General features: G+C 37.8%; 5 protein-coding genes across 11 annotated transcripts; 4 read left to right on the top strand and 1 right to left on the bottom strand.

The window, feature by feature from the left end:
* The first annotated feature begins 54,508 nt into the window (after positions 1 to 54,508).
* On the top strand, positions 54,509 to 168,018 carry LOC144361661 (uncharacterized). Of its 2 annotated transcripts, XM_085493675.1 has the most exons (9): positions 54,509 to 54,622; positions 56,302 to 56,489; positions 155,988 to 156,142; positions 162,721 to 162,882; positions 163,601 to 163,874; positions 164,169 to 164,280; positions 165,495 to 165,566; positions 166,936 to 167,039; positions 167,859 to 168,018. In XM_085493675.1, the coding sequence occupies exons 3-9, from the start codon at positions 156,034 to 156,036 to the stop codon at positions 167,980 to 167,982; spliced, it is 957 nt and encodes a 318-aa protein (XP_085349801.1). In that variant the 5' UTR covers positions 54,509 to 54,622; positions 56,302 to 56,489; positions 155,988 to 156,033; the 3' UTR covers positions 167,983 to 168,018. The 2 variants fall into 2 exon arrangements, with proteins under 2 accessions (XP_085349801.1, XP_085349802.1); XM_085493676.1 differs by lacking the exons at positions 56,302 to 56,489; positions 155,988 to 156,142 and having other exon boundaries at positions 54,559 to 54,622.
* An 11,302-nt stretch (positions 168,019 to 179,320) lies between these two features.
* On the top strand, positions 179,321 to 201,234 carry LOC100377991 (cytochrome P450 1A1-like). The gene is made up of 7 exons (XM_085493879.1): positions 179,321 to 179,421; positions 188,988 to 189,165; positions 191,421 to 191,594; positions 191,881 to 191,974; positions 192,693 to 192,854; positions 199,588 to 199,796; positions 201,055 to 201,234. Exons 1-7 carry the CDS (start codon positions 179,368 to 179,370, stop codon positions 201,186 to 201,188), a joined length of 1,005 nt encoding a protein of 334 aa, XP_085350005.1. The 5' UTR covers positions 179,321 to 179,367; the 3' UTR covers positions 201,189 to 201,234.
* A 315-nt stretch (positions 201,235 to 201,549) lies between these two features.
* On the top strand, positions 201,550 to 207,788 carry LOC144361660 (cytochrome P450 2U1-like). Its single transcript, XM_078013522.2, has 3 exons — positions 201,550 to 201,892; positions 202,287 to 202,385; positions 207,395 to 207,788. Exons 1-3 carry the CDS (start codon positions 201,550 to 201,552, stop codon positions 207,646 to 207,648), a joined length of 696 nt encoding a protein of 231 aa, XP_077869648.2. The 3' UTR covers positions 207,649 to 207,788.
* A 2,632-nt stretch (positions 207,789 to 210,420) lies between these two features.
* LOC146730253 (cytochrome P450 2U1-like) lies at positions 210,421 to 221,775 on the top strand. Of its 4 annotated transcripts, none has more exons than XM_085493801.1 (8): positions 210,421 to 210,609; positions 212,873 to 212,966; positions 213,627 to 213,947; positions 216,063 to 216,220; positions 219,016 to 219,119; positions 219,797 to 220,036; positions 220,490 to 220,585; positions 220,866 to 221,775. In XM_085493801.1, exons 6-8 carry the CDS (start codon positions 219,964 to 219,966, stop codon positions 221,117 to 221,119), a joined length of 423 nt encoding a protein of 140 aa, XP_085349927.1. In that variant the 5' UTR covers positions 210,421 to 210,609; positions 212,873 to 212,966; positions 213,627 to 213,947; positions 216,063 to 216,220; positions 219,016 to 219,119; positions 219,797 to 219,963; the 3' UTR covers positions 221,120 to 221,775. The 4 variants fall into 4 exon arrangements, with proteins under 4 accessions (XP_085349927.1, XP_085349925.1, XP_085349928.1 ...); XM_085493799.1 differs by having other exon boundaries at positions 210,421 to 211,213; XM_085493802.1 differs by lacking the exon at positions 216,063 to 216,220 and having other exon boundaries at positions 210,421 to 211,213.
* Positions 221,776 to 222,595: 820 nt separating this feature from the next.
* Positions 222,596 to 288,056, bottom strand: LOC100378139 (uncharacterized). 3 transcript variants are annotated; one of them, XM_085493877.1, is made up of 11 exons: positions 287,505 to 288,056; positions 252,124 to 252,277; positions 251,136 to 251,248; positions 244,062 to 244,212; positions 243,165 to 243,355; positions 242,646 to 242,742; positions 240,150 to 240,293; positions 234,377 to 234,447; positions 233,810 to 233,912; positions 227,783 to 227,933; positions 222,596 to 227,384 (listed from the first exon to the last, which is right to left on the bottom strand). In XM_085493877.1, exons 1-11 carry the CDS (start codon positions 288,001 to 288,003, stop codon positions 226,302 to 226,304), a joined length of 2,757 nt encoding a protein of 918 aa, XP_085350003.1. In that variant the 5' UTR covers positions 288,004 to 288,056; the 3' UTR covers positions 222,596 to 226,301. The 3 variants fall into 3 exon arrangements, with proteins under 3 accessions (XP_085350003.1, XP_002739836.2, XP_085350004.1); XM_002739790.4 differs by lacking the exon at positions 240,150 to 240,293 and having other exon boundaries at positions 287,505 to 288,055; XM_085493878.1 differs by lacking the exons at positions 251,136 to 251,248; positions 252,124 to 252,277; positions 287,505 to 288,056 and adding an exon at positions 247,627 to 247,832.
* Positions 288,057 to 288,358: the final 302 nt, after the last annotated feature.

The following is a 288,358-nucleotide window of genomic DNA, read 5'->3' as shown; positions in this document are numbered from 1 at the left end:
AAATCTACAAACTTTGCAATCGCTTTGAACAACTTTGCACGCTGTTTTATCAGCTTTAGATCAAATAGGTGCAGACGGCAAAAACTGTTTTTTCATTAAAAATACAAGCATTTTTTAAAATTCTCTATGAACTGGAAATTTTATAATAATTTCCACAAATTCTGTTATTAAATGTTTGACATTAGAGTATGAAATAATGCACTAAAATTGCGTAAGTGTAATTTTAATGTGTAAGGCAAAACCAAAAAAATATTCTCCGACTTTTGTCTCAGTTGGTCTCCCATGCAGGTACTAACCACGACCGATTGATCTTTACTTTTATTATTGGTCAATCACCTGACCACTTACCTATTAGAATCATTTGAAATTTACTGAAATTGGAGACCATTAAATGTTTGCCAATGTTTCAAAATTCCATGTGTTTCGGGAGCAACTACGATATTCAAACGGCATTTTACGAAATATTTATTTACTTTTCCGAACATTTATCTCCAGGTCTCGGTAATTTAACACCATAGGTAACATTTCCGTGTAAATCTGAGAACTTTGCACTAGCTTTTCACAACTTTGTAAGCACTTTGTTTATCCTCTTACACTTGGACAGTGGTACAATCTGTGAACATAAATTATATTTTTAGACTTTTACATATTTTAAAAAATTTTACTGCGGGGTTCTATATGAAATTACTTAGGGGAAATATACACGCATATCTAACAACTTTTCAATCGCTTTTCAAGTTTTAAGCTGTTTGTTTGTACCTTTTACGGCTGGCTCATATGACAGGTTGCTAACATCGAAGGCTTTACATGGTTTTTATTTGTGTTTCATACTTTATAACGCCAGGGTTCGATATAGCAACAATTTAGGTAAAATAAACACGCAAATCTACAAACTTTGCAATCGCTTTGTACAACTTTGCACGCTGTTTTATCAGCTTTAGAACAAATAGGTGCAGACTGCAAACACTGTTTTTTCATTAAAAATACAAGCATTTTTAAAAATTCTCTATGAACTGGAAATTTTATAATAATTTCCACAAATTCTGTTATTAAATGTTTAACATTAGAGTATGAAATAATGCACTAAAATTGCGTAAGTGTAATTTCAATGTGTAAGGCAAAACCAAAAACGTATTTTCCGACTGTTGTCTCAGTTGGTCTCCCATGCAGGTACTAACCGCGACCGATTGATCTTTACTTTTATTATCGGTTGATCACCTGACCACTCACCTATGAGAATCATTTGAATTTTTTTGAAATTGGAGACCATTAAATGTTTGCCAATGTTTCAAAATTCCACTTGCTTCGGGAGCAACTACGATATTCAAACGGCATTTTACGAACTATTTATTTACTTTTCTGAACATTTAACTCCAGGTTTCGGTAATTTAACACCATAAGTAACATTTCCATGTAAATCTGAGAACTTTGCACTAGCTTTTCACAACTTTGTAAGCACTTTGTTTATCCTCTTACACTTGGACAGTGGTACAATCTGCGAACATAAATGATATTTTTAGACGTTTACAAATTTAAAAAAAATTTACTGCGGGGTTCTATATGAAATTACTTAGGGGAAATATACACGCATATCTAACAACTTTTCAATCGCTTTTCAAGTTTTAAGCTGTTTGTTTGTACCTTTTACGGCTGGCTCATATGACAGATTGCTAACATCGAAGGCTTTACATTGTTTTTATACGTTTTTCATACTTTATAACGGCAGGGTTCGATATAGCAACAATTTAGGTCAAATAAACACGCAAATCTAAAAACTATGCAATCTCTTTGAACAACTTTGCACGCTGTTTTTTTCAGCTTTAGATCAAACAGAGCAGACTACAAAAACTGTTTTTCCATTAAAAATACAAGCATTTTTTAAAATTCTCCGTAAACTGGAACTTTTAAAAAAAATTCCACAAATTCTGTTATTAAATGATTGACATTAGAGTATGAAATAATGCACTAAAATTGCGTAAGTGTAATTTCAATGTGTAAGGCAAAGCCAAAACATATTATCCGACTGTTGTCTCAGTTGGTCTCCCATGCAGGTACTAACCGCGACTGATTGATCTTTACTTTTATTATCGGTTGATCACCTGACTATGAGAATCATTTGAATTTTTTGAAATTGGAGACCATTAAATGTTTGCGAATGTTTCAAAATTCCACTTGCTTCGGGAGCAACTACGATATTCAAACGGCATTTTACGAAATATTTATTTACTTTTCCGAACATTTAACTCCAGGTTTCGGTAATTTAACACCATAAGTAACATTTCCATGTAAATCTGACAACTTTGCACTAGCTTTTCACAACTTTGTAAGCACTTTGTTTATCCTCTTACACTTGGACAGTGGTACAATCTGCGAACATAAATGATATTTTTAGACGTTGACATATTTTAAAAAAATTTACTGCGGGGTTCTATATGAAATTACTTAGGGGAAATATACACGCATATCTAACAACTTTTCAATCGCTTTTCAAGTTTTAAGCTGTTTGTTTGTACCTTTTACGGCTGGCTCATATGACAGATTGCTAACATCGAAGGCTTTACATTGTTTTTATACGTTTTTCATACTTTATAACGGCAGGGTTCGATATAGCAACAATTTAGGTCAAATAAACACGCAAATCTAAAAACTATGCAATCTCTTTGAACAACTTTGCACGCTGTATTTTTCAGCTTTAGATCAAACAGAGCAGACTACAAAAACTGTTTTTCCATTAAAAATACAAGCATTTTTTAAAATTCTCCGTGAACTGGAACTTTTAAAAAAAATTCCACAAATTCTGTTATTAAATGATTGACATTAGAGTATGAAATAATGCACTAAAATTGCGTAAGTGTAATTTCAATGTGTAAGGCAAAGCCAAAACATATTATCCGACTGTTGTCTCAGTTGGTCTCCCATGCAGGTACTAACCGCGACTGATTGATCTTTACTTTTATTATCGGTTGATCACCTGACTATGAGAATCATTTGAATTTTTTTGAAATTGGAGACCATTAAATCTTTGCGAATGTTTCAAAATTCCACTTGCTTCGGGAGCAACTACGATATTCAAACGGCATTTTACGAAATATTTATTTACTTTTCCGAACATTTAACTCCAGGTTTCGGTAATTTAACACCATAAGTAACATTTCCATGTAAATCTGACAACTTTGCACTAGCTTTTCACAACTTTGTAAGCACTTTGTTTATCCTCTTACACTTGGACAGTGGTACAATCTGCGAACATAAATGATATTTTTAGACGTTTACATATTTTAAAAAAATTTACTGCGGGGTTCTATATGAAATTACTTAGGGGAAATATACACGCATATCTAACAACTTTTCAATCGCTTTTCAAGTTTTAAGCTGTTTGTTTGTACCTTTTACGGCTGGCTCATATGACAGATTGCTAACATCGAAGGCTTTACATTGTTTTTATACGTTTTTCATACTTTATAACGGCAGGGTTCGATATAGCAACAATTTAGGTCAAATAAACACGCAAATCTAAAAACTATGCAATCTCTTTGAACAACTTTGCACGCTGTTTTTTTCAGCTTTAGATCAAACAGAGCAGACTACAAAAACTGTTTTTCCATTAAAAATACAAGCATTTTTTAAAATTCTCCGTGAACTGGAACTTTTAAAAAAAATTCCACAAATTCTGTTATTAAATGATTGACATTAGAGTATGAAATAATGCACTAAAATTGCGTAAGTGTAATTTCAATGTGTAAGGCAAAGCCAAAACATATTATCCGACTGTTGTCTCAGTTGGTCTCCCATGCAGGTACTAACCGCGACTGATTGATCTTTACTTTTATTATCGGTTGATCACCTGACTATGAGAATCATTTGAATTTTTTTGAAATTGGAGACCATTAAATCTTTGCGAATGTTTCAAAATTCCACTTGCTTCGGGAGCAACTACGATATTCAAACGGCATTTTACGAAATATTTATTTACTTTTCCGAACATTTAACTCCAGGTTTCGGTAATTTAACACCATAAGTAACATTTCCATGTAAATCTGACAACTTTGCACTAGCTTTTCACAACTTTGTAAGCACTTTGTTTATCCTCTTACACTTGGACAGTGGTACAATCTGCGAACATAAATGATATTTTTAGACATTTACATATTTTAAAAAAATTTACTGCGGGGTTCTATATGAAATTACTTAGGGGAAATATACACGCATATCTAACAACTTTTCAATCGCTTTTCAAGTTTTAAGCTGTTTGTTTGTACCTTTTACGGCTGGCTCATATGACAGGTTGCTAACATCGAAGGCTTTACATGGTTTTTATTTGTGTTTCATACTTTATAACGCCAGGGTTCGATATAGCAACAATTTAGGTAAAATAAACACGCAAATCTACAAACTTTGCAATCGCTTTGAACAACTTTGCACGCTGTTTTATCAGCTTTAGATCAAATAGGTGCAGACGGCAAAAACTGTTTTTTCATTAAAAATACAAGCATTTTTTAAAATTCTCTATGAACTGGAAATTTTATAATAATTTCCACAAATTCTGTTATTAAATGTTTGACATTAGAGTATGAAATAATGCACTAAAATTGCGTAAGTGTAATTTTAATGTGTAAGGCAAAACCAAAAAAATATTCTCCAACTTTTGTCTCAGTTGGTCTCCCATGCAGATACTAACCACGACCGATTGATCTTTACTTTTATTATTGGTCAATCACCTGACCACTTACCTATTAGAATCATTTAAAATTTACTGAAATTGGAGACCATTAAATGTTTGCCAATGTTTCAAAATTCCATGTGTTTCGGGAGCAACTACGATATTCAAACGGCATTTTACGAAATATTTATTTACTTTTCCGAACATTTATCTCCAGGTCTCGGTAATTTAACACCATAGGTAACATTTCCGTGTAAATCTGAGAACTTTGCACTAGCTTTTCACAACTTTGTAAGCACTTTGTTTATCCTCTTACACATGGACAGTGGTACAATCTGTGAACATAAATTATATTTTTAGACTTTTACATATTTTAAAAAATTTTACTGCGGGGTTCTATATGAAATTACTTAGGGGAATTATACACGCATATCTAACAACTTTTCAATCGCTTTTCAAGTTTTAAGCTGTTTGTTTGTACCTTTTACGGCTGGCTCATATGACAGGTTGCTAACATCGAAGGCTTTACATGGTTTTTATTTGTGTTTCATACTTTATAACGCCAGGGTTCGATATAGCAACAATTTAGGTAAAATAAACACGCAAATCTACAAACTTTGCAATCGCTTTGAACAACTTTGCACGCTGTTTTATCAGCTTTAGATCAAATAGGTGCAGACGGCAAAAACTGTTTTTTCATTAAAAATACAAGCATTTTTTAAAATTCTCTATGAACTGGAAATTTTATAATAATTTCCACAAATTCTGTTATTAAATGTTTGACATTAGAGTATGAAATAATGCACTAAAATTGCGTAAGTGTAATTTTAATGTGTAAGGCAAAACCAAAAAAATATTCTCCGACTTTTGTCTCAGTTGGTCTCCCATGCAGGTACTAACCACGACCGATTGATCTTTACTTTTATTATTGGTCAATCACCTGACCACTTACCTATTAGAATCATTTGAAATTTACTGAAATTGGAGACCATTAAATGTTTGCCAATGTTTCAAAATTCCATGTGTTTCGGGAGCAACTACGATATTCAAACGGCATTTTACGAAATATTTATTTACTTTTCCGAACATTTATCTCCAGGTCTCGGTAATTTAACACCATAGGTAACATTTCCGTGTAAATCTGAGAACTTTGCACTAGCTTTTCACAACTTTGTAAGCACTTTGTTTATCCTCTTACACTTGGACAGTGGTACAATCTGTGAACATAAATTATATTTTTAGACTTTTACATATTTTAAAAAATTTTACTGCGGGGTTCTATATGAAATTACTTAGGGGAAATATACACGCATATCTAACAACTTTTCAATCGCTTTTCAAGTTTTAAGCTGTTTGTTTGTACCTTTTACGGCTGGCTCATATGACAGGTTGCTAACATCGAAGGCTTTACATGGTTTTTATTTGTGTTTCATACTTTATAACGCCAGGGTTCGATATAGCAACAATTTAGGTAAAATAAACACGCAAATCTACAAACTTTGCAATCGCTTTGTACAACTTTGCACGCTGTTTTATCAGCTTTAGAACAAATAGGTGCAGACTGCAAACACTGTTTTTTCATTAAAAATACAAGCATTTTTAAAAATTCTCTATGAACTGGAAATTTTATAATAATTTCCACAAATTCTGTTATTAAATGTTTAACATTAGAGTATGAAATAATGCACTAAAATTGCATAAGTGTAATTTCAATGTGTAAGGCAAAACCAAAGACATATTTTCCGACTGTTGTCTCAGTTGGTCTCCCATGCAGGTACTAACCGCGACCGATTGATCTTTACTTTTATTATCGGTTGATCACCTGACCACTCACCTATGAGAATCATTTGAATTTTTTTGAAATTTGAGACCATTAAATGTTTGCCAATGTTTCAAAATTCCACGTGTTTCGGGAGCAACTACGATATTCAAACGGCATTTTACGAAATATTTATTTACTTTTCCGAACATTTATCTCCAGGTCTCGGTAATTTAACACCATAGGTAACATTTCCGTGTAAATCTGAGAACTTTGCACTAGCTTTTCACAACTTTGTAAGCACTTTGTTTATCCTCTTACACTTGGACAGTGGTACAATCTGTGAACATAAATTATATTTTTAGACTTTTACATATTTTAAAAAATTTTACTGCGGGGTTCTATATGAAATTACTTAGGGGAAATATACACGCATATCTAACAACTTTTCAATCGCTTTTCAAGTTTTAAGCTGTTTGTTTGTACCTTTTACGGCTGGCTCATATGACAGGTTGCTAACATCGAAGGCTTTACATGGTTTTTATTTGTGTTTCATACTTTATAACGCCAGGGTTCGATATAGCAACAATTTAGGTAAAATAAACACGCAAATCTACAAACTTTGCAATCGCTTTGTACAACTTTGCACGCTGTTTTATCAGCTTTAGAACAAATAGGTGCAGACTGCAAACACTGTTTTTTCATTAAAAATACAAGCATTTTTAAAAATTCTCTATGAACTGGAAATTTTATAATAATTTCCACAAATTCTGTTATTAAATGTTTAACATTAGAGTATGAAATAATGCACTAAAATTGCATAAGTGTAATTTCAATGTGTAAGGCAAAACCAAAGACATATTTTCCGACTGTTGTCTCAGTTGGTCTCCCATGCAGGTACTAACCGCGACCGATTGATCTTTACTTTTATTATCGGTTGATCACCTGACCACTCACCTATGAGAATCATTTGAATTTTTTTGAAATTTGAGACCATTAAATGTTTGCCAATGTTTCAAAATTCCACGTGTTTCGGGAGCAACTACGATATTCTCACGGCATTTTACGAAATATTTATTTACTTTCCCGAACATTTAACTCCAGGTCTCGGTAATGTATCACCATAGGTAACATTTCCATGTAAATCTGAGAACTTTGCACTAGCTTTTCACAACTTTGTAAGCACTTTGTTTATCCTCTTACACTTGGACAGTGGTACAATCTGCGAACATAAATGATAATTTTAGACTTTTACATATTTTAAAAAATTTTACTGCGGGGTTCTATATGAAATTACTTAGGGGAAATATACACGCATATCTAACAACTTTTCAATCGCTTTTCAAGTTTTAAGTTGTTTGTTTGTACCTTTTACGGTTGGCTCATATGACAGATTGCTAACATCGAAGGCTTTACATTGTTTTTATACGTTTTTCATACTTTATAACGGCAGGGTTCGATATAGCAACAATTTAGGTCAAATAAACACGCAAATCTAAAAACTATGCAATCTCTTTGAACAACTTTGCACGCTGTTTTTTCAGCTTTAGATCAAACAGAGCAGACTACAAAAACTGTTTTTCCATTAAAAATACAAGCATTTTTTAAAATTCTCCGTGAACTGGAACTTTTAAAAAAATTTCCACAAATTCTGTTATTAAATGATTGACATTAGAGTATGAAATAATGCACTAAAATTGCGTAAGTGTAATTTCAATGTGTAAGGCAAAGCCAAAACATATTATCCGACTGTTGTCTCAGTTGGTCTCCCATGCAGGTACTAACCGCGACTGATTGATCTTTAATTTTATTATCGGTTGATCACCTGACTATGAGAATCATTTGAATTTTTTTGAAATAGGAGACCATTAAATGTTTGCGAATGTTTCAAAATTCCACTTGCTTCGGGAGCAACTACGATATTCAAACGGCATTTTACGAAATATTTATTTACTTTTCCGAACATTTAACTCCAGGTTTCGGTAATTTAACACCATAAGTAACATTTCCATGTAAATCTGACAACTTTGCACTAGCTTTTCACAACTTTGTAAGCACTTTGTTTATCCTCTTACACTTGGACAGTGGTACAATCTGCGAACATAAATGATATTTTTAGACGTTGACATATTTTTAAAAAATTTACTGCGGGGTTCTATATGAAATTACTTAGGGGAAATATACACGCATATCTAACAACTTTTCAATCGCTTTTCAAGTTTTAAGCTGTTTGTTTGTACCTTTTACGGCTGGCTCATATGACAGGTTGCTAACATCGAAGGCTTTACATGGTTTTTATTTGTGTTTCATACTTTATAACGCCAGGGTTCGATATAGCAACAATTTAGGTAAAATAAACACGCAAATCTACAAACTTTGCAATCGCTTTGTACAACTTTGCACGCTGTTTTATCAGCTTTAGAACAAATAGGTGCAGACTGCAAACACTGTTTTTTCATTAAAAATACAAGCATTTTTAAAAATTCTCTATGAACTGGAAATTTTATAATAATTTCCACAAATTCTGTTATTAAATGTTTAACATTAGAGTATGAAATAATGCACTAAAATTGCGTAAGTGTAATTTCAATGTGTAAGGCAAAACCAAAAACGTATTTTCCGACTGTTGTCTCAGTTGGTCTCCCATGCAGGTACTAACCGCGACCGATTGATCTTTACTTTTATTATCGGTTGATCACCTGACCACTCACCTATGAGAATCATTTGAATTTTTTTGAAATTGGAGACCATTAAATGTTTGCCAATGTTTCAAAATTCCACTTGCTTCGGGAGCAACTACGATATTCAAACGGCATTTTACGAACTATTTATTTACTTTTCTGAACATTTAACTCCAGGTTTCGGTAATTTAACACCATAAGTAACATTTCCATGTAAATCTGAGAACTTTGCACTAGCTTTTCACAACTTTGTAAGCACTTTGTTTATCCTCTTACACTTGGACAGTGGTACAATCTGCGAACATAAATGATATTTTTAGACGTTTACATATTTAAAAAAAATTTACTGCGGGGTTCTATATGAAATTACTTAGGGGAAATATACACGCATATCTAACAACTTTTCAATCGCTTTTCAAGTTTTAAGCTGTTTGTTTGTACCTTTTACGGCTGGCTCATATGACAGGTTGCTAACATCGAAGGCTTTACATGGTTTTTATTTGTGTTTCATACTTTATAACGCCAGGGTTCGATATAGCAACAATTTAGGTAAAATAAACACGCAAATCTACAAACTTTGCAATCGCTTTGTACAACTTTGCACGCTGTTTTATCAGCTTTAGAACAAATAGGTGCAGACTGCAAACACTGTTTTTTCATTAAAAATACAAGCATTTTTAAAAATTCTCTATGAACTGGAAATTTTATAATAATTTCCACAAATTCTGTTATTAAATGTTTAACATTAGAGTATGAAATAATGCACTAAAATTGCGTAAGTGTAATTTCAATGTGTAAGGCAAAACCAAAAACGTATTTTCCGACTGTTGTCTCAGTTGGTCTCCCATGCAGGTACTAACCGCGACCGATTGATCTTTACTTTTATTATCGGTTGATCACCTGACTATGAGAATCATTTGAATTTTTTGAAATTGGAGACCATTAAATGTTTGCGAATGTTTCAAAATTCCACTTGCTTCGGGAGCAACTACGATATTCAAACGGCATTTTACGAAATATTTATTTACTTTTCCGAACATTTAACTCCAGGTTTCGGTAATTTAACACCATAAGTAACATTTCCATGTAAATCTGACAACTTTGCACTAGCTTTTCACAACTTTGTAAGCACTTTGTTTATCCTCTTACACTTGGACAGTGGTACAATCTGCGAACATAAATGATATTTTTAGACGTTGACATATTTTAAAAAAATTTACTGCGGGGTTCTATATGAAATTACTTAGGGGAAATATACACGCATATCTAACAACTTTTCAATCGCTTTTCAAGTTTTAAGCTGTTTGTTTGTACCTTTTACGGCTGGCTCATATGACAGATTGCTAACATCGAAGGCTTTACATTGTTTTTATACGTTTTTCATACTTTATAACGGCAGGGTTCGATATAGCAACAATTTAGGTCAAATAAACACGCAAATCTAAAAACTATGCAATCTCTTTGAACAACTTTGCACGCTGTTTTTTTCAGCTTTAGATCAAACAGAGCAGACTACAAAAACTGTTTTTCCATTAAAAATACAAGCATTTTTTAAAATTCTCCGTGAACTGGAACTTTTAAAAAAAATTCCACAAATTCTGTTATTAAATGATTGACATTAGAGTATGAAATAATGCACTAAAATTGCGTAAGTGTAATTTCAATGTGTAAGGCAAAGCCAAAACATATTATCCGACTGTTGTCTCAGTTGGTCTCCCATGCAGGTACTAACCGCGACTGATTGATCTTTACTTTTATTATCGGTTGATCACCTGACTATGAGAATCATTTGAATTTTTTGAAATTGGAGACCATTAAATGTTTGCGAATGTTTCAAAATTCCACTTGCTTCGGGAGCAACTACGATATTCAAACGGCATTTTACGAAATATTTATTTACTTTTCCGAACATTTAACTCCAGGTTTCGGTAATTTAACACCATAAGTAACATTTCCATGTAAATCTGACAACTTTGCACTAGCTTTTCACAACTTTGTAAGCACTTTGTTTATCCTCTTACACTTGGACAGTGGTACAATCTGCGAACATAAATGATATTTTTAGACGTTGACATATTTTAAAAAAATTTACTGCGGGGTTCTATATGAAATTACTTAGGGGAAATATACACGCATATCTAACAACTTTTCAATCGCTTTTCAAGTTTTAAGCTGTTTGTTTGTACCTTTTACGGCTGGCTCATATGACAGGTTGCTAACATCGAAGGCTTTACATGGTTTTTATTTGTGTTTCATACTTTATAACGCCAGGGTTCGATATAGCAACAATTTAGGTAAAATAAACACGCAAATCTACAAACTTTGCAATCGCTTTGTACAACTTTGCACGCTGTTTTATCAGCTTTAGAACAAATAGGTGCAGACTGCAAACACTGTTTTTTCATTAAAAATACAAGCATTTTTAAAAATTCTCTATGAACTGGAAATTTTATAATAATTTCCACAAATTCTGTTATTAAATGTTTAACATTAGAGTATGAAATAATGCACTAAAATTGCGTAAGTGTAATTTCAATGTGTAAGGCAAAACCAAAAACGTATTTTCCGACTGTTGTCTCAGTTGGTCTCCCATGCAGGTACTAACCGCGACCGATTGATCTTTACTTTTATTATCGGTTGATCACCTGACCACTCACCTATGAGAATCATTTGAATTTTTTTGAAATTGGAGACCATTAAATGTTTGCCAATGTTTCAAAATTCCACTTGCTTCGGGAGCAACTACGATATTCAAACGGCATTTTACGAAATATTTATTTACTTTTCTGAACATTTAACTCCAGGTTTCGGTAATTTAACACCATAAGTAACATTTCCATGTAAATCTGAGAACTTTGCACTAGCTTTTCACAACTTTGTAAGCACTTTGTTTATCCTCTTACACTTGGACAGTGGTACAATCTGCGAACATAAATGATATTTTTAGACGTTTACATATTTTAAAAAAATTTACTGCGGGGTTCTATATGAAATTACTTAGGGGAAATATACACGCATATCTAACAACTTTTCAATCGCTTTTCAAGTTTTAAGCTGTTTGTTTGTACCTTTTACGGCTGGCTCATATGACAGATTGCTAACATCGAAGGCTTTACATTGTTTTTATACGTTTTTCATACTTTATAACGGCAGGGTTCGATATAGCAACAATTTAGGTCAAATAAACACGCAAATCTAAAAACTATGCAATCTCTTTGAACAACTTTGCACGCTGTTTTTTTCAGCTTTAGATCAAACAGAGCAGACTACAAAAACTGTTTTTCCATTAAAAATACAAGCATTTTTTAAAATTCTCCGTAAACTGGAACTTTTAAAAAAAATTCCACAAATTCTGTTATTAAATGATTGACATTAGAGTATGAAATAATGCACTAAAATTGCGTAAGTGTAATTTCAATGTGTAAGGCAAAGCCAAAACATATTATCCGACTGTTGTCTCAGTTGGTCTCCCATGCAGGTACTAACCGCGACTGATTGATCTTTACTTTTATTATCGGTTGATCACCTGACTATGAGAATCATTTGAATTTTTTGAAATTGGAGACCATTAAATGTTTGCGAATGTTTCAAAATTCCACTTGCTTCGGGAGCAACTACGATATTCAAACGGCATTTTACGAAATATTTATTTACTTTTCCGAACATTTAACTCCAGGTTTCGGTAATTTAACACCATAAGTAACATTTCCATGTAAATCTGACAACTTTGCACTAGCTTTTCACAACTTTGTAAGCACTTTGTTTATCCTCTTACACTTGGACAGTGGTACAATCTGCGAACATAAATGATATTTTTAGACGTTGACATATTTTAAAAAAATTTACTGCGGGGTTCTATATGAAATTACTTAGGGGAAATATACACGCATATCTAACAACTTTTCAATCGCTTTTCAAGTTTTAAGCTGTTTGTTTGTACCTTTTACGGCTGGCTCATATGACAGATTGCTAACATCGAAGGCTTTACATTGTTTTTATACGTTTTTCATACTTTATAACGGCAGGGTTCGATATAGCAACAATTTAGGTCAAATAAACACGCAAATCTAAAAACTATGCAATCTCTTTGAACAACTTTGCACGCTGTTTTTTTCAGCTTTAGATCAAACAGAGCAGACTACAAAAACTGTTTTTCCATTAAAAATACAAGCATTTTTTAAAATTCTCCGTGAACTGGAACTTTTAAAAAAAATTCCACAAATTCTGTTATTAAATGATTGACATTAGAGTATGAAATAATGCACTAAAATTGCGTAAGTGTAATTTCAATGTGTAAGGCAAAGCCAAAACATATTATCCGACTGTTGTCTCAGTTGGTCTCCCATGCAGGTACTAACCGCGACTGATTGATCTTTACTTTTATTATCGGTTGATCACCTGACTATGAGAATCATTTGAATTTTTTGAAATTGGAGACCATTAAATGTTTGCGAATGTTTCAAAATTCCACTTGCTTCGGGAGCAACTACGATATTCAAACGGCATTTTACGAAATATTTATTTACTTTTCCGAACATTTAACTCCAGGTTTCGGTAATTTAACACCATAAGTAACATTTCCATGTAAATCTGACAACTTTGCACTAGCTTTTCACAACTTTGTAAGCACTTTGTTTATCCTCTTACACTTGGACTGTGGTACAATCTGCGAACATAAATGATATTTTTAGACGTTGACATATTTTAAAAAAATTTACTGCGGGGTTCTATATGAAATTACTTAGGGGAAATATACACGCATATCTAACAACTTTTCAATCGCTTTTCAAGTTTTAAGCTGTTTGTTTGTACCTTTTAAGGCTGGCTCATATGACAGGTTGCTAACATCGAAGGCTTTACATGGTTTTTATTTGTGTTTCATACTTTATAACGCCAGGGTTCGATATAGCAACAATTTAGGTAAAATAAACACGCAAATCTACAAACTTTGCAATCGCTTTGTACAACTTTGCACGCTGTTTTATCAGCTTTAGAACAAATAGGTGCAGACTGCAAACACTGTTTTTTCATTAAAAATACAAGCATTTTTAAAAATTCTCTATGAACTGGAAATTTTATAATAATTTCCACAAATTCTGTTATTAAATGTTTAACATTAGAGTATGAAATAATGCACTAAAATTGCGTAAGTGTAATTTCAATGTGTAAGGCAAAACCAAAAACGTATTTTCCGACTGTTGTCTCAGTTGGTCTCCCATGCAGGTACTAACCGCGACCGATTGATCTTTACTTTTATTATCGGTTGATCACCTGACCACTCACCTATGAGAATCATTTGAATTTTTTTGAAATTGGAGACCATTAAATGTTTGCCAATGTTTCAAAATTCCACTTGCTTCGGGAGCAACTACGATATTCAAACGGCATTTTACGAAATATTTATTTACTTTTCTGAACATTTAACTCCAGGTTTCGGTAATTTAACACCATAAGTAACATTTCCATGTAAATCTGAGAACTTTGCACTAGCTTTTCACAACTTTGTAAGCACTTTGTTTATCCTCTTACACTTGGACAGTGGTACAATCTGCGAACATAAATGATATTTTTAGACGTTTACATATTTTAAAAAAATTTACTGCGGGGTTCTATATGAAATTACTTAGGGGAAATATACACGCATATCTAACAACTTTTCAATCGCTTTTCAAGTTTTAAGCTGTTTGTTTGTACCTTTTACGGCTGGCTCATATGACAGATTGCTAACATCGAAGGCTTTACATTGTTTTTATACGTTTTTCATACTTTATAACGGCAGGGTTCGATATAGCAACAATTTAGGTCAAATAAACACGCAAATCTAAAAACTATGCAATCTCTTTGAACAACTTTGCACGCTGTTTTTTTCAGCTTTAGATCAAACAGAGCAGACTACAAAAACTGTTTTTCCATTAAAAATACAAGCATTTTTTAAAATTCTCCGTGAACTGGAACTTTTAAAAAAAATTCCACAAATTCTGTTATTAAATGATTGACATTAGAGTATGAAATAATGCACTAAAATTGCGTAAGTGTAATTTCAATGTGTAAGGCAAAGCCAAAACATATTATCCGACTGTTGTCTCAGTTGGTCTGCCATGCAGGTACTAACCGCGACTGATTGATCTTTACTTTTATTATCGGTTGATCACCTGACTATGAGAATCATTTGAATTTGTTGAAATTAGAGACCATTAAATGTTTGCGAATGTTTCAAAATTCCACTTGCTTCGGGAGCAACTACGATATTCAAACGGCATTTTACGAAATATTTATTTACTTTTCCGAACATTTAACTCCAGGTTTCGGTAATTTAACACCATAAGTAACATTTCCATGTAAATCTGACAACTTTGCACTAGCTTTTCACAACTTTGTAAGCACTTTGTTTATCCTCTTACACTTGGACAGTGGTACAATCTGCGAACATAAATGATATTTTTAGACGTTGACATATTTTAAAAAAATTTACTGCGGGGTTCTATATGAAATTACTTAGGGGAAATATACACGCATATCTAACAACTTTTCAATCGCTTTTCAAGTTTTAAGCTGTTTGTTTGTACCTTTTACGGCTGGCTCATATGACAGGTTGCTAACATCGAAGGCTTTACATGGTTTTTATTTGTGTTTCATACTTTATAACGCCAGGGTTCGATATAGCAACAATTTAGGTAAAATAAACACGCAAATCTACAAACTTTGCAATCGCTTTGTACAACTTTGCACGCTGTTTTATCAGCTTTAGAACAAATAGGTGCAGACTGCAAACACTGTTTTTTCATTAAAAATACAAGCATTTTTAAAAATTCTCTATGAACTGGAAATTTTATAATAATTTCCACAAATTCTGTTATTAAATGTTTAACATTAGAGTATGAAATAATGCACTAAAATTGCGTAAGTGTAATTTCAATGTGTAAGGCAAAACCAAAAACATATTTTCCGACTGTTGTCTCAGTTGGTCTCCCATGCAGGTACTAACCGCGACCGATTGATCTTTACTTTTATTATCGGTTGATCACCTGACCACTCACCTATGAGAATCATTTGAATTTTTTTGAAATTGGAGACCATTAAATGTTTGCCAATGTTTCAAAATTCCACGTGTTTCGGGAGCAACTACGATATTCAAACGGCATTTTACGAAATATTTATTTACTTTTCTGAACATTTAACTCCAGGTTTCGGTAATTTAACACCATAAGTAACATTTCCATGTAAATCTGAGAACTTTGCACTAGCTTTTCACAACTTTGTAAGCACTTTGTTTATCCTCTTACACTTGGACAGTGGTACAATCTGCGAACATAAATGATATTTTTAGACGTTTACATATTTTAAAAAAATTTACTGCGGGGTTCTATATGAAATTACTTAGGGGAAATATACACGCATATCTAACAACTTTTCAATCGCTTTTCAAGTTTTAAGCTGTTTGTTTGTACCTTTTACGGCTGGCTCATATGACAGATTGCTAACATCGAAGGCTTTACATTGTTTTTATACGTTTTTCATACTTTATAACGGCAGGGTTCGATATAGCAACAATTTAGGTCAAATAAACACGCAAATCTAAAAACTATGCAATCTCTTTGAACAACTTTGCACGCTGTTTTTTTCAGCTTTAGATCAAACAGAGCAGACTACAAAAACTGTTTTTCCATTAAAAATACAAGCATTTTTTAAAATTCTCCGTAAACTGGAACTTTTAAAAAAAATTCCACAAATTCTGTTATTAAATGATTGACATTAGAGTATGAAATAATGCACTAAAATTGCGTAAGTGTAATTTCAATGTGTAAGGCAAAGCCAAAACATATTATCCGACTGTTGTCTCAGTTGGTCTCCCATGCAGGTACTAACCGCGACTGATTGATCTTTACTTTTATTATCGGTTGATCACCTGACTATGAGAATCATTTGAATTTTTTGAAATTGGAGACCATTAAATGTTTGCGAATGTTTCAAAATTCCACTTGCTTCGGGAGCAACTACGATATTCAAACGGCATTTTACGAAATATTTATTTACTTTTCCGAACATTTAACTCCAGGTTTCGGTAATTTAACACCATAAGTAACATTTCCATGTAAATCTGACAACTTTGCACTAGCTTTTCACAACTTTGTAAGCACTTTGTTTATCCTCTTACACTTGGACAGTGGTACAATCTGCGAACATAAATGATATTTTTAGACGTTGACATATTTTAAAAAAATTTACTGCGGGGTTCTATATGAAATTACTTAGGGGAAATATACACGCATATCTAACAACTTTTCAATCGCTTTTCAAGTTTTAAGCTGTTTGTTTGTACCTTTTACGGCTGGCTCATATGACAGATTGCTAACATCGAAGGCTTTACATTGTTTTTATACGTTTTTCATACTTTATAACGGCAGGGTTCGATATAGCAACAATTTAGGTCAAATAAACACGCAAATCTAAAAACTATGCAATCTCTTTGAACAACTTTGCACGCTGTTTTTTTCAGCTTTAGATCAAACAGAGCAGACTACAAAAACTGTTTTTCCATTAAAAATACAAGCATTTTTTAAAATTCTCCGTGAACTGGAACTTTTAAAAAAAATTCCACAAATTCTGTTATTAAATGATTGACATTAGAGTATGAAATAATGCACTAAAATTGCGTAAGTGTAATTTCAATGTGTAAGGCAAAGCCAAAACATATTATCCGACTGTTGTCTCAGTTGGTCTCCCATGCAGGTACTAACCGCGACTGATTGATCTTTACTTTTATTATCGGTTGATCACCTGACTATGAGAATCATTTGAATTTTTTGAAATTGGAGACCATTAAATGTTTGCGAATGTTTCAAAATTCCACTTGCTTCGGGAGCAACTACGATATTCAAACGGCATTTTACGAAATATTTATTTACTTTTCCGAACATTTAACTCCAGGTTTCGGTAATTTAACACCATAAGTAACATTTCCATGTAAATCTGACAACTTTGCACTAGCTTTTCACAACTTTGTAAGCACTTTGTTTATCCTCTTACACTTGGACTGTGGTACAATCTGCGAACATAAATGATATTTTTAGACGTTGACATATTTTAAAAAAATTTACTGCGGGGTTCTATATGAAATTACTTAGGGGAAATATACACGCATATCTAACAACTTTTCAATCGCTTTTCAAGTTTTAAGCTGTTTGTTTGTTCCTTTTACGGCTGGCTCATATGACAGGTTGCTAACATCGAAGGCTTTACATGGTTTTTATTTGTGTTTCATACTTTATAACGCCAGGGTTCGATATAGCAACAATTTAGGTAAAATAAACACGCAAATCTACAAACTTTGCAATCGCTTTGTACAACTTTGCACGCTGTTTTATCAGCTTTAGAACAAATAGGTGCAGACTGCAAACACTGTTTTTTCATTAAAAATACAAGCATTTTTAAAAATTCTCTATGAACTGAAAATTTTATAATAATTTCCACAAATTCTGTTATTAAATGTTTAACATTAGAGTATGAAATAATGCACTAAAATTGCGTAAGTGTAATTTCAATGTGTAAGGCAAAACCAAAAACGTATTTTCCGACTGTTGTCTCAGTTGGTCTCCCATGCAGGTACTAACCGCGACCGATTGATCTTTACTTTTATTATCGGTTGATCACCTGACCACTCACCTATGAGAATCATTTGAATTTTTTTGAAATTGGAGACCATTAAATGTTTGCCAATGTTTCAAAATTCCACTTGCTTCGGGAGCAACTACGATATTCAAACGGCATTTTACGAAATATTTATTTACTTTTCTGAACATTTAACTCCAGGTTTCGGTAATTTAACACCATAAGTAACATTTCCATGTAAATCTGAGAACTTTGCACTAGCTTTTCACAACTTTGTAAGCACTTTGTTTATCCTCTTACACTTGGACAGTGGTACAATCTGCGAACATAAATGATATTTTTAGACGTTTACATATTTTAAAAAAATTTACTGCGGGGTTCTATATGAAATTACTTAGGGGAAATATACACGCATATCTAACAACTTTTCAATCGCTTTTCAAGTTTTAAGCTGTTTGTTTGTACCTTTTACGGCTGGCTCATATGACAGATTGCTAACATCGAAGGCTTTACATTGTTTTTATACGTTTTTCATACTTTATAACGGCAGGGTTCGATATAGCAACAATTTAGGTCAAATAAACACGCAAATCTAAAAACTATGCAATCTCTTTGAACAACTTTGCACGCTGTTTTTTTCAGCTTTAGATCAAACAGAGCAGACTACAAAAACTGTTTTTCCATTAAAAATACAAGCATTTTTTAAAATTCTCCGTGAACTGGAACTTTTAAAAAAAATTCCACAAATTCTGTTATTAAATGATTGACATTAGAGTATGAAATAATGCACTAAAATTGCGTAAGTGTAATTTCAATGTGTAAGGCAAAGCCAAAACATATTATCCGACTGTTGTCTCAGTTGGTCTGCCATGCAGGTACTAACCGCGACTGATTGATCTTTACTTTTATTATCGGTTGATCACCTGACTATGAGAATCATTTGAATTTTTTGAAATTAGAGACCATTAAATGTTTGCGAATGTTTCAAAATTCCACTTGCTTCGGGAGCAACTACGATATTCAAACGGCATTTTACGAAATATTTATTTACTTTTCCGAACATTTAACTCCAGGTTTCGGTAATTTAACACCATAAGTAACATTTCCATGTAAATCTGACAACTTTGCACTAGCTTTTCACAACTTTGTAAGCACTTTGTTTATCCTCTTACACTTGGACAGTGGTACAATCTGCGAACATAAATGATATTTTTAGACGTTGACATATTTTAAAAAAATTTACTGCGGGGTTCTATATGAAATTACTTAGGGGAAATATACACGCATATCTAACAACTTTTCAATCGCTTTTCAAGTTTTAAGCTGTTTGTTTGTACCTTTTACGGCTGGCTCATATGACAGGTTGCTAACATCGAAGGCTTTACATGGTTTTTATTTGTGTTTCATACTTTATAACGCCAGGGTTCGATATAGCAACAATTTAGGTAAAATAAACACGCAAATCTACAAACTTTGCAATCGCTTTGTACAACTTTGCACGCTGTTTTATCAGCTTTAGAACAAATAGGTGCAGACTGCAAACACTGTTTTTTCATTAAAAATACAAGCATTTTTAAAAATTCTCTATGAACTGGAAATTTTATAATAATTTCCACAAATTCTGTTATTAAATGTTTAACATTAGAGTATGAAATAATGCACTAAAATTGCGTAAGTGTAATTTCAATGTGTAAGGCAAAACCAAAAACATATTTTCCGACTGTTGTCTCAGTTGGTCTCCCATGCAGGTACTAACCGCGACCGATTGATCTTTACTTTTATTATCGGTTGATCACCTGACCACTCACCTATGAGAATCATTTGAATTTTTTTGAAATTGGAGACCATTAAATGTTTGCCAATGTTTCAAAATTCCACGTGTTTCGGGAGCAACTACGATATTCTCACGGCATTTTACGAAATATTTATTTACTTTCCCGAACATTTAACTCCAGGTCTCGGTAATGTATCACCATAGGTAACATTTCCATGTAAATCTGAGAACTTTGCACTAGCTTTTCACAACTTTGTAAGCACTTTGTTTATCCTCTTACACTTGGACAGTGGTACAATCTGCGAACATAAATGATATTTTTAGACTTTTACATATTTTAAAAAAATTTACTGCGGGGTTCTATATGAAATTACTTAGGGGAAATATACACGCATATCTAACAACTTTTCAATCGCTTTTCAAGTTTTAAGCTGTTTGTTTGTACCTTTTACTGTTGGCTCATATGACAGATTGCTAACATCGAAGGCTTTACATTGTTTTTATACGTTTTTCATACTTTATAACGGCAGGGTTCGATATAGCAACAATTTAGGTCAAATAAACACGCAAATCTAAAAACTATGCAATCTCTTTGAACAACTTTGCACGCTGTTTTTTTCAGCTTTAGATCAAACAGAGCAGACTACAAAAACTGTTTTTCCATTAAAAATACAAGCATTTTTTAAAATTCTCCGTGAACTGGAACTTTTAAAAAAAAATTCCACAAATTCTGTTATTAAATGATTGACATTAGAGTATGAAATAATGCACTAAAATTGCGTAAGTGTAATTTCAATGTGTAAGGCAAAGCCAAAACATATTATCCGACTGTTGTCTCAGTTGGTCTCTCATGCAGGTACTAACCGCGACTGATTGATCTTTACTTTTATTATCGGTTGATCACCTGACCACTCACCTATGAGAATCATTTGAATTTTTTTGAAATTGGAGACCATTAAATGTTTGCCAATGTTTCAAAATTCCACGTGTTTCGGGAGCAACTACGATATTCTCACGGCATTTTACGAAATATTTATTTACTTTTCCGAACATTTAACTCCAGGTTTCGGTAATTTAACACCATAAGTAACATTTCCATGTAAATCTGACAACTTTGCACTAGCTTTTCACAACTTTGTAAGCACTTTGTTTATCCTCTTACACTTGGACAGTGGTACAATCTGCGAACATAAATGATATTTTTAGACGTTTACATATTTTAAAAAAAATTACTGCGGGGTTCTATATGAAATTACTTAGGGGAAATATACACGCATATCTAACAACTTTTCAATCGCTTTTCAAGTTTTAAGCTGTTTGTTTGTACCTTTTACGGCTGGCTCATATGACAGATTGCTAACATCGAAGGCTTTACATTGTTTTTATACGTTTTTCATACTTTATAACGGCAGGGTTCTATATAGCAACAATTTAGGTCAAATAAACACGCAAATCTAAAAACTATGCAATCTCTTTGAACAACTTTGCACGCTGTTTTTTTCAGCTTTAGATCAAACAGAGCAGACTACAAAAACTGTTTTTCCATTAAAAATACAAGCATTTTTTAAAATTCTCCGTGAACTGGAACTTTTAAAAAAAATTCCACAAATTCTGTTATTAAATGATTGACATTAGAGTATGAAATAATGCACTAAAATTGCGTAAGTGTAATTTCAATGTGTAAGGCAAAGCCAAAACATATTATCCGACTGTTGTCTCAGTTGGTCTCCCATGCAGGTACTAACCGCGACTGATTGATCTTTACTTTTATTATCGGTTGATCACCTGACTATGAGAATCATTTGAATTTTTTGAAATTGGAGACCATTAAATGTTTGCGAATGTTTCAAAATTCCACTTGCTTCGGGAGCAACTACGATATTCAAACGGCATTTTACGAAATATTTATTTACTTTTCCGAACATTTAACTCCAGGTTTCGGTAATTTAACACCATAAGTAACATTTCCATGTAAATCTGACAACTTTGCACTAGCTTTTCACAACTTTGTAAGCACTTTGTTTATCCTCTTACACTTGGACAGTGGTACAATCTGCGAACATAAATGATATTTTTAGACGTTGACATATTTTAAAAAAATTTACTGCGGGGTTCTATATGAAATTACTTAGGGGAAATATACACGCATATCTAACAACTTTTCAATCGCTTTTCAAGTTTTAAGCTGTTTGTTTGTACCTTTTACGGCTGGCTCATATGACAGGTTGCTAACATCGAAGGCTTTACATGGTTTTTATTTGTGTTTCATACTTTATAACGCCAGGGTTCGATATAGCAACAATTTAGGTAAAATAAACACGCAAATCTACAAACTTTGCAATCGCTTTGTACAACTTTGCACGCTGTTTTATCAGCTTTAGAACAAATAGGTGCAGACTGCAAACACTGTTTTTTCATTAAAAATACAAGCATTTTTAAAAATTCTCTATGAACTGGAAATTTTATAATAATTTCCACAAATTCTGTTATTAAATGTTTAACATTAGAGTATGAAATAATGCACTAAAATTGCGTAAGTGTAATTTCAATGTGTAAGGCAAAACCAAAAACGTATTTTCCGACTGTTGTCTCAGTTGGTCTCCCATGCAGGTACTAACCGCGACCGATTGATCTTTACTTTTATTATCGGTTGATCACCTGACCACTCACCTATGAGAATCATTTGAATTTTTTTGAAATTGGAGACCATTAAATGTTTGCCAATGTTTCAAAATTCCACTTGCTTCGGGAGCAACTACGATATTCAAACGGCATTTTACGAAATATTTATTTACTTTTCTGAACATTTAACTCCAGGTTTCGGTAATTTAACACCATAAGTAACATTTCCATGTAAATCTGAGAACTTTGCACTAGCTTTTCACAACTTTGTAAGCACTTTGTTTATCCTCTTACACTTGGACAGTGGTACAATCTGCGAACATAAATGATATTTTTAGACGTTTACATATTTTAAAAAAATTTACTGCGGGGTTCTATATGAAATTACTTAGGGGAAATATACACGCATATCTAACAACTTTTCAATCGCTTTTCAAGTTTTAAGCTGTTTGTTTGTACCTTTTACGGCTGGCTCATATGACAGATTGCTAACATCGAAGGCTTTACATTGTTTTTATACGTTTTTCATACTTTATAACGGCAGGGTTCGATATAGCAACAATTTAGGTCAAATAAACACGCAAATCTAAAAACTATGCAATCTCTTTGAACAACTTTGCACGCTGTTTTTTTCAGCTTTAGATCAAACAGAGCAGACTACAAAAACTGTTTTTCCATTAAAAATACAAGCATTTTTTAAAATTCTCCGTGAACTGGAACTTTTAAAAAAAATTCCACAAATTCTGTTATTAAATGATTGACATTAGAGTATGAAATAATGCACTAAAATTGCGTAAGTGTAATTTCAATGTGTAAGGCAAAGCCAAAACATATTATCCGACTGTTGTCTCAGTTGGTCTGCCATGCAGGTACTAACCGCGACTGATTGATCTTTACTTTTATTATCGGTTGATCACCTGACTATGAGAATCATTTGAATTTTTTGAAATTAGAGACCATTAAATGTTTGCGAATGTTTCAAAATTCCACTTGCTTCGGGAGCAACTACGATATTCAAACGGCATTTTACGAAATATTTATTTACTTTTCCGAACATTTAACTCCAGGTTTCGGTAATTTAACACCATAAGTAACATTTCCATGTAAATCTGACAACTTTGCACTAGCTTTTCACAACTTTGTAAGCACTTTGTTTATCCTCTTACACTTGGACAGTGGTACAATCTGCGAACATAAATGATATTTTTAGACATTTATATATTTTAAAAAAATTTACTGCGGGGTTCTATATGAAATTACTTAGGGGAAATATACACGCATATCTAACAACTTTTCAATCGCTTTTCAAGTTTTAAGCTGTTTGTTTGTACCTTTTACGGCTGGCTCATATGACAGGTTGCTAACATCGAAGGCTTTACATGGTTTTTATTTGTGTTTCATACTTTATAACGCCAGGGTTCGATATAGCAACAATTTAGGTAAAATAAACACGCAAATCTACAAACTTTGCAATCGCTTTGAACAACTTTGCACGCTGTTTTATCAGCTTTAGATCAAATAGGTGCAAACGGCAAAAACTGTTTTTTCATTAAAAATACAAGCATTTTTTAAAATTCTCTATGAACTGGAAATTTTATAATAATTTCCACAAATTCTGTTATTAAATGTTTGACATTAGAGTATGAAATAATGCACTAAAATTGCGTAAGTGTAATTTTAATGTGTAAGGCAAAACCAAAAAAATATTCTCCAACTTTTGTCTCAGTTGGTCTCCCATGCAGGTACTAACCACGACCGATTGATCTTTACTTTTATTATTGGTCAATCACCTGACCACTTACCTATTAGAATCATTTAAAATTTACTGAAATTGGAGACCATTAAATGTTTGCCAATGTTTCAAAATTCCATGTGTTTCGGGAGCAACTACGATATTCAAACGGCATTTTACGAAATATTTATTTACTTTTCCGAACATTTATCTCCAGGTCTCGGTAATTTAACACCATAGGTAACATTTCCGTGTAAATCTGAGAACTTTGCACTAGCTATTCACAACTTTGTAAGCACTTTGTTTATCCTCTTACACTTGGACAGTGGTACAATCTGTGAACATAAATTATATTTTTAGACTTTTACATATTTTAAAAAATTTTACTGCGGGGTTCTATATGAAATTACTTAGGGGAATTATACACGCATATCTAACAACTTTTCAATCGCTTTTCAAGTTTTAAGCTGTTTGTTTGTACCTTTTACGGCTGGCTCATATGACAGGTTGCTAACATCGAAGGCTTTACATGGTTTTTATTTGTGTTTCATACTTTATAACGCCAGGGTTCGATATAGCAACAATTTAGGTAAAATAAACACGCAAATCTACAAACTTTGCAATCGCTTTGAACAACTTTGCACGCTGTTTTATCAGCTTTAGATCAAATAGGTGCAGACGGCAAAAACTGTTTTTTCATTAAAAATACAAGCATTTTTTAAAATTCTCTATGAACTGGAAATTTTATAATAATTTCCACAAATTCTGTTATTAAATGTTTGACATTAGAGTATGAAATAATGCACTAAAATTGCGTAAGTGTAATTTTAATGTGTAAGGCAAAACCAAAAAAATATTCTCCGACTTTTGTCTCAGTTGGTCTCCCATGCAGGTACTAACCACGACCGATTGATCTTTACTTTTATTATTGGTCAATCACCTGACCACTTACCTATTAGAATCATTTGAAATTTACTGAAATTGGAGACCATTAAATGTTTGCCAATGTTTCAAAATTCCATGTGTTTCGGGAGCAACTACGATATTCAAACGGCATTTTACGAAATATTTATTTACTTTTCCGAACATTTATCTCCAGGTCTCGGTAATTTAACACCATAGGTAACATTTCCGTGTAAATCTGAGAACTTTGCACTAGCTTTTCACAACTTTGTAAGCACTTTGTTTATCCTCTTACACTTGGACAGTGGTACAATCTGTGAACATAAATTATATTTTTAGACTTTTACATATTTAAAAAAAATTTACTGCGGGGTTCTATATGAAATTACTTAGGGGAAATATACACGCATATCTAACAACTTTTCAATCGCTTTTCAAGTTTTAAGCTGTTTGTTTGTACCTTTTACGGCTGGCTCATATGACAGGTTGCTAACATCGAAGGCTTTACATGGTTTTTATTTGTGTTTCATACTTTATAACGCCAGGGTTCGATATAGCAACAATTTAGGTAAAATAAACACGCAAATCTACAAACTTTGCAATCGCTTTGAACAACTTTGCACGCTGTTTTATCAGCTTTAGATCAAATAGGTGCAGACGGCAAAAACTGTTTTTTCATTAAAAATACAAGCATTTTTTAAAATTCTCTATGAACTGGAAATTTTATAATAATTTCCACAAATTCTGTTATTAAATGTTTGACATTAGAGTATGAAATAATGCACTAAAATTGCGTAAGTGTAATTTTAATGTGTAAGGCAAAACCAAAAAAATATTCTCCGACTTTTGTCTCAGTTGGTCTCCCATGCAGGTACTAACCACGACCGATTGATCTTTACTTTTATTATTGGTCAATCACCTGACCACTTACCTATTAGAATCATTTGAAATTTACTGAAATTGGAGACCATTAAATGTTTGCCAATGTTTCAAAATTCCATGTGTTTCGGGAGCAACTACGATATTCAAACGGCATTTTACGAAATATTTATTTACTTTTCCGAACATTTATCTCCAGGTCTCGGTAATTTAACACCATAGGTAACATTTCCGTGTAAATCTGAGAACTTTGCACTAGCTTTTCACAACTTTGTAAGCACTTTGTTTATCCTCTTACACTTGGACAGTGGTACAATCTGTGAACATAAATTATATTTTTAGACTTTTACATATTTAAAAAAAATTTACTGCGGGGTTCTATATGAAATTACTTAGGGGAAATATACACGCATATCTAACAACTTTTCAATCGCTTTTCAAGTTTTAAGCTGTTTGTTTGTACCTTTTACGGCTGGCTCATATGACAGGTTGCTAACATCGAAGGCTTTACATGGTTTTTATTTGTGTTTCATACTTTATAACGCCAGGGTTCGATATAGCAACAATTTAGGTAAAATAAACACGCAAATCTACAAACTTTGCAATCGCTTTGAACAACTTTGCACGCTGTTTTATCAGCTTTAGATCAAATAGGTGCAGACGGCAAAAACTGTTTTTTCATTAAAAATACAAGCATTTTTTAAAATTCTCTATGAACTGGAAATTTTATAATAATTTCCACAAATTCTGTTATTAAATGTTTGACATTAGAGTATGAAATAATGCACTAAAATTGCGTAAGTGTAATTTTAATGTGTAAGGCAAAACCAAAAAAATATTCTCCGACTTTTGTCTCAGTTGGTCTCCCATGCAGGTACTAACCACGACCGATTGATCTTTACTTTTATTATTGGTCAATCACCTGACCACTTACCTATTAGAATCATTTGAAATTTACTGAAATTGGAGACCATTAAATGTTTGCCAATGTTTCAAAATTCCATGTGTTTCGGGAGCAACTACGATATTCAAACGGCATTTTACGAAATATTTATTTACTTTTCCGAACATTTATCTCCAGGTCTCGGTAATTTAACACCATAGGTAACATTTCCGTGTAAATCTGAGAACTTTGCACTAGCTTTTCACAACTTTGTAAGCACTTTGTTTATCCTCTTACACTTGGACAGTGGTACAATCTGCGAACATAAATGATATTTTTAGACATTTATATATTTTAAAAAAATTTACTGCGGGGTTCTATATGAAATTACTTAGGGGAAATATACACGCATATCTAACAACTTTTCAATCGCTTTTCAAGTTTTAAGCTGTTTGTTTGTACCTTTTACGGCTGGCTCATATGACAGGTTGCTAACATCGAAGGCTTTACATGGTTTTTATTTGTGTTTCATACTTTATAACGCCAGGGTTCGATATAGCAACAATTTAGGTAAAATAAACACGCAAATCTACAAACTTTGCAATCGCTTTGTACAACTTTGCACGCTGTTTTATCAGCTTTAGAACAAATAGGTGCAGACTGCAAACACTGATTTTTCATTAAAAATACAAGCATTTTTAAAAATTCTCTATGAACTGGAAATTTTATAATAATTTCCACAAATTCTGTTATTAAATGTTTAACATTAGAGTATGAAATAATGCACTAAAATTGCGTAAGTGTAATTTCAATGTGTAAGGCAAAACCAAAAACATATTTTCCGACTGTTGTCTCAGTTGGTCTCCCATGCAGGTACTAACCGCGACCGATTGATCTTTACTTTTATTATCGGTTGATCACCTGACCACTCACCTATGAGAATCATTTGAATTTTTTTGAAATTGGAGACCATTAAATGTTTGCCAATGTTTCAAAATTCCACGTGTTTCGGGAGCAACTACGATATTCTCACGGCATTTTACGAAATATTTATTTACTTTCCCGAACATTTAACTCCAGGTCTCGGTAATGTATCACCACAGGTAACATTTCCATGTAAATCTGAGAACTTTGCACTAGCTTTTCACAACTTTGTAAGCACTTTGTTTATCCTCTTACACTTGGACAGTGGTACAATCTGCGAACATAAATGATATTTTTAGACTTTTACATATTTTAAAAAATTTTACTGCGGGGTTCTATATGAAATGACTTAGGGGAAATATACACGCATATCTAACAACTTTTCAATCGCTTTTCAAGTTTTAAGCTGTTTGTTTGTACCTTTTACTGTTGGCTCATATGACAGATTGCTAACATCGAAGGCTTTACATTGTTTTTATACGTTTTTCATACTTTATAACGGCAGGGTTCGATATAGCAACAATTTAGGTCAAATAAACACGCAAATCTAAAAACTATGCAATCTCTTTGAACAACTTTGCACGCTGTTTTTTTCAGCTTTAGATCAAACAGAGCAGACTACAAAAACTGTTTTTCCATTAAAAATACAAGCATTTTTTAAAATTCTCCGTGAACTGGAACTTTTAAAAAAAAATTCCACAAATTCTGTTATTAAATGATTGACATTAGAGTATGAAATAATGCACTAAAATTGCGTAAGTGTAATTTCAATGTGTAAGGCAAAGCCAAAACATATTATCCGACTGTTGTCTCAGTTGGTCTCCCATGCAGGTACTAACCGCGACTGATTGATCTTTACTTTTATTATCGGTTGATCACCTGACTATGAGAATCATTTGAATTTTTTTGAAATTGGAGACCATTAAATCTTTGCGAATGTTTCAAAATTCCACTTGCTTCGGGAGCAACTACGATATTCAAACGGCATTTTACGAAATATTTATTTACTTTTCCGAACATTTAACTCCAGGTTTCGGTAATTTAACACCATAAGTAACATTTCCATGTAAATCTGACAACTTTGCACTAGCTTTTCACAACTTTGTAAGCACTTTGTTTATCCTCTTACACTTGGACAGTGGTACAATCTGCGAACATAAATGATATTTTTAGACGTTTACATATTTTAAAAAAATTTACTGCGGGGTTCTATATGAAATTACTTAGGGGAAATATACACGCATATCTAACAACTTTTCAATCGCTTTTCAAGTTTTAAGCTGTTTGTTTGTACCTTTTACGGCTGGCTCATATGACAGATTGCTAACATCGAAGGCTTTACATTGTTTTTATACGTTTTTCATACTTTATAACGGCAGGGTTCGATATAGCAACAATTTAGGTCAAATAAACACGCAAATCTAAAAACTATGCAATCTCTTTGAACAACTTTGCACGCTGTTTTTTTCAGCTTTAGATCAAACAGAGCAGACTACAAAAACTGTTTTTCCATTAAAAATACAAGCATTTTTTAAAATTCTCCGTGAACTGGAACTTTTAAAAAAAATTCCACAAATTCTGTTATTAAATGATTGACATTAGAGTATGAAATAATGCACTAAAATTGCGTAAGTGTAATTTCAATGTGTAAGGCAAAGCCAAAACATATTATCCGACTGTTGTCTCAGTTGGTCTCCCATGCAGGTACTAACCGCGACTGATTGATCTTTACTTTTATTATCGGTTGATCACCTGACTATGAGAATCATTTGAATTTTTTTGAAATTGGAGACCATTAAATCTTTGCGAATGTTTCAAAATTCCACTTGCTTCGGGAGCAACTACGATATTCAAACGGCATTTTACGAAATATTTATTTACTTTTCCGAACATTTAACTCCAGGTTTCGGTAATTTAACACCATAAGTAACATTTCCATGTAAATCTGACAACTTTGCACTAGCTTTTCACAACTTTGTAAGCACTTTGTTTATCCTCTTACACTTGGACAGTGGTACAATCTGCGAACATAAAAGATATTTTTAGACATTTACATATTTTAAAAAAATTTACTGCGGGGTTCTATATGAAATTACTTAGGGGAAATATACACGCATATCTAACAACTTTTCAATCGCTTTTCAAGTTTTAAGCTGTTTGTTTGTACCTTTTACGGCTGGCTCATATGACAGGTTGCTAACATCGAAGGCTTTACATGGTTTTTATTTGTGTTTCATACTTTATAACGCCAGGGTTCGATATAGCAACAATTTAGGTAAAATAAACACGCAAATCTACAAACTTTGCAATCGCTTTGAACAACTTTGCACGCTGTTTTATCAGCTTTAGATCAAATAGGTGCAGACGGCAAAAACTGTTTTTTCATTAAAAATACAAGCATTTTTTAAAATTCTCTATGAACTGGAAATTTTATAATAATTTCCACAAATTCTGTTATTAAATGTTTGACATTAGAGTATGAAATAATGCACTAAAATTGCGTAAGTGTAATTTTAATGCGTAAGGCAAAACCAAAAAAATATTCTCCAACTTTTGTCTCAGTTGGTCTCCCATGCAGGTACTAACCACGACCGATTGATCTTTACTTTTATTATTGGTCAATCACCTGACCACTTACCTATTAGAATCATTTAAAATTTACTGAAATTGGAGACCATTAAATGTTTGCCAATGTTTCAAAATTCCATGTGTTTCGGGAGCAACTACGATATTCAAACGGCATTTTACGAAATATTTATTTACTTTTCCGAACATTTATCTCCAGGTCTCGGTAATTTAACACCATAGGTAACATTTCCGTGTAAATCTGAGAACTTTGCACTAGCTTTTCACAACTTTGTAAGCACTTTGTTTATCCTCTTACACTTGGACAGTGGTACAATCTGTGAACATAAATTATATTTTTAGACTTTTACATATTTTAAAAATTTTTACTGCGGGGTTCTATATGAAATTACTTAGGGGAATTATACACGCATATCTAACAACTTTTCAATCGCTTTTCAAGTTTTAAGCTGTTTGTTTGTACCTTTTACAGCTGGCTCATATGACAGGTTGCTAACATCGAAGGCTTTACATGGTTTTTATTTGTGTTTCATACTTTATAACGCCAGGGTTCGATATAGCAACAATTTAGGTAAAATAAACACGCAAATCTACAAACTTTGCAATCGCTTTGAACATCTTTGCACGCTGTTTTATAAGCTTTAGATCAAATAGGTGCAGACGGCAAAAACTGTTTTTTCATTAAAAATACAAGCATTTTTTAAAATTCTCTATGAACTGGAAATTTTATAATAATTTCCACAAATTCTGTTATTAAATGTTTGACATTAGAGTATGAAATAATGCACTAAAATTGCGTAAGTGTAATTTTAATGTGTAAGGCAAAACCAAAAAAATATTCTCCGACTTTTGTCTCAGTTGGTCTCCCATGCAGGTACTAACCACGACCGATTGATCTTTACTTTTATTATTGGTCAATCACCTGACCACTTACCTATTAGAATCATTTGAAATTTACTGAAATTGGAGACCATTAAATGTTTGCCAATGTTTCAAAATTCCATGTGTTTCGGGAGCAACTACGATATTCAAACGGCATTTTACGAAATATTTATTTACTTTTCCGAACATTTATCTCCAGGTCTCGGTAATTTAACACCATAGGTAACATTTCCGTGTAAATCTGAGAACTTTGCACTAGCTTTTCACAACTTTGTAAGCACTTTGTTTATCCTCTTACACTTGGACAGTGGTACAATCTGTGAACATAAATTATATTTTTAGACTTTTACATATTTTAAAAAAATTTACTGCGGGGTTCTATATGAAATTACTTAGGGGAAATATACACGCATATCTAACAACTTTTCAATCGCTTTTCAAGTTTTAAGCTGTTTGTTTGTACCTTTTACGGCTGGCTCATATGACAGGTTGCTAACATCGAAGGCTTTACATGGTTTTTATTTGTGTTTCATACTTTATAACGCCAGGGTTCGATATAGCAACAATTTAGGTAAAATAAACACGCAAATCTACAAACTTTGCAATCGCTTTGTACAACTTTGCACGCTGTTTTATCAGCTTTAGAACAAATAGGTGCAGACTGCAAACACTGTTTTTTCATTAAAAATACAAGCATTTTTAAAAATTCTCTATGAACTGGAAATTTTATAATAATTTCCACAAATTCTGTTATTAAATGTTTAACATTAGAGTATGAAATAATGCACTAAAATTGCGTAAGTGTAATTTCAATGTGTAAGGCAAAGCCAAAACATATTATCCGACTGTTGTCTCAGTTGGTCTCCCATGCAGGTACTAACCGCGACTGATTGATCTTTACTTTTATTATCGGTTGATCACCTGACTATGAGAATCATTTGAATTTTTTTGAAATTGGAGACCATTAAATGTTTGCGAATGTTTCAAAATTCCACTTGCTTCGGGAGCAACTACGATATTCAAACGGCATTTTACGAAATATTTATTTACTTTTCTGAACATTTAACTCCAGGTTTCGGTAATTTAACACCATAAGTAACATTTCCATGTAAATCTGAGAACTTTGCACTAGCTTTTCACAACTTTGTAAGCACTTTGTTTATCCTCTTACACTTGGACAGTGGTACAATCTGCGAACATAAATGATATTTTTAGACGTTTACATATTTTAAAAAAATTTACTGCGGGGTTCTATATGAAATTACTTAGGGGAAATATACACGCATATCTAACAACTTTTCAATCGCTTTTCAAGTTTTAAGCTGTTTGTTTGTACCTTTTACGGCTGGCTCATATGACAGATTGCTAACATCGAAGGCTTTACATTGTTTTTATACGTTTTTCATACTTTATAACGGCAGGGTTCGATATAGCAACAATTTAGGTCAAATAAACACGCAAATCTAAAAACTATGCAATCTCTTTGAACAACTTTGCACGCTGTTTTTTTCAGCTTTAGATCAAACAGAGCAGACTACAAAAACTGTTTTTCCATTAAAAATACAAGCATTTTTTAAAATTCTCCGTGAACTGGAACTTTTAAAAAAAATTCCACAAATTCTGTTATTAAATGATTGACATTAGAGTATGAAATAATGCACTAAAATTGCGTAAGTGTAATTTCAATGTGTAAGGCAAAGCCAAAACATATTATCCGACTGTTGTCTCAGTTGGTCTCCCATGCAGGTACTAACCGCGACTGATTGATCTTTACTTTTATTATCGGTTGATCACCTGACTATGAGAATCATTTGAATTTTTTGAAATTGGAGACCATTAAATGTTTGCGAATGTTTCAAAATTCCACTTGCTTCGGGAGCAACTACGATATTCAAACGGCATTTTACGAAATATTTATTTACTTTTCCGAACATTTAACTCCAGGTTTCGGTAATTTAACACCATAAGTAACATTTCCATGTAAATCTGACAACTTTGCACTAGCTTTTCACAACTTTGTAAGCACTTTGTTTATCCTCTTACACTTGGACAGTGGTACAATCTGCGAACATAAATGATATTTTTAGACGTTGACATATTTTAAAAAAATTTACTGCGGGGTTCTATATGAAATTACTTAGGGGAAATATACACGCATATCTAACAACTTTTCAATCGCTTTTCAAGTTTTAAGCTGTTTGTTTGTACCTTTTACGGCTGGCTCATATGACAGGTTGCTAACATCGAAGGCTTTACATGGTTTTTATTTGTGTTTCATACTTTATAACGCCAGGGTTCGATATAGCAACAATTTAGGTAAAATAAACACGCAAATCTACAAACTTTGCAATCGCTTTGTACAACTTTGCACGCTGTTTTATCAGCTTTAGAACAAATAGGTGCAGACTGCAAACACTGTTTTTTCATTAAAAATACAAGCATTTTTAAAAATTCTCTATGAACTGGAAATTTTATAATAATTTCCACAAATTCTGTTATTAAATGTTTAACATTAGAGTATGAAATAATGCACTAAAATTGCGTAAGTGTAATTTCAATGTGTAAGGCAAAACCAAAAACGTATTTTCCGACTGTTGTCTCAGTTGGTCTCCCATGCAGGTACTAACCGCGACCGATTGATCTTTACTTTTATTATCGGTTGATCACCTGACCACTCACCTATGAGAATCATTTGAACTTTTTTGAAATTGGAGACCATTAAATGTTTGCCAATGTTTCAAAATTCCACTTGCTTCGGGAGCAACTACGATATTCAAACGGCATTTTACGAAATATTTATTTACTTTTCTGAACATTTAACTCCAGGTTTCGGTAATTTAACACCATAAGTAACATTTCCATGTAAATCTGAGAACTTTGCACTAGCTTTTCACAACTTTGTAAGCACTTTGTTTATCCTCTTACACTTGGACAGTGGTACAATCTGCGAACATAAATGATATTTTTAGACGTTTACATATTTTAAAAAAATTTACTGCGGGGTTCTATATGAAATTACTTAGGGGAAATATACACGCATATCTAACAACTTTTCAATCGCTTTTCAAGTTTTAAGCTGTTTGTTTGTACCTTTTACGGCTGGCTCATATGACAGATTGCTAACATCGAAGGCTTTACATTGTTTTTATACGTTTTTCATACTTTATAACGGCAGGGTTCGATATAGCAACAATTTAGGTCAAATAAACACGCAAATCTAAAAACTATGCAATCTCTTTGAACAACTTTGCACGCTGTTTTTTTCAGCTTTAGATCAAACAGAGCAGACTACAAAAACTGTTTTTCCATTAAAAATACAAGCATTTTTTAAAATTCTCCGTGAACTGGAACTTTTAAAAAAAATTCCACAAATTCTGTTATTAAATGATTGACATTAGAGTATGAAATAATGCACTAAAATTGCGTAAGTGTAATTTCAATGTGTAAGGCAAAGCCAAAACATATTATCCGACTGTTGTCTCAGTTGGTCTCCCATGCAGGTACTAACCGCGACTGATTGATCTTTACTTTTATTATCGGTTGATCACCTGACTATGAGAATCATTTGAATTTTTTGAAATTGGAGACCATTAAATGTTTGCGAATGTTTCAAAATTCCACTTGCTTCGGGAGCAACTACGATATTCAAACGGCATTTTACGAAATATTTATTTACTTTTCCGAACATTTAACTCCAGGTTTCGGTAATTTAACACCATAAGTAACATTTCCATGTAAATCTGACAACTTTGCACTAGCTTTTCACAACTTTGTAAGCACTTTGTTTATCCTCTTACACTTGGACAGTGGTACAATCTGCGAACATAAATGATATTTTTAGACGTTGACATATTTTAAAAAAATTTACTGCGGGGTTCTATATGAAATTACTTAGGGGAAATATACACGCATATCTAACAACTTTTCAATCGCTTTTCAAGTTTTAAGCTGTTTGTTTGTACCTTTTACGGCTGGCTCATATGACAGGTTGCTAACATCGAAGGCTTTACATGGTTTTTATTTGTATTTTATACTTTATAACGCCAGGGTTCGATATAGCAACAATTTAGGTAAAATAAACACGCAAATCTACAAACTTTGCAATCGCTTTGTACAACTTTGCACGCTGTTTTATCAGCTTTAGAACAAATAGGTGCAGACTGCAAACACTGTTTTTTCATTAAAAATACAAGCATTTTTAAAAATTCTCTATGAACTGGAAATTTTATAATAATTTCCACAAATTCTGTTATTAAATGTTTAACATTAGAGTATGAAATAATGCACTAAAATTGCGTAAGTGTAATTTCAATGTGTAAGGCAAAACCAAAAACATATTTTCCGACTGTTGTCTCAGTTGGTCTCCCATGCAGGTACTAACCGCGACCGATTGATCTTTACTTTTATTATCGGTTGATCACCTGACCACTCACCTATGAGAATCATTTGAATTTTTTTGAAATTGGAGACCATTAAATGTTTGCCAATGTTTCAAAATTCCACGTGTTTCGGGAGCAACTACGATATTCTCACGGCATTTTACGAAATATTTATTTACTTTCCCGAACATTTAACTCCAGGACTCGGTAATGTATCACCATAGGTAACATTTCCATGTAAATCTGAGAACTTTGCACTAGCTTTTCACAACTTTGTAAGCACTTTGTTTATCCTCTTACACTTGGACAGTGGTACAATCTGCGAACATAAATGATATTTTTAGACTTTTACATATTTTAAAAAATTATACTGCGGGGTTCTATATGAAATTACTTAGGGGAAATATACACGCATATCTAACAACTTTTCAATCGCTTTTCAAGTTTTAAGCTGTTTGTTTGCACCTTTTACGGCTGGCTCATATGACAGGTTGCTAACATCGAAGGCTTTACATGGTTTTTATACGTTTTTCATACTTTATAACGGCAGGGTTCGATATAGAAACAATTTAGGTCAAATAAACACGCAAATCTACAAACTTTGCAATCGCTTTGAACAACTTTGCACGCTGTTTTTTCAGCTTTAGATCAAACAGGGCAGACTACACAAACTGTTTTTCCATTAAAAGTACAAGCATTTTTTAAAATTCTCCATGAACTGGAACTTTTATAAAAATTTCCACAAATTCTGTTATTAAATGTTTGACATTAGAGTATGAAATAATGCACTAAAATTGCGTAAGTGTTATTTCAATGTGTAAGGCAAAGCCAAAAACATATTCTCCAACTGTTGTCTCAGTTGGTCTACCATGCAGGTACTAACCGCGACTGATTGATCTTTACTTTTATTATCGGTTAATCACCTGACCACTCACCTATGAGAATCATTTGAAATTTTTTGAAATTGGAGACCATTAAATGTTTGCGAATGTTTCAAAATTCCACGTGCTTCGGGAGCAACTACGATATTCAAACGGCATTTTACGAAATATTTATTTACTTTTCCGAACATTTAACTCCAGGTCTCGGTAATTTAACACCATAAGTAACATTTCCATGTAAATCTGACAACTTTGCACTAGCTATTCACAACTTTGTAAGCACTTTGTTTATCCTCTTACACTTGGACAGTGGTACAATCTGCGAACATAAATGATATTTTTAGACTTTTACATATTTTAAAAAATTATACTGCGGGGTTCTATATGAAATTACTTAGGGGAAATATACACGCATATCTAACAACTTTTCAATCGCTTTTCAAGTTTTAAGCTGTTTGTTTGCACCTTTTACGGCTGGCTCATATGACAGGTTGCTAACATCGAAGGCTTTACATGGTTTTTATACGTTTTTCATACTTTATAACGGCAGGGTTCGATATAGAAACAATTTAGGCCAAATAAACACGCAAATCTAAAAACTATGCAATCTCTTTGAACAACTTTGCACGCTGTTTTTTTCAGCTTTAGATCAAACAGAGCAGACTACAAAAACTGTTTTTCCATTAAAAATACAAGCATTTTTTAAAATTCTCCGTGAACTGGAACTTTTAAAAAAAAATTCCACAAATTCTGTTATTAAATGTTTGACATTAGAGTATGAAATAATGCACTAAAATTGCGTAAGTGTTATTTCAATGTGTAAGGCAAAGCCAAAAACATATTCTCCAACTGTTGTCTCAGTTGGTCTACCATGCAGGTACTAACCGCGACTGATTGATCTTTACTTTTATTATCGGTTGATCACCTGACCACTCACCTATGAGAATCATTTGAAATTTTTTGAAATTGGAGACCATTAAATGTTTGCGAATGTTTCAAAATTCCACGTGCTTCGGGAGCAACTACGATATTCAAACGGCAATTTACGAAATATTTATTTACTTTTCCGAACATTTAACTCCAGGTCTCGGTAATTTAACACCATAAGTAACATTTCCATGTAAATCTGACAACTTTGCACTAGCTATTCACAACTTTGTAAGCACTTTGTTTATCCTCTTACACTTGGACAGTGGTACAATCTGCGAACATAAATGATATTTTTAGACTTTTACATATTTTAAAAAATTATACTGCGGGGTTCTATATGAAATTACTTAGGGGAAATATACACGCATATCTAACAACTTTTCAATCGCTTTTCAAGTTTTAAGCTGTTTGTTTGCACCTTTTACGGCTGGCTCATATGACAGGTTGCTAACATCGAAGGCTTTACATGGTTTTTATACGTTTTTCATACTTTATAACGGCAGGGTTCGATATAGAAACAATTTAGGTCAAATAAACACGCAAATCTACAAACTTTGCAATCGCTTTGAACAACTTTGCACGCTGTTTTTTCAGCTTTAGATCAAACAGGGCAGACTACACAAACTGTTTTTCCATTAAAAGTACAAGCATTTTTTAAAATTCTCCATGAACTGGAACTTTTATAAAAATTTCCACAAATTCTGTTATTAAATGTTTGACATTAGAGTATGAAATAATGCACTAAAATTGCGTAAGTGTTATTTCAATGTGTAAGGCAAAGCCAAAAACATATTCTCCAACTGTTGTCTCAGTTGGTCTACCATGCAGGTACTAACCGCGACTGATTGATCTTTACTTTTATTATCGGTTAATCACCTGACCACTCACCTATGAGAATCATTTGAAATTTTTTGAAATTGGAGACCATTAAATGTTTGCGAATGTTTCAAAATTCCACGTGCTTCGGGAGCAACTACGTTATTCAAACGGCATTTTACGAAATATTTATTTACTTTCCGAACATTTAACTCCAGGTCTCGGTAATGTAACATCATAGGTAACATTTCCATGTAAATCTGACAACTTTGCACTAGCTTTTCACAACTTTGTAAGCACTTTGTTTATCCTCTTACACTTGGACAGTGGTACAATCTGTGAACATAAATTATATTTTTAGACTTTTACATATTTTAAAAAATTTTACTGCGGGGTTTTATATGAAATTACTTAGGGGAAATTTACACGCATATCTAACAACTTTTCAATCGCTTTTCAAGTTTTAAGTTGTTTGTTTGTACCTTTTACGGCTGGCTCATATGACAAGTTGCTAACATCGAAGGCTTTACATGGTTTTTATACGTTTTTCATACTTTATAACAGCAGGGTTCGATATAGCAACAATTTAGGTCAAATAAACACGCAAATCTACAAACTTTGCAATCGCTTTGTACAACTTTGCACGCTGTTTTATCAGCTTTAGAACAAATAGGTGCAGACTGCAAACACTGTTTTTTTATTAAAAATACAAGCATTTTTTAAAATTCTCTATGTACTGGAAATTTTATAATAATTTCCACAAATTCTGTTATTAAATGTTTAACATTAGAGTATGAAATAATGCACTAAAATTGCGTAAGTGTAATTTCAATGTGTAAGGCAAAGCCAAAAAATATTCTCCGACTGCTATCTCAGTTGTCTCCCATGCAGGTACTAACCACGACCGTTTGATCTTTACTTTTATTATCGGTCAATCATCTGACCACTTACCTATTAGAATCATTTGAAATTTATTGAAATTGGAGACCATTAAATGTTTGCCAACGTTTCAAAATTCCATGTGTTTCGGGAGCAACTACGATATTCAAACGGCATTTTACGAAATATTTATTTACTTTTCCGAACATTTAACTCCAGGTCTCGGTAAGGTAACACCATAGGTAACATTTCCATGTAAATCTGACAACTTTGCACTAGCTTTTCACAACTTTGTAAGCACTTTGTTTATCCTTTTACACTTGGACAGTGGTACAATCTGTGAACATAAATTATATTTTTAGACTTTTACATATTTTAAAAAATTTTACTGCGGGGTTCTATATGAAATTACTTAGGGGAAATATACACGCATATCTAACAACTTTTCAATCGCTTTTCAAGTTTTAAGCTGTTTGTTTGTACCTTTTACGGCTGGCTCATATGACAGGTTGCTAACATCGAAAGCTTTACATGGTTTTTATTTGTGTTTCATACTTTATAACGGCAGGGTTCGATATAGTAACAATTTAGGTCAAATAAACACGCAAATCTAAAAACTATGCAATCTCTTTGAACAACTTTGCACGCTGTTTTTTCAGCTTTAGATCAAATAGGGCAGACTACAAAAACTGTTTTTCCATTAAAAATACAAGCATTTTTTAAAATTCTCCGTGAACTGGAACTTTTATAAAAATTTCCACAAATTCTGTTATTAAATCTTTGACATTAGAGTATGAAATAATGCACTAAAATTGCGTAAGTGTAATTTCAATGTGTAAGGCAAAGCCAAAAACATATTCTCCGACTTTTGTCTCAGTTGGTCTCCCATGAAGGTACTAACCGCGACCGATTCATCTTTACTTTTATTATCGGTTAATCACCTGACCACTCACCTATGAGAATCATTTGAAATTTTTTGAAATTGGAGACCATTAAATGTTTGCGAATGTTTCAAAATTCCACGTGCTTCGGGAGCAACTACGTTATTCAAACGGCATTTTACGAAATATTTATTTACTTTCCGAACATTTAACTCCAGGTCTCGGTAATGTAACATCATAGGTAACATTTCCATGTAAATCTGACAACTTTGCACTAGCTTTTCACAACTTTGTAAGCACTTTGTTTATCCTCTTACACTTGGACAGTGGTACAATCTGCGAACATAAATGATATTTTTAGACTTTTACATATTTTAAAAAATTTTACTGCGGGGTTTTATATGAAATTACTTAGGGGAAATTTACACGCATATCTAACAACTTTTCAATCGCTTTTCAAGTTTTAAGTTGTTTGTTTGTACCTTTTACGGCTGGCTCATATGACAAGTTGCTAACATCGAAGGCTTTACATGGTTTTTATACGTTTTTCATACTTTATAACAGCAGGGTTCGATATAGCAACAATTTAGGTCAAATAAACACGCAAATCTACAAACTTTGCAATCGCTTTGTACAACTTTGCACGCTGTTTTATCAGCTTTAGAACAAATAGGTGCAGACTGCAAACACTGTTTTTTTATTAAAAATACAAGCATTTTTTAAAATTCTCTATGTACTGGAAATTTTATAATAATTTCCACAAATTCTGTTATTAAATGTTTAACATTAGAGTATGAAATAATGCACTAAAATTGCGTAAGTGTAATTTCAATGTGTAAGGCAAAGCCAAAAAAATATTCTCCGACTGCTATCTCAGTTGTCTCCCATGCAGGTACTAACCACGACCGTTTGATCTTTACTTTTATTATCGGTCAATCATCTGACCACTTACCTATTAGAATCATTTGAAATTTATTGAAATTGGAGACCATTAAATGTTTGCCAACGTTTCAAAATTCCATGTGTTTCGGGAGCAACTACGATATTCAAACGGCATTTTACGAAATATTTATTTACTTTTCCGAACATTTAACTCCAGGTCTCGGTAAGGTAACACCATAGGTAACATTTCCATGTAAATCTGACAACTTTGCACTAGCTTTTCACAACTTTGTAAGCACTTTGTTTATTCTCTTACACTTGGACAGTGGTACAATCTGTGAACATAAATTATATTTTTAGACTTTTACATATTTTAAAAAATTTTACTGCGGGGTTCTATATGAAATTACTTAGGGGAAATATACACGCATATCTAACAACTTTTCAATCGCTTTTCAAGTTTTAAGCTGTTTGTTTGTACCTTTTACGGCTGGCTCATATGACAGGTTGCTAACATCGAAAGCTTTACATGGTTTTTATTTGTGTTTCATACTTTATAACGGCAGGGTTCGATATAGTAACAATTTAGGTCAAATAAACACGCAAATCTAAAAACTATGCAATCTCTTTGAACAACTTTGCACGCTGTTTTTTCAGCTTTAGATCAAATAGGGCAGACTACAAAAACTGTTTTTCCATTAAAAATACAAGCATTTTTTAAAATTCTCCGTGAACTGGAACTTTTATAAAAATTTCCACAAATTCTGTTATTAAATCTTTGACATTAGAGTATGAAATAATGCACTAAAATTGCGTAAGTGTAATTTCAATGTGTAAGGCAAAGCCAAAAACATATTCTCCGACTTTTGTCTCAGTTGGTCTCCCATGAAGGTACTAACCGCGACCGATTCATCTTTACTTTTATTATCAGTTGATCAGCTGACCACTCACCTATGAGAATCATTTTGAATTTTTTGAAATTGGAGACCATTAAATGCTTGCGAATGTTTCAAAATTCAACGTGTTTCGGGAGCAACTACGATATTCAAACGGCATTTTACGAAATATTTATTTACTTTCCGAACATTTAACTCCAGCTCTCGGTAATGTAACACCATAGGTAACATTTCCATGTAAATCTGAGAACTTTACACTAGCTTTTCACAACATTGTAAGCACTTTGTTTATTCTCTTACACTTGGACAGTGGTACAATCTGTGAACATAAATTATATTTTTAGACTTTTACATATTTTAAAAAAATTTACTGCGGGGTTCTATATGAAATTACTTAGGGGAAATATACACGCATATCTAACAACTTTTCAATCGCTTTTCAAGTTTTAAGCTGTTTGTTTGTACCTTTTACGGCTGGCTCATATGACAGGTTGCTAACATCGAAAGCTTTACATGGTTTTTATTTGTGTTTCATACTTTATAACACCAGGGTTCGATATAGCAACAATTTAGGTAAAATAAACTCGCAAATCTACAAACTTTGCAATCGCTTTGTACAACTTTGCACGCTGTTTTATCAGCTTTAGAACAAATAGGTGCAGACTGCAAACACTGTTTTTCATTAAAAATACAAGCATTTTTTAAAATTCTCTATGAACTGGAAATTTTATAATAATTTCCACAAATTCTATTATTAAATGTTTAACATTAGAGTATGAAATAATGCACTAAAATTGCGTAAGTGTAATTTCAATGTGTAAGGCAAAGCCAAAAAAATATTCTCCGACTGTTGTCTCAGTTGGTCTCCCTTGCAGGTACTAACCGCGACCGATTGATCTTTACTTTTATTATCGGTTGATCACCTGACCACTCACCTATGAGAATCATTTTGAATTTTTTGAAATTGGAGACCATTAAATGTTTGCGAATGTTTCAAAATTCCACGTGTTTGGGGAGCAACTACGATATTCTCACGGCATTTTACGAAATATTTATTTACTTTTCCGAACATTTAACTCCAGGTCTCGGTAATGTAACATCATAGGTAACATTTCCATGTAAATCTGACAACTTTGCACTAGATTTTCACAACTTTGTAAGCACTTTGTTTATCCTCTTACACTTGGAAAGTGGTACAATATGCGAACATAAATGATATTTTTAGACTTTTACATATTTTAAAAATTTTTACTGCGGGGTTCTATATGAAATTACTTAGGGGAAATTTACACGCATATCTAACAACTTTTCAATCGCTTTTCAAGTTTTAAGTTGTTTGTTTGTACCTTTTACGGCTGGCTCATATGACAAGTTGCTAACATCGAAGGCTTTACATGGTTTTTATTTGTGTTTCATACTTTATAACGCCAGGGTTCGATATAGCAACAATTTAGGTCAAATAAACACGCAAATCTAAAAATTATGCAATCTCATTGAACAACTTTGCACGCTGTTTTTTCAGCTTTAGATCAAATAGGGCAGACTACAAAAACTGTTTTTCCATTCAAAATACAAGCATTTTTTTAAAATTCTCCATGAACTGGAACTTTTATAAAAATTTCCACAAATTCTGTTATTAAATGTTTGACATTAGAGTATGAAATGATGCACTAAAATTGCGTAAGTGTAATTTCAATGTGTAAGGCAAAGCCAAAAACATATTCTCGGACTGTTGTCTCAGTTGGTCTGCCATGCAGGTACTAAGCGCGACCGATTGATCTTTACTTTTATTATCGGTTGATCACCTGACCACTCACCTATGAGAATCATTTTAAAAAATTTGAAATTGGAGACCATTAAATGTTTGCCAATGTTTCAAAATTCCACGTGTTTCGGGAGCAACTACGATATTCTCACGGCATTTTACGAAATATTTATTTACTTTTCCGAACATTTAACTCCAGGTCTCGGTAATGTAACATCATAGGTAACATTTCCATGTAAATCTGACAACTTTGCACTAGCTTTTCACAACTTTGTAAGCACTTTGTTTATCATCTTACACTTGGACTGTGGTACAATCTGCGAACATAAATTATATTTTTAGACTTTTACATATTTTAAAAAAAATTACTGCGGGGTTCTATATGAAATTACTTAGATGAAATATACACGCATATCTAACAACTTTTCAATCGCTTTTCAAGTTTTAAGCTGTTTGTTTGTACCTTTTACGGCTGGCTCATATGACAGGTTGCTAACATCGAAGGCTTTACATGGTTGTTATTTGTGTTTCATACTTTATAACGCCAGGGTTCGACATAGCAATAATTTAGGTAAAATAAACACGCAAATCTACAAACTTTGCAATCGCTTTGAACAACTTTGCACGCTGTTTTATCAGCTTTAGAACAAATAGGTGCAGACTGCAAAAACTGTTTTTTCATTAAAAATACAAGCATTTTTTAAAATTCTCTATGCACTGGAAATTATATAATAATTTCCACAAATTCTGTTATTAAATGTTTGACATAAGAGTATGAAATAATGCACTAAAATTGCGTAAGTGTATTTTCAATATGTAAGGCAAAGCCAAAAAAATATTCTCCAACTTTTGTCTCAGTTGGTCTCCCATGCAGATACTAACCACGACCGATTGATCTTTACTTTTATTATCGGTCAATCACCTGACCACTTATCTATTTGAATCATTTGAAATTTATTGAAATTGGAGACCATTAAATGTTTGCCAATGTTTCAAAATTCCACGTGTTTCCGGAGCAACTACGATATTCAAACGGCATTTTACGAAATATTTATTTACTTTTCCGAACATTTAACTCCAGGTCTCGGTAATGTAACATCATCGGTAACATTTCCATGTAAATCTGACAACTTTACACTAGCTTTTCACAACTTTGTAAGCACTTTGTTTATCCTCTTCCACTTGGACAGTGGTACAATCTGCGAACATAAATGATATTTTTAGACTTTTACATAATTTAAAAAAAATTACTGCGGGGTTCTATATGAAATTACTTAGGGGAAATATACACGCATATCTAAAAACTTTTCAATCGCTTTTCTAGTTTTAAGCTGTTTGTTTGTACCTTTTACGGCTGGCTCATATGAGAGGTTGCTAACATCGAAGGCTTTACATGGTTTTTATTTGTGTTTCATACTTTATAACGCCAGGGTTCGATATAGCATTAATTTAGGTAAAAGAAACACGCAAATCTACAAACTTTGCAATCGCTTTGAACAACTTTGCACGCTGTTTTATCAGCTTTAGATCAAATAGGTGCAGACTGCAAACACTGTTTTTTCATTAAAAATACAAGCATTTTTTTAAATTCTCTATGAACTGGAAATTTTATAATAATTTCCACAAATTCTGTTATTAAATGTTTGACATTAGAGTATGAAATAATGCACTAAAATTGCGTAAGTGTAATTTCAATGTGTAAGGCAAAGCCAAAAACATATTCTCCGACTGTTGTCTCAGTTGGTCTCCCATGCAGATACTAACCACGACCGATTGATCTTTACTTTTATTATCGGTCAATCACCTGACCACTTATCTATTAGAATCATTTGAAATTTATTGAAATTGGAGACCATTAAATGTTTGCCAATGTTTCAAAATTCCACGTGTTTCGGGAGGAACTACGATATTCAAACGGCATTTTACGAAATATTTATTTACTTTTCCGAACATTTAACTCCAGGTCTTGATAATGTAACACCATAGGTAACATTTCCATGTAAATCTGACAACTTTGCACTAGTTTTTCACAACTTTGTGAGCACTTTGTTTATCCTCTTACAATTAGACAGTGGTTCAATCTGCGAACATAAATGATATTTTTAGACTTTTACATATTTAAAAAAAAATTACTGCGGGGTTCTATATGAAATTACTTAAGGGAAATATACACGCATATCTAACAACTTTCCAATCGCTTTTCAAGTTTTAAGCTGTTTGTTTGTACCTTTTACGGATGGCTCATATGACAGGTTGCTAACATCGAAGGCTTTACATGGTTTTTATTCGTTTTTAATACTTTATAACGGTAGGATTCGATATAGCAACAATTTAGGTCAAATAAACACGCAAATCTACAAACTATGCAATCGCTTTGATTAAATTTGCATGCTTTTTTTTCTGCTTTAGAACAAATAGGGCAGACTGCAAAAACTGTGTTTTCATTAAAAATACAAGCATTTTTTTAAATTTTCTATGAACTGGAAATTTTATAAAAATTTCCACAAATTCTGTTATTAAATGTTTGACATTAGAGTATGAAATAATGCTCTAAAATTGCGTAAGTGTAATTTCAATGTGTAAGGCAAAGCCAAAAAAATATTCCCCGACTGTTGTCTCAGTTGGTCTCCCATGCATGTACTAACCGCGCCCGTTTGATCTTTACCTTTATTATCGGTTGATCACCTGACCACTCACCTATGAGAATCATTTGAAATTTATTGAAATTGGAGACCATTAAATGTTTGCCAATGTTTCAAAATTCCACGTGTTTCGGGAGCAACTACGATATTCAAACGGCATTTTACAAAATATTTATTTACTTTTACGAACATTTAACTCCAGGTCTCGGTAATGTAACACCATAGGTAACATTTCTATGTAAATCTGACAACTTTGCACTAGCTTTTCACAACTTTGTAAGCACTTTGTTTATCCTCTTACACTTGGACAGTGGTACAATCTGCGAACATAAATGATATTTTTAGACTTTTACATATTTTAAAAAAATTTACTGCGGGGTTCTATATGAAATTACTTCGGGGAAATATACACGCATATCTAACAACTTTTCAATCGCTTTTCAAGTTTTAAGCTGTTTGTTTGTACCTTTTACGGCTGGCTCATATTACAGGTTGCTAACATCGAAGGCTTTGCATGGTTTTTATTTGTTTTTCATACTTTATAACGGCAGGGTTCGATATAGCAACAATTTAATATGAAAACCACTCGGGCATATCACGGACTACATAAAATTACACTTTGGGAGTCCTACACAGATACCCCTTGGGAGAAAGAGGATTAATCATTGGTAACGACTTCGGTAATATACCGATGAACAATATGGAATCGTTTTTGTCGCAAGTAAATGACGCAATGGGTAAGACGTACACTATTATTGTTCGAAATAGTATGAGGTTATTCAGAAAAAAACAAGGGAATTTGAGTCTGTGCGCATCTACAGCGAAGGTATCACTTACAGCGCCCGGCGGTAAACTACTATTTTAGCCGACCCTTTTTTTACCAGCGTCTTAAAAATAGTGTAAATTACTGATATTTATGTTTTCCTACCTTCGGCCACCGTCCCTCAACAGGTGTTGAGGGACGGTGCTTCGGCACATATTCTCCGTAAAAACCTTAGTTTCCATTGATCGACCGTACATAAACAAAAAAATGTAGCGCTCACTGCCATAGGTTACAGAGCTAGGCGTATAATAAATCATTAGGTTATGTTAGTACAGTTATTATAATTTATTTGTTTTTGTTAATTTTCGTCGCCATTACACGTCATGGTTGAACTCATCGAAAATGTCAAAATACTGTGGGACATCATATTGTCATGTGTATGCAAATAACTATGCAAATCATATAAAATGCATAACTAAATTTTAATCTCGCCGCCTAATAAAATCTAATACAATCTACACGTTTCCTATTTACAGCAATAATATATTACCTTGTAATTCAATTTCTCAGGGAGCAATGATTGGCATTGATATTAAACAAAATGAAGACGAGCAAGTTATAACTTACTCACATGCTACTTTTGGTAACTTTTTTTCGAATTTGCTGACTCGATTAAACTGAGAATATGGAGCAGATTTCAATATGGAAAAAATTCGTATATACACAAAGTATGTCATAAAAAGACCACAGTATATCAAGATTGGATTTCAGAGAACATGTGAACAAGTCGTATACCTGAGTATACGTGAGTATCCATTATATATTTGATAATTTGGTGAAAACAAATCTTATGCGGTATAAAGTAATAAGTGTGTGTACGTATTAAGTAAGAACTACTTCTCCGTCGGTTCCGTATATATGATTCATGTTTTCAAATAGCATGTTTCTCAATTAAATCAGCACGAAAAATAAATACCAATCTCTAATCAAGTATTATTTTATGCTTGCGCTGTTAAAGTATGAGCATTTTTGAACCAGGATTCAATGAATTCGATGTTGTCATGTACTTGATCTGTTAAAAAGACTACATATATTGATTATGGAAATGTTAACCGATGCTCAAAAAAAATATTCTTGGAAATAATGTTTCGTGGTAGTAAAATAACAATGGACATTTTAACTCATGTGAATAACAACATTGTACCGCTTAAATACTGTGTGTTTAGATTTCTCTGTGGGGCATTACGTCTGTAGCACATCAAACCTGCTATGAATGTATGTATATACAATATTTTGGATCTACTAACTTATTTTTTCGTGTACAGATTGTTTGGATTTGAAGATACATTTAAATAAATTGGAGGTGTTTTGATGTCACGAACCAGAACATCTAAGCATAAAATGGAACTGAGAACAATTTAAAGATGTTATGAACAAATCTGGATTTGCTGTGGAAAAGAGAAGTGGAGTGACGATCAACAGAGTTTTGGTGTAGCTTTGATGAAAAAATTGTAAACATAAATTATTGCATTTATCTATCTTCATCATTACACACTATACCAATACCAATACACATACGAATTTCGAAGGGTGGGTTTGTAATTTCATATCCCTCTGTACCATAAACGTTCATTCTTTGCTTCATATTTCATGAATGCAATGGTTTATCGAATAGATGTAAAATGACCCACTGCTAGCGATCTTTTTTTTTTGTTCCTATTCGTACTTTTGGCTTTGTCAGTTTTCATTCAAATTTGGTGCATATATTTTACATGAAAACCAACGAGTATGGTATTCCTGTCAACATGGCTTTTGTATATTACGAGAAAGCATTGGACTCCATACAACACAAGGTTGTGTTTGATGCCTTAAAACGACATTGCTTATCCTCTACCCCTGAGTTTTGACAGTGACAATGATAGTGACAGTTTGGGTCTATTCGTGCTAGTTCTCTTTCAACCAGTATAAATTAATGAATACCTCACAATCGTTATCTTCGCCACTATTTAAACCTTTGGAAATTATACTAAAAATAGCAGTTCTCATTGCATGCTCATACTAGCAATTTTTTTGTATTTTCTCCCTCAGTAAATGCATATTAATCGGATATTCACCCACCGGTTTACATAAACTAGATGAGATGTATCTATCCAAATCTAGCATTGGTTTATTCAATAACATTTGTTGGTTAAAATAAACGTATACAGATGTTAATAACCTTTTATTTTACGAAATAATTTGATAAACTTTTCAAAAAAAATAAACTTAGTGATCATTAATTCAAACTGTAAACTAATTGGGCCGGCAATCATAATGTTCCAGCTTTGCTATCAATATACCCAATACTAGTCACTTGGTACATTGGTATTATTAGTCAGAGTTATTAATTACCTGGTTTGCATAATAATCATTTTTCAGCTTTACCATTCATATCTAAAGTACTTCTCATCACATTTTAATGAATCGTGATACTTAAATACTCAATGCAAAAACAATGCATCGCTGTTTTTAGTTTTGGGTTTATATTTAAATAATAAATAATGTGAGAGTAGTATCACGATGTGTTTTCATGAACAACAGACCGATAGCCTGATGACCATGGGTTATTTATTTTATCACAACAAACAGACATCCACATGCACAATTACATCTACTCTCACACCCGCTCTTCCACATAATAACAACACCTATATTTGAAGTATACATTATCTTATTTTATGTATTATAACACATTACTCACTAGCATACAAACAGTGTTAGCTTAAAACCCAGGGAAATACACACAGTAGATGTTACTTTCAGCCACGGATATACTTTTTAGTAACCGTGTTCTAGCGTGAATCACTAAATTTATCGAGTATACTTATTTTTGAAAAGAATTAAGAAATTCTCAAACGCAAGTTATTTTACTACTCACCAGATAAAAATTTTAGAGTGCCGTGGATGTGACTGAAATTATTACAAACATTCTATTCATTAGTCACTCAGCTTAGAGCATTTTTGGTGAGTATCGGCGTGACATGCTTGGAAATGCTCACCGCGTAGAACGTGCGCATATTCTTTATTTATTTCGGTTGACTGGAGTTCCCTCAACCACAAAGGCAAGAACGGGCGGGACCGAATCACTGAAGCGAGCGCCAATGTGTTATGCGAAGTATCGTTGCACAGTAGTTTCATTGATGTCATCCATTTTGTTTGTATACCATCACTATCCACTTGGCGAGCAATTTACCATGTATTGACCATTTTTATTCAATGTCGCGTGACCAAGTCCCAACCAATCATGGCATGCGTAACAACAGTCTTAATTTGCATAATAATTCACTTTTCCTCACAACATCTTTTTTAATAATTAATTATCATATTATAATAAAACTTGATACATAGGTGTCCTGGAACAATACAAAAATTTATTTAGTTTGGAGTTGAAATCTATGCACAATATTTTCCCATTTTATAAAAATCCATTATAACATTTCAATAAGATTTGGTAAATAAGAGCCTGGGAACAATGCATTAGTTTTAAATTGAAATTTGGGCAAGGTAATTGCCGAATTTGCAAAATGACCACTACGCTTCATTGAAATTTGGTACATAGATACTTACGTCCATAGACGTGATTAGTTTAATAAAAAAAAACAAGCATATTGATTATCTAATTATTATTAGCCAATTTACGTTATCCTGAATCTGTGTTAGAGGAGATCTGGAATAAATTAGACTGGAAACCACGGATCAAATTATTTTAAGTGTTATAAACTTCAATAATGTGGATCATATTGTATTCACGTTGTCTCAAATAGCAGATAATTAGTAGTTACCATGATTCATTTGTAGTGTTTACAAAGTGCAGAAAGAAATTCTTTCATAGCTTTATTTGATTGTTCTAATCTTTCAAGTGACTGACACAATCCTTGACATTAGTAATGATCATCTACCAAGTTCAGTTGAAATGACATGTATAACTGGTCAAATTGGTATAGAGGTGATACGACAGTCTATGTTGTTCCTTATTCCTACGACGTTAGAAAGCATGCAAGAGTAGCTATGGTGAAGACCACATTTTAACATTTTCATAGGAGATGTTTGACTTCTGATCGAATCACACATGTACCCACTATCTAAATATAAATTAAACCAAGCTAAAACCCTCCCTGATAAAAATCTAGTAGTACTAAAACACAAAAATTTTAGTTGTCCATAGTCATTAATATATCACTTTGAATTGGGCATTCTCTGTACTGTGAAAGATTGTATATGCTAACTGGATTTTTTCTATTCAATATGAGACAGTACTTGAATAGAAACTGCCTTTTCAATAAAATAATAGAATATAGAATTGTGAGATATGATTGACATTTTCTGCCATATGAACCACGTGTAAACCAAAAACCACAAATTTTTTGATACTTTCTAAGAACGTTCTGTGAAAACAATTTCTTCAGTGACAATATTTTATAATTTTCTTATGAGTTTTTTTTATTGGCAGCGAACTACCTGAAAAAGCAAATATATTGCCATTTCGTCCGTCCAACGAAACCTTCTCCCATTAAAATTTATTTTCCAACGTATGGCTAATATACATTTGTACATGCAAATATCTGATTATTATGCAAATATCTGATGATCAATATACATGATATCCTGTGTATGGTTATTATATAATATCTGGATTTACAACAAGCAAGATTGAAATAGTTGCACTATGTTATGTATACCAGTATAATATCCCGACAGTGTCTACATTGGTATATGTATTATATTGTATATATATATATATACAATTTGAGGGCAGTTTTGCTAATGTTGCTAATGTATAACAAAATTTGTTTTCAACTGTAATTTCTCACATTCTCTTTTACAAATACGTATTTTAATATAAATATTGATAATAGTATGTGCCAACAAATAATATCATGACTAATAATAAAACTAATAAATGATTGATCGTCAATGCTTGATTTGAGTCCATGGATGTTCCGAGAGGCTACCTTGAGCTGCTCTTTGCATTTTTTCGTTTACGAACTAAACGGGAATCCCCATGGTGGATAGAAGAATGGTATCGAAGGAAGATATCGGTTGTACATTTGAGGCAAAGACATTGGTCGATCTATGGCTGGTGGTGGTGGTTGCTGTATGCTATGATGACACCAGTTTGGCATTGCCATGTTATTTAGCCTTTGTGGATTTTGAAAAGTTTGTGAATGGTTTTGAGAATTGCTGTCATCGGCAATATTGCTTTGCAGGTTTTCACATGTTCAATTATTGGTGTTTGGCTTCTGTTGTTGTAGTACTTGTAGTACGATGCTTCACTGTTTCTTTGATGAACACTGTTGTTGTCACTAGTCAACAAAATCTGATGTTTGGCTCACTGTTATTTCTGTTGTATCTATCATCTGTCTCTTGACGTTTTGGTCTTCCTCAATTTCTTGATGAGAGCTGTGATTTTCTTGACTGATGATTGGCTTTGCTATTTCGGGAATTAGTTTATCTAGTACGACTACTATAGTTTTTTCCTGTAATTGCATTAATAAGATTAGATGCAAGGACTTTAGTTCCAATGTCATTAAGGTGAATACAATCCTGAGTATAGAATTGCCTTGATCAGTACAGTTTTCTGTGGTGTACAAAAACAATGTTCTCTTTATTTTCTATCCTGGACGGAATACTTATCTCAACATTCTTAATGACTTCACTTAGTTCTGGATTACCTCTAGGAAGGAAGCCAGAAATGATAATGATAATGTGAGCCTCAGTATAGTTTATTAGTTGAGTAATATCTTCAGCTAGAAATGTCATAACTTCCAACATGATATATAGAAGATAATATTTGTTAATCATAGTTCTAAATAACTATTAAAAATAACTAGATGTTTCGAGCAATGGCTCTTTATATTTTATATATCAAATTTATCAGTCCGAGCAGCGAGTATTAATTTATATAAACTAATATTACTCCCAACATGGTAGATAATCTACTTGTATTTCTGGTGATGAGATGGGATGAGATGGGATCCGAATCGGGTATATGCACAGTTTCTTTTAGAGTGACGCAGTCCATGCTGCAATGTTCAATAAATATATTCACAAACATAAACCATGTTGCGTAGAGTAAATATTTTTTGCTGCATATTGTTCTACTGTAATTCTAAGTCCCTGAACGATCGGTTGTTTTCCTTTCTGTCTTGCAATGTTATTTAAGAGTACTGTATTTGTCTGAGATCACACGTATATTTAAAAAGCGGTCGTTGTCGCGCCGCGCATTCGCGACATTTGTGTTGATAAACATTGATTTTCCCACAATTCAACGCGCTTTTCTAATAGAAATCACGAGTATGTGTTTTGACCAAGGCGCAACGTACACTAATTACCGCCAGTGACTCCTTTGATACCTTCCAATCACCAAGGAAAATGCATAGTTTAAGCTTAGTAACGTCTCTGGTTGAACTCGTTGAGCTGCATCAAAGTCGCCGTCTTTTGTTCATATGAGTCCCATATCTAGCGCTTACGTGGCGCGACGATCATCGCTCTTTAAATAATATTTATGTTGATCGCCATTGCATCATCGAATGAGCTTTAAAAATTCCGGGTCGACGAAACATGAATCGTCAGACCGACGTGAACAAAACACATCCGTTCACGGATTTGATCTGCTAAGTGTTATTACTTCACAGGCAACAGTGGCTTGGATCAACCACGGTTACTTTTTAGTAACCGTGGATCAATCAAGTAATATTTTTTATCGTACGGAAATTGTTAGTTTCGCGTCACATATTTACGTGTTGCTACCATTGCCAGTTGTTGTTCCTTTTTTGGCTAAGCTGCGACTTCATTTGAATAATTGACTCCGCCCACGTCTGATTATATATATACCATGTATGTCACTATTTTCCGGGGCGTATAAATCCAACATGCGCAGCCTACAGTACTGTTTTTAATCCGCCATGAGAGACTGACTGTATGTATGGATGTCGTTGAGTGTATATGTGGTTTGATCTCGTCGAAATCAATAAGGTATTTTTCACGATCATTGTATGTAGTACGACAATTGGTTTGGTGGAATCTATACAGTGATATAATGAATGCATTGAAATATAACCCTTTTTAGCTCCCATGAACAGAGCTTATTTTAGGAATCATTCTGGACGGTAATTCTCTACATTTAGCATACCATCATATTCAAGTATTCAAATTTTGACAATTTATGAAATGCTAAATACCCATATTACGATGTATTTGTTTGACAGCTAGCGATGTTTATTTATCGATAAAAACATTTATTTTAGTTCACATTTCGACATGTTTTGTTATTTTATTACAAAATGAAAACTAGACACTTCCTTAGAATTCCTGCAAGGTATTGCAGGGAAAGCATGTTGAATATTTATCGACATACACGTGTGTGTTTGTGCATAATGATGGTATATCATGTACTCAATTTCGCATTGCATAAAAAACATACTCTCATCCAACCAGCACCACGTATTCAGGCAAAGTGGTTTAATAAAAATACGAATCATATTTTTGTCAATATTTTTTTTTTATTCTAAGTCATGCTGAAACTGTTAAATAAATAAAATTTTAATTCTTATGAAAAATTACAAAAATATGCATTTGTGGCATCAATCAAACTAAAGCATAATTTTATTTTTAAAAAATATGATGAAAATATAAGTTCTAATATATACTGGTATAGACAACATGTATATACAACATGAGTGGAGTGGAGGATTATTCACTAGCTCACAAATCCATACAAAATATAGTGATCATGAATAATATAGGAAATAGTTTCCTACAGTTTAATAATAAATGCACTAAAACTCACAAATCACTGTTAGTTTCCATATGACATCGTTATTTTTCAGAAAGACATGTTTTTTCTCACGAAAAACTATCTTGAAGTGTTTTCACTTCAGTAACAATATATGGAAATTAGTTTTTACATGAGGTTCCAAGCTAGACATGGGTAACCGTGGAGAAACAGATAACTTTCAATTCCTGAGAGACGGGGACTTTGTGCCCCTTTACAGTTGATTTGTCTGTCCGAAGGGTTAGAGTCCCAGGGCCGCTGCACCTGCTGTTCCATTATGTAAGCTCTCACTGTAGGTCTAGTGCAACCAATATTATCTGGACTGTTGGCAGAAGTTAGATCTAGGTTACTTCAACCAACAATTGGTTGGTGATGATTCACCAAACAAGGTTTATTTGCACCTTGGTGGAAGGTGTACAGTTATAGTGTAGTCAAACCAAGCATAAACCAAAAGAAAGTGCTTCAAATCACTACGCCATAGTGATTTGCTCTGTGGGTGAATCAGTATGTGTAGGTAAACCTTCAGATTCATTGCTGCCATTTTGTCTGGCCATCTCAGTGATTAACTGTTTTGAAATGACACATGGATTGGGAAACATAGGAGGATAACGTTTGTCTAAACATCTACATGCCTTTGCCCAACAATCTATAACCCACAAACGTTTTCTGATATCATTTATTTACTTGATGGATATCCATTCATTCATCTATGATTTACAATTTATTATAATTAGTGATTAGATAAAAGACAACAAACTTGCAGCCATCTTTTTTTGGCCATATTACTAAACTCCAGGACTTTGACTGCATAGTAGAAAACTAGTAAATAAAATACATATTTACCTATGCTGATTAGTTTTTGTAATGCTCTTTCATATAGAAAACATAGAAGTAAATGTGACAATGGCTCAGAAAGAGAAACAATATTTTAGAACATATTGTGAAGAAATAAATACCACACTCGATGATGTAAAGGATGATTCTGTTCACTTGGAAAATGCTGAGCCATCATTGACTGATTTGAAAATGTGCTCTGATCTGATGAGTAAAGCGACCCAACACAGACTGGTGAGTCACACTGTAACACCAGAGTAAGAACCCAAAACAGATTGTAAAGTAACATGTGGTAGACTTGGTTTGGTGGCTAGGATTTCAAAAATGATCACTGAAGGAGTCGGGAAGGCAAGATGGAACATTTATAGGGGCAGACTGACATAACTGGATTAAATACTAAATATCCCGATCACAGTTAATATGCTAGCATATAAAGAGAAAGACTTGTCTGATCAGCTGAGCGTAAATTGTAATAAAGAGTCAGTGTCAGACTTCAGTGATGACCATGTGATGCAAGTCATGCCCACGGTGTATACATTGTAGTTTTCCCTCACAATGGAGATGGGGAGAGTCGCTGTGCACTGTTGAGTAAAGTTATTGTAGCAAGATCAGATCGGGAGCTCAATGCAGTAGCAGACAACAAGTAGTCAAGCAGTGACACAAAAGTCCTGGCAAAGATCAGGAATAGGTAGCCTCCATAGAGTTGGTTCCATCATAATTTACACTAAAACAGTGTCTAATATTAAGTTTACTAGGTACATAAAAGGCCTGCTTTACACATGTAACACTTGGGTATAAACCCAACACCGACAGATAAGTATACTGTAGTGGAGTAGATTAGCAACGCAACACATAAACCGGTGACAACACTGTAAACCTGGAGTAACAACCGATCACAGATTGGTGCATGCCCTAGCCCTAAAGTTTTAACCCAACACTTGTGAGTTTCCCGTAACCCGAGTACAGACTGGCATGTACACTGTAACTTGAGGGTATTAACCCAACACAGGCTGGTGAGTATAACTACAAGCCTAAAGTAGACCCCAACACTGAATGATGCATACTCTATAACGATAGAGTAGGAAGCCAGCACTAACTGGTGCATAGTCTGTAACACTGGGCTAGGAACCCAACACTGACTGGTGGGTACCCTGTAACACTAGGCTAGGAACCAAACACTTACTGGTGGGTGGGTCCCCTGTAATCCTAGAGTAGGAACCCAACACAGACTGGTGCATACTCTGTAACACTAGGCTGGAACCCAACACTGACTGATGGGTACCCTGTAACACTAGGCTAGGAACCCAAAACTGACTGATGGGTACCCTGTAACCCTAGAGTAGGAACCAAACACAGACTGGTGCATACTTTATAACGCAAGAGTAGGTACCCAGCATTGACTGGTACATAGTCTGCAACGCAAGAGTAAAAACCCAACATTGACAGGTGCATACTCTGTAACACTAGGTTAGAAACCAAACACTGACTGGTGGGTACCCTGTAATCCTAGAGCAGGAACCAAACAGAGACTGGTGCATACTCTGTAACGCTAGAGTAGGAACCCAGCATTGACTGGTACATACTATGTAATGCTAGAGTAGGAACCCATGACTGACTGGTGCATACTCTGTAATGCTTGAGTAGAAACCCAGCACTAACTGGTGCATGCTTTGTAATGCTAGACTAGGAACGCGGCACTGACTGGTGCATGCTTTGTAAGGCTAGACGATGGACCCAGCACTGACTGGAGCATACTCTGTAACGCTAGTGTGGGAACTCAACACTGACTGTAATGTACTCTGTAATGCTGGAGTAGGTACCCAGCACTAACTGGTGCACACACTGTAACGCTAGATTAGGAACCCTGCACTGACTGGTGCGCCCTCTGTAACGCTAGGGTAGGAACCCAGCACTGACTGGTGCATTCTATGTAACGCTAGGGTAGAAAACCAACACTAACTGTTGCATACGCTGTAACTCTAGGATAAGAACCCAACACTGACTAGTGCATACTCTGTAACTCTAGAGTAGGAACCCAGCACTGACTGATGTGCACCCTGTAACACTAGGTTAGGAACCAAACACTCTCTGGTGCATACTCTGTAACGGTAGTGTAGAAACCAAACACTGTCTGTTGCATACTCTGTAACGCCAGGGTAGGAACCCAACACCGACTGCTGCATACTCTGTAACTGTAGTGTAGAAATCCAGTGCTGTCTTGTGCATACTCTATAACGCTAGGATAGGTACGTAACCCAACACTGACTTGTGCATAGTCAGTAACGCTAGAGTAGAAACCTAGCACTGACTGGTGCATATTCTGTCGCGCTATACGAGGGACCCAGCACTCACTGGTGCATAATCTGTAACACTAGGCTAGGAACCCATGACTGACTGGTGCATACTCTGTAATGCTTGAGTAGAAACCCAGCACTAACTGGTGCATGCTTTGTAACGCTAGACTGGGAACCCGGCACTGACTGGTGCATACTCTGTAAGGCTAGGGTAGGAACACAGCACTCACTTGTGCATACTCTGTAACGCTAGACGATGGACCCAGCACTGACTGGAGCATACTCTGTAACGCTAGTGTAGGAACTCAACACTGACTGGTGCATACTCTGTAATGCTGGAGTAGGTACCCAGCACTAACTGGTGCACACACTGTAACGCTAAATTAGGAACCCTGCACTGACTGGTGCGCCCTCTGTAACGCTAGGGTAGGAACCCAGCACTGACTGGTGCATTCTATGTAACGCTAGGGTAGAAAACCAACACTAACTGTTGCATACTCTGTAACTCTAGGATAAGAACCCAACACTGACTAGTGCATACTCTGTAACTCTAGAGTAGGTACCCAGCACTGACTGATGTGCACCCTGTAACACTAGGTTAGGAACCAAACACTCTCTGGTGCATACTCTGTAACGCTATGGTAGGAACCCAACACTGACTGCTCCATACTCTGTAACGGTAGTGTAGAAACCCAGCACTGCCTTGTGCATATTCTGTAACGCTAGGGTAGGATACCAATACTGACTTGTGCATACTATGTAATGCTAGAGTAGGAACCCAGCACTGACTGGTGCATACTTTGTCGCACTAGACGAGAGACCCAGCACTCACTGGTGCATACTCTCTAACACTAGGCTAGGAACCAAACACTGTCTGGTGCATACTCTATAACGCTAGGATAGGAACGTAACCCAACACTGACTTGTGCATAGTCTGTAACGCTAGAGTAGAAACCTAGCACTGACTGGTGCATAGTCTGTCGCGCTAGACGAGGGACCCAGCACTCACTGGTGCATAATCTGTAACGCTAAGGTAGGAACCCTACACTGACTGGTGGATAACCTGTATCCCTAGAGTAGGAACCAAACACAGACTGGTGTATGCTCTGTAACGCTAGATTTGGAACCCAGCACTGAATGGTGCAAACTCTGTAAGGCTAGGGTAGAAACCCAGCACTGACTGGTGCATACTCTGTAACGCTAGAGTAGGAACCCTGCACTGACTGGTGTGTAATCTGTAATGCTACAGTAGGAACCCAGCACTGAGTGGTGGACACTCTGTAACGCTATAGTAGGAACCCAACACTGGCTGGTACATTCTCTGTAACGCTAGGTTAGGAACCCAGCACTGACTGGTGCATACTCTGTAACGCTAGACTAGGAACCCAGCACTGACTGGTGCACACTTTGTAACGTAAGAATAGGAACCCAACACTGGCTGGTACATACTCTCTAACGCTAGGGTAGGAACCCTGCACTGACTGGTGCGTAATCTGTAACGCTATAGTAGCAACCCAGCACTGACTGGTGCACACTCTGTAATGTTAGAATAGGAACCCAATGCTGGCTGGTACATACTCTCTAATGCTAGGGTAGGAACCCAACACTGACTGGTGCCTATTCTGTAAGGATAGGATAGGAACCCTGCACTGACTGGTGCCTACTCTGTAATGCTAGGGTACGAACCCAGCACTGAATGGTGCAAACTCTGTAAGGCTAGGATAGACACCCAGCACTGAATGGTGCATACCCTGTAATGCTAGAGTAGGAACCCAGCACTGACTGGTGCACGCTCTGTAACGCTAGGGTAGGAACCCAACACTGACTGATGCATACTCTGTAATGCTAGTGTAGGAACCCTGCACTGACTGGCGCATACTCTGTAACGCTAGGGTAGGAACTCCACACTGACTAGTGCATACTCTGTAACGTTAGAGTAGGAGCCCAACCCTAACTGCTGCATACTCTGTAACTCTAGAGTAGGAACCCTGCACTGACTGGTGCACACTCTGTAACGCTACAGTAGCAACCAAGCACTGACTGGTGCATAATCTGTAATGCTAGACGATGGACCCAGCACTGACTGGTGCGTACTCTGTAATGCTAGACGATGGACCCAGCACTGACTGGTGCATACTCTGTAACGCTAGGGTAGGAACCCAACACTGACTGGTGCATGCTCTGTAATGCTAGAGTAGGAACCCAGCACTAAATGGTGCAAACTCTGTAACGCTAGGGTAGGAACCCAACACTGACTGGTGCATGCTCTGTAATGCTAGAGTAGGAACCCAGCACTAAATGGTGCAAACTCTGTAAGGCTAGGGTAGGAACCCAGCACTGACTTGTGCATACTCTGTAACGCTAGAGTAGGAACCCAACACTGAATAGTGCAAACTCTGTTAGGCTAGGGTAGGAACACAGCACTGTGTGGCACATACTTTGTAACGTTAGGGTAGGAACCCAGCACTGACTGGTGCATACTCTGTAACGCTAGGGTAGGAACCCAACACTGACTGGTGCATGCTCTGTAATGCTAGAGTAGGAACCCAGCACTAAATGGTGCAAACTCTGTAAGGCTAGGGTAGGAACCCAACACTGACTTGTGCATACTCTGTAATGCTAGAGTAGGAACCCAACACTGAATGGTGCAAACTCTGTTAGGCTAGGGTAGGAACACAGCACTGTGTGGCACATACTTTGTAACGTTAGGGTAGGAACCCAACACTGGCTGGTGCATACTCTGTAATGCTAGGGTAGGAACCCAACACAGACTGATGCATACTCTGTAACGCTAGTGTAGGAACCCTGCACTGACTGGTGTGTAATCTGTAATGCGACAGTAGGAACCTAGCACTGAGTGGTGGACACTCTGTAACGCTATAGTAGGAACCCAACTCTGGCTGGTACATTCACTGTAATGCTAGGATAGGAACCCAGCACTGACTGGTGCATACTCTGTAACGCTAGACTAGGAACCCAGCACTGACTGGTGCACACTCTGTAACGTAAGAATAGGTACCCAAAACTGGCTGGTACATGCTCTGTAACGCTAGGGTAGGAACCCTGCATTGACTGGTGCGTAATCTGTAACGCTACAGTAGGAACCCAGCACTGACTGGTGCATACTCTGTAACGCTAGGGTAGGAACCCAACACTGACTGGTGCATTCTATGTAATGCTAGGGTAGAAAACCAACACTAACTGTTGCATACTCTGTAACTCTAGGATAAGAACCCAACACTGAGTAGTGCATACTCTGTAACTCTAGAGTAGGTACCCAGCACTGACTGATGTGCACCCTGTAACACTAGGTTAGGAACCAAACACTCTCTGGTGCATACTTTGTAACACTGTGGTTGGAACCCAACACTGACTTGTGCATACTATGTAATGCTAGAGTAGGAACACAGCACTGACTGGTGCATACTTTGTCGCACTAGACGAGGGACCCAGCACTCACTGGTGCATACTCTGTAACTCTAGGCTAGGAACCAAACACTCTCTGGTGCATACTCTGTAGCGCAATGGTAGGAACCCAACACTGACTGCTCCATACTCTGTAATGGTAGTGCAGAAACCCAGCACTGCCTTGTGCATACTCTGTAACGTTAGGGTAGGAACCCAATACTGACTTGTGCATACTATGTAACGTTAGGGTAGGAACCCAATACTGACTTGTGCATACTATGTAATGCTAGAGTATGAACCCAGCACTGACTGGTGCGTAATCTGTAACGCTACAGTAGGAACCCAGCACTGACTGGTGCATACTCTGTAACGCTAGGGTAGGAACCCAACACTGACTGGTGCATTCTATGTAACGCTAGGGTAGAAAACCAACACTCTCTGGTGCATACTCTGTAACACTATGGTAGGAACCCAACACTGACTGCTCCATACTCTGTAACGGTAATGTAGAAACCCAGCACTGACTGGTGCATACTTTGTCGCACTAGACGAGGGACCCAGCACTCACTGGTGCATACTCTGTAACTCTAGGCTAGGAACCAAACACTGTCTGGTGCATACTCTATAACGCTAGGACAGGAACGTAACCCAACACTGACTTGTGCATAGTCTGTAACACTAGAGTAGAAACCTAGCACTGACTGGTGCATACTCTGTCGCGCTAGACGAGGGACCCAGCACTCACTGGTGCATAATCTGTAACGCTAGAGTAGAAACCCAGCACCGAATGGTGCATACCCTGTAATGCTCGACGATGGACCCAGCACTGACGTTGCATACTCGGTAAAAATAGGCTAGGAACCCAGCACCGACTGGTGCATACTCTGTAATGCTAGACGATGGACCCAGCACTGACTGGTGCATACTCTGTAACGCTAGTGTAGGAACTCAACACTAACTGGTGCACACACTGTAACGCTAGATTAGGAACCCTGCACTGACTGGTGCGCACTCTGTAACGCTAGGGGAGGAACCCAGCACTGACTGGTGCATTCTATGTAATGCTAGGGTAGATAACCAAAACTAACTGTTGCATACTCTGTAACTCTAGGATAAGAACCCAACACTAACTGTTGCATACTCTGTAACTCTAGGATAAGAACCCAACACTGACTAGTGCATACTCTGTAACTCTAGAGTAGGTACCCAGCACTGACTGATGGCACCCTGTAACACGAGGTTAGGAACCAAACATTGTCTGGTGCATATTCTCTAACGCTATGGTAGGAACCCAACACTGACTGCTGCATACTCTGTAACGGTAGTGTAGAAACCCAGCACTGCCTTGTGCATACTCTGTAACGCTAGGGGAGGAACACAACACTGACTTGTGCATACTATGTAATGCTAGAGTAGGAACCCAGCACTGACTGGTGCATACTCTGACACTAGACGAGGGACCCAGCACTCACTGGTGCATACTCTGTAACACTAGGCTAGGAACCAAACACTGTCTGGTGCATACTCTGTAACGCCAGGGTAGGAACCCAACACCGACTGCTGCATACTCTGTAACTGTAGTGCAGAAATCCAGTGCTGCCTTGTGCATACTCTATAACGCTAGGATAGGTACGTAACCCAACACTCACTGGTGCATAATCTGTAATGCTAGAGTAGAAACCTAGCACTGACTGGTGCATACTCTGTCGCGCTATAAGAGGGACCCAGCACTCACTGGTGCATAATCTTTAACACTAGGCTAGGAACCCATGACTGACTGGTGCATACTCTGTAATGCTTGAGTAGAAACCCAGCACTAACTGGTGCATGCTTTGTAATGCTAGACTAGGAACCCGGCACTGACTGGTGCATACTCTGTAAGGCTAGGGTAGGAACTCAGCACTGACTTGTGCATACTCTGTAACGCTAGACGATGGACCGAGCACTGACTGGAGCATACTCTGTAACGCTAGTGTAGGAACTCAACACTGACTGGTGCATACTCTGTAATGCTGGAGTAGGTACCCAGCACTAACTGGTGCACACACTGTAACGCTAGATCAGGAAACCTGCACTGACTGGTGCGTCCTCTGTAACGCTAGGGTAGGAACCCAGCACTGACTGGTGCATTCTATGTAATGCTAGGGTAGAAAACCAACACTAACTGTTGCATACTCTGTAACTCTAGGATAAGAACCCAACACTGACTAGTGCATACTCTGTAACTCTAGAGTAGGTACCCAGCACTGACTGATGTGCACCCTGTAATACTAGGTTAGGAACCAAACACTCTCTGGTGCATTCTCTGTAACGCTATGGTAGGAACCCAACACTGACTGCTCCATACTCAGTAACGGTAGTGCAGAAACCCAGCACTGTCTGGTGCACACTCTGTAACGCTAGGGTAGGAACCCAACACCGACTGCGCATACTCTGTAACTGTAATGTAGAAATTCAGTGCTGCCTTGTGCATACTCTATAACGCTAGGATAGGAACGTAACCCAACACTGACTTGTGCATAGTCTGTAGCACTAGAGTAGAAACGTAGCACTGACTGGTGCATACTCTGTCGCGCTAGACGAGGGACCCAGCACTCACTGGTGCATAATCTGTAACGCTAGAGTAGAAACTCAGCACCGAATGGTGCATACTCTGTAACGCTCGACGATGGACCCAGCACTGACTGGTGCTTACTCAGTAAAAATAGGCTAGGAACCCATGACTGACTGGTGCATACTCTGTAATTCTTGAGAAGGAACCCAGCACTCACTGGTGCATATTCCGTAACGCTCGGGTAGGAACCCAGCACTGACTGGTGCGTACTCTGTAACACTAGGCTAGGAACCCAAACCTGATTGGTACATATTCCGTAACGCTAGGGTAGGAACCCAACAGTGACTGGCACATACTTTGTAACGCAAGGGTAGGAACCCAACACTGGCTGGTGCATACTCTGTAACGCTAGGGTAGGAACCCTGCACTGACTGGTGCATACTGTGTAACGCTAGGGTAGGAACTCAACACTGACTGGTGCATACTCTGTAACATTAGAGTGGGACCCCAACCCTGACTGGTGCTTACTCAGTAAAAATAGGCTAGGAACCCATGACTGACTGGTGCATACTCTGTAATGCTTGAGAAGGAACCCAGCACTCACGGTGCATATTCCGTAACGCTCGGGTAGGAACCCAGCACTGACTGGTGCGTACTCTGTAACACTAGGCTAGGAACCCAAACCTGATTGGTACATATTCCGTAACGCTAGGGTAGGAACCCAACAGTGACAGGTACATACTCTGTAATGCTAGGTTAGGAAACCAACACCGACTGGCACATACTTTGTAACGCAAGGGTAGGAACCCAACACTGGCTGGTGCATACTCTGTAATGCTAGTGTAGGAACCCTGCACTGACTGCTGTGTAATCTGTAACGCTATAGTTGGAATCCAGCACTATGACTGGTGCACACACTGTAACGTTAGAATAGGAACCCATCACTGGCTGTTACATACTCTGTAACGCTAGAGTAGGAACCCAATACTGGCTGGTGCACACTCTGTAACGCTAGAGTAGGAACCCAATACTGGCTGGTACATACTCTGTAACGCTAGCGTAAGAACCAAGCAATGACTGATGCATACTCTGTAACGCTAGGGTAGGAACCCAGCACTGACTGGTGCGTACTCTGTAACACTAGGCTAGGAACCCAACCCTGACTGGTACATATTCCGTAACGCTAGGGTATGAACCCAACACTGACTAGTACATACTCTGTAACGCTATGGTAGGAACCCTGCTCTGACTGGTAGGTACCCTGTAACCCTAGAGTTGAAACCAAACACAGACTGGTGTATACTCTGTAATGCTAGATTAGGAACCCAGCACTGACTGGTGCATATTCTGTAACGCAAGAGTAAAAACCTGCACTGAATGGCGCAAACTCTGTAAGGCTAGGGTAGGAATCCAGCATTGACTGATGTATACCCTGTAACGCTAGAGTAGAAACCCATCACTGACTGGTACATACTCTGTAATGCTAGAGTAGGAATCCGACACTGACTTGTACATATTCCGTAACGCTAGGGTAGGAATCCAAAAGTGACTGGTACATACTCTGTAACACTAGACTAGGAATCCAACACTGACTGCTACATATTCCGTAACGCTAGGGTGGGAACCCAACAGTGACTGGTACATACTCTGTAATGCTAGAGTAGGAACCCAACACTGACTAGTACATATTCCGCAACGCTAGTGTAGGAACCAAACAGTGACAGGTACATACTCTGTAACGCAAAGGTAGGAACCCAACACTGACTGGCACATACTTTGTAACGCTAGGGTAGGAACCCAACACTGACTGGTGCATACTCTGTAACGCTAGGCTAGAAACCCAACACTGACTGATGCATACTGTGTAACGCTAGTGTAGGAACCCTGCACTGACTGTTGTGTAATCTGTAACGCAATAGTAGGAACACAGCACTGACTGGTGCACACTCTGTAACGTTAGAATAGGAACCCAACACTGGCTGGTACATACTCTCTAACGCTAGGGTAGGAACCCAGCACTGACTGGTGCATACTGTGTAACGCTAGGGTAGGAACTCAACACTGACTGGTGCATACTCTGTAACGTTAGAGTAGGAGCCCAACCCTGACTGGTGCATACTCTGTAAGGATAGGTTAGGAACCCTGCACTGACTGGTGCATACTCTGTAATGCTAGTGTAGAAACCCTGCACTGACTGCTGTGTAATCTGTAACGCTATAGTTGGAATCCAGCACTATGACTGGTGCACACACTGTAACGTTAGAATAGGAACCCATCACTGGCTGGTACATACTCTGTAACGCTAGGCTAGGAACCCTGCACTGACTGGTGCCTAATCTGTAACGCTACAGTAGGAACCCAGCACTGACTGGTGCACACTCTGTAACGCTAGAGTAGGAACCCAATACTGGCCGGTACATACTCTGTAACGCTAGCGTAGGAACCCAGCAATGACTGATGCATACTCTGTAATGCTAGGCTAGGAACCCAGCACTGACTGGTGCGTACTCTGTAACACTAGGCTAGGAACCCAACCCTGACTGGTACATATTCCGTAACGCTAGGGTATGAACCCAACACTGACTAGTACATACTCTGTAACGCTATGGTAGGAACCCTGCACTGACTGGTGGGTACCCTGTAACCCTAGAGTAGAAACCAAACACAGACTGGTGTATACTCTGTAACGCTAGATTAGGAACCCAGCACTGACTGGTGCATATTCTATAACGCAAGAGTAAAAACCCTGCACTGAATGGTGCAAACTCTGTAACGCTCGACGATGGACCCAGCACTGACTGGTGCTTACTCAGTAAAAATAGGCAAGGAACCCATGACTGACTGGTGCATACTCTATAATGCTAGGGTAGGAACTCAGCACTGACTTGTGCATACTCTGTAACGCTAGATGATGGTCCCAGCACTGACTGGAGCATACTCTGTAACGCTAGTGAAGGAACTCAACACTGACTGGTGCATACTCTGTAATGCTGGAGTAGGTACCCAGCACTAACTGGTGCACACACTGTAACGCTAGATTAGGAAACCTGCACTGACTGGTGCGCCCTCTGTAATGCTAGGGTAGGAACCCAGCACTAACTGGTGCATTCTATGTAATGCTAGGGTAGAAAACCAACACTAACTGTTGCATACTCTGTAACTCTAGGATAAGAACCCAACACTGACTAGTGCATACTCTGTAACTCTAGAGTAGGTACCCAGCACTGACTGATGTGCACCCTGTAATACTAGGTTAGGAACCAAACACTCTCTGGTGCATACTCTGTAACGCTATGATAGGAACCCAACACTGACTGCTCCATACTCTGTAACGGTAGTGCAGAAACCCAGCACTGTCTGGTGCACACTCTGTAACGCTAGGGTAGGAACCCAACACCGACTGCGCATACTCTGTAACTGTAGTGTAGAAATCCAGTGCTGCCTTGTGCATACTCTATAACGCTAGGATATGAACGTAACCCAACACTGACTTGTGCATAGTCTGTAACACTAGAGTAGAAACCTAGCACTGACTGGTGCATACTCTGTCGGCTAGACGAGGGACCCAGCACTGACTGGTGCTTACTCAGTAAAATAGGCTAGGAACCCATGACTGACTGGTGCATACTCTGTAATGCTTGAGAAGGAACCCAGCACTCACTGGTGCATATTCCATAACGCTCGGGTAGGAACCCAGCACTGACTGGTGCGTACTCTGTAACACTAGGCTAGGAACCCAAACCTGATTGGTACATATTCCGTAACGCTAGGGTAGGAACCCAACAGTGACAGGTACATACTCTGTAATGCTAGGTTAGGAAACCAACACTGACTGGCACATACTTTGTATCGCAAGGGTAGGAACCCAACACTGGCTGGTGCATACTCTGTAACGCTAGGGTAGGAACCCAGCACTGACTGGTGCATACTGTGTAACGCTAGGGTAGGAACTCAACACTGACTGGTGCATACTCTGTAACATTAGAGTGGGACCCCAACCCTGACTGGTGCATACTCTGTAAGGATAGGGTAGGAACCCTGCACTGACTGGTGCATACTCTGTAATGCTAGAGTAGGAACCCAGCATAGAATGGTGCAAACTCTGTAAGGATAGGGCAGGAACCCAACACTGACTGGTAAATATTTCGTAACGCTAGGGTAGGAACCCAACAGTGACAGGTACATACTCTGTAACGCTAGGGTAGGACCCCAACAGTGATTGGCACATACTTTGTAATGCTAGTGTAGGAACCCTGCACTGACTGCTGTGTAATCTGTAACGCTATAGTTGGAATCCAGCACTATGACTGGTGCACACACTGTAACGTTAGAATAGGAACCCATCACTGGCTAGTACATACTCTGTAACGCTAGGCTAGGAACCCTGCACTGACTGGTGCCTAATCTGTAATGCTACAGTAGGAACCCAGCACTGACTGGTGCACACTCTGTAACGCTAGAGTAGGAACCCAATACTGGCTGGTACATACTCTGTAACGCTGGCGTTGGAACCAAGCAATGACTGATGCATACTCTGTAATGCTAGGCTAGGAACCCAGCACTGACTGGTGCGTACTCTGTAACACTAGGCTAGGAACCCAACCCTGACTGGTACATATTCCGTAACGCTAGGGTATGAACCCAACACTGACTAGTACATACTCTCTAACGCTATGGTAGGAACCCTGCACTGACTGGTAGGTACCCTGTAACCCTAGAGTTGAAACCAAACACAGACTGGTGTATACTCTGTAATGCTAGATTAGGAACCCAGCACTGACTGGTGCATATTCTGTAACGCAAGAGTAAAAACCTGCACTGAATGGTGCAAACTCTGTAAGGCTAGGGTAGGAATCCAGCATTGACTGGTGTATACCCTGTAACGCTAGAGTAGAAACCCATCACTGACTGGTACATACTCTGTAATGCTAGAGTAGGAATCCGACACTGACTTGTACATATTCCGTAACGCTAGGGTAGGAATCCAAAAGTGACTGGTACATACTCTGTAACACTAGACTAGGAATCCAACACTGACTGCTACATATTCCGTAACGCTAGGGTGGGAACCCAACAGTGACTGGTACATACTCTGTAATGCTAGAGTAGGAACCCAACACTGACTAGTACATATTCCGCAACGCTAGTGTAGGAACCAAACAGTGACAGGTACATACTCTGTAACGCAAAGGTAGGAACCCAACACTGACTGGCACATACTTTGTAACGCTAGGGTAGGAACCCAACACTGACTGGTGCATACTCTGTAACGCTAGGCTAGAAACCCAACACTGACTGATGCATACTGTGTAACGCTAGTGTAGGAACCCTGCACTGACTGTTGTGTAATCTGTAACGCAATAGTAGGAACACAGCACTGACTGGTGCACACTCTGTAACGTTAGAATAGGAACCCAACACTGGCTGGTACATACTCTCTAACGCTAGGGTAGGAACCCAGCACTGACTGGTGCATACTGTGTAACGCTAGGGTAGGAACTCAACACTGACTGGTGCATACTCTGTAACGTTAGAGTAGGAGCCCAACCCTGACTGGTGCATACTCTGTAAGGATAGGTTAGGAACCCTGCACTGACTGGTGCATACTCTGTAATGCTAGTGTAGAAACCCTGCACTGACTGCTGTGTAATCTGTAACGCTATAGTTGGAATCCAGCACTATGACTGGTGCACACACTGTAACGTTAGAATAGGAACCCATCACTGGCTGGTACATACTCTGTAACGCTAGGCTAGGAACCCTGCACTGACTGGTGCCTAATCTGTAACGCTACAGTAGGAACCCAGCACTGACTGGTGCACACTCTGTAACGCTAGAGTAGGAACCCAATACTGGCCGGTACATACTCTGTAACGCTAGCGTAGGAACCCAGCAATGACTGATGCATACTCTGTAATGCTAGGCTAGGAACCCAGCACTGACTGGTGCGTACTCTGTAACACTAGGCTAGGAACCCAACCCTGACTGGTACATATTCCGTAACGCTAGGGTATGAACCCAACACTGACTAGTACATACTCTGTAACGCTATGGTAGGAACCCTGCACTGACTGGTGGGTACCCTGTAACCCTAGAGTAGAAACCAAACACAGACTGGTGTATACTCTGTAACGCTAGATTAGGAACCCAGCACTGACTGGTGCATATTCTATAACGCAAGAGTAAAAACCCTGCACTGAATGGTGCAAACTCTGTAACGCTCGACGATGGACCCAGCACTGACTGGTGCTTACTCAGTAAAAATAGGCAAGGAACCCATGACTGACTGGTGCATACTCTATAATGCTAGGGTAGGAACTCAGCACTGACTTGTGCATACTCTGTAACGCTAGATGATGGTCCCAGCACTGACTGGAGCATACTCTGTAACGCTAGTGAAGGAACTCAACACTGACTGGTGCATACTCTGTAATGCTGGAGTAGGTACCCAGCACTAACTGGTGCACACACTGTAACGCTAGATTAGGAAACCTGCACTGACTGGTGCGCCCTCTGTAATGCTAGGGTAGGAACCCAGCACTAACTGGTGCATTCTATGTAATGCTAGGGTAGAAAACCAACACTAACTGTTGCATACTCTGTAACTCTAGGATAAGAACCCAACACTGACTAGTGCATACTCTGTAACTCTAGAGTAGGTACCCAGCACTGACTGATGTGCACCCTGTAATACTAGGTTAGGAACCAAACACTCTCTGGTGCATACTCTGTAACGCTATGATAGGAACCCAACACTGACTGCTCCATACTCTGTAACGGTAGTGCAGAAACCCAGCACTGTCTGGTGCACACTCTGTAACGCTAGGGTAGGAACCCAACACCGACTGCGCATACTCTGTAACTGTAGTGTAGAAATCCAGTGCTGCCTTGTGCATACTCTATAACGCTAGGATATGAACGTAACCCAACACTGACTTGTGCATAGTCTGTAACACTAGAGTAGAAACCTAGCACTGACTGGTGCATACTCTGTCGGCTAGACGAGGGACCCAGCACTGACTGGTGCTTACTCAGTAAAATAGGCTAGGAACCCATGACTGACTGGTGCATACTCTGTAATGCTTGAGAAGGAACCCAGCACTCACTGGTGCATATTCCATAACGCTCGGGTAGGAACCCAGCACTGACTGGTGCGTACTCTGTAACACTAGGCTAGGAACCCAAACCTGATTGGTACATATTCCGTAACGCTAGGGTAGGAACCCAACAGTGACAGGTACATACTCTGTAATGCTAGGTTAGGAAACCAACACTGACTGGCACATACTTTGTATCGCAAGGGTAGGAACCCAACACTGGCTGGTGCATACTCTGTAACGCTAGGGTAGGAACCCAGCACTGACTGGTGCATACTGTGTAACGCTAGGGTAGGAACTCAACACTGACTGGTGCATACTCTGTAACATTAGAGTGGGACCCCAACCCTGACTGGTGCATACTCTGTAAGGATAGGGTAGGAACCCTGCACTGACTGGTGCATACTCTGTAATGCTAGAGTAGGAACCCAGCATAGAATGGTGCAAACTCTGTAAGGATAGGGCAGGAACCCAACACTGACTGGTAAATATTTCGTAACGCTAGGGTAGGAACCCAACAGTGACAGGTACATACTCTGTAACGCTAGGGTAGGACCCCAACAGTGATTGGCACATACTTTGTAATGCTAGTGTAGGAACCCTGCACTGACTGCTGTGTAATCTGTAACGCTATAGTTGGAATCCAGCACTATGACTGGTGCACACACTGTAACGTTAGAATAGGAACCCATCACTGGCTAGTACATACTCTGTAACGCTAGGCTAGGAACCCTGCACTGACTGGTGCCTAATCTGTAATGCTACAGTAGGAACCCAGCACTGACTGGTGCACACTCTGTAACGCTAGAGTAGGAACCCAATACTGGCTGGTACATACTCTGTAACGCTGGCGTTGGAACCAAGCAATGACTGATGCATACTCTGTAATGCTAGGCTAGGAACCCAGCACTGACTGGTGCGTACTCTGTAACACTAGGCTAGGAACCCAACCCTGACTGGTACATATTCCGTAACGCTAGGGTATGAACCCAACACTGACTAGTACATACTCTCTAACGCTATGGTAGGAACCCTGCACTGACTGGTAGGTACCCTGTAACCCTAGAGTTGAAACCAAACACAGACTGGTGTATACTCTGTAATGCTAGATTAGGAACCCAGCACTGACTGGTGCATATTCTGTAACGCAAGAGTAAAAACCTGCACTGAATGGTGCAAACTCTGTAAGGCTAGGGTAGGAATCCAGCATTGACTGGTGTATACCCTGTAACGCTAGAGTAGAAACCCATCACTGACTGGTACATACTCTGTAATGCTAGAGTAGGAATCCGACACTGACTTGTACATATTCCGTAACGCTAGGGTAGGAATCCAAAAGTGACTGGTACATACTCTGTAACACTAGACTAGGAATCCAACACTGACTGCTACATATTCCGTAACACTAGGGTGGGAACCCAACAGTGACTGGTACATACTCTGTAATGCTAGAGTAGGAACCCAACACTGACTAGTACATATTCCGCAACGCTAGTGTAGGAACCCAACAGTGACAGGTACATACTCTGTAACGCAAAGGTAGGAACCCAACACTGACTGGCACATACTTTGTAACGCTAGGGTAGGAACCCAACACTGGCTGGTGCATACTCTGTAACGCTAGGCTAGAAACCCAACACTGACTGATGCATACTGTGTAACTCTAGTGTAGGAACACTGCACTGACTGTTGTGTAATCTGTAACGCTATAGTAGGAACACAGCACTGACTGGTGCACACTCTGTAACGTTAGAATAGGAACCCAACACTGGCTGGTACATACTCTCTAACGCTAGGGTAGGAACCCAGCACTGACTGGTGCATACTGTGTAACGCTAGGGTAGGAACTCAACACTGACTGGTGCATAATCTCTAACGTTAGAGTAGGAGCCCAACCCTGACTGGTGCATACTCTGTAAGGATAGGTTAGGAACCCTGCACTGACTGGTGCATACTCTGTAATGCTAGTGTAGGAACCCTGCACTGACTGCTGTGTAATCTGTAACGCTATAGTTGGAATCCAGCACTATGACTGGTGCACACACTGTAACGTTAGAATAGGAACCCATCACTGGCTGGTACATACTCTGTAACGCTAGGCTAGGAACCCTGCACTGACTGGTGCCTAATCTGTAACGCTACAGTAGGAACATAGCACTGACTGGTGCACACTCTGTAACGCTAGAGTAGGAACCCAATACTGGCTGGTACATACTCTGTAACGCTAGCGTAGGAACCCAGCAATGACTGATGCATACTCTGTAATGCTAGGCTAGGAACCCAGCACTGACTGGTGCGTACTCTGTAACACTAGGCTAGGAACCCAACCCTGACTGGTACATATTCCGTAACGCTAGGGTATGAACCCAACACTGACTAGTACATACTCTGTAACGCTATGGTAGGAACCCTGCACTGACTGGTGGGTACCCTGTAACCCTAGAGTAGAAACCAAACACAGACTGGTGTATACTCTGTAACGCTAGATTGGGAACCCAGCACTGACTGGTGCATATTCTGTAACGCAAGAGTAAAAACCCTGCACTGAATGGTGCAAACTCTGTAACGCTCGACGATGGACCCAGCACTGACTGGTGCTTACTCAGTAATAATAGGCAAGGAACACATGACTGACTGGTGCATACTCTATAATGCTAGGGTAGGAACTCAGCACTGACTTGTGCATACTCTGTAACGCTAGATGATGGACCCAGCACTGACTGGAGCATACTCTGTAACGCTAGTGTAGGAACTCAACACTGACTGGTGCATACTCTGTAATGCTGGAGTAGGTACCCAGCACTAACTGGTGCACACACTGTAACGCTAGATTAGGAAACCTGCACTGACTGGTGCGCCCTCTGTAACGCTAGGGTAGGAACCCAGCACTAACTGGTGCATTCTATGTAATGCTAGGGTAGAAAACCAACACTAACTGTTGCATTCTCTGTAACTCTAGGATAAGAACCCAACACTGACTAGTGCATACTCTGTAACTCTAGAGTAGGTACCCAGCACTGACTGATGTGCACCCTGTAATACTAGGTTAGGAACCAAACACTCTCTGGTGCATACTCTGTAACGCTATGGTAGGAACCCAACACTGACTGCTCCATACTCTGTAACGGTAGTGCAGAAACCCAGCACTGTCTGGTGCACACTCTGTAACGCTAGGGTAGGAACCCAACACCGACTGCGCATACTCTGTAACTGTAGTGTAGAAATCCAGTGCTGCCTTGTGCATACTCTATAACGCTAGGATATGAACGTAACCCAACACTGACTTGTGCATAGTCTGTAACACTAGAGTAGAAACCTAGCACTGACTGGTGCATACTCTGTCGCGCTAGACGAGGGACCCAGCACTCACTGGTGCATAATCTGTAACGCTAGAGTAGAAACCCAGCACCGAATGGTGCATACTCTGTAACGCTCGACGATGGACCCAGCACTGACTGGTGCTTACTCAGTAAAAATAGGCTAGGAACCCATGACTGACTGGTGCATACTCTGTAATGCTTGAGAAGGAACCCAGCACTCACTGGTGCATATTCCGTAACGCTCGGGTAGGAACCCAGCACTGACTGGTGCGTACTCTGTAACACTAGGCTAGGAACCCAAACCTGATTGGTACATATTCCGTAACGCTAGGGTAGGAACCCAACAGTGACAGGTACATACTCTGTAATGCTAGGTTAGGAAACCAACACTGACTGGCACATACTTTGTAACGCAAGGGTAGGAACCCAACACTGACTGGTGCATACTGTGTAGCGCTAGGGTAGGAACTCAACACTGACTGGTGCAAACTCTGTAACATTAGAGTGGGACCCCAACCCTGACTGGTGCATACTCTGTAAGGATAGGGTAGGAACCCTGCACTGACTGGTGCATACTCTGTAATGCTAGTGTTGGAACCCAGCATGGAATGGTGCAAACTCTGTAAGGATAGGGCAGGAACCCAACACTGACTGGTAAATATTTCGTAACGCTAGGGTAGGAACCCAACAGTGACAGGTTCATACTCTGTAACGCTAGGGTAGGACCCCAACAGTGATTGGCACATACTTTGTAATGCTAGTGTAGGAACCCTGCACTGACTGCTGTGTAATCTGTAACGCTATAGTTGGAATCCAGCACTATGACTGGTGCACACACTGTAACGTTAGAATAGGAACCCATCACTGGCTAGTACATACTCTGTAACGCTAGGCTAGGAACCCTGCACTGACTGGTGCCTAATCTGTAATGCTACAGTAGGAACCCAGCACTGACTGGTGCACACTCTGTAACGCTAGAGTAGGAACCCAATACTGGCTGGTACATACTCTGTAACGCTAGCGTAGGAACCAAGCAATGACTGATGCATACTCTGTAATGCTAGGCTAGGAACCCAGCACTGACTGGTGCGTACTCTGTAACACTAGGCTAGGAACCCAACCCTGACTGGTACATATTCCGTAACGCTAGGGTATGAACCCAACACTGACTAGTACATACTCTGTAACGCTATGGTAGGAACCCTGCACTGACTGGTAGGTACCCTGTAACCCTAGAGTTGAAACCAAACACAGACTGGTGTATAGTCTGTAATGCTAGATTAGGAACCCAGCACTGACTGGTGCATATTCTGTAACGCAAGAGTAAAAACCTGCACTGAATGGTGCAAACTCTGTAAGGCTAGGGTAGGAATCCAGCATTGACTGGTGTATACCCTGTAACGCTAGAGTAGAAACCCATCACTGACTGGTACATACTCTGTAATGCTAGAGTAGGAATCCGAAACTGACTTGTACATATTCCGTAACGCTAGGGTAGGAATCCAAAAGTGACTGGTACATACTCTGTAACACTAGACTAGGAATCCAACACTGACTGCTACATATTCCGTAACGCTAGGGTGGGAACCCAACAGTGACTGGTACATACTCTGTAATGCTAGAGTAGGAACCCAACACTGACTAGTACATATTCCGCAACGCTAGTGTAGGAACCCAACAGTGACAGGTACATACTCTGTAACGCAAAGGTAGGATCCCAACACTGACTGGCACATACTTTGTAACGCTAGGGTAGGAACCCAACACTGGCTGGTGCATACTCTGTTACGCTAGGCTAGAAACCCAACACTGACTGATGCATACTGTGTAACTCTAGTGTAGGAACCCTGCACTGAATGTTGTGTAATCTGTAACGCTATAGTAGGAACACAGCACTGACTGGTGCACACTCTGTAACGTTAGAATAGGAACCCAACACTGGCTGGTACATACTCTCTAACGCTAGGGTAGGAACCCAGCACTGACTGGTGCATACTTTGTAACGTTAGAGTAGGAGCCCAACCCTGACTGGTGCATACTCTGTAAGGATAGGTTAGGAACCCTGCACTGACTGGTGCATACTCTGTAATGCTAGTGTAGGAACCCTGCACTGACTGCTGTGTAATCTGTAACGCTATAGTTGGAATCCAGCACTATGACTGGTGCACACACTGTAACGTTAGAATAGGAACCCAACAGTGACTGGTACATACTCTGTAATGCTAGAGTAGGAACCCAACACTGACTAGTACATATTCCGCAACGCTAGTGTAGGAACCCAACAGTGACAGGTACATACTCTGTAACGCAAAGGTAGGAACCCAACACTGACTGGCACATACTTTGTAACGCTAGGGTAGGAACCCAACACTGGCTGGTGCATACTCTGTAACGCTAGGCTAGAAACCCAACACTGACTGATGCATACTGTGTAACTCTAGTGTAGGAACCCTGCACTGAATGTTGTGTAATCTGTAACGCTATAGTAGGAACACAGCACTGACTGGTGCACACTCTGTAACGTTAGAATAGGAACCCAACACTGGCTGGTACATACTCTCTAACGCTAGGGTAGGAACCCAGCACTGACTGGTGCATACTCTGTAACGTTAGAGTAGGAGCCCAACCCTGACTGGTGCATACTCTGTAAGGATAGGTTAGGAACCCTGCACTGACTGGTGCATACTCTGTAATGCTAGTGTAGGAACCCTGCACTGACTGCTGTGTAATCTGTAACGCTATAGTTGGAATCCAGCACTATGACTGGTGCACACACTGTAACGTTAGAATAGGAACCCATCACTGGCTGGTACATACTCTGTAACGCTAGGCTAGGAACCCTGCACTGACTGGTGCCTAATCTGTAACGCTACAGTAGGAACCCAGCACTGACTGGTGCACACTCTGTAACGCTAGAGTAGGAACCCAATACTGGCTGGTACATACTCTGTAACGCTAGCGTAGGAACCCAGCAATGACTGATGCATACTCTGTAATGCTAGGCTAGGAACCCAGCACTGACTGGTGCGTACTCTGTAACACTAGGCTAGGAACCCAACCCTGACTGGTACATATTCCGTAACGCTAGGGTATGAACCCAACACTGACTAGTACATACTCTGTAACGCTATGGTAGGAACTCTGCACTGACTGGTGGGTACCCTGTAACCCTAGAGTAGAAACCAAACACAGACTGGTGTATACTCTGTAACGCTAGATTAGGAACCCAGCACTGACTGGTGCATATTCTGTAACGCAAGAGTAAAAACCCTGCACTGAATGGTGCAAACTCTGTAAGGCTAGGGTAGGATCCCAGCACTGACTTGTGCATACTCTGTAAGTCAAGGGTAGGAAACCAACACTGGCTGGTGCATACTCTGTAACGCTATGGTAGAAACCCAACACTGACTGATGCATACTCTGTAACGTTAAAATAGGAACCCAACACTGGCTGGTACATACTCTATAACGATAGGGTAGGAACCCTGCACTGACTGGTGCGTAATCTGTAACGCTACAGTAGGAACCCAGCACTGAATGGTGTACACTCTGTAACGCTATAGTAGGAACCCAACACTGGCTGGTACATTCTCTGTAACGCTATAATAGGAACCCAACAGTGGCTGGTACATACTTTGTAACGCTAGGGGAGGAACCCAGCACTGACTGGTGCACACTCTGTAACGTTAAAATAGGAACCCAACGCTGGCTGGTACATACTCTGTAACGCTAGTGTAGGAATCCGACACTGACTTGTGCATATTCAGTAACGCTAGGGTAGGAACCCAACAGTGACTGGTACATACTCTGTAACACTAGAGTAGGAATCCAACACTGACTGCTACATATTTCGTAACGCTAGGGTGGGAACCCAACACTGACTGGTACATACTCTGTAACGCTAGGGGAGGAACTCAGCACTGACTGGTGCACACTCTGTTACGTTAAAATAGGAACCAAACACTTGCTGGTACATACTCTGTAACGCCAGGGTAGGAACCCTGCACTGACTGGTGCATACTCTGTAACGCTAGACAAGGATCCCAGGACTGACTGGTGCCTATTCTGTAACACCAGGCGAGGAACCCAACAATGACTGGTACATATTCCGTAACGCTAGTGTAGGAACCTAGCACTGATTGGTGCAGACTCAGTTGCACTAGACGAGGGACCCAGCACTCACTGGTGCATACTGTGTAACACGAGGGTAGGAACCCAACACTGACTAGTACATACTCTGTAACGCTAGGGTAGGAACCCTGCACTGACTGGTGGGTAACCTGTAACGCTAGAGTAGGAACCAAACACAGACTGGTGTATACTCAGTAACGCTAGAGTAGACACCCATCACTGACTGGTGCATATTCTGTAACGCAGGAGTAAAAACCCAGCACTGACTGGTGCATACTCTATAACACTAGAGTAGGAACCCATCACTGACTGGTAGATACTCTGTAACGCTAGTGTAGAAATCCGACACTGACTTGTGCATATTCCGTAAAGCTAGGGTAGCAACCCAACAGTGACTGGTACATACTCTGTAACACTAGAGTAGGAATCCAACACTGACTGCTACATATTTCGTAACGCTAGGGTGGGAACCCAACACTGACTGGTACATACTCTGTAACGCTAGGGGAGGAACCCAGCATTGACTGGTGCACACTCTGTAACGTTAAAATAGGAACCCAACACTGGCTGGTACAAACTCTGTAACGCTAGGGTAGGAACCCTGCACTGACTGGTGCGTAATCTGTAACGCTACAGCAGGAACACAGCACTGAATCTTGCACACTCTGTAACGCTATAGTAGGAACCCAACACTGGCTGGTACATACTCTGTAACGCTAGGGTAGGAACTCAGCATTGACTGGTGCGTATTCTGTAACACTAGGCGAAGAACCCAACACTGACCGGTACATATTCCGTAACGCTCGGGTAAGAACCCAACACTGATTGGTGCATACTCAGTTGCACTAGACGAGGGACCCAGCACTCACTGGTGCATACTGTGTAACACGAGGGTAGGAACCCAACACTGACTAGTACATACTCTGTAACGCTAGGGTAGGAATCCTGCACTGACTGGTGGGTAACCTGTAACCCTAGAGTAGGAACCAAACACAGACTGGTGTATATTCAGTAACGCTAGAGTAGACACCCAGCACTGACTGATGCATATTCTGTAACGCTATGGTAGGAACTCTGCACTGACTGGTGGGTACCCTGTAACCCTAGAGTAGAAACCAAACACAGACTGGTGTATACTCTGTAACGCTAGATTAGGAACCCAGCACTGACTGGTGCATATTCTGTAACGCAAGAGTAAAAACCCTGCACTGAATGGTGCAAACTCTGTAAGGCTAGGGTAGGATCCCAGCACTGACTTGTGCATACTCTGTAAGTCAAGGGTAGGAAACCAACACTGGCTGGTGCATACTCTGTAACGCTATGGTAGAAACCCAACACTGACTGATGCATACTCTGTAACGTTAAAATAGGAACCCAACACTGGCTGGTACATACTCTATAATGATAGGGTAGGAACCCTGCACTGACTGGTGCGTAATCTGTAACGCTACAGTAGGAACCCAGCACTGAATGGTGTACACTCTGTAACGCTATAGTAGGAACCCAACACTGGCTGGTACATTCTCTGTAACGCTATAATAGGAACCCAACAGTGGCTGGTACATACTTTGTAACGCTAGGGGAGGAACCCAGCACTGACTGGTGCACACTCTGTAACGTTAAAATAGGAACCCAACGCTGGCTGGTACATACTCTGTAACGCTAGTGTAGGAATCCGACACTGACTTGTGCATATTCAGTAACGCTAGGGTAGGAACCCAACAGTGACTGGTACATACTCTGTAACACTAGAGTAGGAATCCAACACTGACTGCTACATATTTCGTAACGCTAGGGTGGGAACCCAACACTGACTGGTACATACTCTGTAACGCTAGGGGAGGAACTCAGCACTGACTGGTGCACACTCTGTTACGTTAAAATAGGAACCAAACACTTGCTGGTACATACTCTGTAACGCCAGGGTAGGAACCCTGCACTGACTGGTGCATACTCTGTAACGCTAGACAAGGATCCCAGGACTGACTGGTGCCTATTCTGTAACACCAGGCGAGGAACCCAACAATGACTGGTACATATTCCGTAACGCTAGTGTAGGAAGCTAGCACTGATTGGTGCAGACTCAGTTGCACTAGACGAGGGACCCAGCACTCACTGGTGCATACTGTGTAACACGAGGGTAGGAACCCAACACTGACTAGTACATACTCTGTAACGCTAGGGTAGGAACCCTGCACTGACTGGTGGGTAACCTGTAACGCTAGAGTAGGAACCAAACACAGACTGGTGTATACTCAGTAACGCTAGAGTAGACACCCATCACTGACTGGTGCATATTCTGTAACGCAGGAGTAAAAACCCAGCACTGACTGGTGCATACTCTGTAACACTAGAGTAGGAACCCATCACTGACTGGTAGATACTCTGTAACGCTAGTGTAGAAATCCGACACTGACTTGTGCATATTCCGTAAAGCTAGGGTAGGAAACCAACAGTGACTGGTACATACTCTGTAACACTAGAGTAGGAATCCAACACTGACTGCTACATATTTCGTAACGCTAGGGTGGGAACCCAACACTGACTGGTACATACTCTGTAACGCTAGGGGAGGAACCCAGCATTGACTGGTGCACACTCTGTAACGTTAAAATAGGAACCCAACACTGGCTGGTACAAACTCTGTAACGCTAGGGTAGGAACCCTGCACTGACTGGTGCGTAATCTGTAACGCTACAGCAGGAACACAGCACTGAATCTTGCACACTCTGTAACGCTATAGTAGGAACACAACACTGGCTGGTACATACTCTGTAACGCTAGGGTAGGAACTCAGCATTGACTGGTGCGTATTCTGTAACACTAGGCGAGGAACCCAACACTGACCGGTACATATTCCGTAACGCTCGGGTAGGAACCCAACACTGATTGGTGCATACTCAGTTGCACTAGACGAGGGACCCAGCACTCACTGGTGCATACTGTGTAACACGAGGGTAGGAACCCAACACTGACTAGTACATACTCTGTAACGCTAGGGTAGGAATCCTGCACTGACTGGTGGGTAACCTGTAACCCTAGAGTAGGAACCAAACACAGACTGGTGTATATTCAGTAACGCTAGAGTAGACACCCAGCACTGACTGATGCATATTCTGTAAAGCTAGGGTAGGAATCCAACACTGGCTGGTACATACCCTGTAACGCTAGATTAGGAAACCAACACTGACTGGTACATACTCTGTAACGCTAGTGTAGGAATCCGACACTGACTTGTGCATATTCCGTAACGCTAGGGTAGGAACCCAACAGTGACTGGTACATACTCTGTAACACTAGAGAAGGAATCCAACACTGACTGCTACATATTTCGTAATGCTAGGGTGGGAACCCAACGCTGACTGGTACATACTCTGTAATGCTAGAGTAGGAACCCAACGCTGACTGGGACATACTTTGTAACGCTAGGGTAGGAACCCAACACTGGCTGGTGCATACTCTGTAGCACTAGGCTAGGGACCAAACACTGACAGGTGCGTACCCTGTAACCCTAGAGTAGGAACCAAACACAGACTGGTGTATACTCTGTAAGACTAGGGTAGGAACCCAGCACTGACTGGTGCATACTCTGTAACGCTAAGGTAGTAACCCAACACTGACTGGTGCATACTTTGTAATGCTAGAGTAGGAACCCAGCACTGACTGGTGCATACTCTGTAACGCTAGGGTAGGAACCCAGCACTGACTTGTGAATACTCTGTAACGCTAGGGTAGGAACCAACTCTAACTGGTGCATACTCTGTAACGCTAGAGTAAAAACCCAGCACTGACTGGTGCATACTCTGTAACACTAGAGTAGGAACCCATCACTGACTGGTAGATACTCTGTAACGCTAGTGTAGAAATCCGACACTGACTTGTGCATATTCCGTAAAGCTAGGGTAGGAACCCAACAGTGACTGGTACATACTCTGTAACACTAGAGTAGGAATCCAACACTGACTGCTACATATTTCGTAACGCTAGGGTGGGAACCCAACACTGACTGGTACATACTCTGTAACGCTAGGGGAGGAACCCAGCATTGACTGGTGCACACTCTGTAACGTTAAAATAGGAACCCAACACTGGCTGGTACAAACTCTGTAACGCTAGGGTAGGAACCCTGCACTGACTGGTGCGTAATCTGTAACGCTACAGCAGGAACACAGCACTGAATCTTGCACACTCTGTAACGCTATAGTAGGAACCCAACACTGGCTGGTACATACTCTGTAACGCTAGGGTAGGAACTCAGCATTGACTGGTGCGTATTCTGTAACACTAGGCGAGGAACCCAACACTGACCGGTACATATTCCGTAACGCTCGGGTAGGAACCCAACACTGATTGGTGCATACTCAGTTGCACTAGACGAGGGACCCAGCACTCACTGGTGCATACTGTGTAACACGAGGGTAGGAACCCAACACTGACTAGTACATACTCTGTAATGCTAGGGTAGGAATCCTGCACTGACTGGTGGGTAACCTGTAACCCTAGAGTAGGAACCAAACACAGACTGGTGTATATTCAGTAACGCTAGAGTAGACACCCAGCACTGACTGATGCATATTCTGTAAAGCTAGGGTAGGAATCCAACACTGGCTGGTACATACCCTGTAACGCTGGATTAGGAAACCAACACTGACTGGTACATACTCTGTAACGCTAGTGTAGGAATCCGACACTGACTTGTGCATATTCCGTAACGCTAGGGTAGGAACCCAACAGTGACTGGTACATACTCTGTAACACTAGAGAAGGAATCCAACACTGACTGCTACATATTTCGTAATGCTAGGGTGGGAACCCAACGCTGACTGGTACATACTCTGTAATGCTAGAGTAGGAACCCAACGCTGACTGGGACATACTTTGTAACGCTAGGGTAGGAACCCAACACTGGCTGGTGCATACTCTGTAGCACTAGGCTAGGGACCAAACACTGACAGGTGCGTACCCTGTAACCCTAGAGTAGGAACCAAACACAGACTGGTGTATACTCTGTAAGACTAGGGTAGGAACCCAGCACTGACTGGTGCATACTCTGTAACGCTAAGGTAGTAACCCAACACTGACTGGTGCATACTTTGTAATACTAGAGTAGGAACCCAGCACTGACTGGTGCATACTCTGCAACGCTAGGGTAGGAACCCTGCAATGACTGGTGCACACTCTGTAAGGCTCGGGTAGGAACCCAGCACTGACTTGTGAATACTCTGTAACGCTAGGGTAGGAACCAACTCTAACTGGTGCATACTCTGTAACGCTAGAGTAGGAAACCTTCACTGACTGTTGCATACCCTGTAACGCTAGGGCAGGAACCCATCACTGACTGGTACATACTCTGTAACGCGAGTGTAGGAATCCGACACTGACTTGTGCATATTCCGTAACGCTAGGGTAGGAACCCAACAGTGACTGGTACATACTCTGTAACACTAGAGTAGGAATCCAACACTGACTGTTACATATTTCGTAACGCTAGGGTGGGAACCCAACACTGACTGGTACATACTCTGTAACGCTAGGGTAGGAACCCAACACTGATTGGTGCATACTCAGTTGCACTAGACGAGGGACCTGACTGCTGCATACTCTGTAACGCTAGAGTAGGAACCCTGCAATGACTGGTGCATACTCTGTAACGCTAGGGTAGGAACCAACTCTAAGTGGTGCATACTCTGTAATGCTAGAGTAGGAAACCTTCACTGACTGGTGCATACCCTGTAACGCTAAGGTAGGAACCCATCACTGACTGGTACATACTCTGTAACGCTAGTGAAGGAATCCGACACTGACTTGTGCATATTCCGTAACGCTAGGGTAGGAACCCAACAGTGACTGGTACATACTCTGTAACACTAGAGTAGGAATCCAACACTGACTGCTACATATTTCGTAACGCTAGGGTGGGAACCCATCACTGACTGGTACATACTCTGTAACGCTAGTGTAGGAATCCGACACTGACTTGTGCATATTCCGTAACGCTAGGGTAGGAACCCAACAGTGACTGGTACATACTCTGTAACACTAGAGAAGGAATCTAACACTGACTGCTACAAATTTCGTAACGCTAGGGTGGGAACTCAACACTGACTGGTACATACTCTGTAATGCTAGAGTAAGAACCCAACGCTGACTGGGACATACTCTGTAACGCTAGGGTAGAAACACAACACTGGCTGGTACATACTCTGTAAGACTAGGGTAGGAACCCAGCACTGACTGGTGCATACTCTGTAACGCTAAGGTAGTGACCCAACACTGACTGGTGCATACTCTGTAGCACTAGGCTAGGGACCAAACACTGACAGGTGCGTACCCTGTAACCCTAGAGTAGGAACCAAACACAGACTGGTGTATACTCTGTAAGACTAGGGTAGGAACCCAGCACTGACTGGTGCATACTCTGTAACGCTAAGGTAGTAACCCAACACTGACTGGTGCATACTTTGTAATACTAGAGTAGGAACCCAGCACTGACTGGTGCATACTCTGTAACGCTAGGGTAGGAACCCTGCAATGACTGGTGCACACTCTGTAAGGCTCGGGTAGGAACCCAGCACTGACTTGTGAATACTCTGTAACGCTAGGGTAGGAACCAACTCTAACTGGTGCATACTCTGTAACGCTAGAGTAGGAAACCTTCACTGACTGTTGCATACCCTGTAACGCTAGGGCAGGAACCCATCACTGACTGGTACATACTCTGTAACGCGAGTGTAGGAATCCGACACTGACTTGTGCATATTCCGTAACGCTAGGGTAGGAACCCAACAGTGACTGGTACATACTCTGTAACACTAGAGTAGGAATCCAACACTGACTGTTACATATTTCGTAACGCTAGGGTGGGAACCCAACACTGACTGGTACATACTCTGTAACGCTAGGGTAGGAACCCAACACTGATTGGTGCATACTCAGTTGCACTAGACGAGGGACCTGACTGCTGCATACTCTGTAACGCTAGAGTAGGAACCCTGCAATGACTGGTGCATACTCTGTAACGCTAGGGTAGGAACCAACTCTAAGTGGTGCATACTCTGTAATGCTAGAGTAGGAAACCTTCACTGACTGGTGCATACCCTGTAACGCTAAGGTAGGAACCCATCACTGACTGGTACATACTCTGTAACGCTAGTGAAGGAATCCGACACTGACTTGTGCATATTCCGTAACGCTAGGGTAGGAACCCAACAGTGACTGGTACATACTCTGTAACACTAGAGTAGGAATCCAACACTGACTGCTACATATTTCGTAACGCTAGGGTGGGAACCCATCACTGACTGGTACATACTCTGTAACGCTAGTGTAGGAATCCGACACTGACTTGTGCATATTCCGTAACGCTAGGGTAGGAACCCAACAGTGACTGGTACATACTCTGTAACACTAGAGAAGGAATCTAACACTGACTGCTACAAATTTCGTAACGCTAGGGTGGGAACTCAACACTGACTGGTACATACTCTGTAATGCTAGAGTAAGAACCCAACGCTGACTGGGACATACTCTGTAACGCTAGGGTAGAAACACAACACTGGCTGGTACATACTCTGTAAGACTAGGGTAGGAACCCAGCACTGACTGGTGCATACTCTGTAACGCTAAGGTAGTGACCCAACACTGACTGGTGCATACTCTGTAACGCTAGAGTAGGAAACCTTCACTGACTGGTGAATACCCTGTAACACTAGGGTAGGAACCCATCACTGACTGGTACATACTCTGTAACGCTAGTGTAGGAATCCGACACTGACTTGTGCATATTCCGTAACGCTAGGGTAGGAACCCAACAGTGACTGGTACATACTCTGTAACACTAGAGTAGGAATCCAACACTGACTGCTACATATTTCGTAACGCTAGGGTGGGAACCCAACACAGACTGGTACATACTCTGTAACGCTAGGGTAGGAACCCAACACTGATTGGTGCATACTCAGTTGCACTAGACGAGGGACCCAGCACTCACTGGTGCATACTGTGTAACACGAGGGTAGGAACCCAACACTGACTAGTACATACTCTGTAACGCTAGGGTAGGAACCCTGCACTGACTGGTAGGTAACCTGTAACCCTAGAGTAGGAACCAAACACAGACTGGTGTATACTCAGTAACGCTAGAGTAGACACCCAGCACTGACTGATGCGTATTCTGTAAAGCTAGGGTAGGAATCCAACACTGGCTGGTACATACCCTGTATCGCTAGATTAGGAAACCAACACTGACTGGTACATACTCTGTAACGCTAGTGCAGGAATCCGACACTGACTTGTGCATATTCCGTAACGCTAGGGTAGGAACCCAACAGTGACTGGTACATACTCTGTAACACTAGAGAAGGAATCCAACACTGACTGCTACATATTTCGTAATGCTAGGGTGGGAACCCAACGCTGACTGGTACATACTCTGTAATGCTAGAGTAGGAACCCAACGCTGACTGGGACATACTTTGTAACGCTAGGGTAGGAACCCAACACTGGCTGGTGCATACTCTGTAACACTAGGCTAGGGACCAAACACTGACAGGTGCGTACCCTGTAACCCTAGAGTAGGAACCAAACACAGACTGGTGTATACTCTGTAAGACTAGGGTAGGAACCCAGCACTGACTGGTGCATACTCTGTAACGCTAAGGTAGTAACCCAACACTGACTGGTGCATACTTTGTAATGCTAGAGTAGGAACCCAGCACTGACTGGTGCATACTCTGTAACGCTAGGGTAGGAACTCAACACTGACTGGTGTATACTCTGTAACGTTACAGTAGGAGTCCAACCCTGACTGCTGCATACTCTGTAACGCTAGAGTAGGAACCCTGCAATGACTGGTGCACACTCTGTAAGGCTCGGGTAGGAACCCAACGCTGACTGGGACATACTTTGTAACGCTAGGGTAGGAACCCAACACTGGCTGGTGCATACTCTGTAACACTAGGCTAGGGACCAAACACTGACAGGTGCGTACCCTGTAACCCTAGAGTAGGAACCAAACACAGACTGGTGTATACTCTGTAAGACTAGGGTAGGAACCCAACCCTGACTGCTGCATACTCTGTAACGCTAGAGTAGGAACCCTGCAATGACTGGTGCACACTCTGTAAGGCTCGGGTAGGAACCCAGCACTGACTTGTGCATACTCTGTAACGCTAGGGTAGGAACCAACTCTAAGTGGTGCATACTCTGTAACGCTAGAGTAGGAAACCTTCACTGACTGGTGCATACCCTGTAACGCTAGGGTAGGAACCCATCACTGACTGGTACATACTCTGTAACGCTAGTGTAGGAATCCGACACTGACTTGTGCATATTCCGTAACGCTAGTGTAGGAACCCAACAGTGACTGGTACATACTCTGTAACACTGGAGTAGGAATCCAACACTGACTGCTACATATTTCGTAACGCTAGGGTGGGAACCCATCACTGACTGGTACATACTCTGTAACGCTAGTGTAGGCATCCGACACTGACTTGTGCATATTCCGTAACGCTAGGGTAGGAACCCAACAGTGACTGGTACATACTCTGTAACACTAGAGAAGGAATCCAACACTGACTGCTACAAATTTCGTAACGCTAGGGTGGGAACTCAACACTAACTGGTACATACTCTGTAATGCTAGAGTAGGAACCCAACGCTGACTGGGACATACTTTGTAACGCTAGGGTAGAAAAACATCACTGGCTGGTACATACTCTGTAAAACTAGGGTAGGAACCCGGCACTGACTGGTGCATACTCTGTAACGCTAAGGTAGTAACCCAACACTGACTGGTGCATACTTTGTAATGCTAGAGTAGGAACCCAGCACTGACTGGTACATACTCTGTAACGCTAGGGTAGGAACTCAACACTGACTGGTGTATACTCTGTAACGTTACAGTAGGAGCCCAACCCTGACTGCTGCATACTCTGTAACGCTAGAGTAGGAACCCTGCAACGACTGGTGCACACTCTGTAAGGCTCGGGTAGGAACCCAGCACTGACTTGTGCATACTCTGTAACGCAACAGTAGGAACCAAGCACTGACTGGTGTATACTCTGTAATTCTAGACGATGGACTCAGCACTGACTGGTGCATAATCTGTAATGCTAGACGATGGACCCAGCACTGACTGGTGCATACTCTGTCATGCTAGGGTAGGAACCCAACACTGACTGGTGCATGCTCTGTAATGCAAGAGTTGGAACCCAGCACTGAATGGTGCAAACTCTGTAAGGCTAGGGTAGGAACCCAGCACTGATTGGTGCCTACTCTGTTGCACTAGACGAATGACCCAGCACTCACTGGTGCATACTCTGTAACACTAGGAAAGGAACCCAACACTGACTAGTGCATACTCTGTAACGCTTGAGTAGGTACCCGGCACTAACTGGTGCATACTCTGTAACGCTAGAGTAGGAACCAAACACAGACCGGTGCACACTCTAGAGTAAAAACCCAGCACTGAATGGTGCATACTCTGTAATGCTAGGGTAGGAACCCAGTACTGAATGGTGCAAACTCTGTAAGGCACTGGTAGGAACCCAGCACTGACTGGTGCATACTTTGTAACGCTAGGGTAGGACTCCTGCACTGACTTGTGCACACTCTGTAAGGCTAGGGTAGGAACCCAGCAATGACTGGTGCATACTCTGTAACGCTAGGGTTGGAAACCAACACTGACTGGTGTATACTCTGTAACGTTAGAGTAGGAACCAACACTAACTGGTGCATACTCTGTAACGCTAGATTAGGACCCCTGCACTGACTTGTGCACACTCTGTAAGGCTAGGGTAGGAACCCAGCAATGACTGGTGCATACTCTGTAACGCTAGGGTCACAATGTCTGTATTAAAATACATTCACTGTGGTCAGTTAAGGATAAGATATATGACAGCGAGGTAGGATATGACAGCTGAGATAGATTATTATTATTTACATACGGCACATTTATGTCGCGATTATTTCAACTTCCCCGGTTCAGAAAGATCGTTAACTTTACGTACAGTCAAGACTCGTGACCTGCACGTGATGGAAATCACGTCACAGTGACGTTGGACCTCTGTTTCAGGAATCGTCGGAAATAACTGTAAAGCTACTGAGGTGGCAGTCTGAACCAGAGAAATGCTAAATGCATTCTATTATACACATCAATCGTTTTGAATTGACTTCCAGTAGTTTACTGCGAATGTGTGGAACGTGACACTACATTGTGTAATTGAGTGGTGTCAATTATCCTTATGCATCGAATGGCTCCGCCGTTAAGTTCCAGCGTATTGTGATGTTAATCCCAGGTGTACGACTATATAATGCGTGAATGCCACGTCATTGGGGTTGCTTCTTCAGACATCACGGTGGAGGAAGACCCTTGACAAAGTTGGTCCCGATTCTTGAAGTTGTGGTGACGCACATGGCTGTTCGAATATTCCCTGAAGACTCACCAGCGCTGGGTTTCTGCGAGCAAATGGTCTCGACGCGTAACATCGTTTCTTCGTCAGTTCCGCTATCCTGGTGGTGACTACACTCAGTTTTCCGTACAACGAGCGCCGACTTCCATCACGGACATAACCACAAGTCGTACGGACATAACTATGAGTCGCATGCACCCCACACCCACACTTTCCATTAATCTAGGGCACTAGCTGTCAAGTGTTTAATTATTGCATTTTTGTGAAATGCATTCTGTATCTTTTATGACTATTCTATTTTACGTGCACAAACCGGTTAATTAAGACAACAATTGAAACGGGAAATGCCGTATTTCGTTTGAAAGTTGTGTAGCTATGTGTATGTTCGTATTCCCAAACATATTGCTGAACAGGTCACAACTACTCATTTAGAGGTATAAACCGATTGATATTTGGAACCCGAAATTTAGACATTCGTGTAATTTATCCAAATATTTAAATCAACCTCGTGACAGAACCCAACTCTGTAAGGCTAGGGTAGGAACCCAGCACTGACTGGTGCATACTCTGTAATGCTAGAGTAGGAACCCAACACTGATTGGTGCATACTCAGTTGCACTAGACGAGGGACCCAGCACTCACTGGTGCATACTGTGTAACACGAGGGTAGGAACCCAACACTGACTAGTACATACTCTGTAACGCTAGGGTAGGAACCCTGCACTGACTGGTGGGTAACCTGTAACCCTAGAGTAGGAACCAAACACAGACTGGTGTATACTCAGTAACGCTAGAGTAGACACCCAGCACTGACTGATGCATATTCTGTAAAGCTAGGGTAGGAATCCAACACTGGCTGGTACATACCCTGTATCGCTAGATTAGGAAACCAACACTGACTGGTACATACTCTGTTACGCTAGTGCAGGAATCCGACACTGACTTGTGCATATTCCGTAACGCTAGGGTAGGAACCCAACAGTGACTGGTACATACTCTGTAACACTAGAGAAGGAATCCAACACTGACTGCTACATATTTCGTAATGCTAGGGTGGGAACCCAACGCTGACTGGTACATACTCTGTAATGCTAGAGTAGGAACCCAACGCTGACTGGGACATACTTTGTAACGCTAGGGTAGGAACCCAACACTGGCTGGTGCATACTCTGTAACACTAGGCTAGGGACCAAACATTGACAGGTGCGTACCCTGTAACCCTAGAGTAGGAACCAAACACAGACTGTTGTATACTCTGTAAGACTAGGGTAGGAACCCAGCACTGACTGGTGCATACTCTGTAACGCTAAGGTAGTAACCCAACACTGACTGGTGCATACTTTGTAATGCTAGAGTAGGAACCCAGCACTGACTGGTGCATACTCTGTAACGCTAGGGTAGGAACTCAACACTGACTGGTGTATACTCTGTAACGTTACAGTAGGAGTCCAACCCTGACTGCTGCATACTCTGTAACGCTAGAGTAGGAACCCTGCAATGACTGGTGCACACTCTGTAAGGCTCGGGTAGGAACCCAGCACTGACTTGTGCATACTCTGTAACGCTAGGGTAGGAACCAACTCTAAGTGGTGCATACTCTGTAACGCTAGAGTAGGAAACCTTCACTGACTGGTGCATACCCTGTAACGCTAGGGTAGGAACCCATCACTGACTGGTACATACTCTGTAACGCTAGTGTAGGAATCCGACACTGACTTGTGCATATTCCGTAACGCTAGTGTAGGAACCCAACAGTGACTGGTACATACTCTGTAACACTAGAGTAGGAATCCAACACTGACTGCTACATATTTCGTAATGCTAGGGTGGGAACCCATCACTGACTGGTACATACTCTGTAACGCTAGTGTAGGCATCCGACACTGACTTGTGCATATTCCGTAACGCTAGGGTAGGAACCCAACAGTGACTGGTACATACTCTGTAACACTAGAGAAGGAATCCAACACTGACTGCTACAAATTTCGTAACGCTAGGGTGGGAGCTCAACACTGACTGGTACATACTCTGTAATGCTAGAGTAGGAACTCAACACTGGCTGGTGCATACTCTGTAACGTTAGAGTAGGAACCCAACACTGACTGGTACATACTCTGTAATACTAGAGTAGGAACCCAGCACTGAATGGTGCAAACTCTGTAAGGCTAGGGTAGGAACCCAGCACTGACTGGTGCATACTCTGTAATGCTAGAGTAAGAACCCAGCACTGACTGGTACATACTCTGTAATGCTAGGGTAGGAACTCAACACTGACTGGTGTATACTCTGTAACGTTACAGTAGGAGCCCAACCCTGACTGCTGCATACTCTGTAACGCTAGAGTAGGAACCCTGCAACGACTGGTGCACACTCTGTAAGGCTCGGGTAGGAACCCAGCACTGACTTGTGCATACTCTGTAACGCAACAGTAGGAACCAAGCACTGACTGGTGCATACTCTGTAATTCTAGACGATGGACTCAGCACTGACTGGTGCATAATCTGTAATGCTAGACGATGGACCCAGCACTGACTGGTGCATACTCTGTCATGCTAGGGTAGGAACCCAACACTGACTGGTGCATGCTCTGTAATGCAAGAGTTGGAACCCAGCACTGAATGGTGCAAACTCTGTAAGGCTAGGGTAGGAACCCAGCACTGATTGGTGCCTACTCTGTTGCACTAGACGAATGACCCAGCACTCACTGGTGCATACTCTGTAACACTAGGAAAGGAACCCAACACTGACTAGTGCATACTCTGTAACGCTTGAGTAGGTACCCGGCACTAACTGGTGCATACTCTGTAACGCTAGAGTAGGAACCAAACACAGACCGGTGCACACTCTAGAGTAAAAACCCAGCACTGAATGGTGCATACTCTGTAATGCTAGGGTAGGAACCCAGTACTGAATGGTGCAAACTCTGTAAGGCTCGGGTAGGAACCCAGCACTGACTGGTGCATACTCTGTAACGCTAGTGTAGGAACTCAACACTGACTGGTGCATACTTTGTAACGCTAGGGTAGGACTCCTGCACTGACTTGTGCACACTCTATAAGGCTAGGGTAGGAACCCAGCAATGACTGGTGCATACTCTGTAACGCTAGGGTTGGAAACCAACACTGACTGGTGTATACTCTGTAACGTTAGAGTAGGAACCAACACTAACTGGTGCATACTCTGTAACGCTAGATTAGGACCCCTGCACTGACTTGTGTACACTCTGTAAGGCTAGGGTAGGAACCCAGCAATGACTGGTGCATACTCTGTAACGCTAGGGTCACAATGTCTGTATTAAAATATATTCACTGTGGTCAGTTAAGGATAAGATATATGACAGCGAGGTAGGATATGACAGCTGAGATAGATTATTATTATTTACATACGGCACATTTATGTCGCGATTATTTCAACTTCCCCGGTTCAGAAAGATCGTTAACTTTACGTACAGTCAAGACTCGTGACCTGCACGTGATGGAAATCACGTCACAGTGACTTTGGAACTCTGTTTCAGGAATCGTCAGAAATAACTGTAAAGCTACTGAGGTGGCAGTCTGAACCAGAGAAATGCTAAATGCATTCTATTATACACATCAATCGTTTTGAATTGACTTCCAGTAGTTTACTGCGAATGTGTGGAACGTGACACTACATTGTGTAATTGAGTGGTGTCAATTATCCTTATGCATCGAATGGCTCCGCCGTTAAGTTCCAGCGTATTGTGATGTTAATCCCAGGTGTACGACTATATAATGCGTGAATGCCACGTCATTGGGGTTGCTTTTTCAGACATCACGGTGGAGGAAGACCCTTGACAAAGTTGGTCCCGATTCTTGAAGTTGTGGTGACGCACATGGCTGTTCGAATATTCCCTGAAGACTCACCAGCGCTGGGTTTCTGCGAGCAAATGGTCTCGACGCGTAACATCGTTTCTTCGTAAGTTCCGCTATCCTGGTGGTGACTACACTCAGTTTTCCGTACAACGAGCGCCGACTTCCATCACGGACATAACCACAAGTCGTACGGACATAACTATGAGTCGCATGCACCCCACACCCACACTTTCCATTAATCTAGGGCACTAGCTGTCAAGTGTTTAATTATTGCATTTTTGTGAAATGCATTCTGTATCTTTTATGACTATTCTATTTTACGTGCACAAACCGGTTAATTAAGACAACAATTGAAACGGGAAATGCCGTATTTCGTTTGAAAGTTGTGTAGCTATGTGTATGTTCGTATTCCCAAACATATTGCTGAACAGGTCACAACTACTCATTTAGAGGTATAAACCGATTGATATTTGGAACCCGAAATTTAGACATTCGTGTAATTTATCCAAATATTTAAATCAACCTCGTGACAGAACCCAACTCTGTAAGGCTAGGGTAGGAACCCAGCACTGACTGGTGCATACTCTGTAATGCTAGAGTAGGAACCCAGCACTGAATGGTGCAAACTCTGTAAGGCTAGGGTAGGAACCCAGCACTGACTGGAGCATACTCTGTAACGCTAGGGTAGGAACTCAACACTGGCTGGTGCATACTCTGTAACGTTAGAGTAGGAACCCAACACTGACTGGTGCATACTCTGTAACACCAGAGTAGGAACCCTGCACTGACTGGTGCACACTCTGTAACGCTAGGGTAGGAACCCAGCACTAACTGGAGCATTCCCCGTAACGCTAGGGTAGGAAACCAAAACTGACTGGTACATACTCTGTAACGCTAGAGTAGGAATTCAACACTGACTGATACATATTCCGTGACGCTAGGGTAGGAAACCAACACTGACTGGTACTTACTCTGTAACGCTAGAGTAGGAATCCAACACTGACTGATACATATACCGTAACGCTAGGGTGGGAACCCTACAGTGACTGGTACATACTCTGTAACGCTAGAGTAGGAATCCAACACTGACTGATACATATTCCATAACGCTAGGTTGGGAACCCAACAGTGACTGGTAAATACTCTGTAATGCTAGAGTAGGAACCCAACACTGATTGGTACATACTCTGTAACGCTAATGTAGGAATCCAGCACTGACTGGTGCATACTCTAAAAAGCTAGAGTAGGAACCCAACACTGACTGGTGCATACTCTGTAACGCTAGAGTAGGAAACCAACACTGACTTGTGCATATTCCGTAACGCTAGGGTAGGAACCCAAAAGTGACTTGTACATACTCTGTAACACTAGAGTAGGAATCCAACACTGACTGATACATATTCCGTAACGCTAGGGTGGGAACCCAACAGTGACTGGTAGATACTCTGTAATGCTAGAGTAGGAACCCAACACTGATTGGTACATACTCTGTAACGCTAATGTAGGAACCCAACACTGACTGGTGCATACTCTGTAACGCTAGAGTAGGAATTCAACACTGACTTGTGCATATTCCGTAACGCTAGGGTAGGAACCCAAAAGTGACTTGTACATACTCTGTAACACTAGAGTAGGAATCCAACACTGACTGATACATATTCCGTAACGCTAGGGTGGGAACCCAACAGTGACTGGTACATACTCTGTAATGCTAGAGTAGGAACCCAACACTGATTGGTACATACTCTGTAACGCTAATGTAGGAACCCAGCACTGACTGGTGCATACTCTAAAATGCTAGAGTAGGAACCCAGCACTGAATGGAGCAAACTCTGTAAGGCTAGGGTAGGAACCCAGCACTGACTGGTGCATACTCTGTAACGCTAGGGTAGGAACTCAACACTGGCTGGTGCATACTCTGTAACGTTAGAGTAGGAACCCAACACTGACTGGTGCATACTCTGTAATACTAGAGTAGGAACCCAGCACTGAATGGTGCAAACTCTGTAAGGCTAGGGTAGGAACCCAGCACTGACTGGTGCATACTCTGTAACGCTAGGGTAGGAACTCAACACTGGCTGGTGCATACTCTGTAATGCTAGAGTAGGAATCCAACACTGACTGATACATATTCCGTAACGCTAGAGTAGGAATCCAACAATGACTGGTACATACTATGTAACGCAAGGGTAGAAACCCAACACTGATTGGTACATACTCTGTAACGCTAATGTAGGAATCCAGCACTGACTGGTGCATACCCTGTAATGCTAGACGATGGACACAGCACTGACTGGTGCATACTCTGTAACGCTAGACTAGGATCCCAGCACTGACTGATGCATACTCTGTAACACTAGGCTGGGAACCCAACACTGACTGGTACATATTCCATAACGCTAGGGTAGGAACACAACACTGATTGGTACATACTCTGTAATGCTAGAGTAGGAACCCAACACTGACTGGTACATATTCTGTAACGCTAGGGTAGGAATCCAACAATGACTGGTACATACTATGTAACGCTAGGGTAGAAACCCAACACTGACTGGCACATATTTTGTAACGCTAGGGTAGGAACCCAACACTGGGTGGTGCATACTCTGTAATGCAAGGGTAGGTACCCAACACTGACTGATGCATACTCTGTAACGCTAGTGTAGGAACCCTGCACTAACTGGTGCACACTCTGTAAGGCTAGGGTAGTAACCCAGCACTGACTTGTGCATACTCTGTTACGCTACAGGAGGAACCAAGCACTGATTGGTGCACACCCTGTAATGCTAGAGTAGAAACCCAACACTGATTGGTACATACTCTGTAACGCTAATGTAGGAACCCAGCACTGACTGATGCACACTCTGTACCGCTAGGGTAGGAACCCAGCACTAACTGGTGCATTCCCCGTAACGCTAGGGTAGGAAACCAACACTGACTGGTGCATACTCTGTAACGCTAGAGTAGGAATCCAACACTGACTGGTGCATATTTCGTAATGTTAGGGTAGGAACCCAACAGTGACTGGTACATACTCTGTAACGCTAGAGTAGGAATCCAACACTGACTTGTGCATATTCCGTAATGCTAGGGTAGGAACCCAACAGTGACTGGTACATACTCTGTAACGCTAGAGTAGGAATCCAACACTGACTGATACATATTTCGTAACGCTAGGGTGGGAACCCAACAGTGACTGGTACATACTCTGTAATGCTAGAGTAGGAACCCAACACTGATTGGTACATACTCTGTAACGCTAATGTAGGAAGCCAGCACTGACTGGTGCATACTCTGTAACACTGGGCTAGGAACCCAACACTGACTGGTACATACTCTAAAAAGCTAGAGTAGGAACCCAGCACTGAATGGAGCAAACTCTGTAACGCTAGGGTAGGAACTCAACACTGGCTGGTGCATACTCTGTAACGTTAGAGTAGGAACCCAACACTGACTGGTGCATACTCTGTAACACCAGAGTAGGAACCCTGCACTGACTGGTGCACACTCTGTAACGCTAGGGTAGGAACCCAGCACTAACTGGAGCATTCCCCGTAACGCTAGGGTAGGAAACCAAAACTGACTGGTACATACTCTGTAACGCTAGAGTAGGAATTCAACACTGACTGATACATATTCCGTGACGCTAGGGTAGGAAACCAACACTGACTGGTACTTACTCTGTAACGCTAGAGTAGGAATCCAACACTGACTGATACATATACCGTAACGCTAGGGTGGGAACCCTACAGTGACTGGTACATACTCTGTAACGCTAGAGTAGGAATCCAACACTGACTGATACATATTCCATAACGCTAGGTTGGGAACCCAACAGTGACTGGTAAATACTCTGTAATGCTAGAGTAGGAACCCAACACTGATTGGTACATACTCTGTAACGCTAATGTAGGAATCCAGCACTGACTGGTGCATACTCTAAAAAGCTAGAGTAGGAACCCAACACTGACTGGTGCATACTCTGTAACGCTAGAGTAGGAAACCAACGCTGACTTGTGCATATTCCGTAACGCTAGGGTAGGAACCCAAAAGTGACTTGTACATACTCTGTAACACTAGAGTAGGAATCCAACACTGACTGATACATATTCCGTAACGCTAGGGTGGGAACCCAACAGTGACTGGTACATACTCTGTAATGCTAGAGTAGGAACCCAACACTGATTGGTACATACTCTGTAACGCTAATGTAGGAACCCAACACTGACTGGTGCATACTCTGTAACGCTAGAGTAGGAATTCAACACTGACTTGTGCATATTCCGTAACGCTAGGGTAGGAACCCAAAAGTGACTTGTACATACTCTGTAACACTAGAGTAGGAATCCAACAATGACTGATACATATTCCGTAACGCTAGGGTGGGAACCCAACAGTGACTGGTACATACTCTGTAATGCTAGAGTAGGAACCCAACACTGATTGGTACATACTCTGTAACGCTAATGTAGGAACCCAGCACTGACTGGTGCATACTCTAAAATGCTAGAGTAGGAACCCAGCACTGAATGGAGCAAACTCTGTAAGGCTAGGGTAGGAACCCAGCACTGACTGGTGCATACTCTGTAACGCTAGGGTAGGAACTCAACACTGGCTGGTGCATACTCTGTAACGTTAGAGTAGGAACCCAACACTGACTTGTGCATATTCCGTAACGCTAGGGTAGGAACCCAAAAGTGACTTGTACATACTCTGTAACACTAGAGTAGGAATCCAACACTGACTGATACATATTCCGTAACGCTAGGGTGGGAACCCAACAGTGACTGGTACATACTCTGTAATGCTAGAGTAGGAACCCAACACTGATTGGTACATACTCTGTAACGCTAATGTAGGAACCCAACACTGACTGGTGCATACTCTGTAACGCTAGAGTAGGAATTCAACACTGACTTGTGCATATTCCGTAACGCTAGGGTAGGAACCCAAAAGTGACTTGTACATACTCTGTAACACTAGAGTAGGAATCCAACACTGACTGATACATATTCCGTAACGCTAGGGTGGGAACCCAACAGTGACTGGTACATACTCTGTAATGCTAGAGTAGGAACCCAACACTGATTGGTACATACTCTGTAACGCTAATGTAGGAACCCAGCACTGACTGGTGCATACTCTAAAATGCTAGAGTAGGAACCCAGCACTGAATGGAGCAAACTCTGTAAGGCTAGGGTAGGAACCCAGCACTGACTGGTGCATACTCTGTAACGCTAGGGTAGGAACTCAACACTGGCTGGTGCATACTCTGTAACGTTAGAGTAGGAACCCAACACTGACTGGTGCATACTCTGTAATACTAGAGTAGGAACCCAGCACTGAATGGTGCAAACTCTGTAAGGCTAGGGTAGGAACCCAGCACTGACTGGTGCATACTCTGTAACGCTAGGGTAGGAACTCAACACTGGCTGGTGCATACTCTGTAATGCTAGAGTAGGAATCCAACACTGACTGATACATATTCCGTAACGCTAGAGTAGGAATCCAACAATGACTGGTACATACTATGTAACGCAAGGGTAGAAACCCAACACTGATTGGTACATACTCTGTAACGCTAATGTAGGAATCCAGCACTGACTGGTGCATACCCTGTAATGCTAGACGATGGACACAGCACTGACTGGTGCATACTCTGTAACGCTAGACTAGGATCCCAGCACTGACTGATGCATACTCTGTAACACTAGGCTGGGAACCCAACACTGACTGGTACATATTCCATAACGCTAGGGTAGGAACACAACACTGATTGGTACATACTCTGTAATGCTAGAGTAGGAACCCAACACTGACTGGTACATATTCTGTAACGCTAGGGTAGGAATCCAACAATGACTGGTACATACTATGTAACGCTAGGGTAGAAACCCAACACTGACTGGCACATATTTTGTAACGCTAGGGTAGGAACCCAACACTGGGTGGTGCATACTCTGTAATGCAAGGGTAGATACCCAACACTGACTGATGCATACTCTGTAACGCTAGTGTAGGAACCCTGCACTAACTGGTGCACACTCTGTAAGGCTAGGGTAGTAACCCAGCACTGACTTGTGCATACTCTGTTACGCTACAGGAGGAACCAAGCACTGATTGGTGCACACCCTGTAATGCTAGAGTAGAAACCCAACACTGATTGGTACATACTCTGTAACGCTAATGTAGGAACCCAGCACTGACTGATGCACACTCTGTACCGCTAGGGTAGGAACCCAGCACTAACTGGTGCATTCCCCGTAACGCTAGGGTAGGAAACCAACACTGACTGGTGCATACTCTGTAACGCTGGAGTAGGAATCCAACACTGACTTGTGCATATTCCGTAATGTTAGGGTAGGAACCCAACAGTGACTGGTACATACTCTGTAACGCTAGAGTAGGAATCCAACACTGACTTGTGCATATTCCGTAATGCTAGGGTAGGAACCCAACAGTGACTGGTACATACTCTGTAACGCTAGAGTAGGAATCCAACACTGACTGATACATATTTCGTAACGCTAGGGTGGGAACCCAACAGTGACTGGTACATACTCTGTAATGCTAGAGTAGGAAGCCAGCATTGACTGGTGCATACTCTGTAACACTGGGCTAGGAACCCAACACTGACTGGTACATACTCTAAAAAGCTAGAGTAGGAACCCAGCACTGAATGGAGCAAACTCTGTAAGGCTAGGGTAGGAACCCAGTACTGACTGGTGCATACTCTGTAACGCTAGGGTAGGAACTCAACACTGGCTGGTGCATACTCTGTAACGTTAGAGTAGGAACCCAACACTGACTGGTGCATACTCTGTAATGCTAGAGTAGGAACCCAGCACTGAATGGTGCAAACTCTGTAAGGCTAGAGTAGGAACCCAGCACTGAATGGTGCAAACTCTGTAAGGCTATGGTAGGAACCCAGCACTGACTGGTGAATACTCTGTAACGCTAGGGTAGGAACACAACACTGGCTCGTGCATACTCTGTTACGTTATAGTAGGAACCCAACACTGACTGGTGCATACTCTGTAACGCTAGGGTAGGAATCCAACACTGACTTGTGCATATTCCGTAACGCTAGGGTAGGAACCCAAAAGTGACTTGTACATACTCTGTAACACTAGAGTAGGAATCCAACACTGACTGATACATATTCCGTAACGCTAGGGTGGGAACCCAACATTGACTGGTACATACTCTGTAATGCTAGAGTAGGAACCCAACACTGATTGGTACATACTCTGTAACGCTAATGTAGGAACCCAACACTGACTGGTGCATACTCTGTAACGCTAGAGTAGGAATCCAACACTGACTTGTGCATATTCCGTAACGCTAGGGTGGGAACTCAAAAGTGACTTGTACATACTCTGTAACACTAGAGTAGGAATCCAACACTGACTGATACATATTCCGTAACGCTAGGGTGGGAACCCAACAGTGACTGGTACATACTCTGTAATGCTAGAGTAGGAACCCAACACTGATTGGTACATACTCTGTAACGCTAATGTAGGAACCCAGTACTGACTGGTGCATACTCTAAAAAGCTAGAGTAGGAACCCAGCACTGAATGGAGCAAACTCTGTAAGGCTAGGGTAGGAACCCAGCACTGACTGGTGCATACTCTGTAACGCTAGGGTAGGAACTCAACACTGGCTGGTGCATACTCTGTAACGTTAGAGTAGGAACCCAACACTGACTGGTGCATACTCTGTAATGCTAGAGTAGGAACCCAGCACTGAATGGTGCAAACTCTGTAAGGCTAGGGTACGAACAAAGCACTGACTGGTACATACTCTGTAACGCTAGGGTAGGAACTCAACACTGGCTGGTGCATACTCTGTAATGCTAGAGTAGGAATCCAACACTGACTGATACATATTCCGTAACGCTAGAGTAGGAATCCAACAATGACTGGTACATACTATGTAACGCAAGGGTAGAAACCCAACACTGACTGGCACATACTTTGTAATGCTAGGGTAGGTACACAACACTGACTGATGCATACTCTGTAACGTTAGTGTAGGAACCCTGCACTAACTGGTGCACACTCTGTAAGGCTAGGGTAGTAACCCAGCACTGACTTGTGCATACTCTGTTACGCTACAGGAGGAACCAAGCACTGACTGGTGCATACCCTGTAATGCTAGACGATGGACACAGCACTGACTGGTGCATACTCTGAACGCTAGACTAGGAACCCAGCACTGACTGATGCATACTCTTTAACACTAGGCTGGGAACCCAACACTGACTGGTACATATTCCATAACGCTAGGGTAGGAACACAACACTGATTGGTACATACTCTGTAATGCTAGAGTAGGAACCCAACACTGACTGGTACATATTCTGTAACGCTAGGGTAGGAATCCAACAATGACTGGTACATACTATGTAACGCTAGGGTAGAAACCCAACACTGACTGGCACATACTTTGTAACGCTAGGGTAGGAACCCAACACTGGGTGGTGCATACTCTGTAATGCTAGGGTAGGTACCCAACACTGACTGATGCATACTCTGTAACGCTAGTGTAGGAACCCTGCACTAACTGGTGCACACTCTGGAAGGCTAGGGTAGTTACCCAGCACTGACTTGTGCATACTCTGTTACGCTACAGGAGGAACCAAGCACTGATTGGTGCATACCCTGTAATGCTAGAGTAGGAACCCAACACTGATTGGTACATACTCTGTAACGCTAATGTAGGAACCCAGCACGGACTGATGCACACTCTGTACCGCTAGGGTAGGAACCCAGCACTAACTGGTGCATTCCCCGTAACGCTAGGGTAGGAAACCAACACTGACTGGTGCATACTCTGTAACGCTAGAGTAGGAATCCAACACTGACTGGTGCATATTTCGTAATGTTAGGGTAGGAACCCAACAGTGACTGGTACATACTCTGTAACGCTAGAGTAGGAATCCAACACTGACTTGTGCATATTCCGTAATGCTAGGGTAGGAACCCAACAGTGACTGGTACATACTCTGTAATGCTAGAGTAGGAACCCAACACTGATTGGTACATACTCTGTAACGCTAATGTAGGAAGCCAGCACTGACTGGTGCATACTCTGTAACACTGGGCTAGGAACCCAACACTGACTGGTACATACTCTAAAAAGCTAGAGTAGGAACCCAGCACTGAATGGAGCAAACTCTGTAACGCTAGGGTAGGAACTCAACACTGGCTGGTGCATACTCTGTAACGTTAGAGTAGGAACCCAACACTGACTGGTGCATACTCTGTAATGCTAGAGTAGGAACCCAGCACTGAATGGTGCAAACTCTGTAAGGCTAGAGTAGGAACCCAGCACTGAATGGTGCAAACTCTGTAAGGCTATGGTAGGAACCCAGCACTGACTGGTGAATACTCTGTAACGCTAGGGTAGGAACACAACACTGGCTGGTGCATACTCTGTTACGTTAGAGTAGGAACCCAACACTGACTGGTGCATACTCTGTAACGCTAGGGTAGGAACACAACACTGGCTGGTGCATACTCTGTTACGTTAGAGTAGGAACCCAGCACTAACTGGTGTATTCCCCGTAATGCTAGGGTAGGAAACCAACACTGACTGGTGCATTCCCCGTAAGGCTAGGGTAGGAAACCAACACTGACTGGTGCATACTCTGTAACGCTAGAGTAGGAATCCAACACTGACTTGTGCATATTCCATAACGCTAGGGTAGGAACCCAACAGTGACTGGTACATACTCTATAACGCTAGAGTAGGAATCCAACACTGACTGATACATACTCTGTAATGCTAGAGTAGGAACCCAACACTGATTGGTACATACTCTGTAACGCTAATGTCGGAACCCAGCACTGACTGGTGCATACTCTGTAACACTGGGCTAGGAACCCAACACTGACTGGTACATACTCTAAAAAGCTAGAGTAGGAACCCAGCACTGAATGGTGCAAACTCTGTAAGGCTAGGGTAGGAACCCAGCACTGACTGGTGCATCCTCTGTAATGCTAGGGTAGGAACTCAACACTGGCTGGTGCATACTCTGTAACTTTACAGCAGGAACCAGAGTGGAAACCAAACACAGACTACCATGTATACTGTAACCCTACACTGGAAACCCAATACAGACTGTTGAGTGGCCTGCAACCATAAAGTAGGAACCCAACACTGACTAATAAGTACCTTGAAACCATAGAGTAGGAACCCAACTCTGGTGAGTACCCTATAATACCAGAGTAGGTACCCAACGCTAACTGGTGAGCACCCCATAACCCCAGAGTAGGACACCAACATAGACCGGTGAATAATATGCAACCCTAGAGTAGAAATTCAACACTGAATGGTAAGTGTACAGAAAACCCAGAGTTGGAATCAAACACAGACAGGTAAGAACCCCATAACTCTGGGGTAGGCACCTAACATAGACCGGTGATTACCTTGTAACACATTATGTGTAATGCATTGGCTCTTGATTTGTATAACACCTATGGCCAGTAAAATGTCTAACTTATGTTATTCTGATGACAGGTGGCACCAGATGGGTAATTTCAGATCTTTCTAATTACAGTCCTGTGAAACTGGACATTTATTCAAATATGGCTGTACAAGAGGCGACAGTAAATTCATCAGGGCAATAACTAAGTTTTTAACAGAAAAGTATGGTGATGAAGTGGACAGGTAAATAATCAGTAACACCACAACCATGCAGTGTAGGGGACACAAAGCAACCATGCAGTATAGGGCCCACAACCCAACCATACAGTGTAGGAGATATAACCCAACCATACAGCGTGGAGACACAACCCAGCCATACAGTGTAGGAGACACAAGCCAAACATACAGTGTAGGAGATAGACCCAAACATCCAGTGTAGGAGATATAACCTAACCATACAGTGTAGGAGATACAACCCAACTATACAGTGTAGGAGATATAACCTAACCATACAGTGTAGGAGATACAACCCAACTATACAGTGTAGGAGATACAACCTAACCATACAGTGTAGGAGATACAACCAAACCATAGAGTGTAGGGGATATAACCCAACCATACAGTGTAGACACAACACAACCATGTAGTGTAGGAGATACAAAGCAATCATACAGTGTAGGAGATACAACCCAACCATACAGTGTGGGAGATACAACGCAACCATACAGTGTAGGAAATACAACCCAACCATACAGTGTATGAAATACAACCCATCCATACAGTGTAGAGACACAAGCCAACCATACAGTGTAGAAGATACAAACCAAACATACAGTGTAGGAGATACAACCCAACCATACAGTGTACAGACACAACCCAACCATACAATGTAGAGACACAACACAACCATGTAGTGTAGGAGATACAAAGCAACCATACAGTGTAGGAGATACAACCCAATCATACAGTGTAGGGACACAAGCCAATCATACAGTGTACTGTAGAAGATACAACGCAACCATACAGTGTAGGAGATACAACGCAACCATACAGTTTAGAGACACAGGCCAACCATACAGTGTAGGAGATACAACCAAACCATACAGTGTAGGAGATACAACCCAACCATACAGTGTTGAGACACAATCCAACCATACAATATAGAGATACAACACAACCATACAGTGCAGGAAATGAAACCCAACCATACAGTGTAGAGACACAACACAACCATACAGTGTAGAGACACAAGCCAAACTTACAGTGTAGGAGATACAACCAAACCATACAGTGTAGAGACACAACCCAACCATACAATGTAGAGACACAACATAACCATACAGTGTAGAGACACAACACAACCATACAGTGTAGAGACACAAGCCAACCTTACAGTGTAGGAGATACAACCAAACCATACAGTGTAGGAGATACAACACAACCATACAGTGTAAGAGTTACAACCCCACTATATAGTGTAGGAGATACAACGCAACCATACAGTGCAGGAAATACAACCCAAACATACAGTGTAGAGACACAAGCCAACCATACAGTGTAGGAGATACAAACCAACCACACTGTGTCGGAGACACAACCCAACCATAGAGTGAAGAGACATAATCCAACCATAGGGTGAGACACAAGCCAACCACACAGTTAGGAAATACAATCCAAAATTACAGTGTAGCGACACAAGCCATTCATACAGTGTAGGAGATACATCCCAGCCATACAAAGTAGGAGATACAACACAACCATGCAGTGTAGGAAATGAAACCAAACCATACAGTGTAGAGACACAAGTCAATCATACAGTGGAGGAGACACTACCAAACCATACAGTTGAGGAGACACGATCCAACCATACAGTGTAGAGGCACAACCCAACCATAGAGCGTGGAGACACAAGCCAACCATACAGAGTAGGAGATACAACCAAACCAGACAGTGTAGGACATACAACCTAACCATACAGTGTAGAGACACACCCCAACCATGCAGTGTAGGAGATACAACCCAACCATGCAGTGTAGAAGATACAACCCAAATATACAGTATAGACACAAGCCAACCATGTAGTGTAGGAAATACAACGCAAACATACAGTGTAGGAGATACAAAACAACCATACAGTGTAGCAGACAAGACGTAACCATACAGTGTAAGAAATACAACGCAAGCATACAGTGTAAGAGATACAACCCAACCATACTGTGTAGGAGATATAACCCAACCATACAGTGTAGAGATACAACCCAACCATACAGTGTAGGAAATAAATTTAACAAAAACATATTTAATCATTCAAAGCAGTCAATCGATACAGCGGGTTCTAGGTTGACAAATATATATTTAGAGGAAGCTGGTAAAAGTTTAAAGAAAAAATGAAAAAGTAAAACTAATACAAAAAAGAAACAAAAAAATAAAAATTCTAAATGGTACACAAAGGATATTTTTCACCATGAAAAATAATGTATACAAACTGTCAAACAAGCTAAGTAAGGAGCCATACAATAAACAACTGAGATTCGAATGCTATAGCCTGAAAAAAAAGTATAAAAACTTGGTAAGAAAGAATTTAAAAGTAATATATTAAGTAAACTTGAGAATCTGAGTAATTTGAAGCCAAATGAATAATGGCGTCTCATGAAAGAACTAAAAAAGTGTAGGAGGCACAACCCAACTATACAGTGTAGGAGATACAGCCAAACCATACAGTGTAGGAGACATAACCCAACCATACAGTGTAGACACAACCCAACCATGTAGTGTTGGAGATACAAACAAACCATACAGTGTAGAGACACAATCCAACCATACAGTGTAGGAGATACAACCCAACCATATAATGTAGAGACACGATCCAACCATAAAGTGTAGGTGATACAATGAAACCATACAGTGTAGAGACACAATCCAACCATACAGTGTAGGAGATAAAACCCAACCATACAGTGTAGAGACACAATCCAACCATACAGTGTAGGAGATACAACCCAACCATATAATGTAGAGACACGATCCAACCATACAGTGTAGAGGCACAACCCAACCATACAGTGTAGAAGATTCAAACCAACCATACAGTGTAGGAGATACAATACAACCATACAGTGTAGAAACACAAGCCAACCTAACAGTGTAGGAGATACAAGCCACCCATACAGTGTAGGAGATACAAGCCACCCATACAGTGTACGAGATACAATCCAACCATACAGTGTAGGAGATACAATCCAACCAAACAGTGTAGGAGATACAACCCAACCATACAGTTTAGGAGATACAACCCAACCATGCAGTGAAGGAGATACAACCCAACCATACAGTGCAGAGACACAAGCCAACCATACAGTGTATGAGAGCCACAAGCCAACCATACAGTGTAGAGACATAAGCCAGCCATACAGTGTAGGAGATACAAAACAACCATACAGTGTAGGAGATACTACCCAAGCATACAGTGTAGGAGATACAACCCAACCATACAGTGTAGGTGATACAACCCAACCATACAGTGTAGGAAATAAAACCCAACCATACAGTGTAGAGCCACAAGCCAACTATACAGTGTAGGAGATACAAACCAACCATACAGTGTAGGAGATACAACCCAACCATACAGTGTAGGAGATACAACCCAGCCATACAAAGTAGGATATACAAAACAACCATACAGTGTATGAAATGAATCCCAACCATACAATGAAGAGACACAAGGCAACATTACAGTGTAGCAGATACAACCAAACCATACATTGCAAAGGTACAAGCTAACCATACTGTAGAGGAGATACAACCCAACCATACAGTGTAGGTGATACAACCCAACCATACAGTGTAGGAGAGATAACCCAACCATACAGTGTAGGAGATACAACCCAACCATACAGTGTAGAAACACAAGCCAACAATACAGTGTAGGAGACATAACCCCACCATACAGTGTAGAGACACAACCCAACCATACAGGGTAGGAGAGATAACCCAACCATACAGTGTAGATGCACAACCCAACAATAAAGTGTAGGAGATATAACCCAACCATACAGTGTAGAGACACAACCCAACCATACAGTGTAAAAGATACAAACCAACCATACAGTGTAGGAGATACAACGCAACCATACAGTGTAGAAACACAAGCCAACAATACAGTGTAGGAGACATAACCCCACCATACAGTGTAGAGACACAACCCAACCATACAGGGTAGGAGAGATAACCCAACCATACAGTGTAGATGCACAACCCAACAATAAAGTGTAGGAGATATAACCCAACCATACAGTGTAGAGACACAACCCAACCATACAGTGTAAAAGATACAAACCAACCATACAGTGTAGGAGATACAACGCAACCATACAGTGTAGAAACACAAGCCAACCATACAGTGTAGGAGACATAACCCAACCATATAGTGTAGAGACACAACCCAACAATACAGTGTAGAGACACAACCCAACAATACAGTGTAGGAGATACAACCCAACCATACAGTGTAGGACACATAACCCAACCATACAATGTAGAGACACAACCCAACCATACAGTGCAGAAGATACAATCCAGCCATACAGTGTAGGAGATACAACGCAACCATACAGTGTAGAAACACAATCAACCATATAGTGTATGAGATACAAACCAACCATACAGTGTTGGAGATACAACCCAACCATACAGTGTTGGTGATACAATGAAATCATACAGTGTAGAGACACAAGCCAACCATACTGTGTAGGAGAAGCAAACCAACCATACAGTTTAGGAGATACAACCCAACCATAGAGTGTAGGAGATACAACCCAACCATACAGTGTAGGTGATACAATCGAACCATACAGTGTAGGAGACACAACCCAACTATACAGTGTAGGAGATACAACCCAACTATACAGTGTAGGAGATAAAACCCAACCATACAGTTTAGGTGATACAATGAAACCATACAGTGTTGAGACACAAGCCTACCATACAGTGTAGGAGATACAAATCAACCATACAGTGTAGGAGATACAACCCAACCATACAGTGCAGGTGATATAACCCAACCATACAGTGTAGGAGACACAACCCAACCATACAGTGTAGAAAATGAAACCCAACCATACAATGAAGTGACACAAGGCAACATTACAGTGTAGGAGATACAACCAAACCATACATTGCAAAGACACAAGCTAACCATACAGTGGAGGAGACACTACCCAACCATACAGTTTAGGAGACACAATCCAATCATACAGTGTAGAGAAACAACCCAACCATACGGTGTAGAGACACAACCCAACTATAGTGTTGGGACACTACCCAGCCATATGGTTTAGGAGACACGATGCAACCATACAGTGTAGAAACACATCCCAACCATAGAGTGTTGAGACATAACCCAACCATAGTGTTGAGACACATGCTAACCATGCAGTGTAGGATATACAAACCAACCCTGCAGTGTAGGAGATACAACCCAGCCATACAGTGTAGAGACACAAGCCAACCATACAGTGTATCAGATACAACCCAACTATACAGTGTAGAGACACTAGCCAACCATACATTGTAGGAGATACAAACGAACCATACTGTGTAGGTGATGCAATGAAATCATACAGTGTAGAGACACAAGCCAACCATACTGTGTAGGAGAAACAAACCAACCATACAGTTTAGGAGATACAACCCAACCATACAGTGTAGGAGATACAACCCAACCATACAGTGTTGGTGATACAATGAAACCATGCAGTGTGGAGACACAAGCCAACCATACAGTGTAGGAGATACAAACTAACCATAAATTGCAGGAGATTCAACACAACCATACAGTGTAGGAGATAAAACCCAACCATACAATGTAGGTGATACACTGAAACCATACAGTGTTGAGACACAAGCCAACCATACAGTGTAGAGATACAAATCAACCATACAGTGCAGGAGATACAACCCAACCATACAGTGTAGGAGATACAACCCAACCATACAGTGCAGGTGATACAACCCAACCATACAGTGTAGGAGACACAACCCAAACATACAGTGTAGAGACACACACAGCAACCATACACTGTAGAGACACAAGCCAGCAATACAGTGTAGGTGATACAACCCAGCCAAACAAAGTGGGAGATACAACACAACCATACAGTGTAGGAGATACAACCCAACCATACAGTGTAGGAGATACAAACCAACCATACAGTGTAGGAAATACGACCCAAACATACAGTGTAGACACAACCCAACCATGTAGTGTAGGAGATACACCGCAACCATACAATGTTGGAGACACAAACAAACCATATAGTGTAGGAGATACAACGCAACCATACACTGCAGGAAATACAACCCATCCATACAGTGTAGAGATACAAGCAAACCATACAATGTAGGAGATACAAACCAACCATACAGTGTTGGAGATACAAACCAACCATACAGTGTAGGAGATACAACCCAACCATACAGAGTGGGAGATACAACCCAACCATACAGAGTAGAGACACACCCAAACCATGCAGTGTAGAGACACAAGCCAGACATACAGTCTAGGAGATACAAACCAACCATACAGTGTAGGAGATACAATACAACCATACAGTGTAGGAGATAAAACCCAACCATACGGTGTAGGAGATACAACCAAACCATACATTGCAAAGACACAAGATAACCACACAGTGGAGGAGACACTACCCAACCATACAGTGTAGAGAAACAACCCAAACATAGAGTGTAGAGAAACAACCCAACCATACAGTGTAGAGACATAACCCAACTATAGTGTTAGGACACGACCCAGCCATATAATTTAGGAGACACGATCCAACCATACAGTGTAGAAACACATCCCAACCATAGAGTGTTGAGACATAACCCAACCATAGTGTTGAGACACAAGCCAACCATACAGTGTAGGATATACAAAACAACCCTGCAGTGTAGGAGATACAACCCAGCCATACAGTGTAGAGACACTAGCCAACCATACATTGTAGGAGATACAAACGAACCATACAGTGTAGGTGATACAATGAAACCATACAGTGTAGAGACACAAGCCAGCGATACAGTGTAGGAGATACAACCCAGCCATACAAAGTAGGAGATACAACACAACCATACAGTGTAGAAAATGAAACCCAATCATACAATGAAGAGACACAAGGCAACATTACAGTGTAGGAGATACAACCAAACCATACATTGTAAAGACACAAGCTAACCATACAGTGGAGGAGACACTACCCAACCATACAGTTTAGGAGACACAATCCAACCATACAGTGTAGAGAAACAACCCAACCATACAGTGTAGAGACATAACCCAACTATAGTGTTGGGACACTACCCAGCCATATAGTTTAGGAGACATGATGCAACCATACAGTGTAGAAACACATCCCAACCATAGTGTTGAGACACAAGCCAACAATACAGTGTAGGATATACAAACCAACCCTGCAGTGTAGGAGATACAACCCAACCATACAGTGTAGAGACACAAGCCAACCATACAGTGTATCAGATACAACCCAACTATACAGTGTAGAGACACTAGCCAACCATACATTGTAGGAGATACAAACCAACCATACAGTGTAGGTGATACAATGAAACCATACAGTGTAGGGACACAAGCCAACCATACAGTGTAGGAGAAACAAACCAACCATACAGTGTAGGAGATACAACCCAACCATACAGTGTAGGACATACAAACCAACCATACAGTGTAGGTGATACAATGAAACCATACAGTGTGGAGACACAAGCCAACCATACAGTGTAGGAGATACAAACCAACCATGTAGTGTAGGAGATACAACGCAACCATACAATGTTGGAGACACAAACAAACCATATAGTGTAGGAGATATAACGCAACCATACACTGCAGGAAATACAACCCAACCATACAGTGTAGAGATACAAGCAAACCATACAATGTAGGAGATACAAACCAACCATACAGTGTTGGAGATACAAACCAACCATACAGTGTAGGAGATACAACCCAACCATACAGAGTGGGAGATACAACCCAACCATACAGTGTAGAGACACACCCAAACCATACAGTGTAGAGACCCAAGCCAGACATACAGTGTAGGAGATACAATACAACCATACAGTGTAGGAGATAAAACCCAACCATACAGTGTAAGAGATACAAACCAACCATACAGTGTAGTAGATACAACCCAACCATACAGAGTGGGAGATACAACCCAATCATACAGTGTAGAGACACATCCAAACCATACAGTGTAGAGACACAAGCCAGACATACAGTGTAGGAGATACAAACCAACCATACAGTGTAGGAGATACAATACAACCATACAGTGTAGGAGATACAACCAAACCATACATTACAAAGACATAAGATAACCACACAGTGGAGGAGACACTACCCAACCATACAGTGTAGAGAAACAACCCAACCATACAGTGTAGAGAAACAGCCCAACCATGCAGTGTAGAGACATAATCCAACTATAGTGTTGGGACACGACCCAGCCATATAGTTTAGGAGACACGATCCAAGTATACAGTGTAGAAACACATCCCAACCAAACAGTGTAGGTGATACAATGAAACCATACAGTGTAGAGACACAAGCCAACCATACAGTGTAGGAGATACAAACAAACCATACAGTGAAGGAGATACAACCCAACCATGCAGTGTAGGAGATACAACCCAACCATATAGTGTAGGAGATACAACCCAACCATACAGTGTAGACACACAAACCAACCATACAGTGTAGGAGATACAACCAAACCATACAGTGAAGGAGATACAACCCAACCAAATAGTGAAATAAATACGACCCAAACATACAGTGTAGACACAACCCAGCCTTGTAGTGTAGGAGATACAACGCAACCATACAGTGTTGGAGACACAAACAAACCATACATACAGTGTACGAGATACAACGCAAACATACACTGCAGGAAATACAACCCAACCATACAGTGTAGAGACACAAGCCAACCATACAGTGTAGGAGATACAAACCAACCATACAGTGTAGGAGATACAACCCAACCATACAGTGTAGAAGATACAACCCAACAATACAGTGTTGGTGATACAATGGAAACATACAGTGTGGAGACACAAGCCAACCATACAGTGTAGGAGATGCATCCCAACCATACAGTGTAGGAGATACATCCCAACCATACAGTGTAGGAGATACAACCCAACCATATAGTGTAGGAGACAGAACCCAACCATACAGTGTAGGTGATACGATGAAACCATACAGTGTAGGTGATACAGTGAAACCATACAGTGTTGAGACACAAGCCAATCATACAGTGTAGGCGATACAAATCAACAATACAGTGTAGGAGATACAACCCAATCATACAGTGTAGGAGATACAACCCAACCATACAGTGTAGGTGATACAATGAAACCATACAGTGTAGAGACACAAGCCAACCATACAGTGTAGGAGATACAAACCAACCATACAGTGTAGGACATACAAACCAACCATACAGTGTAGGTGATACAATGAAACCATACAGTGTGGAGACACAAGCCAACCATACAGTGTAGGAGATACAAACCAACCATGTAGTGTAGGAGATACAACGCAACCATACAATGTTGCAGACACAAACAAACCATATAGTGTAGGAGATACAACGCAACCATACACTGCAGGAAATACAACCCAACCATACAGTGTAGAGATACAAGCAAACCATACAATGTAGGAGATACAAACCAACCATACAGTGTAGGAGATACAAACCAACCATACAGTGTAGGAGATACAACCCAACCATACAGAGTGGGAGATACAACCCAACCATACAGTGTGGAGACACACCCAAACCATACAGTGTAGAGACCCAAGCCAGACATACAGTGTAGGAGATACAATACAACCATACAGTGTAGGAGATAAAACCCAACCATACAGTGTAGGATATACAACCCAACCATACAGTGTAGGAGATAAAACCCAACCATACAGTGTAGGTGATAAAATGAAACCATACAGTGTAGGAAATACGACCCAAACATACAGTGTAGACACAACCCAACCATGTAGTGTAGGAGATACACCGAAACCATACAATGTTGGAGACACAAACAAACCATATAGTGTAGGAGATACAACGCAACCATACACTGCAGGAAATACAACCCAACCATACAGTGTAGAGATACAAGCAAACCATACAATGTAGGAGATACAACCCAACCATAATGTGTAGGAAATACGACCCAAACATACAGTGTAGTCACAACCCAGCCTTGTAGTGTAGGAGATACAACGCAACCATACAGTGTTGGAGACACAAACAAACCATACATACAGTGTAGGAGATACAACGCAACCATACACTGCAGGAAATACAACCCACCCATACAGTGTAGAGACACAAGCCAACCATACAGTGTAGGAGATACAAACCAACCATACAGTGTAGGAGATACAACACAACCATACAGTGTAGAAGATACAACCCAACCATACAGTGTTGGTGGTACAATGAAAACATACAGTGTGGAGACACAAGCCAACCATACGGTGTAGGAGATACATCCCAACCATACAGTGTAGGAGATACATCCCAACCATACAGTGTAGGAGATACAACTCAACCATATAGTGTAGGAGATACAACCCAACCATACAGTGTAGGTGATACGATGAAACCATACAGTGTAGGTGATACAATGAAACCATACAGTGTTGAGACACAAGCCAACCATACAGTGTAGGAGATACAAATCAACAATACAGTGTAGGAGATACAACCCAACCATACAGTGTAGGAGATACAACCCAACCATACAGTGTAGGTGATACAATGAAACCATACAGTGTAGAGACACAAGCCAACCATACAGTGTAGGAGATACAAACCAACCATACAGTGTAGGAGATACAACCCAACCATGCAGTGTAGGAGATACAACCCAACAATACAGTGTAGGAGATACAACCCAAATATACAGTGTAGAGACACAAACCAACCATGCAGTGTAAGAGATACAATCAAACCATACAGTGTAGGAGATACAACCCAACCATAATGTGTAGGAAATACGACCCAAACATACAGTGTAGACACAACCCAACCATGTAGTGCAGGAGATACAACACAACCATACAGTGTTGGAGACACAAACAAACCATATAGTTTAGGAGATACAACACAACCATACACTGCAGGAAATACAACCCAACCATACAGTGTTGAGACACAAGCCAAACATACAGTGTAGAGACACAACCCAACCATGCAGTGTAGGAGATACAAGCCAACCATGCAGTGTAGGAGATACAACCCAACAATACAGTGTAAAGACACAAGCCAACCATACAGTGTGTGAGATACAACCCAACCATACAGGGTAGAGACACAAGCCAACCATACAGTGTAGGAGATACAAACCAACCATACAGTGTAGGAGATACAACCCAACCATACAGTGTAGTAGATACAACCCAACCATACAGTGTAGGTGATACAACCCAACCATACAGTGTAGGAGATACAACCCAACCATATAGTGTAGAGACACACACAGCAACCATACAGTGTAGAGACACAAGCCAGCGATACAGTGTAGGAGATACAACCCAACCATACAGTGTAGGTGATACAATGAAACCATACAGTGTAGAGACACAAGCCAACCATACAGTGTAGGAGATACAAACCAACCATACAGTGTACGAGATACAACCCAACCATGCAGTGTAGGAGATACAACCCAACAATACAGTGTAGGAGATACAACCCAAACATACAGTGTAGAGACACAAACCAACCATGCAGTGTAAGAGATACAATCAAACCATACAGTGTAGGAGATACAACCCAACCATAATGTGTAGGAAATACGACCCAAATATACAGTGTAGACACAACCCAACCATGTAGTGCAGGAGATACAACGCAACCATACAGTGTTGGAGACACAAACAAACCATATAGTTTAGGAGATACAACACAACCATACACTGCAGGAAATACAACCCAACCATACAGTGTAGAGACACAAGCCAAACATAAAGTGTAGCAGATACAAACCAACCATAAAGTGTAGGAGATACAACCCAACTATACAGAGTGGGAGATACAACCCAACCATACAGTGTAGAGACACACCCAAACCATACAGTGTAGAGACACAAGCCAGACATACAGTGTAGGAGATACAAACCAACCATACAGTGTAGGAGATACAACCCAACCATACAGTGTAGGTGATACAATGATACCATACAGTGTAGAGACACAAACCAACCATGCAGTGTAAGAGATACAATCAAACCATACAGTGTAGGAGATACAACCCAACCATAATGTGTAGGAAATACGACCCAAACATACAGTGTAGACACAACCCAACCATGTAGTGCAGGAGATACAACACAACCATACAGTGTTGGAGACACAAACAAACCATATAGTTTAGGAGATACAACACAACCATACACTGCAGGAAATACAACCCAACCATACAGTGTTGAGACACAAGCCAAACATACAGTGTAGAGACACAACCCAACCATGCAGTGTAGGAGATACAACCCAACCATGCAGTGTAGGAGATACAACCCAACAATACAGTGTAAAGACACAAGCCAACCATACAGTGTGTGAGATACAACCCAACCATACAGGGTAGAGACACAAGCCAACCATACAGTGTAATAGATACAAACCAACCATACAGTGTAGGAGATACAACCCAACCATACAGTGTAGTAGATACAACCCAACCATACAGTGTAGGTGATACAACCCAACCATACACTGTAGGAGATACAACCCAACCATATAGTGTAGAGACACACACAGCAACCATACAGTGTAGAGACACAAGCCAGCGATACAGTGTAGGAGATACAACCCAACCATACAGTGTAGGTGATACAATGAAACCATACAGTGTAGAGACACAAGCCAACCATACAGTGTAGGAGATACAAACCAACCATACAGTGTACGAGATACAACCCAACCATGCAGTGTAGGAGATACAACCCAACAATACAGTGTAGGAGATACAACCCAAACATACAGTGTAGAGACACAAACCAACCATGCAGTGTAAGAGATACAATCAAACCATACAGTGTAGGAGATACAACCCAACCATAATGTGTAGGAAATACGACCCAAATATACAGTGTAGACACAACCCAACCATGTAGTGCAGGAGATACAACGCAACCATACAGTGTTGGAGACACAAACAAACCATATAGTTTAGGAGATACAACACAACCATACACTGCAGGAAATACAACCCAACCATACAGTGTAGAGACACAAGCCAAACATAAAGTGTAGGAGATACAAACCAACCATAAAGTGTAGGAGATACAACCCAACTATACAGAGTGGGAGATACAACCCAACCATACAGTGTAGAGACACACCCAAACCATACAGTGTAGAGACACAAGCCAGACATACAGTGTAGGAGATACAAATCAACAATACAGTGTAGGAGATACAACCCAACCATACAGTGTAGGAGATACAACCCAACCATACAGTGTAGGTGATACAATGAAACCATACAGTGTAGAGACACAAGCCAACCATACAGTGTAGGAGATACAAACCAACCATACAGTGTAGGAGATACAACCCAACCATGCAGTGTAGGAGATACAACCCAACAATACAGTGTAGGAGATACAACCCAAATATACAGTGTAGAGACACAAACCAACCATGCAGTGTAAGAGATACAATCAAACCATACAGTGTAGGAGATACAACCCAACCATAATGTGTAGGAAATACGACCCAAACATACAGTGTAGACACAACCCAACCATGTAGTGCAGGAGATACAACACAACCATACAGTGTTGGAGACACAAACAAACCATATAGTTTAGGAGATACAACACAACCATACACTGCAGGAAATACAACCCAACCATACAGTGTTGAGACACAAGCCAAACATACAGTGTAGAGACACAACCCAACCATGCAGTGTAGGAGATACAAGCCAACCATGCAGTGTAGGAGATACAACCCAACAATACAGTGTAAAGACACAAGCCAACCATACAGTGTGTGAGATACAACCCAACCATACAGGGTAGAGACACAAGCCAACCATACAGTGTAGGAGATACAAACCAACCATACAGTGTAGGAGATACAACCCAACCATACAGTGTAGTAGATACAACCCAACCATACAGTGTAGGTGATACAACCCAACCATACAGTGTAGGAGATACAACCCAACCATATAGTGTAGAGACACACACAGCAACCATACAGTGTAGAGACACAAGCCAGCGATACAGTGTAGGAGATACAACCCAACCATACAGTGTAGGTGATACAATGAAACCATACAGTGTAGAGACACAAGCCAACCATACAGTGTAGGAGATACAAACCAACCATACAGTGTACGAGATACAACCCAACCATGCAGTGTAGGAGATACAACCCAACAATACAGTGTAGGAGATACAACCCAAACATACAGTGTAGAGACACAAACCAACCATGCAGTGTAAGAGATACAATCAAACCATACAGTGTAGGAGATACAACCCAACCATAATGTGTAGGAAATACGACCCAAATATACAGTGTAGACACAACCCAACCATGTAGTGCAGGAGATACAACGCAACCATACAGTGTTGGAGACACAAACAAACCATATAGTTTAGGAGATACAACACAACCATACACTGCAGGAAATACAACCCAACCATACAGTGTAGAGACACAAGCCAAACATAAAGTGTAGCAGATACAAACCAACCATAAAGTGTAGGAGATACAACCCAACTATACAGAGTGGGAGATACAACCCAACCATACAGTGTAGAGACACACCCAAACCATACAGTGTAGAGACACAAGCCAGACATACAGTGTAGGAGATACAAACCAACCATACAGTGTAGGAGATACAACCCAACCATACAGTGTAGGTGATACAATGATACCATACAGTGTAGAGACACAAACCAACCATGCAGTGTAAGAGATACAATCAAACCATACAGTGTAGGAGATACAACCCAACCATAATGTGTAGGAAATACGACCCAAACATACAGTGTAGACACAACCCAACCATGTAGTGCAGGAGATACAACACAACCATACAGTGTTGGAGACACAAACAAACCATATAGTTTAGGAGATACAACACAACCATACACTGCAGGAAATACAACCCAACCATACAGTGTTGAGACACAAGCCAAACATACAGTGTAGAGACACAACCCAACCATGCAGTGTAGGAGATACAACCCAACCATGCAGTGTAGGAGATACAACCCAACAATACAGTGTAAAGACACAAGCCAACCATACAGTGTGTGAGATACAACCCAACCATACAGGGTAGAGACACAAGCCAACCATACAGTGTAGGAGATACAAACCAACCATACAGTGTAGGAGATACAACCCAACCATACAGTGTAGTAGATACAACCCAACCATACAGTGTAGGTGATACAACCCAACCATACACTGTAGGAGATACAACCCAACCATATAGTGTAGAGACACACACAGCAACCATACAGTGTAGAGACACAAGCCAGCGATACAGTGTAGGAGATACAACCCAACCATACAGTGTAGGTGATACAATGAAACCATACAGTGTAGAGACACAAGCCAACCATACAGTGTAGGAGATACAAACCAACCATACAGTGTACGAGATACAACCCAACCATGCAGTGTAGGAGATACAACCCAACAATACAGTGTAGGAGATACAACCCAAACATACAGTGTAGAGACACAAACCAACCATGCAGTGTAAGAGATACAATCAAACCATACAGTGTAGGAGATACAACCCAACCATAATGTGTAGGAAATACGACCCAAATATACAGTGTAGACACAACCCAACCATGTAGTGCAGGAGATACAACGCAACCATACAGTGTTGGAGACACAAACAAACCATATAGTTTAGGAGATACAACACAACCATACACTGCAGGAAATACAACCCAACCATACAGTGTAGAGACACAAGCCAAACATAAAGTGTAGGAGATACAAACCAACCATAAAGTGTAGGAGATACAACCCAACTATACAGAGTGGGAGATACAACCCAACCATACAGTGTAGAGACACACCCAAACCATACAGTGTAGAGACACAAGCCAGACATACAGTGTAGGAGATACAAACCAACCATACAGTGTAGGAGATACAACCCAACCATACAGTGTAGGTGATACAATGATACCATACAGTGTTGAGACACAAGCCTACCATACAGTGTAGGAGATACAAATCAACCATACAGTGTAGGAGATACAACCCAACCATACAGTGTAGGAGATAAAACCCAACCATACAGTGTAGGTGATACAATGAAACCATACAGTGTAAGAAATACGACCCAAACATACAGTGTAGACACAACCCAACCATGTAGTGTAGGAGATACACCGCAACCTTACAATGTTGGAGACACAAACAAACCATATAGTTTAGGAGATACAACACAACCATACACTGTAGGAAATACAACCCAACCATACAGTGTAGAGACACAAGCCAAACAAACAGTGTAGGAGATACAAACCAACCATAAAGTGTAGGAGATACAACCCAACTATACAGAGTGGGAGATACAACCCAACCATACAGTGTAGAGACACACCCAAACCATACAGTGTAGAGACACAAGCCAGACATACAGTGTAGGAGATACAAATCAACCATACAGTGTAGGAGATACAACCCAACCATACAGTGTAGGTGATACAATGAAACCGTACATTGTAGAGACTCAAGCCAACCATACAATGTAGGAGATACAAACCAACCATACAGTGTAGGAGATACAACCCAAACATGCAGTGTAGGAGATACAACCCAACCATGCAGTGTAGGAGATACAACACAACCATACAGTTTTGGGGACACAAACAAACCATATAGTCTAGGAGATACAACGCAACCATACAGTGTAGGAAATTAAACACAACCTTCAGTGTAGGAGATACAACCCAAACATGCAGTGTAGGAGATACAACGCAACCATACAGTGTTGGGAACACAAACAAACCATATAGTGTAGGAGATACAACGCAACCATACAATGCAGGAAATACAACCCAACCATACAGTGTAGGAGATACAAACAAACCATACAGTGTAGAGACACAAGCCAACCATACAGTAGAGGAGACACTACCCAGCCATACTGATTAGGAGACACGATCCAACCATACAGAGTAGAAACACAACCCAACCATAGAATGTCGAGACATAACCCAACCATAGTGTTGAAACACAAGCCAACCATACAGTGTATCAGATACAACCCAACCATACAGTGTAGGATATACAAACCCAACTTGCAGTGTAGGAGATATAAGCCAACCATACAGTGTAGAGACACAACCCAACCATGCAGTGTAGGAGATACAACCCAACCATGCAGTGTAGGAGATACAACCCAACAATACAGTGTAAAGACACAAGCCAACCATACAGTGTGTGAGATACAACCCAACCATACATGGTAGAGACACAAGCCAACCATACAGTGTAGCAGATACAAACCAACCATACAGTGTAGGAGATACAACCCAACTATACAGTGTAGGAGATACAACCCAACCATACAGTGTAGGTGATACAACCCAACCATACAGTGTAGGAGACACAACCCAACCATACAGTGTAGAGACACACACAGCAACCATACAGTGTAGAGACACAAGCCAGCGATACAGTGTAGGAGATACAACCCAACCATACAGTGTAGGTGATACAATGAAACCATACAGTGTAGAGACACAAGCCAACCATACAGTGTAGGAGATACAAACCAACCATACAGTGTAGGAGATACAACCCAACCATGCAGTGTAGGAGATACAACCCAACAATACAGTGTAGGAGATACAACCCAAACATACAGTGTAGAGACACAAACCAACCATGCAGTGTAAGAGATGCAATCAAACCATACAGTGTAGGAGATACAACCCAACCATAATGTGTAGGAAATACGACCCAAACATACAGTGTAGACACAACCCAACCATGTAGTGCAGGAGATACAACGCAACCATACAGTGTTGGAGACACAAACAAACCATATAGTTTAGGAGATACAACACAACCATACACTGCAGGAAATACAACCCAACCATACAGTGTAGAGACACAAGCCAAACATACAGTATAGGAGATACAAACCAACCATAAAGTGTAGGAGATACAACCCAACTATACAGAGTGGGAGTTACAACCCAACCATACAGTGTAGAGACACACCCAAACCATACAGTGTAGGAGATACAAACCAACCATACAGGTAGGAGATACAACCCAACCATACAGTGTAGGTGATACAATGAAACCATACAGTGTAGAGACACAAGCCAACCATACAGTGTAGGAGATACAACACAACCATACACTGCAGGAAATACAACCCAACCATACAGTGTAGAGACACAAGCCAAACATACAGTGTAGGAAATACAAACCAACCATAAAGTGTAGGAGATACAACCCAACTATACAGAGTGGGAGATACAACCCAACCATACAGTGTAGAGACACACCCAAACCATACAGTGTAGGAGATACAAACCAACCATACCGTGTAGGAGATACAACCCAACCATACAGTGTAGGTGATACAATGATACCATACAGTGTTGAGACACAAGCCAACCATACAGTGTAGGAGATACAAATCAACCATACAGTGTAGGAGATACAACGCAGCCATACACTGCTGGAAATACAACCCAACCATACAGTGTAGAGACACTAGCAAACCATAGAGTGTAGGAGATACAAACCAACCATACAGAGTGGGAGATACAACCCAACCATACAGTGTAGAGACACACCCAAACCATAGTGTAGAGACACAAGCCAGACATAAAGTGTAGGAGATACAAACCAACCATACAGTGTAGGAGATACAATACAACCATACAGTGTAGGAGATACAACCAAACCACACATTGCAAAGACATAAGATAACCACACAGTGGAGGAGACACTACCCAACCATACAGTGTAGAGAAACAACCCAACCATACAGTGTAGAGAAACAACCCAACCATGCAGTGTAGAGACATAACCCAACTATAGTGTTGGGACACGACCCAGCCATATAGTTTAGGAGACACGATCCAAGCATACAGTGTAGAAACACATCCCAACCAAACAGTGTAGGTGATACAATGAAACCATACAGTGTAGAGACACAAGCCAACCATACAGTGTAGGAGATACAAACCAACCATACAGTGTAGGAGATACAACCCAACCATGCAGTGTAGGAGATACAACCCAACCATATAGTGTAGGAGATACAACCCAACCATACAGTGTAGACACACAAACCAACCATACAGTGTAGGAGATACAACCAAACCATACAGTGTAGGAGATACAACCCAACCAAATAGTGAAATAAATACGACCCAACCATACAGTGTAGACACAATCCAGCCTTGTAGTGTAGGAGATACAACGCAACCATACAGTGTTGGAGACACAAACAAACCATACATACAGTGTAGGAGATACAACGCAACCATACACTGCAGGAAATACAACCCAACCATACAGTATAGAGACACAAGCCAACCATACAGTGTAGGAGATACAAACCAACCATACAGTGTAGGAGATACAACCCAACCATACAGTGTAGGAGATAAAACCCAACCATACAGTGTAAGTGATACAATGAAACCATACAGTGTAGGAAATACGACCCAAACATACAGTGTAGACACAACCCAACCATGTAGTGTAGGAGATACACCGCAACCATACAATGTTGGAGAGAAAACAAACCATATAGTGTAGAAGATACAACGCAGCCATACACTGCTGGAAATACAACCCAACCATACAGTGTAGAGACACTAGCAAACCATAGAGTGTAGGAGATACAAACTAACCATACAGTGTAGGAGATACAACCCAACCATACAGTGTGGAAGATACAACCCAAACATACAGTGTTGGTGATACAATGAAAACATACAGTGTGGAGACACAAGCCAAATATACAGTGTAGGAGATACATCCCAACCATACAGAGTAGGAGATACATTCCAACCATACAGTGTAGGAGATACAACCCAACCATATAGTGTAGGAGATACAACCCAACCATCCAGTGTAGGTGATACGATGAAACCACACAGTGTAGGTGATACAATGAAACCATACAGTGTTGAGACACAAGCCAACCATACAGTGTAGGAGATACAAATCAACAATACAGTGTAGGAGATACAACCCAACCATACAGTGAAGGAGATACAACCCAACCATACATTGTAGGTGATACAATGAAACCATACAGTGTAGAGACACAAGCCAACCATACAGTGTAGGAGATACAAACCAACCATACAGTGTAGAAGATACAACCCAACCATGCAGTGTAGGAGATACAACCCAACAATACAGTGTAGGAGATACAACCCAAACATACAGTGTAGAGACACAAACCAACCATGCAGTGTAAGAGATACAATCAAACCATACAGTGTAGGAGATACAACCCAACCATAATGTGTAGGAAATACGACCCAAACATACAGTGTAGACACAACCCAACCATGTAGTGCAGGAGATACAACGAAACCATACAGTGTTGGAGACACAAACAAACCATATAGTTTAGGAGATACAACACAACCATACAGTGCAGGAAATACAACCCAACCATTCAGTGTAGAGACACAAGCCAAGCATACAGTGTAGCATATACAAACCAACCATAAAGTGTAGGAGATACAACCCAACTATACAGTGTAGGAGATACAACCCAACCATACAGTGTAGGTGATACAATGATACCATACAGTGTTGAGACACAAGCCTACCATACAGTGTAGGAGATACAAATCAACCATACAGTGTAGGAGATACAACCCAACCATACAGTGTAGGTGATACAATGAAACCATACATTGTAGAGACTCAAGCCAACCATAGAGTGTAGGAGATACAAACCAACCATACAGTGTAGGAGATACAACCCAACCATACAGTGTTGGGGACACAAACAAACCATATAGTGTAGGAGATACAACGCAACCATACAGTGTAGGAAATTAAACACAACCTTCAGTGTAGGAGATACAACCCAACCATGCAGTGTAGGAGATACTACGCAACCATACAGTGTTGGGGACACAAACAAACCATATAGTGTAGGAGATACAACGCAACCATACAATGCAGGAAATACAACCCAACCACACAGTGTAGGAGATACAAACAAACCATCCAGTTTAGAGACACAAGCCAACCATACAGTAGAGGAGACACTACCCATCCATACAGTTTAGGAGACACGATCCAACCATACAGTGTAGAAACACAACCCAACCATAGAATGTCGAGACATAACCCAACCATAGTGTTGAAACACAAGCCAACCATACAGTGTATCAGATACAAACCAACCATACAGTGTAGGATATACAAACCCAACTTGCAGTGTAGGAGATATAAGCCAACCATACAGTGTAGAGACACAACCCAAACATGCAGTGTAGGAGATACAACCCAACCATGCAGTGTAGGAGATACAACCCAACAATACAGCGTAAAGACACAAGCCAACCATACAGTGTGTGAGATACAACCCAACCATACAGGGTAGAGACACAAGCCAACCATGCAGTGTAGGAGATACAACCCAACAATACAGTGTAAAGACACAAGCCAACCATACAGTGTGTGAGATACAACCCAACCATACATGGTAGAGACACAAGCCAACCATACAGTGTAGCAGATACAAACCAACCATACAGTGTAGGAGATACAACCCAACTATACAGTGTAGGAGATACAACCCAACCATACAGTGTAGGTGATACAACCCAACCATACAGTGTAGGAGACACAACCCAACCATACAGTGTAGAGACACACACAGCAACCATACAGTGTAGAGACACAAGCCAGCGATACAGTGTAGGAGATACAACCCAACCATACAGTGTAGGTGATACAATGAAACCATACAGTGTAGAGACACAAGCCAACCATACAGTGTAGGAGATACAAACCAACCATACAGTGTAGGAGATACAACCCAACCATGCAGTGTAGGAGATACAACCCAACAATACAGTGTAGGAGATACAACCCAAACATACAGTGTAGAGACACAAACCAACCATGCAGTGTAAGAGATGCAATCAAACCATACAGTGTAGGAGATACAACCCAACCATAATGTGTAGGAAATACGACCCAAACATACAGTGTAGACACAACCCAACCATGTAGTGCAGGAGATACAACGCAACCATACAGTGTTGGAGACACAAACAAACCATATAGTTTAGGAGATACAACACAACCATACACTGCAGGAAATACAACCCAACCATACAGTGTAGAGACACAAGCCAAACATACAGTATAGGAGATACAAACCAACCATAAAGTGTAGGAGATACAACCCAACTATACAGAGTGGGAGTTACAACCCAACCATACAGTGTAGAGACACACCCAAACCATACAGTGTAGGAGATACAAACCAACCATACAGGTAGGAGATACAACCCAACCATACAGTGTAGGTGATACAATGAAACCATACAGTGTAGAGACACAAGCCAACCATACAGTGTAGGAGATACAACACAACCATACACTGCAGGAAATACAACCCAACCATACAGTGTAGAGACACAAGCCAAACATACAGTGTAGGAAATACAAACCAACCATAAAGTGTAGGAGATACAACCCAACTATACAGAGTGGGAGATACAACCCAACCATACAGTGTAGAGACACACCCAAACCATACAGTGTAGGAGATACAAACCAACCATACCGTGTAGGAGATACAACCCAACCATACAGTGTAGGTGATACAATGATACCATACAGTGTTGAGACACAAGCCAACCATACAGTGTAGGAGATACAAATCAACCATACAGTGTAGGAGATACAACGCAGCCATACACTGCTGGAAATACAACCCAACCATACAGTGTAGAGACACTAGCAAACCATAGAGTGTAGGAGATACAAACCAACCATACAGAGTGGGAGATACAACCCAACCATACAGTGTAGAGACACACCCAAACCATAGTGTAGAGACACAAGCCAGACATAAAGTGTAGGAGATACAAACCAACCATACAGTGTAGGAGATACAATACAACCATACAGTGTAGGAGATACAACCAAACCACACATTGCAAAGACATAAGATAACCACACAGTGGAGGAGACACTACCCAACCATACAGTGTAGAGAAACAACCCAACCATACAGTGTAGAGAAACAACCCAACCATGCAGTGTAGAGACATAACCCAACTATAGTGTTGGGACACGACCCAGCCATATAGTTTAGGAGACACGATCCAAGCATACAGTGTAGAAACACATCCCAACCAAACAGTGTAGGTGATACAATGAAACCATACAGTGTAGAGACACAAGCCAACCATACAGTGTAGGAGATACAAACCAACCATACAGTGTAGGAGATACAACCCAACCATGCAGTGTAGGAGATACAACCCAACCATATAGTGTAGGAGATACAACCCAACCATACAGTGTAGACACACAAACCAACCATACAGTGTAGGAGATACAACCAAACCATACAGTGTAGGAGATACAACCCAACCAAATAGTGAAATAAATACGACCCAACCATACAGTGTAGACACAATCCAGCCTTGTAGTGTAGGAGATACAACGCAACCATACAGTGTTGGAGACACAAACAAACCATACATACAGTGTAGGAGATACAACGCAACCATACACTGCAGGAAATACAACCCAACCATACAGTGTAGAGACACAAGCCAACCATACAGTGTAGGAGATACAAACCAACCATACAGTGTAGGAGATACAACCCAACCATACAGTGTAGGAGATAAAACCCAACCATACAGTGTAAGTGATACAATGAAACCATACAGTGTAGGAAATACGACCCAAACATACAGTGTAGACACAACCCAACCATGTAGTGTAGGAGATACACCGCAACCATACAATGTTGGAGAGAAAACAAACCATATAGTGTAGAAGATACAACGCAGCCATACACTGCTGGAAATACAACCCAACCATACAGTGTAGAGACACTAGCAAACCATAGAGTGTAGGAGATACAAACTAACCATACAGTGTAGGAGATACAACCCAACCATACAGTGTGGAAGATACAACCCAAACATACAGTGTTGGTGATACAATGAAAACATACAGTGTGGAGACACAAGCCAAATATACAGTGTAGGAGATACATCCCAACCATACAGAGTAGGAGATACATTCCAACCATACAGTGTAGGAGATACAACCCAACCATATAGTGTAGGAGATACAACCCAACCATCCAGTGTAGGTGATACGATGAAACCACACAGTGTAGGTGATACAATGAAACCATACAGTGTTGAGACACAAGCCAACCATACAGTGTAGGAGATACAAATCAACAATACAGTGTAGGAGATACAACCCAACCATACAGTGAAGGAGATACAACCCAACCATACATTGTAGGTGATACAATGAAACCATACAGTGTAGAGACACACCCAAACCATACAGTGTAGGAGATACAAACCAACCATACAGGTAGGAGATACAACCCAACCATACAGTGTAGGTGATACAATGAAACCATACAGTGTAGAGACACAAGCCAACCATACAGTGTAGGAGATACAACACAACCATACACTGCAGGAAATACAACCCAACCATACAGTGTAGAGACACAAGCCAAACATACAGTGTAGGAAATACAAACCAACCATAAAGTGTAGGAGATACAACCCAACTATACAGAGTGGGAGATACAACCCAACCATACAGTGTAGAGACACACCCAAACCATACAGTGTAGGAGATACAAACCAACCATACCGTGTAGGAGATACAACCCAACCATACAGTGTAGGTGATACAATGATACCATACAGTGTTGAGACACAAGCCAACCATACAGTGTAGGAGATACAAATCAACCATACAGTGTAGGAGATACAACGCAGCCATACACTGCTGGAAATACAACCCAACCATACAGTGTAGAGACACTAGCAAACCATAGAGTGTAGGAGATACAAACCAACCATACAGAGTGGGAGATACAACCCAACCATACAGTGTAGAGACACACCCAAACCATAGTGTAGAGACACAAGCCAGACATAAAGTGTAGGAGATACAAACCAACCATACAGTGTAGGAGATACAATACAACCATACAGTGTAGGAGATACAACCAAACCACACATTGCAAAGACATAAGATAACCACACAGTGGAGGAGACACTACCCAACCATACAGTGTAGAGAAACAACCCAACCATACAGTGTAGAGAAACAACCCAACCATGCAGTGTAGAGACATAACCCAACTATAGTGTTGGGACACGACCCAGCCATATAGTTTAGGAGACACGATCCAAGCATACAGTGTAGAAACACATCCCAACCAAACAGTGTAGGTGATACAATGAAACCATACAGTGTAGAGACACAAGCCAACCATACAGTGTAGGAGATACAAACCAACCATACAGTGTAGGAGATACAACCCAACCATGCAGTGTAGGAGATACAACCCAACCATATAGTGTAGGAGATACAACCCAACCATACAGTGTAGACACACAAACCAACCATACAGTGTAGGAGATACAACCAAACCATACAGTGTAGGAGATACAACCCAACCAAATAGTGAAATAAATACGACCCAACCATACAGTGTAGACACAATCCAGCCTTGTAGTGTAGGAGATACAACGCAACCATACAGTGTTGGAGACACAAACAAACCATACATACAGTGTAGGAGATACAACGCAACCATACACTGCAGGAAATACAACCCAACCATACAGTGTAGAGACACAAGCCAACCATACAGTGTAGGAGATACAAACCAACCATACAGTGTAGGAGATACAACCCAACCATACAGTGTAGGAGATAAAACCCAACCATACAGTGTAAGTGATACAATGAAACCATACAGTGTAGGAAATACGACCCAAACATACAGTGTAGACACAACCCAACCATGTAGTGTAGGAGATACACCGCAACCATACAATGTTGGAGAGAAAACAAACCATATAGTGTAGAAGATACAACGCAGCCATACACTGCTGGAAATACAACCCAACCATACAGTGTAGAGACACTAGCAAACCATAGAGTGTAGGAGATACAAACTAACCATACAGTGTAGGAGATACAACCCAACCATACAGTGTGGAAGATACAACCCAAACATACAGTGTTGGTGATACAATGAAAACATACAGTGTGGAGACACAAGCCAAATATACAGTGTAGGAGATACATCCCAACCATACAGAGTAGGAGATACATTCCAACCATACAGTGTAGGAGATACAACCCAACCATATAGTGTAGGAGATACAACCCAACCATCCAGTGTAGGTGATACGATGAAACCACACAGTGTAGGTGATACAATGAAACCATACAGTGTTGAGACACAAGCCAACCATACAGTGTAGGAGATACAAATCAACAATACAGTGTAGGAGATACAACCCAACCATACAGTGAAGGAGATACAACCCAACCATACATTGTAGGTGATACAATGAAACCATACAGTGTAGAGACACAAGCCAACCATACAGTGTAGGAGATACAAACCAACCATACAGTGTAGAAGATACAACCCAACCATGCAGTGTAGGAGATACAACCCAACAATACAGTGTAGGAGATACAACCCAAACATACAGTGTAGAGACACAAACCAACCATGCAGTGTAAGAGATACAATCAAACCATACAGTGTAGGAGATACAACCCAACCATAATGTGTAGGAAATACGACCCAAACATACAGTGTAGACACAACCCAACCATGTAGTGCAGGAGATACAACGAAACCATACAGTGTTGGAGACACAAACAAACCATATAGTTTAGGAGATACAACACAACCATACAGTGCAGGAAATACAACCCAACCATTCAGTGTAGAGACACAAGCCAAGCATACAGTGTAGCATATACAAACCAACCATAAAGTGTAGGAGATACAACCCAACTATACAGTGTAGGAGATACAACCCAACCATACAGTGTAGGTGATACAATGATACCATACAGTGTTGAGACACAAGCCTACCATACAGTGTAGGAGATACAAATCAACCATACAGTGTAGGAGATACAACCCAACCATACAGTGTAGGTGATACAATGAAACCATACATTGTAGAGACTCAAGCCAACCATAGAGTGTAGGAGATACAAACCAACCATACAGTGTAGGAGATACAACCCAACCATACAGTGTTGGGGACACAAACAAACCATATAGTGTAGGAGATACAACGCAACCATACAGTGTAGGAAATTAAACACAACCTTCAGTGTAGGAGATACAACCCAACCATGCAGTGTAGGAGATACTACGCAACCATACAGTGTTGGGGACACAAACAAACCATATAGTGTAGGAGATACAACGCAACCATACAATGCAGGAAATACAACCCAACCACACAGTGTAGGAGATACAAACAAACCATCCAGTTTAGAGACACAAGCCAACCATACAGTAGAGGAGACACTACCCATCCATACAGTTTAGGAGACACGATCCAACCATACAGTGTAGAAACACAACCCAACCATAGAATGTCGAGACATAACCCAACCATAGTGTTGAAACACAAGCCAACCATACAGTGTATCAGATACAAACCAACCATACAGTGTAGGATATACAAACCCAACTTGCAGTGTAGGAGATATAAGCCAACCATACAGTGTAGAGACACAACCCAAACATGCAGTGTAGGAGATACAACCCAACCATGCAGTGTAGGAGATACAACCCAACAATACAGCGTAAAGACACAAGCCAACCATACAGTGTGTGAGATACAACCCAACCATACAGGGTAGAGACACAAGCCAACCATACAGTGTAGGAGATACAAACCAACCATACAGTGTAGGAGATACAACCCAACCATACAGTGTAGGAGATAAAACCCAACCATACAGTGTAAGTGATACAATGAAACCATACAGTGTAGGAAATACGACCCAAACATACAGTGTAGACACAACCCAACCATGTAGTGTAGGAGATACACCACAACCATACAATGTTGGAGAGAAAACAAACCATATAGTGTAGAAGATACAACGCAGCCATACACTGCTGGAAATACAACCCAACCATACAGTGTAGAGACACTAGCAAACCATAGAGTGTAGGAGATACAAACTAACCATACAGTGTAGGAGATACAACCCAACCATACAGTGTGGAAGATACAACCCAAACATACAGTGTTGGTGATACAATGAAAACATACAGTGTGGAGACACAAGCCAAATATACAGTGTAGGAGATACATCCCAACCATACAGAGTAGGAGATACATTGCAACCATACAGTGTAGGAGATACAACCCAACCATATAGTGTAGGAGATACAACCCAACCATCCAGTGTAGGTGATACGATGAAACCATACAGTGTAGGTGATACAATGAAACCATACAGTGTTGAGACACAAGCCAACCATACAGTGTAGGAGATACAAATCAACAATACAGTGTAGGAGATACAACCCAATCATACAGTGAAGGAGATACAACCCAACCATACATTGTAGGTGATACAATGAAACCATACAGTGTAGAGACACAAGCCAACCATACAGTGTAGGAGATACAAACCAACCATACAGTGTAGAAGATACAACCCAACCATGCAGTGTAGGAGATACAACCCAACAATACAGTGTGGGAGATACAACCCAAACATACAGTGTAGAGGCACAAACCAACCATGCAGTGTAAGAGATACAATCAAACCATACAGTGTAGGAGATACAACCCAACCATAATGTGTAGGAAATACGACCCAAACATACAGTGTAGACACAACCCAACCATGTAGTGCAGGAGATACAACGAAACCATACAGTGTTGGAGACACAAACAAACCATATAGTTTAGGAGATACAACACAACCATACAGTGCAGGAAATACAACCCAACCATTCAGTGTAGAGACACAAGCCAAGCATACAGTGTAGCATATACAAACCAACCATAAAGTGTAGGAGATACAACCCAACTATACAGTGTAGGAGATACAACCCAACCATACAGTGTAGGTGATACAATGATACCATACAGTGTTGAGACACAAGCCTACCATACAGTGTAGGAGATACAAATCAACCATACAGTGTAGGAGATACAACCCAACCATACAGTGTAGGTGATACAATGAAACCATACATTGTAGAGACTCAAGCCAACCATAGAGTGTAGGAGATACAAACCAACCATACAGTGTAGGAGATACAACCCAAACATGCAGTGTAGGAGATACAACCCAACCATACAGTGTTGGGGACACAAACAAACCATATAGTGTAGGAGATACACCGCAACCATACAGTGTAGGAAATTAAACACAACCTTCAGTGTAGGAGATACAACCCAACCATGCAGTGTAGGAGATACTACGCAACCATACAGTGTTGGGGACACAAACAAACCATATAGTGTAGGAGATACAACGCAACCATACAATGCAGGAAATACAACCCAACCATACAGTGTAGGAGATACAAACAAACCATCCAGTTTAGAGACACAAGCCAACCATACAGTAGAGGAGACACTACCCATCCATACAGTTTAGGAGACACGATCCAACCATACAGTGTAGAAACACAACCCAACCATAGAATGTCGAGACATAACCCAACCATAGTGTTGAAACACAAGCCAACCATACAGTGTATCAGATACAAACCAACCATACAGTGTAGGATATACAAACCCAACTTGCAGTGTAGGAGATATAAGCCAACCATACAGTGTAGAGACACAACCCAAACATGCAGTGTAGGAGATACAACCCAACCATGCAGTGTAGGAGATACAACCCAACAATACAGCGTAAAGACACAAGCCAACCATACAGTGTGTGAGATACAACCCAACCATACAGGGTAGAGACACAAGCCAACCATACAGTGTAGGAGATACATCCCAAACATACAGTGTAGGAGATACATTCCAACCATACAGTGTAGGAGATACAACCCAACCATATAGTGTAGGAGATACAACCCAACCATGCAGTGTAGGTGATACGATGAAACCATACAGTGTATGTGATACAATGAAACCATACAGTGTTGAGACACAAGCCAACCATACAGTGTAGGAGATACAAATCAACAATACAGTGTAGGAGATACAACCCAACCATACAGTGAAGGAGATACAACCCAACCATACATTGTAGGTGATACAATGAAACCATACAGTGTAGAGACACATGCCAACCATACAGTGTAGGAGATACAAACCAACCATACAGTGTAGGAGATACAACCCAACCATGCAGTGTAGGAGATACAACCCAACAATACAGTGTAGGAGATACAACCCAAACATACAGTGTAGAGACACAAACCAACCATGCAGTGTAAGAGATACAATCAAACCATACAGTGCAGGAGATACAACCCAACCATAAAGTGTAGGAAATACGACCCAAACATACAGTGTAGACACAACCCAACCATGTAGTGCAGGAGATACAACGCAACCATACAGTGTTGGAGACACAAACAAACCATATAGTTTAGGAGATACAACACAACCATACAGTGCAGGAAATACAACCCAACCATTCAGTGTAGAGACACAAGCCAAGCATACAGTGTAGCATATACAAACCAACCATAAAGTGTAGGAGATACAACCCAACTATACAGTGTAGGAGATACAACCCAACCATACAGTGTAGGTGATACAATGATACCATACAGTGTTGAGACACAAGCCTACCATACAGTGTAGGAGATACAAATCAACCATACAGTGTAGGAGATACAACCCAACCATACAGTGTAGGTGATACAATGAAACCATACATTGTAGAGACTCAAGCCAACCATAGAGTGTAGGAGATACAAACCAACCATACAGTGTAGGAGATACAACCCAAACATGCAGTGTAGGAGATACAACCCAACCATACAGTGTTGGGGACACAAACAAACCATATAGTGTAGGAGATACAACGCAACCATACAGTGTAGGAAATTAAACACAACCTTCAGTGTAGGAGATACAACCCAACCATGCAGTGTAGGAGATACTACGCAACCATACAGTGTTGGGGACACAAACAAACCATATAGTGTAGGAGATACAACGCAACCATACAATGCAGGAAATACAACCCAACCATACAGTGTATGAGATACAAACAAACCATCCAGTTTAGAGACACAAGCCAACCATACAGTAGAGGAGACACTACCCATCCATACAGTTTAGGAGACACGATCCAACCATACAGTGTAGAAACACAACCCAACCATAGAATGTCGAGACATAACCCAACCATAGTGTTGAAACACAAGCCAACCATACAGTGTATCAGATACAAACCAACCATACAGTGTGGGATATACAAACCCAACTTGCAGTGTAGGAGATATAAGCCAACCATACAGTGTAGAGACACAACCCAAACATGCAGTGTAGGAGATACAACCCAACCATGCAGTGTAGGAGATACAACCCAACAATACAGCGTAAAGACACAAGCCAACCATACAGTGTGTGAGATACAACCCAACCATACAGGGTAGAGACACAAGCCAACCATACAGTGTAGGAGATACATCCCAAACATACAGTGTAGGAGATACATTCCAACCATACAGTGTAGGAGATACAACCCAACCATATAGTGTAGGAGATACAACCCAACCATGCAGTGTAGGTGATACGATGAAACCATACAGTGTATGTGATACAATGAAACCATACAGTGTTGAGACACAAGCCAACCATACAGTGTAGGAGATACAAATCAACAATACAGTGTAGGAGATACAACCCAACCATACAGTGAAGGAGATACAACCCAACCATACATTGTAGGTGATACAATGAAACCATACAGTGTAGAGACACATGCCAACCATACAGTGTAGGAGATACAAACCAACCATACAGTGTAGGAGATACAACCCAACCATGCAGTGTAGGAGATACAACCCAACAATACAGTGTAGGAGATACAACCCAAACATACAGTGTAGAGACACAAACCAACCATGCAGTGTAAGAGATACAATCAAACCATACAGTGCAGGAGATACAACCCAACCATAAAGTGTAGGAAATACGACCCAAACATACAGTGTAGACACAACCCAACCATGTAGTGCAGGAGATACAACGCAACCATACAGTGTTGGAGACACAAACAAACCATATAGTTTAGGAGATACAACACAACCATACAGTGCAGGAAATACAACCCAACCATACAGTGTAGAGACACAAGCCAAACATACAGTGTAGGAGATACAAACCAACCATAAAGTGTAGGAGATACAACCCAACTATACAGTGTAGGAGATACAACCCAACCATACAGTGTAGGTGATACAATGATACCATACTGTGTTGAGACACAAGCCTACCATACAGTGTAGGAGATACAAATCAACCATACAGTGTAGGAGATACAACCCAACCATACAGTGTAGGTGATACAATGAAACCATACATTGTAGAGACTCAAGCCAACCACAGAGTGTAGGAGATACAAACCAACCATACAGTGTAGGAGATACAACCCAAACATGCAGTGTAGGAGATACAACCCAACCATACAGTGTTGGGGACACAAACAAACCATATAGTGTAGGGGATACAACGCAACCATACAGTGTAGGAAATTAAACACAACCTTCAGTGTAGGAGATACAACCCAACCATGCAGTGTAGGAGATACAACGCAACCATACAGTGTTGGGGACACAAACAAACCATACAGTGTAGGAGATACAAACAAACCATACAGTGTGGAGACACTACCCAGCCATACAGTTTAGGAGACACGATCCAACCATACAGTGTAGAAACACAACCCAACCATAGAATGTCGAGACATTACCCAACCATAGTGTTGAAACACAAGCCAACCATACAGTGTATCAGATACAACCCAACCATACAGTGTAGGAGATACAACCCAACTTGCAGTGTAGGAGATATAAGCCAACCATACAGTGTAGAGACACAACCCAAACATGCAGTGTAGGAGATACAACCCAACCATGCAGTGTAGGAGATACAACCCAACAATACAGTGTAAAGACACAAGCCAACCATACAGTGTGTGAGATACAACCCAACCATACAGGGTAGAGACACAAGCCAACCATACAGTGTAGGAGATACAAACCAACCATACAGTGTAGGAGATACAACCCAACCATACAATGTAGGAGATACAACCCAACCATACAGTGTAGAGACACACACAGCAACCATACAGTGTAGAGACACAAGCCAGCGATACAGTGTAGGAGATACAACCCAGTCATACAAAGTAGGAGATACAACACAACCATACATTGTAGGAAATGAAACCCAACAATACAATGAAGAGACACAGGGCAACATTACAGTGTAGGAGATACAACCAAACCATACATTGCAAAGAGTCAAGCTAACCATACAGTGGAGGAGACACTACCCAACCATACAGTTCAGGAGACACAATCCAACCATACAGTGTAGAGAAACAACCCAACCATACAGCTTAGAGACACAAGCCAGACATACAGTGCAGGAGATACAATCCAGCCATACAAAGTAGGAGATACAACACAACCATACAGTGTAGAAAATGAAACACAACCATTCAGTGTAGAGATATATGCCAACCTTACAGAGTAGGAGATACAACCAAACCATACAGTGTAGAGACACAAGCCAACCATACAGTGGAAGAGACATTACCCAGCCATACAGTTTAGGAGACACGATCCAACCATACAGTGTAGAAACACAACCCAACCATAGATTGTCGAGACATAACCCAACCATAGTGTTGAGACACAAGCCAACCATACAGTGTAGGATATACAAACCAAACTTGCAGTGTAGGAGATACAACCCAACCATACAGTGTAGAGACACAAGCCAACCATACAGTGTATCAGATACAACCCATCCATACAGTGTAGAGACACAAGCCAACCATAGAGTGTAGGAGATACAAACCAGCCACACAGTGTAGGATATACAACCCAACCATACAGTGTAGGAGATACAATCGAACCATACAGTGTAGGAGATACAACCCAACCATACAGTGTAGGAGATATAACCCAACCATACAGTGTAGAGTCACAAACCAACCATACAGTGTAGGAGATACAACCAAACCATACAGTGCAGGAGATACAACCCAACCATATAGTGTAGGGAATACGACCCAAACATACAGTGTAGACACAAGCCAACCATACAGTAGAGGAGACACAAATAAACCATATAGTGTAGGAGATACAACGCAACCATACACTGCAGGAAATACAACCCAACCATACTGTGTAGAGACACAAGCCAACCATACAGTAGAGGAGACACTACCCAGCCATACAGTGTAGGAGATACAATCCAGCCATACAAAGTAGGAGATACAACACAACCATACAGTGTAGGAAATGAAACACAACCATTCAGTGTAGAGATATATGTCAACCTTACAAAGTAGGAGATACAACCAAACCATACAGTGTAGGAGATACAACCCAACCATACAGTGTAGGAGATACAAACCAACCATACAGTGTAGAGACACAAACCAACCATACAGTGTAGGAGATACAACCAAACCATACAGTGAAGGAGATACAACCCAACCATACAGTGTAGGAGATACAACCCAACCATACAGTGTAGGAGATACAAACCAACCATTCAGTGTTGGAGATACAACCCAACCATACAGTGTAGAGACACAAACCAACCATACAGTGGAGGAGACACTACCCAGCCATACAGTTTAGGAGACACGATCCAACCATACAGTGTAGAAACACAACCCAACCATTTTGTCGAAACATAACCCAATCATAGTGTTGAGACACAAGCCAACCATACACTGTAGGATATACAATCCCAACTTGCAGTGTAGGAGATATAACCCAACCATACAGTGTAGAGACACAAGCCAACCATACAGTGTATCAGATACAACCCAACCATACAGTGTAGGAGATACAACCCAACCATACAGTGTAGGAGATACAACCCAACCATACAGTGAAGGAGATACAACCCAACCATACATTGTAGGTGATACAATGAAACCATACAGTGTAGAGACACATGCCAACCATACAGTGTAGGAGATACAAACCAACCATACAGTGTAGGAGATACAACCCAACCATGCAGTGTAGGAGATACAACCCAACAATACAGTGTAGGAGATACAACACAAACATACAGTGTAGAGACACAAACCAACCATGCAGTGTAAGAGATACAATCAAACCATACAGTGCAGGAGATACAACCCAACCATAAAGTGTAGGAAATACGACCCAAACATACAGTGTAGACACAACCCAACCATGTAGTGCAGGAGATACAACGCAACCATACAGTGTTGGAGACACAAACAAACCATATAGTTTAGGAGATACAACACAACCATACAGTGCAGGAAATACAACCCAACCATACAGTGTAGAGACACAAGCCAAACATACAGTGTAGGAGATACAAACCAACCATAAAGTGTAGGAGATACAACCCAACTATACAGTGTAGGAGATACAACCCAACCATACAGTGTAGGTGATACAATGATACCATACTGTGTTGAGACACAAGCCTACCATACAGTGTAGGAGATACAAATCAACCATACAGTGTAGGAGATACAACCCAACCATACAGTGTAGGTGATACAATGAAACCATACATTGTAGAGACTCAAGCCAACCACAGAGTGTAGGAGATACAAACCAACCATACAGTGTAGGAGATACAACCCAAACATGCAGTGTAGGAGATACAACCCAACCATACAGTGTTGGGGACACAAACAAACCATATAGTGTAGGGGATACAACGCAACCATACAGTGTAGGAAATTAAACACAACCTTCAGTGTAGGAGATACAACCCAACCATGCAGTGTAGGAGATACAACGCAACCATACAGTGTTGGGGACACAAACAAACCATACAGTGTAGGAGATACAAACAAACCATACAGTGTGGAGACACAAGCCAACCATACAGTAGAGGAGACACTACCCAGCCATACAGTTTAGGAGACACGATCCAACCATACAGTGTAGAAACACAACCCAACCATAGAATGTCGAGACATTACCCAACCATAGTGTTGAAACACAAGCCAACCATACAGTGTATCAGATACAACCCAACCATACAGTGTAGGAGATACAACCCAACTTGCAGTGTAGGAGATATAAGCCAACCATACAGTGTAGAGACACAACCCAAACATGCAGTGTAGGAGATACAACCCAACCATGCAGTGTAGGAGATACAACCCAACAATACAGTGTAAAGACACAAGCCAACCATACAGTGTGTGAGATACAACCCAACCATACAGGGTAGAGACACAAGCCAACCATACAGTGTAGGAGATACAAACCAACCATACAGTGTAGGAGATACAACCCAACCATACAATGTAGGAGATACAACCCAACCATACAGTGTAGAGACACACACAGCAACCATACAGTGTAGAGACACAAGCCAGCGATACAGTGTAGGAGATACAACCCAGTCATACAAAGTAGGAGATACAACACAACCATACATTGTAGGAAATGAAACCCAACAATACAATGAAGAGACACAGGGCAACATTACAGTGTAGGAGATACAACCAAACCATACATTGCAAAGAGTCAAGCTAACCATACAGTGGAGGAGACACTACCCAACCATACAGTTCAGGAGACACAATCCAACCATACAGTGTAGAGAAACAACCCAACCATACAGCTTAGAGACACAAGCCAGACATACAGTGCAGGAGATACAATCCAGCCATACAAAGTAGGAGATACAACACAACCATACAGTGTAGAGATATATGCCAACCTTACAGAGTAGGAGATACAACCAAACCATACAGTGTAGAGACACAAGCCAACCATACAGTGGAAGAGACATTACCCAGCCATACAGTTTAGGAGACACGATCCAACCATACAGTGTAGAAACACAACCCAACCATAGTGTTGAGACACAAGCCAACCATACAGTGTAGGATATACAAACCAAACTTGCAGTGTAGGAGATACAACCCAACCATACAGTGTAGAGACACAAGCCAACCATACAGTGTATCAGATACAACCCATCCATACAGTGTAGATACACAAGCCAACCATAGAGTGTAGGAGATACAAACCAGCCACACAGTGTAGGAGATACAACCCAACCATACAGTGTAGGAGATACAATCGAACCATACAGTGTAGGAGATACAACCCAACCATACAGTGTAGGAGATATAACCCAACCATACAGTGTAGAGTCACAAACCAACCATACAGTGTAGGAGATACAACCAAACCATACAGTGCAGGAGATACAACCCAACCATATAGTGTAGGGAATACGACCCAAACATACAGTGTAGACACAAGCCAACCATACAGTAGAGGAGACACAAATAAACCATATAGTGTAGGAGATACAACGCAACCATACACTGCAGGAAATACAACCCAACCATACTGTGTAGAGACACAAGCCAACCATACAGTAGAGGAGACACTACCCAGCCATACAGTGTAGGAGATACAATCCAGCCATACAAAGTAGGAGATACAACACAACCATACAGTGTAGGAAATGAAACACAACCATTCAGTGTAGAGATATATGTCAACCTTACAAAGTAGGAGATACAACCAAACCATACAGTGTAGGAGATACAACCCAACCATACAGTGTAGGAGATACAAACCAACCATACAGTGTAGAGACACAAACCAACCATACAGTGTAGGAGATACAACCAAACCATACAGTGAAGGAGATACAACCCAACCATACAGTGTAGGAGATACAACCCAACCATACAGTGTAGGAGATACAAACCAACCATTCAGTGTTGGAGATACAACCCAACCATACAGTGTAGAGACACAAACCAACCATACAGTGGAGGAGACACTACCCAGCCATACAGTTTAGGAGACACGATCCAACCATACAGTGTAGAAACACAACCCAACCATTTTGTCGAAACATAACCCAATCATAGTGTTGAGACACAAGCCAACCATACACTGTAGGATATACAATCCCAACTTGCAGTGTAGGAGATATAACCCAACCATACAGTGTAGAGACACAAGCCAACCATACAGTGTATCAGATACAACCCAACCATACAGTGTAGAGACACAACCCAACTATACAGTGTAGGAGATACAATCCAACCATACAGTGTAGGAGATACAACCCAACCATACAGAGTGGGAGATACAACCCAAACATACAGTGTAGAGACACACCCAAACCGTACAGCTTAGAGACACAAGCCAGACATACAGTGTAGGAGATACAATCCAGCCATACAGTGCAGGAGATACAACCCAACCATATAGTGCAGGGAATACGACCCAAACATACAGTGTAGACACAAGCCAACCATACAGTAGAGGAGACACAAACAAACCATATAGTGTAGGAGATACAACGCAACCATACACTGCAGGAAATACAACCCAACCATACTGTGTAGAGACACAAGCCAACCATACAGTAGAGGAGACACTACCCAGCCATACAGTGTAGGAGATACAATCCAGCCATACAAAGTAGGAGATACAACACAACCATACAGTGTAGGAAATGAAACACAACCATTCAGTGTAAAGATATATGTCAACCTTACAAAGTAGGAGATACAACCAAACCATACAGTGTAGGAGATACAACCCAACCATACAGTGTAGGAGATACAAACCAACCATACAGTGTAGAGACACAAACCAACCATACAGTGTAGGAGATACAACCAAACCATACAGTGAAGGAGATACAACCCAACCATACAGTGTAGGAGATACAACCCAACCATACAGTGTAGGAGATACAAACCAACCATTCAGTGTTGGAGATACAACCCAACCATACAGTGTAGAGACACAAACCAACCATACAGTGGAGGAGACACTACCCAGCCATACAGTTTAGGAGACACGATCCAACCATACAGTGTAGAAACACAACCCAACCATTTTGTCGAAACATAACCCAATCATAGTGTTGAGACACAAGCCAACCATACACTGTAGGATATACAATCCCAACTTGCAGTGTAGGAGATATAACCCAACCATACAGTGTAGAGACACAAGCCAACCATACAGTGTATCAGATACAACCCAACCATACAGTGTAGAGACACAACCCAACTATACAGTGTAGGAGATACAATCCAAGCATACAGTGTAGGAGATACAACCCAACCATACAGAGTGGGAGATACAACCCAAACATACAGTGTAGAGACACACCCAAACCGTACAGCTTAGAGACACAAGCCAGACATACAGTGTAGGAGATACAATCCAGCCATACAGTGAAGGAGATACAACCCAACCATATAGTGTAGGGAATACGACCCAAACATACAGTGTAGACACAAGCCAACCATACTGTAGAGGAGACACAAACAAACCATATAGTGTAGGAGATACAACGCAACCATACACTGCAGGAAATACAACCCAACCATACTGTGTAGAGACACAAGCCAACCATACAGTAGAGGAGACACTACCCAGCCATACAGTTTAGGAGACACGATCCAACCATACAGTGTAGAAACACAACCCAACCATTTTGTCGAAACATAACCCAATCATAGTGTTGAGACACAAGCCAACCATACACTGTAGGATATACAAACCCAACTTGCAGTGTAGGAGATATAACCCAACCATACAGTGTAGAGACACAAGCCAACCATACAGTGTATCAGATACAATCCAACCATACAGTGTAGAGACACAACCCAACCATACAGTGTAGGAGATACAATCCAACCATACAGTGTAGGAGATACAACCCAACCATACAGAGTGGGAGATACAACCCAAACATACAGTGTAGAGACACACCCAAACCGTACAGCTTAGAGACACAAGCCAGACATACAGTGTAGGAGATACAATACAGCCATACAGTGCAGGAGATACAACACAACCATACAGTGTAGGAAATGAAACACAACCATTCAGTGTAGAGATATATGTCAACCTTACAAAGTAGGAGATACAACCAAACCATACAGTGTAGGAGATACAACCCAACCATACAGTGTAGGAGATACAAACCAACCATACAGTGTAGAGACACAAACCAACCATACAGTGTAGGAGATACAACCCAACCATACATTGTAGGAGATACAACCCAACCATACAGTGTAGGAGATACAACCCAACCATACAGTATAGGAGATACAACCCAACCATACAGTGTAGGAGATACAAACCAACCATTCAGTGTTGGAGATACAACCCAACCATACAGTGTAGAGACACAAGCCAACCATACAGTGGAGGAGACACTACCCAGCCATACAGTTTAGGAGACACGATCCAACCATACAGTGTAGAAACACAACCCAACCATTCTTGTCGAAACATAACCCAATCATAGTGTTGAGACACAAGCCAACCATACACTGTAGGATATACAATCCCAACTTGCAGTGTAGGAGATATAACACAACCATACAGTGTAGAGACACAAGCCAACCATACAGTGTATCAGATACAACCCAACCATACAGTGTAGAGACACAACCCAACCATACAGTGTAGGAGATACAATCCAACCATACAGTGTAGGAGATACAACCCAACCATACAGAGTGGGAGATACAACCCAAACATACAGTGTAGAGACACACCCAAACCGTACAGCTTAGAGACACAAGCCAGACATACAGTGTAGGAGATACAATCCAGCCATACATAGTAGGAGATACAACACAACCATACAGTGTAGGAAATGAAACACAACCATTCAGTGTAGAGATATATGTCAACCTTACAGAGTAGGAGATACAACCAAACCATACAGTGTAGGAGATACAACCCAACCATACAGTGTAGGAGATACAAACCAACCATACAGTGTACAGACACAAACCAACCATACAGTGTAGGAGATACAACCGAACCATACAGAGTAGGAGATACAACCCAACCATACAGTTTAGGAGACACGATCCAACCACACAGTGTAGAAACACAACACAACCATAGATTGTCGAGACATAATCCAACCATACAGTTTAGGAGATACAATCCAACCATACAGTGTAGGAGATACAAATCCAACCATACAGTTTGGAGATACAACCCAACCATGCAGTGTAGGAGATACAACCCAACCATACAGTGTAGGAGACACAAGCCAACCATACATTGTAGGAGATACAACCCAACCATACAGTGTAGGAGATACAACCCAACCATACAGTGTATGAGATACAACCCAACCATACAGTGTAGGTGATACAACCCAACCATACAGTGTAGAGACACACACAGCAACCATACAGTGTAGAGACACAAGCCAGCGATACAGTGTAGGAGATACAACCCAGTCATTCAAAGTAGGAGATACAACACAAGCATACATTGTAGGAGATACAACACAAGCATACATTGTAGGAAATGAAACTCAACTATACAATGAAGAGACACAAGGCATCTTTACAGTGTAGGAGATACAACCAAACCATACAGTTCAGGAGACACAATCCAACCATACAGTGTAGAGAAACAACCCAACCATACATTGTAGAGACATAACCCAACTATAGTGTTGGGACACAAGCCAAACATACAGTGTAGGAAATACAACCCAACCATGCAGTAAAGAAAACACAACCAAACCGTACAGTGTATCGACACAACCCAGCCACACAGTGTAGGTGATACAATGAAACCATACAGTGTAGAGACACAAGCCAACCATACAGTGTAGGAGATACAAACCAACCATACAGTGTAGGAGATACAATCCAACCAAACAGAGTGGGAGATACAACCCAAGCACACAGTGTAGAGACACACCCAAACCGTACAGTTTAGAGACACAAGCCAGATATACAGTGTTGGAGATACAATCCAGCCATACAAAGTAGGAATTACAACACAACCATAAAGTGTAGGAAATGAAACACAACCATTCAGTGTTGAGACACAAGCCAACCATACAGTGTAGGATATACAAACCAAACTTGCAGTGTAGGAGATACAACCCAATCATACAGTGTAGAGACACAAGCCAACCATACAGTGTATCAGATACAACCCATCCATACAGTGTAGAGACACAAGCCAACCATAGAGTGTAGGAGATACAAACCAACCATACAGTGTAGGAGATACAACCCAACCATACAGTGTAGGAGATACAACCCAACCATGCAGTGTAGAGTCACAAACCAACCATAGAGTGTAGGAGATACAACCAAACCATACAGTGTAGGAGATACAACCCAACCATGCAGTGTAGAGACACAAACCAACCATACAGTGTAGGAGATACAACCCAACCATACAGTGTAGGAGATACAATTCAACCATACAGTGTAGGAGATACAACCCAACCATGTAGTTTAGGAGATACAACGCAACAATACAGTGTTGGAGACACAAACAAACCATATAGCGTAGGAGATACAACGCAACCATACACTGCAGGAAATACAACCCAACCATACACTGTAGAGACACAACCCAACCATACAGAGTGGGAGATACAACCAAACCATACAGTGTAGAAACACAACCCAACCATAGAGTGTCGAGACATAACCCAACCATAGTGTTGAGACACAAGCCAACCATACACTGTATCAGGTACAACCCAACCATACAGTGTAGAGACACAACCCAACCATACAGTGTAGGAAATACAATACAACCATACAGTGTAGGAGATACAAACAAACCATACAGTGTAGGAGATACAACGCAACCATACAGTGTAGGAGACACAACCCAACCATGCAGTGTAGGAGATGCAACCCAACCATACTGTGTAGAGACACAAGCCAACCATACAGTGTATGAGATACAACGCAACCAAACATTGTAGAGACACAAGCCAACCATACAGTGTAGGAGATACAAACCAACCATACAGTGTAGGAGATACAACCCAACCATACAGTGTAGGAGATACAACCCAACCATAAAGTGTATGTGATACAACCCAACCATACAGTGTTGGAGATACAACCCAACCATACAGTGTAGGAGATACAACCCAACCATACAGTGTAGGTGATACAATCCAGCCATACAAAGTAGGAGATACAACACAACCATACAGTGTAGGAAATGAAACACAACCATTCAGTGAAGAGATATATGCCAACCTTACAGAGTAGGAGATACAACCAAACCATACAGTGTAGAGACACAAGCCAACCATACAGTAGACGAGACACTACCCAGCCATACAGTTGTGGAGACACGATCCAACCATACAGTGTAGAAACACAACCCAACGATAGTGTCGAGACATAACCCAACCATAGTGTTGAGACATGCCAACCATACATTGTAGGATATACAAACCAAACTTGCAGTGTAGGAGATACAACCCAATCATACAGTGTAGAGTCACAAACCAACCATACAGTGTAGGAGATACAACCAAACCATACAGTGTAGGAGATACAACCCAACCATATAGTGTAGGAAATACGAAACAAACATACAGTGTAGACACAAGCCAACCATACAGTAGAGGAGACACAAACAAACCATATAGTGTAGGAGATACAACGCAACCATGCACTGCAGGAAATACAACCCAACCATACAGTGTAGAGACACAAGCCAACCATACAGTAGAGGAGACACTACCCAGCCATACAGTTTAGGAGACACGATCCAACCATACAGTGTAGAAACACAACCCAACCATAGTGTCGAGACATGACCCAACTATAGTGTTGGGACACTACCCAGCCATATAGTTTAGGAGACACGATGCAACCATACAGTGTAGAAACACATCCCAACCATAGAGTGTTGAGACATAACCCAAGCATAGTGTTGAGACACATGCTAACCATGCAGTGTAGGATATACAAACCAACCCTGCAGTGTAGGAGATACAACCCAGCCATACAGTGTAGAGACACAAGCCAACCATACAGTGTATCAGATACAACCCAACCATACAGTGTAGAGACACAACCCAACCATAGAGTGTAGGAGATACAATCCAACCATACAGTGTAGGAGATACAACCCAACCATGCAGTGTAGGAGATAAAACCCAACCATACAGTGCAGGAGATACAACCCAACCATAGAGTGTATGAGATACAACCCAACCATACAGTTTAGGTGATACAAGCCAACCATACAGTGTAGGAGATACAACCCAGCCATACAGTTGAGGAGACACGATCAAACCATACAGTGTAAAAACACAACCCAACGATAGTGTCGAGACATAACCCAACCATAGTGTTGAGACACAAACTAACCATACAGTGTAGGATATACAAACCAAACTTGCAGTGTAGGAGATACAACCCAACCATATAGTGTAGGAAATACGACCCAAACATACAGTGTAGACACAAGCCAACCATACAGTAGAGGAGACACAAACAAACCATATAGTGTAGGAGATACAACGCAACCATACACTGCAGGAAATACAACCCAACCATACAGTGTAGAGACACGATCCAACCATACAGTGTAGAAACACAACCCAACCATAGAGTGTCCAGATATAACCCAACCATACAGTGTAGGATATACAAACCCGACTTGCAGTGTAGGAGATATAACCCAACCATACAGTGTAGAGACACAAGCCAACCATACAGTGTATCAGATACAACCCAACCATACAGTGTAGAGACGCAACCCAACCATAGAGTGTAGAGATACAATCCAACCATACAGTGTAGGAGATAAAACCCAACCATACAGTGTAGGAGATACAAACCAACCATACAGTGTAGAGAAACAAACCAACCATACAGTGCAGGAGATACAATCCAACCATACAGTGTAGGAGATACAACCCAACCATACAGTGTAGGAGATACAACCCAACCATACAGTGTAGGTGATACAATCCAGCCATACAAAGTAGGAGATACAACACAACCATACAGTGTAGGAAATGAAACACAACCATTCAGTGAAGAGATATATGCCAACCTTACAGAGTAGGAGATACAACCAAACCATACAGTGTAGAGACACAAGCCAACCATACAGTAGACGAGACACTACCCAGCCATACAGTTGAGGAGACACGATCCAACCATACAGTGTAGAAACACAACCCAACGATAGTGTCGAGACATAACCCAACCATAGTGTTGAGACATGCCAACCATACATTGTAGGATATACAAACCAAACTTGCAGTGTAGGAGATACAACCCAATCATACAGTGTAGAGTCACAAACCAACCATACAGTGTAGGAGATACAACCAAACCATACAGTGTAGGAGATACAACCCAACCATATAGTGTAGGAAATACGAAACAAACATACAGTGTAGACACAAGCCAACCATACAGTAGAGGAGACACAAACAAACCATATAGTGTAGGAGATACAACGCAACCATGCACTGCAGGAAATACAACCCAACCATACAGTGTAGAGACACAAGCCAACCATACAGTAGAGGAGACACTATCCAGCCATACAGTTTAGGAGACACGATCCAACCATACAGTGTAGAAACACAACCCAACCATAGAGTGTCGAGACATGACCCAACTATAGTGTTGGGACACTACCCAGCCATATAGTTTAGGAGACACGATGCAACCATACAGTGTAGAAACACATCCCAACCATAGAGTGTTGAGACATAACCCAAGCATAGTGTTGAGACACATGCTAACCATGCAGTGTAGGATATACAAACCAACCCTGCAGTGTAGGAGATACAACCCAGCCATACAGTGTAGAGACACAAGCCAACCATACAGTGTATCAGATACAACCCAACCATACAGTGTAGAGACACAACCCAACCATAGAGTGTAGGAGATACAATCCAACCATACAGTGTAGGAGATACAACCCAACCATACAGTGTAGGAGATACAACCCAACCATACAGTGTAGGAGATACAACCCAACCATGCAGTGTAGGAGATACAAACCAACCATACAGTGCAGGAGATACAACCCAACCATAGAGTGTATGAGATACAACCCAACCATACAGTTTAGGTGATACAAGCCAACCATACAGTGTAGGAGATACAACCCAGCCATACAGTTGAGGAGACACGATCAAACCATACAGTGTAAAAACACAACCCAACGATAGTGTCGAGACATAACCCAACCTTAGTGTTGAGACACAAACTAACCATACAGTGTAGGATATACAAACCAAACTTGCAGTGTAGGAGATACAACCCAACCATATAGTGTAGGAAATACGACCCAAACATACAGTGTAGACACAAGCCAACCATACAGTAGAGGAGACACAAACAAACCATATAGTGTAGGAGATACAACGCAACCATACACTGCAGGAAATACAACCCAACCATACAGTGTAGAGACACGATCCAACCATACAGTGTAGAAACACAACCCAACCATAGAGTGTCCAGATATAACCCAACCATACAGTGTAGGATATACAAACCCGACTTGCAGTGTAGGAGATATAACCCAACCATACAGTGTAGAGACACAAGCCAACCATACAGTGTATCAGATACAACCCAACCATACAGTGTAGAGACGCAACCCAACCATAGAGTGTAGAGATACAATCCAACCATACAGTGTAGGAGATACAACCCAACCATACAGTGTAGGAGATACAAACCAACCATACAGTGTAGAGAAACAAACCAACCATACAGTGCAGGAGATACAATCCAACCATACAGTGTAGGAGATACAACCCAACCATACAGTGTAGGAGATACAACCCAACCATACAGTGTAGGACATACAATCCAACCATGCAGTGTAGGAGATACAAACCAACCATACAGTGCAGGAGATACAACCCAACCATACAGTGTATGAGATACAACCCAACCATACAGTGTAGGTGATACAACCCAACCATACAGTGTAGGAGATACAACCCAACCATACAGTGTGGAGACACACACAGCAACTATACAGTGTAGAGAGACAAGCCAGTGATACAGTGTAGGAGATACAACCCAGTCATTCAAAGTAGGAGATACAACACAACCATACATTGTAGGAAATGAAACTCAACTATACAATGAAGAAACACAAGGCATCATTACAGTGTAGGAGATACAACCAAACCATACATTGCAAAGACACAAGCTAACCATACAGTGGAGGATACACTACCCAACCATATGGTTCAGGAGACACAATCCAACCATACAGTGTAGAGAAACAACCCAACCATACAATGTAGAGACATAACCCAACTATAGTGTTGGGACACAAGCCAATCATACAGTGTAGGAAATACAACCCAACCATGCAGTAAAGAAAACACAACCCAACCGTACTGTGTATCAACACAACCCAGCCACACACAGTGTAGGTGATACAATGAAACCATACAGTGTAGAGACACAAGCCAACCATACAGTGTAGGTGATACAACCCAACCATACAGTGTAGAGACAAACCACATCCATACAGTATTGGAGACAAAATCCCAACCATACAGTGTAGAGACACAACCCAACCATACAGTGTAGGTGATACAACCTATCCATACAGTGTAGAGACATAACCCAACCATAGTGTCGAGACACAAGCCAACCATACAGTGTAGGATATACAAACCAACCATACAGTGTAGGAGATACAACCCAACCATACAGTGTAGGAGATACAACCCAACCATACAGTGTAGGTGATACAACCCAACCATACAGTGTATGAGATACAACCCAACCATACAGTGTATGAGATACAACCCAACCATACAGTGTATGAGATACAACCCAACCATACAGTGTATGAGATACAACCCAACCATACAGTGTAGAGACACAACACAACCATACAGTGTAGGAGACAAAAACCCAACCATACAGTGTAGAGACACAACCCAACCATACAGTGTAGAGACATAACCCAACCATAGTGTTGAGACACAAGGCAACCATACAGTGTAGAGACAAAACCCAACCATACAGTGTAAGTGATACAAGCCAACCATACAGTGTAGGATATACAACCCACCCAGGCAGTGAAGACACAACCCAACCATACAGTGTTGAGACACAACCCAGCCACACAGTGTAAGAGATACAAACCAACCATACAGTGTATGAGATACAACGCAACCATACAGTGTATGAGATACAACCCAACCATACAGTGTATGAGATACAACCCAACCATACAGTGTAGGAGATACAACCCAACCATACAGTGTAGAGACACACACAGCAACCATACAGTGTAGAGAGACAAGCCAGTGATACAGTGTCGGAGATACAACCCAGTCATTCAAAGTAGGAGATACAACACAACCATACATTGTAGGAAATGAAACTCACCTATACAATGAAGAAACACAAGGCATCATTACAGTGTAGGAGATACAACCAAACCATACATTGCAAAGATACAAGCAAACCATACAGTGGAGGAGACACTACCCAACCATACGGTTCAGGAGACACAATCCAACCATACAGTGTAGAGAAACAACCCAACCATACAATGTAGAGACATAACCCAACTATAGTGTTGGGACACAAGCCAATCATACAGTGTAGGAAATACAACCCAACCATGCAGTAAAGAAAACACAACCCAACCGTACAGTGTATCAACACAACCCAGCCACACACAGTGTAGGTGATACAATGAAACCATACAGTGTAGAGTCACAAGCCAACCATACAGTGTAGGTGATACAACCCAACCATACAGTGTAGAGACACAACACAACCATACAGTGTAGGAGACAAAAACCCAACCATACAGTGTAGAGACACAACCCAACCATACAGTGTAGAGACATAACCCAACCATAGTGTTGAGACACAAGGCAACCATACAGTGTAGAGACAAAACCCAACCATACAGTGTAGGTGATACTACCAAACCATACAGTGTAGAGACATAACCCAACCATAGTGTCGAGACACAAGCCAACCATACAGTGTAGGAGATACAAACCAACCATACAGTGTAGGAGATACAACCCAACCATACAGTGTAGGAGATACAACCCAACCATACAGTGTAGGTGATACAACCCAACCATACAGTGTATGAGATACAACCCAACCATACAGTGTATGAGATACAACCCAACCATACAGTGTATGAGATACAACCCAACCATACAGTGTATGAGATACAACCCAACCATACAGTGTAGAGACACAACACAACCATACAGTGTAGGAGACAAAAACCCAACCATACAGTGTAGAGACACAACCCAACCATACAGTGTAGACACATAACCCAACCATAGTGTTGAGACACAAGGCAACCACACAGTGTAGAGACAAAACCCAACCATACAGTGTAGGTGATACAACCAAACCATACCGTGTAGAGACATAACCCAACCATAGTGTCGAGACACAAGCCAACCATACAGTGTAGGATATACAACCCACCCAGGCAGTGAAGACACAACCCAACCATACAGTGTTGAGACACAACCCAGCCACACAGTGTATGAGATACAACCCAACCATACAGTGTATGAGATACAACCCAACCATACAGTGTAGAGACACAACACAACCATACAGTGTAGGAGACAAAAACCCAACCATACAGTGTAGAGACACAACCCAACCATACAGTGTAGAGACATAACCCAACCATAGTGTTGAGACACAAGGCAACCATACAGTATAGAGACAAAACCCAACCATACAGTGTAGGTGATACAACCAAACCATACAGTGTAGAGACATAACCCAACCATAGTTTTGAGACACAAGCCAACCATACAGTGTAGGATATACAAGCCACCCAGGCAGTGAAGACACAACCCAACCATACAGTGTTGAGACACAACCCAGCCACACAGTGTAAGAGATACAACCCAACCATACAGTGTAGAGACAAAACCCAACCATACAGTGTAGAGACACAACCAAACCATACAGTGTAGAGACACAACACAACCATACAGTGTAGGAGACAAAAACCCAACCATACAGTGTAGAGACACAAGCCAACCATACAGTGTAGAGACAAAACCCAACCATACAGTGTAGGTGATACAACCAAACCATACAGTGTAGAGACACAAGTCAACCAAACAGTGGATGAGACACAAGCCAACCATACAGTGTAGGATATACAACCCAACCAGGCAGTGAAGAAGACACAAGCCAACCATACAGTGTACGAGATACAACCCAACCATAGAGTGTAGAGACACAACCAAACCATAGAGTGTAGAGGCACAACACAACCATACAGTGTAGGAGACAAAAACCCAACCATACAGTGTAGAAGACAAAAACCCAACCATACAGTGTAGAGACACAACCCAACCATACAGTGTAGAGACAAAACCCAACAATACAGTGTAGGTGATACAACCAAACCATACAGTCTAGAGGCACAAGCCAACCATACAGTCTAGAGGCTCAAGCCAACCATACAGTGGATGAGACACTACCCAACCATACAGTTTAGGAGACACAATCCAACCATACAGTGTAGAGACACAACCCGAGCATACATTGCAGAGACACAACCCAACGATACAGTGTACCTGATGCAACCCAGCCATACAGTGTAGGACATATAATCACGACAAAACAGTACATTTTGTTGAAATCTCAAAGGTTTCATAAATAAGTAGCCTTTCGGCTGAGATCGCTCCGCTTTTAGCAATGCTCATTTCTATTAAAGAACTGAAGATATCATTAGAAAATTAAGAATATGTATAGTATCAAAGCAATCAACAAGAATTCAAAAAATGTCTTACGAAATATTCATCAAAATTATAGAATTATAGATAGCATCACAAAATGACCAAACCTGCCCTCGGTACATATAGATCGAGTATCAAAGCAATAAGAAATATAGTTTTCAAGAAAAAGTTGAAAAAGTAAACAGTTGACACGGACGGGCAATCAGTCATATGATGAGCTCCACTCATCAAAGTCAACAGCAAACTAACAAAAATTATGAATATTGCATATTACAAATGTATTTATGTATTGTTATAAAATCTGTTCAAACTTTTATTTATTTATTTATTATTTAAGTGATGACATACTGGTGACAGCTGGAGCAACTACTGGCCTGTACCACATGATTACATTGCTGTTTAATAGAGGTGATGTTGTATTTGTGGAAGACCCTACGTATTTTCTTGCCATCAAAATGTTAAGGAATGATCTTGGATTGCAGGTGGTTCCAGGTATATATAATGAATGAATGCATGAATGAATCTATGAATCAATGCTAATTAGCTTCACATATCGCTACACTGAGCTCCTCAAAATAGCTTTACTACTAATAAGTTTACTTTTTTGCTTATCTACGTTCTTTCATTAATACTTTGTGCATACGGTCATTACGGTTCTATTCAGTTTAGGCATAAAACTGCCGTGTTTTTTGTTTTTCATTTTTCGTTTTCTGGAGTCTTGCCGGTGAGCCTTCCAAGATGGCCGCTCCCATGGCAAGTCCACGAGGTGGTAACCCGTTTTCGGGTCTTACTCGCAAGCACAGGATTAAGTGTGAATCTGTTGACGGTGTAGGAATTGAGGCCTATGTCCAGGCAATATCCTCTATTGTTGGGGCAAAGAGTATTGTAGCTGTCTCTCGTGTCAATTGTTATTGTTTTTGTTGATTGTGTTACCTCAGTCGAACGGGTTTGCGCTGAGATTCTTTCTATTGGGTCGTTATTTCTTTTTGTTGAACCTTTAGTTAAACCTTCTACGAAAGTTATACTTTCTGGTATACCACCTTACGTTCCAAACTCTTTATTGGAAAGGAAACTATCTAATTATGGTCGAGTGGTTTTGAGTATTCGCTACGTTCCTTTAGGCTGTAGAAATCCTGAATTAGGCATGTCAAATCGTTCCGTCGACAGGTGTACATGATATGTGATGAGAATTCGCTTGACGGGGTTATTAACATCACACCCGATCAGCGCACCGCCCGAATTTACCTGTCGATGGACGAAATCGTGTGCCATAAATGTCATAAAAAGGGGCATATCCAGCGTAATTGCTGTGAAAACGTTGAAACGGCTCAAGCAGGGAACACACTTGACACATCTACAGATACTCCTACAACTGACATTATGACTAGCACTGACGTTAATGACACAGTAACTGAGACTACTGAACACAATGACAACGCAACTGAAACAGATAGTATTTTAATAACTGATAATGTTGATCAAAATAATATGGAAACTGATGTGACTGGCGTATGTGATGACGACTCAAATTCGATTGAACCCAGCACAGATGCTATTCAAATTGATGCCACGCGTACAGGTCTTTGTAATGTTAATGTTAATGAGATTGTAAGCACTGAAACAGCTACAATAACAGATCTTTCAATAACAATGAGGAGATGGTACGTACCCTTCCGTCAACAACTACACCCCCCGGGGCAACCTATTCGTCCGTCGATGCTTCGTTCGTCGATCCGTTTGACTCAAAGCATCAACATCCCTCCATTTGATGATAAGGAGGATCTCGAGTCAGTTGCATCGAACGTTTCGGACATGTCTAGCCCACTACATGACGAAGTTTCAAGCGAAACATCAAAGTCTCCTCTGGCGCATGATAAAATACAAAAATTCGTGGATGACTCTTATAATTCTAAACATTTGATCGCTCTAGTCAATAGTTTTTGTCTGGACCTGCGCGTACTTGTACGCTCTCTAAGTCATTTCCGGAAGAATAACGACTTCCCTCCAAAGGAAACAATTCGCATAAGGCGTTTGACTTGTAGAATCGCGTCAAGTATCGTCATTTCTAGAATGCCCAGAATTACGAACAAACGCAGCGATAAATTATTAGACGCGAAACGAGTTATTTGCACTACTTCTGGTAATAAAATACCTAAGTTGAATTAAACTACTAACCACTAATAATGAATAAAGTTAAAGCGCGGTGGTTGTCGCGCAGCGCGTGTTTGAATTTCGTGCAAATAAACAATGTATTTTACACGCGTTGTTTACGTCGCTGTGAGTCTCATATCGAACAGGACGTGGCACGACAACAAATAGTTGTGCCTATGTTTTTTTTTCTATGCACTTGTTCTGTTTCTGGTATCCATACTCATGGCGAGCCGCTCAGGAATTACATGGAATTTACATGGTTGTCGCGATTCTTTCAAGAGATATCAAGTGTTTGAATTTATTAAACAAAACCCGGGAAACGCATTCCGTGCCTTCTGATGAAGTAAGGTGGCAAGTGGTATAGAAAGCACTTATGTATTTTTCACATGAAAGTTCACGTTCTGGTGTTGCCAAACTTTTTAAACCAAATAACAATGTTAAAATATTAAATAATATTGTTCCTGGACGTCTCTTACACATACACGCCGTGGTTGATAGCGTTCCCGTGCATTTAATTAATGTGTATGCTCCAACAAACGGGTTTGAACGACTTGAATTCTTTAAAGTTTTAAAAACTTTTTTGAACAGCTTAAATAACGACCCACTTGTCATTGGGGGCGACTTCAATTGTACCCTATGCCCTGAGAATGATATAGCTGAAAGCCCTGAACCACACTTTTTATCTGCAAACTTCCTCTCCAATATTTTACGTCGGCTTAAACTCGTTGACGCATGGCGTCAGTGAAACACATTAGCCAAACAGTTTACTTGGAGAAGAAATGAATGCAAATCCTATATAGACACATTCTATGTATCCAAATCTATTGCGTCTAGAATTAAAAATCTATCTGTCCACATTATAATTTCTCTGACCATTGCCTTGTTACACTTTGTCTTTCATTCAAGTCTATAAGAAATCATATCCCTGTATTGTGTTTTAACTCTAGTCTTCTTGACGATCGAGTTTTCTGTGAAATAATTAATGATTACTGGCTCACATGGCGTAAAAAAGTCTCATTTCAATAATATCCAGCTGTGATAGGATATTGGAAAACTGAAGATCTCACTAAACAGTAAACTTTCAAGTTAAGTAATAATATTAAACAAACTAAAACATTATTACAACATGACATCAATAATATTGAACAACAAATGCAATGCAATACAATCCTGATCTCGTCAACCAGTTTAATGAAAAGAAAGCTCTACTTGCAAATTTAGTAAAATCCGAAACAAGGGGGGGCAGCGATACGCTCCAGGCACAAATTACTTGAGGAAAATGATGCTCCAACTTTGTTCCATGTTAACTTTGAAAAACAGAGGGGCAGTAAAAAAAACTCATGTTGCAACTACAAAGGCATGGTGGTACAATCGTTGATGCCTCGCATGAGATGCAACAACTAACTAGAGAATTTTACTCTCACCTGTTTTCACCGGACCCTGTTTAAAAGAGAAAGTGCGACATGGATCTAAGTTCCGAAGAGCTTACTGCTTCTGTAAAATCAATTTCTCCAGGTACATGTCCAGGTATCGATGGCCTTCCTGGCAAATTTTACAAACATGTTTGCCCCACCTTGGGTTCTGACCTACATGAAGTCTTTCTCGCCTCGATCAAGGATGGAGAGCTACCGCTTTCATGCAGACGAACTGTCACCACTCTGCTACCTGAAAATGGAAATAATAATTTGTTAAAGAATCGGAGTCCGGTCAGTCTATTATGCTCTGATTATAAGATATTGACCAATGCTCACGGCAGTACTCAGTAACATAATTCACATTGATCAGAATTACTGTATACGTGGTCGACAGATATTTGACAACATTAACTTGGTACGTGACTTCATCACGTATGCAAATGATAACAACACAGCGCTTGGTATCGTATCTTTGGATCAAGAAAAATATGTGATTCAACGAGGGAAAAAAACATCTCACTGCGTATGCTGATGACGTCAGTTTCTTTTTAATAAATAACACCGATTTCTATAGATTGCAAGAATGGTTGACCATATATGAACAAGCCAGCAATTCACGGATCAACAACGCAAAGTCCAAGGGATTATGGGTGGGACAATGGGAAATAAGTACTGATATGCCCTTGAATATCAACTTGAACAACGTGGGTCTTAAAGTTCTTGGCACATTTATTGGGAATACACTATGTGGCTTGATAAAAATTGGACTGATGTTAGTGACAAAATACAGTCCAAGCTTGAATCGTGGATTAGGTATGCGCCCTATATTTCTTACAGAGGACGGACATTGGTTGTTAATCAGTTGATAGTGTCCAAATTGCTTCATAGGCTAGTTTGTTTATGTCCTCCCAGTACTCCAGATCTAGCGGGTCCAGAGGGGGCAGGGGGCCATGGCCCATCCCAAACGCATGACGATTCATATCATCTGGATTACGCATAGTTTCTCTGCGGTTTACGCTTCGTAATTTTAAGCAAATCTTGCCCCCCCCCCATACATTTTGCTGGATCCGACACTCTTTGTTGATTTCTTTTGGTAGGGTCGCCATTGACTCCCTGCAGAGTCTATTTATCTACCGCCTTCACAGGGTGGTCAAGGTTTAATTCATTTACCATCAAGAATTGCCTCCTTTCGTTTGCAAAATATTCGACGTTATTGTTACTTGAATTTGAAGCATCCTAGTTTTTATTTCACCAGTCTCAACTATTAGAAAAGGGCAACCGACCACCTATTACTCTGTTTGTCGGGAACCGCTCTTGTACAACAGTCGGATTTTACACCCTTTGCATTGTGTGCCACTCTCCCTCACACACTTTCGTGATTCGGGCATTACGACAATTGATGATCTTGTCGCTGGGACTGCGTGGCTGGGACGTGACATCTTGTATAAGAAAGTGCCGATATGTTCTAGAAGGGTATTTAATGTTGCACTTGACGTGGTGCACAGAGATATCCCACCCCAATTTCAAGAAAATTGCATTGAAAACACTACACAAGTCACCAACTCGAATTATTCACTCGAATTATTGTACGAGAATGAAGACAATTACATACTTTTAAATTGTCCACTTTATAAGTTACAAAAAGGAGTCATCTATAAATTTCTTATTTTTTAAACTTTATTTTTCAAAGCACACTACATATTTTTACAACGTATGAACAGATATTCTCTCTTTGGAAAAAGAACATCAGCCTTTTTTCGCCACTGTTACTTGACACCAATAACAAAAAAAGATGGCGACTTACAGTGGCGGTTACTACGTGGCGCCTATCCTACTGGTAGCTTCTTGCAAAATGTCCATATCCAAGAAACCAGCACTTGTCGTTTCTGAAAAGGATGGTTGCTCCAAATTTTTCTTGAATGTAGCCGACTAAGTCGACTCTTTGTCATTTTCAAATCTATTATTTGTACATTACTCAATGTAGACAGTGTACCAATCTCCTACTACGTTCTGGGTCAAGCAATAACACAAACACATCGAATTCTGTATTACATTTGTGTCTCGGTGAAAACTGCAATTCACATTACACGATACAAGAAAATTAACGATGATTTGGATGTCTGTGCAGCAAAATGTTTCACTACTCGCCTAAAACACAGAATTAAGAGAGAATACGATTACCATTTGCTTACTAAGTCAATGGATGTCTTCGACTTGCACTGTGACATACACTGGTAATTATTTATAAGTGAACATTGATACATGATTGATACTGTAATCAGAATTTGAGATTTTGACTGTAATTAGTCAATGTTATATTTATACTCGATATTATACTCGAGGAATACAAATCTGAAATGAATGAATGAATGGACGAACGAACGAATGAACTAATGTACGAATGAATGAATGAATTTATTTCGAAATAAAACATACATACAGATAAAAATATACAAATGAATCAAAAATGCAATTGATAAATAAACAAATGAGTAAATAAATTAAATAAATAATTGTATAATTTTGAATTATGGAAACTTGTAGAGTCACTCCATGTAGCAAGTAATAATACGCTGTTAACATTGTAACAACAAGTTCTATTTTTGCAAAACATTGTACTCCAGGGCAATACAAGGATAGTGACTTTAAAAAAGATGGGGGGTTATCAAAAATGATTTTTGTATTTTATTGGATAATTTCCATTTTAGCAGTATTATAACGATTTTACTATAGGTTACTGGCAGAGATAATATGCCATATCTCAAATCTTAGGCTGCTGAGTCATTGAGCTGGACAGTTCTAACATTAATGCAATAATGATTCAAGGATTACTGGATTAAAAACCAAGCAGTCTTCAACATGGGCTTTCAATGCATGAACCACAAAAATAGAATAGAATATTTCTTAACAAATGAAGGTATCAACCCCAAGTGAAAATTATCACTAAACTCAAAATTTGACACAATCTAAGAAATAAGTAACTTATTTGAATAACTTTTTATTTTCCGACAACTGTTTCTCAGGCATGACTTCAATGACTTTGTTCAATGTTGGTACAAAGACGCGACATTCCAACAATGATCTGTCATTTGTCATTGAGCTGACTGGCAGCTATTTTTGTCAAAAAATCACATCAAAATACAGAAGGAGCTACTGTGATTATTTGCCAAACTCGGTACAACAGCAAGACGAATTGGGTTTTATATGCAAGCAAATTTATATTTGTTTCTATAAAATTTCACATTCTTCTCCATTCTGCACCCTAAATACAGCCAAATACCAGCAGGGACTATGTCATTGAAAATAACTTGTTTTCTATGTATTGTAGTGAAAAGGACTGGTGTTGAGGACGCATATTGGAGACCAATTCTACAATTGACTGAATGAAATGTTGATGTTGAGAAAGTTTTCAAGTAATAAATAGCGCTTAGTATAATTGGTTCATATAATAACCTACCATAAACTATATTATTCTTAATGTCATTGCATCTCATCGCATTACAGTGCCAACTACTTCTGAGGGAATGGACTTGGAAGTATTAGATAAACTACTCACTGGATATCGTCTACAATCTCAACACGTTGTGACAGAAAAACAGCCATATTGGACAATGCTTTATACAATACCTACGTTTAATAATCCAAAGGGGACATGTCTACCTGCAGGTGATTATACGCACATATATCAATAGACCCTTTTCCGCTATGTGTGAAATCGAACATAAAAAACAGGGCAATTAAAATCCATAGGATTGTAGAGTCAAAACATCGCTTGGGGTTCGACTTATGTGAAACAAATTTTTGAGTGTTTTCACGATCAATATTGTGCTATACCACCTTGATGATAGTCTCATTGCAATATGCTTTCTGAAATTAACTATAAGAAAAAGGGAAATCAAGCTCAAAGTAAAATAAAATCTGATTTTTTGGGACAGGCGTTTGATGTGTGTATTTCACACAATGCACGTGATCTTGTAGTGAATGGAAAATCACATATTCTTCTTACTCTCATACATAAATTATGAACTTTCACAATGTTGACTGTTTCGATTTTCTTTTTACGTGATGTTCAATACTTGATCAAAGTACAATTTGAGTCCGCAACAACTTAGAGTTTCTGAAATTGTAGTACGGTATTAATCATGGGAATATTACATGCAATTGTAGATTTATTTTGAAAATAAAGCTCAAAATGTCAGACTGGCAGCCATTCCAAATCTATAGTAAGTGTATCACCTGGCATTTATTGAAATAAAATCTCTGATTGTTACAAAGCTTTCACGTTTAAGATGAAATTTGAGTGTAAAAAGTTTAAAACTGTAAAATATTAAAAAATATGAATACAAATTCGATTTAAATGATTGACAATGATGTGTTTTATTAGAGAAGTGCAAGAAACTGGTTGAAATTGCCAGAAGACATGATATCTTTGTTGTCTGTGATGACGTATATAATTTGTTGTCATATATACCTAATAACAAACCTGGTGAGAATCTACTACCAGCACCAATGAGATTGTTTGCTTACGATAAGAAACAAGACGTGGACTATAAAGGCAATGTAGTATCTAACTGTTCCTTTTCCAAGATTTTGGGACCAGGACTACGAATTGGATGGCTTGAAGCTCCACAAAGATTGCTCAATATTTTCAGACTTTCGTGAGTATATTGGTTTGATAAACAGTTGCAATTCGGCCATTCAGTTGAGTGATGTAATTTAAGATTTCTCTGATCTGTTGCTTAGTGATGGGATTTCCCCTATCAATTGCTTATAGTGACAAACTTTTCCTGATTATTTGCTTAATTGAAAATTTCCCTGATCAGTTAATTGATGAGTTGATGAGTTGATGAGTGATGAGTAATTTCTTAATTTGCATAAATTAGCCAATCTATATGTGTTATAGTTATTTCCAGTGCCACTTATGACATTTGTATGGCAAATTGTTTTTATAGAGGCTTGAGTGAACTATGTGGGTTCAATAATTATACCTCGGGCATAATCGCAAGTGTACTGGAAACTGGTATGATGTCACAGCATATATTGTACCTGCAGGAAAAATACAAAGTAAAGTTGACTTGTATTGTTATTGTGCTCTTAATATTGTTTACGATAATATATAGTGTGTTGATGTTGTCATATGGTGTTCTAACATTGCTACACGATGTTGTTCTAATGTTGCTATATTGTGTTCTAATCTTGATATATGGTTCTTTATTATTGCTATATGGTATTATAATCCTGCTATATGGTGTTCTAACATTGCTATAATGTGTTCTATATATTGTGTTCCATTGCTGCTATATTGTGTTGTGTTGTTGCTATATTGTGTTGTGTTGTTGCTATATTGTGTTGTGTTGTTGCTATATTGTGTTGTATTGTTGCTATATTGTGTCGTGTTGTTGCTATATCGTGTTCCATTGCTGCTATATTGTGTTCTAATGTTGCTATATTGTGTTGTGTTGTTGCTATATCGTGTTCCATTGCTGCTATATTGTGTTGTGTTGTTGCTATATTGTGTTGTATTGTTGCTATATTGTGTTGTGTTGTTGCTATATTGTGTTGTGTTGTTGCTATATTGTGTTCCATTGCTGCTATATTGTGTTGTGTTGTTGCTATATTGTGTTGTATTGTTGCTATATTGTGTTCTAATGTTGCTATATTGTGTTGTGTTGTTGCTATATTGTGTTCCATTGCTGCTATATTGTGTTGTGTTGTTGCTATATTGTGTTGTATTGTTGCTATATTGTGTTGTATTGTTGCTATATTGTGTTGTGTTGTTGCTATATTGTGTTGTATTGCTGCTATATTGTGTTGTATTGTTGCTATATTGTGTTGTATTGCTGCTATATTGTGTTCTAATGTTGCTATATAGTGTTAAAACAATGTTATATGGTGTTCTAAAATTGCTGTATTGTGTTTTAATCTTGCTATATTATGTTGTGTCGTTTTTATTCTGCGTTGTGTCGTTGCTATATGCTGCTCTAATCTTGCTATATTGTATTCTAATATTACTATATGATGATGTGTTGTTGCTATATGATGTTCAAATGTGGCTATATTGTGTTTTGATCTTGCTATATTGTGTTGTGTTGTGTTGTTGTTATATTGTGCTGTTTTGTTGCTATATGGTGCTCTAACATTGTTATATGGTGTTGTGTTGTCGCTATATTACCGGATCTCCCATGGGTCTTTTGGCTTTTAACTCACACAATACATTTTACAGCCATATTCCATAACGCAAATCACAGCATATCCATTCTATCACCATATCTTTTCAGAGGCATCTAGATGCTGTTGTGGAGATTCTAGCAAAAGATATGCCAGACAGTGTTAATTTCTTCAGACCCAAGGTAAAGCTTGCTAAATATAGTAGCTGCATTGGCTGTAGTCAGAAGACAAGGACTTATGATTTTGAGTTCTGTGTGTCTGACTTATTTCTCTGACATGCCTGTGTTATTTTTACTTCGCACTGTCATCATTGTTAATAATGTCCAGAATAACTGAAGTATTTTTTCTCAGATCTTTTCTACCCTTATTTCTATCGTCAGTCAATGTACAGGCATGATCCAGTTCGATGTTGATGCGTCTAACACATATTATATTTTCGGAGATATTGGTGAAAATGTGTGTTTATAATCCGCATTAGCTTAACATAGAATGTCGCTCCTTTCATATAATAACTAGAATATCACTCAGAGGATACAGTATGGTAATTTAAACATGGAAACCTGTCCACTTATGATATAGATATTTTTCATAACAGTACATTCTACTCTTCAAAATATAGTATCTACATAGTGAATAGGTGATTTTCCGTTCAACTGCGAGATATCGCAAGATGCATGAACGACGTGCGTCGAACGTCTGCTGCACAAATCGAACGATTTGATTTTGAACTCGAATTTCTTTATTTCGCAGCTCACATCGACCGGACGATCTTCGACAGAGGAATATTGCTTTCGAATACCCTTAGTTAATCGAAATTGTCTATCAAATGAGTACAGCACATTATTAAGCATGAAAATGCTCCCAAATTATTTCCGTGTTTGTCGAATCCCACGCGATGTTTGACGCCACTAGACGCTATGGCCTTTGTTTGTCCTGTTTTTACGTTCGATTTCACGCATAACGCGTGATTCTCGCAGTGAACGGAAAATGGTCTATTAACTAATAAGATTAATGGTATATAAATACATGTATGGTGCAATTTGTAATAAAAAACGTGTGCTACAATAGATTTACATCTTTTTTGTATAAAGAACACAATCAATTGAATGGACACATAACAAGCACTATGTTATTGTCAATAATGTGTGTATCATGAATTGAATAAAAATGAACATCAATCAGCCATATCGCTTCATGACCGTTTCTCAGATAAATGTTCACTGATTTAGTTTACATCTAGTACAAAGGCAATACAGTGTTTTGATTATTCTCTACGGTTGTGTTAGTGGTTTTGATGAAATGTAATCGACTGTTAGTTGTTTTCAGGTATTTCAAGCAATCTTTCCCTTTCTTATATAATGGTATTAACTGTGGTTTAATTGTTACTTCTTTGAATAATTGTCGTATATGACAGTTGGTCAAGCAGTTCTTCAAGTTTAAATAAATAAGGAAGCGTGAAACGAGTTTAGGCTCCTTATAAGCTGCTGTGACCAATAGTAACTGTGTGTTTATGATATGGTTCAAATACTTTGTATGATAACTGTTTTATAGGGTGGTTACTTTGTGTGGTTAGAATTGCCAAGTGATATTGATGCATCAGAACTCAAGGCATATGCATCTAAAAAGTATAAAGTCTCATTCCACGTTGGCAACAAGTAAGTTTAAGTCATTTTATATTTCAATTAATCGTAGCTAACATGTACTGTTACTACAGTTCATGACGTGCTTGGCGTAAATGAAAGATTATCTAGTAAATAGACACTGTGTAAAAGTAATAGACACTGTGTACAAGTAAATAAACACTGTGTAAAAGTAAATATACACTGTGTACAAGTAAATAGATGCTGTGTGAAAGTAAATAGACACTGTGTGAAAGTAAATAGACACTGTGTAAAAGTAAATATACACTGTGTACAAGTAAATAGACACTGTGTACAAGTAAATAGATGCTGTGTACAAGTAAATAGACACTGTGTACAAGTAAATAGACACTGTGTACAAGTAAATAGACACTGTGTACAAGTAAATAGATGTTGTGTGAAAGTAAATAGACACTGTGTGAAAGTCAATAGACACTGTGTACAAGTTTTCCAGATATGCACTCATGTCACTTTCAATCTATCAGTGCTTATATTGTATATAATCAATATAGTTTTTGAATATACTTATTGAATTGAAGCTAATATTAAACAGACCAAATGTGTATTTATACAAAACAAGATGATTTGTGTTTAATGTGTCTGGCATTATTGAGTCGGTTGGCACATGCTGTGTGAAATACACTTATCAATTATAATCTTTAATAAAACAAAAGTTGTGAACAATCATGTTATGCTCAATTGTTTTTTGATTATATACGTTCAGCTGTCGGCACTTAATGTGGATATTTAATAAGTGAGTTTTAAGTACCATTTTCTTAAAAGGATATATATGTAGAATATTATTAGTAATAATTGTCCATTCTTTTATTTCAGTTGTTCAGCATCTGGCAGTTACAAAAATTGTATTCGTATCAATTTTACATATTACGAAAAGGACATCCTAATCCCTGCTATCAAAAACCTTTGTAAATCAATGCATGAGATTTCAAATCAATAACTGATATAAAAGAATGATGATTTGTTTATAGTGCTATGATTGGTCGTCAGTTGTGTCTTTCCTGTGAGTCATTAGTACTGCTGCAATGTGTTCAGATCACAAGAGTTTTTGTTGTTGTATTTATGTGAGTCTTGATTTGCTATTCCTAAAAGTGTATACGCATAACAAAAAATGGCATGTTGATAAGACAGCATGTAAGGATTTAGTGTAAATTGTCAATTACTACATCAAGAAGGTCTGTGTAGAAACCATATTCAAGAGATGTGAGCACCCATATATCATATGACTCACAATCAATGTGGCGACTTTTGGATGTGAATATTATGCACGTGATCAAATATATGCAACTTTCTCATTTCTAAATGACAACTGAGCTCAAACGTAACAAAGACACAACCTAGAAGACACATGATTTGAAGAAAGATATTACAATGTTGCTTTGTCCCATGTTCTATAGACGACTTTCCCGGAAGTAGCAAGACTAGGATACAACAATGCTCCTGTCAGGCTGAAAACAAATCAGTTTGCTGATAGTCGATAGAAGGGACTTTTATTTTTGTGGCGTTGATTGGTACACTCAGAAGTACAATATCACGCGTGCAAATTTACGTTACACCCCCAAAACGACATGCGCGTATCTTCGACTTTCAGAAAAGTCGTCTATCCCATCAGTCATTACTCCGCTTCTGCACTGATCGGGTTGATGTAGTAGAGCGTACAGAAGCTCCAGTCGTAGACAAAATAAACTGGGTTCGTGGTCATGAAACTCTGCATTCTATTGTATACTTTTTTGTTCATCCAAATAAATTGGGCCCGTCTTCTTTACGTTACTGCTTTATTAATAACAACACGACAAGAAGCAAGTACAATGTGCGAAATACAGCGATCCGGGTATATGTTTATCATGAATATTCATAGAAGGAAATATACATACTCAACATGCAGTACTATGACATCTCCCCCATTTTTAGTTAAATGATATGTTCATACATCTGGACTTTGAGTCAATCGTTGAATTTATGTATAAATTCGATAGCATATCAATAATAATATCATAATTGCATAACAACTTCGATTGTATGCGATATTTAAAAATAGTATTATTTACTGTGTTGTATTATACTTGCCTAATGTAGTAATTAACTGAACTAGTAACAACACATCTATAAATTTAACTCAACTAATATACACTAAATGGGGAACATGTAGACTATTGCCTCTATACTATCTATCTATCAAGCCCAGAGATTATTTTGCTCTGCCACAGTGACTTAATGTTTATTAGGCTATCAAAATATTCTATTCATTACTGAATTTTGCTGGCTTCTTTACAAGTCTTTCATATGATGTTCTATATACTTCCTTGATGGTGGTGCCGCTGTGGACAACTGCTTGGTTGGCGATAAGTCTGGTGTTTCTGAGAAGGTGTCGTCTTGGTATGGCACATTAATTTCACTGTGGTGGTTCCACTGTTTTCATAAGTTCACGACGATTTCGACGATATGCCTGTCCATTTGGCGAAGACACAACATATGAACGTGGTGTACTATCTCTCTCAACCACTAATGCAGGTTCCCAATTCCTTCCGACTTCCATTCTGACTGTGTCCCCTGTATTTATGTTTCGTAGTGGTTTTGCACTCTTATCGTAGAAATTTTTTTGCGATGCTTGTCTATATTTAAGCCTTTGGTTGTAGGAGGTGGTGTGATGTTGGTATCTTGGTTCTCAGCTGAGTTGGAGAATACTTCATACCAGGAATTGCCGTTGTTATGTATTCCTGTAGTGTAGTATGGATCATTTCCAGTATCCATTGCTTTCTTTAGTAATGCTTTTACTTTTCCAACTGCTTTTTCTGCCATGCCATTGGATTATGGGTATCGTGGACTGGACGTTGTGTGTTTGCATCCCCAATCATTTGAAAATTTCCGAAATTAGTAGCTTGTATACTGCGGTCCATTGTCATACACTACTTCCTCTGGAGTACCGTATTTAGCAAAGCTTGATTTCAGCTGCGTTATGATCTCTGCTGACACAGTACTGTTATTTAATAACTGTACTTCTACCCATTTTGAGTAGTAGTCAGTGGTTTCAGCATTAAATGTAAACAAATCAGTTCTTACCTTCTGCCATGGTCTCTCTTGTATCACAGTGTATCAAGGGGTCCTTTTGGTTCTTTGGTCGATACTTTAGACATGTACTACACTTTGACATCATGTCAGTTATTGCAGAAGACATTCCTGGCCAAAATATTACATCTCTGATTCGTTTGAGAGTCTTCTCGGCTCCCATATGACTCTCATGTAGTTTCTTGAGTGTTTCACTTCAAGGGATTACTAGTTTCTCACCTTTAAATATATTAGTCCATCAGTCTCACTTATCTCGTCTCTGCAACTCCAATATTCTCCAATGTTGTATAGAATTACCTGCTTACTGTTAGGCCAACCATTCCTATCTGTTTCTTTAAGTGTCTGGAGTCAAAGATAAGCTTTGTGTCACTGTGTGAACTTGGGCTTCTATTTCCAAGTCATCATCTGCATCACATTTGTTATCGTATGCCCTGGATAGTGTATCTGGTATGTATATACATTTGTCTGGTTTATAGTGCACGTTGTATTGGTATTTATGTAATCTCAGCATAAATTTCTGAATTCTTGATGGAGCACTGCCAATTGGTTTCTAAAATACATCTTCTAGTGGCTTATGATCACTTTCTAAGTCAATTTCTTTTCCGTATATGTACTTGTTACGTATTGTTGTGTTTTGTTTAGTGTTGTTTCGTTTTGGATTTTGTGAAGACGAACGCTTTTGCCATTGAGCTAGGGAGACGTACATGCGTTGTCTATACAAGGGTCGTAAGACTTGCTTCCATGGACATTTATTATAATACCGTGTGTAGTCAGCAGGTGTGTTGAGGTTCTGGTGGCATGTGGGCAATTTGGTCCCGGTTCACTGTATGGGTTTCAAAGTTGTTACGTTTGGTCGTATGTTATCAATGATGACGGTCTGCTATGCCGTTCTCCGCAATTACTTCAAGGGTGTGTTCGTTGAGTGACCACTGCAACTGAAGAGCTGAAGAACTGTAAGGTGCATGAACATCGCCGACTGATTACCTCAACCCTATGGCCAGAGAATTGCAAGGTGCATGAACGTCACCGTCTCAGTTACGTGTTTCCACGTCTCCGTTTCAGCGTTTGTGTATTTCCGCGTTACCGTAGCCAACGGTATTTCTTATGGAACTGACTGTGTTCACGAATTGAACTAAAGTGTTTGCGTACATATTTGGAATTATATTGAATCCCTATGATTTGTATTTGTATGAAAGTATATTGTAATTGAGCAACTGTTTTTGAGGGGCAAGCATTACAAATAATTGTATAGTATTTCTGTTGAGTTAAGACGTTGTGGTGTTTCAGTCTGAAGCCACTGTTTAAATATAATACTATTTGTAGTAGTGATTATTGCTGTTTTGTGGTGCTTTTGTAGCCACAGTTATTAATTAGTTGAATTGAATTGAATTGGATTGGATTTCGTTGTTGTGGAACCCAGCTGTAGTCTAATATATAATATATTCATGGGATTGTGACCTGTCTGTCGTCGGTACTTTGGACTTTCGCTATCAAATGGGTTAATTTTGGGAATCTGATTGGGGAATACTATGTGGGGATAATTTCGGGAATTAAACTCGCTTACAAGAGGTATTTTTCGATATATACACACACTTCAATTACGCAAGACAGTAAGTACATCGAATTATGACGTTTCAACATTTAGTAAATAAAATCAATAAATCACCATTACTATTCCCTATTCAAAATAACTAAAAAAGGGGGCTTGGGGGCTCTTCGTTTCCCGTGTTTTCTTCCAGTCTCTTCTTCCATTCCTCTCCTTGCAGTCCACCCTCTGTCGTCCGTCTTCTCTTTTTCTTACCAAACCGGACTTTTAATTCGTTACGCAATTCCTTTGTCATTGTCATTCAAATCAGTTGCGCAATTGACGTATGACTAGATTCACGCCCTCACACGTACTGTGTGTGGACGTGAATCGGGTGACATGCCAAACGCTCAAAAGATTTTGAATCGACTTCGATTCAAGATAGGAGAATGGAAGTAAAGAAGTAGTAAAGAAAAAACAAATTTTACAAGGAAATATATCACACTAAAATACATATAGATATAATACTTTAGTGTATGTAACTGTACATATATTGTACAATCCAGTGATACCTCGTGAAAACACTATATATATTTATACGAATACAATATTTAATTTTGTGTTTGTGTCGTTTCTTGTTGCGATTCCCTTGTTTGAGTTGAGTTCAACGAAAAGATTTGCCTCTGTCCGTCATCCGTCATCCGGCATGTTTATTATCGTCTTGCACATCACCAATGTAAATAATTTCTGGTATCTTTATTTAACAGTTCTGTTTCTTGAGTTTGGTGCCTTTCTCTCTAGCTCTGTCTAGTGCTTGCCCAAGGCGCATATCATGCTCCTCATTATTATTGGCATTGATCAATATGTCATCGAAAATGACATCAACTCCATCTATACCCTCAAATGCTTGTTGCATTTTCTTCTGGAATACTTCATTTGAGTTTAATGCAAAGGGTAACTTGTTGAACTTGTATTGCCCGAATGGGATGTTAAATTTTGTTAATTTGGATGACTCTGCATCTAGTTTCACATACCAATAACCATCTTTGGCATCTAGTTTCCTGAAAACTGTAGCAACGGATAATTTACTAGTCACTTCATTGGCTGCAGGCAATTGGAAATGTTCACGTGTTACAGGCATTATATCCTAGGATAGGTTTTGACACTACATCTGCTACAACAAATTCAAGTCTTTTCTCTGTATTGTTGTGTTTGCAAGTTACTATTGTGTCACCCAGTGCTCTAATCGTGTGTCACCATATGATGTCAAGCGTATATCTGTTTTCTTCAACTTTGGTTTATTATTCATGCGACTGTATACTCTATCTGAGATGACGTTTACTTGGGCACCTGTGTCCAATTTAAACTGCATTTTATTTTTGTCAACCAACAGATTTACATACTACTCATCGTACATAGTGTCATGTTTGTCAATAATTCTCACAAACAAATCTATATTGGGTTCATACTCTGTGTATAAATTTTCTTTGATCTACAGACTATGTATAAAGCGTTATCCTCGTTCAAGGACAAGTCTTGCCTATAACGTTTTGACTGCTCAGATGCACGACAAATGTCAATGGCTCTTGCCAGGTTTAAGTCAGTTAGAGATGCAGTTTACCTGACAGGTATTTTAATTAGTTAACTAGAAAACCAAGATGACCTTTCTTGTCTACAAAACTATATATTTTCGGAAAGCTTATTGTATGAATTTTAAAAATGTTTTAGTATTTTTTATGGACACTGTAGTTTGTAATATGCACAAAAAATGTGCTTTTTTGTTCAAAAGTGATTTAAAAAAATAGCTCCTAAACCATGCTTCTGTTTCCTGTCAAAATTGGTTTATGGGTACTTCTGTTTACTATGAAGAAAGTGCCGTCTTGAAAACTGTCTACCAGTTGTCAATTTTGCAGGGCAGCAGCCCAAATTTCACTACAATACGTGCAAATTTTAAAACATTCTATAAACTTTAAAAAAAACTCTAAATAATCTGCACGACTTTTCACTATGTGTGAATGTGTGAATTACAATAATACAAAATACACAAAAAATGTTCATATCTTTTCCATGTCTGCAACAAAAATGTGTTTCACCAGTTGATTTTCTCAGGTAGTCTCCCGTGCAAGTAATTGCCAAGCCTGATTGATCTTAAATTTTATGATAGGTCGATCACCTGATCACTCTGCTATATGGATCATTTCAATTTTGTCCGAATTAGCGGCCATTAAATTTCTCGAAATGTATCAAAATTGCCTTCGTTCGCACTTTTGTCTTTCGTAAGTTAACTTATGACCTCTACATTCTTCAGGTGTCAGTAGGATAATAAACGGCCATTTACGACATTTTTATTTTTTTCGAACTTTGTAACGATGGATAATATAACAACAACAGTCAAAATTCCATGAAAATTTGCCAATATTGCAATCACTTTTCACAACATTGTAAGCAGTTTGTTTATCATTTTACGTTTTAATAGTGGTATGATCTGCTAATATGAGGGACTTTTCAATCACTTTTACTTGTTTTCTAAATTTTACTGCGGGGTCAATATAGGTATGACTTAGGTCAATATAATATATATTGAGGGTGTCATCATATGAGCATCGTCTCTCTGTCTTATACGACTTGTTTACCACTTCCGTGTCACTGAGAATGTTCTAGAACCGTACTGTGTCTGGGTGGAATATTCTAGATTTCTTTTAGAAACTGGTTGAATAGGTAATAGAACACTGTAGAAGGCAATTGAAGGTAATGGAACATTCTAGAAATTTGTAGTAAGTTCCAGACTCATTATGTATGCTGATGTAATGGTCTATTTATAGACAGTGGGGGTATATATAGGGGAGTTGTTCAGCACTGAGTTCAGATCGGAGATCTCGTTGAATTGTATTGGAGTTTAAGTATCTAGTTATTGGAGTAGTGGAGTTTTACCGCGTTATTGTACTTGATGTTTGCAGAGTATAATAATACTAGTACCAGTTGAAACCTCATCTGTTGGCTCCGTGTTCGTGTATTGCTTAGAGAATCGCTCGCTAGACACTGTAAAGGACACTGTGTAACTCAAGGACGTTGAACTCTTTTCCACAACCCTAACCCTATTGCTCAGTAATGTAATGTATTGCTTGCTTTTCCTATCGTTTTTACCGTTTCTTTCAGTGATGTTGAATTGTATGTATGTAAGCGCTGATATTTAGTGACGTTCGAGGTCCTTTATAACGATTTAAGCGCGCCTCAGTGGACAAGTATTTGCAACACAGTGTTTCGAGTTTTGTGAATTTTTATGGAGTTTTAATGAGTTTATGAGTACGGATATGATGGGGAAAGTAATGCCCCAATGAGTTTTTTTTCAGAGTTTTGAGATTTGTCGATGTACAGAGATATCGACGTTTTAAGAGTTGTTTTTGTTTATGTGTTGTTTCCGGAATACTTCTGACGCTTTTTGAGTTTAGAGCATCTTTGTAACGTTTTTTAATGTCTTTTTGAGATGAGAGTTTGGTGCGCTTATATATGTATTGTTTGATAACGCAAGCTTTTGTTCATGATTGACAGGTTTATATGTAACTCAGTAGTTTCTATCGTTTTGCTTTTCCCCGTCTTTTTGCCAGAGGAGTAATGTGTTATGATAGATTTGTCTTTCCATTCTGTTTCCACGCCGTATGACTTTTGTTTAGATTAACGACTTTTGAGTTCAGTTGAAGTTTATAAGCGTATATGACAGGAGTTTGATTAATAGCTTTTTATTCATTGTTTATTAGTTACCGCTTTGCAATGCTTTAACCGAGAGACGCATCCCTGGTAATCACGTGATCGTGCTGTCGACGGCCGCGATTGGCTGATCGCTTGGTTACACCGCCACGCCTTAGTTTTTTTGACCTTTTGATATAGAGTTTGTAACCTTAGTAACGGAGACAGTGCAGCCAAGGGTTACCCTCAGCGGACCCTTTTGAGAAAAGTGAGTCGATTGGTAGCCTTTCCCTTGTTTTTTGATTTATAACCGTTGGTATTTGAGACTTTATAACCATTGTATTTAGACTTTATAATAATTGTACTTAATTAGTGTGTTTTACTCTTTTTGATTTATACCTTGTATTATTAGTATTGTATTTAACCCTATGACGATGAGTGGCTGACGGTATCTTTGATTTGTGAACGTGCAATGCCGAGAGGCATATCTCAGTTTGGGTGAAGGGATGTGTCATGAATTTGTTTTTGCGTATCTGTTAACCGACTTAATTAACTGATTATTAGCGAATTGCTGTGTTATGTCTGTCATCGTGTAGGCCTATTTGAAATTTTGGACGGAACTTGGCTCAGTGATTTGGAACTAATTACCAGATAACCACCGCTTTTTAGACTACTCATGTTGACAGTTTATATCCGTAGTTATTAATGTAGTGAACGATTAATCAAAAGATATGACGTATTCAGTACTTAGTGTGATTGGCTTTATGATTGAAGGTTACGCCCTAGAGTCTTTTTACTGTTTTGTAATTGGTTAGAGTTTTGAAAATGAATAAAGAGAGTTTGAGTTGGTCTTGAGGAGCACAGCACGATAGACAAAGTAGAGAGAGAGTGCAGTCGAGAGTCCAGTCCAAGGGCGAGCCTTGAGGCAGTCCAGTCTTGGGCTAGCCTTGGGTCAGCCTTGTGAGAGTCTTGGGGACTTTTCCCCAGGGCGCTGTGTCTTATAGAGTGCTCCAAAAGATCGACTAAGACGAGAGCTGAAACGTATTTCGTTGTGTGTGTCTTATTTGACTGTAAAGTATAAGTGACTTTCCCGATCCCGTACCTCAAGGGGACGAGATAGAGAGACGAGACGAGTTTCCCCCCTGGCAAGTGTGGAGAACCCGAGAGAAGATTTACCCCTGATATTCGTATGTTATCATCGCCGTCAGGGAAGTCTTCCTGTTACTGTTGCCATTTTGGTATTTGAACCATCACACCTGTACTATACCAATTACGGTAATATTACGTTGCGTGTGACACTCTCGTACGGCTCTGCTAAAGATGTTTCTTATCTCCTTCGATTTCTACTTGAGACAATTTTGTGCTCATAATAAGTGGAATGTGCTGTAATGACCGTGGTGCTTTGCGTGCGTGTTTTTTTTGTGTATAGGCAATCTGGATTTATGCAAGACTTGTAACTCTTAAACGGTTCCCAACTCCACCGAGTAGAAATGGCGAAGACAAAGACGAAGACGTGAATAGTTGGACTGGTGGAGCATCTTCAATTCATATACAACAAGATACAAACATTGTTATCAATGAAATATTACGTTTTCTTGTTGACAAAATGGATACTATTGTCACTGATATTCATGTGAAGTAATGTACATGTATATGTAGCGACTCGGAGATTGATGAAGCCAAATATATGATATATGAGTTATGTTGTGAGCAAACCACTCGACGAAATATTGGAAGGCAGGAACAAAAACATCAATAACGTCATGGGACGACTACCTGAAATAGAACCGGATCATATTCCGTCTTTTGTTGCTAAAGTAAGCTGCCACTTATCAACCAAATCATGTTGATCTGTTCTTGCTATTGAAAGATAACATTCATACAAAACGTGAAATTACCATTCTGAAAAATAATGTAGATGCAACTTCTAAATACAACGCAGTCGCCTGTCACAAAGCTAAAATACATTCCAAATCATTTGTGGGTGTTAACACACAAATGATAAAATCTATACTTATTCCAATTTGACTTACTTGGATATGTTTCATACATTCTTGAATGAAAAACGAATTCTTCAACGGAAATGCCATAACGTGATGTTCTAATTTCGTTTGCGTTACGTTCTCGGGTGTCAAAAAACGATTAAGTACAAGCGCCCACAACGGGAACGTAACTGAAACCAGAACCATGTCAATCCGTCTCTCATTGGGCAACAATAACTACATAATAAAATTTGTTAAAAATGCAATATTAAGTCAAGGAAAAATAATGCTTATTTGTCAAGGCTATGTATTAAATTATCTCATTCTGGGGGTATTTTTGTGAGTGTGCATGTATGCATTAAAATTATCAAAACTTAAAATGTAATCATAGTACAAATGTAAAGTAAACAAAATTATGAGTGATTTTGGATTTGTTGGAAAAGTAGCCGAAATGCTGTGACATGGTGGGAATTGCCAAGCCAGTTTATAAAACAAGCCGATAGGCTGCTTGGCGATTCGCTCCGCTCAAAAAAAGCAACATGTTTTCGGCTGTTGTCATGGTAGGACTTGAACGTGAAGCTATTACGTCGGTTTATAACTAAAACCGAGCCCCGTATACGAAGTTAGCAAAAAAACACTCAGTATTTAGAAGTCACTTTATTTTATTACTAGGACGTATTTTGCTGTAAATTTATTATTTCTAACCGCTTTGCGATAGTATTTTCTGGATTGAAGGCAGCATTTACAGTTCATTCATAGTTCAAAGTTGCGTTGGGATTACGTTGATACAGTGTAACAATGTTGGCGCCGGTGATCTCCTACCAGTGCGCAACGTAGCCAAAATAAAAAAAACATAAACAAGATCATATGAACACTATTACAAGACTGGTTGGAGTTAATAAATTTTGGACGAAAGTATTCAAAAATCAGTTTTTGGCTGTTGCCATGGCAGCGGAAAGCCTAGATTTTTTGTTTCAATTAGTGACGGTACGACCTGCCTGTCAAGTATGAACAAAATTAGCCAATGCAAAGATGAAAAAAAAAACACAGAGCAGTTAAAAACCGTTGCTGGTAAAAAGTTACCCCAACTTTGAGGTCAAGTTTCTCGGTAATGAAAATAGACATAAAAAACCCAGTGAATTTATGCCCACACTCAGACTGAGTAGAATAAGCTACTTAATCGTAGAAATGTAGGGTGAGATACATTTGGCGCGAAGGTATTAAAAAAAATCAGTTTTTTTGGCTGTTGCCATGGGAATGTTTGGCCAGAATATTTTTTTTTTCAGATTTTTCCTAATAACTAGGGTAAAGGTGTGCCCTACCTGCCATGTTTGAGCAAAATTGGCCATGCCAAAATAATCACAGAAGAATTAATACGTGAAAACACTGGAAATCACCCACACAGACGCACAGAAGTGATTTTAAGGGTAATCCTAGGGGGGGGCGGATCGCCAACAAACGTGATTTTAAGGGCAATTCTAGCGGGGTGGATCACCAATAGTAAACAACAAATTTTGGAAATATTACTGACCGCAAAAGACGCTCATCGCGAAGTGTCTTGTTTAATTTAAAACATATGATTTATGATAGCGATTAAAGTGTTTTCATGAACCGTCGTTTCCTGGTTCTCATGACACAACTTAGGTGTGGCAATAACGTATTTTTCAAAACCTCGAGACCATAATTAAGATGAAATTGAATAGACGAGTGATATAAAATAAGTAAAAAGTTTAAAAGTACAAATGTATACAAATCCACTACTTTCCTAATCAGGGTTTGAGAATCTTTCTATTGGTCTAATTCTGTTAACAGGTGCGTCTATCATGCTCTGTTCTCGAGTCAATGCGAAAATAGATACAATATTATGCGTGATTGGATAGCCAACCTGTTATGGCCAAAACAAACTCAGTTAACTCAGTTTATCATTCCTGTTACATTGTACTTAACGCTATTGTTATTTACGATACTACGTGGTTAGAGCGCCACCTATGGTAGCATTGGAGGTGAGACGGGAAGTCGAACTTGAACGAACAAACAAACAAGGTGGTTATTGCAAGAAATCAGTCGTATGCAGTTATACATAGCGTTGGTTAAGTTTTGTGGCAGAAACTTCGAAAGACTGGTAAGTTTACAGTTTACAAGCAATCAAACGTTTAGTTGATAGCTGGGTAGATCTACAAGTACGTCAATCATTCTATACCATCAGAGTACTATACAGTATATTATATTATACCAGTATATTGATGGTGTTAATCCATTGATTTGATTGGTCCAAACACAAAATTTGCATATGCAATCCATGGTATATTGGCTGATAATGCACGGCTAAACCAAGTGGCCCTGGAACATGAATTGACTACAGGTTTAATACGGAAATACATAAAACCGGTATAATTTGATTTTTAGGGAAATATAGTGGTTGAATTTTAGAAGAATATTGAAAAAAATACTGAATTGAAAACATCTGAAAAGTTATATACACTGTAACTATAATATTGCTTTTTGTGAATGGTGGGATACAAGTTGTGAGCGTTGGGTGATTGTCGTTCGCCACACAAACCTAAACCACCGTCCCTTAGCACCGTGAGGTGCCTACACGAACGCCAGAACGCTATGTTCTCAGGGTTGTTACTTTGAGATGGATTGCGAACTTCCAACAAAGAAAACATAATTGAGGGATTTAATGACATAAAAATGCAAAAAACTATGAGTCACAGGCAAAAATGTATGCCACCAGTAACAACCGGTGTCCGGTAGCGGCAGCTGACAAAATTGCAGTGCACCCGGGTAATTGCCATCTGTTTCAAAAAACACGGGACAATGCAGGATTCGACGACGATATATGGTATTGTAATTCTTCACTATGGGTAAATAAATTACAGGAGATGATGAAGGTAATTTCGAAAGCTACAGATTTGTGCCGAGTGTACACCAACCACTGTATTAGAGCGACGGCGTGCAAAGTCTTTCGGCCGGAGTTGAGACAAGGCATATCATGTACGTGTCACAAAAACGATGCGAAAATCCGATCTTACACCATCAAACTTACCCCAGAACAACGACAAAACTTGTCAGTCATACTGTCACAAAACTTTGGTTATACCAAAGGTATCCAGGTCAGATATTGGAACTGAGGTCGCTGTGCCGGTCGCCGTACATGATACACCGCGTCCCGCCGCGTACCGCTGAACGTCAAATATCCACAGTTACAAGTAGTATGATGAGTCACAAAACCGGTTTATTTCACAAATGTACTTTCAATGAGCAAATTACAGTCCAAATTGTACAAAAACCGGAATGAAAACGTGGAAAATCCGTTGTTTAAATGATCCAAACTGTACACGACCCTGTATTTCAAATCGCGTTGTGCGTCAGTAAAAGGTCAGAAAGGTCATCCTTTGTTATGCTAATTTGTGTGTTTACGCTGCTCTATTCAACGTGGATACGGTTTTTTTCATGTGGAATAAAAATTAGTTTGTATTCAATTTGAACTGTGTTGCGCATGTAATTTTTGTATGCATTCAGCGTACAACTACAGTACAGTTCTCGCGGAAGCTTTGGCTTCACTTCAGCTTTACCTTCGCTTCAGCATCGCATCATTATGGCATTGTTATGGCTTCAGCATCGCTTCAATGTCGCGACATTAAAAAGTTAGGCGATTATCGCTTCGCTTCATTGTGGCACAGGGGCTTGTCGACTGAGCGCCAAGGGGCTTTCGCGCTCAGTTGACAAGCCCCTGTGCATTGTGGCCTCATTATGGCGACAATGTGGCATCAGCATCACTTCATCAAACAAAGAAGTACTGTACTCATTTCCCCCAAACCTCTTGACCGCTTCCGCTTTTGACCGGTCAATTTCCGTTTTATTTTCGACCGTGCAACAATTCGGACTACTAAAAATTTTCTGGTTTTCATAGATCACGGTTACTAGTTTAGTAACCGTGCATAGATGTTGAACAACCGTCAAAAGTTCAAATACTTTTTGTTTTAACTATCTATAATTATATGCACGCAATCTGACCCTTTGACCTAGATTTGGCTGGGATTGAATATTTTATTTTAGACAATATTCCGACGTGACTCACTGCTACAAAATGTATTCAACAGAAGTACAACATGGTTGTCTGGGTTTCTTTTCCTGATTGTGTTGAGTTTACGATTTGTATAATTATTGTTGTTTCCCCCCAAGCAGAAGACAAGCCGAAGGACCATGAAGCTAAATAGAATTCCCACGCATGGACGTGGACTGAGTGAAAGAAAATATTTCTAAGGCTAAAATACTACTATTACACATCTTTGTGTATTTATCAATTTTGTATATATTTGGTATGACCGAACGATCGTAAATACCTAGAAAAATCTCGTCTTTCGTTAATAATTTCATTTGTTTGAAATGTCTACCGACCGTAATTTGTTTCTCCAAACGGTCCCGACGTCCGTCATTCAACACAATCAGCATTTATTTATCGCAATTCATGGGGATCATGTCCCGTAATTTGCGGGATGTAAAACCAAATAATTAAACAAGTACTATTTATTGTATTTTTGTTTTACCTCGCGAAACTACAACAGAGCGTAGAGTTGTCGCGGTTAAATAGTCGCCTTGAAATCGATGGAACTTCAACTACTAGTATCCATTTCTCACCTTGAAATAAAAAAATCGAAGAGCATCGGGGGATATATTATTAACCAGTCTTACGAATCGCTAGCTTTATTTTATTCGAATTTATAAAATTCACGAGTTTTCGACATTTGTTGGCAACTTCCGCGCTAAAATGGTTGAAAATGTGGGTGTGGTTTTCTCGCAAAGTCCTGTTGATAATACGGACTAATATGGTTCTGTGACCCAGGTCATGCTCCGATCAGGTGACTCTCAGCCAATCAATGATGTTGTAACAAAACATATTTAACGCAAATTGAAGGGTCGTCGTACCATCCAATCTCCATCGTCGATTCACAAAGGTTTTTTTTGTGCTGTGACAGGCTGCGCAATTATTCACTGGAAAACATCGGTATATTTTGACAAACGGATGGGATTTTACCTCAGTTCAAAAAAAAAAAAAAAAAAAAAAAAAAAAAAAAAAAAAAAAAAAAAAAAAAAAAAAAAAAAACAGGGCTGAGATACAAATCAGTTTTGCAAGTTGGAAAATAAGGTAAACCAGACTGGGGTCGATGATTTTCAGTATCGAAGGACTTCCGTGTGAATCATGATTTTCAAATTGTTCATCGGCTGGTGACCAAATATTTACGGCCACACTAAATGGACACGTTTTTTTTCTGAAGCCCAATAAATTATTTCTGCATGTCAAGTGCTATTCGATTTTTTACAGGGCATGGCTCGTTTTCATTCAAAAATATGTTTGTGAGAATACTTTTAAAGTACGTATAGATCGAGCTCAGATCGTGACTTAATTTTGAGAATTGGTTGTCAAATTTTACCAGACCGACGCCACCATAACCATCCAATCATATGTTGGAAATGTACGCACTTGTTTTGGAACTTTGTATCAAGATGACTGGCGACGACGCCGACGCACCCGGCGGCGTACGTGTGTGTTGCATGTTTTAGTAGTCCGGGCATGGGGTCGGACTCGGCTAAAACTAAACGAAACACAGAAAAATACCACCGAAATGAGGAATCTGAATCTGCTCTTCTAGCAGCAAATAAAATGAGCGAAAAAAGGTAAATTTTATAACAAGAACAGTTTCACTTCGTATACAGCAAATTGTGTTGTATCAGAACGACGATTGCATCGTGTGATTTGAATTTATCACGATTTTCTTTCCAGTCAATATGAAACTCGTCACCTTGCCGATTGTAATGTACTTCGCAAAGTTTTTGGTGCCCAATACTCGCAACACTAAAATAATTAAACAAGATATCTTTTTAAAATGTCATTTTACTCTTGATCATATTATTTTATTCGCCTTGAATTTCAAATCGATTACATATCGAACTTCTGTACATGTTTTTGTCTACTGCCCTTCTGCGTGCAAATAATGAGGTCATACTCATGTCACAATACTTTGAAGCTGATGCCATGTTGATGCCATGAGACTGCGAAGCTGAGGCCACGATGATGCCACAAAATAGCGAGGCGAACACAGCTTCAATTTTCAATGACGCGAAGCTGATGCCACAATGATGCGATGCTGAGGCGACAATGAAGCCATGCGTAGGCGACAATGATGCCACAAAAGCCAAAGCTTCCGCGAGAACTATACTGTACATACTATTCTTATAAATATTCATGTTCAAGGGCCATAATCATGATCTTTTAGTAGATGAAAGTAAACTCTTTTTTTACAAGTTTTATCGAATTGTTAATACTGGTATAATATAATAGCAATAACCCCCGCCGAAGTTGGATATACCACTTGATATTGCACAATTCACTCCATATATGCACTCGCCTGCGGCTCGTGCATATATATCGTGAATTGTGCAATATCTCGTGGTATACTCGCCTTCGGCCGGGGTTATTGCTTAAGTATAGTATAGTATAGTATATTTTATTTGACTCAAATTAATGAATTGGGAATACATTAACCATGGTCAATAATCAAAAACAACAACAACACAATAACAAGAAATACAGATATAAAAAATACAATAAAATGTTAAAACAGATAACACTAACAACTATTAGGTATTACATTGTAAAATTGTGTTAATAAACTTTCCTAGACTATTGGTAATGAAACTGTCTTTTATTCCCATAATATGCACAAACATATCTTCTTTTGGTAATTTTAAAATATTATCATTGTATAATGATAGAGTATTCCAAAAGTAGCTACGTGCCTTTACAATTTCATCCAGTTTGCAGTCAAAAAGAGCATGCATTTCATCACTAACAGACTGATCAGAACACAGTGTGCACAATCTTTGCTCTGAGGGTATTTTTTGGTATCTTAATTTTTCAATTGGTAATTTATGTGCTGAAATTCTAAATTTGGTTACACTTACTCTGTGATTTAAATTATTAATTTTATTCAGATACGGTTCAAATTCATAATCTGATTTGTATTTATTGTAAATACGTAGTTTATTATGTTCCTTTTTGGATAAAGTTGGCAACCAAATTTTTTCATAGTAAATTCTTTTAAGATTGTTTCTAAAAATGTTAGCATTATGATCTGTTTCATTTAATCGAGTTATTTCAAGTAGTTTGCTAACAAAGTTTGCCCATGAATTACTATTGATTGTACACTCTGACTGATAAGCACAGTGCACTATATTACTGCATTCGTTATTTTTTACTCTTAACCAAAACTTGTACATTTGGGTACAAATTTCAGTAATTAGGGGATAACTACCAAGCTCTGCTCTAACAGCAATATTACTTGCTCTTTTGTGAACACCAAGTAGTTGTTTGCAGAATTTGATGTGGATTGATTCAATTTTTGAGCTATCACTAAATAATTTCTGAATAAATAATTCAGGGGTGATATCAGGTTTAAAATTAAAAGCTGCCCAAATTTCCGAGCCGTATAGTAGAATAGACATAACAGAACTACAAAATAGTTTAATTGCATTAATTGGTGAGGCAATAATGTTGTTTAATAGCAGAGTTTGTTTTAGGACCTCTAGTGCTCGCTGTGCTTTCTTTACAAGGTTATTAGACTGTAAAATTGCCACTATTCTGAAAGGTGATCCCTAAGTATGTATATGAAGGTACTACTTCTATTTGTTCATCACCTAGAAAAAAGATATCATTAATTTTTCTCCCCTTTTTGTTGAAAATAATAACTTTGGTTTTTTTGATGTTGACAGTCAGTTTCCACTTTTTGCAGTAGTCATTAATAAGAGTAAGACTGTCTTGTAGCCCAGAACCTGAATTTGACAGTATGACAATGTCATCTGCAAAGAGTAGACAGTTAAATGACATGTCATGCAGCCTGACAGATTAAGTTTGTACTAGACTTTCAGATAGGTCATTGATATAGATATTAAACAACAGGAGACTTAGATTGCACCCTTGTTTAACACCACTAGAAGACATGAAAGGTTTACAATAACCTTGGTTAGTCTTGATGGCATATTTAGTATTACTATACATTGATTTTATCAAGTGGATTATTTTTCCTGTCACTCCTGCATTAGCCAATTTAAAAAGAAGTCCTTCTCTCCAAACACCATCGAAAGCTTTGCGTAAATCCACAAAGCAAGCATATAGATAATGTTTGCCCACTTTATTTGTATATTTGTTAATTAATGATTTCAGAATATAGACATTGTAGTTCGATGATTTTTTCTAAAACCGAATTGAGTATCTTGAAAGAAATTGTTTTTGTCAAGAAAATGCTGTATTCTGATATGAATAATTGTATTAAAGATCTTTGAGGTGGCGCTAGAAAGCGCAATTCCTCTGTAGTTATTTACATCCCAAATATGACCTGATTTATAAATTGGTAATAAATAACTAGTACTCCAGTGTACAGGAAAACATCCACTTGATAAAATATGGTTGAAAAGTTTGCTTATACAAGCTAATAATAGTGGACTATAGCATTTGAACATCTCATTGAGAATTGAATCTGGGCCTGATGATTTATTCACTTTTGTTTTCTTGATAGCCTTGATTATTTCAGCTATACTAATTTCTTTGTCTAGATCCGGATTACTAGTAGCATTATGATCCATGTTATACATGTCATAACTGGTATGATGAATAGGAATAAAGCATAACTTAAAGGGAAACTGTTGTTTCATAACTGTCTGAAGAATGCATGGACGTGGGAGATCCATAGCCTGTCAACAGTGGTGTCTATATATTTCATTGAGTCAATAACATTTATACGGGGCTCTACAGTTTTGGGAAATTTATACGCACACTACACAACCTTAGTATCTAACACCAATCAGAAAGCAGCTTAGTATCTAAACACCAATCAGAAAGCAGCTTAGTATCTAACACCAATCAGAAAGCAGCTTAGTATCTAACACCAATCAGAAAGCAGCTTAGTATCTAACACCAATCAGAAAGCAGCTTAGTATCTAACACCAATCAGAAAGCAGCTTAGTATCTAACACCAATCAGAAAGCAGCTTGTTTGTTGGCCTTTTATTGCGCCGACTGGCGAGTGACTGTGGGTCACACACAGGTCAAATATTGTTTGCATGAGTACCATTTCATATCACCGAGTGATTGCAGAGAGGTTCTGACTAAATTTACTTTACAACTGCAGACCAGCATTCTGAATTGAAGCAACGTATTGCCTGAATTTAAAGACAACAAACTTGGTATGTATATGACAATGCCTTGGATTTTTCCGTCTAAGAGACCAGTACTATTCACTTTGGCCATATCATTTAATAAAGCGCGGTGGTGCGCAGTGCATGTTCTAATTTCACGTAAATAAACAATGTATTTTACACGCCGCGTTGTATATGTCGCTATGAGTCCCATATCGAACAGGACGCGGCACGACGACTTCTAGAATAGAATAGAATAGCCACGGAGTTTGTCAGCAGATGCAAAACTTGAATATGAACGTCAAAATGATAGGGTCATACCACAGGTCATGGATAGATAGGTTCACAGTATGCTGTGTAAATTTGTCTATCAGTCATTCAATTGGATATCAGTGAGTGGGCACGTAGCAGATAAGTTGTGAAGTCGTCGTTATAGTTACTTGTGATAAACCGAGAGGTCAAATTGTTTTTACAATTGCAGAAATTTAAAGACACAAATAACTCAGCTATTGTTTTTGATCAACGAAGCCATTTTGAGTTTGGCCATAGTATATGCTTGTTATGTAAATTGTGCATATTGTTTCTTATGAATTATGAGATAAAATACTCATTTTTAAAATTATTTCAAAATATAGCTGCAAGCAGCAATGATGGGCTTGGACCAATAGGTTGTTGAACCCACATTGCTATGAATAAGTCATGTCATTAAAAGCGTACCTGTATCTAAAATGATCATGTGAGCACCATTTCCATCCCAACATATGCATAGGAAAATAGAACACTCCGGTTCACATATATGGTTCTTATTCTTTATATAAGAATTTCCAAAATATAATTGTTATTTAAGAATTTTCTGGGTAATACATGAAACTCAGCATTGCACTTGTATAAATGTAGTTCAAGGGTCATATCACTGACGAGCCTTTACGAATTCAAAAATTCAAGGAAACAATGTGCATTGTTTGTGTCAGCCAAATAGAAAATATAAAAAAACGAAGGAGACTGTTTCGCGGAACCAACAGAACTACGACATGCAAATTTGTGGAGACAAACGATCTACATCCTGCCAGTTCGTATGCGTGCAAAAAATGTGGACTGATAACGTCGACTCTGCATAAAACATGGATGAGTTCAGGAAAGAATTTCAACAAACTAAGCGAGAGTTATTGGAAAGGTCACAGGCATTTTCCTCTAAGATTATGGCAACTGAAAGCAGAGAGATCCCTGCTTGCAAAACAAGTTCTTTTTGACAAGACGAATGTCAACACGGCACGCAGACGAACACATAGTTTGCGATAGTGTCTTGCTGGTATTCTTTGCAAGAAATATCATGGTAGTCTTAACGTTCCAGCACTTTTATAAGATTTGTTTGTATCATGATATCAAAAACTGCTGTAGAAAGTGTCAAAACAAACTTCGCGTAAGTCGTGGGCGATCCTAGTAGTCACCGACCCCTGACCCTTTTCACGATTGGCCACGATAAAATGATAGACATCTGCGCGACTATCATTTGCATATGAAAGTACCCGGATCTGGTAAGAAATCTTACAAGTGAATTGCAGCACCGGACAGGACAGTCAGTCGTGCCTTACAGCACTCCATACTTCCTGTCCTGGTGTTCGCAATTTATTCACGTCTATTACATTTATACACAATATTTATTAATAATAACAGATTAATATTAGGTACGACCGACTGTCGACAGTCTAACATTACATTACATTCAGGTTTGCAATTCGTTGCCATGTTTTTAACAATTTAAATGAACTATGTCATGACCACACTTCAGGAACAGATATTCAACTTATTATTTTATTTGTTTGATAATAGTATATAATATTATTTGATTTATTGCCTTGTCCTTTGCAATTTGGTAAACGTTTTTTTTTTTTTATGTTATTTTGACTTTCTAAATGTTTCTGACAAATTACCCGTGAACCACAACCGTGGGTAACTGGCAAACATTGTAGCATCCAAAATATACAGATAGTGTCATCAAAACATATAGATAATCAAATTTGTTGAACAAGTTCATTAGTGATAAGCAGGAAAATTGTAATGTTGTCAAAGGCATAGACAAAGGGCGCTATCCGTGACAGGTTGACCAATGCTTCACAATGTATACAAATTTTATTTTATTATATTTCAGTGATTATCAATAATTCATAGACATCAAGTGATATGGTACATATTGTTAAGTGTTTAAGTATATCATGTTTATATCAATGATGCAGTTCACAAAACCTAATATATTTTAACTTACATTGATATACGACTTTGACGGGATGACAGAGTTGGTGATAACAATATAAAATTGCTTCCAAACGAAACATCACAAATAACATGTAGATAGATAATTCAGAGTGCAACATTTTCAAAGAAATTAAAAACAAAAATAAATACAAATCTGTGAAATGTTAGGCCTATATTTTAGTGGGAAACATCATATTGTTAAGGGATCTACAATGTGTATGTATGTTTTTCTTTGAAGCTATTCTACAGTATGCTGTTGTTGATACTCGAGCGTGCCCTTGGTTTCCTGACAACCCCGTTTGGTGTTTTATCTGTGGTGTTAATGATTCTGATCCTTGCTGGACTATGGACCCTTCATCGCCCTGGTTACCTGCCTCCTGGCCCACCCGGATATCCGTTTATCGGCAACATGCTTGGTGAGCTGTACATTTCTAACATAGAGAGAAACTCATGAATAACTTCAATTAAAAAATATATATTATTTACTTGTGTTATGTTGGTAAAAATCATTTTCACAAAATACACATCATTTATTCCGGTTGACATTCAAACATGTAGTTATCAGTGCTCACGTTATTCAATTTTGACTGATTTTTCGGGCTTCCATCATATGCTTCTTTTTATTAGCTCCGCTGCCGACTTTGTCGAGCGGAGCTTATCATATGAGTGATTGTCTGTCGTCCGTGTCAATGTTTTACTCTTTTGACTTCTTCTTGAAAACTACAAGCCTGAATGTACTTGATACTTGGTGTATATGTACCTTGGGTAGACCTCTCTTAGAATCTTCAATTCTCTAATTTTGGTGAATATTTTTGTCATTTTTGGTAAAAAGTGATATTTTCGACTTCTTGTTGAAAACCGCAAGTCCAATTGCTTTGATATTATATATATAGGTACTACATGTGGACCTCTCTCAGATTTGTTTATTTTGTGATGATATCTTCAATTAACTAATTTTGATGAATATTTTTGTCATTTTTGGTGAAAAGGAATATTTTTGAATTCTTGTTGAAAAGTTTGATTGCTTTGATACTACATGTATACATATTGTTCATTTTCTAATGATATCTTCTGTTCTTTAATTGCAATGTGCATTGCTAACAGCAATGTTATCGCATTCATGGGCAAAATTGTGCACTCTTAAAATAATATATTCTTGACTGCTGAATAAATGCAATGCTTATTATCTTTGTAAACTAAATACACTGTAGCCTCATTATAACGAACTCTTTGGGGGACATACAATTAGTTTGTTATAGTGAAATGTTCACTATAATGAAGCACATAATACATTGGGTTTGTTGTGAGCGGGAGACACGCTATGTGTTCATTATATCAGGAAATTCATTATAAAGGTGTTAATTATATTGAGGTTACAGTGTAACTGCAAAAATTTGATTCATGAGAATCCCCTAACATTTTACTGGGATCCTTAAAATTTGATTTATGAGAATCCCCTAACATTTTACCGGGATCCTTAAAATTTGATTCATGAGAATCCCCTAACATTTTACTGGGATCCTTAAAGTTTGATTCATGAGAATCCCCTAACATTTTACTGGGATCCTTAAAGTTTGATTCATGAGAATCCACTAACATTTTACTGGGATCCTTAAAGTTTGATTCATGAGAATCCCCTAACATTTTACCGGGATCCTTAAAATTTGATTCATGAGAATCCCCTAACATTTTACTGGGATCTTTAAAATTTGATTCATGAGAATCCCCTAACATTTTACTGGGATCCTTAAAGTTTGATTTATGAGAATCCCCTAACATTTTACTGGGATCCTTACAATTTGATTCATGAGAATCCTCTAACATTTTACTGGGATCCTTAAAGTTTGATTCATGAGAATCCACTAACATTTTACTGGGATCCTTAAAGTTTGATTCATGAGAATCCACTAACATTTTACTGGGATCCTTAAAGTTTGATTCATGAGAATCCCCTAACATTTTACTGGGATCCTTACAATTTGATTCATGAGAATCCCCTAACATTTTACTGGGATCCTTAAAGTTTGATTCATGAGAATCCACTAACATTTTACTGGGATCCTTAAAGTTTGATTCATGAGAATCCACTAACATTTTACTGGGATCCTTAAAGTTTGATTCATGAGAATCCCCTAACATTTTACTGGGATCCTTACAATTTGATTCATGAGAATCCCCTTACATTTTACTGGGATCCTTAAAGTTTGATTCATGAGAATCCACTAACATTTTACTGGGATCCTTAAAGTTTGATTCATGAGAATCTCCTAACATTTTACTGGGATCCTTAAAATTTGATTCATGAGAATCCCCTAACATTTTACTGGGATCCTTAAATTTGAAAGGCAAATTTGATTTTGACCTATAGTCATCTCGCTCAATATTAACAAAGAAATGCATACTAAAAGGTCATCACGAGAATACCGCAAAGTATGCATGAAGGTGGTATGGTGATCGTGTCGACAATGGGACCCTGGAATCACTGAATAAATACTTTTGCGATTTTCTTGTTTATAATGATAATATAATGCAAGGTGACAATGAAATGCAACTATTTCGAAATTTATATATTGCTCCTGTGTCCAATGGCAAGCAAAGAAATTTGTGAAAATGTAACGTAATGTTTACCATACTTTGTAATTTACTGAGTTTTGTCTTTGTTTCTCCCCAGATATGGCTGACAATGCTCATTTGTCCTTAACTGCTCACTCTAAGCAATATGGAGACATGTTCAGTATAAAGCTTGGAACATTAGATATTGTTATGTTGAACAGTATAGGGGTTGTCAAAGAAGCATTGGTGAAACAACAAGACGCATTTGCCGATAGACCAAGTTTTTTTACAGGTGAGTTATACTATTATATGAAGGATTTATGCAACTTTTTTATCATCTTCCATGTGCACATCAATTAATTAAACTCATTTCAGACCAATGGCATCACAGAAATAAATGAACGATTCGAAATAGCCCAAGGATACTAACTGGTTCTTTGACAGACACATTCCTTTGCACTTACCATTTTGACTTCGATTCAAGTTTGGATCTTCATTGCCCCAGTTCAATTGCATATCACACCAATTGAGTACACTCATCCCTTAAATCCTCGATGTAATACATGTTTATTTAACAGGAGATATTTTTAGTGAAGGCAGAAGAAATATATCAAACGGGGAATACAATCCAACTTGGAAATGTCTCCGAAAATATGCACATCAAGGCATAAGGTAGATCATAGTGTAATAGTGTGTTTGTACAAACCCCTGTAAATATTCCCTTCTTTTCCTTTCCCGTAGCATTCATTGGAGAGCATCCAACGAAAAATAAACAGGGCCATGGTATAAATGATTTTGAAACAACTGAGTGAAATTTTGAATATTGAATTTAGTATATCGAAATATATTTAAGTTTGGTTCGACATTTTAAAGTGTTAAAAAAATCAACCGCTCAAACTACAACATATCAACGTGATCCTCAAATATTGTTTCACCCTTGGGAACTTTTGTCATTTTGATTTAAAATTAAAATTAACAAGAGAATCAAAATCAATGTATATAAAAAGCAGATAAAATTATTTAAAAAATTAGGATTATCCTTTTCAAACAAGAATCTAGGTAGGTGGATAATATAGCTCTATTGAAGTTTATAAACAGAAAACTGTTTAATTACCTGTTTAATTTTTTAATATTTATTAAAATATCAGAAATGAAATATTGACAAATGTTGGTGGATTACCTGATAGACCCCATGTAGCGATTAAATTATTTGGTCCCTCTTGCAACTGAAACTTTTATTTTTCGAAATCAAATTTCGAAAATCATTTTTTTTCAATCCCTGTTCAAGTTGTTCCAATTTATGCAGTAATCGATATTTGCTATTAATGTTTTTTTTATCAAAACAAATGTACATAAATTACCATAATTAACCTATATGTTATTTTGATAGGCATTTTGCCAAGCCAGACCAGGTGGAACGGTACATTCATGAAGAAACATTTCCACAAATTCGAGAGTTTATTGAAAATAAAGATGGACGACCTTTTGACCCCAAACCATTGGTTATGCTAATGGTAGCGAACGTAATTTGCGGCATGTGTTTTGGAACCAAGTAAGTGAAAAATGCAGTTCTTGTTAATAATGTTCATAATTCATATTGTAATATATATCTTACTTGTTTCAAAATATAAATTACAGTATGAATTGAAATCCCAGTCACGTTCATTAGAAAGCATAGTTATTTAGTCGTTCAATCATGATCATGTGATGACAATGCATAGCATGCGGCGAAGCAAGTGGTTTATATTCTGTAACCATCAAGCTACTACAATTTAACATATTTTTTATCAAGACTGCGATATCAGGGTTTCGGTCAATCACAATGCCACTGTGAACATAAATTTGTCACGCATACTATGCCGTAACTGCGGGTGGTATGTCTTTCAACAGCAATTTGCATAATAATATGATATGAATTTATTCAGTACAACGGCCTCAGACCTATGATACAATAAATCAAAAATAGAAAAATATATATAGAGAGAGTCCTTTAAATATTCATTGAATCTACAAGTCACAACTGGTTAAGTAGATTTTCTCTATGTTTAGAAGCGTAGAATACAAATTTTGAAATTAAAATACAGATGTCAAAGTGCATTAAACAAAGACATTTTTCATATGTCCGATTTGACTAAGAAAATAAAGGTAAATATCTTTATTAAGATTTTTATAATGTGGGAATACAAGGCAAAATGGTATTCATCATCAACCAACCCTAAATTACATAGTTTACAGATTCTCATATTCTTCAGTATGTTTAATTTACGATTAGATTAAACCCGAAAATTGTGAGATCACAGACCCTGCAGTAGTCTATTGTAAAGTCTATGGTGGGATGATGTTCTAAGCAGAGCATAACGTAGAATGTAACTTTTTTCTTTAATTACCGTACTTCACCGAGCATAAGCCCCTTCCCGAGTATAAGCCCACCCCTCTGTTTTTAGACATTTAATTAGTTGAGGGCATCCCTGAGTATAAAGCCCATGGTGTTTTTTCCGGGCATCAACGACATTTATTAAAATATGCATGTAAAAAGTTTGTTTCATAGCATAATAACCGTGAATGGTACGGTAGTTTGGTTCCTGCTTTTATGAGAAAACTCGCATTAATTTCAAGCCGGTGAACGTACGAACCATGGTTCGCACATTTTCTATTTCGTTATTTACTCAGGATGAACCCTGATGTTGAAGTAATCCATAGTTTTTTTGGGTAATAGTTTTAGAAACACCAAAAATGTGATCGTCAAGTCGTGAAACCTGGTCATTGAACATCGTTTTACTTTTCCGAATAACCGTGTCCATTGAGACTTTCGTGAATGGGATGTGATCGAGCAAACTATTCTTCGACATGACTGACGACCGTAAAAAGTTTAAATACTTCTTCGACCCTCAGTTTACCTTTCGAAAATTGCGAATCAACAGCTTTAGGGGAAAAAATCACCGTTTTCTGTTGAAATCGGATCACATTTTAACATTGCGATAATTCACTTGTTTTTAGCTTCTTTATACTGAAAAAGGTAACATTGGTAAACATAACGATGTGTTTGCATATTTTAAATTTCAACCAAAATTTAACAATCTGTATATAACACAAATTGATTAGAGGTAGTCTACCTAGCCCTCCATAAATTACAGGATTTGTTGTGAATTTAAGCAAATTTAAAATAAAGTTACGAAATTTGCCATGTGTTTCCTTTACTGTCGAAACCCCAAACTTCACTGTCGTACATCAGTATTTGTAAAATGTTACAGTCAAAAAACGTTAAATAAATTTGTACATCAATATCACTGTATTTGGATAATTTCTTTCTTAAAGCAAATATTGCTTTACTCGCCTGTTTGGCAATCAATTTTTGGGAATAAACCAGCGACCATTACTCGAAAAAGTAATATGCAGATAACAAAAATTAGGCACAACTAGAAGTTGTTCTCCGTTGTGCCACTTCTCATAATGCCTTACTATGCCAGCATTTCTACAACTACAGTTTTTGTTTTACTAATATTAAGTTTAAGTTTCCATTTAGCTGAATACTCTGATAAAAACCATTCAGCAGTCTTTGTAAACCAACTGCATTCGAACTAAATAATATTAAATCATCAGAAAATAGTAAGTAAAACAATTTAAGCAAACCAACATATACACCTGAAATCTAGAGTAAATGAATTTCAGGTGAAACGCGACGCTGACAGTTTTTTTCGCCGACTTAGACTGAAGGAGTACCATGCGCAGGACGCTGATCGCGATCGCGATGAAGCTAGCCAGGACATGGATACTATTCACAACGCTCGTTTATTTGGAGCACCACCATCTGTGTCTTATTGGACACCCCCACCTGGTCGTAATGATACTCTGGATCATTATATAAGTGTGTGTAGACGAGAAATACATACTATTAAGTTTAATAATCAGAAATGGCAAAATAGCAATATAACTCGTCAGGAACGTGACGCTCTTAATTCTCTTAAGTCACGACGTGATGAGATTGTTATTAAGCCAGCTGACAAGGGTGGAGCAGTGGTGGTTTGGCGTAGAGATTTGTATCTGGTTGAGGCAGAGAGGCAGTTATCGGATACAGACTCCTACCGGGCACTTGATGTGGATCTCACGAATGAAATACAACGGGAAATAGGTGATGTGGTTAATGGCTATATTGCTAAAGGTGATTTGCCGATAGAGGCCAAAAATCTTATAGTGCGCAGACCACGGACATCAGTCTTTTATCTATTACCTAAGATTCACAAGGTAAACAACCCTGGTAGACCCATTGTCTCAGCATGTAATTGTCCGACTGAGCACATAGCTCGATACTTGGATTCAATGTTGAGACCAATTGTTGCGTCACAGCCTACGTATGTTCAGGATACTAATGATGCACTTAGGAAACTAGAGTTATTTCGTTTCACACCGGATATACCCAGATTTTTGTTTTCTATGGATGTAAAATCCCTTTATACATCTATCCCGCACACTGATGGACTGTTGGCTTTACAGCATTTTCTGAATAAAAGGACAGTTAAGGATCCTCCTACGTTTGTGTTGGTGCGCTTAGCGGAATTAGTTTTGAACGGGAATTGCTTTTCTTTTAATGGTAAACATTATATACAGAAACGAGGTGTGGCTATGGGCAGTTGTTTTGGTCCGAGCTATGCATGTTTATTCATGTCATATCAAGAGGAATTAATTTTTTCGTCCTTTCAAGGCACTAAACCTGAATTGTATGTCAGGTACATTGATGATGGCTTTGGTGCCATGTCTGGCAGTCGGGATGAGTTATTACAGTTCATTGACTTTGTGAAGAACTTTAATCCCGCCATACAATACACACATGAGATATCAGAAATAACACTACCATTTCTCGATATTTCTACTAAGGTAGATGGTGATCGCATTTCTACATCTATCTACACAAAACCTACTGATTCACATTGTTATTTACAGTATGAATCATCACATCCTACTAGAATGAAGGACTCCATACCTTACTCGCAGTTACTCCGGGTACGTCGTATTTGCAGCGATGATACTGATTTCCGTAACCAGGCGAGGATTTTATGTGATTATTTCAGAAAACGGGGTTATCCTTGTAATGTCACTGGGAAAGCATTGGCCAAGGTTGTGTCAATGTCAAGAACTGATTGTATTGGTTCTACGGTTTCCCGTGACAATCAGGATCGTGTAATTTTGGCACTTACGTACCATCCTTTAAATGTCAGGATTAAAAACATTATGTACAAACATTTTCACATTTTACAGACCAGTGAGGAGACAAGTTCTACGTTTCCACTAATGCCTACTACTGCCTGGCGCCGTGACACTAATTTAAGGAGGTTATTGGTGCATACGGGTGAAACGGGAGACCCTAAGAAATATGGTTCTGTCCCGTGTAATCGTTCTAGGTGTAATACTTGTCCTTTTATTACAGACACTAATCGTATATTTGGTCCCAAGGGAGATGTTGAGGTCAAATATCCGTTCAGTTGTATCACTATGAATGTTGTATATTGCATTTCATGTATTAGATGCGGGAAACTTTATATTGGTTCTACAGTTCGTCGACTGGGTGATCGGTTTGCTGAGCATCTACGGCAAACTAGACAGAAAAATCGTTATTATCCGGTTTCACTTCATTTTAATTCTAGTGGACATAATATTACAGATATGTCTATTTCTGGTGTATGTGTTGTCAATGGCAACGAAAATCAGCTCAGGCGTGTCGAGGAGAAAACTATATTCCGCCTTGGAACTAAAGAACCCCATGGTATTAACAAACAGTTCAACTCATTTGTTGAGCTCACTACCTAAGGCGCGGTATTTGTTCTATTGTGGATTTTTTTGTGATTCTAACTTATAGTTCATGCGCGTTCTTACGTTCCTATGTTCTACCTGTACGTTATCACACTTGCTCCTATGCTATCGATAAAGAGCCATTGCTCGAAACGTCTAGCTATTTTTAATAGTTATTTAGGACTACGATTACCAAATAATATCTTCAATATATACACCTGAAAATTGGTGATCCAAATAATCAGCAAGCTTGTTAATAAACAGAGCAAACAAAAGAGGTGACAAGATAGAACCTTGTTGAACCCGACATAGAGATTTAAACGTTTCCGTTTCCGTTGCCGCTTTTGGGCTTCGTTACACAAGACTTTATATTGCTATATATAGACTGTAACATTTTGAAAAACCGACCATGAAGACCATTTTTTAGCACTTTGTAGCAGAACATATAATAATTAATATGGTCGAACACTTTTTGAAAGTTGACAAATGCACAATAAAGTCTTCTTTTAAGAGTAAAATACCTATTTATGATGGAGTCTAATATAAACATAAAATCTAGCATACTATACGATTTGCGAAACGCAAAGGACAATTTTTTCAACCCATTTGTTCAATCTGGTATATATAATAGAAGCAAATATTTTACCCAGCGGTGACAATAATGTAATTTCCCTATAGTTATTAACGTCGTCAATGTCACCCTTTTTATGTAGCGGTACAATTAACCCCAATACCAATCACTCTGAAAGTAACCAGCAAGATATAACCTATTAAACAATTTATCTAGTAAAATTGTAAATTCAGTAGGACATTTTTTTATCAATTCTACAGGAATACCTGTAGCTTTATCCCTGTTCAAGTCATGTATTACTTTTTCAACTACCTCAAGTGTAATTTCGCTCCCAAGTTCGTCACAATTAATATGGTTACAATCCTTGTCACTTTCTTCGAAGTTAAAATTGTCCACAAACTGTTCGTAGAAGGGGTTCACATCAATTTCATCGTTGTTATAACTAATTAGATTTTGAAGATAACCCAACCATTCATTGTTAGAAATATTTAAGCACGTAAAATAGCAACTATTGTCTGCAAAACGTCCATTCATAATACGTAACCCAGATGTTTTACATAACTCTAAAAGGCGTTACCCGTACCGGTTTGTCCATGTGTCATGTGATTGTCTTGGTGGTAAAATAACATCACTCAAATATTCTTCGTGGCAGGGAACATACACAGTATTTTCCTGGCTTAAATAATCTATTAGATTCAATGGCGGTTGGGATACATTTGGGAATATTTAGCGTACTCAATTCTTAGTACATCAAATAAATTAATATCAGAATATGAAGAAGAACCTTTGGGGGATAGATATACAATACCAATTATAAGTAAATTATCATTAGTTTTCATTTTCACCTACATTATATCCGCATAATTGTTATACAAATGATCAACTGACTGGAAACCATGTGTTTTGTATAACAAAGAATTCGACCAGAGTACCTGCCAAAGTGACAATATTTGGGTCGAGTACTACATTAGAATGTATACCCATCAAGGGAAAATGTGTCATTAGTAGTACCCCATGTCTCTCCGTGAGACAAATCACATGAAATTCCTTTAGATAAGAAAGAAAATCAGGGTTTGACCATTTAGATCGAGCATTATTGACATTCCAGCATATACAATTAATAACATTATTTTCAAATGATTCTTTAAGATTGTTACCTGTTGTATAGTTCGTATCCAATACAGTATTTTTAGAGTTCTGCTGTGGTTTATTTTCGTTGCATAAGCCGAACCTTTATCCATGTTAAAAGTCGTCGATATAAACTTTACCCTCGATGATCAAATTATCGTATCTCAGCATCTCTTTTTTCTCACTAAATCCGAGAAATCTTCACTAACACGCATTCCAGCATCCAACAAACTTCTACATGTATTTATTCTCGCATTCTTTAACATGTTTGAAATGAATTTAAAATGAATGAATTTGGCGATAATGGGTTGTGGTTTAATACGTGACCCGCTCATTCGGGGGACTCTTTCGAATGTTTTCTGTTTAACTTATCTTTGTGTTTTATAAAATGTTTAACTTTTTCTTCAGATTTATCCCACGTCTGCCTTACGTGGAATATTAAATTGTCACGTTTTAGTTGGCCTTGTTGTGTGTCAAGCTTATTTTCCAATCGGTCGATTTTATCATTTAACTGTTTATTTTCGTACTCAAGACTCTTATTTCTGTTAATTTGCATAATTAAATAATATGTGACAATTCTTTCTATGAACAATTTTCAAGACTTGATTATTTATAATTTCTTATTTCTGACTTCATAAAAGTAGTTTTAAATACAATAATCAGTCAAAATAATAAGTCTTGATAACTTAGAACGAATTTTTTTTTAATATTACTTAGAAATAACTAAAAATAACCGAAAACATTATCTATGATAAAACTAAATGTAAAATGCTTTGTATCTCCTTTGCACTTTCTAAACTAGATATAGCCTAGAGGACCCAGAACTTCTTTACATTTTAAAACTAATAAAAGAATTGACTGCAGCAACGGGTAATGGATTTGCAGCTGACTTCGCCCCAGTACTGCAGTACGTACCATCACCAGCGATACGTAACTTTAAGCGAATTTGTCAAGAGTGGGTGATGTTCATTCAAGATAAAGTAGATGAACATAGAAAAGATTTCAAACCAGGTAAGATTTATGTAAAGGTGATTTAATCAATTCAAACCAGGTAAGATTGGTGTACAGGTGATTTGATGAATTCAAACCAGGTAGGATTTGTGTACAAACAATTTAGTTAATTCAAACCAGGTAAGATTTATGTAAAGGTGATTTAATCAATTCAAACCAGGTAAGATTGGTGTACAGGTGATTTGATGAATTCAAACCAGGTAGGACTTGTGTACAAGCAATTTAGTTAATTCAAACCAGGTAGGACTGATGTACAGGTGATTTTATAGTCAATTCAAACCAGGTAGGATTGGTGTACAAGTCAATTCAAACCAGGTATGATTGGTGTACAGGTGATTTAGCCAATTCAAACTAGGTAGGATTGGTGTACAGGTCAATTCAAACCAGGTATGATTGGTGCACAGGTGGTCTAGTGAATTCAAAGCAGGTAGGATTAGTGTACAGGTGATTTAGTCAATTCAAACCAGGTAGGATAGTTGTACAGGTGATTTAGTCAATTCAAACCAGATAGGATTGGTGTAAAGGTGATTTAGTCAATTCAAACCAGGTAGGATTGCTATACAGATGATTTAGTCAATTCAAACCAGGTAGGACTGGTGTACTGGTGATTTTATAGTCAATTCAAACCAGGTAGGATTGGTGTACAAGTCAATTCAAACCAGGTATGATTGGTGTACAGGTGATTTAGTCAATTCAAACCAGGTAGGATTGATATACAGGTCAATTCAAACCAGGTATGATTGGTGCACAGGTGGTTTAGTGAATTCAAAGCAGGTAGGATAGTTGTACAGGTGATTTAGTCAATTCAAACCAGGTATGATTGGTGCACAGGTGGTTTAGTGAATTCAAAGCAGGTAGGATTAGTGTACAGGTGATTTAGTCAATTCAAACCAGATAGGATTGGTGTAAAGGTGATTTAGTCAATTCAAACCAGGTAAAATGTGTGTACATGTGATTTAGTCAATTCAAACCAGTTAGGATTTGTGTACAGGTGTCCTCGTGAAGCTAAAGTTGACAAAAAACTTTACAAACTCACGGAGGAGCCAATCCCTATTAACCAAATGTATATATGTTGCACACACAGGGGTAATTTTGTTACACTGTTCAGGGGAGTCTCAATGTGCAGTTTTTTGAGAGTTTTTGACAGCTGTTTTCACCAGTTATGGTTGCCAGGCGAGGAAATTGCCTGGATAATCGCTCCCGAGAATAAATTACTTTTTTTCCGAATGTCAACTAATTTTCCAAAATTCTTTTCCAGGAAGTCCCCGTGATTTTATTGACAACTTACTACAGGCACAGCATGACGATAAAGTTGCGGCTCAAGTACTGACCGATGTTCACCTCAGGCAGAGTGTTTCAGATGTATTTGGAGGCATGTCACATGTTTTATAATTACATAATTATTTGGCCTGTGAGACACAATCCAAAATGGGCACTACTAATTTTTGTCTGTCTGAAACCATTTTTAAACATGCTTCAACCAATTTTGTTTACACTTGGCACTAAGACAATATGTAATTTTACATATGTATGTATGTAAACAATTTTTAACAACAGTCATTTTTTACGAACAATAAATCATAATACTAGAACTTGTGCACAAGTGGATCTCTGAGATGACTTTTTTTTCAATCAAGCTTGGTGTGTCAATACATGTGAGGTTGAAGGTGCATCTTTGTGAAGTCTAATCCAAAGTGACCAACTGCATGCTGTTACAGTGACACTAATTGTCATGTGATTCATGCGTACTAAAATGTGTTCACAATTGACTCAATCAAACTCATGCACGAATGCCAATAAACCCAAATATCAATATGTATGTCTTATCCGCCCTTGGGTTTTGTATCCTATTTCAGCTGCCTTAGATCAAACAAGACATGCTATTGACTGGGCAATAGTGTACCTGGTACATTTCCCTGATGTACAAGCCAAAGTTCACCAAGAAATTGATGAACAGATTGGTGTTGACTGCTTACCGAAAATATGTGATAAAGACCGCCTTCCGTTTTGCCAGGCAGTGATAATGGAACTAATGAGAGTGAGGACTGTGGTGCCATTGTCTCTACCATTGAAAACCACATGCGCAACAACTCTGGGTGAGTCAATTGCCTCTTTGTTTCAGAATTTAACTTAGTATACACTTTTTCATAAGTCTTGCGCCATCACTGTTTCCTGTGGATGGGACTTTTCAGGTGAATCCTGCAAGAGGCTGCTGGGTAAATATTCATTTTTGCTGTTACTGCATATGTATAGAAAAGCACAACTTGATGTACATACATTGCAACCACATGGGTTTCATACTACGTATAGCAATTAACGTATAATAAAACACGTTGTTATATATACACACAATACCTGGTAATTAATATCTGATTTGTATGTGACAGTACCTAGTATACAGAAGCGTCTTTCAATTTATTCATTATTTGTAGTGTAGTGTCTCAACATATTTTGCCTTAATAGTGAATTTGCTCATGAATGTGTTTACAGGTGGCTTTGAACTTCCAAAAGGAACTGTGGTCTGGCCAAATTTATGGGCATTACATATGGATGAACGTGAGTGGGACAAACCTGAAGAATTCCACCCAGGTAAGCTGTGCATTGGTTTGTCCCAGGGATATATTATTCATATCAAAGTTTCTCTTTGATCCAAACTTTGTTATTCATGAAAGTATTACTTAATAATGCAGTAAATATGGCGCCCTTATTATTCTAAGAGTCTTGAATTCCTCATTCAACTCACGGATCTTGTTTCCATGAAAAAATCAATTGTATGAATGACTTTTCCTAACTAATTCACACAAAGACTAACCATGTTTGAGATATGAAACTGGTTGCCATGGAAACAACGATTTTTACAAAATGATTCTTTATTTATAAGTTAAGAATGAATTGGCATGCAATTGTCAGGAAGGATTACCATTGACATAAGTACCAATAGCTTGGACGTTGGGAGAGATCTGGACCAATTTCAATGGAAACTGCAATTTTGGGAATGGTTCATTGTTGTTGTTGAACACATTTTCGTGAATTATTAGGAGGGGTTAACTTGACACAACTACCAAAAAAATAGATATTGAGAGAAATCTAGTTCTGGTTACTTTGGATGGAAATATCAATTTTGTGAATGTTTACTCATTGACAACTCATCAGAATAAAGATGAATTTTCATGATATTTTTGAAGGGGTTGTATTTAACTCGGTTAGCATGTGGGAGAGATTTGGATCTCGTTACCTTAGAAACAAAAATACTTTCAATGATCATTCACTTGTTTAGAAGGGGTTGTCTAATCGATTATATTTCAGGGGAGATCTGGATCCAGTGGTGACGTGAATGATTTTGGAATGATTCTTTACCATATTGTCTAGTGGGGTCATTGTTCAAAAAAATATTCAAAAAATGAAAGCTTATGTCGTTAACTTAAATGTGTCTTGAAGACTAATACAATAGTAGTATTAGCAAGAAAAAGTACTTTGCAGTTGTGGGGTTGGTTTGCGTTCTCAGAGTGCCGTCTAATCAGATTTGTGTTTGTCAGTTACCTTATATATACAAATGTATGGTTGGACATGTTATGGAAAACATTAGATGAAAACATTCTAGCGCCTCAATTTTGACCAAACTCAGTAGCATAATTAAATCTATTTACTAGACTTGTCTCAAAGTTTGTTTTTATTCTGATCCATTTTTCCTGGGAATTTGGTGTGCATGTTGACCTCATTCAGATAGGTTTATTCTGTCTTCATGGAAAACTAAAAACTAAAATTAAATATCTTTGTTCATGGAGATACAATTGGTTGTCCCATTTGTTTTTGACTCCCATGTGCGAAGCACAAAATGGGAGTCTTTGCAGTTAGTGTGTCTGTATGTGTGTATGTGTGTATGTGTGTATGTGTGTGTGTATGTGTGTATGTGTGTCCGACTGTTCCACTGCTATCTCAAGAACCATACATCGGTTTTTGATGAAACTTGGTGCATAGATGCTCTGGGCCAATGCGCAGATTTGATTAGGTTTTGGTAAAAATCCATGCTCGTTAATTACCTAATTTGCATGATAATTAGCTAATTTTTAGCTGTTCTATGACTGTTCCACTGATATCTAAAGAACCACTCATTGGATTTTGATGAAACTTGGTACATAGATGCTCTGAACATATGCGCAGATTTGATTAATTTTTGGTAAAAATCCGTGCATATTAATTACCTAATTTGCATGATAATTAGCTATTTTTTAGTGGTTCCATGACTGTTCCACTGATATCTAAACAACCACTCATTGGATTTTGATGAAACTTGGTACATAGATGCTCTGAACTAATGCTAGGTTTTGATTAGTTTTTGGTAATAATCCGTGGATACTAATTACCTAATTTGCATAATGATTAGTCAATTTTCGGTTTTTCCACTGATATCTCAAGTACTAATCATCACATTTCAATGAAACTTGGTACATAGATGTCATACGACACTGCACAGACCTGATAGTTTTTATGGTAATATCAGTACATATTAATTACCTAATTTGCATAATTAATTAATTTTCAGCATTTGATATAAGTAGTTAGCATTACATTTCAATGAAACTTGGTACTTACATACTCAAGGACTATGCAGAGATTGTTTTCGATAAATATTTGTGCATATTAATCACCTAATTTGCATAATTAGTTAATTTTCAGCTTTTCCACGGGTATCTCAAGTACTAATCATCGCATTTCAATGAAACTTGGTACATAGATCCTTTAGGACTATGCAGAGACCTGATTAGTTTTAGGGTAAATAATTGTGCATATTAATTACCTAATTTGCATAATTAATTTTCAGCTTTTCTACTGATATCTAAAGTACTAATCATCATATTTCAATGAATCTAGAATTATGCAGACCCAATTAGTTTCCGGTAAATATTTGTGCATATTAATCATCTAATTTGCATAATTAACCAACTTTCACACTGATATCTCAGGTACTATACATCACATATCAATGAATGTACATGGATGCTGTAGGACAATAGACAGACCTGAATAATTGTGGGTTAAAATCTGTACATATTAATTACCTAATTTGCATAATTAACCAATTTTAATCTTTCACACTGATATCTAAAGTACCGTAAAAACTCCAAAATTTCGACCGGTTTTAAATAATTTGTGTTAGAAATGTGACGTGTTTTTAGAGTCAAAATTAAGGTGCATTTTCGGACGGTCGAATTTTTCAGAATAGAAATCAGCAAAAAAAAATGGGGATGATAGACAGTGTGCTTCATTAGTTTTTAAAAAATGCAATGTCCGTCAATTGACGTAAACTTCCTCATGTTTCACGGTAAAAGCAAAGGTCGTGGCCGAGTTGTAACTTAAAATCTAAACAAAGTCATCAATCAGTGAGTATATATGACAAGCAAAACAAAACATCAAGACGCGGAGAAGAGGTCAGCACAAAACTAATAGGTCAAAAGACAAAGCTGTCTCGCACTACCTAGGAAAACTTGCGAATGTTCGAAGTACAGGTACCCATTGGACAAAAGATACATGGAAGTTTAGCAAACGATCTCCCCGACCCAGTGCAATGTATCCGGTTAGAATCAAAGCTCACGTGTCCCTTATTTGAGCACCGTACCGGTGATTTGAGGGACCAAATTCTGCCGTAAATTCGCCCTTGGATTAAAAAATATAATGGGATTTAAGAAAATAAAATGGGACTTTTAAGGTGTATTTTGGCGTCATTTTTCGGACATTTCAATCAATCCTGCTGGCTAAAATAGAGTCTAAGTTTTACCGTAGTCATTGACGTCTGTCTATTCAAGAGTACACGTGTATGATTTTTATCGTGACTAGCGTGAGCGGGTAAGCTTCCTTTCGAGAATGAGCTGTTATCACTGTGAACAATGTTAAATTATTCTTCAGATGACCAGTTTATTTTTTAAAAACAACTAATTTTTTTATTTAAAAAAAATCATGCCGTTTTCGCATCATCCAGCTTTTTGATTGGTTAATTAGCGATTTGACCTATTTGACCTAAGAGAACATGGCGGATATCCTACAGCATCAAACGTTTATACGAGACCGGAATCATTCGCTTACGATGAAACTAAGTTGACTTTTATTTGTATTTCATAACCATTCAACAAATTTATTTTGTGTACATTATTATAATCACTACTGAGTACAGTAATAATCAACAATTCAGAAACGCAGCATGCCGAGATTTTTGTGTTCGTTTTTATTTGAAACTTCGTTTATTTAGAATATATTTTCGTTACCAATAAAATAAAAATCTCTCAGTCAATCAGAAACCCGGATTCATGCCTTTGAGGAAGGTCCCGTTTGAACGCTCACATCGGTTTTTTTTTCGTTTGGGGGAAAACTAAAACTGGTCGCAATTTTCGAATAAGAATGAGTCGGCAATTTTTAGTGGAGTCGAAAATTTGGAGATAAATAAAACACCGAAACCCGGCAAATAAATAGGCGGTCAAATTTTTAGAGGGGTCGAAATTTTGGAGTTTTCACGGTGCTAATTATTCCATTTCAATGAAACTTAGTACAAAGATGCTCTAGGACAATGTACAAACCTAATTAGTTTGGGGTAAAAATCTGTTCATATTAATTCCCTAATAAGCATAATAATTCATAATTTTTTGGTTCTAATCACATTTCAATTAAACTTGGAGACATAGATTTTCTGTTACATTGCGCAGACCTCATTAGTTTTACACTCAAATCTGGTCATATTAATTTTCTGATTTGCATAATTAGTTTTCAGCTAAGTAATTTCGAATTATATTTAATGTGTCTCCAATACTCTCAGCACATGGGAGTTCTTTCTAAGCTTTCTTTGATTATTTTCTGGCATCAAATATCTAGTAATAGAAATCTAAACTGTTCGTGCATCACAACTCACTGGACAACATTCATACCACAATTATAATTTGTTTCAAGGTGCAAGCTCACATACTTTTTTTGAAACTGAATCAAACTGATATTACAAAACCAACCCAATTACTGAGTTAACTTTTGTTTATTTGTGTACAGTATTTTATGGGTTTTTGCAAGGACCTGGAATAAAGAGCCAAATTCGTCTTCACAAATTCAGTTATGTCCAAATGATATAGCATTCAAACCGGTTAGTTTATTGTATAGTTTATGACGAGGAACAGGCTTATTTTAAACTTATATACAACATGACCGATGTGACACAGGAAATTCCTTGAAGATCTCATTTAATTGCACTCGACTATAACATGTTCGTATACCACTGACGGAAAGTGAAGAGTAATCTAATACTCAACGTTGGCATTTCACGATTTCGATGTATTATTTTTATGTAACTGTTGCAAGAATCAACACAGCTTCTTCGTCACTTTCAAAGCAATATAAAACTTGCGGGTACTTTAATCCCCAATTTGCATTTCTCTGATATACCGACCGATTCACTTAATGCAGAAAGCGATAGCTAGGCGCTCACCGAAAAACTTGGTTTTAAACTGAGGGGCGATTTAAAACACTGTCTTTGACTGATTTTGACATCAACGCAGAAATACACCAACTGTTCATAAACAAGGGCAAATTATCGATATTTTTTTATTTAATTCTCCCAATAGAACGTTTTCTGAATGACGAAGGCAATCTGAAACCAAAGCCAGAAAGTTATCTCCCATTCTCTGCCGGTCGACGTGGATGTCTTGGAGAAGCGCTTGTCAAAGATGAATTATTTCTCATGTTTACTTGCCTGCTGCAGCAATTTGTATTTACTGTACAACCGGGAGCTGAAAAACCTAGTTTGGTTCCTTATTGTGAAGCTTTTAACTTAAGATGTCAAAAGTATGAAGTTATTGGGAGAAAGAGAAACAAGTAAACATCTCATTTCATAATGATGGTTCCAAATTCCGTCATTACAAATATACAAATTACATGTACCTGTTGAAAAAAGCACAATAATTTGTAATATGATTATTTCTTTATGAATACTAAATAGAGGAAAAGTTTCGATGTGCATACATTTGTTTATTATTATTATTAACATTTTCTGCTTATATTTTGATTTTTCATTAAACTTTGTGGTAATTTTTCTGAAATATTGACAAAAACAAGCCATGCATGGCACAGCCCCCGTTAGTTATCGAATTTAAGATATATATAGTTTTGTTTATAGTAATATAGTTAGAATATAAACATGTCAGGAATATGATTATGATGATTGTTTAACATTGAAATGATTGACATTTGTATCTGATCATCAAACGAGTACTTGTCCATATTGAGAGATATTGCTCTGGAACAGCTTTAATTAAAACAAAATCAGCCATTTTGCATACATGTATATATCTATAACATGATGTATAATGAATATATAAAATTTAAACATAATTAGTCAAAGCATGTCAGAGATATGGATCCAGAAGCCTATTCATTAAAATAAAATGGCCGCCAGTCAGCCATTTAGAATCCGATCTGAAAAATAAAATGACGTGCATCAGGAACCCGTAATGTCTAATGTATGTACTATTAAAGTTTGAACAAAATTCATCCTGAAATGCTTGATATTTGATGATTTTTTAGCACAAAAATAGCCAACATTCGGTCATTTTTAATAGGATTGTCAAACCAATATATCGGTATATCCAAGACATGATTTATAATGAATATTTAAAATTTGAACATAATCAGCCAAAGCAAGTCAGAGATATGACACTAAAACCACATTCATTAAAACAAAATGGCGGCCAGTCGGCCATTTTGAATCTTATCTGTAAAACAAAATGATGTGCATCAAGGTCCTATAATGTCCAATGTATATACTTGTTTGAACAAAATCCATCTGTAAACAGCCGAGAAATGCTTGATTTTGATGATTTTTAAGCACAAAAATGACTGCAATTCGGCCATCTTGAATCAGATCATAAAACAAATTGATGTGCGTATATATAATATCATGTATAATGTATGTGTGAAGTTTGATTGTGATTGGTCCAGGCATGTCTAAGATACAGGTCCGGACGCACGGATGCACGGACACACAGAGGTCAAAACATAAACTGTGTCCGAACGGGGACTAAAAACATTCAAGCTGCGATGTACATGACGTTAACCAATGCACACGATGACCTGAAACAAATTTTTGGACCTCACATACAATGTATATTATTTGTATTCTCAATAAAACCTAGTTTGGACCTTTGACATGTCATGTAATATGTGTGTTGAAACAGTTACGTTATTCGCTTGTTACTCCACATCAGATGTTTCTTGCAAAAAGTCGAACATCAGTAGTTCGGTGAATTCTTTTCCCAGCATCTAGGTTGTCTCCACGGCACTGAAACGCAAGGAGGATTAGTACAGCTGGTACATGTTGTATCTTGTATCTTTCGCCAAAGCCTTACCTATATTTTACCGATGTCTGCAGAATAAATCAAGAAAACTACACAAATTGACTCCATTTATGAATAATTAACGATTGGCCCAAAAGCACGGCACAGTTGGAGGCGTGGCCTATTCAGATTGTGTTGAACTTCCAATTATAAGACTAGGTGAGGCTTTGGTGAAATTTGAAAGAGCAACTAATATTCTTCAACCTGGTATTTTTTATAGATTTTATTTTTCATTCTGTTCGTCTGTTTTTTCCAGTTTAAAAAATGTGAGCTGGTTGGAGCCTTCATCCCTTGTCTATTTCTTACACGAGATACCAATCAATACCCGATACCTAGAAAACGTCATATCTGGTCAAAAACAAACCCTGTAGCATGTTTGTGTCAGGATTTCTATTTGTGCCTACATAAATTAAGTTAGGTTACATTGAGAATATGTACATTTCAGTTATAGTATTTCGACTAAAAACATCAATTCTGGCCCCAAAAATAAGCCTGTAACATACTTATATCAGTTCTTGGTTATTTCTGAACAGTTTTCTCAAAACATCTTTATAGGAGAAACCAAAAAACTATTGTTTTCCTATTGTTTTACATTTTTAATCAAAAATTAATTAAATTTACCTCAATTATGAAGAATTATTTTGATATAAAAAAAAGTGTTCACTGAATATAGTGTCATCACACTTCATTCACACAAGTCACAAGTCCTCACATGGCCTCAGTACAGTAACCAATCCCACAAAAATCGAATTTTAATTATTAAAAATAACTGTTACTAAAAAATTATCATTATTTGAAATTGATGCATTCTGGTCCCGAGCGGTTCCGGCATCGTAGACGTACAACCCGTTACATTTGGGTCAATGTGCTGTTACAGAAACTCTTCAGTTGCCTGATATCAACAAGTGTCAAGATGATTTGGGTCAATGTGCTGTTACAGAAACTCTTCAGTTGCCTGATATCAACAAGTGTCAACATGTAAGCTACATTTGTACTTATTATTTCTTCTTTCATTCTGCATTGGTTTCTTTAGAAAGAAATTTTAAAATGTTAATTTAGACATGATAAGGTGTAAAAATTATATAATTACTAGTAGTAATTGAAACAATTTTTAATTAAAAAAAATATACTTAATCCAGTGACTCTTCATGGAAATAAAATTCAGAAGATTTGATCCAACAGGAATTTCTCTCCCATAATGCACTGCTAAATGCTCAGTCATGTGATCAGTGTAATTTGAACTCTGACATGATGGGTCATACACAGGTCAAATTGTTTACAGGAATACGATGTTGTCTACATTTCATATCAGTGAGAGATTGCAAGGAAGTTGTGAAATCGGTGTGTACTAAATATAAGGCAAAGATCAAGTCTATACTAAATTAACATTTAGTAATATTGTGAATTGAATCAACATATTGCCTGAAATTGAAGACACAACAAACTTGGTATGTATTCCACTGCCTATTTGAGAAGCGTGAAGCTAAGATCCAGTCTTAGCCATCCTCAGATTCAGAACCCAGCCTCAGATTCAAATAAACTTACTGTCAAGTTGATGAAAGTAATTGTGGTACGTTCAAGTATGCTGTCATTCTGTGAGTATAGCTCAAGATTAAAATGAGATCGTAGGTTGGAATTTTATTTTATTTTTTCACAAATAATAATACCGGTAATAAAACAAAATATAGAATGTAACAAATGAAAAACAAAACAAAAAAAGCAATGTAATATTTTAAATAGATTGAGTGCAGAATATAACACTAGAATACTGTTTTGTTCCAGACTAAAATTGATCTCTGATTACCTTGACAAAATACCAAGCTCCTGTCATTCACAATTATCTTTTTTATTGTGAACTCCAACTTGATAGGGTCACAGGTCAGATTATTCTGATTATTTTGGCTTAAATATTAACATTTATGATGTTGTGTACATTTCATATCGGAGAGTTATTGCAGAGAAGTTGTGAAATGTAAAAGGCAGGAGGTCAACTCAATCAACAACTGCCGATTATCATTCCGAATTGAAGCATTGTCTGACACAAACAACTTGGTATGTACATGTATATATGCCACATCTAGAAACATCCTTCCCCCAAGACCATGACAATTTTGACCTTGACTTCAGCATCCAAGTCACAAAAGATTAAAATAGACTAGATTGCCTGCTGTAGTATGTTGTATTGCTTTTTAGGTTATTATTATCTTCTAAACTGTCGTACTGTGAACTAAAATTTGAATAATGTGTTGCCTCAAATACTGCCATTGTAAACAAGAAAACGTGAACAATTATTAAGGAAAGTACTTGTAGTACAATTAACAGGTAGGATTGGTGTAAAGGTGATTTAATCAATTGACAATTAACAGAACTTTGAGTTATGGGCAACATACATTTTATGTTTTGTTGAGCGTCTATATTTAGTTGAATTAACAGTTATTCAAACATATTATTGAATCGAAGTTCTGTTAACTATTAATTAAACATCAAGTTACAATTTGGACATGGTTTCGCAAATGTGGGCGTGGTTTCCAAAATATGTGTGTGGTAATTTTTGTAACTCAATGTTTTCGTAACTCGATATTCATAACTCAATGTCCATATTTTGAAGCAATTCAGCATCTCTCCGCTCTGACAACGATGCTGACTTGTTTTAGTAACCAGGACACATACGTGTATATAATTACAGAAACGAACATTATTATCTAATGTATGTTTTTTTCATTAAGAACTTTAATGTTTGGCCAAGTAGTCCAGTATCTATAGATATTGATCACTATTTTCTAAAAAAAAAGGGTGGAAAAAGGTTATGACTCACCCACTTTTATCTATGGTGAGTGAGTGCGTAATGAGCAGCACTATTTGGCAAGCACTCAGGTAAAAGTATCAAATTTATCACAGTATCAAAATATGTTCATAATTCTCGATTCGGACAGAAGTTATCAACTGTTTTTTTAGCCAGTACAAAATATTTTGTTTAAAGAAAAAATAGATGTTTTCTGTGATGTACAAAGTACGAGTATATTTTATTTTACAGCCTGTGTATCATGTTTACTATGCTGAAAAATCATTAAAAAAATTCTGCCTGCACGATCACTGGTTGATTTTGAAGGATTTAATGAAACATTAGTTGCGTATTTAATGTCTCAAGTTGGCTAATGATATCTGAAAATGTCTGTAATACTAGCTCAAACACATTAATTTGGCAGTCTACATGTATATAAAACCAAGAATGTCATTTCCTGCCACCAGAGCTTATTTCCACTTCAAAACTCTTAGTAGACCATTGAAATTAGATGCCGCGAAAAGACCATGATTTTACAACAATATAAAGACATGCAACTGTAGTGGTGAAGTACCCTACTATCAAACTATTTTCGGTGGCGAAGCGGAAGAACAGACGGCGGAAACTGGGATAATGGTTATGTACATCTAGCCAATTAAGAGCTTCACAAAATGCAGTAGATACAAAAGTTTTGTTTGTATGAAATTAACTTAAAAGGAAGATATTATTTTTGTGGAAACACAAACACATGCCTAATACATGTACACTTTGCGAATTATCAAGGATGCACTTGGACAAAACAACCTAAGATGAACACTGACGCTCATTTGCATGATATTAATCTTGTGATTTGATTGATTGATTCTTCAATGTATATCACACCAGTTGCATTACCTCGTCCCATAATTTTTTTTTTTTTTATTCAACAGGAGAAATTTTTAGCGAAGGCAGAAGAAATATATCAAATTATTAATACAATCCAACATGGAAATGTCTCCGAAAACATGCACAGCAAGGCATAAGGTAGGATGGAGTACATTTTGTAGGTTGATCAGTACGAACTCCACCCTTACCCCATAGCATTTATTGGTATCTGTCTCTTTGGTAGAATGATTTTGAGTGAAAATTTTATTATTATTATTATTATTATTATTATCAAAAAGGTTCAATTCTAAATTTTAATAAATATATTGAAATTATAAATTAATTTCAATAAATTCTGTCCATGAATTTAAATATTCGATAAATCTGCTTATACATATATCTCTTGTCTGCACCCAAAAGTGTATATAAATTTTTCATCTTTCCCCTACGGAATTCTTTTCAGATTTTTTCATGAATTTGATCAAGACTTATATCCAATTGTAAATTATGTCCAAAAATAACAAATAATTTAATAAAAAATACATAAAAATCTGCAAAATGTTGCATTAAAAATTTTCAGCAAAAATTATGGCATTCACTGAATTAAATCGATTCGATTTTTTTTTCCTTCTCTGTTGTCATTCCTTGATACCTGGTGATTAATATTTTCTTGCACAATATTTATCATATGTTCTTATTTTTATATCCAAACAAAAGTATATTAACCGTTATCCTGCGAGTCCTATGCATGTACTTTTACATTGACTTGACCAGATAAGGGTTAAATTACCATAATTACCCTATATGTCTTTTTAATAGGCATTTGCCAAGCCAGACCAGCTGGAACAGTACATTCACGAAGAAACCTTTCCACAAGTTTGAGAGTTCATTGCAAACAGAGATGGACGACCTGATTATGCTAATGGTAGCGAACGTTATTTGCAGCATGTGTTTTGGAACGAATTACCATAATTACCCTATATGTCTTTTTAATAGGCATTTGCCAAGCCAGACCAGCTGGAACAGTACATTCACGAAGAAACCTTTCCACAAGTTTGAGAGTTCATTGCAAACAAAGATGGACGACCTGATTATGCTAATGGTAGCGAACGTTATTTGCAGCATGTGTTTTGGAACGAAGTAAGTGGAAATAAGATTCTTATTGCATACAATAAAACTATAACATGTTATGTGTTTGAATGTCTTAGTTGAAAAATTTACAGCATATTTATCTCCCATTCCAACACTTTTTTGTATACATTAGACGCAGCATGTATTGAAACAGTCATGTCACAGAATGCCAAACCATTGTACAAACACGAATACTTTTATATCTTGCTAAATTATGATTTCAAGCAGGAAAGATATATAACAATAAGGTTATCATGAGAAGACTGAAAAGTATGCACTTGGACAGTACTGGATTGAATCAACCTCCACTACACATTATATATATTTCTCTTAAAAATTAAGACAGTTTTTTTTTTTTACTTTACTTCTTTTTTATCAACTAATAACCAACACTTAGTCCAGTATTGTCAAAACAGTCAGATTACACACAAAATTTATTAAAATGGCTCACCCTGAAAAAAGGTCAATACAATCAATAACATGAGGATAGATTTGTTGGCCTTGGGTGCATAACCTTATTCAGAGACTGTTCTAATTTATAACATGGACTTTTTTCAGGCAAGTGAGTAGAACTGTTAATTACTACCTTATACTAAAATATGTTTGGATATTTAGAGTACTAAAAAATTTTCGCTTTCAGTCCAGATAGACCTAAAATACACCACGAATATTCACTTTTGAGATATAATTGTTGAGATATAAGTGTTGATTCTTGGATATTTCAGCTTCGTCGTCCTGTACTTCATTCAATAATTCAAACTTCCCAGATTGTGTAAAAATGGAGAGTTTCTCGATTTTGATATCGAAACCGCCTTGGCTTAATTATTTGCTGGGGGACGGCAGCTTAGGTACGTGCTCTGTAACTTGCAGCGCATGAACCTAAAAACGTTAGGTAATCAAATTCACGCCAGTTGTGAACTTTATCAGGATTCCCGTATGAAGTTACACATCATTCTAGCAAGGAAAAATATTTCAATAAAAAATATTCAACTATCTTATGCAACACCAATAAGATCATAATGGTAATGTTTATTGCTCTTTTAAACTAGAGGCATTATCAGAGCATGGGTCTTATTTTGGAACTCCTGCCAGGATTGTATTCCCAGAATAGTGCCAGTTGTTAAAGAAACATAAAACTTTAATTCTCAACAAGGATGAAAGGACCAGTTACTGAGACAAAAGTGCTACTCCCCACGAAACCCACTTACCGCGAAAGCCACTCACCGTGAGTCTACTAGTATAAATTTTAAAATATTATATGTCAATTTGTGTATTTTTACTTCACAGAAATGATATATGCCGAAAAAGTAATGCATAGTGGATTGCTTGTAGTAGTGTTTATTTATCAAAATGCTTTTACAAGGCGACAGTTTTATCTCAACTGTTTATAGTAAAACATTTTACCTGATAAAGATATATCCACAAATCAGACAGACTGAAGTTCTCCTCTCACTAAATAATTTTCACAAGTATTTTTGTTTCTTAATATATACATGTAAAAGATCAATAAAAATACATGAATATATATATATATATATATATATATATATATATATATATATATATATATATATATATATATATAGAGGTTTTACTTTTTTTTTATTTTTTCTAAAGGAGTACCCTCTTTTAACAAATGAATAAAGAGAGGGTCCATTGATTTTTTTTCCTTTTTACAATGGAAGTCTTTGCAGTTAGTGTATCTGTCTGTATGTATGTGTGTGTGTCCGTCTGTTCCACTAATATCTCAAGAACTATATATCGGTTTTTGATGGAACTTGGTGCATAGATGCTCTGGGCCAATGCGCAGATTTGATTAGTTTTGGATAAAAATCCGTGCATATTAATTAGCTAATTTGCATAATTAGTACTAATCAAGTACTAATCATTACATTTCAACTATGCAGAGACCTGATTAGTTTTGGGGTAAGGGGTGATCTCATATTCAAACATGCGGGTCAAACCTACGAAAACCCAAACCGCCCGAACAAAACCCAGTTTTGCGGTTTGGAAGTTTAAGCAATAGACAGTGCAGTTCAGGACGACCGCACGAATTTGCATAAAAACTGTGGTTCGAACCGATCTCATTCACACTTCATTCAAGCTGTTGTTGTTTGTTTTTAGGATTGACAGAGTTTACATTGCTTTTTGAAGACTGGATAGTTGTCTCTAAAATGTGTCGGTTTATTGGTGTACACATTCCATGGTGTACAGTAGTCATTTTATCGTGTGTCTTGCCACTCTTTCATATATCGGGGAACAGCGTGCTCAATTCAAACCAGGTAGGATTAGTGTACAGGTGATTTAGTCAATTCAAACCAGGTAGGATCGGTGTGCAGGTGATTTAATCAATTCAAACCAGGTAGGATTGGTGTACAGGTGATTTAGTCAATTCAAACCAGGTAGGATTGGTGTGCAGGTGATTTAATCAATTCAAACCAGGTAGGATTGGTGTACAGGTGATTTAGTCAATTCAAACCAGGTAGGATTAGTGTACAGGTGATTTAGTCGATTGAAACCAGGTAGGATTAGTGTACAGGTGATTTAGTCAATTCAAACCAGGTAGGATTGGTGTAAAGGTGATTTAATTAATTCAAATCAGGTAGGATTGGTGTACAGGTGATTTAATCAATTCAAATCAGGGAGGATTGGTATACAGGTGATTTAGTCAATTGAAACCAGGTAGGATTGGTGTAAAGGTGATTTAATCAATTCAAATCAGGTAGGATTGGTGTAAAGGTGATTTAATCAATTCAAATCAGGTAGGATTGGTATACAGGTGATTTAGTCAATTGACCCCAGGTTGGATTGGTGTAAAGGTGATTTAGTCAATTCAAACCAGGTAGGATTGGTGTAAAGGTGATTTAATCAATTCAAATCAGGTAGGATTGGTATACAGGTGATTTAGTCAATTGAAACCCGGTAGGATTGGTGTAAAGGTGATTTCACAATTCAAATCAGGTAGGATTGGTATACAGGTGATTTAGTCAATTGAAACCAGGTTGGATTGGTGTAAAGGTGATTTAGTCAATTTAAACCAGGTAGGATTGGTGTAAAGGTGATTTAATCAATTCAAATCAGGTAGGATTGGTATACAGGTGATTGAGTCAATTGAAACCAGGTAGGATTGGTGTAAAGGTGATTTAATCAATTCAAATCAGATAGGATTGGTGTACAGGTGATTTAGTCAATTCAAACCAGGTAGGATTTAGTGTACAGGTGATTTAGTCAATTCAAACCAGATAGGATTGGTGTAAAGGTGATTTAATCAATTCAAATCAGGTAGGATTGGTATACAGGTGATTTAGTCAATTGAAACCAGGTAGGATTGGTGTAAAGGTGATTTAATCAATTCAAATCAGGTTGGATTGGTGTACAGGTGATTTAGTCAATTCAAACCAGGTAGGATTAGTGTACAGGTGATTTAGTCAATTGAAACCAGGTAGGATTGGTGTAAAGGTGATTTAATCAATTCAAATCAGGTAGGATTGGTATACAGGTGATTTAATCAATTCGAATCAGGTAGGATTGGTGTAAAGGTGATTTAATCAATTCAAATCAGGTAGGATTGGTGCAAAGGTGATTTAATCAATTTAAATCAGGTAGGATTGGTGTACAGATGATTTAGTCAATTCAAATCAGGTAGGATTGGTATACAGGTGATTTAGTCAATTGAAACCAGGTTGGATTGGTGTAAAGGTGATTTAGTCAATTCAAACCAGGTAGGATTGGTGTAAAGGTGATTTAATCAATTCAAATCAGGTAGAATTGGTATACAGGTGATTGAGTCAATTGAAACCAGGTAGGATTGGTGTAAAGGTGATTTAATCAATTCAAATCAGATAGGATTGGTGTACAGGTGATTTAGTCAATTCAAACCAGGTAGGATTCAGTGTACAGGTGATTTAGTCAATTCAAACCAGATAGGATTGGTGTAAAGGTGATTTAATCAATTCAAATCAGGTAGGATTGGTATACAGGTGATTTAGTCAATTGAAACCAGGTTGGATTGGTGTAAAGGTGATTTAGTCAATTCAAACCAGGTAGGATTGGTGTAAAGGTGATTTAGTCAATTCAAATCAGGTAGGATTGGTATACAGGTGATTTAGTCAATTGAAACCAGGTAGGATTGGTGTAAAGGTGATTTAATCAATTCAAATCAGGTTGGATTGGTGTACAGGTGATTTAGTCAATTCAAATCAGGTAGGATTAGTGTACAGGTGATTTAGTCAATTGAAACCAGGTAGGATTGGTGTAAAGGTGATTTAATCAATTCAAATCAGGTAGGATTGGTATACAGGTGATTTAATCAATTCGAATCAGGTAGGATTGGTGTACAGGTGATTTAGTCAATTGAAATCAGGTAGGGTTGGTGTAAAGGTGATTTAATCAATTCAAATCAGGTAGGATTGGTGCAAAGGTGATTTAATCAATTTAAATCAGGTAGGATTGGTGTAAAGGTGATTTAATCAATTCAAATCAGGTAGGATTGGTGCAAAGGTGATTTAATCAATTAATCAGGTAGGATTGGTGTACAGATGATTTAGTCAATTCAAATCAGGTAGGATTGGTGCAAAGGTGATTTAATCAATTTAAATCAGGTAGGATTGGTGTACAGATGATTTAGTCAATTCAAACCAGGTAGGATTAGTGTACAGGTGATTTAGTCAATTCAAACCAGGTAGGATTTGCATAATTCCATTTACCAATGAGTATTTAGTTTAGTACTACTGATCCATCTTCCCGGGAGCAGAGTACGTCACAGGATGTTGCTAGGATAGGACGTGCACCTATATCAAATGTATCATGGATTCTGTGCAAGCTGTAGTTGGCTAAAGTTGAAAAAAAATACACAGAAGCTAATCCCGAACAACCAAATTTATTTATGTTGAACATGTATGATAGTCTTGTTACACTGTTCAGGATAGTCAACTAGCCTAAAGTACAGTTTTTTGAAAGTTTTTGGCCGCTGGTTTCACCATTTGTGGTTTCCAGACGAGGAAAATCTTGGATATTCACTCCTGATAATAAATTACTTCCTTTCGAATATCAACTAATTTTCCCAAATTCTTTCCAGGAAGTCCCCGTGATTTTATTGACAGGCACAACATGACGATAAAGTTGCGGCTGAACTACTGACTAATGATCACCTCAGGCAGAGTGTTTCAGACTTATCTGGAGGCAGGTCACATATTTTATAATTATACACTGGTGTGAATACCATTGATCCTTGTTAGTTTGTTTGATTTGAATATAAAATGTGGACAATATTAATATCAAAATAGATGAGCTTTTCAGCTCTGCAGTCGACTTTGTCAACGGAGCTAATCATACGAGTGATTGTCTGTAGTCGACGTCCATGTCAACTTTTTATTTTATTTGCAGTGTTTGGAAACTTTTATGCAATTCAGGTACCTTTATATTACCGGGGTAATACAGTACATGTATTATTAAAACTACAAAACATTATTATATTGTAACCGTATAAATTTATAGTTACCTGAGTATTTATATCCTCAGATAGTCTGATAAGACTTTATGCTTAATTTTTATTCAATATTTAATATTTAGATCACAACAGGCAAGTTTGTAATAGTTTTACTGGTTTTTTTTTTTGAGATGAGATCAAGGCGGTCAACTGCTTGGTGGTGATCAAGTTAATCTGGGATGCAGTGAGACCCAATTGTCATCCGATACATGTATACCTTAATTTGTTTGTGGTCTGATCGAATTTAACCGACTGACTGACAAAATCCAAGAACGTCATTACAACCATGATGGCAATTTCAATTAAACTCACACATGGATGCCATTATAACTTATTTCTTATCCGCCTTTGAATCTACCTCCTATTTCAGCTGCCATAGCTCAAACAAGATATGCTGTAGAGTGGACAATAGTTTACCTGGTACATTTCCCTGATGTACAAGCCAAAGTTCACCAAGAAATTGAGGAACAGATTGGTGTTGACTGCTTACCGAATATAAGTGATAAAGACCGCTTTCTGTTTTGCCAGGCAGTGATAATGGAAATAATGAGAGTGAGGACTGTGGTGCCATTGTCTTTACCATTGAAAACCACATGTGCAACAACTCTGGGTGAGTCAGTTAATATACCCCTGTATTGGAAGTGTGCACCAACTTTAGAGTCGCATGCTTTTCCCTAATGTTCATTTCACTGTACATAACAGTTTTTAGCTGTGGTATGCTTTATATTATGATCATTTAATAATATCTCAACCATTAATGAAATGTACATCCACATTCTAATCGGTGAATAAGAGATCAATTTCAAGATGCTTATGTCTTTGGATACGTGTATTATAAAAGGATGTGTAAACTTTTTTGACAAAAATAAAACTGATGAATGAATGAACTTGGTTATGCATTTAAATTGAGTTAGCTGCCCAATCAAAATAATGTAATGAGGACTGCACTCCACAATCCCTGGATCAGGGCATCCAATTTGCCCAATGACATATCAAAAATTATTAATTATTGTGGAGTCCTAACATATGAATTATACTGAATTACTCATGAATGTGTTTACAGGTGGCTTTAATCTTCCAAAAAAAACCGTTGTCTGGCCAAATTTATGGGCATTACATATGGATGAACGCGAGTGGGACAACCTTGAATTCCACCCAGGTAAGCTGTGCATTAGTTTGTTCCAGGCATATATTATTCATATGAAAGCTTTGCTGTTCATGAAAGCATTACGTACTAATATTGTACAGTAAATATGGCGCCATTAAAGTTATTAAATCATTCTGTGTCATCAATTCATCATTCAAACTTTTTTACATTCTCTTGTTTTGTCAACAGGAATTGTGAATTTTTATTCGGTGCTAATATCTTTCCCATGATGCAAAACATGAAACAGCATCAACATGTATTTGGGATACTGAAAATACAATTCTCTTCACAGAACGTTTTCTGAATGACGAAGGCAATCTGAAACCAAAGCCAGAAAGTTATCTCCCATTCTCTGCCGGTCGACGTGGATGTCTTGGAGAAGCGCTTGTCAAAGATGAATTATTTCTCATGTTTACTTGCCTGCTGCAGCAATTTGTATTTACTGTACAACCGGGAGCTGAAAAACCTAGTTTTGTTCCTAATTGTGAAGCTTTCAACTTGCTATGTCGCAAATATGAAATTATTGGTAGAAAACAGAACAAGTAAACAGTTTTTATCTCATGATGGTTCAAAATTTCCCAAATCCACTGTACAAGTAATTTTTATTATCATTTTTCCAAATCCAGTGAATTTAGTGTCAACTTTTTTACCCAACATCGATGCATTTATTTTGATTTGAAAATGTCGTTGAAGTTGTGCTTATATTTTGATTTTCCCTGAAAATGTAATTTTTCTTCTATTTTTTCTAAAAATAATTGATTTCATGTATAATATTCGATCAAACCCACACGACGTTTTAGAGCATTAACAGATTCTCAAATTGCTACATTATTGTGTTATCACACGACGTTTTAGAGCATTAACAGATTCTCAAATTGCTACATTATTGTGTTATCACACGAGAATATTTCTTAATAATCTTGTCATTTAATATATTCATTTTTTCAAGTTGGTTACAAAAATTGAGTATAACCGAAGTGAAAATGAAAATTGTATTTTTATATTAAAGCGCGGTGGTCATCGTGCAACGCTTGTTCAAATTTCATGTATTTCACACACGTTGTATACGTTGCTATGAGTCCCATATCGAACAGGACGCGGCGCGACGACTGTCGCCCTTTAATCAGATCGCTGTGTTAATGTATTCCCAGCAAAATTTGACATGTAACATAATAAATGAAACAGTTGTGTTATTTGCAAAATCTTTGCCTCAGAAATTCTTGCTAATAGCGAATCACCAAGCAATTTTTGAATTTTCAGCATCTCAGGGGGTCATCAAGACACCATATCAAACACAGGATTTTCTTTTCAAGCGAACTTTGAACATTGTTATAAAGTGCATACATATACATGCAAACCATTTGAATAATGTAATATTAAAAAGAAATGTCCATTGCACCTTGTCATGTGGTATCATGGGACCTGCACTATGTATACTGCATGTTTAGACAACCATGTACACCCTGGAGAGAGTTTATGGATAAATTAAACACTTAGAATGCTTTTTCAAATATTTACACCTGCAACAAAATGATACAAACCCTGAAATTTGCATAAAAAAACATCCATATACGAATGGTGGGGAAAATACAAAGTACCCCCCCCCCCCCAATAATTGTCAGTGAAGAGAATTCCAACTGTTGCACGGAAAGCTACTCATAAGAGCACTTAGCTATACAAGTGCTATCGTTTAGCGAATCAAAAAAAAAAAATATTTAAGCACAGGGTTGCTTATTGGATTAATTTTCAGATTTTAACAAAAGTATTCAATGGTGCAATCTTAGGGATTTAGGAGCTCCAGTTTAAGTTTGTGACACTAGCAAGGTTAGTCTTACCGCCATTGGTGTACATCGCCCTCATAAGGTCAATTTATGCCACTGTTAGGCAAATTGAAAATAACATCACTTCTTCACAACTCCAAGCAATTGGAGTCTCTACATTACATTTTGATTTAATTTTGAGTTGAAGATTGAAGTACGGTACTTCAATGGATGTCACTACAAAAAGACAATATGATGCAGCTTGAGGGGGTATTACTGCCACTGACAGCATTTTATTGTAGTAATTCGTTCATATTTATCTCTGTACAACAGTACAAAATAGACATGCATATACATCTCAATGAAATACACATAACTTTTCACAAAAATATTTTTTTTACAATCATAACTTAAACTTGTCATTACAAAATAAAACGGCTGCAAACTATGACTGTGGATCCTCCCTGTCAATTTGTGTTTCTCATGAAAACGACTAAGGTTCAATGGAGTGGGAACAAAATGTTGAGCATACGATTAATGTGGGTGAGGGAATTTGAAAAAAAGTATCTGGGAATGGTGGTCTTCTAAAAATAGTTCTGTTGAAAAGCTGCAATTGCATTATTTAAGTACAGTTTCTATGGTGACCTGTGATTTCACGTCCTACTTCAATTCTGCGTAGGAAACGGGGAAAAAAAAAGTTCAAGTACTAAAAGTACAAAGCAGAGTTATACTGCCCTCTAGCAAATAGAATTAAGGAAATGGCGCCCTCAAGTGTTAGATATTGGTCGATGGCACAACATATCCTTCCATACTACTGGGGGTCGGTGGACATACCATATTTTTTACCATTCAACACACATTTCATTGATATTTTGTGATCATTTTTTAAAAACAGCATTTCACATTGCATCATCACAATTAAAATTGTTCATTTCAAATTTGTACCAAGATTGGAAAAAACATAACAGTTTGCAAATGCCACTCAATTGTAAAATGTCATTCTTCTACATTGCTATAACACGTCATCAAAACAGAGGAATGGACAGGACATAGTTGAAAATTGAACTCAAGCTATGAAAGCACTTCACCACCCCCACTCGCATCTCTGAACCCCCATCGACACTCCAACCCTCCTCTATTTTAGACATCCCTTTAATCAATAAATTATTAAACCCACTTATTTTGTCACACTATGCATGGACTGTACTATTAACGTATGTGACTGGTTAAAACTAGAGAAAATATACTAAACAGCAAAACTATACAAGACTTTTTTTTTTCAATATAAAACATTCATCTAAATAAAAATACCTCTTTTTAATTAAAGCTTTCAAGACAAGCAATGTCTTGATAGTTTCTTGGGTTCCACAAAAGCATCGTCTTTCCATAGATTGTCCGTGGAACCAGAGAAAAAATTGCTATCAAAAATTTATACAATTTCACCGCCAAGTCTTAGGTCTTCAGTGAAACCTCTCTGAACCAAAAAGAAGTGGTGTGACGGAGAGCTTTATATGTGCAAACCAGTACAGAAAAAAAGCATTCGAATCAGACAGGTTTCTGATTTACATGCAGAACATATTTCAAGACTGAAAAAGATTGACATTGGCGGTGAAACCACAAGAAAATGCCCACGAATAAAATTGCATAATAAATATTTTGTTAAGTTTGATTGTTTTTCAGCCTGAAAGTCATGTTTTTCAGGGATTGTCAGAATGATAAATATGGTTGCTATAAATGTAGTTGATGATGCCAATACATTCATATTTGAACTGTTATCTGACAAGTAATTTTATAGAATTTGAGCTAAGTTTTTTGAAAACATTTTAGATTCACAATAAAGAATTAAGCTTAAACGAGTTCTTGCACAGAAACAGAAAAGATTATGCAAGACTGGCATCATGAACTTGTGAATATGCATAAGACTAGTATTAACTCATGAATATGCATTATACTGGTCATTTACTCATGAATATGCATAATACAAGCATAAACTCATGAATATGCATAGATACTGGCCTTTTACTCATGAATATACATAAGACAAGCATGAATATGCATAGATACTGTCTTTTACTCATGAATATGCATAAGACAAGCATGAACTCATGAATATGCATAGATATTGGCCTTTTACTCATGAATATGCATAATACAAGCATGAACTCATGAATATGCATAGATATTGGCCTTTTACTCATGAATATGCATAAGACAAGCATAAACTCATGAATATGCATAGATATTGGCCTTTTACTCATGAATATGCATAAGACAAGCATGAACTCATGAATATGCATAAGACAAGCATGAATATGTATAGATACTGGTCTTTTACTCATGAATATACATAAGACAAGCATGAATATGCATAGATACTGACCTTTTACTCATCAATATGCATACGACGAGCATGAATATGCATAGATACTGTTCTTTTACTCTTGAATATGCATAAGACGAGCATGAACTCATGAATATGCATAGAAACTGGTCTTTTACTAGTGAATATGCATAAGACGAGCATGAACTCATGAATATGCATAATACCTGTATTTTACTCATGTATATGCATGAAACTGGTGCATATTATTTCAGGGATTGTCAGAATAATAAATATGATTGCTATAAAAGCAGTTGATAATGCCAATACATTCATACTAAACTGTTACCTGACTAGCAGTTGTATAGAATGTGATCTTGATGAGCTAAGCCCAACCAAGCTAATTTTTTTTGAAAACATTTCAGGTTCACAATGGCGCATAAAGCTAAAATACAGACACAGAAAGAAATATGTACAAGACTGGCATGAACTCATGACTACAAATAATACTGATCTTTCACTCATGAATATGCATAAGATTAATATGAACTCATGAATATGCATGAGGCTGGCACCATGAATTTAAGAATATGCATAATACTAGTTCTGGAGCCTAATGAGGCTACACAAAAAAAAACTTGTCAACAAGAAGACTGATAGGTTGAACCCCAATCTAAGTTAATAATGCAGTCCAGTAAGGACACTGAAAACAAACTAGCTAATTCTAAATGAACTTCTGAGAAGATAATGCATTATAAATCCCTTTGTAAAAAAAAGTATTTTCTTTTAAGAACACAAATATTTACAAGTACACAGATAATAGTCCCCCCTCCCCCAAAAAAACAACAAATCCAAAAATCTGTATCAAACTTAATATAACAATAATTTAGACAATACAAAAAACAGATGTAAAGTATGTCATTTTGGAAAAAACAAACTAATGGTCACATCATAAAATTCATTGTGGTGGTTGAATCCATGGTAACATGACACAAACAAAGTTTCATTAAAGGAACGTTGACGCAACATACTTTCCAAGGAAGGTATTGAACCTTCTTTCAGATGCTAATGAATTTTGACCGGCACAAATTCAGTAACACTGTGTAACGCAAGGATGAATGCCTTTGCGAATACCCCCTCGTTGATAACACTGATAAGAGAAATCATGTTTATCATATAACCAAACTGGTTTGAACTCGTTAACTAGATCTGGTTTAAACTAGTTTATACTAGATCTACAATAAGAATAGTTGTGTTAAAATTATGTGGATTGCTCAATATACAAATAGGTTCGTTATAAAATAAATTATATGCGAGGGATATCTTAAAATTCTTAAAAAAGCAATGGTGCTTTATGAATAATCATTTCAGTTCAAAGAAATGGCAGAATTTGAAAATCTGGCAGCCAATGAAGAGACGAGCTTAGTTTTTTCTTCAAAGTTAAAGATAATTAAAGTTTTCTTCCATACTGGCGGTTGTATCAAAATTGGTTAAGTAGTGAACATGTGACAAATATATATTGTTAGACATTAGATGACATTCTTGGAACATCATAGTTTCATTTTGAAAATAGTTTGTTTGTATTTAAATTTACATATATTACTAAGTTTTTTGTATTAGAACTATTCATGTTTTTGTTTTGTTTTTTTTATATTTTAAGAGTTTTCTGGTTTTCCATCATGTCTTTCAAACGAGAAAGATATTCTTCGTCTGTCACCATTTCCTGGTTTCTATGTTGATTTGGGGATTGTTGAGGACGAGCGTAAAGCGGGTTGCTGGCATAGTGGTTTGCAATCGGGGCAGTTCGTTGAGGTTGTTGTCGTTGTCTGTGTTCTGGTGACGGATTTGTTACTGCATGGGGATTGGCAAAACAATGCCTTGGTTGATTCGCCTCAGGATGTTGTAGGACAGTCAAACCCTCATCGTCCCAAGCATATTCCCCACTTTCTTTATCGCTCGGCATGTACGGTTGTTGTAGCGTTTCAAGAAGAAGATTTGGAATGGTGTTATCATCACTACTTGATGATGAATCACTAGCGCTACTTGATGAATCACTATCTGATTCGCTGGCATTAGTTGTTACATCGCCATCATTGGTGTAAACACTACTGTCTTCAGCCTCAGCCAAGGAAAAGTCGTTGGATCCTACTTCAAATGAGTCTAGCATGGGTCGTATAAAGGCATGTTCAGGTACAGGCTCATCTGGTTGTTGGCATAGATAAATATAGCTATCATCAAGATTGCTGTCTTGGTCTTCCTCCTCAGTTTCAGCTACAGGCATGCGTGGCATTTCGTCTTCTAGATCTGAATCAGTCTCGTGGATTGCAAGATTCATTCCATTATGCAAGGGTGCGTTCACATCATTTTCCCCACCGCTCTGATTATACATGTTATTGTGATCCGGATTGGCATACGACGGGTTGATAGACTCGATCGTTAATGGAACGTCCTGAAGTGGAGAATGTGTTGGACTATACGAGTGATTTCTAAAATTGTGTCGAGGACTGCTTTGATGAACGCGCTGAGGGCTGCCACGATAGCTGCTGTATGGACTGTTGTTGCTATGCCGACTACCAAGACTGTGATGTGGACTACCATCTCCATAGCAACCATCTGGTGATGCCTTATAGGCGGAGGATATTCCGCTATTGTGTGAGAGGGGACAAACAAATGAAGTTTCCTCTTCTTGCTCCAGTTCATCTTGTACGTCATCTGGATCGTTCTTCATAGACTAAGAGAACAGAAAGAGAAAATTAATCAATTCGTAAATTATTTTTTTTTATCAAACAGCGGTTTTCACAATGCTCACTCAGGTGCACTGCATAGGAATAAAACCAACCTCATTCAGGGCGACTCACCTACTTACCCCATTCAAGGGCTATTACCTGTATTGCAGTATATTAATCCTCATTCAGGGGCCACTCATATGCATTAGTGGGTAACAAACCTCATTCAGCGGCCACTCACTTGCATTGGTGTATAACAATCCTCATTCAGGGGCAACTCTCTGCATTGCGGTATAATAATCCTCATTCAGGGGCCACTCGCCTGCATTGTGGTATAACAATCTATATTCAGGGGCTATTACCTGTATTGGTATATAACAATCCTCATTCAGGGGCCACTCACCTGCATTGGTGTATAACAATCCTCATTCAGGGGCACATCTCCATTAATCCTATTTACAGGATATGTCATCAATTTTTCTTTCTCTTTTTCCTTCTTTCTCTTTTCTTTTTCCTTCTCCTTTTGCCTTTTCTGGTATTTTTTCTTCCCAGTCCTGAAAACAGAAATTTGTCAAACAAGAAAAGTATGAATACATACTCTAAGGCACTAACAAAAACAACTGCCAGGTACTAATCAGCATATTATGTAACTCCACCTACATTGTGTAAAGACATGAACATAGTGAAACAATTGTGAGCTTGCCATCTGTAAAACTGAATTAATACCTGCTTGGTCATAAATCTTAAAAGATGATGGTCACATGTTCAGTTCCTGATTTCTAATTGTGCAGTACCCGAACAAAGAACGCATTTTACATGTGTTGTACAATACCCATATTAAACACTACATTTCATGACGATCGCCACCCTTCAAGATAGTAAGTTTGAAACTTACAGACTAGCACACCAATCACAATAGATGAAATACACAATACACCTTGTAAATGCATGAATTGGACTTTTTTTACAGCATTATCAAATACTCCACCCAGGAGATTTAAACATGTGTCAAAAACCCAAGGGCGGGGTGAGAGCTCTACTATCAATTTATATGTGGACACTGTCAAACTCCTCAACATCATGGCATTCAGAATCCTGTTTTAGATTAGTTTTTTGTGCCATAGCACTTATTTGAATTTTGCATAAGAAATGCATTTTGCACATATTACATATGTTGCAGGGGGGCCACATCAAACACAAAGCGGTGAAACAACTATGGCACTTAAAATCAATGCATCTGGAAATATGTCTTTAGAAGTTTTCACACATCTTGTTAAAACATCACTTGCTGGAAACCTTTATAGAAATGAATGGGGAAACAAAATAGTGCCAGCAAGTGATATGTTAACAACGACAACATGCTAACAGTTTTAGTGAAGATAATAATGCTTCAACCTGTTTATACCAATACTTAATCTTAGATTAAAGTGGGAGGGTCATCAACTGCGACGATAACAATACACGCTAAAACACAAAAGCTCATGGGTAGACGCTCGTTTGTAAACAATGACACGCTATGGCCATCTGACGCATACGCAGGTGACAACTCCCCCGCTTTAATCCTCAAAGCGACAACATTTTTGTACTTGACACTTGTTGGATTCAACGCATGGGACCCATATAAAACACCACACAGTGCAACAATCTGCGGTGTATCATCACTGGTATTACTTATATAAGAACTTGTTAAAACACCTGCTCAAAAAAATCCCTCCAGCAAAGGTAAGGCTGACACAATTTTATGAGATGAAAGTTTCAACATGACTGGAAACCTACAAAAGTTGTTGTATTGAAAGCCAACAATACCATGGAGCTGCTCAATAACAAACCAGCTTTTCAGAAAACAAGTCTCAGCTTAAGCTTAAGCTTGCTCTATAAATGGTACCCACCCCCTTTGAAAATGGAATGTTCCAGAACTATTAAAAGAAAGAGATTATTTTTATTACCATATAAAAATATACCATTTCAAAATCTGGCCACCCACCTAGATGACAAAACTCTACATTAGACTTATCAGCCACCTGACAAAGATATATTTCAGTTCTTAGTGTCCTGTACATTGCCATTTAATAGTCAATTCTTTGCTTTGTTTTCTAAAAGTCTAAAAACCTGGAAAAAGTTGTTAGGGACATGTTTTAAATGAGCATGCACCAGTAATTTAAATAGTTTTTTCTGGGTCTGACAATTTATACCAATGGGGTCAAAGGTCACTCGAGAAGCAAATGAGTGGGTTGTCATTTATTTATAAATATTCCTATTCTTAATACTTTGAGATCATTCTTTATTGGGGCTTGAGACTATAGTGTAAAATAGTTTCTGATCTGTTGAGCCGTGGTCGTCACACTACATCGTGTTTGATATAGGACTCTTGGCAATGTATACATATGTTAAATACATTGCTTACACAGAATTTGAACATGCCCTGCATAACAACCACCAATATTTAATAAAGCTATAAAAATTAACTAACTATAAGATCACTTCCTGCCACAATTATGAAAATCGTGAACTATTAATAATTCAAAAACAAATTTGGTTTTGCCAAAAAATAGTTCCAAACGCATTTTATTATGTTTACTTAATATGTGGACGATGAATTCAAGCTTACAGTTTTTAGTTTGAACTTGTATAGTCTCAGACATTTTTTATTTGTGAAGTCAATTGTCAATCACCAGTGAAGATAGCCATGTAGAAAGCGACCATTTTGATAATAATGAAGACAACCGTAATTGAAACGAAATCTAATAAATGTACAGTATTTGCTCATATAGTAGCATGCACTCACTAAATGACAGGTTTGGGTTAAAATAAGTCTTAATCCAGCATGCAATATATGAAATTTTTGTTTTAAATGTACTTTTATTGGAGTTGCACTTCTAATAGTTTAAGAGCAAATAGGGTGACAGTTATTTTCCTATGGATGGATATAATTTCTTATTGATTTTGATCAGCAACGTTTTGGAAAGGGAACAATAGATGACTTTTCCAATCATGTGTAGATTGGGTAGACATGTTGTTCTAACAGGAAGTATGTTGAACATCATGTTTTTCACTTCAACGTCTGGTTTTGGACCTGCTACCCGGACTACAACTTTGAACTGGTGAAAATACGAAAAGACCAGGGGCTATTTTACACATAAACAATATGTTAAGCACTCCAAATTAAACAAATAATAAAAGATGTTGTCTAGTTTTAAAAATATTCCTAAAATTGGAAAATTAATGATATTGCCGCGAAATAGAAAAATCTGGCAGAGGCCCACCTAAGTTTCAAAGACATTGGGCGGGTTAGAAGTGGAAAATGTTGATGGATGACTGGCGACGAACAATCACCTATATGAACGTATCTGTTCTATCATCTTAGATGACATGAAGCTAATAAAACAGTTTAAAATACAGGCATGTTAAGCTTGCAAAGTCATTTTCAAAAAAGAGAAGGTAGAATTTGTCGTTAACCAAATTGTATGAACCAAATTTTAGATGCAGTTTGAAAGTTGAAGGATATAGGATTAGGACACTGTTATAGTAAGGCTTGTTACCCATTTATACCCGGTGCTTATAGAAAAAAATGGAATAACAGATACAATAGAATACATTATTTTCAGTGGGAATTATTTTTTCTGTCCCTCCACCCTCATTGTTTGTGTATAATTTATGACATTATCAAACAGATAGTGGATTTGGAAGACAAGCTACAGGCATGTTAATAGAACAGAGTCAGTAGAATACAAATACAAACAAAATATACATATTTATTTTATAAAATTGACAACCTAGGATACAAAAATAAAATGTACATCACAAACAAAAACATTAGTAGTTAGAGAATTGTCATGGTTGTAACCATGGCAACATTATTGTTGATCTATACAAGTTCATGAGAGTATTCATAGGTATGTAGATATGCAAAAGTTCACTGAAGAGAAAATAGAGATGTAACTAAATAATGATGTATTTTATAAAAAAAAAAAAGAGCTTGAAATGCTGGTTTGTAGTTTAAAAAAAAACTAATTTAAATTTTTGATATTTATCTGTAATGAAATAAACCAGTTAAATTAAGCTTTCTTGAATGTCGTCAAACAACCATTATGATTTAGTTAGACATTTATAATCGAGGATCAATAAGTAACGATCTGTTGATTGGCAGTTATTTGATTATATAAAACAAAAGACCGACCACATTTTCAATTGGTCAGAATGCATCACATGATCAACCGATGATTGACTGATTGGTCAGAATTCATCACATGATCAACCGATGATTGAGTGATTGGTCAGAATTCATCACATGATCAACCGATGATTGAGTGATTGGTCAGAACTCATCACATGATCAACTGATGATTGGTCAAACAATGCAATAAAGAAGCATACTCTTTTAGAAGAAAGAACACCTCAATTTTTCTCTTCTTTGAACCTAACTTTTTTACGTTTAATTTTAGTTATTTCAAAATACTGGCAAGAAACCACGGTTGGGACTTCACATATAAAATTATAATATATACAGGGCACAAGTGTATTAAAGTGTAATAAATAAATAATCATCTATACGATACTATTACTACTACTGGTGGTAAGTATTTTAACACAATAACCAAGAGGATTATCATCCAAATAATGGATTTCACTAATTAAATTTAAATTAAAACAAAAATATCAAGAGTTTTCCCCATCAAGCAAAATCGTACTACAATTAAAAATAACAGAATCATACTTTTGGGGTTTTTCTTCTTAAAATAACCCTCATTTTAGTTTTGTGTCAGTTACCATTCTCAAAAATAAATTGAATAAGCTAGAAAACACAATATTTAAGAAATAAAATAAAAATTATAATATTTTGGTAATGGTAATAAAGAACCTATTTATATTAATAAATTATCACCTGTTGGAACACCTGGAAAATGGACACATCATGAAAGTGGATTGAAACAGAGACACCAGTGAGCTGTATAAAAAGTTATACTGTAGACTGGGCTTGGAATGAAAAGCAGGTGCAGGTGTACACCTCTAAAACTGTCAATGCCGGGAAATCAAATAATCCATGCTGTAGCGTTACTTTAAAAAGTTGATATGTACATACTGAACAGCACCAATTTATAAAGTATGTAGACAATACAACATTTGGAGCAATATGTAGACTTTTATGATTTAAAATAAAATTTAGAAATAAAATTATACCTCTACCATATATGCTCCAATTAGTAGCACATACTAATATGTAAATGACAGATGTTTCTAGGGTTACAAATGGTCATATTTCAAAGATCTAGCATTTAATAAATGTAATTTTGGGTTTATGTGCGCTTCTATTAAAAATGCACTTCTAATAGAACAAATATGGTATCCACAACCCTCGTCATTCCCCCGTCTTTCCCACCCCATTATTTTAGTGAGCTACACCGGAGTGGGCTCGATGGGCTCAGTAGTCCGCACAGAGTAATGAGTACAATTATGATCTGACCTGCAAATAGAAAGAAATACTTTCTTTATTAAAAACAAATTCTAAATGAACAATTTTTGACACTTTGTAATGTTAGATAGATGACATCTTGAGCAGTTATTCAAGAGCAAAATTCATTATTCACGGAATAATCAATTATTTATGAGCAGGATTCACTATTCATGGCGATAATCAATTATTCATGAGAAAAATAGAATTATTCATAAGAACGGTAAATTATTCATAGGTGAAAATTCATTGAGTGTGTGTACTACTATAATAATGAAAATTTACAATGACAGAGGAATATCAACCGACGAATAAGTCGATGTGACCACATTCAGCAGGGTATCGTCTGACAAAGAAGTCAAAAAGTCCATTTTTATTATATATCTTCTCAATCTTAGTGCATAACAAAATGTGGTGATTGACACATACACGAACATTGCACTTTTACAATTCTGCCATTGTGGGACACAGTCATAATGTAACTCACAGAAGATATGCCGATACATATTCTATAATACTATAAAACAACAACAACAACGCGCAACCACTGCTATTCGTTTTTTTTATTTTTCGCTGAAATTGCCAGTGCTACCAAGATGGTCAGACACACAAGAAGTGTCAACTTGTAAGCTCAGATCTCTTCTAACCTTTTTACACACAAAAATGACCAACACAAAAAACAAACAGTAGAATAAATCTAAAACTTGGAGAGCCAACAAGATACTGGTACGAAATAACATCACATTCAACAGCCAATGGTTAAACCACATGTAGTCACATGACACGTAATAGCCAATTAAATCACAGCTACATAAACATTCACAACCACCATAAATAAAACACACAAAAATATCACAATATAAGCAACCAAAGGTTATTGTAATGATTAGTAAGTTGGGAGCCAATCAATGCTGCCTGTATTGATCATGTGACCATCACATGACCGTGTGCAAGTCATTTGATTGGCTTGGGCGTTCTCACCTGGCTTTGCACCATGCTATGATGCAGATGATGATTAGAACCAACAAGGCAACAAAGATTCCGACAACGGTAAGAACTCGCTTCGCTTGCAACTGTTCTGCATCTGAATACGCAAAACAACAAAAACTAAGTGTAAGCTAAAACACAGAAAGGTGATTAAGGTTAAAAAAAAAAAAAAACATGCAGGGGAGGTGGTAAGCAAAATAACATTGTTAAAATATCCATGCCTTGTCTATCAAAGTAAAAATCAGTCCTTCATGCAATGCAATAAGTAATAAGGTTTCATAAATATGTTGATTAAAAAAATAACATTAACTTTACAAACGAGAATATACATACAAACAAAAAAAAACTACAGAATACGAACAGGGAACAAAGAACATAATTCATAATACAAGCAAATAAAAAAAAAACTGAAAAAAAAACACAGCATACATTGAATATGATTCCCTAACTACGTCTCCGATGCTTGAGATTTTTTTTCCAATTTGCTTGGAAGAGAGTCCACGTGCCAGGGATATACCATTTTATATCCAGGGGTGATAGGGGTGGAATTGAGGCACTTACCTTCTCTAGTTCTTTCAACATGGAATGGATCCTTATACTGGCATCTTGGTCCGGTATGCGGCGCTGGACAACTGAAAACAAAATGAACAAAAAAGGTGTGCCAGATTAGAACATTTTTGAGGAGGTGCGCAATTTTACCAATTTGCAAAAAAAAATTAAATAAATAAAGTGCGGTCAGAAACCACCTTTAATACCTTATAAGAAGCAATGGGGGGGTGGTATTGAAGTCAGACGATAAAACAAAATAGTTAGCTTTAAATTATGCATATAATTAAAACACCACTTAATAAAAATGAATATATTAAGTATATACATGTATCTCCATTTATGATAGAGTTTGTTAGCTAGAAACAAAGTAGTGCATTGAAAAAAACAAAACAAATAGTTTATTTTATTATTACTATTAACATGGAGCAAAATAAATTAATTAAAAAAAAATTGCTTTAATTATTATTTTTCCTTCTTCAGACAAGAATCACACAGTTTTCTTTTATATGAAAAAATACTTTATTCCAATAAAATAAATTCCACTGGCAAAAGAACCTGCCACCAAAAAAATTTCAAACTGTAAGATAAAATGAAGATCTTTATAAACTCTTTTTATACATAATGTAATAATATGAGGCATGGAAAAAATGCACTGTAAACTGCTCAACCTTTTCATCACCAGTTCCCTCCTTTTACAACAAATTCACAATTGTTTATAGATTGAAACAAAAATAGCCAAATTTGTTTTGAGTAAAAACTGAAAACTGACTCAAATTTTGTCTGTTGGCTTCAAAGTTATGGTTTATTTCCAGAAACATTGAAGAATATAAGAAAAAGTGCAGACAAATTTGGGCAAGAGGTCCAGTGGTGAAAAGGTTCAATTGCGAGAGACTGATCTGACGTTGGAATTCAAGATAACATTCTGCAAGACAGGGTTTTTATGATGTGCAGTCCTAAAATCAAATCCAGATCCAGCATGAATAACTCAAGAATAATGCAACTTGTTAATTTCAATTATGGATCAAAATGGCACCAGTTGAAAATCAAACAGCAACTTTATAATAATTTATACAGTGAACCCTGGTTTATCATCCTGTCCAAAGAAAAGAAAAAATGGAATGCCAGCTATGAACAAGCAACTTTAGAATACCACTGGGGCAGTCTCTTTGGAAATATTGTACAGGTACCACAAGCTGCTCCGAAGAAATTAACAATGACGAATCTGTATTAAGCAAGTTGGATAGAGGAGAGGTACGATAGGGAAAAGAATTTGATTCAACAGAAAAGTTTTCAAACCCTAGACCACCCCTCCCCTCTCCAAAATTTAAACGGCAGATCCCTTGCATGAAAGTCTAATCCGAGGTCAGGTGGAATGACCTCTAATGAAGTATAAATGACACAAATTATATAATTATTAAGTTTTATCAAATATGTGATCATTTTAAAAGAATTTTTTTTTCTATAATGTAAAAGTCAACATCCTAATTGTAAAATATATTCAAAGGCTAATGATTAGAAAATTTATATTTGATAGTTTGTACCAAAATATTCAAATGTGAAAATAAACAAAAGGGTAGCCAGGCTTGTTTCCATGGACACAGAGTTATGTGCCAAAATTTAGGAAGCGGAGTATAGTTTGACATTTTTTTTGGTTATTGAAATATGTTGCTGCCCAAATTTGAGATAATAAATTTTTTTGACGTCTAATTTCATTATCGTAAAAAGTTCAATTTTGGTCACATCCGTGTGAGGAATGAAGTACAGAAAAACAATTAAAGCCAGGAAAAAATTTAAATTAGGGAAAGAATCAATGAACACATGATTGGCACAAGCTCCAGAAAGGTTGCAAAGTTATTCTTTATAACCATTTGGGAAAGTTTGAAGAAAAGAATAGAATTAACTGTCTAATTCAAAATGGCTGCTATTTTTATGCTAATTACCACATAAAAGTTTTTGTCAGCCAGCAAATTAGTCTTTTGTTTTTTAAATGAATGTCTGTTCCTTTTAAAATGATCTTACATAAGTTTAATTTTTTTTTAAATTTCACAAAGCTGCAACTATCTTCAAAATTTACCATCACAATACAAATTGAATTATGTAATGACAGAGCAATGTAACTCATATTAATCAAATTGTATTCAAAATAATGTACATAATTTTTAGCTACATAAAAAAATATTTTATTTATTGTAGCATTTCTTAGTTGCACCTAAGTTTTCTAGATTGAATTCAAATCTTAGTTGCACCTAACAAAAGCTATCTAAATTGAAATCAAATTTTGCCTGTGCCTAATGAAGCATTCAAAATTCTATTCAAATCATTGTTGTACCTAACAAGAGCTTTCTAAATTCAATTCAATCCTTCTTTATGCCTAAAAAAAGCTTTCTAAACTGAATTTAAACACTAGTTGTACGTAATGAAGCTTTCCAAAGTGAATTAAAATCTTAAAGTTGCACCTAATGATGCTTTTGAAATTAAATTCGAATCTTACAAAATGAAAGGTTATTTTGATTTGAATTATATTTTGATGAAGATGATAACATACATAAATACTAATCACTTACAAAAATATACAATTAAGATAACATATTTGGGTATTTTTTTTAACTTGTCACGGCTTTCAACAACAACAAAAATTATTGTAACAGGAATATTCCAATACAGACATACCGATAGTCATTGGTGAATTCAATTGCCAAGGAGTGGACAAAAGACACTAGACAATACAGGGACATGCAACTGAGGCAAACATTAATGGGAAGAGTATTCCGTATGACTTCTGTGAAACCTTTCTTAGTTCATCTGAGTCCATTACACAAGTGTCCAATCGTCCCCATCTCATATTTTCCATACGTAACCAGTTTTTAAAAACATGCTGAATAATATACGGTATGTTCAGAACAGACAAGTTTAGGTACCACGGTTCAAGTACATGTACTAAGAACTTGTTCCTGGTAAAGATATCTCATTTTCCATTCCTCGGATCATGTAACAGACAAGTCGCTTAAAGTAAATGCAGTCTATCAACGGCAAGCAATTTTTATACACATAACCTGTTTAATTAATGTGTTACGTGAACAAGTTTTTTGATTAATTCGAACATCAATAAAGATAATCAACATTTTCTTGATTTTGTAAATTGTCTTGGAGTAGTCCAACCCACAGCTCAGACGTTTAAGGTGCAGTATCATATTTAGATCCCGAAAGACGTTACGCATCGAAAAAAATACCGTTGTTGCCTGTTCCTGTAATTTCTAGCATCTTTGACAAGCTTTCTCCTTGATGAAAACATGACAGAAGAATCATTGTTGTACTACGACAATAAAAAAACAATTTAATGACTCACAAAATGTGCCCTGGTAATCCTAACAGCTATAATAACCCAATGTTAATTATTTTTTAACATTTGTGAATACTTTCAGTATGTATTCTTGAGTAGCAATTCTATCAGTAAAAAAAAATATATGTGGTGTAGTGTCATACTTTTGTGGAATTGTCCAGCTTGAAAGGAAAAATTTTTCTTTTTTCATTTAAATTAAAACTAGTGATAGTCTAATCTGTTTTCAAAACAGAAATATAAATCAACAGTGTATATAAAAAGAATATCAGGTACTGTACTGCTTCAGAAATGGTGTACTAAAAACAGTTGTAAATATAAAATTGAAGGTAGAAACCTACTCATAAATAAAAAAAAAAAATAACAAGATAATTCATTTTTGCAATAAATTGTACTCCCAGTCAATATATTGACTTTAAGTTACCAGCTTAATTTTTTCAGAAAATGTTTGTATTTATAGTTAATTGCGACTATATTAAGTATTATAACGCTTTTATTATTAGTTTTTGTGTCATATCTCAAGTTGTTAGGTAGCTACATAGGTTGAACAAATTATATAACAGGATTGATGGGGTAGTTATTATTATCCTGAATTATTTTAAAAAGTTATAAAAAATGACACAAAATGCAATTTTTTTTCAACATTGGGTTCCATGAACTTGTTCTAAAAATAGTGATTTTTGATTATTAGGACAATGTTCTCTAAAAAAAAGCTCTATGTTACTATGGAACTATAGGATATACCTCCACAGTAGTGCACAGTAAACCAATTGTCATGCAATTTTTGAATAACTTTCTCAAACATTATAAGTAGGCTTCTACCTTAAAGTGAACCCTACAGAATTGGGAAAAAGTCCTTGAATTTTTTAAGCAGAGTTCTATTATTAAAATAGAGGGTTTGGCAGGTTGGTGTTTTAATTAATATTATTAAAATATTTGCATAATCTGCATCACAAATTACATGGTGCAAAAAAAAAAATAGGCTGCACTTGATGTATTGGAGAGAAAATCAAAATTAATACTATTTTTTCTATAAACCCTTTGAACGCCACTTTGTTCCATATATCTTCACAACTTTGGATGTCGATAATAAGAAACCATGTCTATTTGGTCCAAAATGAACAACAAATTTTAAAAATAAATAAAACGTGCAAAATGTCTGACCATTTATTGGAAATTTATGGCGTTCAAATGGTTACAATTTCAAAAGCGAGGATTAAAATTTCGTATCCTCTTGTTGCTATGCCAACAAAAGGTAGAGGCATTTAAAAAAAAAAAAAACTTTTTAATTTTTTTTTATCAATTTTTTTTCAAAAACACTTGAAAGCTGCACTTCATCAGCTGGGGAGAAATCTGAAAACATTAATCTCAAGAAAATGCAGCTTTCACAAGATGTGTAACCTAAAAAAAGTACATTATGCACAAATTTAAAAAAAAATTCAATAAAATTGTTCAATACCCGACTGAACACTGTGGAAAATACTATAAACATACTATAATGTTACCATAGCAACATACAAATAATACAATATGTGTCATGTCATAGTTCATGACATAGTCATTACTGGAGGAAATAAGGAACACAAATATTTATACAAATATTTACATTAATAATAATAATATTGAATTGCACACATGTCAATAAAAGAAAAAGTTCTGTCTGGCAACCATGAAAACGAACATAAAATAAGTCCAATTTGTCCTTAACTATTCTCAATAAGAAAAAAATAGTTGGAAGGCAACAAGACACAGAACCAAACTGCCAAGCAAAAAACATTTCAGGCCCGGCCTAAGAAAATACTGTTCTCATTTCAGCTCAGGCCTTTTGCCACAGATTTTTATGTCAGTATTTTTCAATTGTGATCCATAACCCCAAAACGATAATAAATAAATAAATAAATAAATAGTAATAAAATATAGAAGTTCTCTGTCCAAAGAACAAGAAGTTTTTTAGGCCAAGTCCACAATTTTGAGTTTCCAGCCATGAAATTGCATTTCACAACTACCCAGTCTCTAGCTAAAACAACAAACTTTTGCAGTTCTACCAGTTGTAAATAAGAGTTAAAAGGGGATCGTTTGAAAAAATGTTTCAGACAGAGACAGAGAAATATAATACATTAGATAGAAACAAAGACTGTCACACAGCCATAAGAAGATTTGTGGTGGAGCATCACATGCTCATCACATGCTCATCACATGAACAACCAATGACAAATTCAGAATTGAATAGGTAATTTGCATAATTGTAATTGTTGTTCTGGTAACCAGAAATGACGGCTATTGAAGAACAAGTAATTTCATGACTGAAAATTACCCATTACAGAAATTAATTTTTCCATTATTATGACAAAATGTCCTTTCTTTGCCTTCCTTGGATTCTTGGGACGTTATCTATTGCAATGTATTCTTGATTTTCCCAACTTTCAGGGAGGGCTACATTCTACTTACTTGCAGACAATCTGGTTAATTTCATCAAGGAACTCGCATGTACCTCCATTTAAACAGTAGTTGCAGTTTTCACTTGAGTTACCAGAGTGCTTGCCTCCCGGCTTAGGATACTGGCACCTGTGGCCGTTATAATTCCGCTTACACCTGTGAGGGGGGTTGACGAGATCAGAAACTGGGCCGCACTACAACTACCCTGATTCAGGGGGGCACTCTATAGACCCCTTAGGTTATAGCAAAAAAGCAAACCTGCGCCAAATCAGCTGTTTTTTAAGCATAACGTGAATAAGGAACAGGAGAATTTTTATTTTCCAACAAATTCTTCAATTTATGTCAATCATTCCAACCACACTCTGTTCCAAGCAAAGTGCATGCTACCTTATTTTACGATTAACCAATCCTGTTCTATGCTTACAAAAGTTGTCATTTTCATTTGTCTACCCACTTCCCTACCATTTCTATAAGCACCTAGGGGGTCCATAAAGGGAGGGTCAATTATAGTGCTGGCAACATGCAAGAGTTAAATAACAGTAAAACAAAAGAAAAAATGCAATGCGTGGAGAATTTTTTCTGAACACACAAATAATGATATTCCATGCAGTTACAAAAGCATAACATATTCAATACAATCGATTTGTTTTGCCTTGTTTTAGTTTTTCGTATCTTGCAAAAGAAACTACAACAGAGACCATCACCAGAAAAGGGTCAAGACAGCATGCAGGAAGCAGTCAAAAAAAAAAAAGTGGTGGTGAAGTTGAAGCATGCGTTGTTGTTTTTTTGTGTTGTTAATTAGTTTTCTCGTATTATGTTTTGTGGTGTATTTTTGTTGTCATTGAATTCTGAACTTTCAAAGTATAACATAAAAGACATACACATGCAGATGTTACTAAGCAAAATACAGTTGGTAATATCAAGGCAACAAACCACAAATTAAAAATTTCAAGCAATATGCAGATGGGACAGGTGAAGTGGGTAGAATGAACATAATCAATTTTTGTAGTTGTTGATGGTAGCTAAATTGCAGTTCCCAGTATTTGATCTCAAGTCATTTCACCTCACAGTGGGAGACTTGACAAAATTCAAGCTTGCAAAGTGAGCACGATCAATGATAAGCAATGTCTGAACCAAGTCTCAGGCCACAAGACGTAACTTTCAAACTATGAAGACTATAGACAATAACTATGATGGTGCCTTTTAAAACAAGCCAACACCGCATACCATGAAAAACATCATTTGACTGTACCAGTCCCAAAAAAATAGCGTCTGAAAGGCGGTGTATTGGTAAGCTGAAAACAAACACCAACTCCTTATAATATATCATCGGAATTGAGTTCTGTTGCTTTGTGGGCACAAGGAATAAATAACCAACAAACACACAACTCACGAAAATGTTAAACAAGTAAAAAAAAAAACGTGTTTTTCCTCAAATTCTGGAGCAATCAAAAAATTAATGATATGAATTAACATGTATCAATGAGGAGAATCTAATACAGTTTAAATTCATTCAATTATAATGTATTGTGAATTTTTTTTGTTTTTTTCAAGGGAAGCAATCAATTAACCAAATGATAAATTGAGAGCCAGTTTTGCTAGCAAGATAGACACATCATTTCCATTGATTAAAAAATTCGCTCAACACATCATGGTGTGCTGTTGACTCAATACTGCCCTCTTGTGTTTGAGGGGCGCCCTCTAACAGTGAAGTAAAGCACAAGAGTTAGGATTCTTTTATTTTGTTAGTATTGACATTTGCATTTAAGAGAAAAGTGGATACTACCCCTCCCCCACCCCGACTCCCAATCTTTAGCTGTCTTATTGAAAAGACTGGTTAACCTTTTGACCTTTAACCCTATGACGCAACGTCATCTTTCACAAAATTAAATCTCTGCAATTTATCCCACACTTTTAAAAAAAAAAGTTTCAAAACCTGTAGGTAATGGGAAATTACATCCAAGAAAAATAAAGAATATTGTGCACAATATTGCATACACATTTTAGCGGGAAACAATTAGACATTATAAAAGGTTAACCCTGCCAGTAATGCAAGAATTAGAGAAGAGCACACCAATGAAAATGGAAATAAATGTAGCCTTTTATATGTGACAAGAATGAGATTTATGAAATAATGAAAATATACAGAGATGGCAAGCACAGAAAAAATGGTCAATTGTTACAATACCAATTTTGTCTGTCGAGTGTAGAGCTTCAAAAATGTTGAAGTTAGCCACCTAAAATTTACAGCTTTTTGCAGAAAAATAACACAGCAGGTATTGCAAGAAAGTAGCCTTTTTCACCTTTAGATTGGATAAGAAAAAGATAAAACTAGTCTTTTTGCAATATTGTCGACCATAATGAATTAGGTTTGACCTGAATTGACCTAAAACTGATTTTCATATCAATGTGTCAAAGTTCAATTCAAAATGGCTATCTTATGGCTGTGACTCAATTAAAACTTCATTGTAGACAAAATGTATTATTTCAATATAAATCATTACTTACTGGCATATTTTTTCTCCAATATCTGGAAGATAATAACATTTCCCTTGGTTGAGACAAAAATTTTCAACTTCACAGGGTATACCATGTTGAGGTGTTGCTGAAAAAAACAAACTAAATTCTTCAAAAAATGCTGTTCTGAAGGAATTTCAAACAAAAATATGGCAATCACCAAAATGGTGAAACAGATATTTTGTGATTAAGGTCAGATTTTTACAGTATGATTTGATTTTATCTTGTTGTTCACATAAAAACATTGGGATTTGTACCAGGTAAAAACACTCAAAAGACTATGGTATATGTCTAAATATCTATAGTCAAACAGCACTCTTGAATTATAGTGATAAACCACCTTGAAGTTATTATTGAAAGCAGTTGCTGAAACTAAACATTTCCAAAAATGAATCCTCTCAAAAAGATTTTCCCACAATATGTAACTATATCATATAGCAATCAATATCAGCATGAAAGATTGAACCACTAATTTTAAAAACATTTATACGATATTGAAATTAAACTAACCTGTTTCACATAAATCACCCTGCCAACCATACTCGCAATTGCACTCGCATTTTGGCACATCTAAAGCACCATGAGCTCCACATGTCACCTTCGGACATTGAGGAACAGTAACTGCAAGGACAGTCGTAGTGGCAATGGATGTGACATTACAAAATTCACCAGAATAACCATCATCACAAATACACTTGCAGCTGAAAGAGAAAAAAAAACGGCTATGGTTTTAAACACATTATATAGGAATACATGGTCTGATGTGAAAATGGACTTGTTCACAGCCCCCTAAATGTAAACAATAAACAATCCTGATTTATAATTTCTCCTAATCATTTTTTTAGTTAATTTAGAACTATTATTATTTAAAAGAAAAATAATTATATACTGTAAAGTACATTAAATTCGCTTGGAATTAATTTTCGCTGAAGGAATGATTCAGGGAAAATGAAATCCAGCGAATATACCTTTTTTTTTTTATATTTTACATTCAACTTGTCAAAAATCAGTGAAAATAAATTCCATACAAAACTCCCAAAATGTCTTATCAGCAAAAATAAATTCCAGCTAAAATAAAGTTTTTTACAGTACATTAGCGTAAGTAAACCTAGAAAATAAAATGTACAACTTTTAGGAAACAAAGTATCAGAAGTACAATTTTTAGGGATCAGAAAATATCAGGAAGTCAGACACTTAAGTATCATCTAATACCAGGATGTGGGACACTTAAAAACCAGCAAGTACTGAACATACAACCTTTAGGGGTCAGGAATAGTTTTCGCTGACAATTTAGCATTGGATATCAATCAATAAAGAACTCTATAAATATGCAGATACTGAACTGCAGAACTGAAATATAAAATAAGTTTTAAATTGCTAACAATTTAAATTACAAAATGTACCAACCTTTCTTTGTTCAAGGAACCATGCTTGCATTTTTTGCTATGACAACTATTTCTCTCTATATCGCATTTTTCGCCTTTCCAATTGTCTTCACATTTGCATCGGCACTTTTTCAAATTAGGTTCGCCATGGACGCACTCTAAACTACAAACACCTAAAGAGGAGACATAGAAAAATCGAGAGAGAGAGAGAGAGAAGAAACAGAGTGAACCTTGAGTAAAATTATTATATAACCATGATGACATTCCAGGAGATAAACGAGGTCATGTGACTACATATACACATGTGCTAATTATATTTTAATTTTTAGATTAATTTCTAGTGAAATTACTGTAATAGGACAACCTCAAAATTATAAATTAGTTTTTTAGTCGTTTACACTAGCTGGTATATGTGCATAGAAAGCAGTAAAGGCATTCCATGCATACCAATCCAGTGATCCCTTTCAACTGCAGTGAATAACGTCACCTTTCTTTTAGACACTTTGAATTTTAAACTATTGTCAGAATTGCACAGCAGGTTTTCTTTCTGTCTCGTTATTCACTCGATTCTCATGACTCCCCCCCCCCCCATCCAAAAATAGTACTGCTTCTTCAGCGGTGTATTCATTCTTATTTTACAATGGTTTTTGGCAGAGCATAACAATTTACACACCAACCATAGTTTTATTTCACATTCTAAGAATAAGCATTTTGTTTAATTTTTTTTCTTTATAACAAGCCTCAGCCACAGGTGAAATCATCATATTTAGTAGGTGTGCGCAGAACGTACTTGTACATCCTAACTGACACTCCTACACTCCAGCAATGTCCACAGGTGTATATATATTGACACCCTGCAATTCCTCGAAGGAATAGACATCCGGATTCAGTCGGAATGGGATGGACATGAGAATTCAATTATAAACAGACTGGCCACTACTGGACAAAAACCTGAAAGATTGGCCGGATATGATATCGGAAGTACTAGACATTCAGAACAATTGGAGCGTAACTGTATAGTAGTACCATAGGCTGTTGTAGGTTTGTTTAGGTTACAATTATACTGCTGAAAGTAAACATCACAACAATAAAAACTCCTTTCATTTACATCAGAGATATACACTTGAAAACTTGAAATGCCATTTTTAAATTCTTTTTATTTCACATATTCAACACTTCAGAAAAGTTATTGGTAAAAAATCAGGTATTATCATTTTCATGTTTCTTTTTGACGTGTAGCAAACATAATTTTTTAAACATACTTTAAGCATTTTGTTTGGAAGCAGACAGTTATACTAATGGCCATGTTGAGTGTAATGTACTGAAAGTTGTAATGAATGGTTTAAAAGATACAATTCATTGTTAGACACACCCCACTGGGGAATTTCCCAAGACATGAATAAGGCAAACCCAAAAACACCCAAACACAGACACCCTTTGAGAAGAGACTAAGTTCAGATGTGGTATATATATAACCCTTCCTTTCCATAAAACATTTACCCTCTTCTTACATATTTTTCTCAACTTGTTTTCTTGATGTTGGATTGAACAGACATAATTTCATATTTATCATAGGCTATAATCTTTTCACTGCCAGTCACTTTTTTTTCATCACAAATTTACAAAATAGTCCTTTTAAAGTCTAAATAGCCTCATTTTTTGAGTAAAAACTGAAAATTCACCCAAATGCGCCAAAATTAGGGTTCATTTCCAGAAATATGAAAGAATATAAGAAAACAGAGTGTAGTCAATTTTTGACGAGAAGGTCTGCTGGTGAAAAAGTAAATAAAACTTGTTTTAAAATTAATATACAAGTTTATTTTTCAATGAAAGTTTGACAAAACGAGACATACAGTATTACCACTGAAGTACATGACTCTCAAATAAATGCGTTAAATCAACCACAATTTTAACAAATTTAACAATGTTCTAAACATTCAGAGAAAAATCAATTGTGGCAAAAATTTTGATTTTTGACATAAAAATTACTGATATGACTCATTTTGGATTTGGGATAAAAACTACATAGCATATTGGAAACAGTTTAGATAAAGAAAAAGGATTGATAATGCATGATGGGAACATCACCACCAACATATAACTGGTGAAGGGGATCAGTAATTAATCATCTAATTAAAATTAATTAAATACAGACAAAGATTTATGGAAAAATGTATGGGAACTTGTCAAAAGCAGGATCTCACCATGAGAAAGCATTTATCAGTGTTTGCTCAGTTCTTGTTTTAGTTTTTTTGAAATGTTTGGTAAATGGAAGCAAAGCAGCCTGATAAGACGGAAACCAATCCTATGAGATAAGGGTGAGGCTGGAGATATCCAGCAGCAGAGGTCAGAGGTCGGTCAGGATCATTTCATCAACTCCCTGTGAGACACAAGTGTGTTTAGCGTTTCAACGAAATGCAACAGGGTAAATTCAATAATTTACAAGTTGGAGGAAATGAAGGAAGCACATCTAATATCAGATTCTTCTCTGCAAAGCTGATATATATGTGTGACACAGTCAAAATAAATTTTTCTGAAATATGGGTTTTCAAGTTTGCCATACAAGCATCCCTATTTGAATCAATAAATTTAAAAACAATGATTAGTCAGAGTTCAAAGTACAAGAGACCTGACAAAAATTGACAAAAAAAATGTTAATAATTAAATTGATACTTTATAATAACTCAACAAGACATATGGTGAGGACTAAGCCACCTGAGATGGAGGAAGGGGGCTGGGCCAGATTCTTAAATTAAAATTAAAAGAAATTCATTTATAATCATCATTCTATTCAATATATCCTCTAATTTGAGGGGAAAACTTTTTATTGATTCGCTCCTGTAGTTAAAATGAAAATATCCATTTAAATTTCCTACATAGAAGTCACTTATGAGACACTCTCCTTCAAAAAAGGCCATAAGTGAAACCCCCAAATTGACCGCAACATTTACAACCCAAAAAATATTCAAAATTGTGACATTTTTTTAAATAATAAAATGAAACAAGACAATACTGTGGAGTAGATCCCAAAGTGCAAAAACTCCTTCTATCAAGTTCACATTAACTTGGTCAATAAAATTTGGAGTCTTATAATACCAGTGCCCAACCTTAATAAAATTAGGGTATGAAAAGAATTCCATTATTTCCCGAAATGATTGATCACCCATGCGTGGGATTCCCTAATCATGACCTCATGTCACCTGCCGTCCAAGATTTCACTATTAAAGAAATAATACGCAAGCATGTTTAGCCGAAAAAACTGATATCACTGTCTGAGTCTGCAAATACACTGATGTCTCTGTCTCAAAGATAAATTTCACACATGCATATGAGACAGGGTCACATGAGACTGGCGAAACTAAAACATACAGAAGGGAACCGTGATAATCGTAAGGGGTACTTTACACATGGTCGACACAAACATTTACCATTTTTTTGTCATTGCATAAATGCAAAAGTATATGTATTTCATGAACCGCAAATACTGATAAGCAACGCAAATAAGTAGAACAATGACAAGCAACATACTTCTGAACACAGGTATGTGAACGCAATGGGTGTATATGACAGTACGGTGACACTCCTACCTGCCAGTGTGCTATGTACAGGTGAATAGTCCTCGGTGACGGTCACACTAAAACCATAACCAAGCGTGGCTAACAGTGTGGTGATTAAGATGACGGGGACACTTATAGAAGTGATCGCGCGAGCTGTACTTGAAGACATGGAGCTTTTGTGGAATGGGTTGAGATCGAACGTACTGTGCGTGATGAGCTTGATGTATCAACTAAAACTGACTGACGCTGGGTGGGTCACATGAGCTTAACTTATATAGAATGTGTGGTCAGGTTGATTTAAATGCTTTGTTGAATATTGTAATGGGGAATCCCAATACGTATATACGTAATATTCAAATTACAGTCTATGACCGCCCACGAATGGTAATGCAATAAACTAGCTGACCCCAACAAGCTCAATGATAAAGGATTGCAATGGGCGGGTCAGGTGACCAGCCTAATATGGAAAGCGGTGTTTTTATTAGTAACTGTTGTTAGGAAAACGTATGCTGAGTGGGCCAATCCATTTTTCTATAGGTGGGTCAGGTGTAAAAAGGTTGTGAAGTTCATTCACCTGACAGAGTCAAGGGAGAAAATGATCGGGAAACCCCACCACATGAAGATAGACAGTTCCTTTAATAGTCAACGTCACAATGTTATATTTGAAAAAGCACTTTCACTTGGGTGATCCTTGCAGTGAGAAAATCCACTCATGCAAAAAAACAAAATTGGACAAAAGCCAATGGTGACATCACACAAAACTGCATGGTCTATATATTCAACCAAGTAATGAACCATTTGTAGTTTAAGTAATAAAATACATACTGCTCTGTGTGTGAACCTTGTAACCTTAGCTGAAGGGTCAGTCCATTGCAGATAGCCTGCTATAAGACATGTACCTTTCATGGTTCATGTGATTTTCATAATTTATGTTACGTAAATTTATGAACAGGGATTCCCCGAAAACCGGAAGGGGACTCTTCCTACAAAAATGATCTATGTTCTGTGAAAATTGTGATTTTCACAGAAAAATATACTAGATGATATAATAAATAAATACACGTGTGTATTTTACTGGTAAATCTATATCTGAATATTTGACAGAATCAAATAACAGTAGTCTTATTGCAGAGCTGCCAACCTTGGAAAATCAGAATTAGTACTCAGCACCTACTAGATTCATATTTTCAACCCAAAATTTGTATTGTTTTAAGTTGCACTGTTTTACCTATATAAAGATCTGATCATGTGTTATCGCAGCGCTAATGCATACATAGGGTGGGTTATATGCTTACCGAAGTCCTCAACATTTCTACAAATACATGTAATATACTGTCAGGATTTAACCAAGTTTGAGTCGTAGATTGAAAATGCAGTCCTAATAAATCGTGTCAATTAGCTGATGATCCCATGAAATTTACACCACGTGAATTTTAGCAAAGATTACTTATTTTTCTTGGCTGCAGTAAAGACAGCCTATAGTACATGTTCGTATGTGACATTAGCTAATAAACCAAAAAGGTGAATTTCTGTTCGACACGAGATGTTACATAATGCTTGAAAGTCACAGACAAAACGACTGATGCAAAAATCAAAAACTTCTCCCTTTTTTATCCTCGGGGGCGGACATCCGGGCATTTTCTACCACCTGGCAACCATCACGGTGAAAACAAAGACCAAAAACTCGCAGAAAACGGTACTTTGCGATGGTTGATGAGAGTCCCCTGAACAGTGTAACAAGATTAGCCCTACGTGTGTAACATATATGAATTTGGTTGTTCAGGATTACTTCAAAGTTGAGTTTGTGTTGTTTTCTCGAGTTTTCCCCAGCTCCACTGGCGTTCAACACAAAGCCCATAGAAATACGTGGTACAGTGGAGCGCGTCTTAGCAAGGTAGAACGTCCGTGACGTAGCTCCGCCCCTGAGGATAGCACAATGTCAAAGTGCTGAGCTACCAGAGGGTAAATTACATTGAGATACCTTTACTTCATCAAAATTGACCATCATCAAACATAGCACAATATTAAATGTGAAAATGATCTTGTCAAATCTCATGCAAAGTTTTAATGTCACTAGGACACTATGATGTTTATTTGTTTGTTAAGTTTTTATGTTTGAGATCTCGCAGTGAGCGGGAAAGGGTTCATTTACCAATGTTAGGTATACAGCCTTATGCTATTTAGAGGAATAAATTGCCTTGATGAAATACTTATACGCTCCTGAGAAATTTCCTTGGATAAAAATAAAAAAACATCTTATTTTAAGCTTGCGTGTTATTTGTTATGTTATTCAGCATACTTCGCAGCTTGTTCTTTTATCGCATTCAATACATCAAGAGGTCTATATATTCAGGTAATGTGACGGAAATATTTGAATCATGATAATTTGCCGTCTTTATAAAGGTGATACCAACATCAGATAATCAAAGTAGGCTTAGAAAGGACTTCTGTGTGCTGAAGGTATTGGAGGAATACTGTATTTACGAGTTTCATTGAAATGTCATGAGTGGTAAAGTGGTACTCAAGTTATCTGTGGAGCACCTACTGTGGAATACTTTATTTTGGCTTAGAATTAATTTTCGCTATTTTCACTGAAGCAATGATTTAGTGAAAATAAAATCTAGCGAATATACCTTTTTTCCTATATTTTACATTTAAATCGTCAAAAATCAGTGAAAATAAATTCCATACAAAACACCCAAAAAGTCTATTCAGTCAAAATAAATTCCAGCTAAAATAAAGTATTTTACAGTAAATTAATTAAACTATGTACCATGTTTCTTTGGAACTGATGAGTGGTTGAGATATTGATAGAAAAGTTGAATATTGGCTAATTAATATGCAAATTAGGTCATTAATATACATTACGCCAGAGCAACTATGTATCAAGTTTCATTGAAATCTGTTGAAGAGTACATGAGAAAATATTAAGGAGGCTTAACTAATATGCTAATTAAGTAATTAATGCGCACAGAATTTCAACCAAAAACTAATTATGTCTGTGCTTTACCTTAAGGCATCTATGTGCAAAGTTTCTTTGAAATAAATTCAATGGTACATGAGAAGCAAAGTGAAAATGCTTAAAATTGACTAATTATTGTGCAGATTAGGTCATTAATATGCACAGATTTCAACCAAAAACTAATTAGATCTGCGTATTATCCCAGAGCATCCATGTATAAAGTTGAAATCTGTTGAATAGTACATAAGAAAAAGGTGAAAATGCTTAAAATCAGCTAATTAATATGCAAAGTAGGTCATTAATATGCACAGATTTTAAACAAAAAACTAATGAGGTCAGAGCATTATCCCAGAGCATCTATGTACCAAGTTTCATTAAAATCTGATAATTGGTCCTCGAGATATCAGTGAAACATACACACACACACACACACACAGATGCAATAACTGTAAAGACTCCCATTGTTTGCTTCGCACTAACTGTAAGGACTCCCATTGTTTGCTTCGCACACAAGGGGTCGAAAAGAACCTAAACCACCCTCATAATTGTAAAGATCAAGAAAAAAAAAAAAACATACTGATAATGGCTGACGTTGACACCGGTGGATCAACCCAGTTGTTCCCTATACAAGTGTAATTCCCTGCGTGCTTAGACTGCAATGCTTTTTTAACTTTTACTCTTGAACTTGACCTACAGTGAAGAGGAAAAAAGAACAATGTTTCAATAATCGGCACAGAAGCGTTAATCACTTGGACAAACATTTGTATAGCATATGCAATACCTCACCACAGTATTCGCCTACATGAATATCTAAGCTTTCAGATGATATATAGTTTGTCATAGTAGCATGACTTTTAGAGAATATCTGAATCACAGATCAATTTATAAATTATCCCCTGTTGCTACATTAATATACATGTACCTATATTATTTTCAAACCAAAATTTGTAACTTAAATTATTTTTATTTTAATCACAAAAGCCACAGATCGCCATCATACAATTCTAAATAGGAAGAGGACAGACCGGCAAGCAAAATTATTATGAAAACATTTTTTTACATCACAGAGTGCCTACATCACAGATACACCATAAAGTTTCATTCTCAATTTATGTACTATATAAAGGACAGCTCCCACTGATTATTGTGATCACAAGAACTTTTCTTTCACTTCATTACGGGCAAGCTAATAAAACAATCAGCTAGGTTAGTAACAAATTCTGTTGTGGTGTCTAATCACAAAATCAAACATAATTTTCATTGTTTTAATCACTTTATTTCAGGAAGGTCTCCTAAATTTGATACCAGAATTCTGTTGGATAAGATTCCTCATGGACTGCACAACCAAAAGACCTTATCATAATTACAGAGGTCAGTGAGAGGTTTTCTGCAGAACATACAAAACAGAAATGCAACATTAAATTTCTCATATTTTAAATATTCTGAATACAATTAAAAACACTGAACATGCATCTCTATTTTGAGGCTCCCCCATTAAACATGAAAGAGAGTATAGAAAGTCTACTGAACTAATGTTAAGTTAGATAACAAATTTTACTACTTACTTTTTTGTTCTGACTCCTTGCGTTAAAACTTCACCGTCTTTTGTCCAACTAATTTCAGGTTGTGGAAAGCCTGCTATACCACATTTTAATGTAAATTTGTTTCCATCAATAACTGTTTTATTTCTTAATCTTTTCTTTATAGTGGGAGGTTGCGCTGTAGATAAAAAACAAAAGAAATGTAAGAATTCATTATCACCACTAGAGGGGGCTGTTACATATCAAAACTATGAACAAAGTTTTATTTGTCTCAGCCAGTCAGGAAGCTGAGAATTGTGCAAGGCATGTCAGTTATAGAACACTTCTTGAGATTAGATAATTTAAATAATTTGCACACAACTACAGAACTGAGATAGGCGTTCAAAGCAAACAGTGCCCTCTATACTCTATAAAACTACCAGGATAGCCACCTGTCTGTTTACGTAAACGGAAACTTGAAAAATGATCGGTATTTATTGGTAATCCTGTGAAAACAAAAATAGCCTTAGACAGAAAATGATGACGGAATAGAAGGCTTAGATGAAGTATGCGAAAGCTTCGCGTTCTGATCTCAGTTCACCAGGAAAGGAAGTTACAGTCACAGGCATGCAATAACTTTACCCTCAGCATATTTATTAAAATAAGACAGGCTGGAATGGCCTATATATTTGCAGAGATCTCTTTGCAATCAAAGCAAATTAATTTATATTACAATTATTGATGGGGTAGGGTAAACTACATGGACAGTGTGTTAACCCACAATTTCGTGTCAAAATCACAGTGACTGACACCTTATCACCTCCATCTTTAATTTGTTTCTAGTCAAAAATTTGGTACACTATTTTTATGTATTTTTACATAATTTGTTTATTTTGAACAAATAGATATAATTCCCGATTTGGCAACATTTAGAAAGACGAGCAGCCTCTTGGCTGAGACAGCTCCACTGTTAGCAATGCAAATTTCAATTAGAGAATTGCAGATATCGTCACAAAATTGAAAAATCTGGGATCTGTTCACATGAGGTACCTATTTGTATAATATCAAAGCCATCAAACTTGCAGTTGTCAATAAGTAGAAAAAAATGTCACTTTTTATCAAAAATTACAAAAATATTCACCAAAATTAGAGAATTAAAGCTTATCATGAAATGAACAAATCTAAGTGAGGTCTACCCAAAGCAATCAGGCTTGCAGTAAAAAAGTAAAAGTAAAAAAGTTGATGTGAACAATGGGTGATAAAAATTCACTCGTATGATAAGCTCCGCTTGACAAAGTTGACAACGGAACTAAGAAATTGGAAAAATTATGTGGGTTTAATTTTGTGAAAGCTGACAATGATGACTATGGCGTTCAAGGGTGTAACATTGCAGATGTTAGATATTACTAGTGACACAATAAGACCATTCCCTTCATTCATATAAATATCTATAAATTTCACAATTCAAAATGAGATGAGAGCCAATGGAATAACATTGGCACATTTTCAACTAATGACATAGCACTCTGCGCTCGTTGATTGGCTGCCATACCATTGAAATTTATAAAACAACGGGTTTGTTGTGTCGATAGTAATGTGTAAGTGTCACTTGTGTATAACAAGTCACCAAGTGATAAACTCCTGTCTGCTAAAAATCCTGTGAAAGTTTAATTTGCTTTGAAACAATATGTTTTGACAATCAAAACAAAAAAGCTAAATATATTTCTTAAAACGAGAAATCATAATTGACACATTTTTCTGAAAACTTATCAATATGCGCTACACGACCTCAAAAAATTTGTACATTGTTGCTGTTATGTACAACAAAACCCAGAAGTACCAGGATGTGTAAATTTTTTCACCATTCACAAAATAATCTGCACAAATTATTTTCTTCACCTAATGGCAATACAAAATTTGGGGAAATACTTCAATGTACATAATGTTGTACCAAAGTTTTGGGGACAAAAAGATGGTGTTGAGATGTTTAAAATCAAGTTAAGATTTTAGAAAATCGGCTATCACAAACTGCAGAAAATATCTCTGCAAACAATTACAAATTACAGGAGTTCAGGAATAAAGAAGAAAAAAGTTTCCAAAATTCAGCACAAAAATGACAGGAAATGTGCAAAGTTGAGTCTGAGGGCTGAATACGCTAACTAGGGTGGGTTCACATAAATTTTTAAAAAGGTCAAAGGTTAGGGTAATACAAAAGATAAAAGTGGGGGAAATTCCTGCACCCTAAACTAAACACGCATTCCAGCCCACGCAATATTAATGACCTAGTTACACGTGTGCGTGAATGGCTACAAAATCACACACCGATGGACCGGACATCCGTATAAGGTGAAACTCATGAATATTCAGAACATGAAACTCTTTGCACTCACACCTGGCAACCAAATAAGGAAGTCAGTCATTGAGGCACTTTGCCAAGCCTCCACAACGACCATAAATGGCCATACACGCACAAATCTAAGTAGTATTCTAACTGGAAGTACTCAACTTCCGCCAGGCTTTTCTACGTCACGCAATAAATTATGTGAAATTTTGGGTGGCCAGAAGCCTGAGGAAGTAACAAAAATTAACATCAAATGTCGGAAAGTGAGTGGAATACATAACCAGGGGGGTTTTAACACAGCTCAGAGAACCGTGGTTCAGATGACATGTGGGTGGTATACTCAACACATAGAACAAAATACAGTAGAATGGTGACTAGTATAGCTGTGACACACTTTTATAAACCAAACAGATTACATGAGAACATGTTTTTGTATTTTTTACAATTATGTAATTTTCTTGAGCAAGAATTTCATTTTCTGTGTTTCAAGAACACAGCACATACGTTTTTAGAAAACTCACTGTCTTAAGAATTAACTATTAGATTAGAACTACGCACATTTTATTTCACTTTATTTTGACCGATTATTTATTTCCTAGATGGTGTGTTATTTTTATTTTTCTATATATAGTTTTTTTTATTTTCTTATTCGTTCCTGTGTAGACCCCCTCCCTATATTTCTAATTATCAAGCCCTTAATCCATCATAAAAAAGCAACCTGGATATATCCTAAATATGCCAGACAGATTATCATCGTAATTGAGATTTATCATTTTTTTTGATAAATTTTATAACAAATTAAATGTCAGACTAAGAAAACATGCAGCCTGTCGGCTAAGATAGTTCCACTGTTAGCAATGCACATTTCAATTAAAGAACTGAAGATATCATTAGAAAATGAACAAATCTGAGAGAGGTCTACCTGAGGTACCTATATGTATAGTATCAAAGCAATCAGACTTGCTGTTTTCAACAAGAAGTCAAAAATATCACTTTTTACCAAAAATTACAAAAATATTCACCAAAATTAGAGAATTAAAGATATCATCACGAAATGAACAAATGAGGTCTGCCAAAGGTACATATACACCAAGTATCAAATCATTAAGGTTAATAGTTTTCATAAAGAAGTTGAGAAGTAAAAAGTTGATACGAACGACAAAATCGACAGTGGAGCTCAAAAATATAGTGAATTTTTATTTAAAAACTGTCAAAAAAAGTTGTTCTTTTATTTTGATTTGTTTAGAACATTTGTTCATTTATTTAAAAAACCATAAAAAAGCTGTTATCATAATGATGACAAGACATATGAATATTTTAAAGAATTATTAATAAATAAATAAATAAATAATTAAATAAATTGTCATTCTAATCAAACATTAATATAGAATGTGGTTAAAGTAGCAATTAGTTTTCTAATATGACCATAATCACATCAATTATTTGGAAGCCACATTTTTCCCGCCAACATTTTGCACATTTTTTATTAATTTTGAACCAAACAAATATAATTTCTCATTGTTTACAAAATTGTTGAAGAAAAAAAAACATGGAAAAAATGATGTCTTATTTATTATTACTACTATTATGTGAAATATGACACAAGGTCAACAAGTTCGAGAGATGACCCATTAAAAACACTAAGCAACTGTGCAAAATATTTAAATTATTTACTTAATTTTGGGAAAGAACTTTTTTTTTCTGGATGATGATGCTGCATTTTTAATCAGAATATTTCATTTGCTGGACTTGATTAAGCAGTGATATTTGGAAAAACAGAATAGTTAACTTTTGTACATCTGTTCATAGTTGTCGTAAAATAGAAGAGAGAAAACATCAGTACATGTACTTGAACCGAATTGTAATTTTTGATATATTAGGAATCTTGGGTGTGGCCGAGCAATCACGCTTGATTATGTTCATTTGATACATGCATCTTAATGTCTGTAAGATATTTCATATACAATAGCTAAAGTATGTGAAACACTTAAAACTAAACTCTAGTATCTAATAAATCATGCCAACCACGAGAATTGGCTTAAATCGATTTATTCTCCACCCAAAACGTCAACATATTGTAAACTTCAAGATACAGCGTACTGGGACAAACTGAAACAGGAGTACGGTACGTACGAGTACGGTACGTCAACAAACACTCCGGCGAGAACTATGAATGAACTTTGAAACAGCAACAACAAACAAGAAGAGTGAAGGAGCTTTCAAATCGGCAACAACTTAAAAGCCGTTCTTTAAAGAGGCGTGTGCATTTGTATTTGTTTCAAAATTCAACTATTTCCAACACTCAATGTTTTATTGTTACCGCGACAAACACTTGAAATGGTAACCATAGCAGTCGCTATGTAACAAACTTGTGAACGTCAATATTAGGAGCACAAATAACCTTGACCTTAGAGCAGAAACATGTTTGATACCTGGTCTGTGATCCAATGGTGAATTACACACAAGTCTGTTTAGGCTTGTGAAATACAATTGGCTAATTAATTGTTATGCACCATTTTTGTCGGCAATGAATGTCAGATAAACAAATTTTAAAAAGCCAAACAATTAGACCACACAGTGAGTTCTATTTTGTTAGAGATGCATTATCTTTCCCTGAAACTATAGCAACAAATATCAAAATAGCAGAAATATCATGAAAGTTGAAACCAAATATCCCAGTACATCAAGGCAACTGAGAAAATTGTTCTAGCTACAGAAAGATTTCTATTTTCAACTAAGTTTTAGTTAAGAAGGTTACAAGTAAACTAATAAATTCAGGCAGCTAAAATAATTCCTGTTTTGCAGATTTAACAAATTTTCAATTCAAAATGGCTGCCAGAGAAGTTTTTAACATGAGGATATCACAAAATCACAGTTTTTAAGGAATTAAGCCAAGTTCTTTTTTTATTGGCTCTTCTTCCTTTATTTGATAAACCACTCAGCAACATATCAAGAACTTGTAGGGTTTTTAAATATCCCATGATGACAGAGACAGAATTTAGCCTATTAAAGTGACTTCCTGTCTCAAAGACGACATGAAATAATCATCATTTCAATTCATCACTTAGGAAAATTAAATTTAAACTGGGAATTTACAATTCTGAGATGATGTAACAAGTATAATGAATATAGGGGGAATTTTTATTTTCATCATATGCGAAGACACATGTTTTATTTTGAATGAATATATGGTGGTACTATTTGAGAAACTGTACGTGTTGTCAGCGACTTGTATGTATGATTATACACGCCACAATAGTGAACGACACAAAGCGATATGAAAATGTAGAAATATTCATAATTTTAAATTTCTCATTATTTGTTTTACATTTACACCACATATTTAATCATGTTTAAAAACCTTTTTTGCAGTGTTGAATACTGATTTGGTAGTTCTATCCCAAACAGTTGTTACAAGCACCATGATTGGCCAATTCATACAAGCATTATGATTGACCAGTTTATACAAACATTATGTTTCGCCAGTGGATACAAGCATTATGATTGGCCAGTGGATACAATCAATATGATTGGCCAGTGGATACAATCAATATGATTGGCCAACTGATACAAGCATTATTATGAATAGTACCATTGGATGTTGTTGAAATGCCACCTAGCAAAGAAGATTTTATGGAAAATAAGTCATAAAACTTTCACCTCCTCTACTCAATTGCCAACTAGTACGCCCTCAAACTGACAAGTCAGAAAGGTAAGTTGTAGTTTTGTCTATTGTCACGTTAAACACAATGCTGCGGGACATCACCAGTAGATCGTTTGACCTTTATAAACCATGACCTGAAAATGGAGGTCAAGAGTTGTTTTGACATGTATAATGATTAGCCTGGTTAATAACAGATTAGACAACTATCTTCTTGGCACAATTAGTAAAGCCCAGAGATGACTAATCACTGGTCTGATCAGAGTTTGGTTCAAAATAAAGCAAACTGCTGCAATGATACACAAAAAACATACTGAAGCAGGTTGATTGTTTTGCAAATTAGACCACTTCAACGGAAAGATTGATTCCAAAGAATTATCACTCATGGATAAAGCTTCAGTTCAACTGTTATAATATCGACTGTTAAACATCCAGGTTAATTTCAAAGTCATTTCAGTCAACACAGTATATGCAAGTACCAAGTTTCAATGAATTTGAGCAAATAAGTTGCAAAGATATGGAAAACACACCTTAAAACTGGGCAATCATTATGCAAATTACCTAATTACTATGCAAATATTATACCAAAAACTATTCAGATCTGAAGTTTATGAGTTAGCTGCATACCAAATTGCATTCCAAACCACCCAGTGAGATATCGATGGAACAAGATTTCACACACACACACACACACACACAGACAGACATACATAAGCACGACAATAGATGAATATATTTTTTCTATTATAATTAGGCCGGACTTTTTTTATTCCTTGTTTCTCGAGTTTTTATAAGTTAATTTTTTTAGGAGGATGGAAAAAAAATAAAATTAATTATTACATATGTACTGCAGTTTATTTTGATTCGTCCCTGAAATCAAAATCGGTATTTCCACAACCCATATGCAAATGAGGTCTGAGAGCAAACAAAGTAGTCCCTTCAGGAGTACAGTTTTTCGGAATAAACAATATTTAGAAGTACGATATTTTCCCCTTGGGGTACATGAATATACTTGCCGAATGAAATGAAATTTGAACAACAGTAATGGTACTTTTAGGCAGTCACTTATTTTGGCCCAAACTAATTTGCATATCACCCATGCAATAATGTTTTCGGTATTTTCACGGTCGATATGCAAATGAACATGGTATTTTCATTGGCTACCGAACTATTTTTATTTTGAAAACACATTTTTGTCTGCTATTTTTATCCAGTTCAAATCGTTCAACAAAATTTTTGGCATGTCAGGTGTACATCACATGGAATATTACGATTGGGAGAACTTAATGTATGTTGACCACCTGGAAACTGAGTTTTATAAACTTTGAAGGGCTCTCAGAAGATCCACCAGAAGTAAAATCAGCGATTATTAAGCAGCCGCAACCATCAGCATCGAGATACCAGGTTTCTGCTGGCGACGTTGCGGCGTTACTCAGTTCCAAATAAAAATTACCAACGCCAAAAGAGCAATATTTTAACCGGTAATCAAGACTCAGTCAATCCACGACCAGCAAGCAACATCACACACGAAGTTGTAGCGTGCAGCTAAGCGACAACCACTGTCGACGAAAGTCATCCCGTCTGTGGAATACCGCAGTTGCACGGCATGTTTGCCAATGCACAATTCTGTGACGGAACTTTTAACTTCAACATAAACTGTGTATCATAGTCGTCCAGTTCAAGTTCTGGTTCTGCCGTGGTCCCAACTAAACGTCAGCGAGTTATTTATTCGGACAGTGACTGATTATTTTAATTTCAAACAAACAATGACACGCGTTCTCCGGGCGCGTTCTACACTGACACGCGCTGCTAGGGCGTAACACTTATATTGGAACATATTAATGGGCAATGGGGTTCTTCGACCTAAATTCCATCCCGGTTTGCACGTTCTTTCTTTAATACGAAATAATCAAGTATGGAACATATGTAATAATAACAGAACCCCACACCCTCCCCGTGGCTTTCGTTGCGTATGGAAGTTATTTTCACGAGTGATGCGGTGTATCCTGCGTCCGAAAGCCACGGGGAAGGTGTGGGGTTCTGTCATATTCTTTTTTTCCCATAAGATTTGTGCGATTCTCAAAGAATTGTATGTGAGAATATTGATGGGGAGAAGAAATGAAACACAAATTGTATTCCATGCATAAATTGGCTGACAATGTCGCCAATTGTGGCCGAATTTTCAGCATTAATGAAGGAATTTCTCGGTTTCACGGCGTGTCACCACAAACTACGCCGCCGCCATGTTCGCCTCGTAGTCTCAAGCAACACACCAAAATTTGCTGTCAACCAACGCACATAAGTATAGATCTGCTTGAGACTTCGGTACTTTGATCATGACACTCCTATGAAAATGCAACTTGGATTTGGGCAATTTACCGATTTACCGTACTCAACCTCGTTAGTCGGAAAAATTAAACAATGATCAAAGATGTGTGACAGTTCTTAGTGACTGAAGTACACAGCACTGAAAATTATGTGAAAAGTTTTATGATGTGTGAACAATTATGAAGTGCTCCATCAATCAACAAATCCTGTGAATAACTGCGTCAATTTCATGAGAGACAAGTTTAGCGAATCTGTAAAAACACAAAATTGTGAAGTAGTGACAATTTGGCCGGGATCTGTATAATAGTACAGGGAGTGTAATAACTTTTAAAAAAAGTTTGTCCGCTGACGAACACCATTTAATAATCTAATCAAGAACATTCCTGGCCAAGAAAATTAAACACAAATTTATGATTCAGCACGTTACTAGTGTCGCTTTAAACTGTTGTTTGAAAATTTATTGGTCTGCGGTTTGTTTTTATAAGTACCTTTAGACAGGTAATCAGAGACCTTGATCAGACTGAATTACTGAAGGGTCAAAAGTTATAAAAGTCATAAATTTAAAATTGCATATTTGAAATCACAAATTGAGATGATTGCTTTGCAGTTGGTGAGATTTTTAAATAATCGATATCTTCAAAGCCAGTTTGGAAAGAAGGGATTATCTAGGTGGGATCATTGGTTCATCCATGGTCACACACACCTACTCCCATTCAGAGAAGCAATCGGGCATGACATCTGACTAGGTCCGGGTACTAGGGCATGACCTTTGATATAATGTTCTAGTCTGATGCTCACAACACTAACTGTGAAAATACAAAACAATTACACATTGTGAACGTACATACACAGAAACAAGCAATTTGCTAATCAGTTTGATTTATTGTCCAGATTAACAAAATGGGTCTAACTTTGCACTTAATTACTATCAATCCATCTTCCTCTTCTCCCCAATATAACTTCTTTCCCATGAGATTTCAACATCAGACTGACTACCTAGCTGAATAAAAATTGGGTACTGCATTCCCTAGGTGGTTTACGATTTTTATTTAACAGCATACCCCTTAGGTCAATGTAGAAATTTGAATCACCCATTGCACTGAGAAAATGGAAAATGCCATCTCAAGTACATGTGGCTTTTATATCAAACTTGCATTTTAGCTGACACTTGAAATTGCAAGAAATAAGCAAATTAATATAATTGCTAACAATAATTCAAAAAAAATTATGTAAAACTCCCAACATTTTGCAATTGCCAGTCACGATGTCAAAAGTTCACACTGCTTGCAAGGACCAATCATATTATTGGGATTTTTATTACATATTACAGGGATTGTTACATTGCCTATTACACTGAACTGCCATAATATATGGGATAAATACAGTTATTTTACGCATATTGAATTTCAAAATGACGTCCAGAGAAAGTTTATCAATTGGGAGGTTATATTTTTATGACCATAGCAAATGATCATTGCAAAAACTTGACTAATATAATAATAAAGAATGGTTGAAATTATATAGATCGGGCTGAATGATTCATTACATGAGGCCGACCGTAAAAATGTAAGAATGAGAGAGATTGTTTTGAACAGTACGAATACATAGGTAAAATACCTCAGATTTAATCATTTTCTACCAATTTGTACGTACTCGTGTTCTGATCAGTCCCCTGCAGTGTCCCAACATTGATGGCCACTTAATCTAGACTTACAGTTTACACCGTTTCATTTTTATTTGATGGGCTGGTAGAGGGGAGAGGGGGTGAGAAGTCAACAAATTGATAAAAACACAATACAACACAGCACAGTCTGAAAACTATTTTCATTTACCCCCAATTCCCCCCCCCTCCCGCAAAAAAGTGAAGTGCACACAATAAAGATGTACTAATTTTCAGTAGATTTTCATTTTTGCTGATTTAGCAAAAATAAATTCCAAGTTCTAAGTTCCAATTCCAACACAGTATGTTTTTATTGAATTCAATTACCAACAGCGCCACAGAATTTTGCTGTGAACAAACAATGTACTTTATCATAGACATTAGAAAGAGCTCTGTGGTTTATGATTTGACATGCCTTGTATACATTCCAAGACCCAAATCGAACACAGTGTGATGCTTACATTATAATATGCAGCGTTGAAGAAGATACTATCGATTAATTAAATTCAGTGAGAAAAAAAAATCAAAAAATACTGACAGAGTTATGGAGCCAATACTAAGCTACATACAAGATTGTACCTGATTGGCTACCCAAACAACAGACCAATCAGAGAGCAGCTTGTTTGTTGAAAAGCTTTTTCAACTTATTAAATTATTCCATGTACATGTATAATCGCTTTGCTGCAAAAATGTTGAATGACAAAAAATGTGCCCATATCCATGTACATTATTCATAAGCATCTACTGCCAAAATAAATCACAAGTTGTATCAAGAAATATTTTTAAACAAATCACTGACAATAACATAGTCCCTGTCTTTGACAAAAACAAAACTAATCATGAAACAGTTGATATGTGCAAGTAACGCACAAAGTATGATCTATATAACCAAGCTTGATTGAAATTGACTTTCGTATGTCAAATAATCAATAGGTGACAGGACTTCACCAGGCTAACATAGACGACAAATTGAACAAATAAAATAAAATTTCAGTATGTCTTGTCTTAGAACCAACTGTGTAAGTACATCTGAGCGAAGTGTAACAAAACTTGAAGCTTGACATGTATGGACAATTCAATCAATGCAATATTGTTCAAAAAAAAAAAATAATCTCGGGTCAAGTCAAAAAAACTACTTGCATTTAGAAACTTTTACTTTTTTATAATTTTAGCACAATTGGAACGCATGACGTAATTAATTCCTTTTTTTTGGTTTACTTTTATGCCAAAACCCATCTTTAAATTTACCAAACTACCAGATCACTTCAGTACATGTATAGAGTGTAACAAAAAACAAAATCAGTGTGGCCAGACTTCCAACTTGATACAGTGCTCTTTCTAAAAATTCAGTCGTCCCAGCATGTCAAATTGTCGCAACTGATACAACACAGCGTACACTCAGTCAAAAAAATTCACTTGTTTGCTTTTGGACAAAGTCACATTGTGTCGACAAAGCGTCGGCATGCTTTGTGACTATGAAACGACTTCCCAGTAGCAGCAGGAATGGTGTTCATGGATCTTTGTCGGCATAACGGCAACTTTAGAAATACAAGTCTAATAACGTGGTTTAACTTATCACATTGAAGGGGCTGCAGACAGCCATATATCAGTGGTGTGATAACATACAATAATTTGTAATTTTGCCAAATGTTGTAAGGTCAAGTATACTCCATTTTTTAAACCATATACAGTTTTATTTTTGTCCCGACAATAATACAAGAACCAACAATTTGGGAATGTATGTGAGCGGGAAAATTAGCAAAAGTCCCTTCTCGTCTTATGGAATCCAGCAACTTTCAAACTTTATGAATTTTGGGAAATTAAGGCATTCCCCAGTAATTACTGTAGAATTCCTAATTTTAACTAGAATTATTTTTTTTTATTTCAAATAAGATTTTTTCATTTTTTTTTCACTTATTCGTTCAGTAAAAATAAAAAAAAACTTCTACAAATTTTTACACATGATAACTTCTTTGGTAAACTTCTTCAGCAATTCAAAACCAATATTTGCATAGTATCCCTAAGATGGATCGAGAGCAATTTAGTATTCGAACATAATTCTGATATAGATCTCAGGCTGATCCCAAGGCAGCTGAGAAGTTTTGAAATAGTCGACAAATGAGTGTTCAAGTACATAGGAACACATCATCAAAATTCCTTCCAACATTCTATATTAGATGAGAAGATACAAGAACCACTCTGCTCAAAGGACACCAAGGACTGGCGCAACAGAAGTGGCGCTGCAAATCAAATAAGAAAAATGACAAATCTTCCCTGCTTATTGTTCAAAAACTAGTCTGCAGTATTCCAGTCATTCAAGTAAAATAAATGTTATATTTTTATGGTGATATAGTTTGAGGAGAAAGATATAAATAATTGTGTCAATGTAATGGCATTTACATGTTTATTTGTTTGTTTTTATTTACCCTAATTTCCACATAATTCGTGGGCAACCTACATATTTTGAGTTCATGTACTTTAAACTTAAGAATTACTTCAAAATGTTTATCATTTCATCTGTCACCGTGCAAGAAAATCCATCCCCAGAATCAACATAATTTCAACACCAATATTAGGACGCGGCTCAACACGCCCGCCCCACCCAGCCACTTGACCCATTTCAGGACAGACATTTTGCAATGAGTATTTTTATACTTGTATATAAGTCCCTACGTATGTTTTATTGAAAGGTAAAAAGAAAACATTTCTCATCGTTGTGGGTCTTTTTGCACATCATGGTGGCCCAGCTTTAGGAGGACACACTGCCATATGTCTGAATGGAATCCAGCAGAGAGACTAATTAAACACTACTTCCTATCTAAAAATTCCACAAAAGATCAGTTCTCATCTTAAGATCAAAATAACTAGCAAGAAATAAAAGGGTGCTAAAAATAATTGCTATTTTTATTCTCCCATTGATTTGAAAGTAAACAAACAGCTGTTCGTTATTTCGACATTGCTGACTATGCTAATACTTCCCGAGTAGCTGCGTAACCTTTTCGAGATCGTTTTAAGGTGTCGCTTTCCTAAACATATAAATCATATTATTATATATCTGGGCTATAGAATAATTTGTCACCAGTAAAACATGGTGATATTTTAATCTGTATCTGACAGTGTTTAGTATGAAATGATTCAACGTTTTATGTAGTATATTACCTTCTATGGGTACATCATTTATTTTTTTTATCACACAAACTTAAACATGAATGTACCATCAACATATACTTGCAATTTGCACATCAAAACAAAAAAGACAGAAAAGACAACAGCATATCTAAATTTCATGAGCCATTGCTTGGCACAAAAGTATTTTAAAAAGCTTACATGCTTAACAAGTATACAAATAATTAAAAATTAATAAAAGTCTTTGAATCGTTTTGTAGTGTAGTGTACTTGTCAAATGTTTTGTTTCGTTCTTGTAGATTGTTTTGTCAATTGCTGTAAGTCATTTGTTTTTTGTTCTTGGTTCTTTCCCAATATGACTTGTAATATTCCCTTGTAATATTCTTTAATAGATAAGTTACAAAGATGTGCACTGGAGTGTTCTGTAATTTAAGCATTCAGGCCTGGAACACAGCTATATCCAGTGTATGTCATAGGCTGCAGGTTGCCCAAGGCATGAACTGATATCATCCTGGCCACGCCTTGATGTCTGGCTGCCCTCCTGACTCTGACAGACGAGTATGTGCGTAACTTTCAGGTTATTATTAACACAATTTTGAATTGATTAATTTACGATCCACAGTCAGTTCATATTTACATTGTGTTAACCCTTTAAATGCCAAAGTCAACCTTTTATCAAAAAAATCTGCATAATCTTTTCCATATTTTGTTTTCAAAAATGTTGATCAAGTCCTGCAGGCAATGGGAATCATTATTAAATTGTTATCATATGTGATATGATCTGATATGATATATAAATGTCCTATTATTCAAATAATTTTTCACACCAAAATGTTGATGCCGCATCTTTGAAAGTTTATGTATTTCTCCAAAAGTTTATTGGTTGTTTTTGGTTATTTCAGTTTTACATAATTGTACATGTCTAAAATAAAAATGCAGTAACAATTATTTTATGGAAAGTGACAAAAAATGAATTTTGAATATCAGAGTATTAATGGGCAGTGGACCTTTAACATAATAATGTCACTGTGATACTCTAATAAGTATTATTATTCAATATTTGACCCTGCGTTATCTTTTGACCTAATTGATATCTCTCGACCTTGGTTCAATATTGACACATAAATCACAACCATGCCAGTATCAGATACATTGTTGTGGTACACAGATCAAAAATGATCATCATTATTCCATGTTGACAACCTCACTATATTTCATTCACAGTTAAGATGGCTTCTATTTCACTTTTGAGAACAATCCGCAAATAATGTACAGACAGTACCGGTAACATCATTGAGGGTGATTTGAGTTTTTGTTTTTCTTTGTCACAACGATATGAAAATGAAATGCATTGATGTTACCTCTTAATAGTGGCGACAAAATTGAATATTATTAATTTTATTTGCATGTACATGCACACTTCACTGTATCAAACAATATTCAAGCCCCTTCAATAAATAACAGAAAAAAAACGAAATAATAAGAGGGACTTGTAATATTGTCTGTAAAATACTGTAAATGCATTAAATTATTCACTTCGCAATTTTCACTGATAAGTAAAATCCACTAAATTAAATCTACATGAACATGTAAAATAACAATAAAACTCGTTGTTTCTGTGACAAAATCATGAAATTAAAAGAGTGACAAGTCTTTGTCAATGACACGTCCCCGTTCCGTTCATATTTGAGTGACATATACATTCAAAGCAGATCATGTCCGAAATCTCAGACCACTTTGGTCTGATCCGAAATGCACCTGCATATATAACAACACATTGTACTGAATCTGAACAAAATCCATCCATGCATTACTGAGATCCGGTTCCGGATTTGTGAAAATATGTGATTTTGATGCATTTTCGGCCTTAAAATGGCCATCATTCAGCTATTGTTAAGCGGATCATGAAACAAATGCACATATCTATTTGTGACATGATGTACCTTGTGTGTGTGAAGTTTGAACTTGATCAATCCAGACATGTCTCGGATACGGATCCAGAACTGAATTCTTTAAAACAAAATGGCTGCCAGTCTGCTATTTCGAACTTGATCCAGAAAAAAAAATGACGTGCATCAAGGTCCTATTACGTTTAATGTATGTACCAAATTTGAACAAAATCCGTCCATGCATAACCGAGATCCGGGTCCGGAATGGTGAAAATGTGCGATTTCAATGCATTTTCGGCCTTAAAATGGCCACTATTCGGCTATTGTTAATCGGATCATGGAAAAAATGCATGTGCGTATGTCCCATATAATGTGTGATGTATGAGTGAAGTTTGAACTTAATCAGTCCATGCATGTTCGAGATACAGTACAGAGACAGATAACTATTCCGACCAACCACCCAGCAATTCTACTTATCCTGTCAGCTTGTTGACTTTGAATGGAGTTTGGAATGAGAAAGAGAAATGTCACCCGTTAAAACATAAACTTACAGAGCATTCCTAACATGCAGGACGCAGTTCGTTGGGCAACCATAATAATACTGACTAGACGGTAAAAATATCATCGCTCTGATAGAAGAAGACAGATTAGAAGATTACGCATAGATGCATAGACGAATGGAGAAATACCGTACATGTTTGTAACAACCACATGACCATGAATACATCTACCTCAACTCGACTATTGATACAACAGTCATCACTTTCTCTAGAAAAATTGGATGTTTAGGATCAGTGTGTTGCCTTATTTTCTTTTACTGGGATATAAATATTGTTCCATCAAGTATATAAATAAATATTTTATTTAATTGGAAATCATTGGCAGTCAGGCTGGCAGTCATGAATCTCTTAATTATCATGTACTACCGGTATTTATACAAATTGGTTTCATCTCTTTGCAAAAATTTTCGTATTTATTTATTTATTTATTTATTTATTTATTTATTTATTTATTTATTTATTTATTTATTTATATTTTTTAATAATTTTGGTCGAAATGAGTATATTTTCTTACTGGCTACAGGTCTTTATATCAATTTTTCTCAAAATAAACCCCTCATAATGTTTTTCATAACCAAGACCAGTAGCCAATGGAAAAGTAAAACAAACAAATTACAGAAAAATATTTATTGTATTGGCAGGAAAAGTCAAATCAAAAATATAAACTTCATGGAAAAGCTTTCTACTCCAAGTTTAATATCAATGACCTACATACACATTTTTAAGCCCAGTCAAACACTACATATCCACCATCCATGTGATAAAAAGTGAGACCAACTACAATTTAGGCAAAAAACAAAAGCGACGCAATGGGCAAGTTTCTGATAAAGGTAACTGGAGTGAAAAATAACATGCTTTTCAACAATCAGTGATTCTAATCTTTTAGAATCTTGCGACGAAGTCTTCAGGTTTTTTTTGACATTTCTTTATTCGTAAATATATATTCAACACTGCTAGTGTAAAGTCATTCGCGGTCAGTGACTGTCACACAATATATCTGATCGGGTGCCTTGCATTCAGTATTGCCAGCTGGGAGAGGTTTCCCAACACAATGATTATACAGTTTATTAAAAAAATTGTACACTAAACTCTGTAGTTTATTTCGTATACATGATTTGATTAACGAGTTTCAGCCATGCACGCAAATATTATTCATAGACATAAGGGCCAAGCGGTGATTTGAATGACTTCAATAACAACGAGTTAATGCAGTAATTAAAAACTTATATCGTAAAATCTGTACTAGAAGCCGCATCTCTAATAGAAGTCGCACAAATGAACAAATGTTAAGCAAACATTCACCATTTCTCATATGTGTACATGCTCTAATAGAAGCGGCATCCCCTCTGTTGCATTGTACCATTTTAATAGAAGCCGCAGCTTCTAATACAAATTTTACAGTAATCACAAACAGAAAGGTAATTAGCTCTTGTAGGTGACGATACAAACAAATTTTCGTAATTAACCTAAAAAGGTCCGTAAGGAATAACGTTTTTAAATACAATCATTCTGTGTGAACAAATTGCGGGATATCCGGTACTCGTTAATTTAACGTAAACCGCATAACTGACAGTGTTTATTCAATTCACAGATACAGAAAAATTATTATTGACCCCCAGACAGCAAAGGTTAAATTGATATCATTCAGATACAGACCACTTCGGTCTATAGCCTTGTTTTTTTTTTAAATTTTTTTTCGAAATGCCATTGTTGGATGCCCGTGAAGCTGAAGGGCACATCAGTTCAACAAGGTCAAACAAGATTGGCAATCAAAGAATGAATAAAACCACAATTCTGAAGTGGTTGTACATCAACTTTTTAATCATAACGATGAATTACGAGGGAAATAACTAATATTTCAATGGCTGATAGAAAAATCATTAGCATTGTTCTCAGGCAAGTAAGAGTATGTGCATTGTATGAAATGCCTCCTGGGAAGTCCATTTTTGGGAGAATGATTATCGTTGAATTGGGATGAAAACTAAAAGTGTATGCGAAGACCAAAATACGTCGGATTGTCTGTCATCACAAATCGCTTAAACAGTTTGCAAAAATCAAAGATGTCTTATAATGCCATGGTCAACTTTTGTTAGCTTTTACAAATTTGTTTCTTGTTCAAATTCTGTAGGAAATTAGAAGTTATGTTGATCTTGACCAAAATTAACAAAAGAAATTGTAGGAAAATCCATGAAAGTGTACAAAATTATAGAATTTGTAGAGTTGAAGAGAGTGTCACGAAAGTGGGGGGTCAACGACATAAGGATACGTATTTGCAGATATTAGTACGTGACATCGGTGGCGACCTATGATTACATCAATCACATTTCATCTAACAAATACGTGTATCAGTACTTGTTTGTTCGTTGCTAAGACAAAACCTAGTTTACAAAAAATTGCAACCTACTTTTTTTGTAAAGATGTAATATTATTCAACAAAATAGTTTAAACATTCCACATTGATTCTTTAAAATGATTTTTATTTCATTTTGTTTTTATTTTTTAAATAACGCTCTCCCACTCACATACTCAACTGTATATTAAAGGCGGAAGACTTTGAACGTTTTAACAAACGGAAGATAAGGATAAACTGATAAACCACACAAGCGTGGGCAGAGACTCAAAAGATTAAATATGATACCTAATACCCTAGAAGCAGAAATCACCATTTCATCTTTGTTTTTTGTTTTAAATTAATTAATTATGTAAATTTTTGCTTTTCAAAATATGATCCCAAAAGGCCACCAATCCCTCAGGAGCTACTAATTCACAAATGGTTCACCAAACTTGTTACCATGGAAATTGCATTTCCCAAAGCAGCATCCATTTTGAATTTAAATCTTGGACTTTCTGATGCCTTAATCCTTCCACCACAAATTAACAAAATAGTCCTGTATATAGTCTGCAATTTCCTTCAAAATATTTGATTAAACACAGAAAAATTTACTCAAATTTTGTATTTTGGCTTCAAAATTGGGGATCATTTCCAGAAATATTATAGAATATAAGAAAAAAGTGCAGACAAAATTTGGACGAGAAAGTGTGTTGTTGAAAAGGTTAAAGTTGAGATCACTACATTCCATTCATGTGAAGTTTCATTGGGGTCTTTCCAGTTGCTTACTCGTCTCAATATCAAAATTCTTATAAGCAACATGTTGTTGCCACTAGTAATTATTCTGTCAGAAAATGTGCTTTTCGTACTTATTATGTGATTCTTTGATTAAATATACTAAGAGATGTGTTGGTTGGTCATATTATTTGTTAGGTCAAATGTGCAAAATTTATATTAGAACTGAAAAACAACATGGAGATCGTTGCACACTATTGCACTAGTGAAGGTATTCTGATGTTCAATTGTGGAAATTAAGGTGAATTATACGCTATTTTGGAAAATATTGGAAAATTCAACCTTCACACCTTTATTCTAATTACTTGTGCAAATAGTAGACTCTGGTTTACACATGCTTTTATATAGGTTTAACAACATCAGACCCTATTATTACCTGACTTCAGTAAGTACATGAACTTAGATTTGTATAATAGCACATATTGACTTCCACATGACTAAACCAACGCCCTTTTGTACATATTCAGAACACCAACAAATAAATACATGGCCAATAAATGATCATGAAATCAACTCAATAGATTCTGTTATCCAGAGCTTGTCATTGTCTGGCAGACCATCTATAAAAGATGACTTGATTTCGTCTTTGAGAAAAAGACAATTCTGGTTTTATCTGAGAAAATACACAATGAAATTTAATTTTAATATGCGAGATGTTTTTCGGCGCAGGATTCAGACCAGACAATTTGGTAAATTTGAATATTAACAACTAATGGTGTTGACAAGAAACTATTATGATCCCATTGATTAAGTGAAGAAAACCTATTTTGTTCAATTGACAGTGCAGGGTCACTTCACCTTCTGACAAATTTGAGACTATTAAATAAAAGTCTGTTAGGATTAATCTGGAGAGTGTACTCCCCCCTATGTAGCTTGATTGGTATCCTGGGGACAATGATGTGAAATACTTGAATTTGTAAGAATCAGGAATCATGCTGAATAATATTAAACTTCATAAATTTTCAATTGTTTTGTATCTCATTTAACTGTTTTAATTGGCTTATGACTCCAAGTGTTTTTTGCTTTCTGCGATACTATTAGCTTGGAACTTTTTATTTGCCTAATAGAATTGCTTTCACAGATCTTTAAATCTTTGATAACACCAAAATATGTTACATAATAGACCCAAGCTATATAAAATGGATATCAAAGCGCAACTTTAAGATGCCAATGATTTAGTGGTGTTTGACCATGCAATTTTGGAAGAGAGAGCCCCCTAACTCATCTCTGAAAATCACAATCTACATTGCGCTAGTGTAATCACCATTCCTGAATTTAGACTGAACTGACTAGAAATATTCATTTTGTTAAAGATAACCAAACTTGCAAATGGTGAGGTATAGCATTGATAAAAGGTAAATCAATACTGAAAGGTGTAATGACAACAAAAGGTTTAACTATTTGAGTTATTCTGCTTTAACTGCCATTCATATAAGACTTCTAATATTTGTGTGCTCTACAATTGCAGATGTAATACTTTCTACTCTATTTGCATCCCTAACATCAAATATGCCACATAATACTGTCTACTCTATTTGCATCCCTAACATCAAATATGCCACATAATACTTTCTACTCTATTTGCATCCCTAACATCAAATATGCCACATAATACTTTCTACTCTATTTGCATCCCTAACATCAAATATGCCACATAATACTTTCTACTCTATTTGCATCCCTAACATCAAATATGCCACATAATACTTTCTACTTTATTTGCATCCCTAACATCAAATATGCCACATAATACTTTCTACTCTATTTGCATCCCTAACATCAAATATGCCACATAATACTTTCTACTCTATTTGCATCCCTAACATCAAATATGCCACATAATACTTTCTACTCTATTTGCATCCTTAACATCAAATATGCCACATAATACTTTCTACTCTATTTGCATCCCTAACATCAAATATGCCACATAATACTGTCTACCATATTTGCATCCCTAACATCAAATATGCCACATAATACTTTCTACTCTATTTGCATCCCTAACATCAAATATGCCACATAATACTTTCTACTCTATTTGCATCCCTAACATCAAATATGCCACATAATACTGTCTACCATATTTGCATCCCTAACATCAAATATGCCACATAATACTTTCTACTCTATTTGCATCCCTAACATCAAATATGCCACATAATACTTTCTACTCTATTTGCATCCCTAACATCAAATATGCCACATAATACTGTCTACTCTATTTGCATCCCTAACATCAAATATGCCACATAATACTGTCTACCATATTTGGTATACTGTAGAATACTTCGCTTGGAATTTATTTTCGTTATTTTCGCTGAAAGGATGATTCCGTGAAAAATAAAATCCAGCAAATATACTTTTTTCCATATATTTCACATTCAACTCGTCAAGAATCAGTGAAAATAAATTCCATACAAAACACCCAAAATGCCTTTTCAGCGAAAATTTATTCCAGCTAAAACAAAGTATTTCACAGAATTAAAAAACGCATCTGCAATAGAAGCACATTTAAGCCAACAGTTACATTTATTATATACAGAATTATTAAAATATGACACACCTCTACTATTTACACAAGCTTCTAATAGAGATATGATAGCCTAAAATGACAAACCAAAACATTATCTCAGAGAGCAACTTAACTTAATTGTTAGGTTTATAAAGTAACGACAACCACAGATATAAATATAATTTTAATATGTTTCCTCAGATCAGTGTTATTACTACCAACTAAGAGCAAATAAACAACACACTATTGATTCAGCTTATCTCACTGAGCAGCGGGTAGTTACTATTACCGTAACAATACACAAATACAATATACTGCATTTGTTTCTATGGTAACAAATGTTCAGTGATTATGGTGGCCATTTTGAAATGAACAATGGTGAAAGTAATATGTAAGCTTTTAATTTCAAAGGTTACAAAATTAAAGTCCTCTTAAACTTTTTTGAATTAGTACTGTAAAAAATGTCCTGTAGCATCCATTCAAAGCTAAAATTGACTTTAGCATTTTATAAAACCATTATTTGGAATTAATAAGCTGCATTTCATTAAATTTGAATAATTACACTATGACCTTTGACCTGTGCATTATGAGGTGAATAATTGTTGATAATGACCTAGCAGATATTAATACAGAGGCATTTAATTGAAGACAGATATTATTACAACCTAATTGAAATTTGACGACCACAATAATGCATTTTCTAAGCAATAAATTACAATATTCAGTCGTAAAATTCGTTCAGGACTTTTTTTCAAAATTATTATGTGACAAATTTGTGAATTTACTATCTAGAGTGCACAAACATGTTATCAACAGGACCAAGAAAAAAAATATTGGTATTTTACATATTCCCTTAAATAAAAATAATATTTTTTGTTTATTTTCTTTTAACTTCAAATTGATGTTTTTTCATCAGCATTGAAATAACAAACAAACAAATTTGAGTGTGTGCCAATGCACTGGGATTATTACAAAAGCCATTGCCATGGAAAATCTATTGATTCTAAGGGAGAAAATAATCTCTTTATTGAAATTAACTGATAATTTGAATTTGTCAGGTGTATTTTTAACTGCTTTCATCTGAGAATTGACAAAAATAACGCTAATAGCAACACTGGCATAAAAATGCAAAATACACATATTCCTATTTTTTTTCATGAAAATCAATATTTTCTTTCTGGTCGATATATTTTACATTGCTAGGGATCTTATATCCAATATGATGCATCACAAAGACCACCACCCTTAAACTAAAAATATAGATATGAAAACAAAAAAATATTTGGGGGGAATTGAAGAATTACTGTCTCGGAGGGAGGGGGCGATAATAATTTGAACAAAAAAAATCAACTTCTCTGAAAACACAAAGATGATTGATTCAATAATGAATATGAATTCTACTAATTAAACTTACTCGATTTTATTCTGCTCATGAAAAAATAATTCGCACAGCATACAAAATACATTGGTTACACAAAGAGTACGGAGTGCATTTGGCAATAAGATGAATTAAGCTTCACTAACTAATTCATTATGATCATATACCATGTTTGCCCAACACCTTTTTGCAATAGCAAAAGAACTATCCCCATGGCGTAGTTTGACAAACATTTATTGCGACTATTAGAGCGAATCGTTTGGTTCACTGGAACTCAAGTAGCTGTCTATGTAGTATATACCTACATGCACCGTATGTGACAAAATTCTGAAGATTTTTTCTACTTTGGGTGTCCAGAAGCAAAAACACTGGAGGGCTTATTACAATAATTATTTGCTCCATTTTATTTTTGATTATTTTACCGACAGATGAATGTGCACAAACCCAGTGAATATATATTCATATTATAATATATATATTTTTCACATTTAAAAATAAAATGTACTTGTTTTTTTTACACAAAACTGAATTTTAAATCCTAGTGAATATTCCTGTAACATCAAGTACATGAAAATTAAACACGGTGAATATTTTCCTTTTCTAAGTGGTTTGAGAGTGCAAAATGCTGTATCTCAGTAAAGTACTCTACCAGATATTAAATTAGGAAAGTTGGAAAAACAAAAATAGATATATATGATGGTCAAAATGTATTTACCAACCCATTAGGCATTCATGTAACTAAATGCACAACTTAACCAAATATATCATATATCAGTTGAATTTGTATAATTCTGAATCTCATGTTTCACTGTGTCATGCACACATTTCCGCTTCTTTTGTTATGTTATTAATGTCATATAAAAACAAAATATCAATAATAAAACAAATATACTTTCATAATTTGATTATAACTTATCTATTATCTTTAATTTTTTTCTAATTTCAAATTTTTCAGGATTTTAGGCAGCATTATGGTTGGGAACAAAATCAGTATAATATCATCTGCTTTTGAAATGTGACAACAATTTTCAAATAACGTCTATAGGCAATATAACATTCTATTCAACGAAACCATGATTAAAATCGTATGAAATATACCGGTAGCGATGACAACAAATGAAAGTCACCTCCCCTATATTTTTCATCTGTCAGCCATGTACTGGACATGAGAGACTGATTATGAGTTTATTTCAGGAGCAAGTTTGAGATTTGTTAAGGTTGCGTCCCTTGGATAAGAGCCAAAAAGATTTTTTTCACAACAAACTCGGGAAATAACCAAGCAATTACGGTGTCCGTCAATAATAAGAACTTTAAAAGAAAGCAGTTCAAAGATACCGAAACTATTACCAAAGTAATAGTTATTTATAAATAAGATTCAACAAACACCAAAATTTGATCAAAATTGATTTAAAGATTTTAGTTTATTTGTAATAATAGATAGATACTATTTGAAGCGAGTCTCCAACAAAAGTGCACAAAATCAAAAAATTGTATGCTGGCTCATTAAAATATGGCATTTACAGAACTGAATTCATAGCTAATAACGCAAACACAGTACATGTTCAATATTCTGATTCTGTGCATGTGAAAATTCCAACACTAAAGGTCATCAATTCATAGTCAATTACAAAACATTGAGGGGGGGAGGGGGGATTCAAATTTGGATGATTTGTTTTACACAAAAAAAAAAACAGGGAAAGAAATGAAAGTGTGGAAAAATTTGTTGGTTTAGTACAAGCTTGTAAGTCTATCATAATTTTTAAAAATGAAAAATTATGGCCTTTTGGGAACACATCTCCTTCTTTTGTTCGCATTAATCTCTAAAGTGTGTTAATAATTGAGAACAAAAATTTATTACCTTCGTGAATAGATGCATGTTTTTAAAAAGTTTAAAAAGGTTTTTAATTTTAAAATAATAATTGCCATTTTAGAGTCTGAATAGAGAAAGTCGTCCAATCAACTAGATCTCCTTAAAACAGACAGCCTCTTTATTCTGTTGAAGTAGCATAAATTCCAGAGTCTTTCATTGAACGTTAAATTAGCAAACTACCAAAATATGAATCTTTTGTGATTAATCTCAAAAAATCAGAAAAAATGACAGAAAATTTTATCAGAATGAGAATATGGTTGTGAAAAGTGAAAATTCAGTTGTCTCACAAGTGCCAATTTACATGTATTCAAACTGATAATTAAGATTCCGCTAAAATATAATAATAAGCATCTCGGTATTATCAGTGTTTTTTCAATTTTTTTTTCTAAAGTCAATATCTGATGACCAGCAATAAACCATTATCTTTATCAGCATGCTAAGCAGGCAAAATATCAATATTTCGCAAGCAACAAATCCTTCTTGACAATTGACAATAATGAAAGAACTAAACAGGAAAAAAAAATTTTAATTTTGACTTTCATAAAATGAGATTTTCTTATCGTGTGAAACATTTCAAGCTCATGACTGTTTTAATAATTTCTCAAAAGCTTCAAAAAAACAAATTCTAGTTTATTTAATTCATAAATCTAATTTTTTGGTTAATATATTTTAGTGAGATTATTCATTCAACCAGTTGACCATGCATGGATACAAGTATATAATGTGATTATTTGCTTTAAGCATGATATGTGAGATATCATGCACAGAGAGTTTACTTAGCTGCTCCAGTTGACAAAAACAGAATAGAACAATCATTTTGCTTTTTCTCAAGTTTAGGAATCTTGGAGTCGATGATTGGCTACCCAACCCTAACATCTAAAAGTCGGACCAATCAGAGAGTAGCTTGTCTGTTGACAGATTTTTTCATCGTATCAAATTTAGCATCGTATATACGCTACATGTCATACACTCTGAAATCATGCAGTCACAGTTGATCAGTTTTAAAAAAAAAGATTTTGAGCCAAGTCGTTCGTTCGTATAAAGAGAAACCCCACTGCAATGGCTATTTTTGTCCACACACACGTAGTTCGCATGGATGCAATAAGCCACCACGCTGGGATATAATGTTCAGCCACAGAATGAAAGACTGCAGTTCAGACAATAAACTGTCCTGCGCCTTAACACAATAATTTACTACCATATAATAATTGCTGAGATAAGTAAGATGGACTGCTTTCAGATACGAATGAATGACTTTCTACTGAAAAGTTTGGTTTACATGTAGGTGCCAGCAAGCCCATGAAAACTCCTCGCATTTGAATAATACAAATAGTAATTTCAATAAACATTTGGAATAGTGCATTACGTGCATACATGTATAACTGCAAATGGAAAAGATACTGAATGAAGGCAAGAAAAGAGGCAGACAAGGAGAAAACAAACAAATTTGATACAGGAAAGTAAACATACATGTATATATGTATTCAACTTATATCCAATTTTATATATCCATTTGGTTCCAACAAATCTGCATGTACATGAAATGTTAAATGTTGGAAACAAATATCCTGGAGCAGACCAAAACTAAAAATGACATGGAAAATGGCCATGTACAAAGAGATGTGGGTTACAATAAAGTTAAATATAGCCTCAAGGCAAGACTGTTTTATGGTTAAAAATAGGGACATCCAGGGTACAAGTATGGGAGATTTTCCGCTTAATTTACGTGTAGTTATTACATGAACAGAGTGCAAATAATTTATATATCAGCAATTTTGTTATGATGTCAGAACCACGGTTGGAGTCGCCTTTGCAAGGAAAATTGACTGAGTCTTCACGACAGGGAAGCTTGTTTATGAAAACAGACACTCTGACTGATTTATTGAAATCAGTGCTGACCTTAATGTAATACAATTGAAATTACTAGTTGTGATGAAGAATCATTATTTGAGTATTTCTGAGGCACTGGTGATCATCAGATGGGGCCAATTTATTTTTGGGGCAAAGAGGAATCTAATCTGAAACACTGGTGATCATATCAAGTGGCCAACTTTCTCTTTGGGACAAAAAGGGGTCTAATGTGAGGCACTGGTGATCATAAGATGCGGCCAATTTTCCTTTTTGGGACAACGAGGGGTCTAATCTGAAACACTGGTGATCATATCAAGTGGCCAACTTTTTCTTTGCAACAAAAAGGGGTCTAATCTGAGGCACTGGTGAACATAAGATGTGGCCAACTTTCTCTTTGGGGCAACAAGGGATCTAATCTGAAACACTGGTGATCATATCAAGTGGCCAACTTTCTCTTTGGGACAAAAAGGGGTCTAATGTGAGGCACTGGTGATTCTAAGATGTGGCCAACTTTCTCTTTGGGGCAACAAGGGATCTAATCTGAAACACTGGTGATCATATCAAGTGGCCAACTTTCTCTTTGGGGCAAAAGCGATCTAACATGTATGTGGGACACTGTTGATCCTGGCATGTGGTTAACTCCCTCTTTGGAACATAAAGGGATCTAATTATGGGCACTGGTGATCCTAGCATGTGGCCAACTTTTTCTTTGGGGCAAAGAGGGATCTAATCTGGGACACTGGTGATGATAGCATGTGGCCAACTTTTTCTTTGGGACAAAAAGGGTCTAATTTTGGGCACTGGTGACCCTAGCATGTGGCCAACTTTCTCTTTGGGACAAAAAGGGGTCTAATCTGGGACACTGGTGACCCTAGCATGTAGCCAACTTTTTCTTTGGGGCAAAGAGGGATCTAATATGGGACAATGGTGATGATAGCATGTGGCCAACTTTCTTTTTGGGACAAAAAGGGGTCTAATCTGGGACACTGGTGACCCTAGCATGTGGCCAACTTTCGCTTTGGAACAAAAAGGGGTCTAATCTTGGGCACTGGTGACCCTAGCATGTGCCAACATTCTCTTTGGAACAAAAAGGGATCTAATCTGGGATACTGGTGACCCTAGCATGTGGCAAACTTTCTCTTTGGGACAAAAAAATGGTCTAATCTTGGGCACTGGTGACCCTAGCATGTGGCCAACTTTCTCTTTGGGACAAAAAGGGATCTAATCTGCAACACTAGCATTTGGCCAACTTTTTTGAGGACAAAAATGGATCTAACGTGGGATACTGGTGATCATATCAAGTGGCCAACTTTCTCTTTTGGGCAAAAAGGGGTCTAATCTGGGATACTGGTGATTATATCAAGTGGCCAACTTTGTCTTTTGGGCAAAAAGGGATCTAATCTGGGAGACTGGTGATCATATCAAGTGGTCAACTTTCTCTTCTGGGCAAAAAGGGATCTAACGTGGGATACTAGTGATCTTATCAAGTGGCCAACTTTGTCTTCTGGGCAAAAAAGGATCTAACGTGGGATACTGGTGATCATATCAAGTGGCCAACTTTGTCTTCTGGGCATAAAGGGATCTAATCTGGGACACTGGTGATAAATATGTTTTGAAAAAAGTGGCATTGATGATTTCAAAAGATATAATAACAGCCAGAAGATGAAAATAGTTCACGTTCAAGCTTATTAATACAATAATAACAAACTTTTTGCTTCATTTAATATTTGCAATGCTGCAATGATTCACAGTGTGCTAAAGTTACAACTGACATACATCATATGTTATCCACCACATGGTACAGTTCTCTAATAAGTTCTCGTCATATTGTTGATTCAAATGGGACAAACTGGGACAAGAAAAAACATTCCTCATTGAAAAAGTTCTGTTTCTTATCCAACTAAATCTCATTTTAGACATGAACATGGTTTATTTGAACAAGGTACATCATTTTTTTATTTAATCTTTTTATTTTCTTTTTATTTAATGCTATGTGAATATTTTAGCAAATTTTTTATGTTATATTGACTATTTTGAAATGGGTCTTTTAATGAAAAATTCCATATTAATAAGCTTTCCATAAAGCTGTTCCCCTTTCAAATCAAAACTGGAAGGCAAGATTGATATTCTTTTCTCTTCTATCCTACATGGCTTGTGGATACCCAAAAATGACTGACAACACATTGCTATCAAATTCACAATTTTGCAATGATTGGTGAAAAGGTTTTCAATCTTTTTTTGCACAAAATATGTAGGTTACAGCTTCATGGAAAAAATAGTAGGAGTACAATATAAAAACTATTGATGTCTTTATTATTTTGAACAAAAATTACTTATTGTCTCTGTCTTAAGAAGGATGAGAGTTCTCTCTAAAGCTGTGTGTGAGGATTTTTCTCTCGACTCATGAGTTACTGAATATGTAATGTCCGTCTCAACTCAAATCTATCTTCTCAATATATATATATATATATATATATGTTACTTATCTCATTGTTATGGTAATTATGCTATACAGCATTGAATCCCAACTCTACAGTGTTCTACTGATGGGCCTATCCCAACTTCCATCAAGTCTTTTACTCTCTCAAAACTACACACCTCTGTGAACTTCACCACAAATTGCGAATCAACTCAATTGCATTCAGGTAAACGGGGGGAGATTATAGGACTTAAGAAACAAAGAGGAAACAATTTGCAGAAATAGGGGAACAAGATGGTTGAACTGGAGTGGATGGAAATGGGAACAGACAATGAATGATCCAGGGCAAAAATGCAGCGACCTAGGTGGCATGTTTGAGATCTAGGGCAAGAGTAGCACAAGGGATTACAGGAGGTGCTGAAGTGGCACTGATCCACAAGAGAAACTTGAAAGAGGACAAGCTTTCATGAAGTTAACAAAAGTCATCCCCTCAACACTGTACCATTCAAGTTCTCCAATAGACCCATTTCAATGGTGGATATGGTAAGTAATTGTCCCACAGCCATTAGTAGAGCGTGTGAAAATATCAGGTTTAAGTCGTTAATAAGGTTCCAAATAATAGAAGCTACTGCTACACATCATTAAAAAAGGTAAATTTCAGTACTTAGCAAGAATCTTATGGCAAAAAGGAATATCTTATTTTGAGTGAATGAAGTGTACATGAAGACATTTTATTGTTGATTGTTGTCAGTTATGCATCTTTGATCTGATCTTGCAAACAACTTATGTTAATTTAGAATTCTAATTGTTTATGAATGGTGACAAAGCTACGATATACAAATGGTGACAGGGGCTTACACACACGCCCTATCTGACTTTTTGACTTGTCTTTTACATTGGAGGCAACCCATGCAGCGTCCTTGAGAAATTGACCGATGATGCCAAAAGATCAGCGTTATAAAAAAAATTGTAACTCGTACATTAATTAAGTTTTTTTTCTTCTGCTTAGTAATTTCATTTGAGATCAAGGGTTAAACTTTGCTCAATATGATTAAATATTTAGCAGCAGAATGCAGCATGAGCATATGAAAATCAAATTTACGATACATGTTTTTAGTGGAATAGTTTAAACCCACATGTAATACAATTCCCAGTTACACAGGTATGCACTGCATTCCAATTTTAAATTGTCTCACTGGACCCTCATCAAAGACTGAAAGAAATCAGACACCACTCCTAAAATTAACTGTCTATCACTATAATGGGAATTCAGAAACTGACCCATACATTTAGATATTTCAACACAAGTCAATATGAAAACCTAATGAACAGCAATCTAGTTACTCGAAGACATATTGACAATCTGGTTTTGTTTCAATGGTGTCAGGATAACTCAATATACTGTTGAAGCTCGGGATAATTTAAAACATCAGGTAGCTAGAGACTTGGTTTCAAACATCACAATTCAGATTCTAAATGTGAGTTAACATGATATGAAGAATCAAGTTACATCAGCATTTAAAAAAAAATTATTTGACAATGGTCTCCAGTGTTTGGAGTCACCAGCCTACAAAAATGTAGAACAATATATCAATGCATTTGGGGGGGCACATGATATATTGTATTTGCTCTATTAGTAGACCATCACGTAAATTACAGATGTAATTCTAAAATCAAATTGACTGTGATTCAAGAATTTAGCTTACACCTATCTGTTGTAAAAGTTGTAGCTTGTATTATGGCTTTAATGTAATACATGTATATATAAATGTTTGTATGATTCTATTTGAGATGCACTTGCAATAGAGTAAATACGGTATTTCCATAAATGCACAACCATGGAATACAAAAAATTTGGTGCAGTAAATACACATATCCATGGAGATGTCCCCCATGGAATAGATTCCAATTGAAAGCAAGTGAAAGTAAAATAAATTAGCATAAACTTGTCAAGTTTCATCAAGTTTCATTAAGCGACAGTGTCATTACATTCATTACGTGCAGTGTGTCAACAGCCCAAAGTGGAATTAATATCTTAGCAGAGGCAAATAAACGATGACCACGAATGCAATCAATGGATGATAGGAACGCGACCATAATGCGATAAACAAACTACCTGAATGCAATAAAGTTTGGTAGTACGTGTAAATTCGAACCAAATACCAGAAAGGTCAAATGAAGTTACACAACCAAACAAAACAACCACCGGTACTAGTCCAAAGTGCGATTACAGATAATGGAAACATGACTTGATGAATGACCATCAGAAGACAGAAGACGTTGAAGAAATAAAAAACACTCAGACAGACATAGCCAAGATTCCAGAAACTAAAATAACAATTTGTGTAATTTTCACCATTCACACTACATATTAGATCTGCTTTAAAAACAAAACAAATTTTAGTTTGCCTGGAAAATCACATACAACCACACAAACATAAGCAATTTTTAACAGGTGCAGTGTCAAGAATACATTCATTAGATGCAAGGACAGGTTATTGCATGGTTCATCAAGCATAGATAAGGATCTTGTAGCACTTCGATTGGGAAGTTTAATAACAAAACTGTCGACAAATTGAAACTAATACTTCTAGTGAAGCTCAACCGATAAAGTTTCCCAGCAGTAAAATTGCAATCAATTACATGTGCTATTTTGGAACCTTTTTTTTTTTTTGCTGACGAAATGAAGTCAGCATGGAATTTTCAGTGAGAATAAAAAAAGTTCATGGTATTGAAAACACAATGCAAACACACATACAGGTAACCAATATAATGGATCATTTTATGTGACGTCACTATATGTATTTGTATAACGGGAATCGTTTGACAAGGCACCAATACAACCACAAATATCTAGGCAACAGCATTTGAAATACCGAACATGCAAAGGATCTTTACAAGCACATACCTAGAAGATCAACTTTCTTGAAATTTCTGGAATTTCATAAAATCAAACTAGTAGTAACATTTTAGAATAGAGCTTAGTTAACACAATGACAATCACAGAATACGTCTTTATAACCACAAGTCAGCATTTTACCACCATCCCTAACTAAGTAAACACCTTGAGTGACCAAATAATGCGATATGTTGCTATAGATTGGAAAAAACGTGAAGTGAATTCCAAGAGCTCGAATACGTTTGTGTCACATATGCGCAAAGAAAAGGTCAAACTACTGGTCAGTGATTTGACTCGTAACAGACTTTGTGCCAAACTTTAGCTTTTTAAGGTTCTATTTTAGGTTCCAATGTGGAGTCAGCTCAGAAACAACAGTACAATAAATGAGAAGGGTAACAATACAATACTTTCAGCACATCTCCCAATCATAGAAGGGGCAGCTGCGGTCAGCAGATTTTAAAGCAGTATTGTCTGTTAGATTCTATTGGAAGCTCTTTCCTTACAAAGCGATATTTGTCATATAGCAATTAAATGTAACAGTCACGTTATTCACAGGAGATCCGGGTCAAAAGCCTCTTGTTGAATATCACAGAGTATCTCCATAGTTATGATGGATTTTGCAGCATATTTGGATGTCATCACTAAATTGCATGCACACATTTTAATTGAATCATATCACCATAATACAGAATCAAAAATTAATGTGTAGAATTTCCCAAATAGATTAGTCAGTGCTGGTGAAGCATACCAAGAATTTGCAGTTGCCCAAACAGAAAATACCTTAGTTGCTGAGCAGTGAAAATAATCAGGATACAACGCTGATAATTTACGAATGTGTATTTGGTTCATGACCAAAAAACGTTGTATGTTACATACAACTTACTAACAATAATAATAAACTAATCAGAGAAATCTGAAAATTCCTTGATAACTTTTCAAAAAAGGAGAACAACCAGCTGCCTCACAAACAATTAGCTAATTTTTATTCAATAGAGCCTTCTTTTTTTTTGGTTCTGTCATGATTTTCCTTTTTCTTTTTTTTTTTATCTTTATAGTCATATTATCAAAATCTCAATGAGATACAAATAAAGATTACTAATACAACATCATAGTTATCATGAAGTATTGCATTCTATGTTGTGTGGGTCCCTTATTCAACACGTCACAGAGTGACTGTGCTATGTTAAATATTTTCAATATTACAGTAACTTGTACATGACACGGTAGATATGCAGAAGAGAAAAACATGACCAATTTCACAATCACAAAATCAATATTTTCAAAAAACATTTGCACTTGCAGTTACATGTTATCTGTAAACTACCCAAGTTTTGCAAATCTGTCGTAAGCTTTATAAATATTTCATTGGAGCTGAAAATGTGCTAGCATTTTTGTTTGTGAAACAGGTGTTAACAAACTAACAATATCACAAATTTCTTGAACACATGGAACCCCAACTTAAAAGGGACAATCTCATTAAACAGCTAGGAGTGTAGAAAGTAGAATGTCTTGATTAATGAATGTAAGCCCTGGAATATGTTTTTCGTGATCACAATCTACTAACAGTCATGCAATCTCTTTTCACAAAGAAAGGGGGTGGGTAGGAGAACCTTGTATGAATGTGTTTAAGAACACAAAGAGACCCTTATTAATTCTAAACAGTGACCCCCAGACAACTGTAGGTTGCCCACAGGTTGCCTATTCTGTTTCTAAAGCCGATCATAAAAGAGTTCCAACACTACAAAAACAAGATTTAATGGTTAAGATGCTCCATTGACGGAATCCAAGGCAAGTGCACATAACAGTAAAAATAATGGGACATATGTTTATTCGTAAAAAAAAAAAAACGTACAAGAGAGAAAAACACTTGTATAGTAGGCCTGGTACGTAGATAAACAAGATTGGGTAGATAAAGTGGAAAGCTTTGAAAAACATAAAAACTGAAATATCTATAAGACATAATCTGCACTAATTTTTCCACCAAAATGTTTAAACACATTTCATGTATTTTTTCGTGAGTTTTAACCCACTGACATAACCTATTACCGTAGTTACTATAGGTCTTTCTTAAAAAAATTGAAGAAAAAGACAAAACATTATAATGAAAGATGAAAATACTCCACTTTGACATTGAAGTGGTTGAAAAAGTCAAATTAAGAGCTGTGGTAGACTGACTGATAGAACCAGGTGATTAACAGTAGTGGTATCAACAATTACTCATTACATTGAAGACACTAAATGCAGGTGTCTCCTTACATTCCACAAAGCTTTCGGGTATCAATCAGGCTGAAATTAAAACAGCCTACGTCAATGCACAAGCTCATACACTGTGAAACTGCAATTTGAGTTTATAAATAATTTATAATGTACATGCTTTGGCTGACTTCAGTGTATCAAGTTTGACATTTTTTTATTAATTGTTATAATGTAAAATTGACTTTTGTATATGTACCGGTACTTTGTTATGCATACTGTTGTGAAATAGCAATTTGGTAATCATCCTTGAACCGACTCCCACTAAAAATGTAATAAAAGACAAGGTCAATAAAGGTACACCATGGGACATGGTCAATATTAACAGTTTTTTAATTTTCATATAAGTTGAACAATGAAGTAAGAAGGGAGGAGCAGATCAAAAGACAACAATGCACCCAACAAACTTTGTGGGGATAGTTACACAATAACGACAATAAATACCTTTTTCAAAGGTAAACTCGGGGAACAGCATGACCTCTCTCAATTAAATTATTGACTGCTTAATGTTTACAAGCAATCTTAAAACATGGCTTCAGGAACAACCCCCCCCCACACACACACACACACACACACACACACACACACACACACACATAACTAAAAATTGAACTTATAATACACAGGACTAGAATTTCTGATAAATTATGCAAGTCAAAAAATGTGAAGGGTTTATTTCTGTTTCTAGCAACTACTCGTAATAACTGTTTTCTCGTGACTAAAGAACAGGAAAATGCGACTGTGTGGGGCGGAAAGTCAGGTCACATACCAGGCATATTTACAAATAGTTTATCATGTGGGAGGCTTTAGACAATCTAGTTGCTGCGGTCAAAGACTGGGATAGTATACAAACAGAAAAAAAAATGTGGAATTTTGAGACTGTCGCGTTTGTTGGCAGTCGGTTTACGGTGGAGACGACGCTGTCCATTTACCTTCACATTTTTCGCAAGTGTGAATTCTAATCATTTTAACTGTCCGTGTCCCTTCACACGATTCCAGAGATTTTGTTTGCGTGGTCACGGTCTCGCATGAATACACTTTATTAAATGTACTTGCCCAAATACTGCTATACAGACACCCGACACCGTTGTGACTGCTTTCGTTTTCAATTCGAAGCACAACGTGGTAGCCAGCACGCCATTTTTTAGGTTTCTTATTCTTAACACACACCGCAACATAAAATGGGTACCTATGCGTTTTTTCAACTCAGGGGTGTACACCACTGCAGTTATTGAAAACTAAGACAGTCAACTAGTACTGGGAAAGCGTTGTCTGCTGCGATTCAATGGTGACATTACGTTTATATGTCAAAACAACACTTGCCCATGTGGGAACAATGATAACACAGGGTAACGCCATGAATACAAGCGTGTAAATCATCGATGCTTGACGCGAAGTAAAAAAAAACTCTGCGCTGTACCACGGTCCAGAATGCGCGTGCAGGAATTTCGCATCGAAACCGTAGCTATTTCCTGACGGGATTTTTAAAACATGACAAGGCTAGCGGCAGAACTAAGAATGAGCACAGCTGGTTGACAGTCGAACTACTTACCACAACCTTCGCACACAATTTTGCGAATCGCTCTAAGTTCGTCTTTTCCGGACGTTACAGGGTTCGAGTCCACAACATAACTGTCCCCGGTTTCCGCGCTTCCTTCATCGAGGCGAATGAAAAAAAAATATTTTTCACCTATAAGTAGTTCGTCTGCATTTATAATACATGGTTGTTGCGTTCCGAAGCCTAAGATGATAATTTTTTCCTGGAGTGTCTGATCTGGTTTTATGACTTTCTTCGTTTCCACTATCACAGAGTTGTTATTTATCCTTTCAATAATTCCTTCAATCACTGTGGTAGCTTTATAGGCCTTGTGATCAGTGTTTAACTCTGTTTCCGGCGTACACGCCAAGCAAAGTGCGATCAAACTGCACAAAATGATCACTGATAAGTTCCTTTCCATCTTTCGGTGCGCATGAGTCCAAGTCCTGGGTGAAAATGACCCGAAATAGAGCTGTACAAGTCCATGAGTTGCGGAGAGTAGGCGTACATACATTCGCGTTACACGCAACTCTGGAGCTCAGGGAATCACCTCAATCGGAAGTGACGTTGCTTAGCCGTCACCGGAAGAACAACTACGTCACTTGAAGTTTTGCTCGGATCCGCACTTACCTGCCAAGCCACTCAACGCAATGTGATCGCGATTTTATACGCAGGGACTTCAAGATTATTTAATCGAGTGGTTTCAATTTTTTTAAGGTAAATTAAAGGGCCTAGTTGAAAAATTGTTTCTCCAATACCGTGATACGCATGGGCGTGACCGGGGAAGGATGCGTGGGTTGACTGATTGATGTTCCGGTGGCATATTTCGACTGTGATATCACACATATGCCGCCGACAGCACCGGAACA

This window comes from Saccoglossus kowalevskii, chromosome 19 (genome assembly GCF_978046115.1).
Source record: "Saccoglossus kowalevskii chromosome 19, keSacKowa6.1, whole genome shotgun sequence".
Classification (NCBI taxonomy): domain Eukaryota; kingdom Metazoa; phylum Hemichordata; class Enteropneusta; family Harrimaniidae; genus Saccoglossus; species Saccoglossus kowalevskii.
This window is presented reverse-complemented; position numbering and strand designations above follow the sequence as displayed.

What these genes read in the sequence shown, in the direction of transcription:
- LOC100378139 (XM_085493877.1), bottom strand. Translation starts at nt 288,003, where the DNA reads ATGTATGTACGCCTACTCTCCGCAACTCATGGACTTGTACAGCTCTAT. An exon ending in GGGTGATTTATGTGAAACAG is followed by an intron (nt 242,743 to 243,164) that starts GTTAGTTTAATT and finishes TGTTTTTTTCAG; the next exon opens with CAACACCTCAACATGGTATA. An exon ending in ATTAACCAGATTGTCTGCAA is followed by an intron (nt 234,448 to 240,149) that starts GTAAGTAGAATG and finishes TTTTGTTTTCAG; the next exon opens with TTGTCCAGCGCCGCATACCG.
- LOC146730253 (XM_085493801.1), top strand. Translation starts at nt 219,964, where the DNA reads ATGGAAATAATGAGAGTGAGGACTGTGGTGCCATTGTCTTTACCATTG. An exon ending in CACATGTGCAACAACTCTGG is followed by an intron (nt 220,037 to 220,489) that starts GTGAGTCAGTTA and finishes ATGTGTTTACAG; the next exon opens with GTGGCTTTAATCTTCCAAAA. An exon ending in CAACCTTGAATTCCACCCAG is followed by an intron (nt 220,586 to 220,865) that starts GTAAGCTGTGCA and finishes TTCTCTTCACAG; the next exon opens with AACGTTTTCTGAATGACGAA.
- LOC144361660 (XM_078013522.2), top strand. Translation starts at nt 201,550, where the DNA reads ATGTGTTCACAATTGACTCAATCAAACTCATGCACGAATGCCAATAAA. An exon ending in CACATGCGCAACAACTCTGG is followed by an intron (nt 201,893 to 202,286) that starts GTGAGTCAATTG and finishes ATGTGTTTACAG; the next exon opens with GTGGCTTTGAACTTCCAAAA. An exon ending in ACCTGAAGAATTCCACCCAG is followed by an intron (nt 202,386 to 207,394) that starts GTAAGCTGTGCA and finishes TTCTCCCAATAG; the next exon opens with AACGTTTTCTGAATGACGAA.
- LOC100377991 (XM_085493879.1), top strand. Translation starts at nt 179,368, where the DNA reads ATGCAGTTATACATAGCGTTGGTTAAGTTTTGTGGCAGAAACTTCGAA. An exon ending in GCAGAAACTTCGAAAGACTG is followed by an intron (nt 179,422 to 188,987) that starts GTAAGTTTACAG and finishes TTTTCTTTGAAG; the next exon opens with CTATTCTACAGTATGCTGTT. An exon ending in TAGACCAAGTTTTTTTACAG is followed by an intron (nt 191,595 to 191,880) that starts GTGAGTTATACT and finishes TTTATTTAACAG; the next exon opens with GAGATATTTTTAGTGAAGGC.
- LOC144361661 (XM_085493675.1), top strand. Translation starts at nt 156,034, where the DNA reads ATGATTACATTGCTGTTTAATAGAGGTGATGTTGTATTTGTGGAAGAC. An exon ending in CTCAATATTTTCAGACTTTC is followed by an intron (nt 163,875 to 164,168) that starts GTGAGTATATTG and finishes TTGTTTTTATAG; the next exon opens with AGGCTTGAGTGAACTATGTG. An exon ending in TTAATTTCTTCAGACCCAAG is followed by an intron (nt 165,567 to 166,935) that starts GTAAAGCTTGCT and finishes ACTGTTTTATAG; the next exon opens with GGTGGTTACTTTGTGTGGTT.